Below are 260,148 nucleotides of genomic sequence, written 5' to 3' on the forward strand. Positions count from 1 at the left end.
AAAAGCCCGTCCATTAAGGGTTCAGTTGAAGCTGCAGTTCTCTCCCAGGGCCATACCATGAGGTTTAATAATAAAGTTAGCAGCCATCATAATGTACCCTCTGTGGATCACAGTTCATTAATGCAGTTACAGCCTTACAAGAGTATAAGGGCTGAGAGGTGACACTGTATTGATTACAAAACCGCCACCCCATATAGAAAAATAGACACGCGCAGGCACACACGAACACACCCTACACCTGACCCATGTCAGCCTTGTATATAGTGAGGCCAGCAGTGATGATTCAGCACTTTCACCACAGAACCAGAGTTCAGTTAAATGCAATGCATGAGGAACGGAGGAGGAGGGGGAGGAGGAAGGTGCGTGGTGGAATCCAGCCAAGCCTTTAGAGTGGAGAGTGTGTGGTGGGTGGAAGGGTAAGAGTTGCAGGATGGGGGTCGGTGGTGATGTCATCTGATGCTTGGAGTGATGGATAACATAAACACACAAACGCATATAGGCATTTCTACACAAATATTTACAGTAGAAGCAAACTTGTGCACTCTTACAGAGAGAAAGAGTAAAGTGCGCACGCACATCGCAATATTAAGCTCTCGCTGTAACCGATGTAGGCTCGCACACACACAGACCCACATTTTTAACTGCACACGCAGATGGAGGCATCCGCCCACGTATGGGCACAGAGTTTTCTCTTGGTATTAAAGCACTTCTTTGGCTCTGATGCCTTGTCACTTATCTTAAGCACTGGGAAGACGTGGGGGAAGGGGGAGGAGAGAGAGAAAGATGACACACGAGCCAGCTTCATTCTGCTGACTGCTCAACTTTAGGTGTTGGTGAGTACAGATTAACAATGACGGAAGGTACTAACATCCATCCACCGTAAACTGTGATTCACTTGAACTTTTTTCATCTTCTAGATCCAAAGTCATCTTAAGTTAAGTCTCTTCTGACATAGAGCTGTCAGGTCTTTGATGCTCATGTACTGCGTACTGTATCATTATTAATACATCTTGTGCAGTCTTTGCGTACATACCTTTTCTCTTATATAAAAGGCTTAAATAGCCTTTGCTAGGTAGATGTCAGTGATGATTAGCTGAAATGATTAAACTATTTTATCACAACTTTGACTCAGGACATACTGATGGAGCTACAGTGAATCAATACAGTGAATTAATACATACTGCGCAGATTTTTTTCCAGTTATTACGAAATGCAGAAATCATGCTGGGTTCTCTATGTGTCTTCTAAATGTGTTGCATCTCTGCTGCGCACATCTGTCCCCATTTACATTCTTGGATATCTGGCTCATTCCCTTCACCTGAAATATTCATTTCCTTTTCCATCCATCTCCATTTCAAACTTGCATGTGTTTGTTTCCTCTGACTTCTAGTTTGGTGCAGTGGAAGGATTTTCTTTCTTCCTCCCTGACTTTCCTTCTTTCTCCTCCCTTTGTCTTCCTCTGTCTGTCACACTCTCTCGCTCCCTTATGAGCTTTCATTCCCTCTCACTTCTTTGTCAACCTCCTCTTGTAAAGAGAGCGAATGTCTATTTTAAGCAATGTGTCATGCACCAGCCACCCCCACACAGACACAGCGCAGAGGAGAAGACTGGCACAACTCAAGCATGTTGTGTGTAAGTATCTGGGTGCTCGTGCACCCTGTGCTGGGAAGATCATGCTCCCTTTTTTTCCCATAACTTTAACAAAACACAGCCTACAAAAGGGTCACAAGAAGCATTGGTGATGTCACGGTTTCTGATATGTTTATTATACATGCTTTAAATTAAACATACAACTGAGTACTCACAGGCTGTAAAATATAAGTGCTTTTACATGCTTCTAAGCCCAACTAAGGATCCACTAGGAGCAGTTACTTTGGTTAGAAATGGCAAAAAATGTATGAAATTTGACAACTCAGTAGTCAGGAATCATGGGAAAACACTTGTTATATCAAATATTAGAATCTTATAAAATTCCGCTTGATAGTATTATAAACTCATTCAGTAGCTGGCATTTAATACCATATCTAATAATGTATCACATACATGCATCTCTCATTTGATATTGGATATACATTTATTCATGTTGTACATCAAAAAGTACATTTTTCTTTAAATGAGATCTCTGATTGAGTGTGGCACACCTTCTCCATTAGATGCAAAATGGATCATTTTTTAATTGCTTCAACTGACCTCACTTTTACGATATTAATATCCCCTTTTTTTTACACAATAACCCATCTAAAAAATGTTAATTCCTATTTCTTTTTGTGTTCCAGTGTTCTGACAAAACGTCCTACTTTGTCAAAACATCCTAGCGTAGCGTAAATTTATAGTCATGTCTATCAGTCTGTGCTACCTTATCACAATATACTACCTTACGTGTTTTTTTTTTTGCCTCCATCGTACATATCTATAGGTAGGATGTTCTGATGGCCAAATCACACTTATCAAAACGTGCTTCCTGCATGGATTTATTTAGGCAGGAGGACTAACATTAATTGACAAGGTTTACGTTGTATGCCAGTTTACAGAAGTTAAGATGTACTAAATCAAGACTTGAAATATGACTTCAATTGAGACTCCAAATTGGAGTATTTGCACAAAAAACAAGACGTTAGCTTGAAAAGTTAACAAATTGACAAAAGCTTAAGGAAAACAAGTATCAACTGTAATAAAGCAGTAAAACATATAATACTAACTGTTTTTCGCACGCACGAGATCGGGGTAGAATCAAATAATAGGCGTGTACTATTAACACCAAAAACATGTGCGTTTTGAGTTGTACGCATGCGCAGTAACAACAAGTAGGACAGCTTGATAGGTTGGGTGTTTTAATAACTTAGTAATGTTTCATTTACATGGTTGTTACTTTGAAGAAGTCTTTCACATGTTATCACTAGCCCCTCAAATTTATATACAGTAATAGACCCCATACAAAATATGCACGATCTATAAGCTATTGATTTTAAAACATCATATTGAACATGTAATATGCTGACACAGGTACACGGGCAAAAGGTTTTATTCCTCTTTTGATCTGCAATGAACACAGCAAGTATCACTGTGATTTATTTTAAGTACCTTGTCAGTTCTGTGCTGACGCGCATGTTACGCATGCATACATAATATTCAGGCTTTTGTCTGCAGCAGATTGAAGTGTATATGAGGCCGGCTACAGTATGTAAAATACCCACGAACAGAGTCAGTGTTCCACTGTGATTTAAATGTGTGAACATCCTGCTTCTTATATTTCTAGTATACACAAATGTGTGCTTTCAGCTTTTTTGTCTCTAATCTCGCAAACATCTCACCTCCTTCTGCTCCTTTCCCCCTCCTCTTTCACTCTCTCTCCTTCTCTGATAGCCGGGTGTGAGATGACTCACGGGACGAGGCAAAGCGCCGGGCACACACGGCTCTCAGGTAATGAGAAATGATGTTGGTGTCAATGGTGGAATCGTCCAAATCATCCCTGAGCTGAGTTACATAATTCAAATATCATTCTTATACTCCCCCTCCTCTTTTATCTGTTATCACTGCCTTGTCCTCTGGCACACTCTCCTTCGCTTGCTCTCAGTTCAAACAGATTTGATTTCTATTCCTCTATGTTCCAGTGACATCGCCTCTCCTCCGAGAGGAGTGTGCTCGGATTGGAACAAGGATCAAGTCACCCATCACAGCGAAGCATGCAGGGAAAGGCCAAGAGGTAGAAAATCTGTCTGCCTATACCTGTAAGTTAGAGTATATCTTTTATCTTTTTTTAATATCTTTTTTCTTTGGCATGCTTGATGCTTATGTTTGTTGTGCGCTGTTGTATTTTTGTCTGTTGCAGTTTGTCTGTGTGTGTCTGTTTTAATGTTCCTTTCTTTGTTCCCCCGCCATTTTTTTTTAACTCTGACCTTAAAGGGATTACCCAGTGAAATAAATAATTCAGCATTTGGGGAAATAAGCTTATTAGGTTTCTGCTTCCAACACTTACAAGAGAAAATTTAAACCACCATCAACATTTCTGTAGGCTATGGTGAAATGACTCTGCAGCCAGCTCCTGGTTAGCACGTTTTCAGCTTCTACAAACCTCACTAATAAACATGTAATTTCTCTGTTTGGCTATTTGCTTAAATATTTCACAGAGGAATAACCGTTGGCTAATTTTCTTTTTCTTGTCGTCTAGGCCAATAGCTCAGAAATGAAAGATGTACCAGTGTTGGGGACATAAGTTTGTTGTTGGCTGGATGGGTACATCAACAAATTAGTTTAAAAAAAACATGCGTTTAATAAATTCATTTCAGTAATCTGATGAGTATTTGCCTGTAAGAGAACAGTCTCATTCAATTAACACCAACGTCAGCCTGTTTAGGTTTTTGAACAGGAGGTTAAGTTGCTGTTTTTGCCATGTTTGGAAACCTTAAGCAGTTTAATATGTTGATAGAACCAAGTAAAGTCAAGGACATAAACCTGTGGAAAATCACAATCTGTCATTTTCAAACATTGGTCATCGCTATAACAAGATAAAATGTTTATAGGTGGGACTTAAAGGTGTTTGTAGTTATATGGCAATCATAATAATCAGACAAGCCCTCATCCCTTGGCACTAAAAATAAAAACTGAAGAGAATAAAATAAAAAGAACTCCAATAAATGATCATATTTTCCTAAAAATGGAAAGAGAAGGAAATATGTGACTATAATAATAGTATAATACCTCTGATGATGTAATTTAACAGCTCTGTGTTGTTATCACAATGCTGATATGATATGTAATATACCTACTGCTAATAGATGGGAATAAGGACGAAAAGAAAAGAAAACCTTTCTAAGGATTCTCTATACTGATGCCACACACTGAACACTGGACTGCCCTCGAGGGCTGTTTGTGCTCAGCTTCGGGAAAAGGAAATGAAGTTCACCAGATTGTTTTTTTGGAATCTGAATTGAAAACTTTCCAGGCCAGGGCTGAGTCTGCACCGGCCAGATTGAGGTGAGATAGAGTGGAGAATATGAGCAGAGAGATGAAGTTGACCCCAACCTTTTTTTCACCCTCCTGCCGTTTAGAGCTGAGACTAGCGGGCTGCTTGGCAAGGTGGGAGAAAATATGCTGTTAACTGTGAGCATGTAGTCACTTCAGCCTCTGTCTCTTTATTTTCATCCACTTGTATTTGCTGTGATTCATTGTTCCCCTGCACTACGTGTCTTGAGTACAGTGCTTGCACTTCCATCTTTTTTGCGCGAGCACTTGCATGTGCATGCACACATGAAGTCTCACACCCTTTTCACTTCCATCTACTCTGTCTGCTCTCCTACGTTTCCCTTCTATCCTTCTTCTTTCCAGCAGTGGTTGAAATCTTGGATGTATTGGCATGTCTCCTCTCATCACCCCACCACTTGTGAGCAGGATCGAGGAGAGTTTAGGTGGGAGAGCGTGTGTTGAGGCGTAAAGGACCCTCTCAGCCCTAAGCCAAGTCCTGTCCATCCAACGGAGAGCCCAGACGGTGTGATTCAGCCCTCCTGAAGCCCGGCCAACTCATACTCACACAAACACACGCAGTTACACACACACAAGGCACTCGGTGAGAAAGTCACAGACATCCTTTTTCCTCTCTTAAGTCACCACAGTGAGGCTGCACTGGAGGAGAGGCACAAAGAAGAGGTGTGGAGGGGTAGCTCTGCAGATCTCAATCCTCAAGGCAAGGTCACTTTTGCCTGGCTAAAAGCACGCATAAGTGATAGAAGCACTGAGGAGGATACAGGTAAAAGAAAAGATTCTGGTCTTTTTAAAACTTGGGCCCTGTTTTCCCATCTTTTGGGGTTTAAATTTTTAATAGGGACAAAGATGTTTGGAGTCAGCTCACTACAGAGCAATAACCAGCAGTGTTGAAGCAACTGCAAAATAATCCTACGGGGCTATTGCCCAACATCACAATGTTTATATTTGATACTTTACCGTAAATGTCTGTAATCTTCAAGTTATCCTGCCACGGTTTTGATTGATTGAATGATTTTATTTAGTTCCAATACATATTAAGACAGTGATAGTGTGCAGGTAATAAGTACCTGAATAAGGAGCAGTAAAAAGTAATCATAAAAATCAACCTATTTCCATAACGTACCTTTTTTGGAAGCATTTTGCATTGCAGTGATGCCATGTCAACAAAATAGCTTGAGCAATAACATTAACTCCAGTACATTTGCATTTTTCTTGTAGAAAATGTGCTTTGCTGTTCTCTGTGATTGACCCCAGTAATCTCAGATAAAATGGTCACACAAAACCAGATGGTTTCCAAGGTGCAGTGCCCGAACAGGAGTGTTTTTGTTAATTTGTAGCACAGCTGGTCACATCTTAGGCATGTCCCCATTGCCCAAAGTTACTCTGCAAAAGCTTTGTGAAGGGTAGTGTGTCATTGTGTTGCCACAACTCAGAAATCTGCACCCATAAACCATTTGTTTGCCTTTGTTGTTTTTTTCAATAACAATATCTACATTTTCTGTAACTATGTAACTAGAGACTTTTGCAAGGTACTGGTCTGTCCCTGTTGGGATCTTTTGTTAACGTTTTGCTCAACTGGGAACCTGGGAAAACAAGCACTTTTCTTGAATGACAATTGCCCTGTGGGATTACATTGGAGCCGCTTCACCGTAGCCAGTTGTAGGTATCTTTCTCAGTATTGGACTTCTTCCAAACATTTTTTGTCCTTATTAACAATCTAGACCCCATAAAGTTTGAAAAATACCACCAGGTTTAAAAAATATTGGAATTTTTTTGTTTCAGCATGACTTGTTACAGACAGATTTGACTCCCTCTAGGGCAAACACATATATTGATCTACAAGCATGAGGAACTGTCATCTTTCTAGATTTGAATGCATGGTTTGGGGGAGAAAGACCTAACTGACTGACAGCTGATAAGCACGAATCTGTAAGCCATGGGGACTTTGGCATGGACATTTTTTGCGGTTTGTTAGCAGTGGGTGCCATAGAGCAGTTCTCACTCAGAATTTCTTTGGATGTAAAATGAAGGTTGTTTTGCATCTAATGATTTTCTTATTCCTTTTAAATGAGCTCCTCTGAGTGTTTTCCTTCACTAGAAACTCATTTTTGTTAAGTGAAGGCTGTGTGCAGGCAGAAATGGAATGGTGGACCCAAAGTGCAGACTCTCAGAGACGAAAAAGGTGAACTCGAAAACAGCTTTAATGGTGAACCGGACCAAAAACTAAACTGAAAAAATACAAAAACTAACCAGGCTAGCAAACAGAACACACAGTACAGAACGAGGGTAGATCACAACACAAAGGAAAACACAGAGCTTAAATACACAGAGGAAGCAATCGGGGAATGGGAGACAGGAGGGGCACAGCTTGGGCAAATCAGGGCTGACAAGACAAAGGATGTAAAACCAGACACATTAACATGAGACACAGACTTTCAAAGTAAAACAGGAAACACAGACTGGGCTTACAGTCACAGACTCACAAGCAGACAGTGCAACAAAAGGAACAGAGACGTGGGACCAGGGCAGACACAGACGCCGACTGGACACAGAACAGAGGGAGTATGGAAACCCAAACTTAAGAACTACAAAATCACAAACCAAGAAGAACCGGGGAAAATAGAAATGCAAAACAGAAACCAGAACATTCACAGTAATAAACCAAGATGAGAACACAAATAAAGGTACAAAACTGAAAACACTGGGTCAATGACCCAGGTACCCTAACACTCTTAACCCACCCATGCAGCCAATCCCAAGCTAAATAAAGAATTATTTCCAAATTCCAAATGCTAGATTAATATTATGGACAGATTTCTATTACGCATTATTCTTTTCTCACATAAGGTATCATAACAAGTTGCATTAAGGAGCAAGATTTTTTCCTTTCACAATATTGACTGATTTGCTCATAAAGCAAATAAATACATAAATCTTCAAATATTCGTATGGCCTGGATTCAGCAGTTCTTGCGGTAGCAGTCTGACATGCCACTAGCACTCGACTTGATGACAAGCAGCTTTGTTTACCACGTGCAGGTGCTCCCACTTCACAGGACCTAATAACTCATGTCACATTCTTCAGCTTCAAAGTCTATTCAGTCAGTCTACTGAATGTGTGCTCGTGTTACATTTTACTTCACATTTAGCACCAAAAGGTCATAATCCTGGTGAGTTTATTGTGGTTCATCTTGTCAAGTTTTCATTAAGCATGTCACTGCCAGTGTTGGGGCCCTTATTTAAAAAAAGTAATCAGTTCAAATTATACACTTTTTTTTTATACATTAATAATACATGCATTACATTACTGAACTACTGGTTACTATATATCGGCTTATATTTCTTTCTAAATCCCAGACTAGCTTCTTTTTCTGTCCTAAAGCCAATAGGATGTCTGGTTTAGCATTAGCCTCATTGTGTCCAGGTAGATTAGCATTGAGACAGCACTGTGGCAGGGTGCTCCTTGAATGACCAAGAGACCGTCTCTGCCTCATACTCTGTTCACCCTCCCCCTCCTTCTTCAAAACCCAACCTCCACGAAAGAAACAATGAAAGGCTGACCTGCCACTCAGTTCACTACAGTTCATCCACATCTAGGCCTTGAGGGGCTCGGAGCGCCTGAGTGCACACACAGTGCTAACCTTGACTTATGAGTTATATGGATATATCACAGTAAGATCATATAGGAAGACACAGATATGTACTGGGGTTAGGAAAATGAGTGCAGGGTACACTGAATAATATATCAGCATTACTACCAAGAGTGGACCAAGAATACTGTATTTGAACCCATGAATGGGTCAAGGAACAGCAGGAAAAGTAAGAGTAAAGAAGACGAGGGAAGAAATAGAGAGAAAGAGTGAGAGAGGGTGGATGAGTGTGACAAGCGCCATAACGTCCTCTGAGATGCATTTGGACACAGTGAGCATCTGTCAAAACAAGGCAGCCTCAACGGCCGCCTCACTAATGGCTATGGACGTGAGCGACAGAGGGGTAGGGAGAGGTGGGGAGAGACACACAAGCCTGCTGCTGCACGTGCACACACAAATCACACACGCATACACAGGCATAACAGTGCGGACACTTTTTTTGTTTGCAGCAAATCATTGATACCAGATTTGTACAAAGCTACAGTGTAATAGCTATTGAACTATTTTGACGTTCGCGCATGAGCGCGTGCGTTCGCGTGTGTGTGTGCATTCATGCACCCGATTATGTTGGTTTCTGTGTGCAAGCGCAGTGTGTGCATGTTTACCTTCCAACTGTGGTTTTTGGTTGTCAGATACTTTCCACCATCTCTCATTGTGATGAATTGGGTGCTGTGTCAATCAGTCATCTGAATTGTTTTTTTTCCCCCTTCTTCTTTTTTTCAAGGCACTTTGGGCTGAGTTGTGTTCACTCTCCATTTCTCTCTCTCCCCCTTTCTCTCAGTCTTGCTGTCTCTGTACAAGAAACATCCATAAGAAATCATCATAGGGTTTAAATCAATGTGTTGAAAGAAAATGTGCCTATACGTGGCAGTTACACACACATGTGCGCATTGTTGTCAGCTTACCGTAATTTTAATAGAAACCCTTTTTTACAGGTAACATTGCTCTATCTGTTTGATAAGAAAAACACCAGATTAAATTTATTTCCCCCTCGGGTGTGTAGAGAGAGTGAACAGGAACAAAACAGTACAGTGCTACCCAAATCTTAACCGCCTAAGGCTACTGCTGCTGTGTGTACAACAGCAGCCCATGCACAAAGAGTAGCATTAGACCCCCAAACTAAATTAATGCTTCAGTTCATAAATTTTCTAAACCCCTATGATTTATACTTAATAATGTGCTCCTGTTTTTTGTGGACATTTTTCTTTCAAAGATCCTTTTAACTAAAATGACATAAAAAGGGTAAATAAAACAGTTAAATATGAATATAAAGACTTGGTGAGTCATAACTTGGCAAATGCAAATACACTTGGAATGCTGGCTACCAATTACTGTAATTATTCTTCATTCAATGTTAGCAATTAGGCAGAAATGAGTAGAAATGTTTCTTCAGAATTCAACTAAATGCTGTTATTTAATGATGATAATTTGAATTCATTGTGGGAAAATTAAAAGGAAACTATTTTTTAAAACAATATCCAATATTTTTTCAAGAAAATATTCATTGCTTTTTTAAAAGGTTTGCACAAACCGACTGCCAATTTAAACTTTGACCTGTTTAGCAAAAAATGAGGAATCTTGAATACTAAATGTATTTTTGGTTAAGAGTTCTTTTAGTAGTGCTCAAACAAAACAAAACAACATTTTTAAAATCCAAAAAAGTACCCTGTTATGCACCCATGCCCAGTCAGGAGGATTACATAACTTGAGCTGGATTTACACATGCACTGCACTCCTGAACTTTCCTAGACATTATCTGCCTGATGTGCATGTGAGAACAAAAAAGTCCAACTCCTGAATATGAATTTGATGTGATGAGTTATTGTGCCTTATTTGCATTCTATTTATTATGTGAGAGACAATTAAAATGGGTACCGTAGAGCTTCAGAGTCTTTCACAAGAACATGCAGCTCTAGTTCAAATTGTGCAAGATGCAAATGCTCTAACACTGATCACTACTGATTTCTATTTCCATGATTATAACAGAAAATACAATATAATGTGTAAAAATGTTATTAAATGCTAGTTCAAAAGTCTTTAACAGTGCTCTGCTTATGTTATCCTGTCTGGATACTAGATTGACAGAATTAAGATATTGCTGTACATAATGCATGCCCCCTTAACACACCTAAAAAAAGCAATTAATGCAAAATCTTCTACAAGTGGAACACATCAGGTATGAAGTTAATTATATTACATATAATATTATGTATTACATTAATACTGCTTGTAGATTAAAGCATTACAATATCATAAGCACATGAAAGTTTGAATACACATGAAAATAAAAAGTTAGTGCTACCGAAAAGAATACTATGTTGACTTGTGACTGGTGATTGGTTACTACTGAAATGGCTGAAAACCATTGTTCATTTTAGTCAAATTGTGCATATAGAGGGGAAACTCCTGGAAAAAAAATTTTTTTCGTTGGGATCATTGCCTGTGCCTACAGATGGTCAGGCTGTTAATAGTTATGTCATAACTGATTACGACCGAGCAGCCTTCACATCGCATAACACCGAAATAAAATAGAACATCCACCTACTGTTGCTTGATCCAATCAGCCACCACCCATTGCTGATGTGGACGTTGCCATCTTGTGCTAACAACACAATTTGGTGCCGGACTGTACACAGCAAAAATCAGCCCATGCACTTGCATGAATTAGTCATACCAATCTAAATTTTACCCTGGCTCTAATAATAATGTCAATACCACAACTACCCACATAGGATTATTTAAAAACTCTAATAGACAACAAATTTATATGTGTACCTAACATCATGTTTTTAATAATTAACATTAGATAATAGTCTTCTATCTCTTGTTCATACAGCCCACTCTTTACCTTGGTTTTATCTGTGTAAAGCAATTGTTAGTAATCATTTTTGTCTTCATTAGTATAAAACCTGAAAACCAAATGCATCCTATTTTGATTTTAATTACTTCACGAAATCAACAAATTTATTTTTTTTCATCATCAATGTAAGTCCAGAATCCACAGCTAACACTGTGCTGAAAAATAAAAAATACAAAAAGATATACATTAGTTAAGAAAAGTAATGTGTTACGTTACTTAATTACTCCCTGTTACACTACTCATTACTATACTTTATAATGTGGCATGACACACATTGTCACATAATTACCATTTAACAACATAAACCTGAAGCTACAGTCCCACAACATCACACAAATCCCTACCCTAATAAGGAAATAAACAAACGGTCTTTCTTTTAGAGTTGAGACATGAACACAAAGCTAACAACACAAAGCAAAATTGAAAACCACCTCATAAACTTCAAAGCAACTATTACTGCAGTTTATCTGTAGAAACACTGAGGCTACAGTGCTGCATTTCTGATTGTTCATTACTCCTGTTGTTACCTGTTGAAGATCAGGCTCTGGGTGCTGGCCATGACTTTGCGTTCTTTGCTAGCTTTGTGTTAGCATGTTCCCTATTCAGATGTTTGCAAAGAGCCGATGTTCTGCTAGCATGCAGTTAGTTCAGTCCTGGATGTAGTTTGCACTTTACAATTACAGTGGGGCAAAAAAGTATTTAGTCAGCCACCGATTGTGCAAGTTCCCCCACTTAAAATGATGACAGAGGTCAGTAATTTGCACCAGAGGTACACTTCAACTGTGAGAGACAGAATGTGAAAAAAAAAATCCATGAATTCACATGGTAGGATTTGTAAAGAATTTATTCGTAAATTAGGGTGGAAAATAAGTATTTGGTCACCTCAAAGATGGAAAATCTCTGGCTCTCACAGACCTGTAACGTCTTCTGTAAGGCGCTTTTCTGTCCCCCACTCGTTACCTGTATGAATGGCACCTGTTTGAACTCATCATCTGTATAAAAGACACCTGTCCACAGCCTCAAACAGTCAGACTCCAAACTCCGCCATGGCCAAGACCAAAGAGCTTTTGAAGGACACCAGGAACAGTATTGTAGACCTGCACCAGACTGGGAAGAGTGAATCTACAATAGGCAAGCAGCTTGGTGTGAAAAAATCAACTGTGGGAGCAATCATCAGAAAATGGAAGACATACAAGACCACTGATAATCTCCCACGATCTGGGGCTCCATGCAAGATCTCATCCCGTGGGGTCAAAATGATCATGAGAACGGTGAGCAAAGATCCCAGAACCACACGGGGGGACCTGGTGAATGACTTGCAGAGAGCTGGGACCAAAGTAACAAAGGTCACCATCAGTAACACACTACAACGGCAGGGAATCACATCCCGCAGTGCCAGACGTGTTCCGCTGCTGAAGCCAGTGCATGTCCAGGCCCGTCTGAAGTTTGCCAGAGAGCACATGGATGATACAGCAGAGGATTGGGAGAATGTCATGTGGTCAGATGAAACCAAAGTAGAACCCCACGGGGGTGGGCGTGGAAAGGATTTTGGCCCGATCCGCCATTTTGGGGGTCTAAGTAAGGAGCGAAAGCATAGTCATGGTTCGTACTTGCTGTGTGGTCGGCTGCAATGTTCGATCTTACGACCGGCACGGGAATAAGTTTCGATTGTCTTTTTGTGCTTTCCCAACCTGGAAGCAACATGAAGGAGCTCATGTATCGGATATTACCAAACGAAGGCGTCTAGCCTGGATAGCAGCCGTGAGACGAGCTGATATCAAGTTCTGTTACGTCTCCAGATATCAGTTGGTGTGCTCAAGACATTTTCATTCCGGTAAGTTCTAAATATGTTCACATCACACTTTATAGCTGAATAATATCATCGTTGGTGGTCTCGGAAGTTATAGAAATTGCGATCAAACATAGAATGGAGTGACTTGATTGGTTGATGTAAAGACAATAAATGAAATGAGACAGGAAGGACACAAATTGGCGTTAATAATTTACCCGATTATCAATGTGTTAATTTGCATGTACTTTACAATTATGGGCATATAATATGATAACGATATTTTAGCAGTTCAATGATAAATGTGTAACATTAATTATGGTGCGGGGTGGAAAATGGCTATTTCACTCGATGCACTCCAGCTGACTTCCTTTGACGACGTACTCAGAGTTTGGCGGCTTGAAAATAGCCAAATCTTGCACCCAGCCATTTGTAAATTGGATGTGCGCCTCCAGTGACTTGTAATTACGAAACTGGTTCGCTGTGTGTTCGCTTACTCCACAAACAAGATACGTGAAGATATCGGGGTAGGACAGTGGCGGTAAGTCGTCTGGGTCTTTACTCCACTGCCGTATTTCATATGGGTCCAGATTTGCGATGCACTCTATTTTTTTTTCAAGTACCGCTGCTTCGCCTCTGGACGCAATCGGTCTCTATACCGTCCGTTTTCTTTTGAGCTGCTTTTAAGCATGTTGCTTGTCGTCGTCGTTCCAACACAGTGTGTTTGTTTTGATTCGTAGACCCCGAAAATGGAGCTGCGCTCCCACAATGCATTGCGGCGTGACGTCAACTCCAAAGCCCTATGGGGCTGTTTTTCTGCCAAGGGGACAGGACGACTGATCCGTGGTAAGGACAGAATGAATGGGGCCATGTATCGTGAGATTTTGAGCCAAAACCTCCTTCCATCAGTGAGAACTTTGAAGATGAAACGAGGCTGGGTCTTCCAACATGACAATGATCCAAAACACACCGCCCGGGCAACAAAGGAGTGGCTCCGTAAGAAGCATTTGAAAGTCCTGGAGTGGCCTAGCCAGTCTGCAGACCTCAACCCCATAGAAAATCTGTGGCGGGAGTTGAAAGTCCGTGTTGCTCGGCGACAGCCCCAAAACATCACTACTCTCGAGAAGATCTGCATGGAGGAATGGGCCAAAATACCAGCTACTGTGTGTGCAAAACTGGTAAAGACCTATAGTAAACGTTTGACCTCTGTTATTGCCAACAAAGGTTATGTTACAAAGTATTGAGTTGTATTTTTGTTATTGACCAAATACTTATTTTCCACCCTGATTTACGAATAAATTCTTTACAAATCCTACCATGTGGATTCATGGATTTTTTTTTCACATTCCGTCTCTCACAGTTGAAGTGTACCTCTGGTGCAAATTACTGACCTCTGTCATCATTTTAAGTGGGGGAACTTGCACAATCGGTGGCTGACTAAATACTTTTTTGCCCCACTGTATACTGTGTTGTACATGAAAATAAAAGGAATGTCCATATAGGGCTGGGCCATATTATACCGTTCACGGTAATACCGGTATAATGTTAGGCAACGATAGGAAAATGAAATATCACGATAGAATATGAGTAAAACGCGCATGCGCAGTGCCTTTGTTTTCATACGCACATGGCCGATTGTTGAGTGAAACAGATGAACCAGAATTGGTTTGTAAAAATGGTCCAACTTCAGTGATGTGGAACTGGTTTGGTGTTTGTCCGTCAGATACACGACAAAGCACATTTTTTTGCAGAACATGCAAGCGGCCGTCGTTATTGTCATATTTGTCAGACTAAGATGCTCTTAAATCTGGGAGTAATCTGGGTCCTAATGCTTCAGGTCAAACGAACACTGCAGCATCACTGAGAGTTAAAAACTGTCTAAATTCTTTCATCTTTAATAAAACGATCAGCATTGCTGCTTTACCAGGTGTAACTATGAAGTATAACTTCCAGGCATCCATGAAAAAAAATGTATTACATTTAACAGAGTTAGAAGTTAGCAGGAAGCTAGCGGAAGTTAGCTCGCTAGTTTCGCTAGTGACCTAAGCATGATATAGCATATTCTGACTGAGAGATTTCTGAAAAAATTCAAACGTACAGCTCTGCTATCACTTCCAACATAAATGAAGACAGGAAACTAAACAGCAGTGACGTTTGTGGGGTTACTGAAGTTGGGCTACGCGATCGCTAGCGATACAGCTATGTTAGCATAACATAAACAGTGAAGCTGGAGGACGAACACTAACACTTTTCCACTTATAAAAGGTTTTGTTGTTTTGTTTTGTTTTTGCCTGTCCCGTTTGGCTCTTTTGCCATCAGAATTGTTGTCTAAAGGCAAAGAAAGATGCCCAACGGATTTACTTTACCAAATTGACCATCCCAGCCTTGCCGTAATGGTCCATTTGATTCACCTTTTATTGTTTATTTTATTTTCACTTACTGAATACGGGACAGACTTGACTGGGGGAAAGAAGGGGAGAAAGAAAGAGGGAAAGAGAAACAGCTGAGAAGAGGGACGGGGGAGAAGGGCAAAAACCAAAAACCAACAGAACGGGTAGAAAAAAAGAAAAAGAAAAAAAATGCATATATCGATCACCTGGATCACCTGCTGAGAAAGAAAAAAGAAAACAAGCAGAAGAGAACAAGAGTAATAGAATAAACAACATCACAATGATATATGGGAATATGACAGTAAATACTAAATATTAAACATTATTGCGCAGCACATAAGATCAACAGAACACAGTGTGCTTTGAGGTAGGAGCCAAAAAGGGTGTAGTTTGTGGGTGTGATCACCCGTGTGTACACCTGTGAGCATGGACGCGCTTGTTTTTTTAAAAGGTTCCTTCATGTAATGATCTGCTAGAGGGTGTGGGGGGGCCACAGCCCCGTCCTCCAGGGCATGAAGTAGGTATGGAGGAGATCAAGACTCCAGACATCCAGAGGCCCCCAGAACACAAGAGACCAAGGAAGACCAACAGAGGGGCAGCTGCGCCACTGTCCCAGAAAGAGCTGAGGAGAGTCCCAGATGAGGGCTCACTCAGCAGCCGCGGAGCAGAAGCCAGGGGGAGTTGCAGTGACGCGCTCGTGAGCTCCGCCGGCAGCCAGCTGTGCCTGAGTGACCGAGCCCCAGGCCGAGAGGCCGGGGGCACCCCACCTCCGAAGTGGCCCGAGCGAGCCCCAGGCTCCAGGCCCCACTTATAAAAGTTAAAGTTAAGGTTCCTGATAGTTAGAGACAAATGCAATCGCATGGCAGGATGCTGTAAACGGACCAAACTTCAGTCAGGAGAACAACTGAGATAATCCATCCACAATATGAGGTTAGTCATTAATATACTGCAACAACATGGGAATAGAGCAGCTGCCAGAGAATTCAACATTAATGAATCAATGGTACAGAAGTGGAGGAAGCAAGAAGAATGAGTTTAATAAAGTTTGACTTATCTGACTGCTTTGTTTCGCTTAATGTGCCTTATAATCCCGTGCACCTTATGGTACAAAAAATACGTACTGCACACTGCAGTTTAATGTTGCAAAGCACCTCTTTTTAACTTCAGTGGATATTATACATGGTTATGCTTAGGATATGTCAGCCCATTTCTACTGGAAATACCTTTTGGTTAAACTTTCAGCAAGGAATTTGCATTTGCACTGTTACATTTTTATAAAGCTTTAATGTACATAAAAACCAGCTTCTTGTTTAAGTGAAAATAAATGGAAGGTTGTCTTTTTGCGCTAGTAATGTTGTGGAGTTGTATTTTGTCTCGCATCAATTATATCGTCAGTTATATCGTTATCGCAAATTTTCAAATATATATCGTGATAAATATTTTTGGCCATATTGCCCTGCTCTATGTCCATATCGCCACTCTTAAAAAACACTCCTCTTAGAAACACTCCACCATTTTGGTCCCTGCCACATCAGCTAGTGATAGTGTACATTTCCAGGAGGGAAAATAAATGCTTAATGTTTTTCTTTCTTTCTATCCACTCAGTGTGGATTGGATAGATAAATGCAAGCAATGGCGTGTTTGTAAAGGCAACAAATGTAACATAGTTACTGAATTGAGCACAGTACTGCATTTATTAAAAATATTGTGCTTGTTAATATACCTATAAGGCTATTAGGTAAGATAAGTCTGTTACGTTAGTCCAGTACATTAATGTGTAACACATAAGCTGTGTGATTAAGACTTTTACTTTACTTTTACCAGACAGGACTCAAAACACATTATTCAGGGACAGCTACAGTTGCCGTGGGGTAAGATGAGCAAGGCAGACAATCAGGACCAACCTCGGTCTGGATTCCTCTCCCTTTCTTCCATCCGTGTCTTGGAGGAACAGCATTGGCAGATGTGCTACCGATTCCCTGAGGCTGATTTTGGAAACATCCAAGAATTTGTAGCTGGGCATGCAACATCTCTCAGGCAGTTCCCTCATATGAAAATAATCTTCCTCCCTCCAATAACTGTGATGATGCTGTTGGATTTCAAAGAAAAGTTTTTGGCTCAGTAATTAAAAATAGTTACCTTCCAATGCATAAAATTTAATTACTGATAGCATAAGAAACACCCATTATTTATTATATATAGCTTTTCATTAGCCTCTAAAAAACGCAGTGATCACTGTCGGCTTCTCTCAGTTTTTATCACCACTATTTAGTTTAAAGCTCAGTTTTTAAAACCATATGATGTAACTACAGCCCAGCCCATGCAGTAGTAAATGAATAACCTAACCTCATATTGTGGATGTATTGTCTCAGTTGTTCTCCTGACTGAAGTTTGGTCTGTTTACAGGATACTGCCATGTGACTGCATATGTCTCCAACCATCAGGAACCCTCATGTTAACAATTATTGAATGGAAAAAAGTTAGCGTTCATCCTCTAGCTTCACTGTGCTAATGTGTTTATATTATGCTAACCATAGCTATGTAGCTAGCCACCACGCAGCACATCAGGTAGTCCAACTTCAGTAACGCTAAAAAAGGCACTGCTGTTTGGTTTTCGGTCTTCATTCCTGTCAGTAGTGATAGCAGAGCTATACGTTTATGTTTTTTCAGAAATCCCTCAGTCAGAACATGGTATATTATGTTCTGGTAGAAACTAGCCAGCTAACGCCCTGCTAACTTCTAACTCTGTTAAACTTCCGTTTTCACGGATGCCTGTATGTTAAATTTAATTGTTACACCTGGTAAAGCAGCAACACTGATCATTTTATTAAGATGAAAGAATTTAGACAGTTTGTAACGCTCAGTGATGCTGCAGTGTTCATTTGACTTTGGGACCTGAAGCGGAGTTTGGACTTGGAAACAGCTAATGGCATCAGACTTAAAGACCGGATTAACATGGGAATGAAAAAACAACAAAACAATGCAAAAGAAAATAAACAACACTGATTTTAATACAAGAGGTATTTTTTTTCTTTGAATTTTAATGTCCAAAAAAGTCTGTTATTACCTACTTCACTCAGAGCTGTGGTTCAATAGCTACCTTCCTAATAGAAAACATCCTCTTGACCTCCTTTGCTGTGGCTTCTTCCAGAACATCCTGCACAGTTTAGAGTTTAACATGATCTTCAAGCAGTTCCTACTCAGTTTTTTGTTTTGTTTTGTTTTGTTTTCTTTTTGTTGTTGTTGTTTTTTTGCAGTGCCATTGCCTTGAGCGGTTGTGCTTGGTCTCCAACAATGGTTGGGTGAGTCATGTGTTTCAAAGTTACATCCTCATTAATGCCAGTTGAGCAAATTATTGCACTAGATAGATTTGATTTTTTTCACCAATTAAATCACAGTTGTGGCTGATCTGTATACATTTTAGAATTAAAAAAAAATCTATGGTATTTTTTATTGATTATTACTAGATATTAGTCGATATTAAGAAAAACTGGTAAAATTGTGTTAGAGCTACAGAGTTATTCTTGTAATTCACAAGATATAAGATGATCTTTTTCCCAGATGACATTTCTGTGCTAAATTTGTGCTAGACTGGCACTCCTGGTAGGATTGGGACAGATTTTAAAAAAAAACTGCAACAACAACTGAGACTTAACCAGTGACCAACCAGACAAGGAAGAAATCACACCTACTGCTGGCACACACACACACCGCACCATGGTTAGGTCTGGATAAAATTGATATGATTTGACTGACAGCTCTTGTTTTACAGTCCTTCAGGTTAAACACACAAACTTTCCCTCTTTCTCAATTTATTTGTTTGTCTCATACACACACACGCACACACAAAGAGCATCGCGTGGTGTGTTTTTGTTGGGATTTTGACAAACAACAACAGTGACCTTTAAGGGAGGCGAGGCAGCATGGCTGTGATCACAGGGAATGGAAACGGAGCCAGAGTGAAATGTCAACCGTCCCTGTGGTCTTAGCACTGACGCAAAACTGCCAGAAAAGGGAGAGAAAGAAAGAGTTTGCATGTGTGAGTGAATGTGTGACAGTGTGTGTGTGTTAATCTTGCAGGGGGGGGGGGGGGGGGGTGTTCTTTGTGTCAATGAGAGAAAAATGCATCACTAGCAGGCGTGGCAGGCGAGAGCACAAGAGCATAAGAGAAACGAAGCTTGCACTCTTTGAGATTCCTATCAGTCATTCATCTGGTCAGATTACAAAAAGAAATCATCTCACATAGCTGATGCATCATCACTTCCACTATGTCAGGGAAGTTGCATAGCAGTCAGAGATAGAGTCATTACAGTCATATGACTGATGTGTGAAATGGCGTGCAAGGCATGAGGTATGATGGTGTTGATGCTTTTACATTGTCCTGATAATGATGCTCTTCCACGAGGTTGTGAATGGGAATAATTTTGCATGTGGGGCAGGTGCTGAACTGCAGCTGCCGAACTCACAGCAGCAATAAATGTAGCATGCAACTTCCACCATTCATACAAATCATATATCCAATTAAATCCTGCATAAGAAACACAAGCATATGGGCACTATCTGAATGTCAAAATATTTCCAGGATTTGAAAGTCACACCTTCTACCTTCTTCAGTGACTGCCAGATGATGTGAGTCACACAGAGGTTGATCCTTAAATAGTATTTGAGATGACAAAATTTGATTCCAAATTTCATAGATAATGCTGATGTTTCGCTGATGTTTTAAGTTTATCCAATAAATGAAATAAAGGATTAGCTAATGTGATATCAGCCGTTGGTTTCTGAGCTTTGAAACCTTTAGATGAATGTTCCTGTCATCACCATTTTGGTTGCATGAACCTGATTGTGAGGATAGATAAGGGGCGGGTCTTGGTGTAAACACGCTCACTCGCTAAAGACCTATGAATGACATCTCACTTGTCAGAAAGCGTGTGGTTTTGTGGCAGAGATAATTTTTCATTTTCAAACATGGTAGGAACAAAGTTTACAAAATAGAATTAATTCAGTACGACTTAGATTGCGTTCCTGAACCATTAAACCCAACAGGAAGCTGTTTACAGAGGTGAGGTCAGAAAGCCATTTTCCAATAGACCTCTACAGGATAGAAAGTCTTTTGTGACTTCAGCTTTCGTCATCTGGGGGCTTTCAGTCAGAATGCAGGTTTAAGGCATTTTAACATTGGTTTAGTTTTTCCGACCCGGAGGCTGTGTGCATGTTTTATACTGTCTAGGGTTTATACAAGACATTCCACCAACTTTTTTGAGCGTGTGTATCTTTTCTTTCAATGATTAAATGTTCCATGGTCAATTATTTAGATCGCAGTGTAATTCTTTCCAGTTTAGAATTATTTTTGTGATGTCCAACTATTGAACATGCAATAGTATTGGAATTAAAGAAGTATATCTGATGGTTAAATACAAAATACCATCAAGCAACCCATTTATAAAACAATTTCCCTCGAGATCAATAAAGTATTATCAATCAATCAATCAATCAATCAATCAATCAATCAATCAATTTTTCACTTTCTTGCAGCTGATGCCATGGAGACAGTTAAGTCACCACATGGTCCTGCTTGCACACTCTACTCATCATTTTTCCTTCCCTTCCCTATTTTGTCTCCATGCACACAAATGTCAGTTAAGTTGCACTATTTCAGCATCTTGCTCAGCTGGAGAGAGAAAAGCTTTAAACAAGTAACATTTTTATTAGTTGCAGTTTATAAGCTATTCAACATGTAGCAGTTGATAATCTGGAAATTCGAAGCTTACATGTTATATGCCAATGAAGTTTAATGTATTCCATTTTAAACAGAGGATCTGTTTATGTTGTTTTGTTCTTATTTGGTTATCTATCATATTGTAAAAGATCATTTCATGGTATTCTGTGGTTACACCAGACAGTAAATGCAGACAAAACCTCTTTTTTATATTATTGCACAATGATGAACTATGTTGCAATGGTGCAGGGTAGACTGTGATATCCATGATTGCTGTTAAGTTGGGTCCAGAGTAGCAACAGAGATATTATGGCACTCAAAGACTTCTAAATGAAAATACAATGGAGAACAGCAAAAATGGTGGTAGAAGCTTAACTTCTGGGTGAAGAAACTTTTAAAACTGCTTATTTGTGTACAAAGTCAGCAAACTTAAAAAATTTTTTTAGCAGATTTGATTGGATGTTCAACACAGTAGATGCAATTTTGGTTTGGTCACTGAAAATAAAAGCTAACTTATATAACTTTTCATAATAAGTGCCCAGATGTGTTTCAGTATGCTGCTGACTTTAATAACACTTAGCTATTTTTTGCTGGCTAAGATGTAGAAATCAGCCATAATACTGTAGCTTATATAACATCTGCTTATATTCTGTAGAGTATAGTTGGCTAAATCCACAGTCATTACACTTTAGAACCAACAGCAGCAGGTCATCTAATCACACTTTATCCACACAAATTCTGCAGTCATGGTAAAGTAAACCCTCTCTCTAAAACGTTATGTATCTGGCCCTTATAAGAAAAGAATCATCCAGTTTTTGTTAGGTTCTAAAAATATTTTAATAACTCTCATATGAAGATTAAATGATGACATATTATATGGCATCATTTATTTTGTAAAGACTAAGCCAAAATGCAGAAGTGGTACATTAAAAATAAAGTACACCCCATGATTCAATAGCTTGTAGAGTCACATTTAGATATATGAATTTAGCTGTCTCTTACATCATTGTGTAATTATTTTTGCCCACTGTTCTTTAAAATGCTGCTTGAATTCTTTGAGCTTTATTGGCATTCACTTGTGCACAACTTCTTTTTTAGCTTTAGCTGTCGGACAGCTGGCCTCCCATCTGACTCTAGAATACTTTGTTATGCAACTCCTGTGGCTGAAAAACAAGCCCCAATCATCACCCTTCCACCACCATGCCTGCCAGTTATAATGGGTTGTCTGTGCTGACATGCTGTGCTTGTGGGTCTGTGTACACATTATGGCCAAAGATTTCCTCTGTTGTTTTCCAGATATTTTGTGGTTTGTTCAGACACAACTTCCAAACCTAAGCCATGCTGCCATGTGTCTTTTTTTTTTAGAGAGAGAAGAGGCTGGAAATCCTTCGAATCATGCCATACTTCTAATTGAACTTTAACATTCAGCATGGTAACTACAGAGCTAACTTTTGAACAAGTTTTATTTTCTACTTGTGAATAAGCTTATACACTGTGGAAGGATGAACTTCATATTGTTTGGAAATTACCTTATAACCTTCTGGAGATTAATGGGCACCAACAGTTGCTTCTCTAAGATCTCTGCTGAAGGCTTTCTTCCTTTGCATTAACACACACCTGAATGCTCCAGGCCAGAAATCTGCCAAAATGTCAGCTTTTATAAAGGTGGTCATACTTGCTGATGATCAGTCAGTCAGTCAAGCTCATTTGGCTATCAGCACCTTCCTGCTACGTTCCCTCTTGATTCTTTTGGAAGTAGTAGTAATGATTACTACTGCTTCACATACTGCTTCTGCACTTTGGCTTATTATTTGTTAAATAAATAATGGTACTAGGTGCTGTGTAATGTGTTGTTGCTCATCTGAGGTTGTATTTACCTCATTTTAAGACCCACTAAGGACCAGAAGATCTTTATTATGTCCTGACAAGTAAAGCCTTCAAACTACAAACTACAAAGAGCTTATTGAAGGTATTTTGGTACCTAAAGGCTAAAGTATGACCCACTGAGGAAAATTGAGATGTACATTACCCTTTAAGCACTGTCTGTTACAGGGCAACACAAATACAAGTGCTAAAACTTCAAGACGTCTGTGGAGAAGCGTTGCCTTTGAGACAAACTCAGAGAAGAAATTTTGCCTCCATTGTTGTTCTATAAAGCCTGTTACACACAAACTTTAAATATCACACAAAAACAAAAATAAAATGAACACATCAGCATACTTTTAGACATTGTCAGCAAAAAAGAAAATGTCTGTCAGTGCTTGGACCAGTATTTACTGCATTCTTACCATTCTCAGACCTATACCCATTACAGGTTAAAGCGTACCAACAATAAAACTTCTTTATTTCATTCAGACTGATACACCTTACTCTTTTACTTCTCATCATTACAGTATAGAAAAATGATAGTCAATAATTTTAAAGAATTAGATTCTAAAGGGGCTGTTTGAGCTTTCAATTTAGATTATTGTATTACATGTAATAATTAGCATTGTATGTCCCATATCATGTATAATATTAATTTTAGTTATCAAACCATTGTGCTTACTCTTCTTACTCCTGTGAAGTTAAGTATTTGGAAAAGTACATGTTTTGGGGCTTAAGCTGCTTTCAAACTGTTGTTTCACGCAGTTCTAGATCATAAATGGAAAGGGCCAGAGTTTAGTGTGCTGCAAAATAAACCAGCTGCAAAAGACTTATTCGTTTTGAAATATCAAGGTGAAGTTTTCTCTTCAAGAATAGGTTTTAAAAGTAGAAAGACACATTTTCAAAGCCTTTCATTCAAGCTTCGCTGACTACAAAAAACAGCCTTACAATCAATGTGATGACCTCATGTGCTTTGCAAGAAGGGAGCTCAAGAATAACCTAGTTCTTACTTTCTCTTGTAAAGTCATATAACAGAACAAGAAATGGCAACAAGTAATATTCCTGTAACCATTCACATCTTTAGAAGCATGGGACAGGCTCATTCATTGGGTTTCTTATAATTCATCAGTGTGCTACAATGGTCATGATATTAGATAAGGCTAATGAGCATTTTCTTTCATACTAAGCAGTCTAACGATCCTCAAAGTAGCGCATTTAATAATAGGCAACATAATAATTATAAAATAAAACATAAATGCAAGAGGTTCATCACGACAGGGATTTAGGGGTTCCTTGCTACCTAAAAGATGCTCTTCATTTAAGTTCCACTTGATGCACACCCGCGACACTGGGATACAGTTTGATAGGGCAGGAGAAGACATAGCATGTGGATCCTTCACAGTTTGAAGTCAGGAGCCCGTCTGTTGTAGCAGTATGCATCCTGTAGAAATGTGCCAGCTGATAGAAAGGCGTGTGGGGGGTGTCACCTTGGGGGCTTTATGCTATTTGAGACAATATGAACTGTAACTAACCCCCCCCCCCCCCCCCCCCACACACACACACACACACACACACACTCACACACTGACATACACATATAAATACACATAGATACAAAAGCAGAACAATTGCAAATTCTTTTTTTTCCACTGTGGGAGACTTACATTTAATCAAAAGAAATTAGATTGCTGATTTTGCTTATGGATACTATAGACCAGTAATCAAATTCTATTGTGCTGTGTTCCACAATTAACTGCATCACATTTGTATTTAGATCTATCATATTGTATCACACTGTGTCATATCCTGTTACTATGTTGCATTTCATCGTATATTTGTTTTTGTTTCGTTATTGCATGTAAAGCATACGGGCACATTGTGAGATCATGGCATATAGCACCTGTTAAAAACAAAGGAACAATCAAGACACATTTGAGATACAAAGGTTACACAACATTTCCAGTGAGGCATTCATTGTGTTAATGCAGATGTTGACTGACGTAAGGAAGAAGACGTTCATTGAAAGTGAGGCGCACAAACGTGAGCGTGTGAATGCATGTGTGTGAATGAGTGAATGGGCTTCTGGGCTGTATTGGTATTTTGAAATGTGATTGACAAGGGAGAAGTCTATTAGGTGAGATCATTAACAGAGTTGAGCCTGTTATCTCCCCAAGGCAGCCGTGAAAGGAGACAGCTGATTCACAAGGAAGCTATTGAGAATTTCAAAGGTGTCGTCTGACTGATTTGGGCCCAGGCCCGCATCACACTGAGCCAGCGAGCCAAGTTGTTCCCGAATCTGCACTGATCAATGTGCCTTCACATCCTCCCTCCTTCATTCTGCCTGGCTGTGCTGCATTTTCTGAAAAAAGTTTCTTTTTTCTATGATTTCTTCAAGCATTTTAAGTCTCCTTTTGTTTCTACTTTGCCAACTTTGCATTTTTCTTACTTTGTGGTACAAATTGTCTTCTCTGCCGTGCTGCATTTTTCAACACGCAAAAAAGTTTGCTTATACCGAACACAACTTAATCCACACAATTAAGCATATAGAGACAACTAATCAAACTAAACCTCTGCAGAGGCGAGCCCAAAAGCAAACAAAGTTAGTTGATTTGCTTACACTGTACTTCCCATCCTTGTTTTAGCTGCATGAATATTTTATGTCCTTTTTGTTTATGGTGCATGTGAGCATTACTTGAGCAGCCATCTCCACGCCATGAATTTCTTTGAATACCAAATCCAGTTAACAGAGAGAAAACTATTCTCAGTGGCTGCATAAGATCTAAGAAATTTGACTGCAGGGGCCACATGCTCTTATACCAAAAAGAAATAATAATCAAGAAATGTGTTTGTCAGTGTACATTTGTCTGAATTTGTTGAATTTGTGTGTGTGTGTGTGTGTGTGTGTGTGTGTGTGTGTGTGTGTGTGTGTGTGTGTACAATGAACTCTGTTTGACCTTGGTTTTTCACCAAACATTGCCAAGGGGATGCAATGAATTCATGTGCATGTGTCTGTGTGTGTAAGTGCAAGTGTGAATGCATGTGTGGTTGAGTGCAAGGTTATCCATTGGCTAAGGAAAACCAAATATGACATCTAGAAACACACCCTGTCCAGAGCAACTCAACATATACACACCAGCACCTGCAAACACACTTTGAAGGCCTGTGTGTATTCTCTGAACTGTGTGCAAAACCCCGGAGGCTGTCTGCTGGGCCCATTGGGCCCAGATTTAGGAGATGTGATTAACCAGTTCAGAGGGAGTTGAGAGGGAAGCAGGAGGGGTGCTGCAGGGAACTGGTCCAACAGGAGCATTACCCAAAAGAGATTGTACTTTACAGATCCATAAGGGATTTCATAAACGGTCCTGCTGAAATGCAGACTGCAGTCCATGTACAATTTAAAAGATCGCTATAAACATTTTCAAAAAAACCCCCAAACAAATACAGGAACAGAACTGTAGGCGTTTGATTTCGGCCCATGGAAATATGGTGCAAGCTACTTTGACACGACCGAGTCTAACTGAATCAGCAAGCTGAACACTGACCTATATTCTGCGTGCAGTAATTTATTCAAATATATTTGTCATCTTTCTTATACCCCTCTGAGCTCTTGACCTATTTTATGTGTCCTGCCTTCTGTTTTGATTTGTACAAAAAGAAAATAAGATTAATATCAGTAAATATATACAGTTTGTGTCCATCACTTCTCAACTGTCTCTCTGATTAAAAAAAATATATATATATATCACACAAGGCTAATCAGTTGTATATGACCAAGTGATCAATGATGGTTCCTCATTCTGTGGTCTGTGTTAGAAATAAATAGTTCTGAAGGAACGAGGATTATTTTGCATACATCTGGAAAATGTAAAACAATGTAAGCATTTTAAGTTTCTAACAGCGATTAAATGGTAACATTTTACATAAAACTGCATCTACATCATAAAACTGTTTCAGACCCTTTATTTCCTGTTTTTGTTTTATTACACACTCACCTTGTCTGTTGCTGTGGCTTTGTTTCCTGTGTTCAGATCTTTTCTGCCTTCTGTGACTGTTTATTGTAATAGTCCCTTTATATTTATGGTCTAGTACATCTCCTTGAAGCTTTCAGTATGCCAATGCTCCTTGTTATTTTTTGTTACCTCTGTATTATCTTTCCTTTGTTGCTGTTGCTTCTTGCCTATAGCTTGTGCTTTGGTTTATAATTCTGGTTTTGTGTATTTTGTATCACCCTTGCAAACTGACTGTACCGTCTTTCCTTTGGGTCAAACTCATTCGAACAGTAAGAACTAACAATGGACCCAGTGGGTATCTTTGATAAAGTTTCACTTCAAGGTAATAAAACTATAACTATACTGAAATATCTGCCTACTTTGTTTTACACCAGCAGGAAGCAAACCATTTATAGATACAGTCACTTAAAATGCCTGCGTCATCAGTGAAAGGACCATGATGGATGCCTGGTAGAAGCCTGACCAAATACTGGCCAATTGGTTTACGGTAATGATATCCCCGATCAGTGACATGGGCGAGGCAACCATGAGCAGTAACCCCTCTAAGCAGATCCGTGTATCCACCACAGGGAGCAGTGTGGAGGCTCATTCATTTACAGGCTTGCTACACATTTGCGCTTCAGTTGCACAACAATATGCATGTGTGTGTATTTCTGGTGAGGTAAAGACTCCAGCAACACTTGAAACACTAGGGAACAACTATTAACAGACCAACGCGTTTCAGCTTGTGGCCTTCATCAGGGTCAGGTCACAAGCCAAAACGCGTTGGTCTGTGGCAGACTGCTTACTGAAGTAGTCTGCCACTTATTATTTCACTTTTGCGATTCATTTTAATACCCTGGTTGAAAAATTTTGAGCTGTAAAAGAGACACTCCAAATGCAACAACGGGTCTATGTCCTGCCAACAAGTGTCCAACCCGCAGTATTTATTCATTTAGTTAGTTAGTTAGTTATAGATGCAAAAACTAAATGTGAGATTACAGGTAGGTGAGAATTAACAGTCATTAGCATTCACCTGGTCTTAATGAGCGACTATACGAACACCCTGCACTCACAGAATATGATTTTTTTAAGGGCTAGGGGCAATTCTAGGTTTAAACTTTTAGGGGGGCTCAGCTCCCAATGATAATGTCATGCATGCAGTTCCTTGTAATTAATATTAATGGAGTATGCTGTTTCCAAATGTAATCAACCCTTTTCACATTTGCAAACCTCAATTCAATTGGATAAACATTACAATGAAACCTTCAAAAACAACCTAATTAATTGGATGACCTATTGTAGCGTCTAAGAATAATTCAAAACGAATAATCAGAGATTTTAAAATATTCAGCCTGTTTTAGGGTGGAGCCTTTAATTATCAATCCAGAGGCAAAGACTAAGTCATTAAATAAATTAAAGAACCATTTGTGGCAAAGCAGATAAGATGAGAAGCATGCACAAATTATTTCAGTCTCTTTACTACATAGAGGCAGTTTTGAGTGGCTGTATATAAATTATGTTAATGTTAATACAGGCTAAATGATAGTCTAATGCCAGGGATTATACATTGTCAGTCCACCCTTCAGACGGTAAGGATGAGGGTCCGTGCAGATGTCTGGGTCCTTGCGCAGACTCATCTGAGGAGAATTAGAATTGCATCACATAAACTACGCATGCGTCCATGCAGCGGACTTCAAGTGAGTTTCGAAGAGGTGTAACAGGAATGACTACTTGGCTGGCAGATCTCCAGCCGTTTCTTAATCCAGGCTTTACTCCTTAAACCATAGACTGCAAAACATTTATTGATGAGCAAATATAAAATTCTGTGGCTTCAAAAAAAATTCTAATCATACCCTAAGACATGTAAAGAGAGAAAAAAGCAAAACATTAGTATACTTTATACATCCTGATCATATGGCAGTTCAGTTTAGTTGCTATATACTCATAAAATAATGAAAACAATAACAATATTCTGCTTTAAACGCTATTTTAATCAACAATGGCAATCTTTGGGTAAGTGTTATTGGGAAATCTATCCAATTTAACAAAAAATAATGAAATGAAAATTCATTAATGTACAGTTGCTGTTAACTAAAAATAATCATGCTGTATCATAATGTGTAAAATGCAGGTTTTTCTCATTTAATTTAAAGATTCTTGATATTATACATGCTTTGTTTTCTGTAAAACATGCTTGAACAACATAGCTTACAAGATTAATTCAACCACAGAATGCTAATCACATGTTATGTTAGGCAGGCGGGTCTTCAAAACGAAGGGACAGTTTTGGTTTTATGAGCACATGGAACAAGGTTGGTTATTATTTTGTTTTTCCATAGATTTTCAGTGCTCTAAGTCAGACTGTGTAAGCTGGCAAAACTGCTGCACAGCAGGCCTTTCACAATGTGTTTATGGAGCCACAGCATCTGGTACTTGTTCATCAATAAATCTTTTGTGTACTATGATTTCAAGAGTTAGATCATCATTTTGCCTATATAGCTACATATAAACAATTTACTCCCCACTGGTACAATGTAAAATGGCAAGAAAAGCAATGTTTGATTCATGATTATAACATTTACATTCAGCATATACAGATATGGTTTTCTGGTTTATTGAATTTAGTACAAACGTTTACTTTTGCATTTTGGCAAACTGATACCTGGTTATAACATGGAAAGTACCGCAGGTGTTTCTAGGTAATAAGCCACAGCATTTAGCATTTTGTTCTGTGTTTGACGGTAACACTTTTACCCTCAAACACATATTAATGGACACAAGCTAGGACTAATCCCAGCATTATAACACGGTAGTAGGTTATGAAAACATGAAGCAGTATTACCTTATTGTTATTATGACCTTACTATCATTTTAAAGTCAGTACTTCAAAATCTTAATGCACAGATGTCACTATTTTATTGCTAAGTTATCTTATTATTATCAGGGTCTTACAATAATATTACAAATGGTTTTGCCACATAGAAATATGTTTCTTTTGTCTCAGACTGATCATTATCCAATTAATATGTTCCAGTGTAATATTACTCAGCTTAAATCACTTTTGAAATGTCTTCATTTTTAGAAAATAAAGTAGCACTAACATCTATGTCAGTGTTATAACCTTTTGTTCCTAGTTTAAAACCATACTATAACCACATTTTTACCAAGCTGTAATAAAAAAAAGTGCTACCAACATTTATTTTCATCCATATCTCACTGTCTGTTGCCCTATTTTATTAGTAATAGTGCTGATTAGGGAGGTCGCAGTAGTTAACATAGAATTTAGGGAAATTATGGTTTCAGCAGCTCAACACCTGAAACACAATTAAGAAAAAAAAAAATACCAAGCAGGTACAAATAATTACGAATAGAATATTAAGAACTAAATATCAGCAGCAACAGAATTTAAAAGGTAATAATCAAAGAAAGTCCAGGGATTAAAGTGTAAGTGTAATACAGTGGCAAAGTCTCAGTGTGTTGTTTAGTTAGTTATTTCACTGGGTCGACATTGTCCACCTCTCCTGCTACTCCTCCCCCTCTCCCCGACTGCCCAGTTGTACAGTTAGTTCTGGTAAACCAGTCTATGTACAAATTGATACAATAATCATTACTGCAACGACTGACTTCAAGCTTGTTAAACAACATTTTTTAAAGGGAAGTTTTGTTTAATTTATTAAACAGAAGATACGGGGTAGTTTAATTAGGTATAGTCACCTCCAGCTAGTTTCTTAGCCTGAAATGCATGCAGTCTTGAGCTTCCTTTCTAATTACCATTTTTATTGGTCAATATTTTGTTAATCAGGGACCCAACAGTGTAGCACACAGATTGTTTTGAAAGAAAAAAATTATAGTGTTTGACTCCTCATGAATAGCCAACACAAAAGCATTTTCTGAAAGCAGGATAATTATATAGGAAAAAGAAATATACTTGATTAGACATTGTTTCTCAATATCTTTACATATGCACCTATCAGTTTGGCGTTCCTCATGCATGCTGGCAACTCATACAGCGGTACAACCACACCACAAGAGCAATTTCCTTACTCTATTGAAAATGTAGCCTGAAGAGTTTCAGCATCTGTTCTTTGATTGCTCCCCTACTACTTCTCTCAGCGGCTGGCCATGTGATTTGTTTTTTCTGTGTGATTCACAAACAAGCATAGAGAAATTGTTGGGGGAGGTTCACTTAAGCCACATTCACAAGGACTCTGCAGAAACCTCTATCAGCAACTCGGGCTTGCTTTTGTAGGTTTTCATCCTTCCTATAGTTACGATCCCATTTCAGTCACAAGATGAGTGTTGTACCCACACACACACATATATAAAGCATATATTAATGGATATTTCATATGCTAGTTTTCATAGGGTTTAGACAATATGGCAAAGCAACCTATCAGATTATCTGACTTCTCAATTCCCCGTGGTACTGGGCTCTGTGGTATGGCTGTCTCTAGATTTACCCACATCTCAGTTATACTAATCACTGAGATTTTGATGTGTGATGTATATAATCAGTATTCCATGACGCTGTCAAAAATTTGTTGACGGCTCTAAGGAAAAACACATATAAAGTGTTGTTTCATCCAATGCAACAGCACTAGAGCAGTTCCCATAAATAACGCAAAGTCAAATAGTGGCTGCAGACTCTTGCGGCCTGTTTGTTCCACAGAGTAAAATTTACTATACTTGGTTTTTTTTTTCAAAACTAGTGTTTTATAGTCTTTCCATGCCTCTTTAGGCTAAGTTAAACACAGTTAAATAAACACTCGGTGCAATTAGATTCTCTAACTAGGAGAATAGATAAAAAAACAGACAGTTGCATAGTGGCTTAAAAGCTCTGTGTTGATTCTTGCATTATGAGTGCTGATTTCCTCAGAGGCATAGGCTAGATGAACACATCAAGGTGTGAAATAAATAACACATGATGGGAAGTGTGTAAATACTGCATCCTCTCGACCTCCCCGCACACACACTTTCATGCACACACAACTGCTGCGTGTCCCTGGGATGAAAGCGGTAACTGGCATCTGAGATAAGCAAATGCCTTTGAGCAGCATCCCTCACATCTACGCCGATGCATTATTGATCATGACTTCTCATAGTATGGGGATTTTACCCGAGCTGCTAGATGCCTCTTTGTGCGCACCACCAGATGAGCTACTGTGTCTCATTGAGCAGGTTACCTATACTGAATAAACAATTAATGAGTAGAAGACGGTAATGGTGAAACTATGTAGATTTTGCACATATAGCTATTCTTCAAAATACGTAAACTTGCAAGGCGGTATCTCACAGAAAGTTAATTTTATCAAAGTCACTGAGCTGCTTGGAACACATTCTCATTATACCGAGAGTCCTCTTCTTTTTATAATCTTGGCATTAAATAAAGCAAATATGGATGTTTCCAAAATGTCGTGTTTCATATATTTGCTTGTCTTTCTTTGTTTTTGTTTTTTTGTTTTTTTGCTCTCTCAGTTTTTTTGCAGCTAGGTTGGAGTTTTGGTGAATTATCTTCAGTTTGCTATTACACACACACACACACACACACACACACACACACACACACACACACACACACACACACACACACACACACTCACAGACCACACAAATACACTCTCTTTCTCTCTGTCTTAAATTGCAGGTAGAGCGCACTCCATTGCTATGATCTCCCAGCACTATGAAGGCCGAATTTGCCTGTTCTCGTTAGCTTGGTTAAATAGTCCTGGCTATGCTTTAATTAGTGTGAAAAGATCAATGATGTATAAAGGAGGGAAATGGTGTTAGGTTAACTCTTTACTGTCCATTCAAGCTCAGTATCCCTTAAATTAAGAAAGAATGATTGTCCAGCTTTTCCTCATTAACCTTGTAAATTGTTTTAGTATTTTGAAAAATCTTTTAAGACTACATCAACTGCACAATCTTATTTGATTATCTGAAATACAGTACTGATCCTAGTTTTTGAACATTTATAGTTCAGTGCCTGAAGGTAGCATTAGTGATAACTAGACAGTGACTCATAGCTCTATGAGGAGATTTCAAATGCTGCATATCTAGGACTGGTACAAGAGAATATAAAAAGAAAAGACAAATGTAGCTCTAATAAGGGAGAATCCTGATGCTTTAAACTTGTTAATAATAGCAGGGAAAATGAAAGATGCTAACGAAATTTGCAAGGGAGAGTAAAAAATAAGTGTCACGTTATACATATAATCACTGTCTGTCAACTACATAGGCCACTTAAAGCACACTGTTTGCATCTATAAAACAAAGTGAATCAATGAGTCAATGACTATAGCTAGCCACACAATGGAGATGATCAATAGTTGGATTGCTGTGAATTATATAAAGAATACTGACCAATCTAAGAGCTCAAATAAATTCAGTGTGTCTGAGGTTCCACTGAACTGAGGTCTGCTATGATCTGTCATTACTACCACTGACGTTATTCCTTTTTTTGTCTATCAGAATTACTAATCCCCCCCTTTTTTTTTTATTAGTGGTAGCAAAGTGAAATTACTCCTGAGATAAGGTGCATATAGTGCAATGCATTCTTCTTTTTTTCAATAAGAAAAAAATATCAAGTATCAAAACATTTATTAAAAGTGAAAGTGCAGACACACGGACAGTCTCGCTAAATCCATCCTTCCCCCCTTAGAGTCTTTTCATAAGATCCTCATCTCCCACTTTCTGCTTGCTACTTCAATATTAGTCTCCTCCTCCTCCTCTCCTTTCTTATCCCCTCCTGTAGCCCTGCTCCTTCTCCTGCACTCTTATCTGGGCTGGAGCTCCTACTCCCCACACTCCACCCTTCCAGCTTGTTGCTATCTCTACCAGTCGGGGTAATCCACTTCTCCCTATGTGTCTGATGCCTGCTCCACTCAGCAGTGCCCGGGATTATCTCCCCACAGCCCCCACGGCCCAGTGCCACAGCTAAAGAGAAACCCAGCACACAAACTGCTAAGGCTGGTTAGCTAGGTCCCACCAAGTGAGTCAAAGCTGGCACGGCTGTTTGTGTTTTACTGTCTGTGCAGATGGGATCGTGACGAGGGAGAGAAACAGAGGGCCCACGCTGAAGCACACATGCAGTGATATGCCACAGTATGTTTTCTTTGAGGTTGTGATTGACAAGCGGCTGATGACGTTATTTAGAATAAAGTGTTTGCAGGTGAACAAATCGACTCCAACAAAGTCTTCCACCAAAAATGTTCCAAAGGCATGTTTTGTTTACTGATGCACAATATTTGGTTTACAAATGTGATCTATTTTTCTTTTCATACGGGCAATGTGCAGTTTCATACAATAGATTGTAAGTAATGCAAACAACAATCTTGTTACTTGATAAATAAACGCGTTCAGATTGAAAGTCAAATGTAAGTTTGGGGATTTTGACAGTCGGAAGTCCTGTTTGTGATATACAGAGTATAAAAACCCATAATATAAATATAATAACAGTAATGATGATAATATCATGTTCATCAGTACTGAATGTTTCAATATTTAATGATATCAAAGCCACACAGAAGCATTATGTTTGTCACCGAGGTAATGTGGTTCTCACATTGCAAAATGGCCTCTATACTGCGCAATTGCTTTTTTATACAGCGTCATTTTTGTGTAACCGTAAATGACGGTGCCATAAATTTAGCCTCAATGGTTGAGCTTGTGACTTATAGTAGTAATTATTACGAGAGTGTATAATGTAATGTGCATAACCATAGGTTCTGAAGAAAGAAAAGGGATAGAGGAAATATTCCTATGCTGGAATAGTTGTAGCCTATAGGCTGCAGTAGATTCACAGTCCATACTGGGCTATATCTGATTTGTAATCCATATATTCCTCTTGCTGCCTCCTTATTCAAAGCTCTCTCCCCAAGACACTTTCCCATCCAATTTTCTCCCTTTCTCTCCCATCTGCCCCTCCCCTCCTACCCCTTGCTGTTCAGTTTAGATTCGGGGATGGAAAGCTTCATAAACAATTTTCTCCCTTTGCCGTTGAGCCACTTTTACCCGGGCACTGTGTGAACGCCATGCCAATTTCCTGAATCCATACTTCACATGCACCCCCTTGCTCCCCCTCCCCGCCACCACCTTTCTTCCTTTCTCACTCCTCACTCTGTCCATCGAAACAATGTTCACGTCAAGACAATTATAACCACTCGCTGCCGCACACACTAACTTGCTGTGTTTACCACCAAGGGGCTGGTGGCAGCAAAGCAATTTCCTCCTGATGTGAATGCTGTATGTCTCTCTCTCACCGTCTCCCTTTGTCTCTCTCTCATTCACAGTCTCTCATGGCTTCTCCAGCCCCGCAGACATCTGATCTCATAAGCGATATATCTGCTGTTATAGCCACTGGCACCTCCTTGCATCCGGCCACCAGCTCTGCCAACGCTGGTTATTTCTGCTGGGAGCTTGCAGAAACGTGACAGGCGCAGCATCACCGCAAACCGAAGGCCGCCAGCCCCAAGCTCTGGGCTAGGTGTGCGTCGAGATTATCACCGAACCTGCGGGCTTCACCTGTTCAACCCTGCTGCCGCTCTGTCTCGCTCAACATGTTGCCATCATAGTTTCGCCGGTCACATACATTCTTCTCATCTCCTCTACTCCGGGCTTGGTTACAGAAAAGAACAGCCTCAGTCACACCTGTACGACACCATCCATCACAGCTGTATGTTGTGTATCCTCTCCAGGCAGCTTGTGTCTTGTAGCTGCTATCTGTATTTGGAATAGGTAGATACAGGGCATGATTTAGCCAGGAAGGAGTGGGAGAATATTAAAACCTAAAAGATGAGAAATGATTGCACCTCTGTGATGTTTCAAGAATTGCATTGTAATTGCAGAATCATGCAAACACACGCATAAAAACTGAGTAGAGTAATAAAGCATAACAACAGGAATGGAGACTAACGTACCATTCAGACAATCCAGTCCAATTTCTTTTTTTCATTGTTCAAGTTTTTTTTATTTGCTTGTTTTCAAGGTTGCCCTTGGGTGAAAAACATAGACAAAGTGCTCACTTTGTGTGTTTTTGTTTATGACAATCCACTTGTGCATCTGAAAAATCTCAAATATCAATTTAAAACAAAAAGGTAAACTTTCATATATTCTATACTCGTTAAATGTGACGTGAAATATCTTTTTTATATTTTATTTTTAGCTCTTGAAAAGTGCAAATCCTCGCCCTATAATTGCCGTCTTCTTTGCTTTCACAAGTGCAGATTCTAAATGGAAACTGAGAGAATAAGAGGGGGGAGGAAAACGGGGAACAGCAATCCGACATTTTGTCCACGGTAGCGGGATATTTGCACACTGAAGCCTGTGGTCGGCAAATGAGTTTGATCTCGGCTGACAGCTCCTGAGAATTCCTCATGCTTGGGTCACATGCATTTTCCTCTGGGCTATCCCAGGCGGCAGCAGGAAGTATTTGTGATTCATGCTCTAATCTCCCCCTTCACAGATGTCATATTGAGAACCGAATTGGAGTCAAGCATTTATGGATGTAGCTTTCAACGACGGATCCTTGGCGGTAACTTTACCTCTTTACCTCACAAACCGTGTGTCATCATGGGTGTACAATAAACTCAGAGCTTCAAATTTAAATATCCACTGTGGAGAAAAAATGTGTTGAAATTATTTCATTTTCTAATAATAGAAAACAATAACGACAATGTTAATAATGACAGCAGTTAACAACAGAACAGTCACTATAAACCTGTTTTCTATTGATTCCATTGAGGTTTTGCTTGCAGTGAAATATAGCATCACTTTATGGAGTTCGCAGTAGTTCAATCAGAAAGACTTCCCTCTTAAATCTTTCATGCTCACCGTTTTATTCTCCAATCAGTAAAGCCACACCTCTCGGCTTCTCCCCATAAATTCCTCTGTGTCTCACATTGCCAGTCGTTTTAAAAATCAAGCAGCAACTCGCTTTTGTTTTTGAATCATGCAATCACGTAAGATAAAAAATTTCCACTCCCTGTCGTTTACCCACACAGGTGCTAATAAAGGCACTTTTATTTTATGAAATGAGCATCTTCTGTTCATCTGGGCTTCTGTCACACTTAAGATGTCTCTGTATAGAAAATAATTCTTGCACATTCTGCCTCTGTCGCTAGATAGACTGCACCTTTGCTCTGACATTCACAAAGGAAGAAGTATGGTCCCAATTCACCCAGAACCCAGTTATCCGGCTGTGATTCACAGCTGAGTTAGATCTGTAGCACTCCCTTTTCAAGGGGTGTCACAATATTGGAAAGTCCTTGTCAGCAAGAAACATTGACTTTTCATACTTATGGCTTCATTGCACTATACTATTGTTTTTCTATCAATGAGTTCCATTCTTTTATACCAGAAACTTCTCCCATTCCCATTTGCAAAGTGCTCAGCTACATTTATCATCTTCAGTACTTACACTCATCATACATGTTGGCTGTGGGTGCTCAAATGCTGCTCATCAACCAGTCGGACAATCTTTAGAGTGCACAGCTATCAGCAACACACCAACTATTACTTTAATAGCCAAATCAGGATGAGATTTAATAAACAAAGTAGGAAACCTCCTTAAAAAATTCTTCATTTTTATCAGAATAAAATCTTATAAAGTTTGAAAATTTGTCCACACTCACAAAAATGTAGATTGGAAATGTTGTTGTTCTTCCAGTGACCCTAAAATGATTGCTAAAGTGTGATCCTCCAGTGTCCTCACATCACCTAATAAAATAAACTTACTATAAAATGAATCCATGCAGAAGATACTCAGAACCTCAATCCTCACCAAAAGTCCAGACTGAATCGCAGAAGGTTGATCTCAGCCAGTAAATATGCTTTGAAGGAAATTAAAATGTGACAGAAATGTCTTTTCTATTAATATATAGAGTTAACATTGTGCTGGAAACACAAATATCCTAATTCTGAATGTATAAGAAATAAATTTATTTACTTCTCCAAAGTGTCTGATCTCTCTGTGCACTTTTCACTTCTAGTAACAAAGCATTACTGTATTCATAATTTTTATTACTGTGTTTAGGAAGCAGTGGTTAAAGTTAGGTCTAGTTTGAATACAGAAATAGTCCACCATGCTTATTTACATCAAATCAAAGCCACAACCCTTCGCTAACCTCAAGTGCTTTTGTTGCCTGAACCTTAACAGGACTCCAGAGACACACTCCAGACCCTGGTCACATCCTTTGTATGCACAATGCATTCCTAACCATAAATTAAAAGGATCCACATAAATGTAAAAGGCTCTGTTTTGCTGACTGACTTTGGACTTTCTTCCCCATGATTACATGTTAAGCTTAAAACAGAGTCTACACCAAACTTTGCTTTACAAGTACGTTATAACTATGAAAGTTTCAATTCATAAAAACTCTCTCCTTATAAGACCACTGTAATAGTAGGAGATGGTGTAATGGGGTAATATAATATTAACTACCTGGCTTTTATTGCTGCAAGTGATCTCAAAGCCCAAAGCCCTTGTTCATGTTTTACACTTACAGTAAAGTGACAGGTTTCAAATCTACGGCGTTCTAGGGGACTATTGTGCTCTATGTCCTTAGATAGAGAAGCTAATAGCTATTTATGTTGCTTAAATCAGGAAATAGTCTGCAGTTGGCAGTCTTTTATTACTTAGGGTTTTGTTACAGTTGTTTTTTTTAACAGTCTATTATGTTAAGCATGCTGGAAAATAAACAGGAGAAATATACCGACCTTGTTACAAGCGCACAGATGACTTATTAAAGAATAGAAATACTTTTAGTTAAAACACTACTCAGTTAAAAAAAACAGATTTTTTTTACAGTCACAACTGGCCAATATGATTAATCGTCAGCCTCCTTTTATAGTTGGTCTGTGCTGTAAGCGCTGGGTTGCAGAACGAACTGGTCTTTTCTGTGCTGCACAGTCTGTGGCCTCACTCACTGAATGAAAACTTTCAGAAACTAATTACAGGGAAACCATCTTCATCACATTGCCATTACAAGGGGAGAGGGGACGGGCCTGCTGACTCCCTGGGCTCCTGCAGAGAGCAAGGCTCTGATACACTTAGCCACAGCCCTGCTTTAATTGTGCAGAAAATGTGATTTGTGCCCCAGCCTCACTTTCTAGGGAAAGTGGTGTTCACAGTCAGGGGTGTTCCAGTCGCGTGAATAGCTTTGCTATTCAGCCACCCAGGGACCCTTTCATGCATGTGTGCGTATGTAAGCTTGTATGCCAATTTTTTTGTGTCCGAGTGTGAGTCATTTCATATATTTTGTTTGTCGTTCCTCAGTACACAACATTTCACAATGTGATTACCCTTTACACATCAAAGAAACATTTTTAAAAAGAAATAAAAAAAAAATAGCTATGAATATACATCATAAGCAAAATAATAATTTTTAACAAATACTAATTTTCCTGCAAATAATAAGAGAAGGATAGGATAGCATAACTTTTAAGTGCTTCAAATATGCAGTTTATCGATTTCATTTTTCTTTTCTTTATTTCAAAGAAACTGATCAGATAGCAGGAGATGCTAAAGAGCAAACATGGACATTAAATGTAAAGAAATCTGCTTACACATAAGCACACATGAAGAGATTGAAAGGAGTGATATGAGCTTTGAAACATCTTGAGGGAGACAGAAAGAGAATTGTAAAGTGCAAGAAGGAGAGGGGGAGCACGGGGAAGAGACATATTGGCAGAGGATGAGAGAAACTGAGAGGCGGGGGCGGGTTGAGGAAGAGGACTGTAAGAGTGAAAAAGACTGATAGGGGAAAGGAAGAAATCCTTAACGTACACCCCTCACCTGGATATGGTGCTTGTGAGCTTCGCTAAAAAACTGCTGATGTGACACGAAGAGCGAGAGCTAGCTTTTCAGCGCAGAGAAAAGTGCTTACTGGCTCTTCTTGTAAAGGAGAAAGGCTTGAGGTACACGCCTCACATATCCTCTTTGTTTGGAGACTTTGCAGTGGCCAGCACTTTCTATCTCCCCCCCTATCTGTTCTCCATTTTTTTTTCATTTTCTTATTCATTCTGTTTGTTCTTCTTCTCCTCAACACTTTCCTGGGACACAGTTGCAACGCCTGGCAGGCTACTTTTGGATCGATTTGTTCCAGAATAATCTCTGGCAGTATAGCTTTGGCTAAAGTTTACTGTTGCTCTTTGTATTAGAAGTGTTTCACTGCTGGAATGTGGCCATTGTTTGGAACTGGAAAATCTGTTTTTGTTTTTTCTTTCTTCACGAGGAGAGTGTTTCATCTCACACAAAAGGACCCTACTGCCATGTGTTTGATTTATTAAAGTTCTTTTGCAACAACACTGACATGTGACCTCTCCTAATTAAGGTTCAGAGAAACAGAATGTAACTTTGTAACATTGATTCATTTAGATTTTCAGGATAATTATATCTCTTCCTTTAAGACTAATATTAATTTGTCCAATATGATCTTTATTTAAAGTCATAGTAATTTAGGTACCTTGTAACACATGGGAAATGTACACCTTTGCACTAACATTATGAATGACAACCTTTGCCCTTTCATCTATTTCATTCTGAAATAGATTTAATTTTGTGATCATTTAACTCCTGTGCTTACGGTGGCCCTGAGAGGCCAAATGGACTGCAACTTAAGAAAACATCAGCAATAAGAAAAATGCTGCAACAGCAAACAAAACACAACGGAAATAGGAAAAAACAGATTTCCAAAAGCACAAGGGAAGTGTTTCTGGGGAGACAATAACCCGACGGCCAGTTGCAGGAACCAAAATATGCTAAGAATTGCACTGGGAGACATTTAAAAGAAGTGGAGGATCTATCGGTTTTGTGAGGAAAGAAGAGATGACAGGTAAGTGTGTTAGCCTAACTATTAGCCTAAAAATCAATCATCAGTATGAATCATGATAAAACACACCAACCATTTTTTCGGTTCTGGGAACTGGTCTGTCGGGTTATTGTCTCCCCAGAAAAACATCCCTTGTGTTCTTTCCTGTTTGTTTTCATTTTTCCTATTTGTTTTGAATGTGTTTTGTGTGCTTTTGCAGCATTTTTCTTATTGCTGGCGTTTTCTTAAGTTGCAGTCCATTTGGCCTCTCAGGGCCACCGTATGTGCTGTGCTAAAGCTTGACACAATAAAACACTCACCAGAAAAAGAATTGCTGAGTAGAAGACATCACCAGGGTCATGGAAATTTTGTAAAAAATGACAGCGAGCAAGGTCATGAGGAACCAGTAATATACTTCCAGAACTATAATAGATCCATTTTAGCATAACAGTGTTGATAGAAGAAATCAGTGTAATGTACAGGAGGGATCTCTCCTGCTTTCTGGGTGCTGGGGAATTCCTGGCTCTACTTTGGTTACTATTATTTTGTATGGATGGACTGGATTTAGCAAGTAGTATCTACTGTGTTAGCATGCTAACACTTAATAGCACAAAACACCAGTACAGCTCTACCTGTACTGGTGCAACTTACAACCTTGTGTGCACACATTGCAGCACTAGAAGCTGCTACATGTTGTATGATCCAATAAAGGCTAATAATAATAATAATAATAAGAAAAACAAAACAAAACATAAAATTCTAAAAATATTGAAATCAATTTAAATGAAACATGTAGTGTGTTTTGATTTGTGCCTGTGACAGTACTCCAGTAGTTTACATTTTCATAGATGCTGTGAGTCTTGTTATATCCAGTCATCCAAGAGGTTGGTTGTACTTCATGGAGCACTTGTTAATGGAACCTGGCAATAGTATTCCCTGGAAACAACATGGTAAACATCGTACTTTTATAGTAGCTCGATCCCAAATTCATTAAAATATCTGTTTACACTTATAAATCTCATCTGATGTCTTGGAGTCACTTGAACATCCTCCAGGATATACTTCCTGTGCATCAGCTCTTTTCCAGTACTATGCCAGGAGCCAGGCTGTCACATTCTGCTACATCCCCTATCCAAATCCATGCTCTCCATTAACTAAACAGTCCTGTAAGGCTGATTCAACAAATTCTTGCATTAGCTAACTTAAACAAATATCTGAAAATGATCATTAGACTAATGCACATCAGTATTGATTGTTGATTGATTAGAGAGAATTTCATCCATCGGTGCATAATATTTATGTGGTTTTTATTCGCATAAAAAGTCAGTCGCTTTAAATGTTATAATATATCCATCGTTTAAATCACAATTTCAGTACTGGACCTGGATTTGTTTCAAAGAAGAGAAACAGTTAATTATGAATTATTCTGGTGTGTTTCAACCAATTAGCCTTGTTTTATATTATGAAATCCCCTGTGCCTCTCAAAATAGAGAAGCTGCAACCTATGAACACCCTATAGATATCAGGGCCTCCTCTGATATCCACCAATTTACATCTAAATTACATCTAAAAACTTTTTTACACGTTTAACTGTAAGCCACAAACTGAAAGGCCACCCAGATGATCACCGGAGTTAACCCTTTAAAGTGGGCATGCTCCGTTTTGCGTAACTATTTTTAAATCCCTGTAGAACCGGAAACACGTAAGCTAGCGCAATAATTTTTTTATAGCACTTTTTTGCAATTTATGTAGTTATTATGGACTTAATGCACACATATTATTAAAATTTGGGCTATAACGGTTGTTGTTGTATAACAACTTGAAATGCTCCCAAAAATGGCACTTGCGGACTTGGTTCTATGGTAGGTCTTAAAGGATTAATGGGATTCATTGCGGGCAGCACTGAATTTCATGTCAGTCCGTGCAGTAGTTCCTGAGATACTTCAGTGAGCATTAAAGTGTTTTAGTGACTTTTACACTTATAGTAATATCTGCTCACAAGCTTTACAATTATTGCAGTTACTGCAGATTAAATATGAAATAAAGAGCCAGAAAGTAATTTTAACATACGATGTTCTTGACAATGTGTTTGTAAGAGGTTGCAGTCCTTGTGCATATTTCATTGAGATCAGTCTGTTCAGTCTAGCGACTCGATGAATTCAAAAGGATTTGGTGAAGATCGAGCGCTGGTATTTGCAAAAGAGCAAAATAATAGCCACCACCTACAAGAAAAGTACAAGGGATTTTTCCCATCTCAAGGCTTGTCTTTCCATTTCTAAACCCCTATGGTTTTGTAATCAGTCTTTCTAAACCATTTTAATCTCTTAATTCACTTGTATCACTCAAATGGCTAGCTCATTCTTTCCACCAGCGGCACTTTGTAGCTCTAATCCTCTAAACTGCAGGAGATTTTCTGACCGGCACCAACCCCAGCACACATTAAGAGACATAACCACAATATGTTCACAAGGAGAGGATAACAGCTCTCACTGGAGGGGACATTAAACTGGGCTTCTGGTCAGCAAATCTCCAGCAGGGATTCAGAGAGTATGTATAATCCCATTCTTGTTGAGACAACCAGCGATGTCTCAGTGGAGATAATTGGTGATATTTTGTCATTAGGAGTGATATACTGTGGTAGTGGGTACTAGACAGATATGTTCTTTTAGTTTTTGACCTTGGAAAAGTTTTAGTGCTAGTAAAAGGAGAAAAAAGCATTTTACAACAAGGATGGCTTAAACTTGACAAGCTTTCAGTTGCATTTACCTGTTACATAAAGAGTATGCATGTGCTGTGTTACTATGCTTAAAGTCAGTATATGAAGAGAACATGCAGTACTTAGTGGTTTTATCTATAGAAGCTATAGATAAAACCACATAACGATTTTTGGAAATATACCTACAGCCTTGAAACCAGGTGAAAAGAAAGCACAGCACAGGACATGATACAAAATCGTTTGGTCCTTTGAAAGTCTTAAAATTAGGTAAATTAGGTAAAGAAGTCAAGTTTAACTTTATGTACGTCTTATGTAGAATATGTAGGTAATCTTAATTCCTGCATATTTACCGTAATGATGGAAGTATTGTTGTATTTTGCTTTTGAAATCCGTGTAAAAGGACAGATCTTTTGTAATTGTTCCCAGACAAATATTTCTTATGTTTGTTTGAGCTAGTGAGCCATTGCCTTATCTACTCTTTTCTCACCAATGAGCAAATGACCGCTGATGTCTCACCTCTGTGGGACCTCCTCACTCTCTTCCAAATACCATCCTCCTTTTATCTAATGGAGGAGGAGAAAAAAAGAGAAAATGTTTCAATGCCTCTGTCTGACGGGCAAAATAAATTGCACTTACAAGATCCAAATTACATTGTTTAACCTCAAAATGATTGGCCCAGGCCCCTCTCCCAAGGCCTGATCAGTTGGGTGATGTATGGCTTTAGTTTACTTCAGCACTGCAAATCCAGCACTGCACAGTTTTCTGCAAACCTCCAGGGCAGAGCTGGAAGGGGATGAATGTGAACAGTGCGACGGAGCTAGATGACGTTTAATGTTTAATAAGCCCCTTTCCTTGCACTCCACTTTAATTTGGAAATATGAAGCTGCACGTGTTGAAAGAGAGGATTATTAGCTGGTGCTAATCTCTCTTTCTCTCTCCGCCCTTGTTTACCGCAGCTCTCCTCCCAAACCCTCATCCTCAATCCCAAACAGAATGAAAGAGGAAAGAAAATGACAGTGAGGGGGTTGAAGCGGGAGGGAGAGAGAGAGAAAACTGAAATTGGTCTTCTTGTTTGTTGTGCCTTGTTGTGTTGTGAGCATGTAATAAGGCTCAAAATGTCACTAGTTCAATCAGGCACCCCCAGGCAGCGTGGGATTGTGGGGATTTACGTTTGTGCATTGATGAGATGTACACATAATTTTGGAGGTTTAAAAGAGCTGAATCACTCCGGAGTTTGTTGGAAGGATCTCTTTATTTCTTTGTTGTTGAGATAAGAACAGATGAAAACCACTTATATAATATAACTGTCACATAATGAGCATCTTTTGTCAAAAATAGCAAGGGTGAACAATAAATAAAGTGAAGAGAAAACTGCTTTAATATTATAAGCGTTTGAAACAAGAGGCAGTATTCAACAGCTGTCAACTAACCCTCCAGCTTCAGGATGAAAAAAGATGTTTATTTCACCTCTGTGCTGTTCTTGTCTGTTTGTCCTTCTCCCCCAATAAAAAGGCCCATCCCTGTCTCTGGCCCAGTGGTGGTATCTTTTTGCATTGTAGGAGGTACCATCTGAAAGAGAGAAATATTAATGACAAACCCAGATCCCAGCGTGTCTCGCTGTTCTAATCAGCCAGCTTTTGGTTCCACACCGCTCTGTGTTTCTGGGGAAAAGGGGAGGGGCGTGGTTGGTGTAGTGTGTATTGTGTAGTGTGTGGTGTGCGTGTGTGAGTGTGGAGAGAGAGTCTGGGGGTTGGTGGGCAGCATGTGTGCTAAAGCACGATTGATGCTTTGTGTAGCGACTGAATACAAATGAAGGATTTGTCAAACTGCAATATTTGGGTCCCAATAGATTACCATACGGCACCAGGGTAATTATGCACACAGTTGATTGAATGGAGTCAAAACAGGGGGAATGTGTAAACTTGTGGCTGCTGCCGCATTTGATTTCCATAGAAATGGAGTAGGTGACACAAGCTCAGACACATGCAAATACATAGACAAATGCATACGCGCAAACACAGGCGTGCGTAAATGAACGCTTACACACACAAACAGGTTGATGTGAGCATAACAACACAATGGCATGCAGAGGCACACGATAATTCAAAAGCAGACAACTTTTCAGCGAGAACATGCACACGGCACCCACAAAGAAACACTCAACTTTAAACATGGAGGGGGGACACAAATTAATGTTAGTAATGAAGATTTATAGCAGTCACATTCAGGGGACTACTTACACGTTTTATTGCAAAAACTTTCACCGGTTTAGTTGCACTATATAGATAAAGCTCATTGACTTTTCATCTGAATTTTACATCCTAATGCAGAACAAGGTCTTTTGGTAATAATCCTGGGCATAGAAATATCCAGAACTAGAAGCAGCCCCTCACACATGTAAGGATAGAACCTCAGAGGAGAAACTGGTGGGTGTACTGGAGGTCATAAGCTACTGTAGATAGGAGGGTGATTTATTCCGCCGACCCCCGGTTAGGGCTCAATTATTCCCTGTGGGAGAGCAATAGCCCATTCCGTCACTCTCTTTATTGTGTTCACACACATTTTGATTGTTTCCTTTTATCATTATTCCTGCAGAATTAAACACAGCATGAAATAAATGCTACTGGCAATTCTGTTATGTATTATTGTCACATTGCAGAACTAGTGAGTGTGTGCTGCAATCATCATAAAGACTTGTGTTGTATTTTAATTCTTTCATTATCCTTATCCCTCTACGTGTCTCTTTTGCCAAGATTGAGTTCATCACTATACAGCAATTTATAGTTTCATTTCGAGTGAATGTGTGTTCTGTGGAAATAAGAATGCAGAAGTTATAAAAGAAAATGGCAAAGAAAAAAATTCCTGCGGCTCATTTTAACTTATGTAAATTTCACTGACATTTGTTCCTTTTCAAATGTTTGTTCTTCCAAAAACCCCACCTCTACATCTTGGCCTTTTACAGCATATGCAATAATTTCAGGCTTCAGCGAAGTACAATGTAAGTATTGATCACTTGCAGGTGCGCAATCTGTCGACAGGTTCAGGTCATGTCACTTTTCCTTTATTTAAAGTTTGAGATATTTCAGAAATTGTTTAATGTGTTCCATTCTTATTCAAATGTCACATCATAGGTGATATTTTTCTTCCAGTATGGCATTCTCCTCTGCCCACTCTGATTCCTTCCTAACAGATTTCCAAATTATGTGCTTTGAAAATCTCAGTTATCAGCCTTGGCCATTTAAATGCCGGAAATTTGAAGTCTTCATCTTACACTTTGATTATTACAGTCTCAAGACATTCCAGTTTGACGGGGTGTGGAAGCATATGCAAAGGTGGAGGCCACTGTCATTTTTTTTCTTCCTCATCTTTTCTGAATGTTTTTTCACTAGATTTGTATTTCGCTAGGGTCAGTCGTTGCTGGTAGCATTACATTTGGAGCATAGGTAGTCCAGCTCCTCCAGGATGGCGCATCAATATGTGCCATTGTTAGGAGATTTTCTTCAGCCTTAAGAGCATGAAGATGATTCAAGCAGACAGGTAGTTACTCTAGGAGAGCTGAACAGGGCTGTAGAAGGTCCTTAACCTATCAACAGGACTGGTATCTGTTCATTTGTGCAAGGAGGAACAAGATGAGCACTGCCAGGGCCTTGCAAAATGACCTCGAACAGGCCACTGGTGTGAATGTCTCTGATCAAACAATCAGAATCAGATATCATGAGGGTGGCCTGAGACCTGACGTCCTCTAGTGGGCTGTGTGTTGTTCACTACCCAGTACCATGGAGCCCTATTCTTATTTCCCATAGCATACCAGAGTCAGCAAGTCCACCAGAGTTGCCCTATGCTTTTCACAGATGAGAGTAGGTTTACCCTGACCACATGTGACAGATGTGAAAGGGTCTGAGGAAGCTGTGGAGAATGATGTGTAACATATTTCAGCATGACCAGTCTGATGGTGAGGCAGTGATACTCTGGGGAGGCATATCCATGGAGGAACCCACAGACAGGCTAGGACACAGCACCCTAACTGCCATTAGACATTGGGATAAAATTCTTGGACCCACTATCAGACTTGGTGCAGTGGGTCCTGGATCCCACCTGATGTACATGGAAAGCATTATGTTTTGGTTCGCCCGGTGCCCCCAGGTTGCACCCCAGATTGTCCACGAGTCAGTGATATGCTGGTAAAAATCTGGTAGGAGATCCCCCAGGGAGCCTCATTGGGAGCCTGCCCTGATGTTGTCAGCTGTGCATACAAGTACATGGGGGCCACACAAACTACTGAGCAACATTTTGAGTCGCTGCAATGAAATTTGGGTGAAATAGACTAGCCTGCAGCATCATTTTTTTCCACTTAGATTCCTAGGGTGCCTATGAATTCAGCTCTTTGTAGGTTGATAATTTTTATTTCCATCAGACAGTGTGGCATCCTTTCATTCCTAACACATTACTCAGTCCACACCAGTATAGATATCCAGCATGTTTTCCCCACTGATGTGTATTAAAAGCATTCCTTAATTTTTTTTTTTTCTTTTGGGTGGGGGGGGGGGGGGGGGGGGGGGAGTGTGAAATGATCCAGTAATTACTTTTTTTGTTTCTTACACATGTAACTTCTTACACACAGACTTCCTCATATGATTTCACAGAAAGCACCCCCTTCCACGCCATAAAAAACAAAAAACAGAATGAGATAAAAGATATAAACTAGGGATTAAAAAAAAACAAAGCTAAATGCTCCTTTTAGGAAACAAAACTGAGCCCAGGTGCACTGAAAAACTCCTCTATTCACCTCAGCATCTGAAGAGGTTGATGTTGTCAGACAGTGTCTCTGTCTTCCTGTGTCCTTGCTTTACAAAGGTTATCCTGTAGAATCAGATAGGATGGTAGCAGAAAAGAATCACTTCTGTGGTCGCTGCATCACCCACGCATGGTCTGTGCCACCTGTTCCCAGAGGAGTGTTTGTAACCGCTGTCTGTGTCTATACAACTACAGTGTGTCTGTGTGCATGCCTCTATATTTGTGTGAACTGGTAAATATAGGGTGTGAGAGAATGGAGCAGGTGGAGGCCCTTATTTGGGAAGTGTCTACACCAATCAGCAGACATCCCCTTCAACCTTGGGATTTGGGGTCCTGCCCAGGCCTCAGTCACATCACTAACAAAGTGAAAGAGACACAGGTGCTTTTATCGAGCCTTATTAACCTCCCACTGACCAACACACTTACGCCTACCAATGGTGCTGCAGGCATTGCTTTACATGTAGGTTTTGCTCTGAATTTTGCCTATTGGGCCACTAACAGACTGCCAATGATTGTTGCTGGAGCATCTATTGGCCAAAAGACAAAAAAGACAAAAACAATGCAAATATAAAAATACCTTTGCAATCAAACCTCTACCATGAACCATCTTCAACATACCCTAGGCATCTTTCCGTTCTCTCGATTTACTTACTCTAAAAATGGCAATCAGGATAAGAAGTCCAAAGAAGCTTGTTATTGGCTAAGTTAATTCAGGTTTTGCGCATTCACATAAAAATGGTGGGAGTGACAGTATCTGACCAATCACAAACATGGGTAAGTGTACTTGCAGCAGAGCGGCTGATTTTACAATGGAAGATAAACACATAACACAGTTGCTGAGTGTGACTGGGTGAGAGGAAAAGCACTGTACAGGGTTTAGGATCAGATATGAATCCTTATAGAACAATAAAAGTGTATTTAAATTGTTCGCAGCCAAAATTTAAGCTGCATGTATGTTGTATGTATATATATTAATAATAAATATATTAATAATGCTTATTAGGGAAACACACTTGGCCCTATCACTGTCTGTATTCCTGGATCTTCCAGGGATGGTGACACTTGATGGGTCAGTGGGTGGTGATTTCATGCCTTGTGATCTCTAATCTACAACCTAACTTGCTCTGGAGCTGGTGATGTTAGCAGCATAAGTTACCATGGCAATGTACCCAGAAAGAAGTGATGACTATTATGATGTTGCAACTGTAAAAAACATGTGAGTAGATTTGGTGGTATAAATCAGAATACACAAGATAATCCAGAAACTGTGGTTGATGTTCTGTTTTACTCACTGTTAAGATCTCTCTCTCTCTCTCCCTCTTATTTTTACTTCTTAAGTTTAGGCATCGCATACACCCATATGAGAGTTTTACAAAAATCTGTTTACTTTAAAGTTTGAGTTTCCTTCCAGCTGTATTTTGGTCTCTTTGGTTTTGATCCCATTTGAGATGTTTATCATATGCTTGCAGATGAACATATGTCACCTCCACTGTGTGTCTTGTCAAAATAACTCACTTTGTTTAAAACCACCTAAAGGAAAATGTACCTGTGTAATGTTGAGCTGCGTCTCGGCTCACTGGTGGAGCACGGCATCAAAAAGTTATTGAATAAAGAAGTTCTGTCTTAGAAAGGGTAAAAGAAAGACAAGCCCTCTGTGTGGGATTTCAATTATGATCTTTTTTTCCCTCCACCTTTGTTGCTTTAATAGAGGTCCTCGATTAATTTCAGAAAGGCTTTTTCCAATTTTTTCTCCAAACTTCCTCATTTTCATTAAATGTCCCTGTTGGAGCTCCGCACACCGTGCATTGCATTAGCCGGTTAGCCAAGAGAGAGCAGATACATTTTGCCGGCATTTTATTACATCGTGTCTTTGAGATGCAATGTAAATCAGCAGGTCAGGGGGTCAGCAGAACACATTAATTCAATCCTGTGAATGAAACGATGGGAGAAGCCTTGCCTCCAAGGCTGTGTTACATTGCCCATCCTCATCACATGCAACAATATCTAACACTGAACCAGGACCTTTTCAAAAAAATACATGAAATGAATTTCAAACATTATACCTCTGACATTAAGCAGTAGGACAGAGATACAGAAAGCTAAAACAAAACATTTCTTGGTTAATTAACTTGGATATGTTTCTTTAAGCACACATATATGTATAATCAAAGCATAGGGTTGATAATTTTGGTCATGCTACAGATTTTCAAATGTGAGACCAAAAAAAAAACCCAAAAAAACCCGCCCAAAACTTTAAAAATGTGGTAAAAACTTATCGAGTCAAGTCAGGTCATTTTGATTTATGCTACAGTCACACTCTGGGAAAGATTGATTTGGCAACTGCGGCATGGCCAAATATACCTTTATTATAAAAGTGTGCAATAAACTTGAACCCCTAATAGACCCCTAATAAAAGACAGGGTCAGTCTGCTATCAGCTTACAATTGAATGTGGTCAAGTTGGCAATTACATGCATTACATCTGTATATCCAAACACAGATTGCACTAAAGTGGTGAAAATCTACTGCCATTTACAAACACAGAAATGGTCATAAAACAGACATTCATTCACTGCAGTCAACCTGAGTTGGATCCCAACTGGTTGCCACCATGAGACTCGTGTGATCAAAAGTGGTCATTCAGAGGCCGATGGTGTTGCAAGCTCAACCCCTGCTGGGCAACAAGTTGGCTGCAATTTGTACTTGCAACTGTACTTGCATGCAGCTTAAATGATTCAATTTAATTTAATCACTGCGTAGTCACAGATTTTTCCTAGTGGCAAGGAAGTTCTGGCCAATTTCTACTAGTGTGATGGAGCCGTCAAACAACAGAAGTTGACCCAAAGGCATATACAGACATATTCCCTGTCTCCAAAAAGACCACATACAACATACAAAACCCCACATAAACAAGCAGCATGATTAAGATGAAAATAAATAACTAATATAAAAATCCTGGGTTATACATTTCGAATTTAGTATGACAGTAGCACAGAAAGCCCAGATGCCCATAAGAGAACTTGTTGGAATGCTGATTTCAGTGACCACGAGGCAAAATATAGTTTGAGTTAGAACATCTGCAATATATTTTAGAGCTGATCCACAGAGGGACTTTAAAACGCGCAATAAACGCGCAATAAAACTCCCTCTTTCACAAGTCGCCAGTGGAATTGAGCTAAAATAGGACTGATGTGTCAACGTTTTTTGTATCACTTAAAAAGCAGCTCAATTTTGAACCAGCTACAGTTGAGAAAGAGTAGAAAAACCTAAAATACACAGAGTTACAGTCCTGTCTAGAGTTAGAGGCGTTAAAGGCCCAGATAATATTTTTTTAGTGACAAAACTACAACTACCAATAGCTAGGTTTCATTTGACGTAGACGTGACGTCGACGTAAAGCGCGAAATTTGACTGGCGGTCGGAAGTGAAAAAGATAAGCGCAAAATCACAGACAGACAGTACGCAAAATGCCTATGTCCTGTTGTGTTTACGGATGCTCCAGTAGGTCGACCAGAGAAACTGATAAACGGTATTTTAGGGTACCAAAAATAGCCCAACGAAGAGGAGAAAAATGGAAAATTCTAACCGAAAAACGTAGGAAAAAATGGATTTTAAATTTACGTTTACAGTCGGGAGGAGCAGAGTCTGCAATCACTTCTCCATCCTCCTTTGCAATTACCCAAGTCTTCAGAGGTGTCTCGTTAGACCGCTGAGAATGGTTTACCTTGAAACAAACAACTGTCACTCTAACGAAGTCCTAAGGATGTGGCATGTTTGTTGACGTTAAAGCCGCTACCGCTAACTGTTAGCGTGTTTAAAAAGCAATATAAGAACAAACACTCACCCTTGCAAACACCAAACTGTATCCATCACGGAGACGTTTTGTTCCAAGGTTGTGGACCCACCCGCTGACAAAAAAATTGTACGCCTCCAGACTCTTGAAAGCTTTCATTTGCTGCCTAGTGTAGTAAGAAGTCTGGAGGACCAAGTAGTTGGTGATATCCACAGCCTCGATAGTAGGCAAATCCTTTACTTCTGTGGTGTATTCGGACATTTTCAAAGAATACGGATCACGTCCGATATATTTTTTAACTATCTGTTTATATCTCTCCCAAGAAACGGGGTCTAAAGTTGCACAATAGCTGCTCTCCTGACTCTCCACAGTGTCCTCCATGTTTACTTCCGCCCTCCACTCAAAAATCGCGCTGCCTCCGCACGTCATCAGAACCACGTGACCGCAACCCAACTATTATCATCATGAGGTCGGCTTATGAAGCACTTTACAAAACTTGTCCTACAAAAGTGTTTTGCCAATCACAAAACATAATAAAATAAGAACAATACATCTTACATCTTCACCAATCATGCTTTTAAAAGCATACAGTGGGGCAAAAAAGTATTTAGTCAGCCACCGATTGTGCAAGTTCCCCCACCTAAAATGATGACAGAGGTCAGTAATTTGCACCAGAGGTACACTTCAACTGTGAGAGACAGAATGTGAAAAAAAAATCCATGAATCCACATGGTAGGATTTGTAAAGAATTTATTCGTAAATTAGGGTGGAAAATAAGTATTTGGTCAATAACAAAATGTCAGGGGTTGACATTTGTAAAAGCACAGTAAGAGAGAAATGAGACACTGGCAGACCAACTCAGAGTTTCAAAGACGTGCGCACGGGTGAGAGTCTCTGAGCAGACTAACACACCGAGCACCGTTTACTCGCTTTATTTATAAGGCAAAATGGGTTACATAGTACTTCCTCTTTCAACTGAAGAGGGGAGAGCTCAGGCATTGTCTTAGCTATCTAACTTCTGCACACAAACTGAAAAACAACGACACAGCAGTATTCATGCTTATCTGACATCGCAGACACTGAAGTAAAGAATGCATGTATATCCTGTCTTTGTCAAACATCTCACACACTTAAGCAAGGAATACATTGTGTTCTTTTCAACAGTAAGCTTTACCGTGTGAAAATATATAAACACTTGATTATAAGGCATACTTGTTTCTACTTGATTATACTTTAATGATTTAACTAAAATAAAAATTCTCTTAACATTCCCTCCTGATGTTAATATATTTCACATGTTTTACTCAATGCATAGTCACTTGTTAGTCACATTTTCAACTTGCACGTCATTCAGTGAAATAATTAAACAACAAGCTTGTCAAGATTGTCATAGAGATTTTCTTCTCTCTCTCTCACACTCAGCATATCATACTGACGATAGGGATCCTCCATAACTGACTGAGCCAAGACATGGTTTCCTAACATACGCTTGAACATGTTTGTCATTATGCTTCTCAGACATGGGATAATACAAGCAATGAAAAGGCAAAATAGTAACATCACACTGAAAAGGGCCAACAGGCCTTTAATCAGTAGAGATTTCCAAGAGCCGCTCAGCAGCCAGTCCCACCAACCTTGAGTATCGGTAACGTAGTCCTGCTGCTGAGCGTCTCTCAGTTGTTTCAAAACATTCAAAGCATTTGTCATGTTTAATGAATGGATGTTATCAGGTATGTAGGTACAACATGTAGTGTTAAACAATACGCAGAGACCACCTTTCTCTGCGAGAATGATGTCTAAAGCCACTCGGTGCTGCATGACAGTGATGCGAATTGCATCAATTTCTTCATTCTGTCCTTGATTAATGCGGGTTGAAGCATTTAAAAATAATCCAAAACGATAGTCCAGGGTTTCTATCTGTAGTGCGTGTTTCCCTACTCCTATCCATGGAAACAAAGCGTGTATTACCTTCTGGCTCTTGGTCCAGAGTTTGAAGTCATCTGGTACATCAGAACCAAGATATGGATCATGGGGCTTGAGGCCTGTGTTACGTTTAGCTCTGGTGTTGCTGTTCACTGACATCTTAAAGGTGTGGTCAGATACCAGAACAGGGGCACAGAGTCCGGTGCTGTTTGGTGGCAGCATGAAATAGACTTTCAGGCCACACGCCCAAGCTGCGCCCTGTACCCAGTATGTACCTGTTGATGAGCCGATGCCATCCCAATCTGGTGCCGCCAGGATCATGGAGCAGTTTCGGTTTTGTCCTAATTTCTTCAGACCCTGGGGCGTACCTGTTTGTCCGGTTGCTCCTGTTGAGATTTTATTCAGGCGTCCCTGGTGTTATTATTGGTTCTGCTCTTCGGTGGGATAGGTCAGTCTGATCTTCAGGGCGACCAGGCACACCCGAGCTCCCACGTGAGTAGCACTGCCGAGGAAGCACAGGGCGGGAAACCCGTTCAGCCCTGTCCTCCAGCAGGGGTTCACGTAAGAGTCAGGGGAACCGGCGTCTTATTGTGGTGCAAACACTTTCTTCACGTGGGATTGATGAATCCACGAAACTCGTTCGGCTATCTTACACGCTGTGGGTGTGGTAAGTAGCACCTGGAAGGGACCTTCCCACTTTGGAGCACTCCAGTTTTTCCGCTGGAGGACTTTTAATCAGAATCCAATCACCGGGGTTCAACCTGCAAGAAACTGAAGAAAAGTCACTCGGCAGTTGATTGCTTAATCTCACTTCTTTATTCTCAAATAGTTTTGTCATCCATTCTGCCATTGTTGTTTCTGCAATAGATTTATTAATTGGCTCACTCATTATGGGGAGTGGAAAATGTCTGCCATGTACGATTTCAAATGGCGTTAGACCACCTGTTCCTTGAGTTATTCTCATCCATAATTTAACCAAGCTTAGACATTCAGGCCAAGGTTTTTTAGTCTCTTCCATACATTTCCTCAACCTTTGTTTAATTGTGCCGTTAGTTCTCTCGACTAATCCTGCACTTTGTGGATGATAAGAACAGTGATGTTTTATGCTGAAGCCTAAAGCTTCAGAAACTTTACTTATTACTTCATTTACAAAATGTGTGCCATTGTCTGATCTTATCAGAGATGGAATACCGTACGTTGGAATAAAATGATTACATAGACATTTTGCTACTGATATTGCATCTGCTTTTTTCACTGGGTATATTTCTGGCCACTTGGAAAATACATCAATTATCACAAGTGCATATTTGGAGGATTTTGATTCATTTAATTCTATGAAATCCATGTGGACAGTGTGAAATGGATGCGGTGGTATAGGGAAATGCCCTCGCTTTGGACGTAGATTTCCCTGTGCGTTGTGTCTTTGGCAAATCATACATGTTCTGATAAACTCTTGTGCTGAACTTTCAAAATTTTTGTATAGAATTGTTTATTAAGAATATTAATCATCCCTCCTGATGACACATGAGTTTTCCCATGTGTCACTAAAGCAGCAGTTCTATGCAAAGATTTTGGAAGCACTGGTTTGCCATTACACATCATGAGGTTGTCTTTTAATTCTGCTCCATCTTTCACCCAAGATTTTTGTTCACTCAGCGATGCTGTTTTCTGTGCATCTGCTAGTATTTCTAAAGGTATTAGATCTATGGTTTCTGTTGTTAAAACATCAATTTGTTTTTCTGCAGCTGCTTTTGCTGCTTTGTCAGCAAAGTTATTTCCTCTCGTAATTTCTGTGTCATCCTTTTGATGAGCTGCACATTTGCATAGTGCTAATTCTTTTGGCAACGTTATTACTTCTAATAGCTTTTTTAGAAGGTTTGCATGTTGAACTGTGTTGCCTGAGGAAGTTGTCATTCCTCTGTTATGCCATATTTTAGCGAAATGATGAACTGCTGAATAGACATATTGACTGTCTGTGTAAACATTAACACTTTGACCCTTATACAAAGTACATGCTCTGATGACTGCGGTTAGTTCTGCGCTTTGAGCAGAGTTTGAGGAGCTGAGAGCTTTTGCTTCTATCACTTTATCAACAGTTGTGACCGCATAATCCACACAATTTCTACCGTGAATGTCTTTTGACGCTGAGCCGTCCACAAAAACATTACTGAAACTGCTCTGGGGGGAGCTGTATATATCAGTGCGAGGTTTTGTATCTTCCTCTAATTTTTGAATGCAACAGTGTTGTTCTCCGTCCAGAGAAATCGGCAAAAGTGTACTTGGGTTTAGCTGGCCACACTTCTCTATTTTTATGTGTGATTGTGTAAGTAGAATCCCCACATAAGAAAGTTGTCTTGCATGCGTGAGGAAAGAGAGGTTCGCTTGGAGCAAAATAGAGGTCACTGCATGTGGGACTTTGATGATCAATTTATGTCCTAGAACAATGTCTGCACCTTTTTTAACTGCCTCTGCTGCTGCTGCGCATGCCTGAACACAGGTAGGTAATCCAGCAGCTACAGAGTCAAGTTTGCATGAGTAGAAAGCTAATGGACGTTGTTTTTCTCCAAAAGCTTGAGTTAAGACTGCTTTCATATACCCTCCTGCACCATCAACATGGAGAACGAAAGGTTTTCCATAGTCTGGTAATGCTAAGACGGTACATGTCTGCAGTGCTATTTTCAAATCAACGAAAGCTTTTTCTGCTTCTGGAGTCCATTGTACTTTGTCTTTTTTACTGCTAGTGGTGTATTACACGTGGCTTTATTAGTTTTCACGAGAATACCTGCTTTCTGCATGTCTGCAATTACTGGCCTAATTCTTTCCTTTGCTTCTGCACTCAAAGGATATTGTGGTTTCACAGGCCTTCTGGCCCTTATGCTGACCTAACTATCAGAGTGTCATTAGAGAATTTCATTTTCACTTGAGGCAATTTTAGATACCTTCTAGTTTTTCAAAGAATTCACACATCTTACATATTTCAAACTTTGAAGTTTTTTGTTTTGTATATATATTATTTCCTAAACTTTGCATTGTTCATAGCTCACAGTTCTAAAACTGGGCATTTGTAAATCATATGTCTAATCACTATGTGTCACCATAATCCACAAGTATTGGCACAAATTTGTTTCCAAACTAACAAAATAATCAAACAAAACAAAAACGTACATGAGTCAGGATACAAAGAGACAAAGAAAAATGCTGCCAGAAACAAAGCAGAAGTGTGAGGGGAAACTGAGCTCACAGACAGCTGTATGTGTTCGCTTTTAACAGCATGCAGCCTCTGCTCTAAACCAATAAAAATAAAAGAAAATGTGTAACATGCTTATCAACTTAGCGGTGTCCACACATTTAATTCAGCTTCATAATCCTGTAGGTTTAGTTATTATCTACAGGGTTTGGCTTATTAGTTGTTATTATAGATGTGCTCTGTATCTCAGTAATATTTATCTAGGATAAATGACAGGTTTTCAAGCAGGTTAAGTGCCTCTATGCACCTAATTGGTTTAGATATTGCTTTTATTTTCTTCATCTCATATGTCATTATACTGAGTTTGAGCAAACCTTTAAGCTTGATGCAGACTTCTTCATAACAATTGTCCATCTCACATCATACTGGCTAAGATACTTCTTGTCAATATTAATATTATATTTTTATTAATTATTATCATCTTTTTCTCTCTATATAATAACAATAGTGTATTACAATATTTTATTAGTGTATATCACTATATTATTACTGAGCCAATTTAATAGTTAGGATCATCTTACTCGGCAAACAGATAATTTATAGTTCATCCAATCTGTACAAGATTTGCTTTTTTCTCTTAACAGGTTTGTGCCTACTTTTAGACTGGTCTTCTGTTTGCCTCATCTCAGATCCAACCTTCAGATTATTATATTTTATTTTGTATCCATCAGGGACCGTGAGTGAGCTGCAGTCTCACTCACCCTCCAGGATGGAAACATTATCTTTTCACACACTTTCCTTGGCTGAACAATGACACAGCCTTAATCTACCTTATGCATCTCTCTTTTTTATAGAAAAGGTCTTCATATGAATGATTTCCTTTTATTTATTTCATACAATCTGGGCATGATGGGTCATAAATGCACTGATTTTTGCAGCCACGGCCACTATCTCTATGTGACATAAAAAGGGGATCGGTTAGATGCTGTTTTGTCACATGTCCTGAGGCTGATTTCACAATTATAGTGTTTTTTGAGAATGTTACATTTGGGACTTCTACAGTTAAGACAGTTCTACAAGCTCCTGTGTCTCAAAACATTTTTAACGGCACACCTTTCACATATATTACAACTGCTGGTTTGGCTTTTGACTTTTTTCCACATATAACTCTTTTTGCAAAGCGGTTTTTAAAGCATTTATTGAATCAGGGGTGCATTTGCCTTGCCAAGCTGGACAATATATTTTATGTGGATTTCTCCACCTTTTTGCACTGACTATTCCTGCATTTGAACAGTTTTTTCTAACCACTCTTCGTCTGCTGTTAATTTTACTTTAGTTTTAGAGTTACCCATTTTGAACTAATTACGTCAGAACTGTGACACCTTCTTTGGCATGAAAAAGTGAGAATGGGTTTTCGATAACAGCCTTCTACTCTCCCACTAATTGAGAGAGCGGTTATCAATTTTACGTGATGAAGCACAACCCTTTTTTCCACCTTTACCAATACGTGAGTGTACACAGGAAAACAGTTTGAGAAGTGGTTTGACCGCGTATTGGGTCGTAAAAACAACTCACTCCTCACAAACAAAGCGCGTTTCTATGATTTTTATTGAGATTTTCCGTAGGCCTATTTATTTGTGTAACACCTTCACCTTCAGCCACTCTTCTTGAGTGACCGGAAACCTGTTCCGTTACAGCCACTCCCAGAGCGACCGGAACTTTTAATAGCGATTTTTCTAGAATTTCGCTCTTGCCTGTCGTCTTCCTAGTCCCGCATGGACACTGAGATCTGTCGGCGTACCTAGGTTTACACACTACTTAAAGGAAAATCTCAATATCAACGTATTTTAGCGCTTGGTGGAATGCGTGTCATATTCACCTCTACTGTGGCGCTGCGTTTTAAGATCGGTGCTCATCGGGTCCTGGAGCCGTGAAGGCCGAACGCTGACCGGAGATCGAATTCACGTGTCCGGGTTTTTCGTTTTACTGATCAGATTTCTTCCAGCGCAGGCGTCACGACGTCAGGATCCGATGGAGACCGTCTATGGAAAACTAGACGTTAAAAATAACAGTCAGTTCTCCGGCTACGAAGGACCAATTAAATGTCAGGGGTTGACATTTGTAAAAGCACAGTAAGAGAGAAATGAGACACTGGCAGACCAACTCAGAGTTTCAAAGACGTGCGCACGGGTGAGAGTCTCTGAGCAGACTAACACACCGAGCACCGTTTACTCGCTTTATTTATAAGGCAAAATGGGTTACATAGTACTTCCTCTTTCAACTGAAGAGGGGAGAGCTCAGGCATTGTCTTAGCTATCTAACTTCTGCACACAAACTGAAAAACAACGACACAGCAGTATTCATGCTTATCTGACATCGCAGACACTGAAGTAAAGAATGCATGTATATCCTGTCTTTGTCAAACATCTCACACACTTAAGCAAGGAATACATTGTGTTCTTTTCAACAGTAAGCTTTACCGTGTGAAAATATATAAACACTTGATTATAAGGCATACTTGTTTCTACTTGATTATACTTTAATGATTTAACTAAAATAAAAATTCTCTTAACACAAAAATACAACTCAATACTTTGTAACATAACCTTTGTTGGCAATAACAGAGGTCAAACGTTTACTATAGGTCTTTACCAGGTTTGCACACACAGTAGCTGGTATTTTGGCCCATTCCTCCATGCAGATCTTCTCGAGAGCAGTGATGTTTTGGGGCTGTCGCCGAGCAAAACGGACTTTCAACTCCCGCCACAGATTTTCTATGGGGTTGAGGTCTGGAGACTGGCTAGGCCACTCCAGGACTTTCAAATGCTTCTTACGGAGCCACTCCTTTGTTGCCCGGGCGGTGTGTTTTGGATCATTGTCATGTTGGAAGACCCAGCCTTGTTTCATCTTCAAAAGTTCTCACTGATGGAAGGAGGTTTTGGCTCAAAATCTCACGATACATGGCCCCATTCATTCTGTCCTTAACACGGATCAGTCGTCCTGTCCCCTTGGCAGAAAAACAGCCCCATAGCATGATGTTTCCACCCCCATGCTTCACAGTAGGTATGGTGTTCTTGGGATGCAACTCAGTATTCTTCTTCCTCCAAACACGACGAGTTGAGTTTATACCAAAAAGTTCTACTTTGGTTTCATCTGACCACATGACATTCTCCCAATCCTCTGCTGTATCATCCATGTGCTCTCTGGCAAACTTCAGACGGGCCTGGACATGCACTGGCTTCAGCAGCGGAACACATCTGGCACTGCGGGATTTGATTCCCTGCCGTTGTAGTGTGTTACTGATGGTGACCTTTGTTACTTTGGTCCCAGCTCTCTGCAGGTCATTCACCAGGTCCCCCCGTGTGGTTCTGGGATCTTTGCTCACCGTTCTCATGATCATTTTGACCCCACGGGATGAGATCTTGCGTGGAGCCCCAGAAAGGTTATCTTATCTTATCTTATCGAGGGAGATTATCAGTGGTCTTGTACGTCTTCCATTTTCTGATGATTGCTCCCACAGTTGATTTTTTCACACCAAGCTGCTTGCCTATTGTAGATTCACTCTTTGAGGCTGTGGACAGGTGTCTTTTATACAGATGATGAGTTCAAACAGGTTCCATTCATACAGGTAACGAGTGGGGGACAGAAAAGCTTCTTACAGAAGACGTTACAGGTCTGTGAGAGCCAGAGATTTTCCTTGTTTGAGGTGACCAAATACTTATTTTCCACCCTAATTTACGAATAAATTCTTTACAAATCCTACCATGTGGATTCATGGATTTTTTTTCTTTTCTTTTTTTTTTTTTCCCACATTCTGTCTCTCACAGTTCAAGTGTACCTCTGGTGCAAATTACTGACCTCTGTCATCATTTTAAGTGGGGGAACTTGCACAATCGGTGGCTGACTAAATACTTTTTTGCCCCACTGTAAGCGCTGCACAGCCACAGAGCTGACTGAAGTAGAGCCTTTGTGATTTTCTTCAGCCATCAGTTAAGGGTCATTTACTTCTATCACAAACAAAAGTACATAATAATTGTGTAAATCAAAGTTTCAAAAGCAAGAAAATGCACTCTAGGTGTTGAACAATGCATAACATTCTCCCATAAATACCCACAGTCATGGAGAATGCTGTGGAATTTTCTACCATATCTAAACAAGAAAATGAAAATATATAGGTGATAAACATGCAAATGAGACTATGGACTATGACTATAGATTTAGCCACAAATTTAAGGGAGTCACAGGAACAAAAATAGTGGCTCATACAGTCTTTAGATGAAAAGGCCTAAAAATTGCATGTCTTCTATATATATATCCTGCATAAATGCAATTGTACTACAAATATATGCGGCATATATTATTTATAAGGATTTATATGACAAATAATACATCAAATAACCGTGGAGCCGACCACAGCTCGCTTAGAAAGAATTCGGCAATCAAAAGGTAAGAACAGAAGTAAAAACTAAGGAATTCAGGAAGTAGATGTCTCATGTACATCTCAGGGAAGATTTTGTCCATGCTGATATTCTATTTTAGAAATGCCAGACTGAAGGAACAGGTCAGTGAATCAATGAAATATCTACACAAATCTGTGCTTTGAAGTCATCTCTATCCTCTTAATTCCTGTGCAGTTGGTGGTTTATAGCCAACATTACATGAGGCACAAAGAGAAAAAGATACCACATATACATGTTAAATGGATAGAAATGGCGTGTCTATGTGGATGTACAGGGTCACTGCATAACTATGACAATGAGGAAAGACCATTTGAAGTGTTTCTTTGAGTTGCATGATAAAGAAACAGGATAGAAGAAAAGAAAAAAACACTTTGAATGCAGCTGAGTTGTGTCTGCACTCGTTAGCTGTATCAGTGCATTATGCGCAGGATGCAAGCGACTCTGTCATTGCGTATTGTTCAGAGAGCATAGATAGGTGTGTCGGCCATGCAGCCTAATCACCTTTTGCTACAGTGAGTCCAGGGTCCAGAGCCCACTCAGCAGACACCCCCCTTTGGGCCGCCTCCACCAGTGGCAGCTTTCCTCTGAGTGCACGCTTTAATTAATAATCAAGCTAATTGGATTGAGATCCCCCATTGTGCAGAGGATGTGTGTGGCATGTGTGCACACAGTATGTATAACATGAGCACATTTGGCTGCATTAAACAGCATATTTAATTTTGTTTTGCGACTCTCAGTGTGTGCGCATGTGAGCTCAGAGTTAGCAACCCTTTAGATTCTGCCCTCCTTATGCAAGCTAAAGATGATAGTAAAACTTGATGGTGCTCAAGAGGCAGCTCTGATTTTATAGAAATGTCTTCCTGGTAGGTTATAAAACGTGTACCTCTCGCTACCCTCCACACTCCGAAGGTACAATGAAGTGATAAACTAGCACATTTATAGCATTTACTGTATTTCATAAACACCTTAGGAAAAACAAAACACCTAGAAAGTTGATTTCATATTACGGTTTAGAGGTTACAAAGAAATTAACAAAGTTCATCAGAACCACTTGGTGGAGCTGTGTGTTTCATTGCGTCTGTGCGATTATTTTTGTAACTCCCCCCCCCCCCCCCTCCCCCCACTATGGTACAAAGTCAAAGCTGTGTTAAGCATCCATCTTACTTTTGTTCTATGAGAATATAGTATGTGTATTTAGTTAATTTATTCCTTTATTCTCCGAAAGCACCACTGAGAATTTAAACTCAGTGACTCATCTCTCTGCACTTCCTGTCCTCTAACCTCCTGTCCAGCCCCTCACCCCCACCCACCTACTCGCTCACCACCACCACCACTCCTCGTCTCCACGTTGCACCTCATCTCCCCTTCCTCTCTCATTCTTGGAGTGGACGTTTGGAAGGGAAGGCGGTGGGTGCTGCAGGCCAGTTCTCTATATTAGATGTCAGGCCTCAGATAGAGACTCGGGCCTGTGGGTAAACACTTTGACAGCTTCTACAGAGGATATTTTGTCTGTGAAATAGAGTCTGCATTACTCCAGGTGAAAAGAGACAGGAAAAGAGATAGAGAGGCAGACGAGCAAGGAGTCTCACTCTTTTACAATAGCTCTTTTTCTCCAGCGTGAGGGACTGCGTTTGTTTTAAATTGGAGTATGTAAAATGCAACTGCAAGCTAATCGATGTAGTTGTCAAACATTTTTACCATTAATTGTTTTGACAGCACCGTGTTTTGTTTCACTTATTGTCCAGCTTACTGTTAGATTACCAGGAGTAGAATTGCGTAGTGTTGAAAAAAATCTTCTTTTTAGCAGCTAGAGAATAACAATCTTTGTATGTGTCGGCAAATATAAGTTCAACAACTTTGCATGAGATTTTTATGTTTTATTTTTATTCACACAATAACGTGAATTAATAGTAGCAAATATACCCGGCATCACTTAATAACTGGAAACTAAAATGTAGCGACTTTATGCAAGATCCTGTCTTTACGACCGTATTAAAAATCATGAGCATGTCCATGTGTGCATATGTGTGTGACACAAGTGGGAGGGCATACAGGAACATTTCTTGGATGCACCAGCTTCTGCATGGTAAATTAAATCTGAATGCAAATGAAGCAATATTTCTTGACAGTCGATGATAAAACCCCTATTATATTTAATGGTATGCTTTGTGAATGTACATCCATGGAGAGTGGCCTGCAACTCGGGCAAACCCTGTCTACGGTGGCTTTGATCTCAGCGTAGGTGTGTGCACGTGTGCATATGTGCATGTTATCGTGTTGATGAAATTGGAAGTACTTGCTGCTTTAATAGTTTCCTGCTAAAGAAACATCTTAAATTATTTATTTATTTTGTTTTTATATTTTTTTTCCGGCTTACCAAAAGGTTTCAAGGATTACATGAAAGTCTCACAATACAGTTCTGAATAGCGCCGCTGAACTTGCGGCCTTCACAAACTTTTATTTTTCAGGTTTTTATGATTCTCTGTGAGATCTCCTGGAGCGCAATCGTTCATATATGTCATGCTTCAGCAACAGGGCATTGAAATAGTTCTTTGAATTCGTTTATTGAGCGAGATGTCCTATACTTGGAGGTGTAAGGGAAGACGAACGGTTGGTGTTTCGTTTAAGGCGATTTTTAATTTGCCTTTCCAAAAAGAACGCCGAGCTTTCTAAAATGCCGGCTGGTTTTCCTAATGAGGAAGTGAGTATTCAGTGACCTGTCCATTCACAGCTGATTGATCTAGCACTTTGTGGAGATGCAAAGCTGGCAGTATTGAAAAAAAAAACCCAGATGCATCAGTCATGATACAAATATGCTAATTACAGAGCCACATGGCTGCACACAAGCACCAAGTCCATTTCTTAAAAACTGTTCACTTCGTTGTAAAGTAACACTAGCTGCAGTTTGCAGTGCTTTCCGAAAGATTCATGTTCCACCACTATCAGAAACCATACAGTTGACTTGGCTATTTACTGTTATAAGTAAGCCAACAGGGGGAGTGTATGCGAATATTTATTAATGATTTACCAGTCCAAAAATAATGACATGGAATTAATGAGTATACACCTGGTTTTCAGTTTTACTGCATGCTCATTTCCCGGGATGATTTTCCTCTGTTTCTTTGGATTTGCCTCTCTTCCAGTCACGTTTATTACCTTTTGACCTCTTCAACTAAAATGATAAAAGTATACAAGAAAAAGACTTTTTAAAACACTATTAGACTACTAAGGCTAGTATTTAAAAAGTTGCTGATCTACTGGCATTATCCCAATCATCCCCAGGGTATGGAGAGAATGGTCAGAAACAGAGAAAACATGCAGAGAGCGGCAGATCTCTGGGTGAAAATGTCTTGTAGATGCCAAAGGTCAAAGGAGAATGGCCGAACTGCTTCAAGCTAATAGGAAGGCAACAGTAACATAAATAATCACTCAATGAAACCAAATACGCAGAACAGCAGTCAAACAGTCAAACAGCCAAACCTCGAAGCAAATGGGCTACTTCTTCCAAATATGAATAGGGAACTGAGTCTAAAATCTGCATTGGTTCACGATAGCTTGATAACAGAAGATTGCAAAAATGTTGCTTAGTCTTAGTAATCCCGATTGCTGCTGCAAAATTTGGATATTAGGGTCAAAATGAAAAATGAAAGTATTGTTCCATCATGCCTTGCATCAAAGGTTCAGGCTGTTGGTGGTGCACGGGTGTGGGGGATATTTTCTTAGTACACTTTGAGCCCCTTAGCAGCAGTTGAACATAATTTAAGCACTACAACCTGACCACAGCTGACCAAGCCGATTCCTTTATAAGCACAATGTACCCATCTTCTGATGGCTGCAGGATAATGCATGATGTCATAAAGCTCAAATCATATCAAAGTGGTTTCTTGTAGATGACAATGAGTTCACTCGAATAGCCTCCACAGTCAGTCATGCAATGATATCAGTTGCAGTACTGGTTGGAGTCGTTATTCATTTTAATGCACAAAGAATGATGCATTCAGTGGGAATGGGAATTGATCTCCAGAGACGGAAAAAAAAACCCCTAAAACTATAATGACGAAAATAATTATATAGTCTCATTAAGTAAATTACTAAATTATATAATTTAATTACTGTGGGAAGCTCATAGAGAAGAAAAAGCCTTAAGACTCCTCTGGTTTCTTACACCCCACAGATACAATAATGCAGTTTTATTAACATTAACATGCACAAAAAAACAGTGTGTTAACAGTGGCCAGAGGTGAGTAATCACCACGGTGGCCTCAGTCATGGTGACCTGCTGTTAACTGATCTCAGCAGTGCTCTTAGTCATGAAAAAACTAGAAGTCACATTATAATTTAACAACAATAATGGAGCAACACCACATAACTGCAATAACAACTTGAACTTGAACACGCACAAAGACTTGAACAGGCCCCTCCCCCCAAGTCGCAACATTATTATAAACATTGTTCACAATCTTAGATTACAATGCTAGCATGCTAACAATATTTATACATAGATATGCATAGATGAGGCAGGTTTGCAAGTAAAATAATAAATAATAAATAAACCTGATGATGGTGATAGATAAAGTTATGGGATTTTTCTGCATGATTGAACACGACTGTCTGAAGCACATTTAATATTAATCTATCCAATAGTTGCTGAAACATTTCACTCAAAACCACAAATAATGACCTGCTGTGGTGGCCACTGTTGCCGCACTGATGGATATAGCTGTGCAAATGCAGCTTTTTCTTAATGTCATTTCATGACAACAGATAAAAATGGAAGAAGTGTGATGTTTGCACTGATGCAGACGGTAAAAGGAGTGAGTAATTCAAAAGGCAGATCAAACAGAGAGGTTTAGCAAAAATATTATCAAATATGAAGAACAATACTTAATCAAAATCACTTCAATCACTTCAATGCCCTGCACTGCTAGCTATTATAATTCATAATGAATACATATTGTTATTTTAGTCTCTTGCTTCTTGAAAATATACTGCAAAAATATCTTAGTCATTTACTTAATGAGCTGCAGTGTAAAATCTAAACAGTGTTTGCCAGTCTTTAGACTGGACAGCATGATAAGCTGACTTAGTACCTGAATGGTTTATAAAGCTGTATGTTTTACTGCTTCCATAGAAGTGTCTTTGTCCTGTGGTGATGCTCAGGGGTTGGCTCCAGCCAGGTGGAATAAGAGCAAACAAGCTGTCAGAAGTAATCCCATCTCCCAGACTCTGGACATGCGAATGCACCAACATATCTATCCATCAGCACCCAGAGCCAGTGGTCACTCCCAGACCACATCACAGACAGCTCCAGAGAAAGATAATCAGTCCATTTTCATAATTTGTCTTATTTGAATGTACCCTATATGGACCATCAGAATTGTTGTTATATAAAGCTGAAAAGACTATTGCTTAAGAAAAGTTGAGTCTTTGAATTAAAGTTTTTCTTGTTAGGCGTACACTGCAATGCGAGAAACACTGTCCTTGGCCTTATTTAAGTTACTTATCGTTTCAATGCAATTGTTTTAGGTTCTTTATGCAATTTTGTTTACCTCCAAACAAGTAAAAAGTACGAGAGAAGACTGCAGGGACCCGAAAAATGAGCTCGAGTGGAATAAATATGCTTCCCTGCTAAACCCATGAGGAAATGTCCCTCCTTCAAAACCTGTTTACCAGCAAAAACATGAGCACTCTTTCTAGTTTTAATCCTCTCCTTTTGAATGACAGGATTATTTTTTGTGGCGAGAAAACATTTGAGATAAGTATCACTATCTCTTCTTCCATCACTCCAACTGCAGGTTATTGAATATCCCAGTGGAGGGGAAAAACTAATTACGAAACGTGTCTGGCTAAGAGAGTTATCTGCAAGATAGCCCGCAGTGCAGCCATGTTTTAGCCCTTTTGTTTTTTTGTTGTGCAAACTAATTAGTTTTTTTTCTCCTTTTTTAATGGAGAAATGCTCAGCTGCTCCCCAAACTAGTAATGACCTTCCATCGGAATTATGACACCAGCAGATGTAAAGCTTTTGATTAAGCCCATTTACATGGAGTCTGCACTAGTTGAGAGGTTCAGCTCTGATGCTCAGGATTATAAGTCCCATTCTGTTTTGCCGTAGGTGGACTGCTTTTCCAAATTGCTTTCACTGTGAACACTAAAACTCTCCCTAAACTTTGATGAAGCCTTGAGATGATAGATTTACTTAAGTTTATGTTTCCGACAGAACAATTTTCATACAAAACTCTGAATCTATCACTTGCACATTTAAGTTTCTCAGACAGTTATTAATATGAACTACTTCAAACATAAGCTCTTTATTTAAAAACTGAAATTGACTTGGCAGAAGAAGTGTGGATGTACTTTATTAGCTCCGTATTTTGGTCCTTAAGTTTGGGATAAAACAACACAATTAGCCGCTCTAGTGGATGACTGCACAAATCCATAAATGTTATGAGTAATACACTAAACTCTGTATCAGTGTGAGTCAAAAAGTCCTGTTGACCCTTTTCACAACAAATTTTCCAATGAATGCTCACTGTCCTCATAAACTATGTCCATGTAAAATGTAAATCCGTCACGAGAGAATCAGCGAAAACCATCTGAGGATGATAAATAAAACCTGTCGTCAAATAGCAACAAAATGCAAACGATTGAAACATCTGGCCATTTTCTATGTTGTAATTTAAATTAGATGCGATTTTGTTAAGTCAAACATGAAACAAAGCCTCAATATCTTTTGCAAAGAGTGTTTATTTTGCTTACTTTACAAAGACAAAAGATATCTATATATCTCTAATCAGTGCTAAATAAGAAGCAGCCAATCAAGCCACTAGAGAAAGTCACTTTTGTGTGTTTTCTGGGTACGAACAGTCGTCTCAAGTTGTGAGGTGATATTGCAAGGTAAATGCCCCGCAATAGCAAAATATAAAGTAAATTCAGCAAGCTATCCAAAACAGGTTCACTCTATTGATTCATGTCTAGGTTTAAGAAGTAAAAGGTTTGCAACACAAGGCTGGAGGAAGGTTTGAGTTATTGTGGCACGTATTATGTGGCACAATGTACAATGTATGTAGTTCAAACCACCCATGAAAAAAAATGCTTTTTATCATTTCTTTGAATTAGTTTTACACCCAAAACTGTTGCATTTTCATTTACTTTTTTTTTAATTCTTTCGTTTGGTTTAGGCAGCAAAATTATAGTCTTGGGTTGATGCATCCTATAAAAGAAAACAAAAGTACAGTTTCACTTATCATACATCTTACATTTCATGTCCATGGTATGCACACTTACAAAACATTTTCTTGACTATTCTACACTTTTTTCTACACATTTAAGCGTTCATTATTAATTTTTTTTACAGTTTTTTTTTTGTCATTTTGATCTTGTTCATATTTATGAACAGACATCTATAATCACACATCTGTTCTCATTTTCTCAGCTAGAAAACAAATTATTCCACAGAGTCTGAGAGCAATTAGGTGTCAGTTAGACAAAAAAGGGAAAACCAATTAATCACTCTCCATTGAATTGTAGACTCTTCGGTAATTGTGCCTTCTTGTCAATTTCATCTACTTAGGCTCAAGAGTATGTGGACAATAGAATTTTAATGTAAGGATTGTTTTTTTTAATACTTGGAGTAAAAATGATGGCCTTAAGTCTTTAGTCACAGAAGAATACGATCTGTCGGTTTGAGATCAGGTGACTGATTTGACTATGGAAGAATAACCCATTTCTTTGCCTTGAAGGGTCATTATCCATTGGTTCTGTCTGATCAGTTTTTTCACATCATTTGTGTGAGGAGAGATTATAGCTCTGTAAACGTCTGAGTTCTTCCTACTACTTCCAGTAGCCGTCACATCATGAAAAAACATTACTGGCCCGTTCCTCTGGCAGCCATACATGCCCGTAACATATACTCCATCGTGTTTAATAGATGGCAGGTATGTTTTGCATCATGAGCTGTTCCTTTCCTAGCTGTTCAGTATCTTTCAGATATTTTCTGAGTCTAATCTCGGCTTCTTGTTTTCTAATGTAACCAGTGGTTTCCACCTTGTAAACCTGCTGTCTTGTATTTATGCTAATGAGCAGAATTTCAATACAACGGTTTCCTAACAGAAGCGGTTATTTAGGATTTTTTTCTTAATCATGGAAATAATTTTGTCTTCATCAACTTTAGTTGTCTTCTTAGTGGTGGTTCAGGCCTTTGGTGCTGAGCTGGCCTTTTTTCTAATAATGTAGACTGTAGAATTTGCCAGTCCTTAAGTTTTTGCAATCTCTCTAATAGGTTTATTTTTTTTTAGCTTAATGATGGTCTCTTTGACTTGCATCAATATCTCTTTGACATTTCCAGTAAAAAAATACTAAATACAAGTTAAACACTTGGAATAAACTCGAGATCTTTTATGCGTTTAATTTGTCATTAAATAAGGGAACGGGCTGCATCTGGCCATGAAGCTGCTTGTCAGCCGGTTGTCCAATTACATTGTCTAAATATTAATGAACCTTACTTTAACTGGAGATATGGTTCTAAAAAAATCTTCTGACATAGTAAAATCTAATAATTTCAGTCAGCTACAGCCATTTGTTAAAGCTTAAACTGTTGGCTGCATATTGTGGCACCATTCGTTTCTCCTTCTGTGGGCATGGTTTACAGGGTTTCACATATTTCATTCCAAATTTCTGGAGAAAAGGCAAATAAAGAAAAAAAAACAGACGCAACGGGTAATGTCAATGAAAAAGCAGGAGGTATAAAAAGAGGGTTCCCTTTATGTGTGCCACTGGACCTAACCCTGAGGGCTTATCTCCTGTGCAGTGTTGCCGATCTGTTAATGTCTGGCATCATAACTCTCTCTGCAGAGGCTGTTTGCTTTGGCTTCTGTCACAGGTTCATCATTACGCTGATAGCTAAACACTCTGCAAGGAAACAAAGTAGCCTCCCACTGGTGTAGATCATTCCCCTGACACCAGGAAAAACACCGAATGTACATCCACAGCATAAATACAATCCACTGAGAGAACAGGGGACTGTGGCACTAATAAAGTGCCTTAAACAAATACTGATGTTTTTTCTGGCTGATTTTAAATGAATCCATATCTGGTTTCATTTGACATTATTACATTTTACCTTCTTTTGGCAGATACAGTAATTACAGTTATTGACTGACTGTGCTGTTGGATTTCCTGCTCACTTTCTGCACAGATCAATATTTTATGTATTTACTTGGAATCAACTCCAGATCCTTTATCTGCTTAATTTGTCATGGAATAACAGGAGAACAGGTCTCATCTGGCCTGGAAAACCACTGTTCAGTCAAGTGTCTGATTACTTTAAAAAACAAAACCCTCTGTATAAGAATGCGATTTCAAAACAGTTAATGATATATTTTGTTAAAGCCCCGAATTAAAGCTGAAAGTCAACACTTCAGTTACACCGCGACAGTTTGATTTCAACCCTGCTGTAGAAAAAAATAGAAAAATGTTGTCATTGTCCAAATATCTGTGGACTTAACTATGCTGTATGTCACAACAGAGTATGCTCTTTTCATGACTTGTGGTTTTATCTGTGAATAATAAACTAAGGGAATGCCTTCATATATATTAATGGCTACAGATGAGAGTGGGAATCCAGCTTGTGCACATGTGGACAATTTCACAGTGACTGTGATGTATAGGACCATCAGGACTTTATAAATCTGAAGAAAAGAATTCCTGAATTTGTGTGTGTGTGTGTTTATTCATCTAGTCCACTAGGCATCTTTGTTGTAGAGGTTAAAGCTTGCCAGAATTATACTCCAGCACCTTTGATTAATAAGTGAATAAATCTAATTGTCAGGTTATACATAATATTTCCAGGAAAGTTCTTTTTCTTTTTTTTACATGCTTCAGCCTGCTGTTCTTTCCACCTGATGGTAGGGAGAAACATACTCAATAAATAAGAAAGTAATCACAAAGTGATGTCACCCAACAGTGCACACATCCTTTTTGCATCTTCATCCCTGTTATGCAGATGTCACTAAATTTATGGTTGCTGTATTCATCTCGAGCATCGAACAAGAGAAAGAAGGTGTGATAAAATGCTGTTTTCGTTTTCCCAGGTAGAAGGTAATTTCAAAGTCAACTCAAGAAACAGGAAAGACAAAGGGTGTTTTGTGCAAATTGGCTAGTCCATACAGTTAGCTGGCATGGAAATGTCAGTATAATGTGTATACCAGATTTTAGTGTGCCTCACCTTTCAAATCCCACCTTAACCCCTGGTGTTGTATCAGGTAAGCTCACACCCTATTTTACAGTCATGAGAATCAAATGTTTTGAGATGTCAGTGGTCAGGAAATGAACCTGGGAAATGAAGTAGACATAACCGCCACATCTTTTTTTTTTTTTTTTTTTCTCTTTTGGCCTGTCCCGTTTGGCTCTTTTGCCATCAGAATTGTTGTCTAAAGGCAAAGAAAGATGCCCAACGGATTTACTTTACCAAACTGACCATCCCAGCCTTGCCGTAATGGTCCATTTGATTCACCTTTTATTGTTTATTTTATTTTCACTTAATGAATACGGGACAGACTTGACTGGGGGAAAGAAGGGGAGAAAGAAAGAGGGAAAGAGAAACAGCTGAGAAGAGGGACGGGGGAGAAGGGCAAAAGACAAAAACCAACAGAACGGGCAGAGAAAAAAAATGCATATATCAATCACCTGGATCACCTGCTGAGAAAGAAAAAAGAAAGCAAGCAGAAGAGAACAAGAGTAATAGAATAAACAACATCACAATGATATATGGGAATATGACAGTAAATACTAAATATTAAACATTATTGTGCAGCACATAAGATCAACAGAACACAGTGTGCTTTGAGGTAGGAGCCAAAAAGGGTGTAGTTTGTGGGTGTGATCACCTGTGAGCATGGACGCGCTTGTTTTTTGTTTTTTTAAAAGGTTCCTTCATGTAATAATCTGCTAGAGGGTGTGGGGGGGCCACAGCCCCGTCCTCCAGGGCGTGAAGCAGGTGTGGAGGAGATCAAAACTCCAGACATCCAGAGGCCCCCAGAACACAAGAGACCAAGGAAGACCAACAGAGGGGCAGCTGCGCCACTGTCCCGGAAAGAGCTGAGGAGAGTCCCAGATGAGGGTTCACTCAGCAGCCGCGGAGCAGAAGCCAGGGGGAGTTGCAGTGACGCGCCCGTGAGCTCCGCCGGCAGCCAGCTGTGCCTGAGTGACCGAGCCCCAGGCCGAGAGGCCGGGGGCACCCCACCTCCGAAGTGGCCCGAGCGAGCCCCAGGCTCCAGGCCCCGATAAGCGGCCGCCAAGGAGTGAGCCGGTGTGTACCTGGACGCCCATCCCCGGACACAAAGAACCACCAACGCACCGATGTCTGAGGGGGTCCGCCACTGGCAGGGGAAGTGGTGGTAGGGGGAGATAGGCCTCCAAACCTTGGAGGGCCTGAGATGTCCCCAGAGAGGTGACGCCTGACACCCAACCTGACATATAGACACAGACATACAGGCACACACAGATACAAACATTCATTCCCACCCTCATGCTCTCATATGCACTTACTCCACACTCAACCAACGTGGAGACAGACATAAAGAGACGCTGTACACACGATCACACTCCCCAAGCGTACTCTACAAACCGGGTCTAGGTGCCCCCGCCCCTGGAGGGGGGAACTGCACCCAGACCCAGGTGGTGTTACCCTTTTCCCTGCGGTGGGGGGAGGCAGACCGCCCCGACTCCGCAGCAGCAGGAAGGCTCCACACTCCAGACCGCAGTCGGACGGCCAATTCCTCCTCCTAGTCCTAGCCCCCCTGCTCCAGCAGGTCGCAGAGAACGGGGGTGAGAGAAGACTCCGAACCTCCCTCCACCCGCTCATTGTAATGTTGATGCATGTGTGTTCTAAGGTGCATTTAAAACCCAGGAGGGCTTGGAGCTACATCTTAATGTAAACAGCTTATAGGGGTTAAAATTTTTACAATGTAGGGACTTATCTATAGCTTAGTAGAAGTCATGAGAGAGGTCCTGCCCTTTCCTTGCTATACCACATCAAAAATCAGGGCACATGCATGGCACATTATGTATAGGTTTCCATTCCTTTTCTTGTTCTGGTGTGCGCTGGGGACAAGCTGTACAGGAGTTTGTTCGCTGTGCACTTTCGGATGAGGCTTGTCAGTTGCTATCACATTTGGCTTAAGAGGTACTGCTATTAGTGCCCTGTTCTCAGCAGGGTCAGTGCCTTTACAATGGTTTCCCTCTGCACTTATAAAGATTGCTATGTTTGTCTGGTCTCTTGTGGGAGTATAGAGAGACCTGCACCCTTTCAGAGGAGAAGACCCTGTATGAAATGGATGCAACAAAATGCAATTAAACATGTGTTGTACCATTTGGAGGTCTGAGACAGACTTCAAACCAGGATGATAGTATGGCAGACATGCACTATTATAGCTGTTCTCAGTATCACTATAGGCCTGTACAGTGTTCAGATGTCCACATTTTCAGAAGCTGGAGCACCTCTGTAGAGAGCTGTATTTCAGTTTGGTAGGTAAGTAAAAGGAGACAAGACAAGACACATCTGTACAGATCTGGTCAGTAAATCATTGGTTGGAGATCACAGAGACTATTAATGTGGTCAATGAAGCTTCCTGAAGTGAAAGGCAACAAAGAATTCCTGTCACATTTCTTATCCTGGCACCTGTCATCATTTACTGTTTTTGCAGAAGAAGAGCAGTTTCATTCCACAAACCAATGAAGAAAATTGTATTGAATAACCCCCGTTGGTCAATTTTTTTTTAATTTTTTTTTTTTTTTTTTTGAGGAACTTCAGGCGGTGTGATAAATTAGGTGGCTCTGTAAATCAATAGTGCCTCCTTTCTTCATAGCTTGAGATTGGATTTGTCAAATTTGGGGCTAAAGTCCATTAAGTTCATCACACTGACTGGCTGTATGTTGAAGGTAGCAACATGTGTGCAGGTTTTTGCTGAGGTCGGTATGGTGTTTGCATTTTATCCTTATTCAGATTTAGCTCTTCAAATCAAGTTCTTGCAGAATACTTCTTCTGATTTATTCTTTTTGATGAATATAATTCTAATAAGGCCATACATTATGTCATACACCATTCTTTTGGGTTTTAGTTTTAAATTTTGCTTTTGCCTGAACAATTTCATTGCTGAATATTAGCAGATGTTAATTGGGTTCAGTGACCCAGTAGCCAACAATTATGAAACAGCTAAAGCAAATAAACATAAATGTTCACAAAAGGAAAAATTTTTATATTGTTCTTTCATAATTACAATAATTATAACAATCATAATGCATTCATGATTCTGGGGTACTGCTATGTCTCAGTACTTTAAAATTCTGTCTGCATTTTAGTGTTTGCTAAATTTATTGCCCACACTTACCTGTGGCAACGATTAAAAAAGTTTCATTTAATTTCCTTTAAAAAAAGTGTTTTCCTATTACAACAACTTGTACCATCTGAACAACAGTGTATCGCTCTGCTTCTATCGCTGTATGTTGAAGCTGCAGCATATTTCTGTAATGTTTTAATCTGTGCTCTCATAAAAAATTCATGAACTTAGTTTAATGGTGAAAAATCGAACTGGAAACAGCACAGCAGCGATGCACTATTAAGAATACGATTATTATTGGTGTTAAATCTTAATATAAAGCCATGTCACTTGATGATGCATCTTCACACAAACACTGCACTTAATTGCATAATGTGTACAGTAATGATCTGCGTCAGCGTTTTGGCAAATCAGCCACTGATCACCATCACGGTGTCCTGCTACGCACACAAACGAAAGAAAATGACATGCTGTCATTTGCTTTTACATAGGCTCCATTCTAACAGTCCAACTTCTGGCATGCTAATGGCTGGGAGTCTTAATTAAAATGTCAAGGTGGCGTGATGTCCCATTAAGGCTCCCCTCCCTTCTCTATTCCTTTTCTGCTTCTGATCCTCTCCAGGGACCTATTAAGTCCAGGCCAAAATGATTGAAGTTCAAAGAGGTGAGCCCGAAGGTTGGATGCTCATCGCTTCCCGCTTTGCCGCCGTCCCAGCATCCTCCATCCCTGACCTTTAGCAAGACAGCCGTCCCCACTAATGTGCTCGCATATCTAATGAGAGAGGGCTTTAGACTCAGACCTCCCTGTCAGCCATCTAGACGATAATGCCACCAACCGTTACCGTAACTGGTTTCTCTCTGTGTCCCCAGCTGTCTTTCTCTTTCCTTTACCTGTTTTGTCTCTCCTTGTCTTCTCCCTCCCAAGGAAAGGTTATTGGAAAGGACAGGCCAGTGCCCACTTTTCATAACAGCCTCCTATGGCAGTCCAAGGAGTGGCAAGGCCATTATTATAAGCCTCTCTTATATACAAATATAATCGTTACACAGAGTCAGTCATGGTTATGTTGATAAAATGATCAAACACATGAAAATAGATATAGTCATAACTTACTGGTGAAAATGGACCAGGAGTTCAAAGCTGCTGGTGTATAACTGTGCAACATGAACATGTGCTTCAACTTGATATTTGTTACTGAGTGGCCCCTACCTCATTTAAACCTGTGATCTTTTCCATTAAAAATATAGGTGTAAGAATTTGAAATTGTCGACACAAACATCTTTAAAGTGTGTCTTTTTAAGTGAGTGGTGATTACATCCCGTATGGTCCCCCTGGCACTTTCCCACCACAATGACAGCATACTAAAAGCATGCACATCTTTGGGACCCAGGCCTAACCTTCCCTCTTGACCTCCCCAGAGACAATTATCTCTACCCAGCAGCCCCCCTCTCCACCCACTTGCTAATGGTTGTGGGTAGGATGGGGTCAAGGTAATCACTGGGCCATGCATATTTGTACCCACTCACTTCATCAGTGTGAAATTACCAACAGGGAAATCAATGAGCAGTGCCCTAATGAAGGATCTACACTTGTGCCCAATGGGCCTGTTAGTTTTTATCTTTTCTCCTAATATGGTATCAATGATGTCCCCAGATACTGTGGCTCATGTATCATACAGTATGTGGCACTGGTATGTGATAGCACATAGTCATATAGTGATGGGAGCGGGCGTGCTATTTTCAAACTGTGACAAAAGGTTTAAAAAAAAATACTTTTAACCACACTCAAGGTTTAGTTCACAACACATCAAGCAGCAGGCTCGCTTTCATTAGCAATCAAGCTAAACAGGTTTCTGCAAGCCAAGAGGGCTACATTACAGTCCCGCTTTAAATTAGGATGTGTTGTGTCAACAAAAGCAAGACAACTTTGACAGTGTTGCCAGAGAACACCATTAGTGTTTTATGGTGGCGAGAGTTTCGCTTGTTTAAATGATCTCTGCTGAAGTAACCTAATAAACAATGATACTTTGCCACTGAGCAGAAGCTCTTGTAAATTCAAACGGGTTTTGCGATGTTATGCATGATAAACATCTCACAAACCGCGCAAACAAAGACAGAACCAAAATATAGATGCAAGGATCCCAGGGTTGGCTCTGAGACACAGGCCTGATTTATATTTCTGTTGGTTTTACATTTTGTACGTTTGAACTGATGGTTTTTGGCAGACAGTGCTGCCCGCTGATGACTCACACATGCCGTATAAGACGCATGAATGCAACAAAGTGCACGCTCACAGCACGCAAACATATACACACAGCTGGACGGAGACACACACTCGAGTGAAGTGTCGCTCAGGTGCGCGGTATAGACACATTGTGATACATATGCAAAAAACACACAACCACTCGGTCCCTCGCTCTGCCGCGCTCCAGCAACCCTATCTTATTAAAGCCTGTCAGCATAGCTAGCACTATCATAAGCATTTTATTATTGACTCGGAAAATATGATAATTTGGAAATCACAGGCCGCCTCCTAAAGACTCCACCGTCACTTTCAATTTTAGCTGCTCTCCCTTCTTTTAATGGGAATGATGAGATAGCAGGAACTTCACAAGCTTCATGAGTTACACATTCTCTACTTCCTCCCCTCGTATATTAAATTATTTATTTATCTATTTATGTTTTTTTAATTAGTACATTATAATTGAGGTCTGTCACCTATTGCACCTTCAAAGAAAACTAAAACAAATTTAATTAAAAGTGGTATCTCCTTTCACAAGTGAAATTGAATTATGTTTGAAGTAGAAGAGATTGCAAGTTGACAATATGCTTTCTTTATTAAATCAGGTTCTTTACCTTTTAGTTTACCTTTTACAGCTACCTGAAAATAATCCCAATGTGAATTCATTTTGACTCCAGTGCAGTGCCACTACTTTTTGTCCATTTTCTTTTTTTCGTGATACGATTTTGTATGTTTAATAAGTAAATAGGATATTTGCCGGCAGTTTAAAATGAAATTGAAACTGAATGCACCGTATATTTCATTTTGTAAATTAAAACAGGGCCTCTGAAGGAGATGTTACTTTACAGATAGAAAATAAACCAACCTAGATACCAAACTCCTCCATCCACAATTTCTCCCCCTACTTCTTTTATCAGCTCTTGTCCTCCTACCTCTCACAGGTTCCTCAGCATTCTGGGATTACCTCCCTATCTATTCTTTGCATTCCCAGAGGCTTGCCGTGTGATCCATAATTCAACATGTACCCTATTTCTCACCAAACTTGAATTTGAACTGTCCCATAATCACCATCTGGCACTTGCAGGTTTAATCTGAGTAAACACTGTTGCTTCAATATTTTATTGACCCTCCATCTTGATAAGGCATAACTGGCATTTCTAATCTGACGTAAAAAAAAAAAAAATCTCCAAACAGGTCCACAATTCAGTGCCCCACTACACTGGTGGTCAATCCAAGAACCTAGAGAGGGAACGGGGAAGGAGAAGTGGACCAATACACAGTAGAGTAATCCGTCTTTCTGAAAACATGTTTGTGTTAACACTTCTCCCCACAGAATGTGCAACAGGAAGTTAGCCCTGAGCTGTAGTCTAAGACAGAAGGCTCTCTGTTTGTGTATATACAGTAATTCTTGCTCTTTGAAGATGTTTGGCAGGAGAAGCTCCTCCAACAACAGTGCTGGAGGGGAAGAGCCATTTTAAGTCTGATATAGAATAAATGGCACCCTTTTTTTTTTAATCGTACAAATCTGGTAAAAGCGTACTGCAATGGTTCAATCTCTGATCCTTTATTATGCTGATAATTTCAAGCTTGAACAATGTGCCTTTCGCGGATGCAGCATTTGCATTGTGTTGCCCGTGCTCGCACTGTTTCATCTAGACTGAAAAAGACATCTTAATAGAAAACAGAACCATAAAAATGTATTTCTTAAATAAACGCTTTTGCTGGATTGTAGCCGCCTTTGCTTCTATTTTCCATTATGTGGGCCAGGGGACAAAGATATTACAAATAGCACCTTAAATGCTGCCACGCTCGCTCAGCCAGTGATGCGATTTTGAAGGTGGCTCTCTAGAATTTCACCCCCTTCTCCCCATTTTGCCTTTGATCTCGCCTGTTATTGTCATCTCACAATCCCAGTTTTGAGGGGGTGGCTTCTTGGCCCCTTGCCCATCTCCCAGGCTTTTCTAGGCAGTCTCACTACTGGAGCAATTCCTAAAACTTCTTAAACTGTCATGAAACTTCTAATTCCACTTAAAGAAAGAGCAGACTGATATTCTGTTAACAATTTAGACACCTGCATACAATTTCACACTGACTTAAACAACAGTATGTGTTAGCAGGAAGCGGATGCATCCAACAGATATGTATTCGTGCACATTTTTTGCATTGAAAACAGATTCCATTAAGGCCAAAGGTATTTTTCCCGCAGAGCAGATCTTGTGAAAGTGAGAAAGATGGAAAATTGGCCAAGGCAAGGAGCTTAGAGCTAATGGATCAAAATTACCCCGTCACAAAGTTTGGATGAAAGCTGACAAAATTGCTTTTTTTCGCTAACCCCCTTTCTCTCCCATCGCTCCCTTCTTCTCCTCTCATACACCCGGCATCTCAATATGAAACGCAGACAGAGAAATCCATCTGTAACGCAGGCATTGTCAGCGACTTGCAATTTACACCCATCCTTCTCTGCAGCTGTTCCTGTGCTTGATGGCGTGATAAATTAATCTTTTTCCGTGCCACTGCGTCAATTCTTTTAAAAGAATACATTAAGACACGTTAGAGACATTTTTTTTTTTCCTGAAGTAAACATTTTTTTTTCTATCTCCTCTTTCAGTCACCATGACAAATCATAGTCTCAGATGAGGAGAGAAAAGAGGAGAAAAGGAGAACTGTGAAAAAGGAGGGACAGGAGGGATGAGAGATAGAAAAAAAGAGAGATTTTGGGGCGCAGAGCTGCAGAGTCAGTCAAAGTGTGTGATTCAAGTATTTGTCAACATTTCCTGAGGGCGAATATAGTGGTCATAGCTGATCAAGCATAATGCCTGACATTCATTCTCATTGCCAGAGACGACAGACTGACTGAGCAGTGCTCAGGCTGATTCCCGCAGTCGTCCAGCCCACAGAAATCAACAGGCAACCATCATCTGATGCCCCACAAATTGTCAGCTACAGCACACATCACACCAGATTGTTCATTGCATCTCCAATCCTCATACATTTTCATTGTTATAAGATCATAATCCCCCCAGCTGCTTTGGAAACTTACACCACCAGCCAGCTCAGACTCTTGTTGTAGATTCTAAAATGCATATTAGGTGATGTGTTTCATATAAAGAACAACCATACACATTATTTTTTATGATTAATGCTACTGTCATAGATCTAGCTGCTCAGTTCCTTTGTTGTATTTCTGCTGCAATATGTTAAACATTATGCACACATAAAGATACTAGCATACTCATGTGTGAGATACACACGGCAAGAGCTGTTCCCAACTAGGCTACTAAATTCAGTTAATTTCAAAATAGTGGAAAAGAAAACACGTGGATTTTATATTATTTAGATGTTAGATTATACTGAAATGGGAAAGTGCACAGGAAATAGATATAAAACATGAGCGAATTCAGCAAAGAAGCTAAATCTAAGTATTTTACATCTCATTCTAACCTAATAAATTACTGTATTCACTACTGGTGACTACTGAATAAAGGAATGTAGATGTGAAATAAATGAGAGAATGAAGTTTTAATCCTGAGCTTTTCTCTTACTGTGAAATACTTACACTAGTTCACATGGGTTCAATTATCTAGCTGAACCCAGCTGAAGCTGACACCATATTAAGCCTTAATCCTTACATGGCAAAGGCATGCGTCGAGGTTGGACTACGTGGCTTTGAGCACAGTAAGGAAAGGGGTTTCAATAAGATGGCACACAGGTTCACCTGGAAATAGATGAAAGGGATCAAGGTACTCCAGGGACAGCCAGACCTCCAGCTCCCCACAGAGCAGCAGATCCTGCTGGGCAAATGGATCACTGGTTCTTTCACAACATGTTAGACCTCTTTAAAAGGAAGAAAGGGCAAACGAGAGCACAACAAATCTACTTTACTCAAGATTTATACACAGTGGCAGATTGTGAGGGCATACTTTTCTCTTAAATAAAGAGTTTAAAGAAAATCCTCAGACATACACCCACACATACTTATAAAGTATGTTTAAATTCAAGATTTGTGCATTTAAATAGTCATGTGAAAAGAAAGTTTTCACTGTACTCAGTAAACCCTTACCACTTACATAAAGTAAGGAAATAACAGCTGGATAATGCTAATCAAATGTGCTTAATTATTGATTATCTGATCTTAGCAAGTGTGACCATCCATATAAAAGTAAAGGTTTTGGAAGTTTCATGTTCTTGAGTATTCAGGCGTATGTTAATATAATGCAATAAACCACCCAGTAGTGGACATCCCAGAAAATTCACTCCAAGGTCGGACCATCCACTGCTCAACGAAATAGCAAAAAAAAAAAAAAAAAAAAAAAGAAGAAGAAGAAGAAGCTTCATTTCAGACTGTACTGGTCTCAGCTAGCATGTTAAATGTCAAAGTTCATGGCAGTTCAATTAGTAAAAAGACTGAATTTCTTGTTTGGAAGGATTACCAGGAGAAAGCCTTTTCTCTCTAAGAAGAACGCAGCAGCTTAGGTTTGCGGTATACCATCTGAACAAAAAACAAGACTACTGGAACAGTATTCTCTACCAGAAGAGACCAAAGTGGAAAGTTAGTTTTGCATATTTAGCAAAAACTAAACATAGCATGTCAGTGCAGAAAGCTCCTACCAGTTATCAAGCACAGTGGCAGAAGTGTAGGGTTGCCAACTCCCTGAAAAATAAATAAGGGACACCTCGTGGCCAGGGCTGGGCAACCCAGTTGTCTTCACCCTTCCCAGTGTGGTAGCTCTTTTTTTTGTGTGTGAAATTATTTTTTAACCATTTGACTTGAATTTGATTTAAGCAGATGCATGTTCTTTGTGATATGACCATATGGGAAACAAATAATCATTTAGCCATTTATTTTTAGCTCAAAATGACAACATTAACACAGTAAAACAGGTCTCTTTCTTAAACAGAAGCCTGTCATGCTTAACTTTTGAGAATATAAGTAAATCTTTCTTTAAAAGAACTCTGTCCTGCTTAACTTAAAATTATATAAATTAATAGAAAGCAATAGAACAAAAATATTCTTGTAACTGTGCACATATAGTGCATTTAGTACAATTGGCTTCAGTTGAGGTATTATTCCAGCTTTTCTAAAGCTAATCAGCTGCTCCTGTTTGTAAACCCACTTGTTCCCATGATTACGTATCTTAACTCATCATCATTATTCATCTATGTATTACTTTTATGTATTAGTCATCTATTTGTTGTAATCATCTATCCTTGCAGTTGTTTATTACACAAAATAAATTATATTATCACACTTCTGGCCACATAGCGCTAATATTCACTGCACATGTCCATATTAACCTTAACCAGAGGGTTTAAAAAAACAAACCAGTGTTTACATACCATATCTGCTTCTGCTGTGGCCTGGTGGACAAGAAATTGGTTAAGGGTTCCCCGAGCTTTCACACCCCTCATGTTCTGCATGTGCCCACCATTAGAAGCATGCCTATGGAAAAAGTGCGCCGGCACACAGTGCAGTGCGCTTTAAAGGTGTTATCGTGCATTTTCCCAGCCAGGTGTTTCCCTTTTCCCATTCCTCCCAGTACTTTTGCAGCCTTTTTTTTTCTTTCTCTGAGGGGAACAAACATTGCTGCTCTAATGCTGGGCTTACACTGTGCGATTTTTGGCCCATTTTGAGACGATTTTTGAGTCGTGGGACCGATTTGGTGATCGGCCCGATTTTGGCCTTCATTGTGCATCGTGTAGTATACGTGGGGTAACGAGAAGCGATTAACACCTCACGACCAGCTCCCGATCATCAATCGCTCGTGAGGGTGTCACCACAGCCGCTCACACTGCTCACGCGGCTGTGCAGCCTGTGATCTGGACACAAGCGATGGAGGCACAACTTGTAGAACTTTGGAAAGCTCATCCGAGCCTTTTCGATGTGGCATCACAAAATTATCACGACCACAACAACCGTGAAAATAGTTGGATTTACATTGCTGCTCAATCACAGCTGCCTGATCAATGTTTTTCATTAGCAATTTAGCAAAGTTGATGGTGGTGGTGTGTCTGTGTGAGTGAAAGACAGAGAGGGAGAGCGACAGATTTTCTGTTATAACCTTCATTTTATGGAGGCACAGTGTGCGCACTCAGGTCACATCAGAGCATCGGGAGGTATAGTGTGAGACCCTGCATCGTGACCTACCAACTTCTAACCCCTGCGAGTCAATCGTGCAGTTTGAGCAGGAGCTGAATAACGTGACTGAAAAAAATCGCACAGTGTTTGTCCAGCTTTAGGTGTACTGTCATCCGAGACTTGCACCGCAGTGTCGGCGTTTGTTTCCCTGTTGGCCATGCTTCTTGTTGTGGTCATCCGTTGTCTTCCGGTATTTTCTCCGTAAGCGACCTTTCCTCGACCAATGAGATGAGCGGTAATCTGAATTGTCATACTCGAATTGTCATAAGTGTGCTGTCAGCTCATTGGTCACAAAGCAGGAGAGGGGCTGGGAATTATGTTTTTATTAGCTCAACACGGGACGTGTACTTTTGTTTCTAAATACGGGACGATTCCGTTTTTTAAGGGACGGTTGATGATTTGGACTGGTTTTGTCGCAAGAGAACCTGAGTAGCTAATTTGTTCCTGAATCGACCATGAATGAAAGCAGTCACGAAGAAGGTGCTACATCAAAGATCTCCAAGTGTTTACACTAATTGCTAATTGATTGTTATGGTTGCCTGTATATTTTCGTACATGCTAACTACTAGGAAGCAGTAGGTAGCAAGTCAAAGCAAGCCAGAAATGGAAAAAAGTTCCCCTTCAAAGTAAGTTGCCAGTAGCACTGCCGATAGGATGTGTCAAAAGGTGCAACTTTTATTTTGAAGACAAACCTTCACCCTCTCTGGTTTGTGACAAGTTTCATTAAAGTTCAGAGTAGCTGGAAAGTATTTATAGAGAAGTTTGAACAATTCCATTCAAACTATGACTGTAGCAATATGTTAGAGACCAAAGCAATTTCAAAGAGGTTTTTGACAACCTGTTGGAGAGTACATGTTTTTCCCTAGTGACAGAGTGGTTGCTAGGCCAGTCTGTAGGATGCTGGAGGGGAGCTTTAGCAATAATTTCCCAGCGACACTCAACCACTCACAACCAGTTGGGGAATGCTAATTTTTCCCTCATCACTGGTGGGTACCAGATGACCTCTATAGGTCCGTGTGACTGAGCCTTATTCACTTATTTACTACGTTGTTATCATGATTGTAACATGTCTACAATGATGGAGAAGTTAACTTCCCATTGCTTATGGTCACATGTCTGCAAAACCTCATTACCAAAATACTCTAAAGTGAAATTTGAGGCCATCAAATAGCTGAAACTCACATGTTACAGGACAGTTATCCCCAAGAACACCAACAACTCTACAACAGAATGGCTGAAAAAGAAAGGAATCAAAGTGAAAATTAGATATTTTATATGATTACAAATATGATAATATGTATCATATTTACTCCACACTTCCCAGTTAGACTGAGCTCCCAGAACTGAAGTTAAGTTTGGACACGTGCCCACCACTATCATAAAACATCAAAGAGGAAATATCGTTTGGAAGAATGGTGTCTAACCAAGAGTCTATCCAAAAAAGGAAAGTTTTCAATGACACTGAAACTGTTCTGGTGTTCTGTCCGTGGTGACCCAAGATCTTACTAAAACTGTCTTTAAGTTGTGCTTAAAGGAATCAGCTAAAGGAATATAGATGTGGAATATCCTATTGTATGTAGCATATCTGAAAGTATTTTGTTGTGATATAAAGTGGATGGATCCAGTCAGAAGGGGAATATGAATTAAATACTAAAACAATGCATTTTGTTCAATGCTGTGTATTTCTGTTCACAACAATCTTGTCTCAAGGTCCTCAAACTTACTTTGCTGTGTTATATTGTATATTAAATTACCTGTCACGTTGTTCTCCTTACACTGAAATTTAAACTCAAGCTCTCTCAAATCCAATTTTCCTAAAAGCGTTACAACTCTTTTTCACACTCTGATGATATACTGAAGCTTGAGATGCAGCGGAGCCACATGTGAGGATCATGGATTGATTTACAACTCACCACTTTAGGGGCAAAACACATACACAGCATATGTTTTGTTAGAGCAAGTCACTAGCTCCTGTTTAAACCAGCACTGTTGTCTGCTGTGGGTTTTTTTTCTGAATTCTTAAACCCCTCTCACCTTAGGTGCTTGGTTATGAGAAACAATTTCCCCTGTGCCAGTTCCCATGGAGACTTGCTGAGACCATGGTGCAAGTGCAAATACACAGTGTTAAGAAAAAAAAGTTATACACTGCAATACTCAGATGGTTTGGTAAGCCTGATGAAACACACACCTCATTGTCAATACATTGAAGAAATACATTATATGAACCTTCCTTACATAAGATGCTTAATATATATATATATATAAATAAGTAAGTGATTACAGTGTTGCAAAAAATATATGTTGGTTATAAGACATTTCCAGTCACACACATGTTCATCAACTTTGTGAGGTCGGCCAACTCTCCTGGGACATTTGGGGGGGGCACTGACTTTTCTTGCTCGAATTTGTGCGTGCCGAGTATAGTGGAAAGCTCCTGTTGCGACCAAATTAAAGGATCTTCTTTTGTTTGACAAACTCCACAGGGGAGATCAAGCGTAGGCAGAAATCCTTTTGCCACTATTTCTAAGATTTCGTTCCTTTTTTTTTTTTTTCACAGAAGAAAGGATGTGAGGCACTGTCAAGACGAGCCCCCTGCAAAGAAGCAATTAAAAGCTCGGCCTTGTGAAGGTCTCTCTGCAGTGCAGCCAGAAAAACAGCCTCGTGGTCGAGTGAAATGGAAAATGAAAAGCTTCCAACAGATTGTCACAAGTTTACCCAAACAGCAGGCATGCAATAAAGGAGACTCACACATGCTCGTCAATGATAAAATGCATGCTACAAAGTTGAAATCCAATTCTCACTAATGAAACATGCACTCATCAGACTTCAAAAGGCAGGAAGAACTGTGGCTTTAGCACTCCAAGAAAGTATCAGCCTGCTCTATGTGGATAAGAGAGTGGTGACAAGCGATCAAGTTTTTGAGTAATCTTACACCTTCTTGCAATCACGCGTATCAAGGAGTCCCAAAATGCACATATGCGCTTCTACATCGACTGCTGATTCTGCTTCGCCAGATTTGGTTAAAAAGGTCTGTTGCAGTCGATTCTGTACCACTGATGCAATCCAGGGTAACGTTGGCTCGCATTAAATTTCAGTTTGTCAGCTCCTTTCTTTGAGTAATTGTGTTGCCAATCATGACGGGAACTGTTTGGGAACATGTTAAACATTTATAGTAACGATGCTAAATTGTTGTCGTGGTGAATTAGCATTATCGTGCAGTCTGTGCGTAGGGTGACATAAGAGAAACTTGTCTTCGCTTGCTGCTGCCAGTTGGCGTCAAGAAATGGGGTTTTGAGACACAGAGAAACAGTGTGGGAGGGAAAGAGGATGAGAGAGATTTTCAGAAGAGAGGGGGCACGATTATCGCAGCAGTATGACTTCAGAAGGATGATGATTTATAAAGGCAGACACAGGAGTGAGATGCAGAGGGAAGGGATACAAGGATGCTGTATAAGCAGTATGAATATGATTAAAAAATCATGAGAGAAAATTCCGAACAAGAATTTTACATGAAATTAACAATGCATCACTGATATGGAATAGTGGATGAAGGAATGCCAATACCAAACTGTCTGCATGTATTGTGTGTATCATCTTGTGCATTGGATATTTATGTGCTAACACCGATTTCTAATTTAAAAAATAAATAATTATTATAATATAATTTAAAAGCACATGTCCAGAAGGCACAATTATTACATGTAAGAGTTTAACCTAGCTGTCAATAGAAGCGGAAGATGTGGATGCAGGTTGGAGATACAGTTTATGCCGTGCTGTATCATTTTAAGTATTCATTAAAAAATAGTCACATTTCTTCCATGATCATTTTTGTTTTACTTTGTGTTTTATTCTTATTATTTTGATATTTTTTTCTAAGCCAGAAGGTACATGAAAGTGCTTCATCTTTGCTGTCTTTTTTCCTGAGTCACAAGTGATCTGATTTTATTTGCGTGTTTTGCATTCATGGATTTTTGATATTTTAATAATGCCTTCATGCCTCTGATTCTCCCGCCTCTGTGTAGGTTTGCTTGTGGCAGCTTGTGGTTACAAAAAGAGTGCTTTACTCCTGCTTTTGTTGAGAATTATATCAAATCTCATCACAGGAATGAGATTGGTATCATTGCTTTATTAAACTCTTTGTAGACGGTTTTTTTAGTAGGAACAGCAGGAAAAAGAAAAACATATTTTTTTTATTTAAAAAATATAATCGCTTAAAATGACTTAACTGGTCACTCCAAGTGTTCATTTAAAAGTGAATGCAACAGCCTTTGGGGTTTGTCACGGTTTGCGGGGCAAGCCGTGTGGATTTGTAGAAGGACGGCAGTTCTGGTGCAGGTGGGTGTTTATTTATGATAGTGGGTCAATACAAACAGCAAGGGTGGCAAAACATGAAACTAGAAACCTAAACTGGGTAAACTAATAAGACAAACCAGAAACGAAGATGCAGGGAGGTCCGGGGAAATACATACGGAGAGACCGAGGGGAAACAACACAGACGAACCAGCGATTACTGAGACAGAAAATACAACTTAAATACACTCAGAACACAGGGAGATTACACACAGTTGGGAGACACAGCTGACCAGGGAGGCAAACTGAAAACATTCACATAAGACGCAGACCTTCACAATAAAACAGGAACACACGGGGGGGAACAGGGTAAACACCAATTAGAGAACAGAACCAAAATCGCGAAGAGAAAACACAAAACGCTGGGTCAAAAGGACCCAGGATCATGACAGGGTTTTAAGCAATGACAGTTGAAAGGCTATAGCAAGCTGTTAAGTATTCCTTTTCTGATGTTTCCAAGGCTAAACTGTATATCTCAATTTGTAACTGCCATTTATTGTTATATATTTACACTTGCAGATAATGCCTGTACTCGTATAGGCACGAAAAGCACACAGGCACCTGTTTATTAGTTTTCACGGAGTGCAGTCTATACCTTTCCTCCAGTCTGCTTTTTATCCCATTCTTTTCCGTTCTACATCCCAATTTCCTATCAAATTCTCAGCTCAGTTCAGCACACTGTATCACATGGCTTAAAGCAAATGCTACGAAAAAAGGGACAAAACTCATATTACTTTTTGCGTTCCATGTGTCACGTCGTTAATGGACGGTGAGTGGAAGTGAAAAGCAGGAGCATTTTCGTCTTTCCTTTCTCTGTCTCTATTACACTCAGCAAGGAAGCACATGTAAATTGGCTACGAAAGAAGAGGTGGAAAACAATTATGGGAGCGATGCGCCTGAGAGAAATGAGTCTATTGCTTGACCTGTAATGAAGTGGAAAGTTGACAAGCCGGCTTTGTGCAACTCGCAGATTTGAATGCAAGGAAATGACTCTTCTGTACTGTCAACCAACAGGAAAAGATTGCCAATTATAAGTGTTGGCCTTGTCCTGGCTCCTAGCAGGCATACTGATGGGTGAGAATGGACATGAATATTCAGTGAACATGAATATTAATGCCAACATTTTATAGTAATGTCTCGAACAAGAATTTACCGATTAGTTAATATTAATTAATCATTAACAACCATCATTAATCAAACTGTAAATACAAATGATTGGTGCATCATTTATGTCACAAGAGTTACAGATCCTTTCAGTCAAACGCACAGCATACACAATAAGAGTTAGTGGCAAGACTTCTGCATGCTAATGCATGACTTATTCAGATTCTGACATGTAACAAGTAACCAGATAATTAGATAATAATACCCCTGGAATAAGAATAAGAATATTATATAAGAACAGTTGTGTTATTATCTTGAAAAATTAAACATTAAAAATAAAAGATTAGGACTTTTTGCTACTGTTTTTGCATTGAATTGGGGTCACTAAATAAAATGACAAGCTAAAAAGTATTAACGCAGGGAAAAAAATCTACTCTTGTCTTTATGCTCGAGTTCTGCATTAACTGCATTATTTGAATGCATGACCGGGCATACAGATGATCATTAATTAAGTGGCCACAAATTGAAGATGGTCACATGAACTGATCCCGGCAGCCTAAGAACACTTTGCACCATATTCATCCCTGTTAACGGAACTGTGGAATATCTCTGTGTCATATACAGCTGGTGCTACTGTGGCCCTTGGGATGTAGTGCTTGCCAGATTCAACATGAGGTCCCCTGTATTTGCCAGAAAGTCTCCCCCACGGAGCGCTGATTAAATATCAATTTATAAAACTCAGGTAGGCTCCTAAAGATTGTGCTTAATTGTGTAATGTGCACCAGTTCTAATTTTTAGGATGTGTGAGGCATAAAACTCACCTGGTGTCTACGCGTGTGTGTGTCTGTGTGTGCTTGTGTGTAGCGCTAGAGCATTGTGTGCTGCTGCTGTATCCAATTCCAGTGTATTTAACAAGATATCTCACTTCCTCTTTTTTTTTTTTTTTCTATCTTGATTCCATTTCTTGCCTGCACTCAGGGGAGCAGAATTCATTCACACTCGTTTTTCCTTTTTCTTCTTACTCTGCGGTGCACAAATTGTTACTCAGCCCTTTCTGTGCAGCAGGAACATTCATGAGCAAGTGATTGTCATTCAGTTTCAAATTAGTTTGGGGTGATCTACCGTGCAATAAAATCTCAACATGCTGGACAGAATGACATGGTATTCAGCATGATTGTTAGCCTAAAGTTGAGGGGGATGTGTTGTCATTTATTCACCATTTGTACGGCACAGTGTGTGCCATCAGAAGAGTTACAGCATGCTGCCTGGCATCTTGTTGGTTCTTCAGCACGATACACATGCATTTACAGATACTTAGAGTACTGTACATTTTGGAAGTGCTCTATATGCACTTTCCCCTGTGGACATAAATTGTATAGTGTACACGACTGCCTAGTTAAATCTATATAACTGTGCATGTGCTGCTGTCTGTCTGTGTGAGTGACTGACAAAAGTCTCCCCTTGAGAATGGAGCCATGACAATCACTTACCCTCCCAGTGTCATTCAGTATAGAACAGGAGCCATTAACTTTTTAAGCCAGGCCTCTCTAACTGCAGGCCCCATGCTGTTTGGCCTCCCCTCTGCAAGACTTCAAATGGCCGTGACAGACAGGAGTCAGACCTCTATGTCTCAGCAGGGTTGTGGGGTGGAGCACTATGCCCCTGTCCCGCACTGTGCCACTGTTGGCACTGTTGGCACCTGGCTCTGACTGTGTGCTTACGTGTGTGTGAGTGTAGCGTGTTGGACACTGAGGTCGAGAAAATGCATCTTGATTGACAAGCCTCATCAGGGATAACTTAATGGCACCACCACCTAACAATTAGAAGTCATCAAGGTCCCCAATTGAATGTGGTTAATAAATAATGTATAGCCACAGTAATACCACATAATCTGGATATCAAAAAGTCAAAGGTGGATGCATTATTAATGGGGCCAAATTGGACTTTAATAACTGTTCCACTGAATCCCACACCATAGCAGAATTCACTTATGTTAATATGCCTTTATTATTAATGGGCAGCCATTTTCTAAAATGTTAACTGACTGGGCTGCTACAGAGGCAGTTGCCAAGATTGACGAGCATCGTGGCTGAGCAAAAAGGGGTGGGTGTAGTGGGGGCTTGCTTATTTATTTATTCACCAACCTGTAGCACGTCGGCCCACATCACTGTGTCAATAATTCCCTGGTAAAGCCATTAGGCATGATCACAGAGGCCCAATTAACTCTGCAATATGTGAGATGACAATCGTACATCATTAGGCCTATAATGGCATGCATTGCCATAGCCTCTTTAAAAACAAACATAAAGGCTATTACTGGAAATATATGCCATTGTCAGCGTTGTTGATCCAGCCGTTTTGACTTGTACTCAAATGCTCTGCTGGAGATGTGCATGTCAAGTGTTATGGGACATTACACCAAATGCTTTTCAATAAACCACTGGGGGTTTTTCAGATTGGCTGTATCTTCATTAAGTCATATTTGTGATGATTGGCTATCTGGCATCTGCATGTGATTGCTGCAGGAGACACAAATTAAGACATGCACTGTGTTGGAGAAGGTATAAAACGTGTAGGCGCTATACATTCAGAAATTGGGAAGAGCAATACAAGATGTCAGAAAGGCTACTTTGTCACCCTGATTTAAATTCACCCATTCCTCGGCTCAGTGGGGGCTCACTGCGACTTCTTAGACAATTTGGTGGAGGCATCTCTGAGGGGAACCGATAGACTAGCTAATATGTTCTCTTATGGTATTTGCATAATGTCTATGGTGCATTGCCAGTGAGCTGTTCTGCTCCAGTTCCCCCTTGTAATATATCTGGCAGAGCTTCTAAAATGCAGTTGTCACTGGCACTGGCTTACAAATCAGACGGTGAAGCTCCATCCAGGAAATCAAGGAAAACATAGTTTTAAAATATTTCTTTACCATCTGCTTTTGGATTATTTGCTGCACAGACCAACTTGATGAGGTCGACTCTTGTTTTAATATGGTGCACGACTCCATTTTTAAAAAAGCTTGTCAAAGGTTTTAAATGAAGAAGAAAAAGACTCGTTGACAGCAAATGTACAGCCTTTACTTGCGTTGGCACACCAAATCTGCTTCTTAAACTCTCCTCTGCTCTCACATACTTAGAAAAGTCTAACCAACTTTGTGTCACTTCAGCAGGAATTAGATTGTGAATGTTTATCAGGATGAAGCTTCCTATACTTGGAAATTCACAGGCCTCCTCCATATATGGAATTATTTTTACCGACATAACATCTTTTTAACGCCAGTTTTTACAATATGGTGTCGATTTAGCTTTATCTGATATCCCTGTGTCGGTGTTGTTCCTCCATAACAATCATCATTATAATAATCTTGGCCCAGGACCAACATTGCAACTAACATGTTGTTGTATGTCATAGGTTTCATTTAAAAAGCATCTTTGTTTATACAAAACTCTCTTATTGAACAAATGCTAATCATTTCAAGTGTTTTCTTTATTAATTTATGCAACATAACAAATATTTTATTAAGTCAGGACTCCTGTTAGCCAAATTTAGGTCACTCGTGTTGGTTTGCTTGTTATAGTTTTTGATTGGCTAATTCTGACTTAATGCTCAGACAACATGATTGGCTAGTTGATGCTGGACCGACATTGTTATGATGACGTAGGAACAACAGCAATGCATGGATATCAGATCATGTGTATGTTTGCATCCTGATCTGCAGCAGCGTATACTACACAAAACTATCTGTGAATTTTCCAATCACGGTTCCAAAACCTTGAAAAGCTGGACTCAGAAATAGGGAAAACCGGATTTACTGTGATATTTGAAGGGTGAGCATGAATATTGCAGAGGTGGTGGGATAGGACATAGTGAACACTCGGTAGTAAGCTAAAAGGCAGATCACAGTGAGCTGCAGGTGGAAGAGGTTGGGTTCATTCTGGAAAGTGTGAGGTTTGGCAGACAAGAGGTTGTCAGAGTTAGTTGAGTCGATGGGGAGCGATGCTGGCCAGTGAGATGGACAAGTAATATGGAAGAAAGAGCCGGACAAACAGTCTTGATAGGTGGGGTTTCACTGGCATTAAGATGGACAAAGCTGGCAAGTAGCAGGCAATGCATGTGAGTTTACCAGAGAGTTGCGACAAGGCCAGACCACAAAAAATTAAAATAAACAGAATTTTACTCTTTAAAGCCTGAAACATAAAATTATTGCAAGAAATTACTTTTTTTTAAAAGAGCGTTTAATGAACCTTCTAGCAATTTTAAAAACTTTAATAAATATTAATTTGCACAATACATATATTTGATATCCTTTTTCCCCCAATTTATTGTTTGAAATTGTATTCTGCAATTTATTTAGGGTTTGGAAAAAGCAATCACACTGATAATACAGAAGTCTCAAAATCTCACAAAAACTGTATATATCCAATAGAGTTGGTACCAAATTGGCAAACTGATAGCTCTGTTCCATTAGTGCCTATTCAAGGTGGCTTGGCATGACTCAACTCAATTTTTAAGGTTTTCCATTAGGTGATGTTACCTGGTACCAGGTACTTTTTTAATACCTACTCGGGTGAGGTTCCAAACGATTCGAAAATGTAACTGCATTCCAGTGATTGGCTAGTCAGTAGTGTCCTTTGATGAATCATGACAGCGTCTCTTTCATTCAAATCAAAACCATCATTTTTATAAGCCGGCAACGAGGGAAATGGCTACACGTAAAACAACACTGTGGTCCTTGAATCTGACAGAAAGCTATGCACCGAGCAGCAGGTATACCATCACTTCAACATCCTCCTTTGTTGTGGCATTAATGTCGCATACAAATGACATCACTGGACTTTCAGCCACGTTGCTATAATGACCCCGCACACATTAGGTGGTATTTGATTAGAAAATGTCCAACACGCTAGTGCTGCATTTTTAACGAAATATTTTTAAAAGAAAGCAGCGATTTCATGAGAATCACTATTGTTAGCTGGTTTTGGTCAACCAGTAACCCAAAAAGGGGCTGCATGGATCTCGCCAGCTGAAGTTGTGTGGCATTCTAATGGAAGGAACTGTAGCCTTACTTTGCTGAGAATGAAACATAGGTCGTTGTTCATGTAATAATGACTCTGCAGGTTACAGACAAGTGGAATGATTGTTAGCGATTTATGGGCATACTCAGTACAGTCCACATGGGTACTCCAAGATAGGGGTTGATGGGAGGCAACACAACAAAGCATTGTCTCCAAGCCCTATTTAGTCTTCTCAGTATGACTGTTGATTAGAGGGCAAAATCCAGAAGAGAGACTAACTGATGGGCCTATGAGTGAGACAAAACAAGTGTCAAAGATCAGAAAAAATACCAGGGGGTATGTGGGAATATGGGAAAACTCTAACAGACTACCAGACTCTTCATGCCCTTTGGGTTTGAAGAGTCAGATAGTGGGCATTAAGTTTTCGAAGAAAATGAGGATATCATGAAAGTAAAAAAAAAACCTACAAAACTTTTTAGATCATTTATTGGTTTGTAATTTTTACCAACACCTGGAAGACAACAGAGGCACTGATCAAGCTGAAGAGCATCACTAGATCATACCAATCATAATTTGCTAGTCTTGATCACCATCTCTCATTTTGAACAGGTGATGTCATGCCCAGGGTAAACCTTGGCAAAGGCCGGTCACCACTGAATGGCTTGAGCTGATTATTGTGATGGATATTTGTTTTTTAATGACTTGATGGCTCTAAGCAGGAAGCATAGAGGGTGGGCTGCACAAGTCCAAGTATAAAAGAAAACAAATATATATGTGTGTACCGAGAACACCCTTTATTTTCTAACCCTCAAGTCAGTTTCAATAACCCTAAATATTCACCATGCTTTAAAAGAGGAGAAAACAGAAAAGAGATCAGTCCTCTTTGGGATCTGAGCATTATGTGCTTTCGAGGGAAAACATGGAATGTCATTTTGTATTTTGATTGTGTTCCTTTTTTATTTTTCCCATTCGTGTAGCAGTCGTCAAACTCTAAAATCTTGTTTACCAACAACTAATGTGTGTTCGGGTTGATGAACTGCCAGTATCGATGAAATAATTGACGTAACACTATGTCGTCTCCTCCTCTGTATCTCCCTCCTCATTAGTCATCTTGCCTCAACTCATCGTTGACTTTGCTCTTCCTGTCGTTGGGAGAATCTAATCAACTAAGCGGGCATTTTCTGCCTCGGTTAACAGAAATTTGCATTGGTATGGGGAGACAGGAGGAGGCAGCTGAATTAAATGCACTTGCAGAATTGTTTGTGACAAGACCGGCCTGAGTAAGAAAATCCTGTTTTCGAACTTTTTGACATTCAGCCAATATATTGACAGCATTTGTCACTACAGTACAGCTCTGGCAAGAGCAGCAAGATGCCATCAAATGCAGGCTGACCGGTCCTGCTTCGATTCACTGTCACACTGGGTCTTTGCATGTAAGACATCCTAAAGCACTGAAGACAGGTAACTGAGACACTTGGGAAAGTATTTCCTTTTAACTAGGCGTCAAAAACACGAGTGGAAGAAAGATACTTCCAACACTGGGAGGCTTTCAAATGTAAATGAAAATGCTGTGAATTATACAAATGAGGATAGTAGAGGACATCAATGCCCCAGAACTCCTTCCCAAAAACTGTTGACTCCACATTAAGATTTGCTTTATTGTAAATGGATCAGAGGTAGCAATGTTATAATACATATACATATAATATAATACATACATATACATATACATATAATACTTGTTTTTATATAATAATAAATATAAAAACTGTGACATTACAGCAGCTGGGGCACCAGAAAAATACCTGAAAATAATGGAAATTTACTATTGTATAAATTTTTAAAAAATCCATAATGGTAAGGTGTATGAGCAAGAGAATGTACTTTGAATTCAGTTAAAAGTAAAATTTATTTACACTCAAACAGTTGTCACATTGTAACTGCTGAGTCTTTGCTAGTCATACTTTGTATTGTAATAGGTATAACCTTCTAATATAGTTCAATCCCCTTTATATGTAGTCAGTCAAAACCCTTTGGTCACACTGGTAGTTTCTTCAGTCGCTCACCTCAGAGTTATAGTAGATATGTATATGTGTCTTTTTGGCTGCTGTTACAACCAAATTTCCCCTTGTGGGACAATTAAAGGATTATTCTATTCTATTCTAAGTAGATAACTCTCTCATTTAGCCCGTCTATTTTACAAGTTACAGAAATCCACTCATACTCCATGGCTCTTGTTGCTACATCACTGCTGCGCCTGTCCTATTGAACACCCCAATGAAAACTCTTTTACCATGAAAACTGTAAGAGCAAAATATATGAGACTGGAATTGATATGTGACATCTCCTAGTTCCAGAAAATTTCCTATTTGTCTTCTGGCTAAACCAAAAACTAACCTTAAGTCTCCATGGATCACCTGTGACTTGTTGGAGCTTATGAGGTTGACTCAAACCGACTGAATCTTCTTCTGACAGTTTTCTTTTTAATCAGCAAAACTTAATACCTCTGTTTGAAGTCAAGCACCTAATAATAAACATTTTCCAAGTATCGTGGGTCATAAATCTGCCACCAGATTCATTGTAAACAACATTACTGATGTGGTAGAATAGGAAGCTTTATAATTGTAGCTGCTAACAACAATTACTATGGAAGTTAGTGAATGGCTAATCAACTTTGCCATACACCTAATATGCCATAAACATATAAAGTTATAATTTTCAGAAAGTGTATTTTCTAAGCTTTATCTTCATTACTAACCGCAGCTGCTTAACACTTAAATTCAGAACCTTATCTCCTAATTGCAATGCCACTTAGAATAACACAGATCTCTCACTGAGCAGATGAGGTTCTGGCTTACACTTCAAAGTTAAATAGTTCAGTTTTTAAGATATAATCTTTCTTTATTGGTTATTTTGATTCAGATAAAAATAATTGAACATTCAGGTTTTTATTTCTGTGAGTTGCATATTTTGACAGATATATTATCAAGGAGTAAAACCTGAGTTATTCGCAGGCATTAAAAAGACGTGGAAAAATGCATTTAAAAAAATTCCAGGGCCATATTTGGAAGCAAAGAAAATTGCCTTCTTGATGACTTTCACTTCAGATGTAGTCCCAGGGTGGAAAATTGCTTCTTTTGGTGTGCCTCTGCACTGCACTCTTTCAAATCATAACCAAAGCTCCTAAACATGAACACTACAGGAGGTTCGAAATGTCAGACGTTCCTCTTTTGTTCCCTTCCTTGGTATTCCATCGCTGTCGTACAACGCCATTTTTCCTTGTCTCTTTTGTGCCTGTCTTCTCTCCCTTTCAGCGGAGATGGAGAGAGTAAGGGAGTGGTGCCAGCAATGTCACGGCTGGAGAAAGCTTATCCTGGGTAGAGGGGTCTGTGTATAGAGTCAATCAGAGCTGTACAAACCCTTGATTGCCATTGACATTTACCGGGGGCCCATTTCCAATTAATCTTCAAGGGGCTCCACCTCTTGAAGCCTGATTACGATCCCCCCACCCCCATCCTTCTGACAAACTGGCTAATTTGTAATTGGCCATGTGTCTGGCAGAGGAGGCGCTCCTTTATCACAGCTAGATTGAGACATGGGGAAAAGGAAGATGGATGGGGAAGAGATTCTTACCCTTCCTGTGTGCATCCTCAAATAATTTGTGTTGCAGCGACATTTTAAATTGTTTTGATTCTTTACTTAATATACCGTTTAATATACTTTCTAGTATATTTGCAGAAGTTTGGTGTTGTTTTTCCATCTTAGTGGAATCCTATACTTATCATGATGGTACAAGTTTCCTCGCAGACTGGTGAACTGAAAAAGTTGGTGCAGTGCATTGCACTTTGTTGCTTACATTTCAGTGGCTCCATTACAGACAGAGGACATTGAGATGTAATCAAATGAGCTTGCAAATAAAAGCGTCTGGACTTCTTTAAGTTACTTGAAGACGTTTCACCTCTCATCCAAGAAGCTTCTTCAGTTCTAAGGTCAAATGGTGGAGAGTCCCAGATATAAACCTAGTGGGAGTATCCCCCCACAGAGGGACAAAAGGACCCCTGATGATCCTCTAATCGCCTGAGCCAAGGTGCGAAACTGGGTGTGGGTCCCAATCAGCCAGAGTTTCGGGTGAGTTCATTGTGAAACCTGGCCCCACCTTATCATGCGAATTCCTGAGATCAGATGGCCCAGGATGTGAGTGGGCGTTAAGGCGTCTGGGAAGGGATCTCAAAACTGGATTATAGATGGCAGAGAGTTGGTGTCGTAAACCCCCGCCTCTGTTCAAAGATGGTCGCTCACAGTGGACATAGATGGCTTCTTTCACTCCTCTTTCAAACCATCTGTCCTTTCTGTCCAAAATGTGAACATTGGCATCCTCGAAAGAGTGTCCTTTATCCTTAAGATGCAGATGGACTGCTGAGTCTTGTCCTTGCTTGATGTTCACCAGGGAAGACACAAAGGACAACTGTTTGCCTTTCCTGGACTGCGCTGTGCACATTGAAGAGAACGGCAAACTCAACATCGAAGTTTACCGGAAGCCCACACACACGGACCAGTACCTCCTGTTCGACTCCCATCACCCTCTGGAACACAAACTTGGAGTAATTAGGACCCTACACCACCGGGCAGAACATGTTCCCTCTAAGCCTGAAGGAAAAAAGAAGGAACACACATATGTAAAGGAAGCACTCAAAACATGCGGCTATCCTAAATGGGCGTTCTTAAAGTCAGCAAAGAGGCACAGAAAAGAAGACCAGACACCAGCGAGGGAGGATAAGAAAGACAGATGCAACAACATTGTCATCCCCTATGTAGCCGGTGTATCAGAAAAACTCAGGAGAGTTTTCTCCAAGCACGACATCCCGGTGCATTTCAGACCCAGCAACATGCTCAGACAAAAACTGGTTCACCCAAAAGACAAAACGCCAAAACACAGACTTAACAATGTGGTGTATGCTGTACAGTGCAGCGAGGAATGCCCAGACCTCTACATTGGAGAGACCAAACAGCCACTTCACAAGCGCATGGCACAACACAGAAGAGCCACCTCCACAGGACAAGACTCAGCAGTCCATCTGCATCTTAAGGATGAAGGACACTCTTTCGAGGATGCCAATGTTCACATTTTGGACAGAGACGACAGATGGTTTGAAAGAGGAGTGAAAGAAGCCATCTATGTCCACTGTGAACGACCATCTTTGAACAGAGGCGGTGGTTTACGACACCAACTCTCTGCCATCTATAATCCAGTTTTGAGATCCCTTCCCAGACGCCTTAACGCCCACTCACATCCTGGGCCATCTGACCTCAGGAATTCGCATGATAAGATGGGGCCAGGTTTCACAATGAACTCACCCGAAACTCTGGCTGATTGGGACCCACACCCAGTTTCACACCTTGGCTCAGGCGATTAGAGGATCATCAGGGGGTCCTTTTGTCCCTCTGTGGGGGGATACTCCCACTAGGTTTATACCTGGGACTCTCCACCATTTGACCTTAGAACTGAAGAAGCTTCTCGGATGAGTGGTGAAACGTCTTCAAGTAACTTAAAGAAGTCCAGACGCTTTTCTTTGCAAGCTCCTTTGACTACGATGACCTGGATGACTGAGAACCTTCACAGACATTGAGATGTAATCAATACCATTTTTGAGGGTTGCCGAATTTTTGTATTTTCAGTTTATTACTTTGGAATAAACAGTCAAAAGAGAGGGATTGTGGTAACAATAAGGTAAATTAAATGTAAACAGAAATTGACTATGTACTGACTTTATATAAAGGGATTGTGGATGATACCAGAGAAGAGGGCATATGGGATTATGGTGTTTGCAGATGACACTGTAATCTATAATGAGAACAGGCAGCAGGTGAGTGAAGTTCTGCTCTGGAGAGAAGAAAAATCAGACTCGGGATTAGAAATAATTATATCATCTTAGTTTGGACGGTTAGGGTACAAACTAAAAGAGACGAAAGACTGAGGAGAAATGAGAAATCTAAATTGTTCCCTCTCCTGAAATATGTAAACTTAATAAAGTGACATAATGGGAACTCCAGACAAAAATTATTGCAGCATTGAGCCCCTCTGTGTAACGTTGTATATGTGTATGTGTTCTTTTTGCATGTGCTTTTCCTATTTTTCTATTTAGATGTGTTTTGATGCATAAGTTTAAAAAATGTATGCAATTTTAATGTATTATACCAGTTTTTACACCACTGGCAATATATTAATGGGTTGTGGCATACCTTAAAAAAATAACAACCCACCAGAAAGCTTGTAGGCTTATTCCACCCAAACTACCCTCAAACTTCCTTCAAAGCCTCTCTTGGCCTCTCTTTAAAAAAAAAAAAATGGCAGAATACAACATTAGACTCCACTAATGTCAACCAGTAACATTCAGATGTCCTGATCAATAATCCAGTGCCCAGAATCATGTTCTCTTAAACCTATCCATAGTTTCAGATATGTATTTGGAGCATGCTTTTAGCAATATTTGTGCCGTCATGCTTTATGTATCTATGTATTAAAGGGTTTCTTTAATAAGTAGCCACACAGTGGCAGTATTTGCACCAAAACTTTATAACTGTTCTTTTTTTACATAAAATTTTGATTAAATATTCAGTAAACCCTACGTCAGTATCTTCTTAAAAATGAGACATTTCTACTGCACAAGTTGCTTCTTTAACTTTGCTGTATTGCCTAGCACTGCGGTGCACAATTACAGAAAACGTGAACTGACAGTGTTGCTTAGCTGCTTGTGTGGTCGCTGTTGAAAATGCATCCAGCATATTATTTAAATCCTTAGTCTTACTGGGCAGATCATGCCCTGCTGTGAACATAGGCACATACATACGCATGCACCGCCTGCATGCTGGGAGAGTCTTGTTCCGACTGCAGAGACATATGATACTTGACAGTGGCACACATGAAAGGGAGGAGAAAAGATTGTATGTGCAACATCTATAGTTTCACCTGAGTCTCGTCAGAGTCACATAGCCGTGCATTTAACTTTTTGTGGATATCATTTTGTAAACATTCCTGTATACAGAGAAACATCATTATCAAAGCTGCACTATCCGGTACTTCTTTTTGCATACTCGCTTGCTTTCTCCCTCTGTCTATTTTCCTCTTGCTAAAAAAACCCCAACAGTATAAAGTGATAAAGGAACATTGTGTTCCTCACTCATCTGAAGCCACTATCAGTCTGAGACAACTGTACACCTATGAATTCATGCATACACACCTCGGGAACAAGGTGTGTATGCATGGGTTCGGTTTTTTTTTTTTGTTTTTTTTACTTAGATCCTTTTTCTGGTCTTTCTTCTGTCTTTCCTCTCCCTGTCTCACCACAGCTGCTGGATGGCAGAGAGGGAGAGTAGTAGTAGAGGTGGGATTCCCAGACTGCCCATTTGCCCAACCCAGCCTCTGCACTGGCTTGATAACACTATCCCAACCCCCTCTCGCTGCCTCCCCCTACTCCTCCTTCTGCCCCAAGCTGCTGTGCTCTGCAGACCGGTGCCCATGGCAAAGCCACCCAGGAATCTTATCTTCTGCCCAGGCTCATTTCTGGCCCTGCCTGTCTGCCTGTGTGTGTGTGTGTGTGTGTGTGTGTGTGTGTGTGTGTGTGTGTTCTCTCCACCTGCCCATTTACAACACTGTCTTGCACTCTCACTTTCTCTGTTTGTCTGTTTGTCTGCTAGTCTCTCCGTCAAATAGCCTACACTCCACCCAGAATTTCCAAATGTCTCCCTGATCACATGCTTCTGGGTTGTCGACCTGGTCATGTGCGGCAGTCTCAGCATCTTAATGTGTGCCTTTTGGACAGCCAGTTTTCTTCAGCAAGCCTGCCTATATTTCATAACTCTCTGTCCATCTTTATGCTTGTATACCTGCATGTGTATCTCCTTTTTCCCCCTTCGATCTGCTTCTGTGTCTTCCTCCATGTTTTCCTTCCTGTCAGCTTACTGTACATGCCTGGCTGTCTCTATCTGCCACTCTCTTTCTCCTCTCCACCCCTACTAGCTTGCGTATCACCCATTCTACCAGTCACATCACTGTCTGTCTAATGTCTCTGTTTTCACTATGTTTATCTGCCTGTCAACCTTTGTTCTTGTCTTTTTTTTTAATATACATGTTTATCTTGTGAAATGTTTTTGTCTTTCTGTTTTATTAGGCTTCAGTTTAAATAGCATAATTGTATTCACCCTATGTGGGAAGCTGTTTTCAGTTAAAGTCTGTAAATCCAAGAGCAAGCTGGTAACATAGTGTCTAATTTGTCAACTATAGTGTCATGCGTTTGTGACAAGAGTTGTGCAGCATTTAGAAAATATGACTACATGGCCTTTGTGTGGTTTTCACACTGTACAGCATGTGTACATCACCCTTTATTCAATGACATTAGCCAGCAGAAAAGAAGAACATTCATTACCTTGAAACTCCTGGATATGACAAGAAAAGAAACAACTAGAAACAGAGACAGATGCCCCAGAGCACTCATTGTCTCAACAATTGACATGAGTGATAATCAACATTTCCACCGACACGCCATTCAAATCTCCTCCCATCGATATCTTTGATATTGCTCGAGGCATTGTTCATTTGTTGTTCCACACGTCTGTCATAGTACAAGTAGCCCCCACACACCTCACCAACCCCATAACACAAACACACACACACACGCACACACATACACTCATTCTTCCTTGTCTGTGACTGAAATGACTATTGACGTTTTTGGATTTGAAATGTGTTAGAACGGAGACAGGTGTGTGTGTGTGTGTGTGTGTGTGTGTGTGTGTGTGTGTGTGTGTGTGTGTGTGTGTGTGTGTGTGTGTGTGTGTGTGTGTGTGTGTGTGTGTGTGTGTGGTAGAGGGGGCAGCGAGAGGGGCCACTACACATGGTGCAGTCTCACATGTGCTTTTGATTTCCTTGTAATTTTGTTACTGGTAAGCATTAATCCTCTTTCTGTCCAGGATCAGAGACGGCAGTGGAGCAAGTGCTACTAAGATTGGTTCGATAGCAATATGGGATTACGTTTTATTCTTAATTTTGTCTTTCTTATTTGTTGGCTTTTACACTATTACGCTTGTAAAATGTGAGACTGTGTTTTGAAAGAACAACAAAAAGAAATTAAGAAATTAGAGGGCTGGAGACCCATTAAAGACACCACTGTGTGTGTGTGTGTGTGTGTGTGTGTGTGTGTGTGTGTGTGTGTGTGTGTGTGTGTGTGTGTGTGTGTGTGTGTGTGTGTGTGTGTGTGTGTGTGTGTGTGTTTCCTTGTTCTTTTTTCATCTGTTTACCTGTCTTTGATGGAGGTCATTTATATTATTTCTCAATCAAAAAGGAGATCTGCAATACCCTTGATTTCTTGGTTACAGTTCATTTAACAGTAATAATAGAGATTGATGTAAATATTCCATATGATAGCTCCTCATTCAGCTAATGATCTTGAGTTGATTGTCACTTTAAGGTATTTTCACTCTCCTTTCCTGAAGAATTACAATAAACATGATGTTCATGCTGAAAGTCTAATGAAAATATATAGCTTTTTTGGGTAGGGCATGTTCAGCAGACCATTTGAGTTACATAACAATGACATGAAAATGAGGCATCTCATTCTGAAGTCATCGTAAATGTAACATCAATAAAGCATTCCCATCCTCAATCTGATCACCATAAATTAACATGTCCATTACTGGGAAAATACAGTATGTCTTCAGATTAGTTTAACAATTTGTTCATAACTGGTGTTGAACAGTAAGCTGAAAATCACTAGTACCTCTTGTTGAGTTTTGACTAAGCAGTAGCCTAGAAGGGTTTCCCATTCCCCTTTTCACTCACTGACTGCAAGTCACTCCTTCAGTCCTGGTGAGTCTCACCTCCCATTCCCACTCTTTGTTCAATGGTTATGACTTAGAGGCAGAGAGTCATTTTTGCAAGTCCAAGCCAAGTCTCAGGTCTCTAATGGCTGAAATTGATGTTTTATTGTCAGATAAACACTAAAAAAGTCTCCCTATAACACTTTGTTATATGTCATGAATTATGTTATATAGCTTCTATTGATAAACATTTAAAATGATGCGTGCATACTCACTTAAGAGGACTGCTGCAATAAAGGAAAATGAAAAACTGCTCAATTGAAGTCGATAAATTCATGAACTTCTTTGCTTGTTACAACTGGATGTAGGATGTTAACTGACTTAGTTTGTAGCTCAACCTTCTGATTCATAAATTTTTCCATGTTTAAAGTTTGGAGAAAACATTTGAAAGTGTTCTTACATCAACTATGGTGTTATTCAATAACAGCAAAAAATGGAAATATTAAAAATAAAATAACTTTTTAAAAATTGCAAGCCTGCAACAGGTTGACTACTTGAACATCAGTCCTGGAATATTTTAAACAGAACAGTTAGACTTAAAAAATATCAGTTTTGACAGTGTCTTGGTGTTAAGTCTGGCTATGTGAAGGCACATAATAATGCCTCCATGGCTGTATACCTGCTCCATTGGTGCTCTGGTGACTGCCGGAGCAAGTATTTTCATAGTTACATGATAAAGTCTTGGAAAAACTTTTTTCATTACTTTTCCACACAGTCAACTTCATATTCATCAGATACCACCTGGATGTACCGAATAACTTCAGCCTTTACCAATGAGTCATGGTCCACCCTTTTCTTGCTGGCTTTCTTTTGATAGCCTGAGGCCTGAGGGTACCCCACCCTCCGGAAGGGGCCCAGCCGGGCCACAGGCGCCAGGCCCCGCCAATCGGCCACCAGGAGTGAGTCTGTACATACATGAGCGCCCAGCCCCAGACACCAAGAACCACCAACACACCAATGTCTGAGGGCATCAGCCACCGACAGGGAGTGTGGTGAGGGGAGATAGGCCTCCATACCTCGGAGAGCCTGAGATGTTCCCAGAGAGGTGGAGTCTAAGACCCAAGCTGACATATAGACACAGACGAACAGGCGCACGACACAAACGTGCATTCCCACCCCCATATACACAAACAAATACTTGGCACTCACCCAACGTGGAGACAGACACAAACAGACACTATACACACATTCACACTCCCCAAACATACTCTATATCCCAGGTCAGGGTACCCCTGCCCCCAGAGGGGCAAACCGTACCCAGACCAAGGGGATGTAGCTCTTCTCTCTGGGGTGAAGGAAAGCAGACCGCCTTTTTATCTGCAGTAGCAGGGAGGCCCCGCATCCCAGACCCCAATCTGACGGCCAGCAATTCCTCCGAGCCCCTCAGCCCCGACGGTTAAAGGGGATGAGTGAAGACCCCAAACCTCCCTCCCCCCGCTCATATATAGTGTTGCTGCGTGCTGTTCTAAAGTGCATTTAAAACCCAGGAGGGCATGGTGCTTCCTGCTAGAGAGCAGCACTGCTCCTCCCGACAACCCTCAGTGTCTATATGCATTTAAAATTGAGGGTAGGGCACCAGCGCCAGAGGTGGGTTTGAATACACAGACCATCCACTGGACGCTGTATACGTGCCCACTCCCAAGGCCCTATATGTATGTGTTATGAGAGTATGAGTAATGTGGATGTCTAGGTTGCGGAATAAAATTGAGGCACGGGCGGACAGTAGGGGACAGAGGGGGAGTGCCTCCCCTGCACCCTGGTGACACACCTGCACCCCAAGCCCTGCGTGTGTGTGTGGGTGTGGTGGACCAGGAAGAGGGAGGCAGCTAAGGACGGGGAGGGAAGAAAGGGAGGGTCAAGTGGCCCCTCCCTGGGGCCAGCTCCCCCGCTGACCCCCGTAGGCACCCCAACACTCTGGAACCCACCACAAGGGCAGCAGCAGCACCGTCCCGCCCCACAGAGTCTGGGGTAGCCCACCCGACCCCACCGCAGAGAAAACTGCACCCACCCCATCATCCAATCATCTCCCAGACTACATAAGACAATAGACACCCAGGTTGAGTTCATTCTCCACTTCTCCTATATCTCTCCCCCACCTGCAGAGTGAACTCCTGTAGAGAGGAGACCTCCTGCAAAGATATAACAGCCTCCCCACCAGTTAGAGAGCCCTCCAGTGGGGCCAATGCACCAGAGGTCCCCCGCACGGGCCTGCTGTCAGAGAAGAGCTGATGTTGATGCTTTTAAAGCGTTCATGTCGTTTGATGTTTGAGCTGATAAATGGTAGGTCTGAAATTTCTAGATTATTACATAGTGCCTGTTCTACATCTATCCAGGGTTCATCTAAGAAGGTGTGTTTGAACCATCTAGAGATGAATTGAAACCTGTTGGCTAAAAAGTAGTGATTAAAGTTAGGCAGATCTAGTCCTCCTTTATCCTTGGTCCTTTGTAATGTTATTAAGCTGAGGGGGGTTTATCTTTCCAAAGGAATTTAGAAATATACGAGTCTAGAGATCTGAACCAATCTTGTGATGGCTTACTTGGGATCATTGAAAATAAATAGTTTAGCAAATTAGCAAGACCATCATTTTTATAGCGGCGATCCTTCCCATGAGTGATATGGGTAGAGATTTCCATCTTGCCAGATCGCCTTCTTCTGTCTTTAAAAGTGGGATGTGGTTTAATTTAGTTAATTCTGAAAGCTTAGGTGAGATATTGATACCTAAATATTTAATATTTCCAGATTGCAGTCGGGTAGATGAAGAATTATGGAAGGAGCAATTAATCGGAAGAACTATAGATTTTGACCAGTTAATTGAACAATCTGAGACACTTGAGAAAGAGTTTATCAATGCAATTACATCAGAGAGATTGGTTTGTGAGTTTTGGAGAAAAAGCAACACATCATCCGCATAAAGGCTGATTTTATGTTCTATATTTTTACATTTTATGCCCTTAATTGTTGTAGCCTGTCTAATTACTGCTGCTAGTGGCTCAATAAAAATTGCAAACAGTGAAGGGGAGAGTGGGCATCCCTGCCTGGTGCCCCTCAGGAGACAGAAGCTGGAGGATGTTTGGTCATTTGTTTTGACTGTTGGGGAATTATATAATATTTTTAACCAGCTTACGAAAGAGTTTCCAAAACCAAATTTATGTAAAGTTGCAAATAGAAATTTCCAGTTAACTCTGTCAAACACATTTTCTGCATCAAGAGACAATATTATGGTTTCAATGTTTTTACTGCATGAGTAGTCTATTAAATTAAGTAATCTACGTGTATTTGTTGATGAGTGCCTACCTTTTATGAAACCAGTTTGGTCAGGATGAATCAAAAGGGGGGTCATTTTCTCCAGTCTCTTTGAGAGAGCTTTGCAGATTATTTTAAGGTCTACATTAATAAGGGATATTGGACGATAGCTTGAAGGAAATACAGGGTCTTTGCCTGGGTTTAGTAAGAGACTAATATTTGAAGAGTTCATATTAGGTGGTAGTCATTTTCTTTGATTTCCTTCAACATTCTGTGAAAAACTGGTGCCAGGATCGTCCAGAATTCTTTGTAAAATTCTGCTGGAAAACCATCTGGACCTGGAGCCTTATTATTGGGCATACTTATCAGAGCTTCCTGGAGTTCACCTGGTGTCAGTGACGAATCCAGTGTCATTGCTTGGGTGTCTAATAATTTTGGAAGAGTTACATTGTCGAGAAATTGATCAATTTCGTTTTTAGATGGGTTTATTTGTGGTGTCTATAAAGTTTCATAGAAATCCCTAAAAATTTTGTTTATTTTTTTAAGGTCATATATTGTATTCCCAGATAAATCTTTAACAGCACATATGGTTGTTTTTTCTTTATTGATTTTTAACTGGTTAGCTAGAAATTGTCCGGATTTGCTACCATTTTCAAAATTTTGCAGGCGAAGTCTTTGTACTAAGAATTGAGTCTTTTTATTAATAATTTCATTTAATTCTAGTTTTGTTTTGCGTATTTTGTTCAATATTTCTTGATCTTGGCAGGACACATAGGTTTTTTCTAAGGATTTGATGTTTTTTTCTAATTCCTGAACATTTTTGTTTTCTTCTTTCTTTTTATGTGATGAGAAAGAAATTATTTAACCTCTCATCACAGCTTTCCCTGCTCCCCAGAGGACAGATGCTGATGTTCCAGGAATGTCATTATAGCTTAAATATAGAGTCCATTCTTTTTTAAAGTATTTGATTAACTTTTCATCTTTGAGTAGTGATGTATTTAATCTCCAGTTTTTACTTGGCGTAGTATTATTCTTGTGTATTAGTGTTAAAGATACAGGAGTATAGTCGCTGACAGTTATAGGGTGAATCTCAGTGTCTGAGATGTCACTCAGCAGTGAGCTGCTGACTAGGAGATAATCCAGACGAGAGTAGGAGTGATGGACATGTGAAAAGAAAATATATTCCTTACTGTTGGGGTGAAGGGAGCGGCATGCATCGCAAAGACCAAAGTCGCTGTATTGAGCCTATCCATTTCTTCATTTAGCCCCAGGTTGAGGTCCCACCCAAGAAGAAGTGTGCAAGCTAGGTGTTCAGAGAGTGCACTAAAAAATTCGTGGAAGAATGAGGGGTCATCAACATTTGGACCATATACACTTACAATACATAGCGTTTGATTAAGTATAGATAGTTTAACGATTAGGAATCTGCCCTCTGGATCTATAACTGTGTCGAATATTGTGAAATTAATATTTTTATGTATTAAAATTGCTACTCCTCTTTGTCTAGAATTATAACAGGCTGAAAACACATTAGGAAACTCAGGTGTTTTAAGTTCATTCAGACCTGTGACAGGCCTGTGAGTCTCTTGTAATAAAACAACGTCTGCCTGTAGGTTTTTATGTTGGTTAAATATTTTAACCTTTTTTCTCTGGAGCCAGCTCCATGCACATTCCATGTGACAAACCTTAGTGTGCCCATAGTTGTGTGTTTGTGGCGAATGATGTACGCTGTGTGTCTCACTTAGACGGGTGAGGAAAATGGAAACACATCATTTGTTTGTAAATAAAGAGAAGAAAAATGCACGTCGAGAAGCTCCATAGGTCTGACTATGTGTGTGCCTAATAACTAATATGAGCAAGTGTGAGCACATCTGAGTGTGTGTGTCCTATATCTGTGTGTGCTGTGAGGCTAAATGTGGTCTCCCGCTTCCTGTCTTCAGAGTGCGATGCGATGCACTCTTTCAAACCCTATGTTTTTCACCGTGTCCCCCGGTAGCTTCAGGTGGGTTTTAATGAAGCTTCTCACGGTCGTTTCCAGGTCCTCTCTGGCAGACTCTGGAAAACACAAGATTATCTCTCATGCTACGGGCTTGTAGATCAATAACGGTCTGTTTTATTTTCTTATTTTCTATGTTTAACTGGGTCACCTTTTTGGCTAGAGATTTGACCGAATCCGGCAGCGCGGCGTTTTCCGCAGCAAGTGTTTCCACCTGCTGCTGGCTGAACTCTTCCTATAGAGATTTAAATTCCCGGCGTAAGATCTCCACCAGGGACAGCCTCGCATCAAAACTGGACAATCGCTTATCGATTGACTCCAGGATGTCTACAACGTCTTTGCCGGCAGGCAATGTTGTGCCGGGGGAGTCTGCCGGGCGACATCTTTTAGATGACGGCGTCTCAACTTTGGCTGGGGAAGACGCGTTCTGGGCCATCTTCATTACTAGGTCATGGAAGCACCAGTCGATGAAATCTTGGAGAGCGTCTAAACTCTCCTCGTTATCCTCCAGGGTGTTGGAGATAGTTGGACAGATGTGGTTAGTTAAATTACAGCGAGGCTGCCAGTGTCCGGCAGCCTCGCCTCTGTCAGTGCGCCCCAGGGCAGCTGTGGCTACAATGTAGCTTGCCATCGCCAGTGTGTGAATGTGTGTGTGAATGGGTGAATGACTGAATGTAGTGTGAAGCGCTTTGGGGTCCTTAGGGACTAGAAAAGCGCTATACAAATACAGGCCATTTACCATTTACCATTTATTTGGAATACTTGATGTTTAAAGCGTTTTTAAATTCTATGCTACCATTTGCGTTTTTCCTCCAAATCTCCGGCGTCTGATGTCACCTACAGCATAATTCGCTTACCTCCTCCGACTCCACGTTTCTACAAACAGAAATTCTGAAATATTGCAGTAAAAACACAATTAGTTATAACATAGCTATAATACATTATATTTCATTGTTATTTAATTAAATAAATGACAATGAAATTCACATAGATGATGGTAGAATCATTAAATGTTTGAAAAGGGTGTTCTTACTGGTTATCATCTCCTTCACCTCCCGTTTGACTCGAGCTGGCCCTTGGACATCTTGCACCAGTCAAAAGAGACTTCTGCAGTGCTGTTACAAAACACACCAAGTGAATGGATTGCATTTGGCATCCTAATGAGGTGTCTGGTAAGTGAGTAAGTGACAGATAGAAGCGCTGCACTAAGTTACTAAGTTGAATGAGGTCTCCTTGAATGAATGGAGCCAAAACCTCCACAAGTTCTTTGAGCTGACTCAACTCTCTGGCTGATAACCTGAGCCTTTTATGACCCTGGGCCTCCAAGAATTTGGGGATTCCAGTCAGTGACTGCCTCTACAAAGCGTAAAGTGCTGGTCCATCTTGTTGATACAGCTGTAGGGATGTGCCGGATGGCTCCACAGACACCATCTCAAATGCTTCTTTTAGTCCACAAGTAGAATGTAGTAAACTATAGAACTTAGTCACTCTTGCCATGACAGTGTTCAGAACGTTTGTCTTCTTCGGTATGTGTTGTATAACAAGCTGTAGTGTATGTGCAAAGCACTGCAGACGTTGTTGTTGTTGTCAGCAGCTGCTCTCGATAGATTCCATGTCATCCTAAAACTCCTGACTTGAGTCTTCCCGGAGATCAAAGTTTTCCAAGTCTTCAGCATCTTCACTACTTGGAGCAGATGGAAAAGAACTGTGAAAGTCCAGGCTGGGGAACAGCACTAAAACCCCATCTCATAGAATCTTTATTTAACTAAACTTTTTTGTTTTATTTTGGTTCTTTTTAGACAAAGTAAAGATAGCATTATTTTAGTGTGATATAAATGATTGGAGGTGGAAGCATTAATTCCACAACATGCCTCAGAGACATCTGGTTCCCTCCAGGCTTTATGTCAAAGCTGCACTTCCAGGCAGGTGCATTCCCTTTGTGTTTGAGACAGGGGAGCAGAGTACTGCGGCGTAGAGGAGATCGATCCACCCTGGGAAGTGTTGTCTCTGCCTCTGCATGACATGAGGTTCTAACATAAAGGGAGAGGTCACCCACCTAGAGTCAGGCCGACACACCTGTGCCCATTAGGCATGTGTGTGTAAAAGTTCACTTACACACACACACACACACACAAACTCAAACATATACGTCTAAGCTTACACTTAATAATTTTCATAGAGATTTCAACTTTATTTGGTTGACAAAATCAGTTGAAAATACAGTTTATTTTTATGTTGTCCTAACAATAATGTCAGAACTACATCAGCTCAGATTCTGGATGCGTATTCACATTTACGTAAGATGAAGTTGCCTTGGGAACATCTCCTAGCAGCATCACCCTTGTTAACTTTCCTACTGCCTAATGATTCAACACCTCAGTAATGAGGTCTAGGTGGGTAATTAACAACAACCCCGCATCAGAGGGGTTTTTTTTTCTCTCTTAGTAGTAGGACATATAATTACAAGAAGATAACACTTCTCAGATTTTTTTGACAAATGAAGAACTCTGGTTTATGCAAGGCGTATTCAAAAGATGAATATATAAATATATTAACCATGAGCTATCACCATTTAGGTTACAAAAACATATGCAAAGTGTTACTAAAGGGAAGAACATTTTAAGCATATTGTTTTATTTCCACTCTACAAACAGCTCCCATAAACCTGATCAAATCTTGTTCATGTGCAGCACTATAAAATGTGATTTCACCATGTGGATTGAGTGTAGTCAGTATATAAAAGCTGAAGTTTATAACAGTCCTCTTAATACATTTTTCTGTCAGCTGCATGAGTGAGTTGGAAAGAAAGATAGTGAAGGCAACAGTGAACTTAGCCCTTGTGATGTGTCTTTCCCTGTGGGCTTACTATATCCAGATTAAGGGAGAGTTCACAGATAGGCGACAGGCTCCAGCACCCATATCCAATCAGACGGTTCCCTCAGGGGAACCATGTGGTGCACACATATGTGGCCACAGCCTCACAGCATGACACCACAGTGTCCTCCAGGAGTCCTCCACAAGGATCAAGGGAAGCTGTTCGTGAGAGAGTAGCACTTTGCAAGAAGACTAGGTGGTGTATTTGAAGATCAGGCAATGCATTGCATGAACACTGGCAAAGTATGTCATGGTTTGTGCAAAGTTCTTGAGGCACTATTAGAGCAACGAAGATGAGGAGAGGAGAGAAGGAATGTCCCAATGTGCTCATGTCTGATTTTTTGCAAAGCTCACACCTTTAAAGGACCTCAAAAGCTGATCTGAAAGTCTGTTTGTAACACTATTAACTTCTTTGTAGTGGAGATATCATCTGAATTTCAGGAGCGGGACCACTCCCCCTTCACGCCCCTCCGGCCTCAGACCATAAAAGCCCCCCTTCTCCAATACCTGTTGTTCTCATTTTCATGCCCCCCCCCCCCCCCCCCCCCAATTTTCCCTCTCTTCTCCTCTTCTCCTCTCTTCCTTTCCTTAATTCATTTCCTGTTAGTACATGGGGATCTGCCCGGCCCGGGAGCCGTCACCAGTCCCCTTCGAGGCCTTCCCCAAACCGCAGCACCAGTTCACACTTCCTCATCCCTCATTGCCCATCGTTACCGAGGATGTGGTCCCAGCTATTGAACTCATTTTTATCCTTATTTGAAGATTCCTTACATAGGTCACATGTGAGTAGCACTGTGAGCTAAAGAATAACATTACGTGTACATTATTGGTGTGTCTGCATTCTTAATGTTACGCATACGTTACGTGCATGTTATTGTTTTTAAATACATTTTGCTTAAAAAATGCTTTGTTATTTTGATGTCACTGAATTGTGTTGCCATGCATATCTGCAAATAAGTGTTCATCAACCAGTGACGCTAATGGTGCCTGTGATTGATTACTTTGTCATGTACAATGAATATGGAGCTTGCAAAGAAGAAGAAGAAGAAGAAATGTAAGTATTTACTATTCTTTTTTGTGTTTCAGAATTGCTGTACCTTTGCCGTACCTTTCTTTCTGTTTGACTGTATACAGTGATATAATGAAGAAAGAAAGAATAAGAAGATAAATTAACACACATGTTTGTGCTTTAATACATGAGCAAAGTAAGCAAGCACTGCAGACCAGTAAATAATTAATCATTGTATAGTTATTGGTTTAAAGAGTTCACAGTTTTATAATCGTACATCCTTCCACAGGTTTTTAAGAACACATTACTATGAAAAGCCTTACACAGTGACAAAAAACAGTCCAACACAACTCCCAGAGCCATCACACTTGATCTTTATGAATGAATCACACTATCCTACCATTTTCCTCTCATCTCCCTTCCTGCCCCCTACAGAACCAGAGCAAAGCCATAGCTCATATTTTCACTGACAAAAGAGGTGACAGTGAAAGGAAAGTGAAAAGGCTATAATAAATGCTATGGGAGAGGTACAAGGAAGAGAGTGCAGCGTTTGAAAATGGTAACCTTTTTCACATGCTGATTTAGTATTCATTATTAATGACCTTTCTCTACCTGAGCAAAGCTGTTGCCAGGAAGCCCCTTCGTGTTGGTGTCTGCCAGGAGCTGGGGAAACTGCGGCCTTGTTCAGACTTGTTGGCTGATGGATTTCGATGCTTGGTATGCGTCTTTCGCACAAATACTGTTTAATTTGTTCCGCAGAGTCCACACACTGTGTAAAGAATGGTACGAACATAACGGTCAAGATGTTAAAGTTCAGAGTGGCATGCTGGACACAAATTAGGGGTCAGAAAAGGCAGACTGGTGTTTTGCTATTTGCATTGTCTGTCTCTACCTGAGAGGAAAGAAATAAAAAGAACGGTGTGCAAGAAGACGGGAAGATAGGCAGCACGTGCAATCATCCACTTCTCTCAGTCATCTCGCATTTGCCTCTTTCGATTTTATCAAGATGGCATTTTCATGCTAATTGATCTTAAAAAGCAACTGTGCACACGGTGCATTGTGAGTGTGCTGCTGTGAATGCGTGTGTGCGTCGTTGTGAGCTTGTGTGTTTGAACAATCATCTTAAATGTGCTCATCCAGGCTCGATATTCTATTCACAGAGCCTACACACCGACAATCACTCCTACACTGTGAGAGACATGCTCCTAAGCACATTCAAACTTCACTGGCAGACAGTACTGTAAAACTGATCTATCTATCTATCGCTCCACCTGCCTGTTTATCTAGCAATTCTTTCTATCACTCTACCATTCTTTTCTCCGTCTGCCTCCATTCATCTGTCATTATCAGACCAAAAAAATGTAACACATACTTCCTCTCCTTTGCCGATAAGGCTCTCTACACATCACTCAGGAGCAAGCTGTGGGGACCACCAAAAGACACACACACAAGTAACTCTGCGAGATCTCACCTCAATTACACCATTATTTCTTTTGTTGTCATTTTTCTGTCTAAGTCTTCAGAAATATGTCTTTGCTGCCTCTTTTGTCTAGCCAAACGCCAAATTATTATATTGCAATCACGGGCTCTTCTCTGTGCCAGGGATTTACTGTGCCGTCAATATTCACTATCACTTCCTCTTTGCAGCTATAATTAGACTTCTTGCTGCCATTGTATTGTGGAGAACTTCAGCCAAACCACAGTCTTCTGTGAGACTTTGGTCCCACTCTGATGACATGGATGGGAAATTTGTTGCATGGCCACGAGATGTTATTGACAGTGATATTTCTGTCAACGCTCTCCATAGTAAATTAAATTAAAGAATACTTTGTGATGATGGTGCTGGTTTAATTTTAGTAGTTAATGCCAAAAGGTCAGTTTTTTGATGCATTGTGTCGTTTTTTTGTTTTCCTAGACCCACTGAGCAATACCCTCTTCTGATTGCACTACATCCCCTGATCAAAAATACTATTTTATGTGATAAGGCAAATTGTTATAATTGCCCGACAACAACAGCTGCATAATATCATTATCATCCATCCCTAATTTTAAAAAAAAATGAATTCAATTTAACCGCACGTGATAATGGGCCTGTTGTGCTTAGTACAAATCAGATAGCACATCTTGTGGCCACAAGTAATTCATTATATTCCTAAGTATTATTAATAAAAGAATATTTTTCCCACCTATCACCAATGGGAGCTCTGTGGTAAAGATCGGAATTTGACTAAATCAATTAAAATACCTTACTTTTCCTTCACTACTTCACAATCACAATTTTTATCACAAACTGCATGCTTGTGATCTGAGTTACCTTTATAAATATTTAAGTCTTTTTTCTAATGAAACATACATTAACCAGCCAATCATTAGGTACACCCTTGGAGATGCTTAACACAAATATCTAATCAGGCAACCCAGAAGCACCAGCTCAATGCATATAGAGATGTAGCATGGACAAGATGTCCTGCTGAGGTTCAAACTCAGCATCAGAATAGGAAGGAAAGGTGATTTACTGACGCTGGACCTGATATGTTGTTGATGCCAGATGGGCTAGTTTGATTTTTTTCAGAAACTGCTGGGATTTTCCCACACATCCATCTCTAGGGTTTACAGAGAATGGTCCAAATAAAGAGAAAACATCAAGTGAGCAGCAGTTCTTTGGACAAAAAATGCCTTATTGATGCCAAAAGTCAGAGAATAGCTGAACTCCAAAGAGGTTATATGAAGGCAGTAACTGAAATAACCACTTATTACATCCAAGACCACACTGACTGACATTGGAAAAGCATTGCCTGATCTAATGAGTGTAAATTTCTTCTGCGAAATTTAGACGGTAAGGTTAGAATTTGGCATAAAGATTATAATCTACCTGAGTATCTTAGCTGACCACATCAATTAAACTGGTTTCTTGAACATGACAGTAAGTTCACTGTACTCAAAAGGAGAGCTCAATACAAAAGAGCACCTTTGTGATGTGGTGTAAGGGAAGACTTGCTTCATGCAAGCAAACAAATCTGCAGCAACTGTTTGATGATGTCGTTTCAGTATGGACCCAACTCTCTGAGGAATGTTTTGATCACTTTTTTGAATGTATACCACAAACAATTAAACAACGCTGAAGACAAAAGGGACCCCAACCCAGTGCTAGCAGGAAGTAACTGATATCATGTTTGGTGAGTGTATATATGATTTTAGACATGCTAAATGGGTTCAGTGGGAGATTATCTAATATGAAACACTATATTTTAAAGTTTCAGTCTTATGACTATGGGTGTCTCATGTGACACTGTTTATTGCTGAATGAGGTAACAACAGTGTACAGCTGCCAGCAAATGAAAGTACTGCAATATTGATGCATTTGTAGTATTATGAGCAGCATGTCTGTGGTGTCTTTCCAGGGGGAAATGCTGTATTAAGTTACTGCTAATGTAAACCAAACATTTCCTACTGCTGCAGCTTCACATTAAAAGCATTTCACCGTGGAAACATGAGTTGACCTTTTTTATTAAGTAATCTGCCACTGACTGCAAAACAAGACAACAGTCACTTTCTGCGATTTTTGACAGCAGATCAGTTTGAAATATTGCACGGAGTAATGGAACAAGAGGGAGAAACCGCAGCGAGCTGTTAGATGAAGAGCTGCAGGCGACGTCTCGGTGAGGTAACCAACTTTCACTGTGCTTTGCTGTTCGCAGGCTCATGCCGTGTGCAGCATAAAATCAGATCACAGTTGTTCGCCGAATGATGGAAAAATGGCTATAATTTGTGAACTAGCTTGTTTTGCTGCCCCCAGAATTGTTTGACCTGTTGTTTTAAAGTGCTGCTGCTTTTACCACCAGTAGCTTAACTACAGGTTGTGCCAAATCAACCAAGACTGAAACCTTTGAAGCTGACATTTTAAGTTATAATTCTTAAGATTTCACCCCATGTTGGATTTTTTTAATACCTGAGGTTAGACATGCATTGTAATTATGCAGAATTATTTGACCTGTTGAATCATATATCTGCTGTTTCAGCATATTAATTGCTGGTTTACTGGTGCTAAAAGTGTAAAAAGAAAATGTGTATAACACCATAGAATTCTTTGGTTATAAAATAAGGCGTCATCAATTGCTTGGGAATGAATCATTCTTTTAGAAATTTGTAAAGAAATAGATAAGTGCAGAGTTTATACACCAACCATTCAAACATTAAGAGCTATGACCTCAATACTTTTGATCACATTGTGTACACTTAATGAATTATTTAAAATTCTCTTAAAAACATGGCAAAAATCGAATTCACGAATTCCCTCGATTTGAGGTTAGGGTAAGGTTAGGTTTAATTTAAGGGAGTAGTGCCATAGGCTCATATTTGCTTTGGCATGTTAGGCTTATATTCATATTCTCTGGCAACCAGCGTGATATTTTCAGATATTTAAATGTATGCATGTGTAGAAAATACAATATAAAAATGGACACGTTCAAAAAGTATTCTCACACACAGTGATACATGCACTACACCTCATCTTCTCTCAAGACATTTTTTGCCCATGGGTATACCAAACAGCCAGGTGTTATCGTGCTCCCCTATGAGTCCTGTTTTCCTTCCCAGAGCAATTAATGACAAACTGGAGTTGGAAATTGTGGCCCCAAAATGGCTGCCTATCTAGAACTGAGGTGTCACATCACCCTGACAACCGGGGCAAGCCCTCGGAGTATCATCAGTGTGCACCAACAAAGCCAGGAGTCAGAGTTCATCCCACCTCGTGACCTCTCTGTGGAATTGATCTGTTGTGGTGGAAATGGGATTTTGGTGCTGCATGATTCAGACAGCAGCGAGTAAATGAAGTCATTTTCTGTCTATGATGATTGATTGCATGTATCATGTATGACATCAGATCCAACAAGCCAGTTTTATAGTCAGAAAGAACACAAAATAGAATTAGGTTAATTATATGTCACATTTATGAGCGCGAAATCGTGCGTGTGCGTGGGTGTCAAAGGTAGGAATGTGCACGGTGCAATCGAGTGTATAGGTGATGTTGTCAAGAAGCTGGTGTTTGTAAAGAGACTTGTGTGTTTTCAGGGCAGCCAGTCAGTCAAGGAGAGGAGCTGTCAGCATGGCTGATCTGTGCAGCCGGTGCTCGGCACAAGCAGAGACGCCTACCCATGTCAAATGTCACAGCGCTAATCTCTTTCCAATGCAGGCCAGGTATAACTGCAGGGGCATGAGGTACACACACCTCATTGCTCCACATAGTAAGAGCCCCTTGAGATCCAGCAATTCGCAAATCTACAGGATTTATCTTAATAAAAAAATAGCACCCTGTTGAGATTATGATGGCATATGTGTAATCCACTAATTTTCCAGTTCTTACAGAGCAACGGGGATTACTTTCCTGGTCATATCAAGTATGGTGGCACTGTATAAACTAAGCTGAACTCTTGGTTTTTATCACCCAATGGTGAGTGGAATGTGATTCGCATACTTACATTATTGTGTTTAATTATGCAAAACAAGGTCTAAATGTATGTGGATGTACTTTTATATCAAGCTCATAATTTCATGTTGTGTATTAAACTAAACAAAGGTTTTAAGACATGTTTAGGCCACACATCTGCTGCAAGGCCGCTTTGCAGATAATTCCAAAGGTTTAATGTGTTATTGAATGTGTTTGTGGCCTTGTTTGTTTTTGCCTAAGGGGAGATAAGTCACCGCCTCTTATCCCTGTGTCAACAAACTTCCACTGGAAGACTGTTCACTCCACACATGACCCAATAAAATGCTTTTTCCCCCCCTCTGGAAATTAATGAATTCTCTGTCTCCGGATCAGCAGCTATTTTTGTATATATGCATTTGCATAATAAGTGCTTAACATTTATAGCTCCCCTTATTTATCACATAGTAAACCTATAGTTTTATGTGTAAGTTAGATTGGAATCTTCGCATATAATAAATACATTTTAAACAATCATAATATTATAGATATTCTAGCTATAGGTATCTGTATCTATGTAGATATAGATCCGGCTTATGCCAAGAACACAGTGTCATTTTCAAAAGATGCACATTTGAAACTACTGCAGTAATTTTGTTCCTGGCACATCCCTTCCAATCTCTAGCAAATTGTTGCTAATCAAGTTAAAGAGGACCCCCCCTGCCCTTCTTGTCCCTCTAAACTTTTTGAGCATTCAGTCATGCGCCTGCCATTTCCTCATCCCTTTGTGCTCTTCCTACTAAATTACTGAGAGGTGATATACAGCCCGAGTGTCCCAAGGCTAAAGGAGATTTAGAACTTTGTCCCATATGAAGGAGAGGTGAGAAAAGACATTACTATGCAGAATAGGTAATATTGAAAACGCCAGAGCACTTTACGGTGCCCAATGCAGATTATCAATCTATTTGTGTAACTTGGCTACTTCATTTCCCTTTTCATTTATTTGCCTTGCTGCAACCGTTTACAGTGCTGAAACTGAAAATTGAAGCAATATTCCTAGGCAAAATAGCCATCTTCTGAGGGATAGAGTGACCTCTTTTGTTGAGCTCAGAGGAATCTTTTGAGAGAAATGGCATTTCTACATATGATTATCTACACCTTGTTTATAGATTCTTCTCCAAGGCCTTCAGCTTTGTCACTGAGAATTTATCGGGGCATCTTGTCTTATTAAAGAGCAACACTTGCCACCATTGTGCTGTATTAAATTTAGCACCACGGACAGAGGCACGCTTTGCTTGTCTTCCCACTAGTTTCAGCACCGTGGATAGAGGCTTATCTCAGTCAGCATTCCTGTGTTTAAAAGCCTTTTTGTTGTTGCTGTTAAACAATTGCAATCTGTGAGGCTGTAAATATTAACAGTCCAAGTCTTGATTTATTTTGCTAATGAGCACTGAAAACTTAATTATAATTCCATTGCTTCAAACAAATATGAAGGGGGGTATAAAATAACAGTAAATAAATGTGGAAATTGTCTGACAGACTGGGTGTTTTGAGTATTGCGGAAAGGATTTGCAAGAGCTACACAATCGTATTTGAGTATACCCAAATGGACTGGAATAAGTGCCATTTGGGGAGTGCACAGACACGCTGTAACACGTCTTTCTCGCTAACTGCGTGTCATCAGTCCGATGGGCTCAGCCACCGCAGCCTCTCCACTACCTCTCAGGTAGGTTGTGTGACGAAGCAGACCACGAGGGACCCGTTGTGGCGCCATACCTTGCGTAATCATCGCGACAGTACCCACTGAACATAATTACAATGATTTGTGCCCTCCCATTTCACCCTTGTATTAAAAAATATTGCTGCAGGTAACTCAGGCGTGAGCGCAGACAGGACTGCTGTGGTGAATGGAGTGTGGCCCCGAGGGAAAGCTTGGAGAGCAGAGCACAGTGTCATGCCAAAGAAAGCCAAGTCCCACCCCCCGGCCCCCCTCCTTTCTCCACTACCACCACCATCACCACCACCCCCGCAACTGCTGGGGCTCGGTCATGCCGTGAGAACGGGATGACATTACCGGGCCATTTAGCTGGCGGAAGAGCGGAAAGAGGTGAGAGAGGCGCTGTGTCGCCCTGAGAGTGTGTCTTTTGTTATTTAATGGTTAGCTAATTTCTGGGCGGGGTGTCGGGTGGGGTTTCCACACATCCCCCCACCCTCCCAAAAAAAGAGGAAAACAACATAGCACAGCACGAATTTTAAGAGTCATACCCTGGCCTTACTGTGGCACCTCGGCGTACATATGGCTGCGCGCATGGCAGTCCCCCAAGGGCCCACTGTGAGGTAATGGGTCTGAATCATTCTATTTAAAAGGAGTGTCCAGCAGACACAACTGCCAAGAGCCAACTAGCTTAACTTCACTGTGAGTTATTCATCGTTAACATTCTGCTTTGCTGACCGCTAAAATGGCTTTCATTAGATTGGATTCAAACAGGATTATCAGCATTCTTATCATTTATACACTAACAAGACCCCGGGTGTTGCTGTTCTCCTCTGGGGATACAGATAAACATGTACTTACTCCCAAAGGAAACAACCAGGAATGGCAATTATCCCACTGAGAGGTCGTTGTCCAAGCTAATAGGAAGCTGATGTAACCATCTGATCTTATATTCAGCTGAGGTTTTGGTTACAGTGAATGTTCAAATCCACCGCCGTTGCACCTTCCCCGTGTAACGTCGCAGATTTCCGTTTGCGGTAGTTTGAATCAGATGATACTTGCTGTTATATAACAGAGGTTATTCTGTTTAGTCCGTTTTTATCACAGACATAAGCACGCCTTTAATTGGTGCATGCCTTCAATGGGAAATGTGTAAACACCTAACTCGCTCAAACTGTCAATTTTATAATGAAGGACTGCCAAAATAATCAGAATAAGGCCTCCGGTTTTATTTAAATTCAGATTTGTTGGTGCCTTCAGGCTCGTAAACTAAAACGATTTGATGAAGAAGCTGAGTGAATGTTTAGCTCATCAAATGATCAACAAATGATCAGGAAATATCTTTTTTCTTTCTTTTTTATGATTTTGAGCTCATTTCTGGTGTAAATGGAATCAAAATGTAGTCGCCCCCCCCCCCCCCCCCCATTGTCTTCATTACCTGAAATAACCCGAATGGCTTTTTTTCTTCCTTTTTTTCTTCCTTGTGCCCCCTCTCTACGCCACTCGGCGGTGCTCACAGACTTCCCCTTTCTGAGAATGAAATAATCTATTCGGTGTGACTTTCGAAACGGCAGAAGAAAGTAATAATAATACGTAGTCTAAACCGCTGCAAAAAAAGCTGTGCTTGCTTTTGATAACAGCGAACAGTCGAAGCCGTGCGAGGAATTCTCCATTCGTGTATTTTTGAGCTTCGCCTGTAAGGCTGTGTTTCAGCACCACGGAGCTGTCCACCGTCCTGGAGCGAAGCGAGGATGCAGCGACTCGCTGCTGCTGCCGTCGAGGATGAGGAAGGTGGATGAAGGATATGCAGAGTGACTTAAGCACATAAAACAATAAATAAACCTCCGATTAACCGCAGACACCATCAATTTGTGGTCAATGTTTATTTTCACTTAATAGTAGGTACATTTCTGAAAATAGCTGTACGGCTTATTACTCCTGATAAAAACTGTGTGTGAGAGAGAGTCTTTGTCTGTGTGTATCTGCGTGTGTGAGTGTTTGTCAGTCACCCAAGTATTGCATTCTTAAGTTCTTGAAAGTGTAGTTATTTGCTCTGAGTAGGAGCACAAAGGACCGTATTCTCTATATCTCTCTATTTATAGACCCTCTCCCCTCGGTGGAATGTACCATTGTCTACTTGCCGAAGAAAAGGGGGGGGACAGAAATATGCTGGGTTTATATATGCCGAGTTTAAAGCGCCCCCCCTTTATTCTAACCTCCCCTCTGTTCTGGCAGAGATCGAACCGACCCTGTTCGTTTAAACCGAGAAGACACCCTTACAGACTCCTCAATGCAAAAAAAATAAAAGGGTGCCAAGAAGCTGGGACGAAGGAACGTGGGTGTAAATAGACAGTGAACGCTCTTGGTCTCTCTCCCTCTCTCTCTCTTCTCTCTCTCCCTCCCCCTTCTTCTTCCCTCTCTTTCTCTCTCTCTTTTATGAAATCAATGAACGAGTTATTGGTTAGGACATAAATATAAGGAATCAAAGCCTCCACCGGGACCAACGGCACTGCGCGCTTTTGATATGCGTCTTCGCCAAATGCTTCATGTGTTTTCAAATCATTGTAAATACTGGCTTTGATAGGACGAGAGCGGAACCATCCCTGGTACGGCTTGGTCTCGGAACCAAATTTTGACCAAGACTTCCACCAGCTTTTTTCCAACGTAAAACGAGACTCCACCATTACCATCTGCTGCTGTTGTACCCATCCCAACTCACTGGCCGGTCCGAAGATGGCAACTTTAACCAACGGGCAGGTGGACGGCACGGTGCACGGTGTTGGTGTGGTCTCCGCCAGCACGAACGGGCTCGTGAACGGATTAAACCACAGCCACAGCCCGGCGGGATGCCCGGCCACCATCCCCATGAAGGACCACGATGCCATCAAACTCTTCATCGGTCAGATCCCCCGCAACCTGGATGAGAAGGACCTCCGGCCCCTCTTCGAGGAGTTCGGCAAAATCTACGAGCTCACTGTGCTCAAAGACCGCTTCACGGGCATGCACAAAGGTGGGTTATGCCCATATTCCCCGCGACACCTATGGCTCTATTTGTTTTTGCCAGAGTGAAATCTGTCACACGTTTGGTGAGAGCGGGGCGCCTGAATCATGCGGGATTTAATAGGTAGAGCAGCGCAATTGTTGGCCAATTGTTTCTATAGTGCTGGAGCTTGAATTACTTTTCTGCATGTTTATTCGCATTTTGTTTCATTTGTGGCACGTAGAGGGGGACATTTTTTCCAGCGTCTGACTTGTCACTGGCTCCCAAAATCAGTGCTTCATTTTCTACCCTATTAAACACACATATGCAAGCATAAGAGTGTCACGAATCGGGAGTCACGACGGCATGAATATGTGTGGGGGGTGATTTTTAGGAGGACCAATGTTCCTATAGTGTGCACGGGAGTATTCACACATCTAGTCCAGCGGTTGTAAACGTGCTTTCATTCACTCTGCTGAATCCTGATTATTAACCTGGTGTTTTCACGTTGCAATAGCAGGGAGGCTGTTTGATTGCCTCAAAGCAATACATTCTGTAAGTCGCTCAGTGTGTGTGTGTGTGTGTGTTGGGGGGTAGTTGGGTGGGGGTTGTGATGAGTTGGCGGGGGAGGAAGGGAGTGAGGGAGGGAGGGTGTGCGCGTGCACATGTACACGAACGTGTGCAACAGTGGAAGGACTATGAGCATGTTGTAATTTTGTGCAGCATTTAAGCCTTTGTCAGTGTTTCAGGTTTGGGTGATCGAAGTGATTCCCTCTTAAAAATAAAAATAAAAAGAAGAAATCGCACTAAAGTGGTGATTGCATATAGAGGTATTATTTTAACCAGTTTTGAAATATTCTAATCAAATACTGCCTTAATAGCTTTTTCTGTACCAACAATGACTGACCCTGTCAGGGTTGCCTTTGTTATAGAATTGACGACAGTGAATCATCATAAACTTTTGATGCAACAGTGTTATATGCCCTTCTGGTGTAATATAAAGAATTGAAGTGCTCCAGCATGAATGATGGTGCCTTACCCTTGCATTTTATTTTCTACTCTCACGGGAATAGTCATTCTGTGGAAATCACCATCTAGTGAGAGGTCACAAATTGATCTGCTATACCTGCAGGACACATCGCAGGGTGAAAAGTAAGCTGCCACTTTTCAGGACCCCTCTCCTTTGCCTTTTAAGCCATCACCCCCCACCCTGAACCTTTGCCTCGTGCAAACAATGTGTGACATCCACCATGTGTCAGGAAATGATTATGATATACAAATAAATTCCAGAGGACAGAGAGTGTGTGCAGACATTGAGGGAACCAAAGAGGCAGGAGAAGAGGAGGAGGAGGAGGAGGGGGGTGTATCTTTTATTAATAGCCCAGCTGTAGTAGAGACTCCCTGTTGGACGGTTAATCACTAGTGGCCCCAGAACTATAGGCATGGCTCGCCAGCTGATTCTAAGAACTGTCTCCTAACTGCGATATACGGTCCTGCTTCCCAGGCTGAGCCCCCGCTTTCATTAGCGAGCCCCCGCTGTGCTCATATTTTAACTAGCTCGAGGCACCAGCTACTCCTTGGCTTACCAGCTCACTGGCTCACTGCGAGCTGTTTGAAGGCCGCGTTTCCCCCGCACCCTGAGGTTTCCGTAGAAGATGCCCAAATTAGCAGTAAAAGACAGTACATCCCACGGATAACGGGCAAAGTGACCGACTGTCGTCACACTGGGCTTATTGAACACTGCACAATATCGCATGAACTAGGTACAGTAAGCCATCACAGGAAGATAAATGCAGTTCGCAAATATTAAAATATATATATAAATAAAGAGATCACCATTACTGATCTGCAGAAATGAAAGTGAAATTAATCCATGTGAACGAATTTGATAGCAGTTTTATGTATGAACACATTTGAACTGGCTTTCAAGCTGCTACGCTTCCCTGTCAGCTTTTCCGCATATGTGTGGCTCTCCCCTTTCCTTTCAGTTTCTTCAGACTGTTTGCATTTGTCCTCTTACAGAATAGAGAGCATCAAGCTGAGGGCATGATGACCCTTTAAGGTGTGAAATGCTCCAGTGGAGTGAAGTCTATAGAACTGTCCAGCAGAAAAGTCCTCTTCCATCTTTTCTCCTTTTCATTAACTCTGCTTGATTCCATTCATTCCTTCCCTTCCTTCGCTCTTCTTTTCTCTTCACTTTATGCACTGACACCTTGTGTGTTCAGTGACAGTGCATCTTGTTCTGTAATGGTTGTGGTAGTACAAAGCCCCAGCTTGAACCACAGATTGTAGATGATCGACTGCCATTTACTTTACAATTTTGTTCTACCTCTGCTTTTCCATGTAGCACGTAGCTGGTAACTGTTATTGTTAACATGGTAATGCCTTGTCTGGGGATACTTTTGTGTTCATTTAACGTTACTCACAGAGACATGGCATTTTAACAAAGACCTAAGCATGGTTTTCAGGGAGATAATACACAGCTTTTTCTGCTATGGCAGAAAATAAAAGACCCTCATCCTTTTCTGCTATACATCAACAGGCATAAAGAACAGCCTTTGCTATGGTAATGCTACCGCTGAAGAAAGCTACCCCTCTTATTGCTATTGTCAGCTGTGCCTGTGATACTATTGCCATAACCCTCCCCATAATGACCCCATGTATCATTAGTAATCTAGTCTTTAGGATTGTGTCCCCTTGGAATGGAGGGGAGGAGGGAAGCTTGGGACGGAGGTCGACAGAGCTTGGTAGCGGGTGCAGGGACACCAGTGCAGGCCTACATTCTCCCAATGATTTTATTTCTCTCCCCTCTGCGACTCAGCCATGCTAATAGAGGCCATTTATAATGGTCACCGGCTGCTGCTGCTGCTGCTGCTGTTGCTGCTACCAAGCACAACGGGACGGCGAGCACAAAGAGCCAACCCTTTCTCTTTTCTCTGGCAATGCTGCATGGGAGGTGGAGATCCATTCAAGAAGAGCAGGTGTAGATGTGATTGCTAGCACTATTCATCAACCTGATTTCGTGTAATAATCACTGGGGCAATTGAGCTGTGATGATACGGGGGAGCACATTTAATAACCAAAGGTGTTATCTACTGTTTACTGTTGTCACATCATCACGCAGCATTGTATTTCTTGGCAAACCTTTATTGTCAGCATCTTTCTTTCCTCTTAGCAAACACAACTGTCACCAAGTTTGTTTTAGGGCCATTGTTTCATTTGGTGCTTATTTAATGTGAGTAATATATTTGTCCTTGGTCAAACTAAATACATTAGCAGCGGCTCTCGCCATAGGCTCCGACAGTTAAAGTAGTTACAAAGCTGGAGAGTTGCTCAAAGTCAAGGCAGGTGTTGAAAACTCATTTAGAGTTGGGCCAAATTGTCCGTTTTGACCTGGGAAGTGATGTAAGCGAGGCGCCACAGGTCTTTGGCCGAGACTACACCCTTTCATAAGGCTTTCTCAACTTACACAAGACACTACTAACCCAATGAAAAGAAATGGATTGGCTGTTAAACCATTTTATAAGTCCATCAATACTGCAGAAATTTATTTGAATATTTACGATGGAATATGATTGAAATCAAATAAGCAGAGATGTAGTGTAATGACCGACTGTAATCTTGTTTAAATTTACCCATACTGCAGATGCCTTATGCTGCAGATGGGGACTATAATCTGTGCAGGTCATAAAGGGAGTTATGGTTCTCTCGAATTCCCTCACTTTAGATATTATAGCTCTTTCACCTGAATCTGTCAGGCAAGCAGATTTAGAACAGAACAGCTCATTTGGCTTATCATTCTCAGTGAGGCCAGAAAGTCATGATGCCAGTAACATGAAAGGATCTTTTTTTTTTTTCAGGAAATTGTATGTTACAGGTTGTTGGATGCAAAAAAAAATTATTTATTTATTTTTATTTTTAAAAAATGGGGCAATAAAACCAAATTTAGCTTTGAACAAGAAAAAGAACGAAGTACGGGTGTGTGTTTTCGTCCTGCAGGTCTGCGTTAATGCAGCATGCGTTCCGGCCGAAAAATTTCACTCCGGTTGCATCATCCTCTCTGTGGGATCCTTCCCTCTCCTCCTTTCGCATTCAGTTTTGGATGACTGTGTGAGTGAGTGTGTATGTTTATGTGCTCCTTGTCTCCTTGGCCCGTGTTCCACTCAGCGCCGTTCAGAATGCACGCTCAGGTCTCACATTGTGCTCCAAATTTATGAAGACGCATCGATTTCGAGTGTTTCGTCAGGGAGAAAGGCAGCATGTGTCGTAGAGGAAGGCACTTCATACCAAAGTAAACTCAACAACCGGTGCCATACCGCGCCCACTGCCCTGGCAGAGCCCAGAACTGCCAAGCAACAAGAAGAAATCGAGAGGCGGAGCCAGAATGAGGAGTACAACGAGTCTAATTTGTCACGAGGACCGTTGTCAAACCAGTGCTGCCTCTGTTGTCCATTATTATTGGAGGGGACTGTCAGATGGGGGCTGGCTTATGGCCGAGCGGGGAGCCAGTTAGTCACACTGAGAGATGGTCTGACCAAGCCAAAGGAGGCAGTGCTCATGGAGCTTGTGCAAGGATTAGCATGCTAACAGCAGGTTTGGAGTTATGTGGCCTGTCAGAGAGGTGGAGCCCTCTGGCTCCCCTGACCTCGGCAGTCCTCTCATTAAACCACTGACCTTTACATTCACAGAGAATTATGTAAAGAGAAGGCTGTGCACCTGCCTGTTCACCTCATTTCATGTCCTCAAGATTGATGCAAATCAACTGACACACACTAAGCATTCAACCTGCAGCAAACTTTCTTTTTTTATCTTTTAATAATTTTTGTTAATAACAACAGCATACTTTCTAATAACTGTTTCTTTCCTCCACTAACACAATGCACATCATTTTTGTATAATTAGAATTCAAAAATTAGAAACAACTGCCTTGTGGTTCAAACCTGTTCCACGTGATAAAGTTGTGGCCAACAGCGGTCAGTGGCGGTGACAGATGTTTCCAACACTTTTTAAGGTGACTCTTTGAAAAACTTGTATGTACATTATAAAAGCTTTCTTGTGTTTTGACAGAGTTAACCCAGGGCTGAGTTCAAATAAAGCATGCCTTAAATCTTTCAACAACATTTGGCTTTTTAGTTTTTCATAAAAAGATTGCTGAGATGCTTGCGCCACAATCTGCGTTTTTTTCTGTCTTTGTTTCCTAATCTTGCTTTCTTATTGCTGTGTTCATTGCCCCCGTGTGCTTTTTTTTTTCAGAGGATGAAAAAAAAACAACCTTTTTTTGACAAGTGCTCCTTGGAGAGGTAAATGTTTTCGGTTTTCAAGGCTCTTGCATCAGTTAAATATTATTGTGCTTTGTGGTAAATTTTTTAAAAGTTGATGCTTTGGGCCTCCTCAATCTTTTAGCTACCCTTAATACTACTTCAACGCCCCCTGCTTCAAGCACCGGTGGCCGATTGTGGAGATGGAGAATGCAATAATTTTGAAATGTTGGAAAGTCTTACATGTTTTTTTTGAGTTTCATTTTGTTTTGCTGCTGATTGTGTTCAAGTCTGCAGTGCTAATCATAGAGCTTCCTGTGAGGAAGAGCTTTGTTTTTCCTTTCAGCTTAATAAGGTTTCCTTCAGTTTTTCAAAATTTTAATGTATTTCGAAATGATAGAGATGATATATAAAAGCATTGTCATGGAGCTGCATGTATGCTAATATAAAAAAATATAATGTGTCTTTTTTCTTTGTTTAACTGTCTAGATTTTGCATTTAGTTTCATTTCTAGAATACTTATCTGTGGCATACAACTACACAGGCACTCCACTCTATATGTGGTTGTTGAGTGTAAAAGGTTTAACAATAGTTCCTTTTGTTCAGCAGTCAAAGGATTATGAATCTCTTCTGTTTTTGAAGTTAGAAGCTGGTGTTTTGCCTTTTCGATTAGAACTTCTGGCTCCTTTTATCAAGCTTTGCACAGTCAGGAGGCATTATGGTCGGAAATTTTATAATACACATATCTGTGTCTGTGCACCTGTGTATTTAAAGCGAGGTATATATACATTTTCTATATATATCTGTCATCTGATCATCTTTTTATATGCATACAGTTTAGAATTATGTGATCTGTGCGTATCAGCATACAAGAAAACACAGTGCCACATGTGCTTACAGTGCTGTGAGTTCAATCATAGCCACAGTAGCGCTCAAGAGTGACTTTTTTTAATGCTTACTAATATATCTTGGGTCCAAACCTGATTCAAAATCTCAGTATGCTCATAAAAACGGGCCCAGCTGCAGCTCTCTACTGCAGAGGCTTTCCACAAGGAAATAGCAGCATGACACAGCAGCAATATGAAAAATAGAACCAAAGTTTGTCACAGCCAACTGTGGCAATGGCCCATTAATGCATACCCTGCAAGCATTAATTCTTGTTACATATCCGGCTCCAAAGGACTCTCATTCCTTTCAGTCCCCGTTCAAATAGATTAATATTGTTTCTGTTTTGACCCTTTCTTATATTGTTCTCGAGGCTAAATTTGGTTTTAATATCACAAAAGCAAATCATTGCTACTACCTTGCAAACAGACACAGCTTTTTCAGACTGTAATGCATGTACTTTCAATTACCGTTTTAGCTCCTACAAGACTGTTTCATGTAGACTAAACAAATCATTCGGCTTTGGAGATTTATGCTTTATAGGAAGTTGAATTGATGTTTATTCTCAACCAAATTGCTAAGCATAACTCAAAGTGGCGTATCTAGGTCCATCTGCTAGGATATTCTAAGGCAGGGATTACATGAGCCATGTGCTATCGTTGCACGCAGAAAACACCTCATGGGCTGTCAAGCATGTGTGACTTGTCAGGCCAGATGCATATTTAGCCTTCTCTGTATGCTTGCATACAACCTCATACGCTGCGCCATGACTGCCACATTTTGAGCGTCCCTGATTCCAATTCCGTTTCTTCCCATCTCCCTTCATGCCTATTTCATGCCCCCTCCAATTAAAAATGCACCACGTTGACTTGTAAAAGGAAGGTGGGAATGGAGGTTAGGGCTTTTCAAAGAGCCCCCTCAATTATTCAAAGGCAAGTTTGATTCAGAAAATGGAGGATGATTAATAAGTTATGTGGAAGTTTTCGAGGGTTTGGGTAGCAAATGTAGTGCAAGATGTTCTGACAAAACTAGGAAAAGCATAAACCAAACAGACATGTTTGTTGTAAATTAGGCTTGACAAGTTTTGACTTCCAGAGTTAGCCTCATATCAAAACTACTTGTTCTCTTTGTAATATATAAGTGTGGTTTCATGAGTTAGCTACTTGCTTCAGAAAAGATTTGTAACTGCTCAGTTTTCTGTTCGGGGAAAATGTGTAGTTTGCACAATCCTGAACGACATCAGCTTTGAATTTGTATATCAAATTTGTATTTGTTTCTGAATACCCACTGGGTCCATTTTCATTCCCTCCAAAATGTGCATTTTGCCATCAGATATTACCATTCAAATGATATTGGCATCACATTGAGGGAAAGTACATCAAGGCTTTATTCTGTCCTGCTGGTTGGAGAGCAGATAGACCAAAACATATCGCTGCAGAGGGAGATGGTGCAAGAGTGCGTAAAACGACAAGGAGCTCTAGACAGAGAGAGCGAGAGAGACTGGGAGAGAGAGCAGGAGAGAGGGAAGCAGAATTAGAGACATGTTGAAACAGGGATGATGTAAGAGAATGCGTGAAAAGAGGCAAGGGAGATCCATGGAGGAGAGCGCTTGGGTGGGGGGCTGCACACAAAGACAAAAAGAGAATATCAAGAGCCAGAGCGATATAAAAGAAGGAGAGCGGAGATTGTAAAGGAAGGTGCAGTCTAAAAATGGAGGCATGGAGAGATTGTTCAGTGACAGACACGGAGTGAGAAAAAGGAACGAAAGGGAAGACGGAAGGGGCTGAAAAGAAAAGACCGAAAAGCAGGGATGGGAAACGACAGGCAGAGATAGAAGTAAAAAGAGTGAGGGAGTCCCAGAGACAGATGTCGCCCTCGCTGGCCCCAGCAGATTGATAGCTCCTGGCCCAGTTCCATGCCAGGCTCTGACCCCTCTGTCCTCTGCTGTAATTTATAGGCTGCATTTTACCAGATTTAAGCACTACTCTGTGGCCATCATGGCTTGAGAAGGGAGAATGACCTTCCTGGGATGGGAGCAGAATTAGACCCCTGCAGCGCCCAGGTGCCCCAGGGGTAAATAAGGAAGTGCCCTCCATATTAGCATGATCTCTGACAACATGTTAATTGGACTTGTATACTTGTCAGTGGTGTGTGTGTCTGTTTGTGGATTTTCCTCACATGCTACTTTTTGAAGTTTGATCTTGACTGCTATTTAAAGTTGCTCACGTGAGGGTGCAGCTGCGTAGGTCGCTTGTGGACAGAAACAACTTTTTACTGCATTACAGAGGTTTTCTATTGTCACTGGCATGCTTCAGCTGTGTTGCATCAAAATTGAATGCAATATGCATTTCATCTCATGCAGCAGAAATCCTGGACAACCCAGGATTTTTTTTTTCTTTTTCTGAAAGAAGTTCAAGTGCCAAAAGTAACAAAAGTAAAAATTTACAAACTTCTTCCTTTTTTTTTGTAATGCAGATGTTTCATTTTAGTTTGGAACTGACTAGCTGTTAAAGCTGAAGAACCACCAGATCTTTCTTTATGGAAAAATTAGTTGAAATCTGTATTTGCTGTACTGTGTAAAATTTGTGCAACTTATTGCTTCTGTGCAACTTATTGCTTAAAAGTGTATTGTGCAATTTATTTAAGGTTTTCAGGGGGAAAGAAATCACAGTGGTCTCAAAAACTCACAAAAACTCTGGTATCAAATATGTAACTTGTTGTTATAGGGTTAAATAACAAGTTAACAAGCTGGGACGTGGGATTTGCCTGCAATCTAAAGCCCCCTGTCAAACATAGCTGCCTGGAAAAAATAACCGAGCGTTCGTGTTCATCACATGTAAGCTGATGTAGAAAATATATTTTATGGTCTTTAATAAGAAGGTTCCATTCCACAAATCTGCACCTCAAAAAGGAGGTTTGAACTTGCATGGACTTATGAAGCGTATTAGCTCACGCCTTTATTTAATTTGGCTTTAATTAGAAGCAGACTGTTGGTGCAAATTAAGTGAAAAAGACTCTGTGAAACTTTGTATTGTGGTTCTTGCAAAGCAAATATGGTGCGTGTGTGTGTGTGCGTGCGTGCGTGCGTGCGTGCGTGCGTGCGTGCGTGCGTGCGTGCGTGTGTGCGTGCGTACATGCACATCTGGAGCGTGCCCCCTTGTAGACTAACTTGGCTGGCTAGCTGGTGGGCTCAGCTGGGTTTGTGCTTGGCCATTCAGAACGCTACCTCAATGCACAAATCAGCCCAGGGAATGATCTGGACAGAAAGCCTTCAGCAAATTATTACAGATTTGCAATTTAATGGCTTCGGAGGTCTCTCCCAGCCCCACACAGGTTCCCAATGAGACAGAGCCTATTAGTTTGGTCCTTTAATCACAGAACAGGAGATGGAACCCTGGCCAAACCTATACATAGCCTGCTTCACTTGGTGTGGAATGATTTCATGGGGTTTATAGATAGAGACAGTGAAGTCTGTGTGTGTGTGAGAGTGTGTGAGCACTGGGTAGTTGATAAGCTTTGCTTTCCCCGGAGCAACAGAAGTGTGTGTGTGTGTGTGTGTGTGTGTGTGTGTGTGTGTGTGTGTGTGTGTGTGTGTGTGTGTGTGTGTGTGTGTGTGTGTAGCAGAGAGAGAGAGAGAAAAGTGTTCTTACTTTATAGACTGTTCATCAATACTGTAAGGACGCAGTGGGCAGCAGCAATTAATTTGGCATTGGCTTTACCTAAAGCTAACAAAAACTTTCCCAGTAGTTTAGAAGAAATGTCAAACTAGTGGTAGAAATCCATAATAACCATCAGTAATAAATAGTAAACTGTTAACTGAACTCAAGTGAACAGTTATTTCACAATTACCAAACAGTATATTCACTAGTCATTTGTAGTGTTACAGTTTATGCCTTTTATAAGACAAAGGTTCAGTCATGTGAATTTCCTCAACATCATTTTTATGTCCATTAAAGCAGGTGTTATAAACCTAGGTGTTATTATTCATTATGATTTAATTGTATACAGCAATGAAAAGTAAGTGACATACTCAGTTTACCATTGATTGTTAGTCATTGATTAAAAGTTACCAAATTAGTTTGTCTGTGAAGGTTCTCAGTCATCCAGGTCATCGTAGTCAAAGGAGCTTCAGACGCTTTTCGTTGCAAGCTCCTTTGACCAAATTAGTTTGCATTGGCATTTTCTGAAAACGTTTCCATCCAAACATTTTTTATTCTCATGTGTAAAAGATACTGAATTCTGTCTAATATTTTTTATACAAGGGAAAACATTTTGAAACTTATCTTAAAAAGAAAACAGCAAAATGTAAAATGTTCACTGAGCAGATTTGCTGTTCACAGCATCCATAGAAATGCAGTTATGTTTTGAGGTGATGTTCTCGCTGACACACCTCAGTGTGTGTGTACTGCTTTAGGCTTTCAAATCCATTTCCAAAACCCAGATTTTATTTGCAGTTTATTAGATTTAGGTTGAAGAGGTTTAAGCTCCCATGTTTTGGGAAATTAGAATTTTACTTCGGAAGATATTCATACAGAATGAAACAATGCATTTAGATAAAGGCGTAGCTTTAACGGCGATACTATTTGTTACAGATAAATGGCTTGTGTTTCAGAGGGCGCTTGAGACTTTTCCCATAGCCATAGTTGCCCTGATTAATGTGCCATCGATGCAAAATGTAAAAACTATCACTCCAATCTGCCTTTCAATGTCCCAATTTGTCCAAGAGGAAGCCAAGCTTTCTAAATGAGCTGGATAAAAGTGACTGCCAAAGGGGATGAATATATATAATTATCTGCGGCTGGAGCGCCAACAAAGGGACTTTGAAAATCAACTTTGTGCGCCAAAGGCTTCATTAGTCTGACGACAACAAAATGTCCCCTTAACTTGCAGGCGGAAAGACACAGGTATCTGCAAAGCTATTAAAAGCCAGCAGTCGCACAGCCTTGTGTAGCCCAGCCACTATCTGTTTGGGATTAGAAGCTGTTTAATGCGCTAATGTTAATATGCTAATGTGTTAATGTTATGTTAGTGAATTATTAGGTGATTTAAGAAATGGCTGGCTGCTGTTTTGTTGGTCTTACGCACTGACACGTTAGAAAGGATGGATAACTGTGTTTACTTTGTATATGGAAATCCCTGAGTGTCTTTCATCTGTCCTTCCTATAGCGACTAGTGGTCCATGTTAGCTTTGCAAACATCTTAATTGTGTTAAATGAAGGAAAAAGGGGGGAAGATTAAAAGCCATTAATGTGTGTTGTGTGAGGATATGCTATTCCCGGGACAGTGCTTTTGTTCACTTTGCCAAAGCAGAGCAGAGAGTTTCACCTTGAAACTCAATGCACACCAGAATCATTGTCATTGTGCCTACCTAAACCACTGCTGTCTCTCATTCTCACTGTCAAACTTGCTTTGCTCGTCTTTGCATTTCTTTTTGTGATTGCCTCTCTCCATCCTTCTTACTCTCTTTGTACGTCTCTCCCATTTTCTCTCTGTCTCTCTCGTGCTTTTCCCTTTGTAGCCCGGTTTCTCTTCATTGCTCTCCCTCTCTCTGTCTGTCTGTCTAAGCGTCAGATAATCTCACTGGGGGAGACTTTAGAGGACTCTCCATCTGTGTATAAATAGCTCTGGATGAATTATTGAGGGACCTGGGGTTGCTAATAATCCCGCAGGACCCATCTGACAATGACACAGAAGATGGAGGGAAAACAATTACGCAGGCTTTCTCCTTCAGAAGAGTGGGAATGGGGATGGGGGGAGGGGGGGAACTCCGCGGCCTCTGGGAGCCTCCTCACGGGGCCCAACATCTTGGCTAATAAACCCAATTAAGTCTCCGGAATCAATCGGAGCCCCGGGGGCGTCCTCTCTCTTCCTTCCCCGGACGGTGTGCAACAACAGGAAGTGTAATGATTCATGTTCCCCCTTCTGCATTTGGATCGTCCTCTCATCTCCATCTTGCAGGTTGGCAAGGCGGACGGGACAGGACAGGATGTCCGCTGAGGCAGGATAATAGGACAGGGAGAGGAAAGGAGAAGAGAGAGGCAGGTGGAGTGGCGAGGAGCTCAGAGGAATATTAATGGGAGTCTTTATCCTGTAAGTGTTTTACCAGGGGGATGAGACATGGGACCACTCCCATGACAGAATTCACTTTGTCTTCTTAGTGATACATGATTCATCCGGAGATGGATTCTTGATTAATCAGCTTTGCCTGGTCCTTGTCTGACTGTTGACCCTCTATCTATCTATCTATCTATCTATCTATCTATCTATCTATCTATCTATCTATCTATCTATCTATCTATCTATCTATCTATCTATCTATCTATCTATCTATCTATCTATCTATCTATCTATCTGTCTGTCTGTCTGTCTGTCTGTCTGTCTGTCTGTCTGTCTGTCTGTCTGTCTGTCTGTCTGTCTGTCTGTCTGTCTGTCTGTGAAAAAAGCATAATAAACTTTGCTGAAGTCTGAATGTTGAATTTATGTTCAGTTAATTTCAGTCAGTCAGTATCCCCATTCAAATCCACACAGCAACTTTTGAACATGTTAATTTTAGATCCATTAAGCGAGTGCAGCGTGAGCAGGTGTGACTCATGGTTCGTGTTTCACTGTCAGTTTTTTCCAACTAAGAAAAACCTACAAGTACCATTTCATAACAAAATCTCTTAGTAAAGCAGACTACAGATGATGAAAAAACATTGTGCACACAACTGTCACACACACTGGGCCGGTATAGTCTGTCTCTTAATGGTATTTATACACAAGAAACCAAAAAATCACCATCACCATCTATAAATCCTATACTGCTGTGTAGTGCTGTTTTTGAAGGAGCGTTCTGGTGTCCCACAGTAGTCCAAACACTCCTTAAGAGGTTTTTCCACTGACTAAAGTATAATATTCCCATATAATACATTGAACTATAGTAACATGAGCTCAAAAATGCCCATTTGTTATCTGTCCCACATTGTTTTATTAGTCTCTGCCTCAATAAATTTCCCACAGTGACTGACCTGGTATGTCCGGGTTCAGACTTTAAGTTCGTCATAGGAGTCACTGCAGTTTTAATAATTCATATAATGAAAAGCTAAAATTAGTCCCCCCCCAAAACATTTCCTGACAAAATGGCAGCGGCAGGATGGGAGTGAGGTGATTCGTCTGCCTGGATTTTTGGGACATTTAACGTCTGTGTTTTGCCATCAGGGGAGCTTTTAACAAGCTCATACAAGTGGGTGTTGGAGCATCCATGTTTCATGGGATGCACTCAGAGTGAGTGCTGTTTAAGAAGGTATTTTATTTTGTGCTATGACAGCTGAAGCATCACATGCGTGCCTTTTCTGTGCACGCCTCACGTCATGCGATTGTATGAATATGTGGATGTTTTCAGTGCACTCGGGATAAGGGGGGGGGAGTGGAGGTTGAGTGAGGGTTGTTGCAACTCTGTGTGTGTGTGTGTGTGTGTCTGTGGGGGCAGAGGGAGTTGACACTGTCCTAATGATGCATTTTCTACTCCATTGATTCAATGGCTGTGCTCTCCACTAAATCCTTCACATGCAACACATTAAAGCTGGCCCTTTTTCCTCCTTCACCGATCGATTAGCACAGCTTAGAGACGGCAACTCTGGCAAGCAGGGCGAGAGATGGGACTTGTTGTCTTCAGGGACTTACGCGCACACAAACACAAGCACAAACCATTTAAAAGTTCTCATTGTTTCTCACGCATGTATGTCACAATCAAAACAAAAGAAACAAACGAAAAAGGCTTTTTATTCATCTTTAGTTGTAATGTTAGAAGGCATCAGGTCAGCTCATCGTTACTCCCAGCTCATTACATACTGATGCATCGCTGTTCACTGTTCCTTTACTGTCATTGTTTTTTAATATCCAAAGTAGAAAAGCATTGAAGCATAGAAAGGTTAGATTAGGAGTCGGTGCTATAAATCAGATGGCCTTCAACCCTTAAAAGAACACATGAAAACAACCCTTTAACCACCTTAACCAGATGTTAAAAGGCAGACTCCCATCTGCTGCTTCTCCTGCGTATCCTTGGAGACGCTGACAAGTCCCATGACAGTGACAATCCCAATCATTTTCCTACAGTGTCATACCGCTTAGATGTGTAGGGACTTCTACTGAAGTCTAAAACACTACCCCGCTCATTGAAAACGACGTTGCATCGGGGGAAAAACGTTTTTAGTTTGCATGAATCTGTAATGTCGATTGTTTTTGTCTCCCTTTATTATCCCCCTAAAGGTACCACATTGAAATGTAAAGTTACCTGGTTTTCAAAGCTTCTATTATCTGAAATAAGGTTGTTTTTATTCCCACATCTTTCAGGGCAATCTGGGAGTAATTTATTCTGGGTATTTTTCACTGTGCTGCTTAAAATTCACATTCAAACCATGAGCAAGCTTTGATTTGCCTTGATGATTTAACAGTTTTGCAGAAAATGCCCAGTTATTAAAATTTATTTTACACCCCGAGTCAATCAGAACTTAGTATTCACACAGAATACAGTATAATGACTTTTATTTTACGATCTTCATATCCTCATCTCCAAAAGTAATTTAGTTACAACCGGAGTCCCCTTTATTGTTCAAAATGACTATGTCCTGCACTTTTAAGAATGGAAAAAAATATAACAGACGTACAGAAGTGCCGTCCCTCAGAGATTCATCCATCACCTGGTTATTAACATTTGCTCTATCTATTCCTGCTCTCTGCTTCCCTCAGTGGTACGCTTGTTGTGCGTTTCTATATTATGGATTCTTCCAGTTCCCCCCGAAGAGAGGGCTGAGGGATCTGCATATAGCTGCCTATGGGAGAGCTGAGACTGCTATTACACTCTATTACAAATGAATTCACCTCCTCTTTCATAACACTGCCCCTTAGTTCTGCCTCACTCTGCTGAAATAATATCATAATCAAGACCAACATTCATTCGTCCCCTGAAACAACTCCTGAATTTTTAAGGCCTCTTTCACGCAGTGAAAAAAAAAGATGCTCGATTTGAGCAACTGAGTTATTTTTTTCCACTCGTACACTCAGTTCTGTTCTCTGAGCTCGTACTGTGGGCTTCAAAGTGCTTTTTTTTTTTTCATTTAATCAGCGATTACAGCAGCCAATTAAAGATTTTAAGACGATACAGGAGAAAGTTGGCGTGTTCCCGGAGACCTTGGCTGTGTCCCCTAAAATAGCCTCTGTCCTCTGTCTCTTTCTTCCTTGGTGAGTAATGATCTGAAAGGTCAGCAAAGGTGAAGGGGATATGAGCGGCTGCTGCTCACTCTATTGAATTACTATTCCTCGCAGAACCAAAAGTGAGGGGGCTTGTCTGGGCTTTTACGTTTCGATATCAGATTTACTTGGAGATATGTGACTTTTTTTTCTTTTTTTCTCAAGTCTGCCACTTTAAGTCATCCTAAACATTTCCCTGTATACATATGCATTAGAGAAATGGCGAGAATGATTCTGCAGCGAATAAAGATAAGATGGGAATATAGCTATAGAGACATGGTTTTAATAGCTGTGTTTATTTTTTATTTTTTTAAAGCAGTTTTTTTCCTCTGCATTGCAAGTATTAACTTTACTCTTTTAATTTTATTGCATTTGAAAACCAGATACAGACTGAATAGCAATTGTATGGCTCATACCGAGTGTCCCAGTTAAAGCAGTACAAGGGCAACTGTATCGTTGAGAAACTCTTTTAATATAACACTTATTAGTATTCCACTTTTGCACTCAGTGCTACTCATTTTCACCATACGACTAAAAGACCAAGGCTTTATATGCCATTTCTCTGAACACAATAAGTCAAGAATTTTTGTCTTTACTCTGACCCATTTCAAGAGTGAATTGAAGAGCGTTATCTAAGCCTCAGCACTCACAGAAATCCAGTCAGAACGTTCTTGTCTTAAGGTCAATCTTTTAAAAAGGAGAAAAAAAACATTCCTCTGTTTATTGAGCAAAGTCTGTCCTTGGTCAACCCTTTCAGGTGAAGATAAGTGCTAACAGAAGTGAGGTAGGGGGAGACGTGGAGATTTCTATTGACTGACTGAAATTGGACAGCCTCAAACAAAGTTTCATGCCAAAGTTTTTCAAGGCAGAATTCCAGGGATTTCAGCTGTGCCGTGGATAAAGCTTTTTAATGCTATTGACTCTTTTTAGGCTCTTACCAAGTTGTTCTGAAATATTTAAATGATCACTGGGAGTTTCTCCTCATCTGTAGCTGGGAATAAAAGGAGGGAGAGAGAGGGAGAGCGAGAGGAGGGAACTTTTTATGTCCGCCTTTTACAATCCCTGAATTAATAGGCAGAAGATAATTAGAGAACTCTGTACAATAACATTGTCCCTCAAGTTTTTTAGTCTTGGGTGGCATCAGGCAGTGTATGCTGGTAAAAAGTGATTCATGTGTCCGGTAACAGTGCTGAGCACTAATTCATTAGTCCTTTTAATTTTAGTAGGATTATAATTAGTTTCAAAGGAGAATTTGAAGAATGGTGTGTCCCCAACCTGGGCCATGGATGTCACAGAGATCACGGTCGCTATATTGTTTCTGGGAATCTGAGGGTTTTAATTACCTTTACACCCAGTTTACACGTTAAATATGTCGACAGTCTTTAGTTATTAAAAAATAAATAATGAAGTAGCATATAGATACATTTTTAGTATTTGTTTAACATTTGTTCGAATTGCTATAGCATGGAGGTTAGCTCTGGTGCCTCGTAGCAAGAAGGTCTTGGGTTCAAATCCACCATCTGTCCTGAGCCTTTCTGTGTGGAGTTTGCGTGTTCTTCCAATGTCGCATGAGTTCTCTCCAGTTACTCTGGCATGCTCTCACAGTCCAAAGACACACAGTTGGTGGAGTTAATTGGTGATTCTAAATTGCCCATAGGTGTGGTTGTCTATAGTAGCTGGGACCCTGAATTAGATAAGTGGATCAGAATGGACTGGTGAACTGATAAATCTATGTTGCTACTTACTAACGAGGTAAACTGTTAGATTGGATGAAATGGCAACATATGTACGTCTACATGTAACATACCACATCCTCAAAACCAGGAAAGGTTGTGTGGATTCCTTCTATTTAAAAAAAAGTTAGCAACAGATTACAGCACTTAGCTCCTCATGAGCTAAAATATAACCCAAAAAAATCAAATATCTGATTTGCATAACACAAGTTGGATTGAAGCACTCATTTCAAATCGGGGGTAATGTTAGCCAAAGTCCTGACTTGATACTCGGCATCAGTCATTGAAATGAAGCTTAGCTTAATAAGGAGAATCTGTTTCCATTCAAATGTGCGCATTACATGTTTGAGCAATTCTCCTCTTCACTGCCACTTTCCCACTTCCACTTTACTGTCAAAGTCACTGCAACTTTGCGGTCCAATGATTTTCTTGCCCTCTTATCCAAGACGATCAGTCCACCATCCCTATTCTCTCTGCACATAGCTCTTCTGTCTTCCTGCCTTTCAACTGTCTTTGCATTCCGCTCCATCTCCACCTCATCCTGGATAATCAGAGAGTAACACGAAGTCTCCATCAGCCATCTGCTTACCCTGCTCCATCACCAGCATCTAGACTCTGGGGTCCTGTCCCATTTCCTACTTTTGTTCAGGACACCGCTCTGCTATGTTGCATTATCGGTATCTAATCGCTAAACTCCTCTAGATTCATATATAATGTATATACAGGATAATGTTCTTTGGTATGAATGATCCCTCCTCGTTGAGTTATCTTTTACAACAGAATGTTTAAACAAACAATGAATCAGTCCCATTGGCAACTTGTTGGGCAACCCATTGGCAAAGGCAGCTCATCAAATTTGGGTTTTCCAAATCAACAAGGTCAAAGCTCCATGTGGTCCAACACAGCTGTCGTTTAAATAAGGTCTGGTGATGGCAGATTTCTTTCTTCTTCCTCCACCAGAAAGTATTCAGCCTCCACCATTCCCCTGCTGCTTTCTTTCATCTTCTCTCATTTCCTTCCCCATATTTCTCTCTCTCTCTCTCTTTCCCTCCCTCCCTCTTTCGCTGTCTCTCGCTCGTTTTCTGTTTCTCTCCCTCTCAGTGGGTGTGTGTCCCTTTAGGGTGTCTGCTGCAGTTGAGATAAGAAGCGAGTGTAGGACACAGGGGGATGGTGTTCACAGAAGCTAGGTGATCTTATCTACTCTCTCTCCCTCTCCGTCTCTTACCGAGCATCCCTCGCTGTTCTGTTTTTCCTCTCTGCTGTTCTCCTCCCCCTCTTTCTTTTTGCCCTTCTTTCCATCTTCCATCGTCTCTCTCTCTCCTCTCCTCTCACACACACACGCACACATACATTCTCTCAGATCCCCCTCTGCGCTGCTGTTGATTTGAATTTGAAGTGATGGGAAACCAAATTGGCAGCATTGACAGCAGAAACAAACAGCTTATCTCTCTCTCCTGGGCCAATATGGATCTTAGTCAGATACTAGAGCTGCTGCCAGCATCTGACTTGTGACAATGATGATAAATTGAACATTTGTTGACTGTCACTTTTCATGTGTGTGTTGGCGTGCATGCGTATGTGTTTGTATATTTAGTCATGTTAGAGCATCCATCTCTCATACGTGAGTGGATCTAAATAAATGTACTTAGCACATCTTTCATTTTCTTCTATATTACAGTATGCTCTACTTAATACGAGACAGCTATAATATGTAGCTATTTCCAGGTTAAGTTTTAATGTACAAAATGCACAGTGATCACACGGGTTAATATGTAGTAATCCAGCATGTCTTTGGTTGCTTTTACTCTCAGAGTTACATCTGCTGTTGTGATTGGGTAGATTATAAAATGTGGGGAAGGCAGGTGCATTTGAATAAATGGAAATTATGATTTCATAAATAAAATAGATTTACATTTTGTTTTTGTTTGGGAATAAAATACTAAGTGGTGTATTTTATTGGTGATTAGATCACCTAGTTCCTCCACTCTGCATGCCAAAGTGTCTTTGCAGGCAAACAAATACATAACTAACATTATGCAGCCTGTCTTCTAATGTTGCACATTCTGTTCTATATACAGTAAATGCAATTCATCACTGTGGGTGTGAAACAGTCAAAACTTTCTGGGAACCTCTGGAGCAAACTGTTTAGCTGAAATATGAAATAATCTCCATATCTGCATCGCAATGTTACATATTCACACACTGCTAATAATTAAAAAATGTTAATGTAAAATGTCATCATGAGTATTTTAGCTTTTGCTACTTAGGTGTATTTTGTGAGTAAAAATTCATTTTTAACATTGCATTTCTGTTCTTGCTTAAAGTAAGCCAAAGGAGTACGTCTTCCTATGTTGAATACGCTGATTGCTGTAGGTGACTGTGCTCCAAACATGTGAATGAGCGTCAGACGTGTGAATCAGAGGATTGCGTGTCCTTCCTTTGGGACAGCAACGGCATGTAGTGCTAACACGACAGGCCCGGAGAGGACAAGGAGGTAGCCAAGCTGTCAGCGGCCAGCTCCCACTTCGCCTAATGAGAGAGAGGCACGTTAATTAAAAACACCAACAAGCAGAGCTCCCTGGGGTCCCACCATCAGGGCGACCTGGGGTTAAAGACACAGAGCAGAGAGGATGGAAGCTGCTCTCCTTCCACATACTGTACATGATGTTACCCTCAACAACAAATAGCCCCCAGTATTTAAAAAGGACAAAGAGCTTCGAGAAGGGGGTGCATTATTTAAAATGCACTGTGTTTTGGTCTTTGGTCTGTAAGTAGGGGTCTATGATAATCATCTCAGACTTAGGTGCTGATGTTCTCAAAACAAACTATGTACCTTTGTTCTTACAGATTGGAAACAGCAATAACAATAAATATATTATATGCACTATGAAATATTTTCTTGCTGCTGTGATATAATGATTTTGAATACCTCTATAATCGCTTTTTTGGAAAATTCCCAGATATTGTAATGCAACAAGTCCAAAGGCTAATTGTGCACATTTGGTTCTTTCCCTGATTGTGACTGAAATGAGTGTAAATGAAGAATATTTACATTTTTCCCACAACCTGGATGTGAGCAAACACCCAAAATACCTGTGCGTACAGTATGAGCTCAAATTGCGCATCAACCTATTGTGCAATTGTCTCTGTGAGCGTTTTATTAATCTGTCAAACACATGAATCATTAGGCTTGATCTGTAGATTGACAGTTTGTCAGCTCTCTGACAGTGGTGTGTGCCTCACTGTCAGCGGGGGGTGGCAAGGGAACAGCGCGCACGTTCCCCCACGGCTTCTTCTTCCTTGCCTCCTGCGTCTCCATCTTCTCTCCACCTCCACATGTCAGCCCAGGTGCTAACAAAACCGAGGATTGTGGGTAGTCTTGGAACATATGGAGCAGGGAGATGGAGAAATGAAGAGTGGAGGGAGTAAAGTAGAGGGAGGGTGGGTAAGAGAGAGAGAGAAAGAAGCTGTCAGGCTGTCTATCCCTGTCACAACAGCCAGAAGAGTGCGATGGACGAATGGATAACTGCTATTTCAGGCTGCCAGGGAGAAAGCTCAGTCAGATTTGATGTGTTGATGGGGGCATGGTGGCTCTCGCGCAACAGAATACACAAATCGTCACACGTTGACGCAAATTTTAGTCCCACTTATTTCCCTTCTGCATGCAAGTGGATTGCATTCGCGGTCGCAGAAATATTCAATTTGTTCAGTCACCGAAATGCTGTTTATTGTGGACACACAAGCACGAACAAATTCCCTCTGCGGCCATGTAGACAGAGTTTCAGAGCTATGGCTGCAGGCTTACTCCGTGTGGTTGTGCGTGTGTGTGTGTGTGTGTGTGTGTGTGTGTGTGTGTGTGTGTGTGTGTGTGTGTGTGTGTGTGTGTGTGTGTGTGTGTGTTGTTTTTAGCTATTTGCTGATGATTGGTGCATCCCCCTCCCGTAGCTGTCTCTCCTCTGTCCCCAGTTCACATAACATAATTGTGTCTTTCTCTCTTGCTGTATTTCAGGCTGTGCCTTCCTCACCTACTGTGCCAGAGAGTCAGCCCTGAAAGCCCAGAATGCATTGCACGAGCAGAAGACCCTGCCAGGAGTAAGTCGCACACAAGAAAAGACATGCCAAGCCAGAAGCGAAATCTTACATAAACACGTCTTGGATTCAGTCGCACACAAACACAGATGCTCATTTTAGCATATAATGACTTATATTTATTTCAGATCAAAGAGGAGACTCTGTCTTTGCCATGCCTGCCATGTAGTGCTTATCACTGGCTATACACCACACTTCTTTCTCTTAAAGATCTTTTTTTTCATCTGCCACCCCCCCCCCCCCCCCCTCTCCTTTCACTGCCTCCCTCTCTCTTCACTTTGACAGTCACACATACACAAACCCATAGGGATAAACCACACGGCATCACATCATAGGCATACTATTTATAGTCCTTTCTCCAGTTTGTGTAAATGAGTGTGTGTCTGTGCGTGTGCATGCGCCCATGTGTGTGGGCAAGTGTGTAGAGAGATAGACGGAGAGAAGGAAAGAGGAATGAAAATCTGGTAGATGTAGACTCTTTCTACATTTATGTGCACACTCCGCATTAAGTCCCAGGCTGGCAGCGAAACAGGAGTGCATTGTGAATGCATATCAAGAGAGCACATCTTTTACGACAGATGTCCGTCCACGTGCTGCGGCCGCTGCTGTTCACACGCACATGCAGCTGGAAGCAAAACATGCGCGTCTGAATGCTCGACTTCTATTTTTGCATGACAGGATGAGGAAGTTTTCACTTTGTCACAGAGAAGATGCAGATTTTCAGTTTGTAGTAGTGTGTGCATGCGAGTCTGAGGGTTTTATCAGCAATGTGAGCTCTTCCCTTGGCGCACACATGATTTTATTATTACATACGTGTGTTGTGTGTGTGTGCATGTGTCTGTCTCTGTCACACGCTTTGATTAGTACGTGCATGCTCCCCGATGCCTGAGTGTGAGCGTGAACATGGATGCGTAGCCGGCATTAGCTACGCATATGTGTGCGTGTGTGTGAGTCTTAGGAAGTTTTGATGCGTTTCTGTCAGGCCTGGCTCGGTTTGCTCTGTTCGTTTTTAATGACGCCTCCAGGGAAGCTGACAGTCGCCGTGTTGAGCGCACAGCCTTTGATGTGAGTGATTATGACATCACAGACGTGCAGTCAAGAAGAGCGGAGGAGTGGGGATCCGTGCTCTCAGTCTTTTTTTCTTTTTTTTTACTTCCCAGTGGCATATTATTCAGAAAGAAAGAGGGAGGGAGAGACAGAGACACGAGGAGAGAGAGGAGGAGAGATTAAATATTTGGCCAAAACCAGAATGCGATTTTGTGTTCACACAAAGTGTGCTGCCGATTGATGTTTTTGCCTTTGTTGCTATTGTTTGACACAGACCAGAATATGTGGTTCACAAAAACATTTTTTGAGGATTCTGCCTTTCCATCTTGAAGGGACTATGTTTGGCTTCACATGCTACATAGAAATGCATCACCAGCAAATTACTGTAACCAGTCGCTTGTAATTAATATTGTTTTTAGAAGGAAGATGCCAATTAGAGATGCCTTTGGCAGTTTAGGACAGTCTGTGTTTGACCTATGGCGAGAGCTAGATAAACACAGGCAGGCTATAGGACAGACCTAGATGTTTAACAAACCCTGAAGCAGAGAATTCAGACAGGCAGACCAGGAGACTGTCTTTTGTTGCTGGTGAAGGTAAATCCAGCAAAACAGAATAAATGAGTTCATTAGAAATAGAGCGAGGACTTGGCCCTGGGAAAGGCAGTGGGACGTTTTATGGCGCACGGCTACACCCTCTTACTTCCATTCCTTCATTCAGTGTTGTTTTTCTTCCTACCTACCTTCTTCACTCGCTCTCCTTCTATCCTCTATCAATCCCCCCACTCACAGGCCAACACAACCAAAACCCGGCAAATGAAATCTCCTTTCTACCCTGTTAAAGCCTCTTTCCCCTTCACTTTGTGTCCTGATGCGCTTTTTTCCGTCAAAGTTGCTCCCCAGCTCTTACATTTAAAAAGTTTTCTGCCGTCCTTTTTTTTTTTCTTTCCGTGCTGCCAGGTGAGCTGAGAGAAGAGGGGATTTGACTTCCTAGTGGAAATGCCCTGTAAGCATGGCTGTAGGCTGTTGGTGTAGCTCAGACAAAGTACTAAGGGATGCCTGATGTGAATGTGCACGCACACATGAGCGTAAGCATGTGCGTGTGCGCGCGACCGAGCGGGTGCAGTGTCAGGAGAGACTTTGGGTAAACAAGTGACAAGCAGAAATACTGATGTTAAAGTGACGCTGACATTGTACTACTGGTGATAGATGACAAATTGTTTTCACATTGCTCATTCCATTATAGCACTACAAACTACAGGTACACAGGATTATGCTGATGGAGAATATGTGTCTGCTAGCGTAATTAAATCAGCTCTACTGACAAGTGACACAGAAGCCAGCGCTGCTGAACATTCAAAATATTCAAGACATGGATCCAGTATTGGAATGATAAACCAACGCAGTGCAAAGGGAGCAAAGTCAGCAAGTAAAGAGTGAAAGACTCTCTTGAAGCGTGGATGGATCACTGAACAGTCAATAGGTCATGGAGCAAGAAATGACTGCTATTGATTATTGTGTTGTATATAATAGTCTTATTTTTGGTTCAAAAAGCAAACGCTTTGGTAAAAAGTGTATCAGTTTGCTTTTGATGTTCAAACTTGATTGAGCAATCAGTTAAATTTAATATTTTTTTGTTGACATTCAACTACAAAGCGTGTATTTTGCAGGCACTTTAGGCACTGTTTTAGGCATGAGTACCACAGTGTGTGGGTCTGCTGTGTCAGAATTTTATTAATCAACACCATGAGAAAAATACTGATCTACACGTGAAACAGCAGGCCATCTGCAGCAGTTTAGCGTTACGGTAAGCTTTCACAGTTACCATAAATGCAAACGTACCATGTAGTTATGACTGTTCCAGATTTTGACAATTCTTGTTCAATATGGCTACATTTTCAACATAATGGGAAATATGCCTGTGAAAAAGATTTTCCCTTTTTTGAGTTAAACAGACAACAAGCACATAAATGGACAGAACAAAAAAAAAAGGGGGGGGGGGGGGCGCGTCCCAAACGCCAGGCCCTGACTGCCACAGTTATGATCCTGCGCTCCAGTTTCAGACTCGTACTATGGCAAGAAACATTAAAAAGCTCCTGTATTGATTCTGGCAAAAGAAGAGCCCTCACGAGTGGGAAGATGTATTCTTGTGTGTGCACGTGCATGCGGGTGTGCATTTACGTGTGGGTCACGGGGTGGAGTTGCAGCGCTAGCACTAGCACATGTGCTCATGAAACACTGCACAAAGACTCGCCAGCAGATTCTGGCAAACATAAAAACACTAACACCCTCAACACACGCAGAAAAGACATATATATATATATATGTGTGTGTGTATATATATATATATATATATATATATATATATATATATATATATATATATATATATATATATATATATATATATATATATATATATATATATAAATATATATATGGGCCAGTGCACTACCAAGTGCCCCCCACACAGGGCACAGAGGGAGCTCGCACTCTCGCATACATAGCGCTGAGCTCAAAGTTAGAAAATAATGCATACAAATACACACAAACAGGTACAAAACACCCCACACACATGCACTCACACTCCAAACACTTCTCTTGTAACTGCAATACAACACCCCTCGTAAGCACTTCCATTCAAAAACATGATACTCCGATACACACAGAAAGACAGAGAGAGCGAAAGAAATAGGGAGAAAGTAAAAGAGAGAGAGAGAGCAAGAGAGTGAGAGAAATACGGCGTCGATTGACTCTCACTGTAATAGTGAGCCAGATGAGAAAATATAGAACACTGTGAATCAATGCGTCATTTCAGAGCGCTTTCACACACACACACACACACACACACACACACACACAAACACACACATAAACACACAGAGTTTTCAGCCCAGGGGCAAACAAACAACAGAAATCACAGGAAAGCAAATGAATAGCAGGATGGAGGAAAGAGGAAGGGGTGGATGATGGCAGATTGGAAAGAGTGGGTGGATGGAGGGAGTGAAAGGAGAGGTATAGTCGGGGTGCCTCCATACCGAATGATTTGTGTCTGTTTCTTTTTCAACCCACCCACCACCACCCCCGCTTTCAGTCCTTGCTCTCAGTCGAGATAATGCCAAGGCAAAAAAAAAAAAAAAATCCATGCCATTGATTGGCTCCTGCGACCCAGTTTCATGGCAGCTTTTTCTCAATAAGTTGCCCTCATTGGTCAATAACTGCCAAGCTCCCCAGGTGACATGGGTGAAGAGGTGTTTGGATGGCGGGGTTTTTGGTGGTGCTCAGTTATGATTTGTGTACAAGTACTGTAGTTCAGTCCTTCTTGTAGATTTAGATTTATGGCTCAGCGTGCGGGAGGCATAGCTACACGTCCACATGAATAATGCCACAGACCCTGGAGCTAAAATATCCCCGCTCTCTCCCCAAGCTATCACCTCATCAACTATCCTAATCACCCCTATCCAAAAGAAAACCATTTGCCCCATAAGGTGCTCCATTTAATGAATGCACAGTCATTGAAAGAATGCCGGGGTGATGCACAAGCAAGTTTTAGCTTGAAACGACTTCTCCTCACACACACACACACACACCCACATACAGATTTTAGTCAACTCATAGACATAATGAGCAACTTATTTCAGTCTCACATTGCCTAAGATGAAAAAGAAAATAGCAGCATGCATTGGCAGTAGTCTGGATGAAGAAACAGTAGACTGTACCCAGCGTCCACACCAGAGCAAAGCTTTTAAGTGAGGCGGTAGGCAGCCGGAATCTGGCAGGTCATAAGCCTGCAATAAAAATTTAAATGAGTCTCCCCAAACAGACAGTAGAAAAGCAGAAAGACTTTCTGTAAATAGTGTTTGTAATAAATTCAGAGGTAAACAGAGATTTCAGTTTGTTGAAAAACTTAATTTTGTAAGTTCTTATTTCTAACAATTTACGTTTTAGAGGTGCTATAGTCTGTTTTTTATGCTCTGTGGCTTTTTGTTCTTTGGATTACACTCTCAGTTTCAGTCTTGATGCTTCAGCATACAATAATATTTAGGACAATAGCGTGGGTCAAACTTTTTGGCAGTAGCTTGGGATCGTCGCCTTCTGTCATTCAATGGAGCAATGTCCCAAAGCCAGGGCCAAAAAGACATTGTTCATGGTTTGTTGTGGAAAAACATAACTGCTAAACTCCATAAATGTCTTTGGGATGAACTGAAAAAGTCTCTGTCCGCCAGGCCTTATCACCCAAACACCAGTAACGATAATGTTCCTGTGCCGAAACAGGCCCATATTCCTGCAGCCGGGTTCCCAGCTCAACCTCCACTGAAGAATGGCGGCTAACAGAGCAGCAGAATAATGCCATTGGTTTTGGTTTTGATTGATTAACTGATTGATTTGTGCCCTGAACTACATGGCGCTATGTCCATACGGGCTTAAGCTGCCACTACTGTATAAGCCAATCCAACCAAAGTGATTGACTGACAGTTGAGCAGCATCTAAAAACCCTTCACCCCAGATCTTCCAAACAACTTTGCAAAGCCGACAGTCTCACATTCACATCCATGTCATTGCTGTGGGTGAGAAAGACAAGGCTGCACCTCTCTCCTGCCTCCTAGTTTCAATTTTTAATCTTCCTCACCTTTAAAGTGTCCGCTATTCTTCTGGCAGTTAGGTTGTTACGAACAGGGTGGGACGTCATTTCAGCTTTTTTTTTTTAGCCCTACACCTGCCGCAAGCAAAATCTAGCATATAACCATAAATTGAAGTGAACATTTTTTTTTAATATGGTTGTGGTGTTTGGTTGTCCGCATACTTTTGGCTTATATAGGATGGCTTTGGCTGAACCCCTTTAAGGAGTAAAGCATGAATGGTGCCATAATTGCAACAAAGATCATTACATGCCTACACACCATCTTTTGTCATATAAAGTCTGAATGGTCCCATTATCATTGGGCTCCAGGCCTGATGTTACAACCTCCCATTGCCAAGTGGAGTTTGAGCAGATTGTACAAATGAGAAAAATTTATCTGTCTCGAGGCAGTAGTTCACTGTAGTCCAATAAGCCAACTAATTTCAGAGGTGGTGCATGCTACCTGCTGGGTCAATAGACTGATGATCCATATGTGAAATTATGCACTTTTTCTTTCCGTTTTAAGGGTTTTTTTTACTACTGAGCCATACTGCAGCACATGTAGCATTATATTGCTAATCCAGTTTGGGTTTTCGCCAGTGTAACTGTTCCAGTCAGCCCCATTGCCAATCATCATCGTGACATGTGTTGACTCAAGTTTGTTGCCGTATGAATCATTATTCTAATTACAGATTACTCTCATAAGAAAGATTACTACGGTGCTGCTCGCAGGAAATGATGAGGAAGACAAAGAAAGACCTCAGCCAAGAGCAGCTTTAAAACCCGTGATATGCTCTCCAACGAAATGGCTTGAACTGTCTGAGAGATTCTAAACACCTTTAAGAGGTACCATTATTTAGACTAAAAACATGTCCCCCACTTCAGAAATTTTAGAAGTGGGATGCTCTTTTTTTCCAGCACCTCAGTCTATAGCTGGCTCAAGCTCCTGTCACAGTCTGAAATCATCTTGTCTTTTCCTCGAGTTTGTATTGATCCGCGAAAGCACGGTCTTAAAGCGCACCAATGAGTCTTCGTCCTCAACAGCCTGCTCCACTGAGCATTTACAAGTGCTAATGTCACAACTGGCATTTTCAGGCTGTTCCTTGCACTCACCAAAGTGAAAAGAGGTTTTTTAAAAATATATATATATATCCAGCCGCAGTTTATTCACTTTTAAAATCTTGAGAGAGAAAAAAAAACGCTCTGTGATGCCCAAGTTACTGTTCAGAGAAATCACACATCCAGTTCTTGCTTGATTGGAATTGTTTTGTAAACCCTCAAAGCCATGAACTTGCTTACAGATACAAAGCTGGCAGTGACTGTGACTGTCGCTGGGGAGAGGACAGAAGTGGAGGCTGCTGCAGCTGGAGCTATTCAAAAAAGAAAAAAAAAAACCCCACTGTAATAGCATCCTAACCAGTGTGCGCCTTGGCTTCAGCGCTGGGTGTGCATATAGTTCACAGATTTAAGTGTCTCCATAAGCTGGTTGTGATAGTCATTCTGCCATTGTCATAGTTTTACCTCCTGCTGCTGCTGCTGTATTGAGTTCGCCTGACTCCAGCTGCTTTGAAATTTCCTGCCAGGACAGGGACTTCTTTTTTTCCCCGAATAGCTGTATGTCACACTGCTATATCTATTTGTCTTTTTCATGCTCTCAAGCCTCCTCACGCATACAGTACAATGTGTCTTTCCACACCAGCGAGTGCTGTGTTGTCTGATTTCTTTTATTGTGGCTTGTTCAGGTAATTTACCATGCACATTAAATGTTGAAGAACAGTGGAAAGATAACTGGAAACAATAAAATGCAATAAATCAGTCACGCCTACAATATAATTTATCTATTAAAGTGGTGTTTTATTGATCATTGGAGGATATTACAGTTCGCATTGCACACCTATCCTTTCTGTCAAGCACCAGCGACTAGTCTGTCCTACCTCAGTTGTTAATGTGGGGCAGAGCAGATGCTTTTAAACAGCAGCAAACATTTTCATTCAGTGTTCTCTTTTTTTCCTGAGATTTTACAGCGCTCTTGGAGCTTTTACTGTGAAGCCCAGTGTGCTCTGCATCTTTTTATCAGCCCTTTCTGTTAATCAGCGCTTTCCCTTTTTTTTTTTTTCCTCAAGCAGACCAACTGCTGTTATAAAATGAAAGCTTACTGAGCTTAATTGTCTTTAAGTCTTTCTATTTTATTTGAAGTCTCGAAATGAACATTAGTCTTGACTCGTTCTCCAAAATGGCTTTATAGAATTTTTGGAATAAAGTTGTTCGAGTGTTTAAAAATTGATGCTAAGTTGCATTCTAGATTCGATTTCTTCGGTAACAGTATTTTACAGTGAACGAGATAGCCAATAAATAATTTCACTGTGATTGCAGTGAAAAAAAAGCCCAGTTTGAACAAGGCCTTTTATAATGAAAACATCTAGAAAAAATTGCTGCCAGTTCAAGGCCAAGTGCAATCATCATGCACTCCTTCTATCATTGATGTAATCTCTCATAATAACTTCCGAAAAGCTACCAAAGTGAAGCGGAAATATGTGGAAAATAATTATAAAAGTGTTGGATTGTGGATGGAAACATTGCCCATTGGTTTGTTACTCGCACTGACTACAGTACTAAAAGTTTTTAATACTAGGAGCCAGTGGTACCACGCTGCAATATTAATGTTGTTTTCTACTTAGAAAAGTTTTTATGAAGCATAAAGTAACCACACAGATTTCACAAAGAGGGCTTTACCCTTCTGTAAATACCATTCTCATGCTCAGTGGAAATGTGCAAAGGAAAAAACAAAACCCATTTTATTCCGTGACCTTCACCACCTCACCTCCGCTGTAGCCGTTGGAATATATAATGTGGCAATTTCACTTTCTTCGTTTGGCCCATATCCTCTGATACGTTCCGCAGAGTGCGAAGTGGCACTCGGAAATCTTATTCCCAACTCCGCTGAAGCAGCTGGTGAGCTGGTGGCCGGCAGATGTGATAATGACACAACGCACCAGCTGAGACGGCATAGCGGGCCACGACTCAGGCAGCTTTTAATAATTGATGGCAGCCAAGGCCCCGGATTGGCCAGTAATTGCATTACAGGTCACTTCTCAATAGCAATTTGTGAAAGTTGTGGTGATGTGTGCCGGGTGGCGATCAATAGGCACTGTCCAGAGAGGCAGACCCCCTCCTTCTCTCGCTCGCTCTCTCTCTTATGCTTTCTATCTTTCTGTGTCTATGAAGGTTGGATGTCTAGTGAAAATATTTTCTTCCAGTGCTCAGTGCAGCAACACGGTGAGGATTCATTCACTTAGCATCAAAACACTGACAATAATTTAAGACCCGCGAGCACCTGTTAAGCACATTAACCCCTTCCAACACTTTTTAAATAAAACATGTGCAGTACAAGCTTCCTGCCATTTCCAGGTAGCCTAATGTTGTTTCGCAATGCTGGAGCCCAGCCCGTTAAAACAGTTGCATGCCTTCAATTCAATCAGACAGAACTGCTATTTTATTTGAGCTTCATGTTTCAGTCTGATTGTGTTCACATGAGCCGTTTTCTGTTTGGTAGGGGCAGATTATTGTTATGTCTTTTGTAACTCTATATGAACGGCAGCAGCAGCTGGCGTGAAGAGCGACAGCAACTTTTTTGTGAGCAGCATGGCAGCATGGCATCTGATATGTGTTTACGTGAGCATGAGTGCACAGAGATTATTTCTGGAAATGTGTGACAATGAGATCTGTTTGTATTTTAAGATACTTGTTCTTAAATGAAAATTTATGTGTTATTTTAGCCTAATAGCTTAATTAATAATATCAAGTTGGCTGCCAAAGTAGCTTTGAGTTTATTTTTAGTATTTTGGAGTTTTAAACATATAGCCAACATTTCTGCCCCACTGCTTTTCGCAAGTGCCATACCTCATCACTGGAGGTCCCTATACGTTAGCAATATATGGCACACTTGACTGAAACACAACCGAGTAAATTGAAGCCTCAGGTTCCCAACGTCGAAACAGAACAAGAGCTCAGATTTACCCACTGCACGGTGTTTTACTATCCAGCCTGCAGTGCAGGCTGTGAGCCTTGTGGCCCCCTCTGGCTCTCTGGCTGCACTCATTCTCATGGAAGTTATTTACTGTTCTAGCCGTTATTTTTCTCTTTTTTTCCTTCTCCCATTGTTGATGTCTCACCCGCTTTGACATGTAAACTATCAGTGTGTCATTTCGCTGCATCTGGTGTTCATTCTTTTCTCTCTCTGTATCTGCCTCGCTCTCTCCCTCTTCTCCTCCTCCTGCTCCCCTCTGCTGTGGGATGGAGAGGAGGAGGAGGAGAAGAGAGAAGAGTGGAGGAGACAGTAGATTTTGCATGCTCTAAATACAGCCTCTACGTGTGTGGGGTGCTGTCATCAAAGGAGAGAAGGGACAGGGGATGGTTCACTTCTTTTGTGGTGGTGTGTGCTTGCGTGTCTGTGTGTGCGACTGTTTGCTTATGCAACTAAGTGTGCATTAATTCAAGCAAACATCAAAAATGCTCCCTCATCCATCTCTCTGTTTAACTCTTCTCCCCCTTCTCACTCCCCGCCTGCCTGCATCGCTCTCTGTAATGCTCATTTTAGCATCATTTTGTCTGCATTGCCTTTTTTTGTTTGTTTGTTTTTGTCGTTAGGCTCTGCCTTTTGCTTGCCTGTCTGCTTTGGTGTGTCTCACCTCTCTTGCATGTGCTTGGTGGGGTGTGACAGCATTGAGAAGTCACCAAAGAGGTAAATGATGATAGGCCATCCATCATGCTTTATGGACTCTGTATGGTGCTGCCGTGGAGAGTGGCTGCACTGTGCAGTAACTCAGAACACTCTGTCCCTCCATATAACCTGGCAGGGGCTCTGCTGTTTGCCTCGTCTCTCCTGGGTGAGTGTTCATGTGTGTGAGACACAGGAAGAGCGCGGGTCTGACTCACCCACTTAAGCGTTTCTCACTGTGTGTTTGTGATTCAGGATGTGTGTGGACGAGTGAAGGAGGGAATGGAAAGAGTGTTTGTCCACACTGCCAAACCATGGGCAATGAGCTTTCATTATGGTCTGATATGCCACTGCTGGGAGCATCACCTCCAACCAGCAGACACAACAAGGTCTGCATATGTGTGTATGTGTTAGCGAGTGATAGAGAAACAGGCAGAACGACAGTGAGAAAGATACACAGAAAGACTTACCTGAGTACAGTTAGATCCAAAAAATTTTAGACAATCACACATATTTTCTTGGTAAATGTAGCGTGCTTATGTCTACCAACACACTGGATTTTATGTAAAGTAATCAAGATGTAATTAAAGTGCAAATTTTAGGGGTTAGATAAAAGCATTGCACTAACTGGTTATCCATGTTTAAATGTAGAGGCCCCAATTTCAGAGCCTAAAAAGTAATCGGACGGTAGGCAGACAAACATTTCCATGGCCAGGTTAGGGCTGGCCCCTTGTCACTCCATGACAAATTAACCAAATAAAGTATTTTGAGTTGGTTCCAAGTGTTGAACTTGCATTTGGTAGCTGTTTACTGGAACTCTTAGTATAGGTCCAAAGAGATGTCAACACGAGTGAAGAAGACCATCATTAGGCTGGAAATTGATGATAACCCTATCAGAAAGAGAGAAAAAAGTTTAGGAGTGGGGCCAAATCAACAGTCTGGTCCATACTGAAAAAGAATGAATGCACTGGGCAGCTCAAAAACACAGGGGAGCACAGATGACAGCTAAAAGTGAAAGATTAGAGTTTACTTTTCTAACCAGATTTTGCCGAAAGAGTCTGCACAGTTCTGGAAAAGAAAGAAATCTTTGGACGGATGAACTCAAGGGTAACGTGAGAGGATGAGATGATATGATAGGAAGATAACAGTATAGTGAAGCAGAGAAAAAACTCATGATCTGAAGCAAGTCACATCATCTGTCAAACGTGATGGAGGCAATGTCATGACATGGACATGTATGGCTTCAAGTGAAACCGAGCCACTACTTTTTATTAAGGATGTGATAGAAGTGGCCGGAGAAATCCTTGACTTTCTCCTCAGCTTCAGACAAACGCTGCAAAATAGACTGAACAGTGATTCACTGTGGAAATGGATGATGACCCAAAGCAGAGTGCAAAAACAACCCCTCAGAGTTGGCCACTGAAGGGTTGTTTGATTGCTGATCTCAGTCCAGCGGAGCATGCTTTTCAGTTACTAAAGACTAAAGATAGCTACAAAAAACACCTGGCAAATTATCTCAAGAGAGGAAACAAGCCTTATATCTGAAAGGTATGTTAGTTTGTCCAATTACTTTTTAGCCTCTGAAAATTTAACAGTTACAAAAATGTTTGTAAAACTCTTTTCAGTTATCACATTTTGATTATTTAATTTAAAAGCTATTATTAGAGTAGATATAGCTTGCTGTGGCTTACTGTTAGATTATCTAAACTGATATTTGCAAGTAATAATAGAACATAGAATAATAGTCATAGGACATAGTGCGGCTAACAAATTAAATTATACACAGTTTTGTGTTTTTACTTTACTTCTGTATTGCATCTGACCCCCTTTTAACAAATCCCACCCCTTTTTTCTGTAACCATGATTACGGCTCTGAAGGCATGCCCAGGCGGTCCATTTGTCAGGCAACATATCACCAATACGAGAGTGGCCACTGGGAACTTCTGGAGATTTCCAGAGGGGGCCATTTAATTTGTCCCAGTCGCAAAGCAAATGTGCTAATTAAATTTGACAGTCTGCACATTAGTTTATCTGTTCTAAAAGTAGGTTACATGTTCAGCTTTCTACAACACAATAGTCTCTGTACAGTGGATCAGGTGGATTCTACCACCAAAAGAAATACCTCTAAAATACTGAAAGAAATACAACTGTTGCAAGAATTCCGTAATGAGTTGAAGTTATGTTGTTAATCTGTTTATGTGATTATTTATTTTTCTTTGTTTTATATATGGCCTGTGAAAAACTTGGAACAAATAGGAAAAATAACCAATGCTGCAGTTTTCGAATGTCCACTTGCGTCTATGTGATGTCATCAGAAGGTGAATGTGAGGCTCCATTCAGATGTCTGCATGAAATCTTTGAAACTGTGCACAGTCATAATACCTATGCTTCCTCTGTGAGTAATCAAAGTAGAAAAGCAACAACTGTTGGTGTGAGTGGTGCCTCTAGTATGCTGGCATTAGTGCGAACAACGCCTGTGTTTTTCTTCATACTAGAAATGTACATAAAAAATCACAGTGTAGCTTGCACCTTGGTTTTGGGACACCTTAATATATCTGATACTAACTGGTTCAGAAAGGGAACAGAACATCTGACATTACATTGTACCAAAGAAGAACACTACGTATCGATCCTTACATCATCATTTTTTACCTGCAACTTAAGAAGATTTTACATTAGAAAAATCACACAATGTTTTTAATTCTGTGCAAAGACATTGAAGAGTGTCAAATTTTTGCAAGGCTCAGCATCTTAAACATACAGAAACAAGAGATTTGTGCTTCACACTCTCCCATGTAGTTTTACTACAGGAATACAACACTGGCAACAAATACCAAAACAACAGCTCATGTTAGCTTTAGGGAATTTTGGATTTTTTGTTAGGGAGCTACACAAAACACTTCTCCCAACAGACATGAAATATCTAAATGTTATTTTTAAAGAAGCGATTGTACCAAACAGTGCAACATCTTTACAACCTTCTAATCGTATTACAGCCTCACCTTCATCCTTTTCCTTTCTGTTCATCCCTCCTCTTTTTCTCCATCCTTTCTGTTCAATACCTCCTGTATCTGGTGAGCCCTTTCACACTTTTCTTTTGTCACCTTTCCACATGGAAGAACAATTGCTCAGAGTTCACTCTGTCTCTCTGCCTTCCTCTCCCACACCTCCTCTCCTCGCTACCACTCTTAGATCCAGAGGGAATCACACTGTCTGAACCAAATGTGCCACAAACTTGTCAGATGATGTTTGTTTTCCACCCCCTTTCCCATGCCTGTTTTTTTTTCTTTTTTTTTTGCCTGTGTGTTTTAATGCTGTCTACATATTTGACAAAGTGCTGTGAGATGCACTGCCCTCACATGTCAACAGACTAAAATTTTGCAGCATCATTAATGAAACAAAAATCTACAGGGTGGTTGTATGTGTGTGTATGTGTGGTGGGGAATGGGGACTGGGGGGGTGGGGGTTAGTCCCAAGCCTTGTGTGATAATACGGTTTGTATGTTCAGACAGCTTGTTAGTATGCTTGTGAAGACTGTGAGTAAACAGCCTTTCCTCTGAGGTTCCCTAGAAAGTTTGAATAAAGGATCTTCTACTGAAAACTAAAGGTGGTTAAGGGACTGAACAGCTGCGTTCCTTTGGATCTGTATACCCAAGAAAATGTAGCACAAGCTCTAGCTCCATTTCCCTGTAGACATTATTTGCCTGCTGAATAACTAAAACTTATTAGAGAGTAGCTTAAAGACAGATTGGTGATGTTCCTTAGCTTAGTAAGTGTCACGAAGACCCACTTTCAAAGCCCTAAACTGAATTGGATTGAAGTCAGAAGGGTTAGATTATTAATAATTAAACTTAAACTGACCAGAAGATCAGGAATTAATATTCTGGACAACAGGTTAGGCAATTTTACAATTTTAATTCATTCAAATTACTACTTTTGACTATATTCCTAGCTGCTTTATAAATTTCTGTATAGCTCTCTGGAAATACGGAAAACTTGGCCTCCTAAAGTCACTCAACTCTTAAATGCCTGATCAATGATGGGCAGGACAAAAGGGTAAAAAGAGAGAGAAAGCAAAGCGAGGAAAAAGAAATAGGCAGGAAGGACAGTTAAAGTCTGCCAAGAAGCAAGGTAACTTACCTCTGGCAACCCCACATTGTAGACACACCTCTAAAACTCATCCCAAACTTTGGCAAGATGCGGTCCAGCACTAGCCTCCTTTATGAATGTCACACACCGTGAGAGGAAAATGATTACGTTGCAAAGAAGACAGGGGGGCAGAACAGGAGGGGACAGGAGAAAGCGAGAGAAGAAAAATCACTTTGATGGATTATGCTTCTCGTGGGACAACCTTGTATCGTTTTTGGACAGGAGTCTAACTCGGCCAGATTCTCTGTTACAGCGGCGATTCTCCTCTATTCCTTCCGTCTCCTTTTGTCATCCAAGATGTGCGCTAGCTGTGACAACAGTGCCAGCGGTGATACCTAATGATACCGCTTGCAGAAACTAATTACTACCAGTGATTAAGAGAGGAGACGTGGCTTCTACCGCACATGCTGTCTTTGGGTGGGGGGAGCTTTTTAATTGCCTTTGCCAAATAAATGATGGCCAAAGATGCATGGACCCAGACTTCTTAATGGAGTCTTAGTGCTCGGTGGCAAAGAGCGAATACTTCAGGGCCCTTGGCACTCCCTGCACACAGATGGTGCCGCCTGTTCACAACCAGCGCTTGTTGTTGATCAGTGCGTTAAGGGCACCTGTGAAATTAAACAGACAAATGAATTCCCCACTGGCTGCAAAACAGAATATTAGCATTGCATGAAAGATGGCTAAACTGATTCATGCATTAACCACTTTTAATGCCAAAGGGCAGAGCATTTTAATTTAGTTAGTCACAGGTTCGGCTCTGTGAAGTTACTAAAGGAAGCAAAGATAAGGCTGTAGTAACAGTTTAATCTCAGCTGGATGTTGGAGGTGTGGTGCTTGTGCACATTTGTTAGCCCTTAAGCACATCTAGACCTAATTAACAATCATGTTCCACAGCAAGGTTGTCTTTGGCAAGGATCCAGCCAACCAATAATTCATTTACTGAACAGTAACACGTCTGCCTGAGTAGTAAAGGACTTAAAAGTTTGACATGGCTCTTGCAGAAGCACTTAGTTCTAAGCTGCCTAGTGTATATTTCCCTCTTTAATGGCTTCTGTGAATAGCTTTCTCTGCACACTAATAATTAAAAAACTCCACTGCTTCACATCATTACGTTTTAAATGATCATCTCTTAAATTCCTGTTTATCTGTTTTCTGTAGTGAGAAGACAGTGGTTTTGTGTTCTTGAACTGCATTTCCCAGTGTCGTCTTTGACTCTGTGTTACCAGTACTCCAACTCTGACAGCAGCTCCCTTAATCCCAAAACAAGCTAGCATGAAATGAACTACTGACACTAGTGAGGCAAATACAAAGGCAGATTTTAGGATGGTGTCTAAGAGTGACCTTGTCTAGAGGGGCACAATCATATCCACACTGTATGAACACATCAGACACAAAGACATTTTAACTATGTCACTGCTTCAGACATGCTGCTGTTTGCTTAAAAGCTTAACTAATAATACCGCATTAACTAAAGGCATTTGCTGCTTAGTAAAAGTTGCCAGTGGACCTACAGTACATTAGCGCTTAACAATACATCTAAAAAACTGCATCTCCATCTAGGCACTCACCCAAAATAACAATATAATCAAAGTGAGATTGCTTCTAATAACTGACAGTCTGGTCTGAGCACGAGACCTGCATCACTCACTCACCATCGCTGTGCTTTTGTTTTTCCGTCTTGGAACGGTAATTTTCGTGTTAACTCAGAATTAAGCATTTCGGGACAGCCGGTTATCCTTTTAAGCCCCTCTGAGCAAATGTTTCTCTATACTTTGAGTGTGGGCTTCTGCAGATGGCGTTCTGTTCTTATTCCACTCAGCCTTGGTGACTGCCTCTACTCATACCAACTACGCACTTCTACTTGTATTTGTGCCATTACTTAAAGCACACCAGAGAATTTTTAGAACAGCTACCCACTCAGGACCGGCTATTATTATGTGTAGTTTAAAACCTCAAGGCTGCTGAGCATTTCAGCAGCCTTCTACAATGCCAATTTGTAAAGCCTCTATTTGAGCTATAGTGAAGAGGAACATACATGCATCCTTCACAGATGTCTCTCCTTAAAAGACTTTTTAAGCAAATAAGAAAACAACCAAATGCTTTCCTGATTGAATATTCACTATAATCGTTCACATCTGGTGGGTGACCCTCTGAGCGTTTAAGTGCCTGGTGGTTTTCACATGTTATTCTCATATCCAAAATTGCCTTTTGGAGTTTCTAGCTGAACTTTGATATTCAATTCCTTTTGTTGCAAGCTCTATGCAGGCAGTGGCACTGGTGAATCAATAGCAATTTAACAGTGAGTTATAGCTGGGTATGTGCATATACTGGACAGCGTGAGCACGTTATGATTCGGGTGTGTTTACTCAATGAGTGCTGAGTCAGCAATAATGACACAGCATTTCTTTCTTGTCCTCCCTCTCACTGTATCTCTTCCTCCCTCTTTGGGATTTCTGTGTTATTTTTCTTCTCTTGATCTCATTACATCATGACTCAAGGGCTGTATTCATTAAAGTTTAAAAGTACAATGCAATCCAAAGTCACTCGCAGCGACTAACGCAGAACCCGTTTGGCTCTTTCTCCGCATCTCCACTTTCTTCCCTCCTTCACGTCTTTTATTTATTTATTTATTTTTGTCTGCGCAATGCTATGGAAGAGCAATTTTTTTTTTCATTTGCTCCGCTACTCTTTCACCAATGAGGCAGACTGCTGAGAAAGTCTGCCGACAATAGCTGGAGCCCAGATGTTGAGACTGGCAGTTGACTCTTGACGACAATGCTTCTGTTCTTTAATTAAACTTTTGTAAAGTTGTTTTCATTTCCTCCTGCGCAAGCTGTACTGACAATTTCTTTTTACATGTGGATGTAAATGTGTCGGCTCTTTGTTGTTTTGCATCTTTCCTTCCCCGAGTCTTATCAAAACCAAAAAATCATTCCAAACCCTCCAAAGACATAGCTTGTCTCATCAACAGTGGTGTGTTTTTAAGAGACAAAGTTACATAACGTAGCCCTGGCAGCAAAAGATGGTAAATAAATCTCTTTAAATGGAGGCTGAAAGATATCCAGCTTCATGCAGTCATTAGCAGCGATGTAGAAAAGGTTGATAATTTCACAGTTATCCTCCCATGTTTGCCAGCACTGCACAAACGTAGCCGATTTTGCCTACTTATAAATTCTTTGAAAACTGTACAAGCATGCCTGTTTTCTTGTCATAATGAGAAACAAATTATTCTCGTATGACCACGAGGTCACCGTGCCTTATTTTTCTGAAATCCTTTTCTAAAAGCACACGTGTATCCATGTCCTTATTTTGCCTCCCTTAGCAGCTCATAACCGACACAGGGACAGATATTTCTTAGTAACTGCTACAAAATGTCTGATAACCTTATTAAATACAGAGACTGTTTGACCTGTATGGGGGGGTTGTCTTCCAGCACTTTCAGTCCTTCTCAAAAATGGGAAAACAGTTCTGTCCAATTATGTGGCATCAACTGTCAGCATTTGCAGAACAGATAGACATCCATGTATCCGTTATTAATCATTAGATGTCATCTTTGTGCAACACAAAAATGCGTGTGGTGATGAATTATTGATGTGATCCTGGAGATAACAGTTGCACTCTAATTACATGTCATCATTACCAGGTTGAAACCAGTCTCCATGTCCCTTTAATGTGATTACGCATTCATAATTGTGCTGTTATTAGCCTAGTTTATTATTCACAACAGTAAAGCCCACTAATTAGCATGGGTCCGCAGCGTGTTGTCGCTCATTTTCTGTGTGAAATGTATGTTTAAAGCTTCATGTTTTGTTTTTAACTTGAAATGTTGCTGTGATGTTGATTTTTTTCTGTGGGGGCAGAATACTAAAGAAGTAGAAATGGAGTTTGAACAAAAAAGTCTAGTTTTTTGGGTTGTGTGGGTGATGTTCAGTCGGATAGGTGGCCCATCACTGGAATCAGTGGTGATTCCAGAGTCTGTTAGGTCAAAATTCACAGGGGCCCCTCCAACCAGCGCTCATCACCATTATGTTATAAACAATCTGAAAACAACAAAAAAATGGACTCCTTAGCTAGGCGTTAATTAATATTACATGTCAACATGAACAAAAACAATAATATAATAACAACTTTATTTAAAAAGCGCTTTTAAACAAAGTGCTGAACAGTTATTTGAAGATAAAAAGATAAATAAATAAAAGCAATACAGAAAAAAGCTATACAATTTACAAACTGATAACAATTTAAAAACTAATAGGCATAAAATTAAGACACATAGGATAGGGTGAACAAGTGTGTCTTTAACTTAGCTTTAAAAACCTCCACAGAGCATGCCTGCCTAATATCTTCAGGGTTGTTCCACAAAAATGGGGCACGAAAAGTACGCTCCTCAATAGTCTTTTTTCTAGCTTTAGGAACTTTTAGAAGGCCAGTGTCCTGAGATCAGAGGGCACAAGATAGAACATAGAGATGCAAAAGGTCAGAGATATATGAAGGTGCCGAACCATTTAAAGCCTTGTAGGTGAGCAACAGGACCTTAAAATCTGCTCGAACCTGACCAGGCAACCAGTGAAGAGATGGGGTAATTTCCCAGTTTTGGTTCAAATGCAAGCAGTTGCATTTTGTACCATCTGTAAGCCTCTAAGACTTTTCTTCGGTAACACAGAAAGAAGAGTGTTACAATAATCAATGCGTGAAGTCACAAATGCATGGACAAGAACCTCTGCAGTGTCCGGTGATTCCACCAGCATTGCAATGCAGGTGGAAGTTATGTTATTCAAGTGTTGCTCTCCCAAAGTCAGTGTTAAACTGGCAGCATTTAGTTACTGACCCTTATATTTAATCATTATCATCTGCTCCAATCACATCTGTCTTACTTTTTCTCCTCTTCCTCTTTATTTTGTCTCTCCAGAAAGCACAAATCCTCTTCGTCTTGCTTTCATTGTTCTCCTTGGGTTCATTTAAACAGAATCAGGTATGAGTACAGGTTGGCAGATCGATCCATGTATTGATAACATCGATACCAGCGCTGGTATTGGTATCGGAGGGATACTAGCTCGATATGATATCAATGTAAGATGTCTCAACCTTTTTGTGCTGACTATCACATCTATTTTAAGCTGATCCAAAGTGCATACAGCCACATTTACATGCCACGTCTCCAAAAGAGCAGTTTCAAAATACATAATGACTTTCATAGGTTAAAAGTATCCATTTTTGTATTGGCAATACTGGCCTAGTATTTACTTGGTATCATATCTGTATCAAAATTTGCAGTATGAATTATATATAATATATATATATATTTGAAGTATGGTGGGGCCCCATTCAGGGCCCAATTAGCAAGGTTGTGTTTCCTACTTTCCCTGCAAACTTTGCCACCGAACTTTAAAGTTAGTCTTTGTTATAGTAAAGATAATTAGACATTTTGATCTAATTATCAATACAAGACAAACATCTGATGTAATGTTACAGCTTGTGGTTTCAATTCATCAGCAGCTCTGCGCTTAGCATTAGCCTAGCCAAAACCTAGCCTCATACTGGGCTCCGTTCACGCCTCTTCTTCCATGAAGTGACGTGTAAAAACAAACACTTTTGGCTTTGGTTTCAAAAGATACTTTTTTCTTATGCCTCTCCTTTAGAAAAGCCACTCAGATGTAACTTTCCTTCAAAACCTAAAGTACATTTTTTTTTAAAGAAAGTAAATCAATGGAAAAAGTCTGTGAGTCAGACCGAGCAGGCTGTTGGGGGTGCTTTACTCAGAGCAGCTTTTTCCGTGTGTGGCTCTATATGTAAAATTCCCACTTGTTGACCTCAACTGGGACCAAGAGTAGAAAAAAAACTATTAGAAACCAAGCATTTAGAGTAGCCTAAAGCCTGACCTATTGACTAAAGTGGACACTTACATAGGTTGACCTCATAATCTAAACTTCTGCCTACACTTAATTTGCACATCCATCATTGTAACATTATAGTGTAGCACAATAACATGATAAATGCATACATACATATAGATGGATAGACAGGGAGACAGGCAAGCAGCCAGGCAATTATGGGAAATGATGGTTTTCGGGAATTTTGACTTTTAAGGGGCGCCTTGTCAAACACACGGTCACAAGAACTTGCGTTTGCGTTCCCACTACATTTGCCCAGACTGACAGAGACAGGTACCTGCTAGCCTTGAGCTTGAAGGATCATGGAGTTTGAACAAAACATGCTAAGCCTAACAGCATAAAGGGCCCTGCACATACACCACGGCAGTGCAAGTGTGCTGTCCAGTACTCACGCACTGTGGTTAACTAATGGTTATAATTAGCTATATATATTAAATCCTAACAGTTTAAGGCTGCTATTGCCATTTTCATTTTGAATAACATCTTACTATAATTATTTTAGCACATGTATGTATATATATATTCATTTTCCTTAGGTTAATTTTGTTGCCCCCCCCCCCAAATGTAACGTTATGTTTTGCGTTTGCTTCGTGTGTCTTCATTCAACGTACGTCACCTATCAGTAATCAAAATTTTGTATCCAGACAGAATTATGTTCAAGTCACGTCTAAATACAGAATCGAGACTTTCAAAAGTCACTGCAGGGTTTTGCTGATATACTTAAATCATTATGGCTGTTATGTTTTCATGACTTGGGTAAAACATTACATGATTCTGTGCAATAAGCAAATGCTTTTGTAAAATATAAAAAATGCACTCTCCATGCTCTCTGAAACATTAATTAAAGATTAACCATCCAATTGTTTGTGCCACATAGGCTATTTATACATTCTAAACAAATCTGCAGTTCCAAACTTGGAGCAGACTCTTATTTTGAAGGAATTGTTGGCCCGGGTCAAAACTGACTCAGACCAAGACATGAAATATGAAGAGTAGGTAAAAGTTAAATGACACAGTGCTTCGTAATGCAGCTATGACACACTTTAGAATAGTAAACTCATCAGCTTCTGCGATGCTTGCAAGGCTTTAGATTATGCTCATATTTCCTTGTGACCAGAAAATGCAGGTTTCTAGCCACCATTTTCACTACTTTGGTTTCTGTGGAGCTGGCACTCCACAGTCTCATGGGAGCCAATTTGCTATTATTTTCATATATTATAGTAATCCTATTCCCCGCGCTCTTCACCACTCTTTAATTCCTTTTTGTCTCCATCAGACCTCACTTGTTTCTTTTTTTCTACCGAAGATGTCCTCATCTTCTCCTCGGCTCTTACCTCGCTGGAACCCCCTCCAGCGTCTTTCTCTCTTTCTCTCTCTCTCGGCCTCACTCACCCTTCAAGCCTCCTTTCGATATCTCCCCACCTTTCGTCTCACCCTCTCCGCCTCCCCTTCTCTCACACTCCATCACCAGTTTCTTATCTGCCTCTCTCTCTGCATTTGCATCACCCTCACTTTTCCCTCTCCCTTCTCTAACTCTTTGCCAACACGAACTCACTTTCTCCCCTCTCTCTCTCCACTCTGTGTGGGTCTCGCTCTCTCTCTCACTCTCTCTGCGTCCCTCTGAGGCATGTTTAATTAAGCGTAGGGCTATGTGTCAGAAAGAGAGGGAGAGAACTAATGCTATCTGGAGCACCAGGCTAGACTAGGCAGGGTCTCCTCCTCTTCTCCTCCTGTTTTGTCTTTTCCTCCTCCCCCTCTCCCTTTGGCCTGGGCCAACAGTAATTACCCTGCTCATTAGCAGAGGGAAGAGGTAGGGGGGAGAGGGGGAGCCAACAGGGGAGTGAAGGAGGACAAGAGGAGAGGAACAAAGGAGCAGGGGTGGACAGGTGAGAAGATAGGTGCAAAACCTAAATGTTCCTTAGGGTATTGTGTAAGATCGCCGGTGAAGTCGAGGGACGTTTGGGGGATTTTTTTTTTAAGTATTTAGTGGCCTAATTATATCACCCTTAAAAAAAGCGTCCAAACTGGAAGTAGTAGAGTACATTTATACTTGTTCTTATATACATATATTTTTCTACGTGTTTACACGAGAGGGTTGTGTTCAACTGCTAGAAGTCAATATAAATGTCTGCACGGAACAATTAATCACATGGGTTTGGTGTAAATTAATACAGTGTGCAAAAACCCACATATAAGAAATCCCACACGTCACACCTTTGCTAGCTTCTGTTGTGCTAGCATAAATCAGAGGAGTCTCTCATTCAGCATTTCTTTCATCAGTGTTTCACACATCAAACATTTAAAGAGTTGTGGTTTTAATAAACACTTAAACAACAGTTAATATGATAGCGCATGAAATTTTATAGCATCTGTGAAAATTTGCCAGCATAGCAGTCAGGACAAGTCCTCGGTGCAACTTGCTTGTTTCCATTTCTGTGAAGCTATCATAGGCGGAAATATCTACACACGTCAATTCTAGGCAATCATGTCAGTTTATGTTGTTAAAAACCAGGTGTGCTATTTTATTAAAAAGACGTTCAGAAAACTGAAAAACTTCCATATCACATTATGCTAAATTTCCCAATGCTGTGCCAAACCTACATGTGTAACAGAGCAGTGCTGGCTTATGTCAGGTGTGTTGATGCACAGACCTTACAAGCGTACTCTCCTATTTGTCCAGGCAAGGTTCCAAGAGAGCAGGTTCATCTGGCTCACATGTAGGGAGCTCTTTGGCTGCTTGGCCCTCCTGTGTGAGCATTGGCTAGGATTACTTCTATCCTGCACTTTTAGTTAAATTAGTCAGGGTTGGAGAATTTCATTGTTCAAGTTTTGCTGTTTAAGCACTCCTTAAAAATTCCAGCTTTAGACTGCTTTTTGCGATTACATGCCGATTTAAGGAAAACTGATGGAACAAAACATCCAAAATTTAAGATATATATCGAAATGCGTTCAAAGTCAACTAAGCATAACTCTGCTGAGTCTTATAATGCTCCTGTCTTGTGTCTGGTAGAAAGAACTGTTCCTTCTTTCTTCTCTGCTTCACTGTATCTCTCATTTATTTCCGTGCATGTGTCATCTTATGTCAGCCGCAGCTCCATGTGCACCCTCCTCTGTGCTTTTTGTTCTTTCCCCTGAGTGCTTTCCTCCTGTTTGTCTTTGTCTATATTCACTCTACCTGATGCAGTGTTTAATAAAATCCCATGGTTCAAATGAGTCTCATAATAATGGGAAGTAAAATAATATTTAATCACAGTTTTCTACAGAGGCAAGACAGTTTATTTTTATTCCTGTAGTTGTGAGCGATAAAGATACACTTTAGTTGACCTCTTTGAACAGGGAACAGGGATTTGCTTGAAATGTAATTGTATCTATATGTTAGGAAAAGTAACCTCTCTCTCGGTTTCTGTGTGATTCACTCTTTAATTTAGTCTTCATTGTCTGGTCTTTGCAACTGCCAACAAAATAGGAGGTGCTAATGTCAACACTCTGACTTTAATTTTGCAGAAATAACAAATAAATTATTAATGTAATTCTTTAAATACATAAACCTACAAATCTTCTCAGACATGACAGAAAACTGCACAGTTGTGATACTGGTTCATTCCATGTGTTACTTGTTCAGAGACTTTATACTTTTACAATATACAAATGCATTGACTGTCTTGGTTTGAAAGTCAAAGGAAAATCTACATACAGACATAAAAGGACAGCCAGGTAAAAGCAAAAAATACTGATCCTGTAGGCCTAAGAAGCAAATAAATAAAGGGGGGGGGGGGGGGGGGGAGAGAGAAAACTCTTAAGGCAAGGTAGCTACAACAAAGTGCGTAGTAAAACATTAAAAAAAAGAAACTAAAGATACTAGAAACACAAAGACAAATGCTGGGAAGGGACCAGGGAAGGTCAACAAGCAGGGATAACAAAGAAGAGGAAGAAACAGGACTTTCAATGCACAGACAAGTAATTTGGAAACAGCCCTGGAGTAAGCAAAGACACTGGAAACACAAGGTGAGCAACTTCAAAATAAAGCAGGAAGCAACAACAATGAGAGCAAAGCAGAGATGAGGGAGACATAAAAGGAGGCACAGGAGCTACATGAAAAAGGTAAAAAAAAAAATACATAAATACATTTTTTTAAACATAGAACTCGTTTTTACAAACATGTGCAGTACTGAGCTTATCAGACATGACAGGGAAATGTCTGATTTAGTTGCATCAGACACAAATGCTGTGTGACGTCTGATTGTGGCAACATGGCAATAATGTAAGTAACTGAATTTACTAAATTTATTCATCAAGATTAAAATTAATTTACCCAGTCGCACAATTTACCCAGGCGACTGGGTAAATTGTGCGACTGGGTAAATTGTTAATCAAAACGACATACGTCCAGTAGCGAGAACATGTCTGAAGCAGCAGACTATCTCCTGCTGTTACATGTTGTGAAAAATAAAATATGACAAAAATGTCATTGCTTTATTCTCCCCGATACTTGGAAGATGATATTACAAGCTTAAAATTGAGCATAGCACTACTGGATGGCCATGAGGTCAACTTTAGCCAGCAATCCTGGCACATCAGTGGCTGCTCACATCGAACCAACTGATACCCTTCTGCACATCCCATTAGCAGATCCAGATAGATACTTCACATACTGCAGCCAGTGTACAAATGCTGCTGTTTCTGCAAGCTGCTTTGCAACCCACAATCTCCTCCATTTCCTGCTATTGATGCTATATCTCTCATAAACAGTGTTACGTCCATTGTCACTCTGCGATCAAGTCTTTCTGCTGCTCTCCCTGCCTTTTGGCTTTCCATGTCTGTGCATGAAAGGGCCAAGAAGCCCTATAACAAAGTCACACCACTAAATAATATACCACAGCTCAAATAGCAACCCTATTTTGACTAAAGTGGTCCTGATAGAACCAGAGAAGCCAAAAACTCCAGGTGTAAACACTTCTCTATACCTACGGGATGCATTCTGGGATGTCAGGGCTGCATAGCTTTGAGTGGTCAATAAGACTTGAAAAGTGTTATATAAATACAATCCATTTAGTAGCCATTTCTAAGCAGGCAAAGTGGGCCTACTTCCAGAGGAATAACCCCAAAGGGCTGCCACTTAGTTCCACAGTATTTGATAAACTTAAAATCTCTATAGGGACTTAAATTGACTAAATTGGGTCTGACAGCTTTATTTATTTTTTATTTTTACCTACAAACTTATAAATAGGGCTGTTTTAGGGGTTTTTTTTAATAATTGTTTTGAGTTTAATCATAATAGGCTCACACTTTGTACATTTCTAAATAATGTTTACTGCACAATAACCTATACCTAAACTTGGTGTCAGTTTGCATTATTTCCAAACATGAGCACTAGCTCAACCATCAACTGATGGCTGAGCTAGCACTCATGTTTGCTGCGTGCATTGTGGTTACCACTGGGAGCTTTCTAACTAATAACCGTGTGCATATGTGTACAATTCACAGAGGACTGAAGAACATGTTTCCGGGATCATTCCCGTTCTCTGTAGTTTGAATATGCACTTGTTTACTGGGAATGTGCTGGACAAGTAACAGTGCCCAAACTGTGCTTCCCATAACTGTTGAACCATAGAGAAGTTTACATCAGGCTAACCAAATGTAACAGCACATTTAACTTTTAGCTTTTGCAGTAATAGACACAGAATATACAAAAACTTACCGCGGTTCACAAATCGCAACACTAGCAAATCAAGTGGAATAAATAATAAGCCACACCTATCATATCTTTTTTTTAATTAGTTCTGTAATCCTGCCCTGAATACATATGCATAAAGGAAAAAGGAGCAATTCACTGATTACATGCAAGGTGGGCTGCAGGTGACAAGCAAACTGCTCTTCCAGGCCAGTGAGCTTGTTTGATAAATAACATGGATTTCTCCAGGGACAGCATACATTTGAAAAGAGGTATAAAAAAAACTGAGTAAGTCTGTCCCTGTGTACATCTGTTTATCAGTCAGACCTGAATGGTGATTTCTGAGTGATATTTACCTTTTTGATGCAAGCTTGCTGAGTTAACCTTCAGCTGCCTATACCATGCAAGAAATAATTGATTCCCATCAGTGCAGAGATCCTTTGTGGTCCAACTAGATAACTCGAAGAGCTACACTAAGAGAGAAAGAAGGAAATTAGTTCCCTTTGGAAACATCAATATATAATTTCCTGTTTTACATTGCATTTAGAATGCTGACTCAGATTACTTAGTCCAAACTATTTAATAGTGGCTAACAACTAGTTATATTTGCCTGGACTGACTATTATGGAGTCATTCAGTCAGTATATTTAAAAACAGAAGAGCAGGGAAAAACTATAACGTTGTAGCCTTTTTGAAGGCATAGATCACACCAAATATGGCTTTTAGTCTTTCCTTTTTTTTAAACAGGATTAAATAAAACTCTTGAATCATTCTTTCCTTATTTCATCTTTAATGCCTTAAACATTTAAGCTCTAGCTGTGCATGTAAAAAGAGTTCTCCCACAACTGCCTCACACACTGTAGTTAATAGAATTACACTAGTGCTTGTATCATTGAGCTCTGTGCTATTAACCTTTCCTCTCCAGGTATCCTTTATTAAGGGCAAAATGGGCATCCCTCAGCAAAGACATGCCAGTGTTACCACGTTTTCAGCCATTGTGATTTTAATTAGAGGAATTTGGCCGCAGTCGACACCATTAGATCCTTTCATTTGTAATCTGAGTGAGTTGGCTGTGGCTGACAAGCTGACGTCCAAGACTCAAACGGACTCTTTAACCCCTCTGAGTAGATGGATTTTGTCTGACTCATCATCTTGGGCAAACACAGTGCTGCAGGAAACATTGTTGCAGAAGTGCAGAAAGCAGGGAAATCTGAGAATAAACTGTTATAAATAATGGACATACGTAGTTTTTTTTAAGCTGGCTGCACATTAAATGTTAAAAAGATAGATTTTTACGTCTTAAATATATAGATGAATGAGGAATTTTTATTTACTCCTTGACTGAGTAGATCTGGTGACATTTTACTGGCATGGTTTGGATCCATTTTTACCCGTAGAGGGAAGGGCCACTGCAAATCAATACGCAGTTGCTCTGTGCGATCGCTGAGTGGCCCAGCATTTTCACTGAGATGCTTTATGTTGGGTTTTCCTTTAATTAGCCACTGGCCTGTACAATAACCTCAAATTTGGAAGGCATGAAAAAGTCCAAAAAGTGTTTCCCTTACACAACAAAAGTGCCAGAATTTACCAACACTGTGTTTAATCACAGCTAATCAACAGCTCACAGATGAACTGTTGAGTCAGTGGGTTTGAGTTGAAGATAAAATTATCGTTCTTGTAGTGTGTTCTGTAACAGTCGTACAAATAGTCTCTCCCAGCACTCCACATAGCAGGATGTCTGCCAGTGCCACGGCCCCCTATGGCACACTGTGCCTGGGTTTGCCATCTCGCGCAAAGTGAGAGGCTTTCACCACATGCACCATGCAGCATCTATTAGATTATACTCTGGCCCTTCTTGGGTTTGTAATTGTATTTGCCTGATGCTGTTTTTTAAGAATAGAATGGCCCTGGTCCCTGTGGCCCTCCTCTACCTGGTTTTTCAAGCTTTCTCCATGGGGAGCAGACCAGCACCAACCCCAGGATGAAATGTCGTCATGACAACCAGGAGGGAAATGGTAAATAGAGAAAGAAAAAAAGAAAGGCTTAATGTAGCCCTCCTGCCTCTGTGACTTTGCACTTCCTTTCTTCTGTTACATAATGTGCAAGGGGCTGTTCAGTTTGTTTAACTTCTTTGCGTCTCTTTCTGTTCCTCTCCTCCTTTTTCTGTTGCGTGAGGAACAAAAAATAGCAACAAATTTTGCTTTGTGCTGGGTCTCCCTGGGAGGGGGAAACAAAGGGCTGCATGACTCGTATTTCATCCCGTCCATAATTTATGGAGAGGCTAGGTTTAGGAAGGGACATTGAACTAACATGGGGGGATACTTGTCATAAGCATCCCCCAGAGTCATAAGCAACTGGAGGGGGCACAGTGCAAATCGATGATGACATGTGTTTTCTGTAAGCTACTCACTGTGCTTGCTGCCATTTTGCCATTGTAATCATTGCAGATATGCCCCCATTAAGTGTTATGTTACGTGTCAGTGACACTTTGTGGCAATGTTTAGTTGGTTAAAGAGTGTTTAAGGCCACTCATCTAAAAGTATCAGTTAATGGGAACTTGCAGATCTTGACAGAGACAGCCATAGCATGGATGGTTACAACATGACTTGCTCCACCATGCTCTGCTTATAGAGAGACAGCACATATTACTGTATATGGTATTTGACAGTGACTTAAAAAAAAATACAATGAGTTGCATCAGCTGTGACTAGTATATGATAAAGCACAACCTGTCTGCTAATCACAAATTACAGCCAGCCTCTCCTCTAGCCCTGATCCAGCTCTCTCCATAGGAAAGCAGGGCCAAGTCCTCCTGCCAAGTCCCCACCACTCCCCACTACAAGGTGCTTATAAATCGACATCCTCACAGATAGGTCAAGGTTTTGATTTGGCCATGACCTTAGTTCATAAATCTGAATGATGTAGGGGCCTTGGTTAAAAGGCCGCTGGATCAACCCTCAAATGGGATACTCCTCCCTGGCTTTCAGTGTCTTTCTCTCCTTCCCTGACTCTCTCTCCTCTTCCATCTCTCCTAAACTCACGTCCCTTTTTCAGTTCCCACTGCGGTCTCAAGTCCCCGGAGCCTCTATAACAGGCAGCGAGAGAGGGCGAGAGAGAGAAAGACAGAGAGGGGGAGAGAGAGAGATGGCGAGGGGGTGAAACAGGCAATCAATAAATCAATATGTTTTGTGCCACTAAGCTAGGGTAAGCTCACTCTCTCAAAGCTGCTGGTGCATGTACACACACACATATACTCACTTACCATCCCAGCAAATTTCTTTCAACACAAACAAACAAATGAAGGCCCAGGACAGAATGTCCCTTGCCAAAAGACATTTTGTTGTTTAAGGGACTTTCTTTTTTCCTATTCTGTTTCCTGTTTTGGATCATTAAGCCATTGATTTTTATTTCAACGGGTAAGTGGTGGAGGGGACCCCCTGGGAACTGGCTGAAAACCTCAACAGAGTGGCCCCAGCAGGAGTTTCTCTAGTTGTGACAGGCTGCTCCCAAGGGCCAGTGGGCCCTCTTAACTCTGCAGGGGAGAAACTATCGCCTGAAATCAGTCATTCTGCCTCAGCATTCCCAGGCACCACTCCATAAGGGTGTTCACTCGAATATCTATAGATTTCTTCTTGCAAAACGCCTTTGCAGCTACTGGAAGTACAAACTCGTGCATTTAGTTATAGATTTGGATTCGCGTCCTCACAGAAATTCTTGGAAGTGTACAAATGGTCAGTTCTCTTCATAGATTTTAAGTGTGTAAAAAGTTGGCTGGAGCATATGCCTTCCTATCACTAAGTCCAATATTTTTAGGTCCATGGGGGTGGTGAGGAGAGAGCAGGAGAGGCGCTGCGAGATACAGTAGCAACTCTGGCAGACCAAGATTCAGCTGGCCAACAGCCAGGAAGATATTACAGTCAGATATATAGTAACACAGATGGATGCACTCAGCCTAAAGAGGCTGACATATTGGCCAGCGCTGTCATAAGAATGACATAATACCCACCCTGACAGGTAATGAAAATAAAGGCCACTCCACTGCAGAGTTGCATAAGAGCTTTAACTTTAGCTCATACAACGTAAAACATTACTCCTGACATATGGGATATCCCAAGGGAAGTTGGATGTGGAAGGTGGAGGGCTTACAATTGGAAGGGGTCCCATAACATGCTGGAGATGTAACTCTTGATCTTAGCACTCACAGCCACAGCATGCAAAGAGCTCTCCTGCTTGTCTCTTTTATATAGAGATGTTATTTTGCATTTCATTAAAATGCACCTCAGTGATTCACACTGAATCGATCTTCTCTCTCTTTCACAAAATGCATTCATACTGCACATATCCAATCTGACAACTTGCTTTCTCAGAGACTGTAAAGCTATACTTTTATTTATTTTTTTATTTAGCTGAATTTACATGATGCAATAGAGGCAAAAGCACCCTAGAAGTGGATAGATCACCTACTTAAGTATATCTGTTGTACACATGTTTGCATGTTAAGTTCAGTGTGTACTAAATAAAGTTCATTTGGTCATTTGGTTGAGGGTGTGTGTCAATGTGTATGCATATGTGTGTGTGTTGGGGGTAAGGGCGTCTTTTTCAAATGATGAGATAAATATGAAAAACTGCTGTGTTTTGGCACCATTCCTACAAAGTACATCAAAGCATAGGGCTGAAATTAACACCAAGGGAGCTCGGCATGTGAACAGGAGCTCCTCTGCTAAAAGAGCACATAAGTGATGATGTGCATGAGGGGAATGGTTACATTAATTCTCTTTAACTGTGGAGGAAAACTGACATAATCTTCCTTAGCAAATAAAATCCATAAACAAAAATAAACATCCATCACACCGTGTCCCACCACGTCAATCATTTTGCTACACTCAGCTGGTTTTGTTATGAGAGTAGTTTATAGTGGCAGACAGCAGCTGTATCGTTTGCTGACTAACATTACAAATTCAGTTTGCTTACCTTGTAGTCTTTCTTTACTTGTGCTTCAGCCACGCCATTCTAGCATGTCACAAATTACAATTTCAGTAGTTTTCTTAGGAAAGTAAAGCGGTAAGAAACAATTGGTTGAACAACCTACACAAAGCACAATAATGAATTAATATCTGTATAAAATTATCTACCGGAGAAACACGCAGTAGCAGAAAACTCCTTAATGTATTCCACTAAGCAATGCTGCATTTTGTATTTTGTAATTCAGCTAGGTTTGTGTTATTGCACTTCATATCACACATTAAAGGCCTTACGTGTCACTGGCGCTACTCGCAATGCCTTTAATGACTACTTTGTCCTTCGGTTTGGATGGGTAAAAATTAAAACTAAGACAATAAATATTCATAAATTAAATTAACCAAACTCCAACAAAAATGGAGGAAACAATTTTTTTCATTTTGCTCACTAACGTTTTCCACTTCCTTATTCAGGTCTTCCACCACCTCCTCTCCCTGCCTCCCTATGTTTGAAAAGAAAAGCAGCTGGAGATACTTTACAGGTTCAATTTGAACAAACTTTTCCTTCATTAATAATGAAATGTATTCCCCTCTTTTCCTCTCTCTCACTTCCCTCTGGAACGAACTTGGTGTTGGTCTGTTGCTGCTACTTAAAACTTCCCCTCTCTCACTTAGTTGCTTAAGACTTCCTCTTATCCTCAGTATAAACCTTCACTTTTAAATGAGGAAAGCAAGTGGGGTGGCATAGCCACCGTTCCATCTTTCCTTCGTTTCATCTTTGTCTCTTTGCATGTTTTCAGGATTACACAGAGTGAGCCTTTGATAATTTTACAGGCCACTGAAAAGTGAAAACTATCAATGTGAATGTGGGAATAAATGCGTGTGTGAAAAACAAAGACAGACTGACACATTGGCTGTTGCATCCTTGAAGATGTTTTTCTGTGTGTGCTTGTGTTTGTGAGTGTGTGGTCTCAGGTATTTCTCAAACTTAGTCACATAGTCGGGAGACATGTTAGAGATGGAGGTGTGTTTTAAAGTAAGGGTGAAGTTATGTTGGTTATTAGTTACGTTAAGTCAGTGTAATGCCCTCTAAAGTCATGGACGTTTGACTCTGTTAGCAAGTGTGTATGAATGTAGGCAGACCGGTGAGTTGCATGAAACATACAGGCCTGCATCATTGTTTGTGAGCACTTGTGTGTACTTTATACTGCATTCAGTCATGTGCATGTGCATATTTTTGACTAGTAAGTGAGTGGGAGTGAGAGAACATTCACATCGCCCACCTGGGCTTAGCTTGGAGCCAACAGAGCTGTCTTACTGAAAAACTCCCTGTTGTTTCTTTGGCGGAGCCTAAGAGGCAGATTTGACTGTATCACTCCCTTCTTTCTCATCCTCCTCCTCCTCCACTCTTAACTCCTCTCTTCTCCCTCACACTGCTCTGTTCCCAACACTCTTTCTCTTTCGCTCATCTTCCTCTCTTCCTGGCTTTTCTATATTTATTAATCAGGCGGGGAGCACGGAATTAGTGATTATGTGATGGAAATATGCAGCTAAGAGAAGGAGTGTGTGTGTGTGTGCGTGCATGCACATGAGAGACAAGCTGCCGTTTATTTCTCTGAATCCTTTGAAACCCTCCCGGCATTTAAGGGCAGTCCAGCGTTTGGAGAGTATGAAGGAGTACAGAGGTTACACATTACATAATAGGCTTTACAGGGTTTTAGATGGACAATGCACCCGTGAATGATACCTCCATGCAATTTCCCTCTGCCTTTTTTATTTATACTAGCATCCCTCACATTCCCTACTAGCCCCTGTTTCTCTCCATTCAGGGGAGCGTTGAGGCCATGTTAACATAGACACAGGATAGTCATGAATTTAAGAATCAAGGTGCTTTCAGTCATGTCAAAGGGAGAAAAAAGAAAAGATGTATTTAATTTAAAATGCCCTAGAATTGTTTTTTTTTTAAAATTGGCTTATAAAATACAGAATATTTATATATAGCCATTACACTTAAATGTACTTTTTCTGTTGCTAATAATCTAGTGTTAACATTAGGACAGGGGAGAAGAGAGTCATCCCTGTGGTCAAAGTTGTCTCCAGACTTGGATGTTATTATGTCCATGTTAGGGCAGTGTTGGTTTTGATCTGGTAGAAACAGTTACAGCTGACAGAAGCAACAGTGGAAAGTTGTGAGATGCTTTTTCTGTCTGTCTTAGAAGAGTAAGACAGAAGCATTTCTCCACTAACCGCAGGCCGTCGCTGATGAAATCCATCCAACAAATGCTTCCAATCAACATGTTATGTTTTGTATGTTTTTGGGCAGCTTCTTTAAAGCGTCTTCGGTTTGTTGGCAAATCCTTCAGTAATGACTTCATAACTTCAAAATGCCAGTGTCTATTCCTTTAAATCTTCCCAAGGTCTCTAGTTTTATATTTTTCTGTCTGCAGTCAGAGCACTCAGTGATAGATGGAAGCCATATTCCTTAAGCTGTTACAGTGTCATGGCATTAAGCTCATCAAACTCATTAGATTAAGACAGGAGGGGGGGAAATCAGTATCAACAACTCATTTTTCCTTACATCATCCCCCCCCCACCCCCCCACCCCCCCACCCCTCTACCACCACCACCCTTCTGGGGGTTTTCCAGGACAAAAAAAGCTGGCTATTTTGAGTGACAGCTCATTACAACACCGTCTTCTAACCCCTCTAACCTTATGAGACAGAAGCTGTGTGTGTTTCCATGTCTGTGTGAGTGTGCGTGTGCAGGCTTTTCAGTCTACTTGAACACGAGAGAGGTTGCATTTCCTTCCCGAGCCGCAACGATGGCGCGTTTGCCCATGCTGCTATTTGTGTCTATATTTACATTTGCATATGCTGTAAGGTGTCTTTCATATGCATGGGGCATGCACGCACGCGTGCGCACACACACACACAGTCCAGCGATAGTCAGCTCATGAATACAGTGCTCCCGCAGCAATTATGGGAAACCCACTCATCGTCTCTGTACCTCGGTGATGGCTGGAGAGGAGGACAAAAAAAACTGTGGAGGGATGCAAGTGAAGGCAGTCTGCTCGGCTCAGACAATGACAGCCCGCACACTTATTTTTATTTTATTTTATTTATTAGATAAGTGAAAAGCAAAAACCCAGTTATGGCATGCCAGTACCAGCCATGATTTATGTTCACCTCTGGAAAGAGAAAAGTAGAATTTATGGCTTTCTCATCTGGCCTAATCTTCACTATATGCTGCAAAGCCTTAGCAATGCAGCAAGCTTAGAGGGGGAGAGAGAGGCTGAAAATTGTCCTCTACAATTTCTGTAGTTAGCTCTTTTCTTTTCTTTCTCTCACTTACTTACCAACTCTATCACATTTTGTCCTTGTTGTTTTTTTTCTTCTCCCTTCCTGCACACTTTCATACACAAGAACAGCAGCACATACACACAGGTGCGCGTGCACACACACACACACACACACCCACGAGCTTTGAACGCTCCTAATCACACGCGTGCAGGTGCACCATGCACACAAACTCACACATGCACCGAGAGCTGCTCCGCACCTCGGCAACACCTTCGCTTCTCTTGCACCAATTTTCTCACACTTTTTTCTTTCTTCATTCTCCGCGTCTTCTCCTTTCTTTCTCTTGCTGCCTCACTCTGCACCTCCGCCCTCAACCACCTCCACATATAGATCCATTCTTTTTATAGTCAAAGCTATTGTCCCTATGGCAACATCAGAGTTGTTGATTGCCAAGGTGCTGTACATCTAATTATATAACTCACAAAAGGTGTGTGCGTGCTCTGCAGGCTTTTTGTTTCCCACCCTGGCACTGTTCTATTAGTGATGCCTCTTTCTATGATGAATCAAGCTGTAGTGTGATAATCAACCTGTGTTCAGGGCTCTTAAAAAAAGATCTTCCGAGTCAGCTGTGATGCTTTGTGCCTTAAAGAAACAAATGAAACATTTATGTAAACTTAAAATAGAACATTTTGACATATGATATATCATTTGGGAGCGCATCTCATTCGCGTGAGTCTTTAGTGAGTCGGGGCGTAGCTCGTGTACAAGTGCATGTCACAGGAGAGTGTGGAGCCATAACAGGTTCTGACAGGGCAAAATCATTTGGGGGTGCAGATGATGTGCTTTTTCTATCCTGTTACGCTGTGACAACAGAATTCTCAACTGTCGATTCCTATTAAAGTGTTCGCGGGAAGCATAAACCCTGTCTCCTCTCATTCCACATAGATTCTTATCCAGGTTGGAGCACTGAAAAAACGTGGAGGAAATGAGGGGAAAACACTGTTTTCATGCATGAACTTGCTGCGGGGGAAAAATAGGTCTTAACACTCATTTACTCTATTCGAGAAACAACTTCATACAAGAGAATAGGAGGGAGAAGAATAAGGGGGGAATAATAGGAACAAGAATAGAAAGAAAAACAGAGAGAGAACTACATTTTCATTTTAACCTCTCATTCAAAATTGCTCCAGAGTCTTCCCACTACTGCCAGCATTCAGGCTGCTTGCCAGTGAAAGAAAGAGAAAACAGGAGGAGATAAAAAGAAGAGGTGGGCTGGTGTGAAATGGATCAAACAATGGATGTGAGAAAAAGCATCGCTGCTCTCAACCAACTGCGGGCAAAACAGAAAAAGGAGTGGAGGAGGAGTGGGGGTGTGCGATAACTTGCAGCTTTTAAAAATGTCTGTATTTTGTAACTAGTTTTTTTTTTTTAAAACAGGTCGTCAGAAAGTTGGGGAAAGAATTTTCAAAGAAATTGTCGTTAACCGGGAAAGGATGGATCTGCATGGAAGTTGAGCATAAATACACCGAGTGGACCTTTTGAGTTGTCATTATTCTGACACACACATTATTCCCAAGGTCGAGAATGATGCTCCGTGCTCGAGGGTGTGATTTGATTTGGATGCTTGTGTACGACTTGCGTGTGTGTGCCTGTCTATCATCCTCTGTCTTCATGTTCCGTGCATGCTTGAGCGGTGTTCAAAAGCCGTGTTGATGAAGGAATCACCGGGTGATTAGAGGGTCGGACAGGGAGGCTTGCCTTCTTTTGTGATCTCTGTGTGTTTCCCTTTCATCTGCCTTTGTGGAGACGTAGTGATCTCTGTAGACACTACTGGGACAGCAGCACCACAGAGGAAGCAGCAGCATATAGAAACAGGCAGGGGGAAGAAGGTGGCGGTATTTTTCATTTATGTAGTGGCTTTAGAGGGATTTCTCAGTTCAGATAGAGAGGCAGCTTTATATTAAATTTGAATTTGTTTAGGATGATTTTGCAAGGGACGTTTGGGAATTTAACTTCCGCCATTCAAATACATCTTTCACCACCAAACATTAAACCTATTTCAGCTGCAGCTCAAAACCTAGCCCTAAAAACACTGTGCATGTATATTATTCTTCAGAGAAAGCGAGCTGCTTCGTGATCTTATAGAATTTTGAACATTAAGAAATACTGATCAGTCTTTTTGGGGGGGCCATAGTGCATACTGCAGCCAAGTTGTCATTCTACTAGCCACATTAGTGCTGCGGTTCAACAGCCACATAAAGTACAGTCTGTGCCAGTAATTCATAATTCATCTGGATGCCTTTTTTTCGCCCCTTTCTTTCTCTCTCTAATATTTATTTTGTTCCTGTCCACTCCGGCTGACTGCAGCATGCTACTCAATCCCACCCCAAAAAACTGGGCCAGGCTGTGCTGTTGTCAGGAAATTCTCTTCTCGTTCTTGATCTGACGCGAAACAGATTGCCCATCTCCGTTTGTCTGTAAAGATGAAAGGGGTTAAAGAAGAAGACAATGCAACAAAAGGGAAGCGATTGTGATGTTTTGCTTTATAGCCCTCTTTACCCTCACACGCAGACCCTGATCTCGCTGCAATATGTTTCACTTCAAAAGAGAGGTTTAATGTTTGGCCGTATGTCAGAATGAAGAACTACAGCGGTGGTTGGGGGGGGGGAAATACTCAGTGAGATGTGTAGACATTAGTGGAGATTAAACCTGAGAGGAAGCCAAGTGAGATTTAAACATTCATCAATTTATAAGCTGTTATCAACACTACTATAGAATAGACCTAAAGGTTCTTGTCAAACCAAGGCAGGCCTGGTTCCAGTACAAAATGACTTAGGATCCATCTGAAATGAGTTTGGGTGTGGACACCCAAAAAGGTACCTGCCAAAAACAGATTACAACCATTTATATATGTCTGCAGCTGCTTTTAATGAATTAAAGAGCAATAACAAAAACTATACATTACTGTAATACCCCCGCCTGTCTGTGATACGCCTTTGTTATTATTCAGTTCCAACTGAGGGTGCAAGGCATGCTTTTGTGCCCCGGTAGAACTGGAGCCTGGGGCAACATCAAGTCACACTGCATTTCTGGCATTTCAGGAACTAGTAGAACATCATGGTGGCTGTTGTTTGTTGGTAACAGAATTGTGTCTGACAAATGCCTAGTATGATCTTGTAAAGATCAACATGCAGCCTCCTGAGATACGACACATCTTTACTACAACTATCTCCACTCAAATCCCAGCTTGGATTATTACATTTAAATATTAGGAGCACTTTTTTTTAAAAGTGGACTTTGTTAACATCTTGATACATAAATGCCACCCTGAGATTTTTGCCTGATTCATAGCTCGGCTAGATAACAGAGTCTCAGATACCAATACCTATAAGAGCATTACACGATCTTTTGTAGTGACAAGAAATCTAAAAGAGGTGGAGCAGTGGTTAATGTCAAAGACTCCTTGCAGGGTGGTCCTGTTCTGCTGTTTCGCTGCCTCAGACTTTTGAATATATTGCTGTTGACATCTGCTCTGGAGGTAGTGACCATTTTGCTGTTAGAATTTATGCCCCCTTTCTGTATGCTGTGAAGCCCTGAGAGAAATTGCCAAACTAATATCATTGTATATTACTTCTGAGGTAGTTATTCTGGATGAGTTGAGTTTAGATTGGCTCTCATATAGAAAGTAGCTTATTTTACTCAAGAAATCAGTGACCATGTTTTAAAAAAAAACTCCTGCCAAATTTACGTCTAGAAGAACAATTCTTCTTTAGTTCACACAGATTTTTCTTTTACATAGAGGTGATGGTTCAAGTGAGCTTAATAATGTCCCATATGTAACTTTGTGATCCACAAATAAGTATTTGTAACAGAATTTAGTTTGACACGACTAAATACTGACTGAAGAATTTGAAAAAGTGCGACACTCCTGATAAGAAGACAAGAATGATTTTAAAAATTACAGTGAATTACAGCGTATATTTGTTTTCCTTTAGTAGGGTAAAGGAGGTATGAAAAGGGAACTTGTCTGCTGAGATGACAAAATAGGCACTGCACACCAACGCTAAAATGCCATCCCATCTGTGAAGCATGGTGGAGGGATCGTCATTGTTTCAGCTGCTTTCCTTCTTCAGAGTCTTGAATTCAAAACAATAAAAAAGAAACAAAGAAAGAAAGAAACTTGAAAAAGGTGAGGTTACACAGGAAAATGTCAGGGCAGCAGTCAGTGACCTAAAGCTTAGGAGAGGCTGACTGATAAAAAGCTACACCGATCTAGAGCTCACAAGACAATTCAACAACAGAACGGCTGAAGAGACAGGAAAATCTGGTTTTGGGGTGAAAAAGTCAGAGTCCTGACCCTAACCAAACTAAGGTGCTGTGGCACGACCCGAAGAAGAATGTGCACTCAAACCACACCTGAAATATTAATGTACTCAAACAACTTTAAGGGAGGCATGCCCTAAAATCCCTCTAACAGCAGCTGTAGTAAAATTCTGATAGTGGTTCTTCCTGTTACCTCCAGGAGTTATTCAATTCAAGCATTTGTTAACATTTACTTTACACATTGTCCAGCTCATCCTGCTACATGACACTGGTAAAACATTTGTTGCACAGATTAGTTCAGGCACTTGCAAATATAGCTGTTCAGTTTGTGACTGAATGGCTTGTAACGAACACATCTGATGCTGTGGCAAGCAAAGGCCAGTTTCAGTCGTCACCTGAAGCAGTTGTAACGGTGATGCGTGAGATTTTGTTTCGGCTTTATAAAACATTCTTGTAACTTAGGGGGGGAAATCATATACTGTAGAAGCTTAATTTGTGTCAAATCTTAATTGTTGCTTTTAAAATAGGTTGTGATCATGTGTAAAATCTAATATACACCTGCTTAATGTTTCTAGTCAAGCTAATCTTGCCATTGAGAGTGGATTTTTCTCGCCATCAACAGCCCAGTTTCCCAAAAGCATCTCAGGGTTATAACCATATTTGTTCAGCTAATGTTTCCATTGGCGCGTTTCCATCCCAAGATGAGTGTTATGCATGCTGAGATACTTTGGAAAGCAGGTCCAGGTCGAGTGCCAGTGGTTCATTTGACATGAATACCAGCATTTGGTTACAGTTGCACTCAGTGACATTGCTCCTGCAGATAATTTTAACATTTGGAGCAGTTCTCTCTTTTTTTGTAGATGCTTTTATGTGTACCACATTTAAGAACCAGTAATTATATGTATGAGCAGAGAGCAAAAGAACCCCAAACATCTCAGCATTCAAATGGGATAAAGACAAAACGAAAGCAATTGGAATGTAATAAGAAAAAGACCTTCGACTGTAAAATGTAAAATAGAGCAAGTTTTGACAATAGTAAGGGAGGAATATTACGAGCAGCCTTCCTTGCTTCCCTGGGAGAGTTTCATGGAGTGCTTTCTCACTGTGATAATGAAATGACCTGGCCTGCACTGCTCTACTCTCTCTCAAAAACACATCTGCTAGACGAGGGTGAAAATGAGAAAATCCTACCTCCTCTCCCGAGTTTCGTAAAGCATACTTTCAATATTCTTTTTCACAGAGTGATGGGAGTGTGAGTGACTGTGGACTTTCGTGTCCTTGCGAGTGTTGTGTATTAATGTAGCTCTGTGTGCATGCATTATTGTGTGTGTGTGTGTGTGTGTGTGTGTGTGTGTGTGTGTGTGTGTGTGTGTGTGTGTGTGTGTGTGTGTGTGTGTGTGTGTGTGTGGCTTGTGATGCTGGCATTGCCTTGAGCAACTTGTAATAAACTGTATTTGAAGTGCATCTGACATAACAAGGTACTATAAAGAAATTCAGCGAAAAGAAATCCCGTAGAGTTGTCATCAAAATATTGTTCCTATAACTTCATTTTTGTGCTTTGCACACAGTGAAATCAATACTGTAAGCAGCAAAACTCAGATCAAGGACTTCAGTTTTGTCCCATTTCAAAGGAGAATCCAATGAGGCAAAGCTTGAGTCCCACACTGCTTGGAGCTAATCTTGTGGGCCTTGCTAGACATTCAAGCCACACTGATTCAGAAGAATGACTCACCAGTTTGGTAGAGCACAGACTGCATGCAGACCATGTATTCCCTCAGCTTCTAGTTAACAGGGAATCTATGGCAGCACTGAGGCAGAGCACTGTCATTGAGTTACATAATCAACAGAGGAGTGTAGCAAGAATGTGTGTGAGTGTGCGTGCCCCCATGCATTTGTGTAGCTGCAGTTCCTCTTGAGCTGTCAATCATGTGGTACACACCAAGGCCATTCTCAACACAAGTCTGCTGAAGTGGACTTTCAGCAAGAATGGAGCTTAGCATGTGTGTGTGTGATTCTTTTTTCGTTTTTTTTTTTAGGCATATGAAATGAAAAACAGGCGACCGCACTTACAAGGATGAGGAGAGAAAGTGATCTACAAACAGGGTATTAGGTGTGCGTGCTGTGAGATGAGCCAATTTAGGCACTGCACATGTTGACTCACAAAGCTACATTTACATATCTTTTGTGCATACCTACACTTATTTATTTCCCGACCCGCGCACGCTTGGATGCATAGGCCTATTTTGTGCTGTTGCATGTTCTGTGTACGCGCCAGACTTGTGTGGATAAGCATCCATGTCTAGTCATGTGAGCTTAGCCACTTACTCTTATTTCATGTCTGCGTGTATATATATGTATGCATGTATGGATTTTAGCCTCTTTTGTGTAAATGAGATTTTTCACTGGTATTAGGCTAAAGAGAGCTTCTCCTGCTCAATGCTGCCATCTGGCTTTAGCTAGCACTACCACAGACATCCGAGGGGAGCTATCTGTGCGAGTCAGCGTGTGGGTTTAACAACTGTTTTGGGATCAGTTGTCCAGTGGGCTGGTGCTAACTCACCCTATTATGAGCAGGATGATAAAGCTGACCTTGAAGCAGTTTATGGGCCTGGAGTAATGGAAACCACTGATAGAGAGCCCATGAAACAGCACTCAGCCCTCAGTGACAAAAAGAAAATAATGGTTTAACCACTTAACATTATTTTGAACGGTATCTAAAAATTTATGAGCAGACATTTCGCATGCTGGTGCTCAAGTGGCAATGATGATTTAAGGGATTCACCAATTCATCCGGGTTCACGGGATTTTGCACGTTAAGAGTGAGGAATTATTATTTTAATAAAATCTAGCTTTTTATATGTTATTACATATAAGAGATCAAGTATATATCACATACTGTATATTGTTGCCATCGCCATCCCCAAATAGTTTTTTGTAGCTTCTCTAAACTCCAAGTGAAGACTTAAATAAAGACCTGCGTAATTAAATAAAATCTCAGTGGGTCAGTGTTATCATATAACATGCAGGTTAATGCTGACACTTGCATAAAGAACTAGTTGAGGTAGAACACAATTAGATAAGATTGAGGTCAAACTATTTGTATGAATCATAGTAAAAGTGCTCATATGTATGCAGGCTTTTACCCCCGACCCCCTCGGGAGCATTGAGCTGACGTTGCCCATACTCTGATCCATATCTTCTTCTTCCCCTATGTCCTGTTTTCCTAATTCCCTCTCCCCTTACTCTTCTTCCTTATCCCACTTCCCTTTTTTATCACTACATTTATTCCTTCCATCGCCACCCTTTTTTCACTTTTTTCATTTAGTTTTTTTTACTTTTCTCACCCAGTGTGATCTCACCTTTCCTGCGATCAGTTGTTTACCTAACACTTTTTTGATTCACATACGGTCATGTGAAAATAAAGTTTTCACAGCGATCCATCCAATCGTGTAAAAAAAAAAGTACACCCTGATGAGTAACTGGCAGAGCCACATTTAGCAGCAATACTTTTGAGTAATTGTTTTCTCCATGAATTTATCAACGTCTCACATCATTGTGGAGACATTGGCCCTCTCTTAATGTCCCGCCAGAGCATTTCAATCAGACCATTGCAACACCTTTCTTTTCTTTTTCAGCCATTATGTTGGAGACTATTGCTGTGTTTGAAATTATTGTTCTGTTGCATGCCCCATTTTTGGCCAATCTTTAGCTGTTGGATAGATGGCCTCACATTTGACTCTTAAATATTCTGGTATGCAGAGGCATTCGTGGTCGACTCAGTGACTGCAAAGTATCCAAGTCCTGTGTTTTTGGAACAAGGCCACATCATGACCTCTCCACCGACGTGCTTGACAGTTGGTGTGAGGTGTTTGCGCTGACATGCTGTGGTTGGTTTTTGCAAAGCGTTGCACTGTGCATTACCAAACATCTCAACTTCAGTCTTGTCTGTCCAAAGGACATTATTCCACAAGTCTTGTGGTTTGTTCGGTTGCAGCTTTGCAAACCTTAGCAGTACTGGGCATGTCCTTTATAGAAAGGTAGCCCTTCCAACAGGCCATACTTGTTCATTTTAGCATCATGTTTATGAGGTCTGTAGAGCCTGAAATGTAGCTCTTGGTGCATAATCTGACCCTGGTTTGAATTTGCTGAGCCAGCAACTCCAGGGAAGATTGTGGCATTTTAGAGGTGCTTATACTTTGTTGGTCAATTGATTAGCAGTTTGTGACTGGGTGTACTTAGTTTTGCACAGGATTGCACAGAGTCCTGTGAAGTCTTGTGAAAACTTTTTTTCACAAGACTGTACTCTCGCTTTTTACTCATTTTTAACTCCCTTTTTTTCCATTCCCCATTTTCTTTATCCCCTCTCGTCCTTTTTCCATATCAACAGCCAGTCTGATAAATAATGCATCACAGCACATTAAAAACATTAGCAGGGTTCTTGGCTGTCAAAGAGAGGGAGGAGACGAGGGAGATGAGGGAATGGGTAACTCAAGTGTTGTGGGGAATGATGTGATTTAATATTAGCAGCTGAAAAGCGCCAGAAAAGGGTGAAGGTCCGAGCATTAATTGTGTTTGCGCCGCGTCCTCGTGTCCTCGTGCTCAAAGTTTTTTGCCTTTTGGGGAATCATCTGAAAGCTTGCAGATTCATAAGGGTGATGACTATATCAGCAAATTCAAAAGAAAAGATTTTAATGACATTTTGCAAAACACTGATTCTGCATCACACAGAACCTTGACCTTTCCCTTCTCCCTTTCATCCTTCACATTCCCCATCTTCTCCTCTCCTCTCCTTTTTTTCTCCTCTCTTCTGATCTCTTCTCCTTTCCTCTCTCCCTTCCCTTCTATTCCTCCTGGCAGCATGGCGATTGGCATTATTAAAAATTGATTGGTGGTGAGCGTTTAGCAGGGTGGCGAGGCGGAGAGGAAAATTTTGACAGGCAGGAGTGAAATGAAAGGAGGGCCTCGGCGGACACAGTGTGGAAAGGTCTCAGTGGGGGACAGCGTGTGTGTGTGTGTGTGTGTGTGTGTGTGTGTGTGTGTGTGTGTGTGTGTGTGCGCGCGCGCGCGCGCATGCACGCACGCACACACGCACGCGTGTGTACTGGTGTGTGAGGCTAAAAGAAGACTGTGCAAGAACAATTTGCAATGAGGCTTAGGAGTCTGAAAACCCATGTAAGATAGAGTCTCACTGTACAGTATGTACTGTATGTGTTGGCTGCGCTGTACGTGCATATGTATCACATAAAAACACAAAGCCCACACTGATAATATTGTGGTGCCACATCAAACCTCTAGAGACAGACACATTCGCAGTAGCTCTGCTGACCCGGTGTTACCTTTCCTCTATCATCCCCTCTTTCTATCTTTCCCTTCATCCCTCTGCTTATCCCCCTTTCCAACCCTTCTCTCTCCTTTCATCTCAGATCAAATAATATTTCCAACCCATATTCCCAACCAGCTATTCCCCCAATGGCTGTAAGTGCTGCAGCTTTGGAGATTTTCAATATATTTTACCCTCAATTGCGGCTGAGTGATTCTAAAAAAGTTTTTTTTAGGAGGGGGGGGGGGAGGTTGGGGGCGGGGGGTAAAAGCATGTGCCATTACATGATGCTAACTGGGTTCTTTGTCTCTTGCTTTCTTCTTTCTATGTCACAGATGAACAGACCGATCCAGGTGAAGCCAGCAGACAGTGAGAGTCGAGGAGGTACTGTACGCCCCTCTTTGTTGCCTTTTTTCCCTCCACTTCCATTCTTTGTTCTAGCCCTTCAAGCATGTTGCCTGCGCGTATCAGCCTCACCATTATCTGTCCTATTAAACGATGCCCCGTACCTCGACGCGGGCTGACAGCGCGGCCCAGCCAGACCCTCCAGTTTTCAGAACACATTATGTAAACGGCGCTCTTCCTGGCCAGTGTAGCCTCTAGCTCCTTTCCTTGAGTCTCATCATATGCGCTGATGCATGTACAAACGCGTATGCATACACGGAGATACGCATGACCTGTCATTTTCGAGGGGGAAACAGGTCACTTTGTTTGTCAAACACCAAGACAAACAAAGCAAACCCAATTTGACTAATGTCACAAGCTTGTGTCAGCCAAATGAACTGAAAATGTAAATGACAGGTCTGTGTCAATGAAAGTGAATTCCGGTCTGGTATTTTGTGTGCAGCGCGCCATATTGACAGCTAAGGCCGCTTAAAGCGAATTTTCTATGTCTAGACAAGTAGTGACCTGCTCCTGACATCAATCAATGGACTGTACAAGACAAGATTGATGCAGTCTGACCAATTTTGGCTGAAGTCTTTCAAAGTTTTCAGTTTTTAATATAACAGGCACCAGAGTGATTCTCCAGGCACAAGAAAGATGGAAAGGGTGAGGGGAGGGGAGGGGGGGAGAAGAAATGGAGCATGCAAGGAGTTCGTTGATAAGGTTGATAAGCAGTGGATGTCTACAGACTGAGAGAGGTGTTAGTTTGTACAAAAAAATAAATAAATAAAACTGCAAGGAATCTGCAACTTCCTCTTCTGTTTAGTTTGTTGGTTCTCTGAGAATGATTGATGGAAAGAGGGAGAAAAGAGGCAACACTGAGAATGAGGAAAGTGAAGGCAAGGCAAGACATCCATACTTCTCTGCCTCTTATCTAGTTCCCTACACTGCTGGTTTTCCAGGAAATTTCTTTACTTCTTGATCCCATATTTTCACACAGGAAAGCAAAGCAATATAATATAGTGCCAGAGTGTTAAATTGTACTGGTGGAGGAATAATTCATCTTTCAGTTGCACTTTCTGTTACAGCTCAGCAACGATGTGGTAATAATGGGGTAAAAGGGAAGGAATAAGAAGGTAATAATATGGAGATAGCAAGTTATTACCACTTAAATACCAAATCTATATCCAGTATGGCAGTATCCAGTAGGTATCATCTTTTATCAACAGCGGTTTTAGCTGAGTATGTTTGTGTAATGGGGTAATAAGGGGTCAGAAACTGGTGATGATAATAAAAAAACAAATGTATGCCAAAAAACAAGGCAAAAACAATTATATTGATAACATAATCGTAACCTGTTATCAATAAAATCTTAACATTTGTGCATTTGAATTTTTATATACTGGTTTTAAAGTGTACTGGTGGTACCTTCTAGCCCCTTGTAACCCAGTTACATACATTTCAGTGTGATATTACTCAGCTAAAACCAGTGTTGATACAAGATGTTACAGCACTTGGTGGTGCCGCAGGATGAGAGGCAGGGTATAACCTGGACGGATTGCTGTCACAGGGCTAACACAGTGAGACACCTACAGGCAATTTAGGAATCACCAATTCACTTAAGTACTAGCCAGTGCACCCAGAAAGAACCCACACGGAGAGTACATGCAAGCTTCACACAAAAATCTCGGTCAGATTTCTACCTTCTTGGTGTGAGGCAGCAGTGCACCACTGCACCACCGTACTTACTATTATTTTACCTTTTCAGGGTAAAATAGTAGCAAATACTTCACATCTAAAAAACTGGCATGGATCACCAACTAGGCGCTTCTTATTGTAACAGTGCCAGAAGCCAACAGGTTTCGACCCACTGATTTAATGCTCTGGATTTTAAATGCTTGTCATAAGTTTAAATGCAAGATTGAAACTTGAAGACTATGGCTTTCTAATAAAATAAAACTAGATGCACTGGAGTAAGTAATACAATATTTCATCTTTAAATTACTTTAACAATAAGATAGCAAAAACTGAAAAATATTAAAGTAAATGAGATTCAAGTACAGCACTTGATTCAATAAGCACATTGCTTTCCACCACTGTTAACAAATAAGGAGAAGCTACTTTCAGTCATAACTTCTCTGATCGAGCTTCGTGAGAATGAAAACGTGCCACACAGTCAGTTCTGACATTAAGAGACCTTTAACTTGCCAGCTTCCAAGTACAAAGACCGCCTGATGACCAGGTGCACTAATGTGCCTTGATCTTGAAAAAAAACAGCTTTGTCCAACAAATTCACAGCTAGCAAGTGAGTGTCCTATATCCTGCTCTGTGCTTGCTCTAGTCAGACATCTCCCTCACCTAAACCAAACAGTATTTCCAGTATTGAGTCTGCAGATAACGCTGGCCATCTGCTACAGTGCGCTACGTGTGTGAGAAAGGATAACTGGGGACACCTGATTACCCTGACCCTGAGTTCATGTGTGAAAACTGATTTAGTGAAGATGGGTCTGCGCAAGTGATAAAAAAAAAGGAGTACTGTTAAGTGTGGCAAAAATCAATAATGAAATTGGAAACTAATACTTTTTATGTATCCTGGTACAACTCGAGCCAACTAAATATTACTGTAGTGGGAGATCGGGGAGAGCCACTGTCATGTACTGTCTGTGTGCGTGAGAGAGAGGGGGGGCTTTACATCGTTATTGAGACTCTGGTGTATATTGATTTGCTCTCTTGCTGAATATGAGTGTGTGTGCGTGTGTGTGTAAGTCCTTTCACAAAGAAAGATGTAATGTTTATTGGTGGCTTCCCTGGAGAATTGTTGGGCACCATTGAGGTGTGTACTATGAATGTGTATGTGTCTGAGAAGATGTGAGGAGGAGGAGGGTGTGGGGGTGCAAACATTTCAAGATTTGCGAGTGCGTGCCTGTGCATATGTGTGTCCACCTCTGATATGCGCTACACTCTTGTAAACACTCACCATCCCACCCTGCCCCCTCCCCCGGTGCAAGGCCAGAGCGCAGATTAGTCTTGTTGACTTGGCAAGGACACCCTGTCAGGCACAAGCAGCGGGGAACGGACCCTCAACACGCATGCACGCACACACGGGCGCCCGCGGATACCCACACCTAGACACACATTAATTTGCAGAGCACATTCAGAGCCTCAATTGCACTGAGGCTCATTAGTTTCCGAACGTATACACCCCCTTTTTTCCACAAAGCTCAGATTCTTTGCGACGCGGGAACTGATGACAGCCATGCACATCGACACATCTGCTGCTTTCGCTTCCAGCACACTTTCGCTCTCAGCTTCACAATTCTCCTCGACCACTCATTGAGTGACTCGACTAACGCCGTCATGTGCTGACACTAATGAACTGATGCCGAACCTTGGTCTGTCCATATTTTATTAGAGACCCTGAATGACCGATTTGTATCCGATTATAACGTTCTACAATGTATTTGACAGCCTGTAAGTTTATATGTGAAAAAATTGGCAGTGAAAAAGAAAGAAATTAGGTTTTAATTATGAGTTACTTCACTAAAAAAAACAAAAGAGTGCTGGCCCTCATTAACATGACACAATAATTTTGAGTAAAATGCAACTGAAATATATAAAATCAAATGTTTTTTAACTCAAATTCAATCAAACTAATCATTGAAAAACATAGTTTAGTATAAACTCAGTGTATACCAATCAAATACATTTAATTTCACCAGTTGCATTAAATTTAATGTTTTGTACCAAAATTACGTGTAAGTTTTACATGTAATCAAGTTACTTCACGTCAGCATTTTGGGCATAAATATGGTGGAGGCTTTTTGCCAAAGAAGAGGCCAGCAGTTAATATATGCAAATGGATTATTGCTACGTGCTCATAAATGAGAATTAGACCCATAAATGCATTAGGTGTTGGCCGTGAGAAATGATAAAGTATTTTTCCTGACGCTTTACCTGCTGTAACCTTATACAGAAAGTAGGTATGCTGCTTCGAAGGTCTTAGCAAAGCTTTTCTTTAGCCATGGGAAAAATATGCGCATAGCCTCCCACATTCATACAGCTGTCTCCTGGATTCAGCATAATCTTTGACTTATGCATATTACTTCCTACTTCTGTATAATAATAATGACAATACATATGTTGTTCTTTGGGGGGGAAGGGGGGGGGGAAGGAAAAGTTCACTGGCAAGACTAGGGAACTGACCTTAGTTAAATTTTAATCATGTTCTGACCTGAGGAAAGGCACACCCACACAGCTGCCTTCTCTCATATCTGACACCTGTGACAGGCGCACTTCCTTGCCTATAGGTTGTAATTTTAAATGACTGATTCAATGGGGGAAAAAAATGTCAGACTGATGTGACAAGCAAGACCCATGCATTGTCACACTGTCATTGTGAGTTTCTATCTTGTCGTGCCATTTCATATCTGACAAAAACATCTGATGAAACAGCTACTAGGATGCTGCTTACAGGATGTTGTCTCACCACACATTATGCATTCACATTTATTTACACATAACATTTAATACAAGATGATTATCACTTGGTGGCTTATTTTCTGTAGAATCTGCACAAATAACATTCAACATGGTAGATTTTTCAGATCATTCATATTCTGGTTTGAAAATTACGACATGTTGTGGAATCCTCGGGAGGACCGAGGGACTTGGTGAAATTTCCTTCCACAAAGGAACTGAAGAGTATGACTCCTGGTGGATGGGGTGCAGGAGGCAGTCATAAATAAATAAACAAAACCATTTAATTTGCCACAAATACCTCGCTCTAGAAGAGACCACTGTTGCTTCACAGTAGAAAGCAGTGACTGCTCAGAATCCTGAGTGGTGCTTCGTATTGCTTTCTTTTATTTCCATGTCATATGGATGTCTCAGCAGTGCTGGTTTGCCTTTGTGAGACATTGCTACAGCATAGAAATCATTCAAAAACTAACCAAAAACCAACAAAAATAAAACAAGACTAGCTGAAATGATTTTCTGAACTTGCGTCGGACCCTCTTTACTAAGCATTTATGCATGAAAACATCTTTGCTTTTATTTTCCAATTCTTCCCCCTGACAAATACCGTCTGTATGAAAATAATTAACAAAGACTACAACTAATGAACACTAAACTAAAGCAAAGCCATTCTGGAAACCAAGTGAAACTAAACCGAATTGAAAACAAAAACAAGTAATGAGAAAACACAAAACCATAAAAGCTCTGCAACCAGCCTCCGTGATGATCTGCTGTACGCCCGTTGCTCGTTACAAGTCCCCATCATCTCTTAATACTGGTGGCCTGGGCAGTGTGAGAGGAAGCATAAGCTGGACTAGCTGGCCAGCTCGCTTGGTAACTCCTGTTAATCTTCTCTCAACTGTCACTCTGCCAGAGTTATGTTTACAGTTTCATTCCCTGACTGTTTTTCCTGCTGAATGAAATTTTAAAAAAAACCCACCAAATCTCTGGGCAGCACTATTTCTTCTCACGCTTGAGTGAGGGAATTGCTGCTACACTGACTCACTATCCCTTCTTGAGGTACAAAGTGGTATTATATGAAAGTAACTTTAGTCAAATATCTCATCATCGCAACATAAGGGATGTTAAAGATGAAGCTGCCAGGCAGGAGGAAAAGAGGAAGCCCTCAGATGAGGTTCATAGATATGGTGAAGGAGGACGTGAAGTGGGTTGGTGTGGCACAGGAGGATGCTAGGGATAGGATGAGACGGAGGTAGGAAGGAAGGAACAGCCAAAAGAAGAAGAAGATAATCTCTCTACAAAGACATCTTCTACATAACATCATAGCTATTAATACTCCATATTCTGTTTAGTGTTATTTGCACTACCTGTTTTTGTCAAGGAAGTGCAAAGCAAGATGAAACAGATGAAGTCCAGAAATATAAAAAAAGATACAGAGCAGAAAATAGCTTATTTTCTCAGTATAAATGTAGGGAAAATATTACCTAGCAACAGCGTTCATAAAACTTGGAGAACATCTTTCCTTGGCATCTTTTATGACCTGGCTCATAAGCTCCAACATAAATCGGAGATTGACTCCACACTGCTTTTTTTTTCTTTTTTAGAAACATGGGCTTTATTTTAATTTACTAAATATTTTTAGCTAAAAACGACACCAACACCCAAGAGAGAGCATGACAGTGTCTGGTCTCCCTGCCACACCTTGTCAGGTATTAGCAATTAAATCCAGGGCAACAGAAACTTTCGCGCTACCGCTGCATAAGGAGTTGAGGTTGCAGAGGGGGCGTGACACGTGAAACCAGCAGCATAGCCAACTTATACAGTGGCAAACATTTACCACAGACACTGCATGTGTCACGCAAGCTGCACTGAATGTGATGAGAGAGAACATTGTTGTTAGCATCAGACATACTGTGCCATGGGGTAGTCATATTCCCAAAGGACAGAGACTCCACAGAAAAGGGCTTCCTCGCCTTGATTATGGTGCCCTGCAAATATGCAATGGGCAGCTGGTTAAACAGTAAACAGTATTAATACATTTTAAAGTGAATATGCAGAAACAGCTGTGCACCTCAAATAGACTGCATACTAAATAATAACATAATACACCAACCAGCTAGTCCATTTAAAATGCACATTACAGACTTTCAGCTCAGGAACAGCATTGAATTAGAAATACACTAGGACTGCAGCATTAGATTACATTACATAATTATTTTTTCTAGCATTATGAACTTTTTGTGAACTGTTATTCTACTATAACTTTCTCTTTTTGGCGTGTAGCTTCAACTCAGTTGTTTTTAACACAAATAAAGTTGAATTTCTAATGAAACTTAATCAAGCAGATTTTCAAGTTTGAAAATTGTTGCAATTGACTATATCACAAAACAAAACTGCATCTGATATTTGACCTGGTGCTTGTGTATCTAAGGCTTAGCAAAAATGCCTCCGTCTAAGCGACACAGCACGTCTCTTTGTAGAATACCAAAAAGCATCTCCTGATCTCCTGATCTCCTGATCGTGACCTATTCCTTTTTCCTTTTAGAAGACAGAAAGCTTTTTGTGGGCATGCTCAACAAGCAACAGTCAGAAGATGATGTGCGGCGCCTTTTCGAGTCCTTCGGCAGCATCGAGGAATGCACCATCCTCAGAGGTCCCGACGGAAACAGCAAAGGTGAGTTTATAGCTGTTTATGACTTTGAGCCGGCAGACTTTTTTCACAGGCTACTGCACAGAAATGATTTGGCCTTTCAAAGTTGGTGACTTTGCAAAGTTCTTCTTAAAACACTCCGCGCTGAGTGATGTCAAAGCGGGCTATTTCACAATCATCAGAGGAGTCGTTACATAAGAATACCGGAGATTCAGTAAATTTCAACAGTAAATGCCATTTGAAAGCTTTCGCCCAAAGGGACGAGAGATACAAACCAGCAGCTCTTTACAGATGAACCCCATTAACCTCGTGAGTCAACCTACAAGGCTCTGATAAAGAAAAAAAAAATAAGTCACCCTCCTTATTAACCATCGGGCTTCATGTCATGCCAGAAAAATGCCCCTTTTTAAATGTTGTCAGAGTGCTACACAAGTTCACCGCATGAAGTTCATCAGTGGGCTTAGCAGCTAATCAATGAAACTCGATGATAACTAAGCCTGATGATTACAGTGGGCTTGATCATTCTGATTCCTCCGTGAAGCTCCATTAACAAGGCTTCATCAGCCAGCTTACTCAGCTAAGTGGGCTTTAGCTCAATAATTACTGAGAACTTGATCACTCAAATTTATCAACGGCGCTTGTCAATAGTAAGCGACACCAAAACGCTGTAGCATTTTGAGCGCTATCTGAGGATCCTCGAAGTCGTTAATGACGCCAGATTGGCACATTTAGTCTGCTGAGCTTCGATCAACATTGATGTAGCAATCCGCAGCAAAGGAGGCTTTCTTCACTAAATATTTGTTACTGTAGAAAATTTATCCCAGGTGGGAAAAAAAGGAGGGGGGGGGGGACTGTCTGCTTGTTGTATTGTTACTATAAATGCTTTGTTGTGATACTGTATGATATACTTCTCAGGAAACTTTTTTTTCCCTTTGTTCTCACGATCTCATTATCCCCTTACTCAGGTTCTCCTCTCTCTCGTTCTCTTTAAGGCTGTGCGTTTGTAAAATACTCCTCTCATGCTGAAGCTCAGGCAGCCATCGGTGCACTACACGGGAGCCAGACAATGCCTGTGAGTAACTGCGTGCGTGCATGTAGGTGTGTGAGAGAGGTGAGTCACACAGGGAGATGACTCAAATACTGCTTATATTCCTTATAAATTTAACTCGGGCTGGAGTTTATCAGTCCCAGTGAGGAAATTTGTCCTTAGGGCTATTCGATCTTTCCATCTCAGTTGAGCCATTTTTTACACTTTTTTTTTCCTGGGTTGAAAGATGAATCTATGAATCTATGTCATGAGATTTCTCAAATATTAGACCCATAGAGGAAATATTTTTCAAGTTACAGCGTCCTCTAAAGAAGAGGTGATCATATGCACAATATTTGCTTAAATTATAGTCAGTGGATTAGGACTACTGGGAAATGTTGTATACCTATAATTTTGGTAGGCACAGTTGTTATTTTTGTTTTTTGCAGCAGTTTTTATCTGTCATCCTGTTCTGCTGTTTAAAAAGAAATAGCTGCTAAAAACTGCTAAACATTCACATATTTAAAAAAAAGTTCAGCCTGGGACAGATGTAGTTACATTTTTCACTAAATTTACAAAGGCAGCACATTTAAATAATTATCAATTGCTTTGAACTTTGAAGAAACTGCTGATCTGCTGGGATTTTCCAGCACAATCATCTCTAGAGTTTAAAGAGAATGGTCTGGAAAAAGGGAAAATATCCAGTACTGATGTCAGAGGTCAAGGGAAAATGGCCAGAGTGCTACGAGCTGAAAAGGCAACAGTAACTCAGAGAGCATCTCTGAATGCAGAACATGTTGAACCACAAAGCAGGTGGGTCTACAGCAGCAGCAGAAGAAGACCACACCAGGTGCCACCCCTGTCAGCTAAGAATAGAAAACTGAGGCTATAAATCACACAGGCTCAATTTCTCGGGACGCTTTGGGTCCCTTAGTACAAACTGTGCATTGTTTAAATGCCAGAGCCCTCTTGAGTATTGTTACTGAGCGTATCCATCCCCTGATGTCGACAGTGTACACATCCTCTGGTCAGTTCGCTACCTTGAACCTCCAGTGCAAGCAAAATAAACAAACTAAGGCATGTAGCCCTCGAATAAACCATTTGGATCTTATTAGCATCTGAAATCTTAAACATTCTTCATGGATACGGTGCATTTATATGGGTAATTTGCATATGTGGTGTTTCGTACACTAGGAAGATATTTTACATTGCAGCTTACTGTGCTGCATTACATCAGCTACAATAGTACCTACAACCTGCAATGGGCTGGCAGTAAAAGTTTGAAGAGTGGCTCATTAAAGGAGTCCAACAGGCATTTCTGAATTTATCTGAAGCACCAATTACATTTTCACATTGTTCATATTTTATTCATTGTACCTGTTATATCTCTATAGCTTACAGTGCAATGAGAGTGAGCTCACATTGCCTACCACTGATGAAAACGTTTGTTTGATTGGACAGTCAAAACTAAGAGCTATGAAAAAGAATTTGTTTACATGAGCCAAATTCAGAGTGCATAGCGATGTGTTCACCTGCACATGTACATGTATGTATTTAGTACTGGTAATATTTTTTTACAGGTTTCAGGGGAAAATAGTCAAGATCTGTCTTGATGTTTTGCTTTTTTGTTGTTTTGTGTTTGTTGCTGTATCTGACAAAAATCCCATAGAATACTCCCAAATCTGGCAGATTCCACACAAATTATCCAGCTGTTCCCACAAGCACAATGGTGGAGATAAAGTATTGCTGAGCAGCTTTGTGAAACCACTCAACTTGTGAGTTATGATTTAGGCAAAAAAGTACGATTTTGCCCTTCTGTAAAAGTGGCACTTTTTTCATAAATATTTAAATTGCTCTAATAATTGGAATATATTCATAACGGAAGCCTTGCAACAGGAAATTATGAAAATGTAAAAAAATTACATGAGAATGTAAGGTTGACTTAACATGGAATGTCCCTTTTAGTTATAACCCATCAGGACTTTTTGGGGAAAATGGGCACCAGTTAAAGCTCTGGGGGCCATTGCCTTGGCCAGAGATTTAAAACAGTATGTGTGTATGTGTGCTAATGCAAGCTTATGTCAGACGTCTATCGAACCACATTAACATGTACTTCCTGGCGTGTGTGTGTGTGTGTATGTGTGTGGGTGGATGGGTGGGTGCACAGGGGGCCTCATCCAGTCTGGTGGTAAAGTTCGCCGACACGGATAAGGAGCGCACCATACGCCGCATGCAGCAGATGGCTGGTCAGATGGGCATCTTCAACCCTATGGCCCTGCAGTTTGGAGCCTATGGAGCCTACGCTCAGGCAAGATGCCCCACAGAACTCCTTTTTTTATCCACAGTTATTTATTCAGTGAGCCACAGAGATTAAACAGAGCGCTCGAGCTTAGCTCAAATTTAAATTTGAAAAGGCAAAAGAAGAAGCAAAAGTCATCAAGTCAAATGTTAATTTAAAAAAAAAAAATTAAAGGATAGATGTTCTATAAAGTTTAATACATGGTTTTCACCTCCTAATATGCTGTTTCCCATCTCTGTAGCAGCATTTCTGCTATAGCTCTACTTCTTATGCTTTTTTTGTCTTGCTTTGCTTAGCTCAGACTCACAGGTCTTTACTTTTATTACTTTCTGCTTTCCCTTCTTCTTCACCACCTGAAGGTGCAGCAGCAAGCAGCACTGATGGCATCTGTAGGCCAAGGAGGCTACCTCAGTCCAATGGCAGCCTTTGCTGCTGCCCAGATGCAGCACATGGCCACCATCAATGGCCTCCCCGGAGCACCGCTGACTCCCACGTCAGGTAACTGGTTTAAGGTCAATTGTTAAAGTACCTATCAGAGTTTTTTCAGAAAGTGCATCTACCACAGTGCATGCATTGTGGATTATACTTCTATACATAAATATACATGAGCACAAGCTAGCATTAATGTTCCAGAGGGGGGCTGACAGCAGACAATCTGGTGTCACTGGAAGCCAAGAACCCAAATCTGAAACCCTAAACCTTCCATCTGTGCACATGAGACTTTTGACTTTTATGAGCACTCAGTGCTACTGAGTGCTCATAAAAGTCTTTACAGGTCATAAAGGGGGTTGGGAAGCGCATCTGCAACCGGAAGGTCGCTGGTTCGATCCCTGGGTTCTCTGTCCTGGTCGTTGTGTCCTTGGGCAAGACACTTTACCCTACCGCCTACTGGTGTTGGCCAGAGGGGCCGATGGCACGATATGGCTTTCCTTGAAAAGCGCTATATAAATGCAATCCATAAATTGGCTGACTGAAGTGTTAACATGGCCCTACAACATAATATATCTGCACTGCATGACACAACAGTCTGGATAAAAGGATTTTTTTTTGTTTATTCACTTCCATCATGCCGTCTAAAGCGAAGACATTAAAATAAGATGTGGAAAATCGAATATAAGTATGAGATCCTTTTGAAAACAGCAGCACCAGCTGTTTAATAAAGTGTAATATTAATGACTAAAAATAGTTTATTCTTTTAAGACCCGACTCTAAGACTGCAGTGGAAATAAGATACAGCCGAAAGGAAGAAAATGCATGTTTCTGGATACACCCAAGGAATGTAAAAGAAGATCATTCTGGGAACACATAATTAGCAATCATTTGATATCAACACAGTATTCACTAGCAGAGGTGGGACCAAGTCATTGTTTTGCAAGTCTCAAGTAAGTCTCAAGTCTTTATCCTCAAGTCTCAAGTCAAGTCTCAAGTAATGTCAGGCAAGTCAGAGTCGAGTCTCAAGTCACTGGTGTAAAAGTCCGAGTCAAGTCACAAGTCTGAAACTTTGAATTTCAAGTCCTTTCGAGTCTTTAAAAAAAAAGAAAAAAAAGAAAAAAGAATGTTGCAGTTATGCTAAATGTAAATATTAGACCATGTAATTTTAAAATCTGTGTTTTTCTCAACACATGACAAAATAGTGAACTTAGAAAATATACACAAATTGTGAAATTGCACCTCTTTAAAATGCAGCTCAATTAAACCTAGCTCCAAGAATAATTTTCACCGACAGTTCTGAGATAAGCTGCATGTTATTCTTGGATGCGGTTGTAGGACCAGCTTTAAAATCGCATGACAAAAATATCATACACATTAAAAAAAACTGTATCACCAACGTAGCCTGGACAACATTTGCTAGTTAGATGAAGTCAGCTATCTCATCTTAGCATATTTATATGCATATTTATAATCATACGGTTCTTAGAGTGAGTGCATACACTCATGAAGTTTAGTAACTTCAGGTCACTGCAACAAGCCCAGGTACAGTTTACCGACGGATGGGTACAGGACCTTGAAATGCACCGTGTAGAACGAAAGACCATCGTACATATCATAAGTTTACCAGTCTCACAAATTGTCGTCATAAATACACATTCCTTAACCGTTTATTAATAGGACCTTTGAGCTCAACGGTAATTAATTAGTAGTGGAAATAATTTCTGGTACCCATCACAGAAATGTAGCAGTGACAACAATATTGTATGCTGTAATCGTACTGGGCAATTAGTGATACAAAACAACTGTTTTATCCTGTGAATAAAAGTATATGTTTTTGTCAATGTACCATAATAACAGAAGCGAAACGCAATATTGTGTCAGGACAATTCACTATTTATGCACAATAAATAAAGGAGCATAGCGCGACAATTTCTGTTCAGCGCCAGACTTGCTTGTAATCTATATCACCAATTATGTTAAGAAAAATGACGCATTAACTACAACAGCAGACTAAATGCTTGGAGCAGACTAACCTGTGAGCTGGAGTGTTCTGGGACGTTATATTTGATCTTTGAATGGCTGCAATCCAGACCATCCGTCGCGTCTTTGTTACTTCGGAAACATGGCTCGAACAATTTCTCTTCAACGACGTAATCCGATAACAACCGATCTCTTTACCCGTCGGCTTCCCGTGGCTGTCATGCGACCGGCTATTGCAGTTAATAATACAACAGCTTCTTGACATTTTTGTGTTTCTTTTTATCGCTGTATAACTGATTTTAATTGAAAGCCTGCGTGCGCTAGTACCACTTGCCACGAGTTCCCAGAATCCTTTGCGATTCTACCCGTGAATGACGTCACATTTTCAATCTCTATATAATATGCATGTTAAATTTTATATTTGGGGTAAAATATCAAGTCTTTTCAAGTAAACCGGTTCAAGTCCAATTCAAGTCCCAAGTCATTGGTGTAAAAGTCCAAGTCAAGTCACAAGTCTTAGAACATTTTTTCAAGTCAAGTCTAAAGTCATAAAATTAATGACTCGAGTCTGACTCGAGTCCAAGTCATGTGACTCGAGTCCACACCTCTGTTCACTAGTCTCAGAAAATACGTCTGAGGGTCACATCTAATGGCTGTTGTTTCACTGTAAGGGCCATACTTGGACAAGAAATCAGCCCTGACATTTAGTGTCTTCACCGGCCCACTGGACCGGCCCTCCTGACATTTGCAAGAGTTACTAGGTGGCCAGTCAAAGTAAAACTTTTCCATAATGTCCTCGGGGTGGAAAAATTGCATTGTTTCTCTCTGTCTCTGTCTGTCTGCCCCATGGCTGCAGGTGGCAGTACTCCACCAGGCATCAGCGCCCCCACAGTGACCAGCATCCCATCTCCAATTAGTGTAAATGGTTTTACTGGCATGCCGCCCCCGCAGGCAAATGGACAGCCCCCCGCAGAAGCAGTTTTTACCAATGGGATACACCATTATCCTGGTAAATATGATCATCTCAGAGACAAACGCACACACACACACACACACACACACAAAAATTCAAATGTTAAAGTATGATTTTTTTCAATGTAGACACACGTCCACTGTAAAGCAGCCATCAACAGGAAAAGCGTGCATGATGTTGGCTTACACACTAGGATAGCCTTTAAGCATGTTCATGGGGGGTGAGGCCAGACGAATGTAGTCCACAGAAAGCAAGCAAGTTGAGGCGATTATCGTTTGGCAAAGGCGTTCGGGCTGCCGGAGTCTAACTATGCGCTTGTGTCATGAGCCGTGGTTAGTACCTTATTGGATGTGTTTGGTTGTCTTGTCTCCCCAGTGTTGCAGGAGGTGGTTTTTAGAGAGGACTCAGAGAAAAACGGCTTGGGCGTGGCTCCGCGGAGTTGTTTTGGGGTTCAGGGTGGCTGCTTCCTCTCATCTCTCTCCGAAGGTAGCGCTCTTTCCCTCCCACCCTCATCCCTCATCCCTTTTCTTTCTGAGCTCAGGGACAGGAAGATATCATTTCAAAGCCATTGGGACCAAACATTCTTTCTTTTTACATTTAAAACATTTTAAAAAGAAGGAAAGAAAGAGGGAAAATTCAAGTTTGTGAGTGAACAGTAAAGATTTATATTGCTTCAAATATCTGAAATATTTTCTGCTCTGTAATATGCTCTGAAAAAGACTCTGACTTCGTGTTTCCAGACACTGTCATAAAGAAAAGTTCTTTGCAGTGTATACAAATACAAATCATCTTGTTAGAATAAACCTATCCCTGTGGCTGCTACATTCACAAACTTGCAATTCCCCTGGCAAAATGTATCACAGTGTTACAAAGGATGATAATAACACAGACAGCTGAATTATTTTTGAACAGGATTTCACCTGGTTTTTTGTTTTTTTTTAAAGGTTCTTTGAGCCCATAACTCTTCTTCTTTTCTTCTGGCTATCTGTTGCTGTTTTTCCAGTGTTACTGCGTGCTCGGTGTTACTTTGGTTTTAAAGGATACTGGCGTTATCAGTGTGTACATGTTTATCAGTGTGTGTGTGTGTGTATATGTGTGTGTGTGTGTTCTCAGTGGTGTATTTATTGTGCATGCGTTGTACGCACGGGTGTGTAGCATTAAGGTGCGGCACAGTGCCGGCGGTAGTTCAGATGCAGGGAGAGTTTGCTGTAGATCTGTGAACATGTGAAGTGAAAGCAGCAGGCGTATCCACTGTTACGTGCGTTGTGCTCGTCCTGTTGTTGTACATGTGAAAAATAAATGTGTTTCTTGTTTTTTTTTTTAGGTTTTCTGTGATAGGCACAAGTTTAGGTACATTTTTTTCTTTGTTGTGGTGACAGTGGAGCCATGTGTTGTTGGTTGTTTTCTTTTTTGTTTTGTGTGTGTGTGTTTTGGTCTTAACTGTGGTTTATCAAAGTTTTGCTTTCCTGCTTTTCTTAAAAAAAGAAGAAGAAGAAAACTTTTGAAATGCTTTGGGGGAAACTTTTAAGTATAAGGGTCTGGAAAAAGAGAAGGGAGAGGTTCAGAATTCAGTTCCTCACACACCGAAGTGAAGTGAGTTGACTCCACGCTGTTCGGCTCGCTAACCTTTCTGCTTTTTCTTCTCTCCATCGCTCTCCTCCTTCTCATCCCTGCTATATATTACTCTCTCCTTCCTCCGTGCCCTCTCCTCCATCTACATTCTCCCTCTGTCTCGCTCCCCCTACACACACACCTCCATCCATCTGTGCTCCCCCACCACCACCACCTCCTCCTCTTTTTTCTTCTCTTCTCTGTGTCTCTGTTGAAGCAGCTCAAAGTCCCACTGCAGCTGATCCTCTCCAGCAGGCTTACACAGGAGTCCAGCAGTATGCAGGTCTGTCTGTCACTCTCACTGCACCAATGATATGTGTGTCTGCATATGTATGCGTGTGTGTGTGTGTGTGTGTGTGTGTGTGTGTGTGTGTGTGTGTGTGTGTGTGTGTGTGTGTGTGTGTGTACAGTAGGAAGGGAGGCCAGACTACGGAAAACAGGACAAGGATAAGCATACCTTTGTTCGAAATTAAAATTTTGATATTGTAACATTAAGTGCTTCAGTCTCACTCCATCAGTTTGTTCTCTGCACCGCGTCGGGTGTGCAACACGTTAGACTCTATTGTGCGCTATCTGATCGATTGCCTGCTGTGCCCCTGCATATATCACATTGTTTATATGTATACAAGTGTGCGCTCTAGTCATGACTGTTATCTGATCCGCGGTGTGTGTTTGTGTGTGTCAGCAGCCTACCCCGCTGCATACGGCCAGATCAGCCAAGCCTTCCCCCACCCTCCACCTATCATCCCACAGCAGCAGCGAGAAGGTAACGCTCACGCACGGCATGCTCCTGAAATACTCATACACGCTGGCGGGGTGATTTGAAATGTTGCCAGTCAGTTTTTACGAAAAGTACAAATATTCAGCAGTGTTTTGGGGTGTTTTTGTTTACCTGATACAAAACAGCTTTTTTATTATTGGTGCTTTTTGGTTCGGTAATATAAAAAAAACAGAGGACAGAGTTGAGAATGAGTCAAAGAAAAAGAAAAAGAAGAATATTACTGAGCATCTCAAACTCAGCTGTAAGCCTTCTCATGAACCGAATGACCGCCAAGCTCAACACCCATGCCTGGGACCTTACTGCCCTCTTGTGGAAGTTAAGATAAAAATTGCAGATGATTTCACAGCTGTGGCAACCCAGAGGCCATATTTTAAGCATTTGGGAGTCATATAGTAAGGGGTGCCATAAAATTATCAGTATGAAGGTTGTTAGTTTTCATGATACTTAACATTCAGCAATCACCTGACAACTTAAGGTTACCATTCAACTGTGACTGAAGCCTTGGAGAAAACTGCTCTACACTTTTTATGGGTTTTATTCGTGTTTCATTTTTGCAACTCTGGAACCTTAAAACTAGGCAAATATTAAGAAACACATTTAAGGAAAAAAAAATTTAATGTGAAACTGGGCATAAAGATGGTCTGATGCAGAAAACTGGAACATTTATTTTGTGTTTTTCACTCTGATGCATTTTAAATTCTAGTTTAGTCAAAACAACAATCCAAACATGCGAGATTAACTACCACATAGGACCGACACAGCTAGAAAACAAAGAAAACTGATGAAATTACGCAATCAAATGTTGAAATGTTCATCTTGATTGGTTTCTGTGAGAGCTTATGTTAAAAAAAAATGTAGGTCTTTTCTAAAATAACCAACATTATTCTATTTTTGGCAGAAAATTGAGTTTATACATCATTTATAAGAAGCTGTCAGAGGCAACTGACTTTCACTGCCTTTTAGCCTACTTTGACTAACAATGTGCTCTTCTACCCTCTTTATCTTTTACTTTACACTTTAAATAATTTCTTACTGTCATCACAGAGTTTTCTCCTCTCGTGGTCTGCCTTTCCCATTCTTACTCCCCGTCTCTTTCCTTGACCCTTTTCTCTGACCTTTGCCTTTTTATCTCTCTCTCTCTCCCTCCCCCTCTCTTCTCTCGCCTTTCTCCGTTTCTTTCCATGCAGGACCGGAAGGCTGCAACCTGTTCATCTACCACCTCCCTCAGGAGTTTGGAGATGGAGAGCTGATGCAGATGTTCCTGCCATTCGGTAATGTCATCTCCTCCAAAGTGTTTGTGGATCGGGCGACAAACCAAAGTAAATGCTTTGGTGGGTAAAAATGAACAAAACCAAACGATTATTGGTTATTTATTCCTGATTATTATTATTCTTTTTTTTTCCTAATCACCCTTTTTTTGCACTGCAGTCAATACTCCCTTCCCACCCCCACGCCTTCCCTACCCCCAAACCTCTTGACACCTCTCCCTTTAAAAAGATGAACAAAAGAGCAGATCGTTTCTCTGCAGGTGTGCTGTTACTAATAAGAAAGAGTGGATACTTTGGATATTTTGTTTTCCTTTTCCAAGCGTTACAGACAGCTGAGATCTGAGAACTCAGCGGCCCGTTTTATCTTTCGATTACGACTGTGCTCTTCGTGACATTTTGTATAATACAAATGTGGGTTTTTCAGTCGCATGCCCCTGACTATAGCTTCCTTTCAGCTAAAAACAAAAAAAAGGGATGCATGCCAAGAACGTAACTTCAGAATCCCACAGTTAGTCTGCCGTGCAAAGACAGAAAACTGCCATCTCACGTCATGCTGCTGACAGTGCAGCGTAGTCGAACGCATAATTATGTGGCAAATTATAAATGGATTGTGGAGAATGTTTTATGGAGAGTCCATCAGGTGCAACCCATTTGCAAATTAGCTTTCGCTCACTAATACGCTGCATTAATGTATTTCCTCAATTCATGTTGGCGTTTTTGTGATGCGGGTTTTAATTTGTTATTTGACGCTTTTTTTCCCCCCACATCACAGTGGAAGTTAAAAAGCAAAACTGAAATGTTGCACTACCATATTGATGTTTTAGTTATAAAACCCCATTATCCTGTAATCCTGTTGTTGTTGTCATACTATTACACATCTGTGTGATGTTAGTTTAATGTGCTTTTTTTTTAATAATCACACTATATTAGATTTACGCTTACAACTAGTTGTTTCATGAATGGTAACTGTTTTTTAGTTTTATGTGCTGATTAAAGGTTTTCATTATCGTTCCAGTTTTCATATCATACACACCTGTAAATGACTATTGGATCTTAATGAACTCATCTTCACATTCCATGTTTTTAGTGTCCCAAACTGCTCTTGCTTCTTCATATAACAATATCTCCTCCTTTCTCTTTCTCTCTCTTTTGGCCTTTCCCCCAGGGTTTGTAAGTTTCGACAACCCAGGTAGTGCCCAAGCTGCCATCCAGTCAATGAATGGCTTCCAGATCGGCATGAAAAGACTCAAGGTGCAACTGAAGAGGCCAAAGGATGCCAACCGTCCCTACTAGCCCGCGCCCCAGCCAGCCACCGCCACCCTGGCGGCCGGGGCAGCTGTCGAACACAGGGAAAGACAGGTTAGGCATCAGTGTTGACTCCTTGAGGAACACCTGTTGTCAGTTTAGTTTCACAGGTGGTTTCTTGAGTGCATGCACAGCTATTGCAAATTATACTGGCAAACACTCACCAAACAAAACCAGGTGTTGACATTCCCACAATCCTCCCAGGACCATGACTACAAACCTAAATAAATAAATAAAAATAATGTAACCAATACATTGAATTGTATAAAATATAAAAATTGTATAAAGAGAGCCTATGAGATATTAAAGTTGAAACATTTTGTTTAAAAAAAATGTGCTCGTGTTGAATTTGATGCCAGCAACACACAAAAAACAGTTAGAAGCATGGTATGTTTACCACTGCATTGCATCACCTCTTCTCTTAACAGCACTCTGTAAGGGTTTGGGAACCAATGAGACCAAATGTTCACCTATAGAGAGCAAAATCTTCCCCAGTCTTCCTTGTTAAAGGATTTTCTGCCCAAGAATCCGCTGTCTTTTGTTTCATAAATTTTTGAAAAAAGAACTGACAGGCCTAGACTGTATACAGGTAGTTATAGCTGCTCCTAATATGAAGCAACGCTGTTGTAATACCCGCAGAATGGGGTTTAGTGAGGATGTAAACAAGGCCTTATCTCAAAAAGACAATTGAATGGCAGCATGTGTTGCTTCAAAACCTCTTTGTAACATTCACTACCACCAAGTCTCAGATGTTCAAGTTATCCATGTGATGTACAAAAGCATTTACAAACCTATACCATCTGAGATGCTTTTACACTTCTACTATTTACCTCAGAGAATGCAGCATCCATGCAGGACAATTAGAGATTTTGATTCAAGGACTATTCCTCTTCATGTTAAAAATGTTTTGTTTGTTTTTTATCTTTACATGATAGTCAAAACGTTTTTGGATGATGCACTGGTATACTTGTACAGTAGTAATGATTTCCACTACACAAAATGCTTTTAATGCAGAAGCATCAACATCAGTTTTCAGCTTTTTCAGTATCTTGTGATCCTCTGATTCAGCCTCGTTGAGAAACTCTTCATTTTAATCCCCAATTGTGTTCACTGTTGTGCATGAAAGCACTCACTGAGCATGCTCATGTTTTCATTGAACAGTGAAATGATTAAATCGTTTTTCCTGCTAAAGAACAAGAGGAAATTTTGCAGCTGTTGTCTTACCCTTTATTGAAGATGACAATAATGATTTTTTTTTTTTGTTATCATTAGTCACATGCAGATATTTCCCAAGACAAGCTGAGAGTGAAACGTGACATTTCAGGGAATTTCAGCAGCGACTGCATTGTCTAAAACTCCGGCAGCTTTAACCTGCTGACAGCTGTGTTACAGTGCCTCACGTGCAGCACACACACCTAACAACACTCTCGCCAGAGCGCCGTGTGTTCTTGGGCAAACAAGTGTCACTCACATCGCCTTCTTCGGCGGAAAACACTCTTAGCTCCGTGCATCATTCGCTGAAAACAAGAGTGCTGTGATGCACAGCGCTAACGGAAATGTCCCACACACACAGGGGGCAAAGCAGACTAGTTAAAACATATTGAGAATATAAGATGTTAAATGTAATTGTGAACCATAAGACGCGTCTATCTATACTGAAAGTGAAACCTTGTTTTGATGTCAGCTTCCAGGCTGGCCGAAAAAAGTAGCCTCCTCTATTTGCAGAACGACTTTACAGTAAATGACCCTGTATGTTACCTCGTAGGTAAAAGATAATTGGTAAATGGTTCAGCATGTTGCACAGGGAAGAAAGTGCTTCCAAGGGAGAGGCATTTATTACCCCTCAGGCAGGTAATTGTGCTGTTCCTCTTTGTCTCCTCCCTTCATCTGTGTGATGGAGAGTTTAGGCTGTGTCGTTCATTCACTACTGATGACTTCATTCAAGGGCAACTTATCACCCACTCACAAACTAACTGAACCATACCAGACAGTGTCCTGAGGCAAATCACTGCAGGTGGAAGAGCAATCTCATATGAATTTGTCATCAAATGTGTGCCGCCACTCCTTTTGATATGTAAAATGATTTTTTTAAACTGAATGTTGGAGAAAACATCTTCTGATTTCCTTTTTTTTTTTTCCCAGAGCATCATTACGCTCTCAACTGATTAGCGAGCTGCTTTTCGACTTGCATCACCAGCTTTACTATTGGTATTATCATCTAAAAAAATAAAAATAGAATAAAATAGAATAATAACACACTGTTGGCACAACAGCAAGCTAGAGTACTCTTATTTAACATCCTATGACACGGTAAGGTGTGTCTCGATTAGAATCCCTTCACCATTTCAAAAACAGGATTGAAGAGTTTGTTTTTTAATAGAAACGAAAAATTTGTTTCATCGCGTAGAAGATAACAACGGAGCTGCAGCCAGGAAGCCAGATTAATTCACTGCAGGATGAGCACTGATTTGTTTTGAAAATTGTCTCAGCAAAATGATCTTTGTTTATCCACACCAGGACTTAGAGTCTTAGTGCTGGCTAAGACGCTTTAGAGAGGCAGGTGTCCTGTTAAGTATTCTGCACCGCTCCATCTGCATGTAAATACAGCAAAAATCAACAGAGAAGGAACACACAACACTGGTGACGTCATTGCTTCCAAAGAAAAATTAATTTAAAAATCAAAGCAAATATCTCTCCGTCATTTTTCTTGTTTTCCGGTATAATGTAGAAATGTGTAATGAAAGTTCAACGGCAAGCGACCTAGCTGTCTCATTCAATTATCTAAATCAGATCCAAGCAAGTGCACAAATGAACCGCAAAGCTAGACACACCTTCAAACCCCACAGCTGCTGGTATCAAAGTGCAGTTTTCGTGGGATACTTCTAGGAACCTAAGCAATCTGCAGAAAAGCTCGAGCCAGTGGCTATCCTGTGGAAAAGTGCAAGCATCAATGCATCGAGGTGCAAAACGTGAAACCTTGTGTTGTTTCTCCACACATTCCTTTACTCAAACAGTCCCTTTTTCTTCTGTGCTTTTCAGGTTTTGTTGAGCTGTTGATTATTTGCTACCCACCACTGAGTGCAAACTCAACATCTGGACCACTGAGGCTGCTTCAGAAAACAGAGGAGAGAGAGAGAGAGCGATGACCGAGTCAAGGACACCTCCTTTTTGGATGTACTAAAACTTTGGAACTCAGAGTGAATTTGTACCAGCCTGGTTAGCCCCAGGACTTTTTTTCCCCTCTTCTGCACACATATACACACTTCTTTCCCCACAAAACCCTGCTTGAATGACAGCTACCTTTTCTGGACCACAAAAACTTTTACTTGAACAAAGAAAGGAGGAGAAAAAAGTAAAAGAAACTACATCAAACCTCCTTACAATGACCAACCCCGCTGAACTCTTGAAAGGAATACGGATGTCAAAAGTCCAACAAGAACAAAACTTTGAAAAAAAAAATATAAAAATAACAAAAAAAAAAAAAAAAACAACCACAAAAAAAACCACAAACAAAAAACATAATAGCGGATTGCCGTAGGAGATCTTTCATTAAGATAGTGTGGAGCAATTGAGTTTTGAAGACCAATTTTTAAGATTTGAAACAAGAAGGGACAAATTCTCTGAGAGAGAACTTAAGTAGGAATGTGACATTTTCACGACACAGATTGGCTTCGATTTGGGATGGCCATCTTTAGCTCGGAGTGCCTGTCCGTTTCCAGGGGATACCGTTGCCGAGGAGCGCCATAGCAACAGTCTCCAGGGAGTCTTATCCATCATTCCTTAGTTGTTTTAGGGACCAAAAGACCAAACATTTTTATTGCTGAGGACTTGTAGCTCTAATATACTCGGACCACTGCATCTCTGTCAGCCAGCGTGGCTGGGGAGTTGCACTTAAAAGAAGTGTACATTACGAATATATACAACACATGTATATATACATATATATTGCTGATATGCTTTTTGAATACAGGCAAAACTATTTCAGATGACCAAATGGGGTCTCTCACTTCGCTAGTTTACAATTACTCAAAATGTTTATTTTTTTCTCTTCTCATTTTGTCTCGGGAGGGATGGCGAGTGCATGGGAGGGGCTGCTCTGTATCACAGCCTTATCTTTTTTAACTTGACATCCTAACCTCATAGATAGAATAACATCAGAAATGTTTGAAATATATGAACTTGTTTATATTTGCAGTACATATATATGTATAACAGGCATTCAAGCAAATGTATTCATATATACAGTATATATGGATAAATAGATATTAATCACAAATATATGTATTTATATGCACATATTTTATATATGTGTGTCTGTATATAGAACGGCTACTGACTATGTTGAGCTGTAATTTTTTTGTAGATTTTAGCTGGAGTTTGAAGCATTGCTCTGCTTGGGAAGAATCGCAAATCTGGCAGCTCCCAAAACTGCAGGCATTCCTTTCTCTGATTACCTATATGCTGACACACAATATATTGCTAAAAAGATTCATGTGTGATGAAACACATATGGTGTACATATTATCTGAAAATGCAAAAAGCCAATCTCAGTAGCAGGCTTTAAGAGAATCAGGCTAGATGATTTTAGAGGAAAAGGACAATTATCTTCGACTCTATTCCAAACATATCTTTTGAGCTTACACACACACACGCACACATGCATACACACACAAACTTCTCTTTGAAACTTGAACCAAAATGAAAATGTCTCACAACCCTTGCTCTCTTTTGCATTCAGTAAAGTGCATGTAGCGTATGGGCTGTCACCATGTCAAGGTGTGCCTTGTCACCTGCAGAATCTGCCATCAAGCACTGTGCTCTCAGAAAACAAAGAAAAAAAAACTGAACACACACACACTACTGCAAGTAGCCAGCGCGCTATTATGATGTCAAAACTACAGCCTGATCCATATCATTTTTTCAGCTGCGTAGAGAGCTTCAGTGCATGTCAAATATAACAAAAATTGTCCAAGCACTGTTGGTCCATCATTGTCTTTGGGGGGGGGGGGGGGGGGGAAGCATTTAGGTCTAATGTAGATTCATGCGATACCACTTCAAACTTCAAACAAAAGCGGGCATTAGGTAACCTTCTAGCACAGGCACTAACTTTTCAAGTTGTGTGCAAGGCACCTGAGACTAAGTTCCACTAGTTGGAAGGTAATAAAGGGTAAAAATCAGGGCTGAAATGGGCACAATGTGGCTTGATAAGGGATGCGACTGAGCTTACTGGACCGAGGAGGATTTTAACCCTCTCAAAGCAGGCGTTGCAGATTTGTAACACTTAAAAGCTAACAACCTGATTACCCCACATACATATTTTATGAGGTATTTTTACTCAGAAGTACCACTGCAGGTATTCTTTTGTGCATTAGCAACAAAAACTTAGTTTGAGCCTGAGAGGGTTAATGGCTGTGAAGGAGATGTGATATTGATGAATATGTCATAGAGCTGGCTTCCCTTTGAACAGAAAAAAAAAGGATTTATACTTGACATGAAGCATATCTTTTAGAAATTGTTATATTGCCTTACGTTAAGTCTTCATGCAATTATATATATATATATATATATATATATATATATATATATATATATATATATATATATATATATATATAAAGATAAAAGCTCTAATGAAACTGTAAAATGAAGCAATAAGTGTGAAAAACCATTTACCCATTACGCCTGCTGTATCACCGAGGCTGGTTTCATATTGCTTTAGCGTAGTTTCTCATAATAGTCTACAAAAATGGTATAAACACCTACTATAAACCTGAAAAAGGTCAACAGACTTGGATTTATTAGACCCTGCATTCAACACTTATTGAGCTGGTGGAGATTACTCAATGAATATTTATATATATGAATATTTATAAGGCTATATGACACTTTGGAAGACTATGCTTCCTGTTGGGTGCTGTTACTAGTTTTCCTATAAACTTCTCATTATGCCATTTCCCCAGTGTCTCTGTTTAACCTTTTTAGCAGTTTGAATAATTTAACATTTACCTTCCAAATCCAGTGAGTCTAAAAGACACCAGTGCACATCCCAGAATGCCTCTGTTTGTGTGTGTGCCACTTAACAATCTCCTGAGCGTGGCATACAGTTAAACCAGATGACCATCGAGATCTCTTTTTTTGTTCTTTTCTTCCACTAACTTTGGTGGATTAGTACGAAACCTCTAGCTCATCAACCTGACCTGTCTCTGTCTAACAATAACATCCGAGGCAAAATATCATATGTCTGGTGTCCCTGATCGCAGCACTGTGTGCCCTTTTTTGACTGCCCCGCTGCTCTGAGAAAATTAGAAAGAAAAAAAACTGCCATCACAGTCTGTGCTTCTCGTATGATTTGTTTGAGCAATCAGTCATTTTTTTCCCACGGCGAACGAAGTAAGCAGACGCAGAAAGATGTGCGAGAACTCAAATGCCAACCAGCTCATCTTCATTTGCTCCAACTTTAAGCTGCAAGTTTACATGAGAAAAGTGAAAAACAAAGTTTAGTGGTTCAAAAACAAGAAACAGAGGAAGTTTGAATATAAATATATATATATAAATATATACATAAACTGATGAATATACTGTAAATTGTTTCTTTTTTTGCTCTGTTTTCCTCTGTACATAGGTTTGCATATTTTATAGGACTTTTACTTCTATCTACAAGGACTGGATAAAGTAATTTAAATACTTAAAAAAAATATATGAATGAAAACATGATAATGCTCATTAAAACCAGGTACAAAAAAAAATATTCGCTAGGATACGGTACAAACTGTAGGACCTGACCAAGGCATTTATCCAGAATACAGTCAGGGAGAGCATTGACCTCAGTTAGAGCTTAGACACACATTGACCTATTTTATAAAAAACAAAACAAAAAAGAAATACTTTAATGGGTTCTATTCATTTATCTGTTTGTTTAGATATTTATTTATAAGTCATGTCTGAAATGATAAGCATGCTTTCATGGCATTATTTTTTTATGAGTTGGTACGTGACCAAATAGTTTTTATATGACATGCATGGGCCACTGTTGTGGTCCACAGATGATCATTGTTCCTGTCTGCAGGACCATGCCTTCAGAACTTCTTTGATGACGGAGAAAAACGCTCCTTTTGACCAAGTGATGTCAAAGACAGATTTGAATTATTTATTTCATTGTCTGTTTATTTATTTGTTTATTTATTTGTGCTGTTTGAGCCAAGATCTGAGCTCTCATTACTGACACTGATCTGTTTTCTTGCAAGCGTTAACCTTGAATCGCGACACATCTTACCGCTCAAGTATTGGAAGTTTAACCACTACTAAGACTGCTTCTACATTTTTCCTGTGGCTTGCAAACTACTCACAACAATGCAGTACAACACTAAAGCCTTATGTATATTTGTAATTATAAATGCATACTGTTCTGTTCATTTAAAAAAAAAAAAAAAGGAAAAGCTTTGTTAAAAGATCGTTTCAAAATAAAATGCCACCGTTAAGCAAAGTGGGGGAAATAGTAATCCCTAGTTAAACACATCTTAAATCAACTGTTCAATCAGAAGAGACGCCTTGAGGTCAGTATAAGTTGCTGCTAATATTTAATGAACTAATGTCTGGTTTATTGTAAACAACTTTTGAAAACTGTATTCCCTTCCCTTCCTATTCTCCCCATTGTGCTTCATTTTGTTCAACAGAGCTCTGATCTTGTTCAACTCACGTGTTCTACCGAGAACTAAATTCAATGAAAACTGCACTATTTCATCCAAAAGAAATTTGAGTTCCTATCATTTTTTTTTCGGTGCTGTTATCAGTGATTTTTATTTCTAAAGCTCAGTAGTGTTGCTAGAATCACATTTTACTTCATGTGGTTTTCAAAGTGTTCTGGAAATCTATTTCCCAATTTCAGCACATATGGAGGGGGGTGATGAATGTTGCATATTAAGCTTTGCCAGGTTCCTGATGAGCCAAGCTTCTGATGGGCAGCACGCTTTAGGCTCCCGCCCCCGTCTCTCCAGACTGCACCATTCTCTGGTCCCCTGGACTCTTCTTTTGTAATTCTAAATGAATGATGCGTCTCAGCTTAGCCCAATAATAAAGCACAGTCTAGAATAAAATACTCTGTGTTGTGTCATAATTACTGCTGATTGGTAACTTCTTGATATAAGATTCCCCTGGTTACTTTGGGGTTTACACAATGGCAACAGCTGTCTGCTACAGGATAGTTGTCACATGTGTATGGAACCGACTATGTATAATATTTCCAGTAAATCAGAGATTTATAAAATTTGCATCCTTTAGCCAGATGCACAGTGGAAAATTATGTCATATTGGCAATTTTTTACAAACGAGGCTTGAAAAATAAACATTTATTAGTATTTAAAAAAAATTCTACCAATATCACAATCTATGCAAACCGTGTGACATTGATTCTGATTTTAGAAAACCAATAAAAAGTTAAATGAAAAACATTTAAAAAAAAAAAAAAATGGACACAGCTGACTGAATCTTTTTCATGCTCCTCATTTTTTTCGTCAGCAAATGAAGAAAATATCTTCTAGTATTTTGCTTTCTTCCAGGTCTTGCTGAGTGCTCTGAGGACGAGGTCCACCAGGGGTAAGCATGGTTTGGCTCACTGATTTGGGGGCAGTATGAGCCGGTCTGTGTTGCAATGCTCTGGCTCTTTGAGTGGTTGTCTTGCATTGCTCAGGTGCAGAAACAGGACTAAAGATATCCAATAACTCAACCAGAGAAAAGTCCAACCTGAAAAAAAAGAAAAACTTTAGGTTAGGTTTCTAGCCCCCGCCCCCCCCCCCCCCCATTTTGCTTTTTTAGCCTCCACAGCTTGTTTCAAAGGTTGAATTGACACAGGCTACATTTATGAGCCCTGTACAGAGGAAACACTTTAAATGAGCTTTCTCACTGTGGTTTCATTGTAGCAGAGGAATGCACACAGAAAGCCTGCCAGTTACATTCTGCTTAACTATGAGGGCACATAAACAGAGCAAGCTGAGAGACTGACATCACAAATGTACAAAGCAACATCCAGTTAGAGCTAAAAACAAAGCAAAAAAAACCAAAACACTTGGGTGAGAGTTTTGCTTTCTTGTGGTCTGTGTTAACAACTGAAAGGTGAACAAAAAATATTTTCATACAAGTGTTAACAAATCTTTCTTGGTGAAGTGCCTACTGAACCCTAACAAGCAGCGTTAACAAGTCCAAACCACTGGGGCGTCCCAGCAGAAAAACACAGTTTCTTGCAGGTGTGAGAGAACAAGGGGGAGAGAACCCAGTGCCTTCTCCCCTGGAATAGAAATGAGGGGAATGTGCGGTGAAATAAATAAACCAAAACAGGGGAGATTAAGCTAATAGAGATTCAATCCCTCAGTCTGGCTGGTTTGATAAATTATTCAGTGTATACACAGTCGAACGACGGCCATTCCAGATACAAAACATGAATTCTTTAAAGCACGCTCGACTGATGTTGCTAACATAATTCTCTGCTCGTTTAAAGCCGCATCGATTTGCATTGCGCGGCTCTGCACACAGCTCTCCCAGGTAAGGCCGATCCTTGGGATGTACTTGTTGATATGCATGCGGGTGGTCAGCACACAGACGCAGTGGTGAAACTTCCAATCAGGGTGCATTTATGTTCCTCAACACGTAACTATGGACCTTGATATGTCATGTTTTCAAACTAACTTCAGGCTTCACATATCAATAGCCGAAAAGGCTTTTAAAGGGCTATATTTTGCTTTAGCAACATGAATTCATGTATGTACATGTTTGAGCAAAGGGATTTGATTGGGGGAAGAAAGAAAAAAAAACAAGAAAAGAAGCTCAACTAAGTAAATCTGTCTTCCTCATTTGGTCTCCTGCCTGTCAACAGCAAAGGAGAAAAGAGGAGAAAGTCTGAGAGCATGAGTGAGAAGGAGTGTGTATGTGCCCGCTTGTAAGAGAGAGTCTGGAAATGACTGCTGCTTTGTGGATAGAGATGGAGGCAGAGAGGGAATGTGGGGGAGGGACTTTGGCTGGGTTGCTTCGCTCGAAATGTGAGAATTTGCATTTTTATTTGTTGATTTATTTAACGGACAGGGCTCTCAAACAGCCATCCATCAACAAACGACATGTTGGTAATGAATAATGCATCACTTACCGGCGGTCACAATCTATAACAAGGGTAGTGCGGGGGGTAGGGGGTATAGTTTGGGCAGCAGTATTGGGGGGTGGCAATGGGTAGGGCGAGGGAGGGCTGCTGGCACAGAGATTGCATGAAGGCCAAAGAGAAGAATGCCAATAGATTTTCAGAGGGGGTATACGGTGCGACAAAGAACTTCATTTCTTGGCTCCAGTTTGCATGAAGTAAAGTTGTGAATTGATGATGGATATTTATATCTCCCAAGGGAGTCCTGGCAGAATCATTTTTACTGTGTGCTTACAGATAAAATACATGGACAGCAGTAGCAGCAACACACGTTTCTGTCACTGTTTTTTTTTTTAAAAAGAGAAAAATAAGGTCTTGGACCTGGAATGTCGGGTCATTTTGAGAGCATCTGAAGACATCACGTTGTCAACATAAAGCATTTAGTACTTTTATCCTTAGGACAGGAAATGTAACAGAAAGGAGACTCGGACAAAGTTTAATCTTGATTTTGAAATTTAAAAACGTGTTATAATGACTACTGTGAAACAGTAGATGTGCGCTGCTCTGCTTTCAAATACTTTTTAAATGCTTCAAACTCGTACACCAAGAAGTCTTCAGAGTACAATAAAAAAATAAAAATAAAAAATAAAAAACACAACTACTGGACTTTATTTTCCCCAATTTATCAGTTACAGAGCTTCTGTTTCTCTTTTCTAGCTCCATGAGGCCAGATAAAAATTTTCAGAAAACTTCTTCAGCATATGCTACTCACCACCTCCTTCCCACTCATAACTTTCACTGCTTGTTTGGCTTTTCTCTTTCATTAAAGATAGCCGTCTCGCCCCGGCGCCTCTTTTCATTTGCAGTCCAAACAGTAAGATAAAAAACCTATAATGGCCACTGTGTATATCCCGCATGTCAATTTCCCAGCCAATCAATAGCAGGCGGGCAATGGCAGGAAGGATCAAGATGAGATGGGCGGCGTGCGCTGGAACTGTCTCATTACTAACTAGCACAGGATTCATGAAAGGATTAAAAAGGTCACTTAATGTTAACCTCAGTTTGGTTGTGCGATTTGCACATCAACATCGAATTGGTTAAGATTAGATGGTTACAAGAGCTATTTTGTTGCCAAGTGAAGGAGAACGCTTCAGGTAACATGGGGAATTTTTCAGTAAGATTTTTTTGTTTGGTTTTGTTTTGTTTGTTTGTTTTATCTTTAAAGATATTTAAATAAAACAAGTTTAATAGTGATAATAAAGCCATTCTTTCTTTAAACAACCTCAAATATCAAAACTTGATGTGGTTGTTCCCATGATTCACTAACCAAAGCTATAAAAGATTTCCCCCCCCCCACACACACACACACACACACACACACACACACAGATGAAAATAAGTATTTTTGAAAACTAGCACCAAACCACACATTACTGATCTGCTAAAGTCAGGCCGCTCTGACAGGTTTCTGATGAGCTCAGAGCAACAACATATTGCCTTCACTTCATTCACTGAATTCTTTTACAACTATTTTTATTCTCGGTATTTTGAACACCAGCTAAGGGAAAGACATATGTCTAATACGATTCAGTGGATTACCAAAGGATTATAAATATCTGAAAAGATGCACATGAAAAAAACATGTTGCAAGAAAACCACAAAAGGCATCTGAGACACAGACTTCCTCATTACTGGCACAAAAAAAAAGAAGAAAGAAGACATTGTGTATCTAAGAGTAGAACAATTTTAATAGGCTTTGGAGGTGAAAATGAATGGTAATAAGATCTGATACTCCAGATCCCCTGCTGGAATTAATGGGCATCTGCTAGAGCTCACAGTTCAACTTGGACCAGGCGCTGCTTTATTTAAGAGTTAATCGTCAGAAGTTGGAAACTTCAAGGTGTTTTGAAGAACTATCCTTCAAAACAAGGAGGGGGAGGCTGTCTCACAGCTAGTGTATCTGCTATCTACCACTGCATTTACAACAAGGTAGAGGAAATCTGACATTACAGAAAAGAATTGCTCCAGTGTGGAAATAATAATGGCTTTAAAGGAAAGCTGTGCAGAATCACAAATTATTTTTTAGCATCTGATATTTTTTTTGCATTTAATTCCACTGCGGCCTTGGAGTCCAACTGAACATGCACATTGCACACGCATTAAGACAACACACAGTCAGGTTAATTACTATTCCATGTACAGAGTCCTTTGCATTTTTAGGAAATGCTTGCACTCAGTGATTCATCCCTATCTTCAAATCCCCTCACCCCCCTTCTTACATCTTTCTCACCGTTTCCACTACTATCCATCTGAACCTGCTCTACCTTTCCTCGCTTCCCATTTTTTCACTTTATCCAATGCTCTCACCCTCAAACACACTTTTAACATCTCTCCCTCACTTCTGCTTTCTTCGTCTCATTTCTGTGGCTGAGCGGACGGGGGGGGGGGGGTGTATCCAGAAGTCTGTTCAATTACACCTGCTGCAGGATCCCTGCTAGGACGACTAATGGAACGCAGCATGTCTCCTGACAGGCTGGCCGCAGCACTAGCTAGCCCAGTAAAAAGCTTCAATTAGCTTCTCGCAGCTCGAAAAGTTAGCTAGACTAAGAAAAGTCATCATTTAACCACAAACACTGCAGCAACAGCAAGCCCAGGAAAAAAACATTAAATACTTATATTCTAAATCTGCTGTAATCTTTTTGTTGGAAACAGGAGGAAAAGACACTCGCTGCCACAGACCACTAATAAAACACTCCAATTTATCACCTAGTTTCTAAGCTGCTACCTTTATTTCACCCATAAATCCTTGTGGAAAACATTCCTTAACCCGAGGACCCTCAGTTCAGAATTTTAGATAAACACAGATTCATGACTTCTTACATCCTTCAGATGTTTGAACTGTGTTGATTTTTCATATATGTTTTTAAATCACAAATCTGCTGGCACAAGATTCACCATAACTGGTGGCCTGATGGCGACGGGTCAGTTAATAAATAAATACATAATAATAATAATAATAATAATAATAATAATAATAATAATAATAATAATAATAAAGTATGTTGGGGACCCTGACTGGCTAACTGCTGGCCTGTTGGGGTCAGTGAAGGCTTTTTCAGTGATCATGTACTCTCACATATGAGAAGTGTTTTTTCTTACAGTTAGTATACCAATAAGTCCTACAACACACCAAATGTTCAGTTAGATTAAATGTGAAGAAAAGCTACTTTTCAGCTGCTCCAACCCACCACTGGTGCATTTTACACAACAGCAGCACAAACAAACTAAGAAATTGTTCAAATGAAAGCTGTCAAGATATGCAAATGAACTGCTTGTTTAGTTTGCCACAATCTTTAAATTTGGCTGACTTTTTGTAATGATTGCTGGAGCAGACAGCAGCTACCCCAGCCCAGCGATACACAAATCATGGGCGAGTCTAAAAAGGGATATAGCATTTACTCCACTACATTTACTTTAAACCTTTAGTTACTTAATATTTGATCGATTTACCTTTATGACATAAAATTTTGTATTTCTTGTGTAGTATAGGGGAAAAATATTATGCTGGACACTGTAACACTTTAACACATTAACATAAATATTTCAACCACACAGACTGTTCTTCTGAGAACTACATTATCCAATATAATTGCTAAAAATGGACCACCCTTATAAACATTGTACAGCACTTTAATGAACTTACAAACTATTACAATAAATGTTTATTAAATTGTTTATTGATGTTTGTTACCTGGTGTCTGGAGTCTTTTGGATTGCAGATACTGATGTGTGCTTCCTCAGGCTTGCAGGTGATTCAGCAGGAGATGTGGCCATGTCCTTTGTGGGCTGTTTTAAATATTCTGAGGTCAAGAAAAGGATATATTTGCTTTTTTTATTAAAAATTTAACAAGGTATTTTAGTGATACATGAGAGTGCTAAAATATGTATTTCAAGCTAAACTGTTCCCCTGTCTCAAGCTAAACTGTGCAAACACTTTATTGATTAATTGATAATACAAGCTTACCACTGCCATTGTTCAGAGGATTAGGTACAGTTTCTGGATGCTTTTCATGCAAGCTCTGTCCTCCAGGATGTACTCCTGCATCATCACACACACTGTAGACAACATACAAAATGCATTAATGTTCCTTTCACATGTGTCTGGTTGGTGTGCAATATCTGTATATGCCAAAATTTGCTTTACCTGAAGGGTATATCTTGGTGCGAAGGATTCTGCACTTCTGTAACATCACTCCTAGTATTAGAGGAGCTGACCTCAGCTTGAGTAGCTGGTTGAAATCTAACACAGATATAGCAAGTTAAAATAGTCTGCAATGGTATAAACTGAAGTACAGAGGATGACACAAAATATGAAAAGACCAAGGATTGCAGACACGTAATGGATGTACCAAAGTAACTACCGTCAACAGCAAATACCGTTCTACCTTTTGTAATCAAGATGTGACTGCTGTAGTTGCTGATTCTGTCTCTGGAGCCTTTCCTCCTGCTCTGCCAGGCGTGTATGCAGCCTCTCTCTCTCCATCTCTAACTGCATCTTCTGCAGCAGCAGCTGGTGCCTCTTCTCCTCCCAGTCCTCCTGACCCAGCAGAGGCCTGGTCAGAGCTTCCTTGGCCCCAGAGTCCATGATATTCCCACTATGGAGCCTATGTGCAAATGCATGTTACATGCCATCTCCTTTGTGCCTTGCTAAAATTTTCAACATGAAAAAAGGAAAGTAATGCTGGTATGGCTGAATACTGTACCTTTTACACTCATCTTGGTTAAAGGTATCATGGTGGCTCAGACGAGAGGAACTGTGAATTCTTTGCTGCTGTGTTCCACAGACAGTGCCTTGATCCCTGCATTCACAACACTCACATCTGTGGGATGAGTGTGGGCCCCTGCACTCTATTTTTTGACAATTATGCTGTATTACTGGCCCATGAGTTGGACTTAACGGTCCATCACAAGAAAGACAAGCAGTGCTCCTAAATGTCCGTACTGCTCCTCTTCTTCCATAACCATTCCTGTATGCTCGAGCTTGTGGTCCTCCAGTAGCAGCGTGACTGAGGTATGAGCCATCAAAGAGTGAGCTATTAGCTCTGCTTGTAGATGTCCTATTGGGGAGTTCCTCACTACTGTGCACCTGGACAGAGAACAAAGAGGACAATTAATGTATTTTGGCCCATTAAGGAAGCCTCTGAAAAACTGATGGGAGTTTTTCAGCCAAAACATTCGACTGCTCCATAAAACTTTAATTTAGAGCTGGCTGCAAAGCTGAAATTTACCAATACGGAATTAGGCCTCGCTTAGCAACCTAATTTGCTCGCGTTACTATGTGCCGTAAAAGCTCCCCATTTGCTTGCAAGAGCAATTTCACAAGAACTCACATTTCACTTGCACTCTATGTGAGCTGCTGCGACCCAAGGCATCTTTTTTGGTCTACTTCCTTCCATTTGTGCACATAATTACTGTGGCTGTGTACTGAGTTAAGAGATACCAAAGAACAGTTCATATAAAAGGTAGTAGGTGAGCACATGCTCTGTAGACACTGGTAATGAAAATGATATGATGATGACACTGATGATCCTCTTGTGCTAAAGTGGTGATTTCACCATGGACCTTGTATAGCTATAATATAAAAGGGATAAACCTGTGTTTTTCAACTAAACACAAGTGACAGGTGAGCAAAGATCATGAACATTATGAGATAAACATAAGGAGAAAAGCCCATTTTATAGTAGACTGAGAAAGAGACTGACTAATTTGCTGAGGGTCAGAGAGCAGGCAAACACACATTATTCAGAGCCACTGCGGACAATGAGGTTGGCCAAGTCATCCATTCATACAGAGGCTGCAGCCAGAGAGGCATCTTCGCCTTTAAAGTGTCACCTTGAGAGAGTTTTTACTAGGTTGTAGTCATATTGAGGTAGTGACTGTGGACTGTAGTGATTTGTTATAAATTATTATGGCACTTGGCCATGGAACAATGCCTCTTGCATGTGTTTCCACTGGATTTTTTTGTATGTGACTGATGGCAAACAGGGCTATTGCCTGAATGTGGCTCCCATAGGAGAATGGCTGTCATTTTATTGTGCATTTTCCATTGCAATAGAAACATAAAAGGAAATGTGTGTACATATAACCTATAACACACACACAACCATTTTATCCCATATCTTACCTTACTGTGACTTGATGGCTGGCTAAGCTGGGCAATGGACTGATTGAGCTTTGCCTGTTGCTGAGAAATGTATTGTTGGTAGAGCCCAAGCAGCTCCTGGCACTCTTTGTACTGCTGCTGCAGACCTGGAGGACCAAGGGTTAAGTAACTAACAAAGTAGAACAACAGCTAAACTGAAACAAAAGAAACCCTTAGAGTAAAACATAACCACCACCCCAGATTTGGCTGAGAAATCATGCAGTGAGTTCCATCAAATTGTGTGACTGAAAGAAATTCTGGCTTCACTATTTGATTCAAATAGGAAGGAGTTTTCATTTTCATTCAAAATAAATAAATAAATCTTACAAATCCCTAACGTGTAGCTCTTTGATGAGTTCAATTTTTGCTGAGAAGTAGTTTTAGTAAAAGAAAAGTTTCTCCTGTGCTACTTTGAAGATGCTGGATTTAGATCGACAATCTGAATTAAAACCTTGTTTCCGTAATCAATTACACATTGGACCAGAAAAGTAGAGAAAAGGCAAAGCTGAAAACAGAGACAGGGAAGAGTCCAGCAAAATCAAAGTTGTTGTTGTGGCACAGAGCTTTCACCATCTGGGCAGGGCCAAGCTGTTTTGAGCTGAGCTGGGCAATGCCACGCCAGGCTATCTGCCAGACAGAGAGCTGGCAGACACAAGAAAACTAATCTGGAGCGGGACTACTGCTGCGCCTCAGGAGCCCCACTAATGACAGTGGCAGCACCACACCACACCCGCACATACAAAGATAATGAGCATGAGAATGGAGAGACTGCACACAGACATACTCGCACACATTCAATAATCATTGTCAATCTGACTCTCTAGTACAAACATAAAAACAGCAAGACACGAGAGCACAAATTCCCCACCTGCACTGTAAACAGCCCGCACACAAACACTACAATAAAGCAAGTAGTACACACACTCCCACCCAAGCTGACCATAAAGTGTGTTCCTCTAGGCCATATCTTTTTATGATGGTGCCCCTGCTCCCCCAGCTGATGAGTTTCTCAGCATCCATTTGGAAAAGAAACCCTCATTTTAAAGAGAAAATCAAAGTTCAAAGAAGAGTCTTATTGAAGGAATAGTTGGCAGAACACTCCATAAGAAAACACTTTGGTTGTTAGAAGACTTCAATCAGGCTGTGGAAATGAGACACAGGGAAAGAGAAGAGAGCGGTGACGACTTTGAATTGAGGACCAGACACCAGACAAAAGCAATGCAACAGCTTCCATAAACACTAGAAAAATGCGAGGAAATGTTTTGATTGAACCCTCCGTCTAACTAGGGCTCCTCTACCGCCTCACTGATCTCCATGGAAGCAGTTCCATACACAGAACTTAAGGACATCACAAGGACATCACATCATGTAAACCTGTGTTGGGAGGTCTATTTATGCAGCATGAATAAAAGTCCTAAAGGGGAGATAGTGAACATGCTTATACAACTAAACCTCACTGAAATCCAAGGTAATGTGTGGTGTGTTCAGGGTTTGTTTTTCTTTTAAATGCATATTTTACCACAATATAAGGCAATTCCCACTTTATGTCGGCATACAAAGCAGAGACCACACGCAATCTAAAACACACAAGCAAAGTCCATCTGTGCTGAACACCCAAGCAGGCTGCAGCATCATATCATCCCAGTGCATAGATGAACATAACATGTGTTAATGTGTTGACAGGGTAATGCAGTCCCTGGATAGCAAGTGCTAGGTAATCTGAACCGAGTGGCGCAACACTGATAAGATTCCACTTCTCAGCCAGTCGCTACACTAAACATGCTTCCTCTACAGCCTTGGACATCAGCCAATGGGGGCCAAGCTCTCAGCAAGCCCCTAGTTTACATCAGAGCTGCAACGTGCCAACAATGACTTACTCCTCCCCCCTGCTCCAAAAATACTCCGAATCAAGGGCTTGGGTTGAAGAGGCTTCAGACGGGGTCTGTCAAAATGATTCACTTCCCTGTCAGGCCGAGGCTCAAATGAAATAATGAAATCCACTTCAAGGTGGAACAAATTTGCACAGGAGGGGGGAATATTTTAAAACCTGCTTTAGCACAGTGTGCCAAACAGATTGAGCCTGAGCTGGAATGTGAGAGGTATGGGGGCGGAGACGGATGTGTGAATATGTGTGAGAGTATGAATGTGTGTAAGGAAGAAATGGCGGGGAATTAATAGAAGGAGACGGTTTACATTACTGCTTCAATCCTGCTGAATCTGAAAAAGAGACATGAATGCCAAATCTCACAATAAACCAATACACAACTCCACACATCATCTTACAGTTATTTTAGAAAATGTCTGGAAATTTCCAAGAGTGAAGATGAAGAAAACCATTCTCAGGCATCTTCGAGACTCATTGATCAGAACTCTAAAGCAATAGCAGTTCTGAGGCACAGATGCACGACCTGGCATCAGTACAAACTGGCTGGTGGCTATGGAATATGTCAAATGGCACACCTACCAAAGCTTAAAACACAAGGTCCATAAAAAAAATATTACATTTATTAAGCATTATTTATTTTACATTAGGCTCACAACTGGTTCCATTCACTTTTATTATACTCCTGCAGAAAGAATGGCTATATATTCAAATATAAAGCTGTCGTATTTACCCACTGGTAGGTAGTAATTTATTGTAAAGGACTACTGCACTACTTCCAAGAATAAAAGGTGAGTTACACAACAACAAGACCAAAAATCATCATAACCCCTAAAACATAACAAATTTGAATTTATCCAAAAGCAAGCATTTGATGTATGCTTATCACAAAAAGCACACTTGATAAAATTAGATTTCCGCATTGTAAATGTCACACATCAAAACCTTTAAGGCCAGAAATGGATTTAGCACTCCTGTGATAGAGGAATGCCAATGCCAATGCATTCCTCTATCAAATGCCATTTTAGTAACACGCAGCAGAACTGTTGTGTCCCTCTCTCCATGGCCTCAGGATTCCCTCCAATTGTTTCAGCTCAATAAGTGGCATTACATGTAGCACCTGCTGTGCCTTGTTCTGGATACAGAAAGTAAAACAGTATACCATGTTACTAACGCCACCTTGACTTGTGCTCGTGCCAACATGCCCTGAAGTAAAAAAGCATCCTTTCTATCTGAAACACAAATTCAGCCCTGTGTGCCAGTCAGCTCCAAATGTCAGCTGAACATCCCAAATATCAAGGGTACTTTTCCTTCTCATCCTAGTTGGCTTGGGGCTAAGGTATAGTCCTACATTCTTTATACCCCTGACATCCCTGAATCTTGGTGAGATAAGATAAGCTAAGGCGTAATGGAATTAGACTTGACAAGACTCTCATTCAGTGTGTTTGCCTTTGGTGTCTCCTTAACCTTTCGGAGAAGTGCCGAAACCTTCTGCCTGAGAAGAGCCTTCGTGACTCTTGCACACACTTTAAAAGACTACGTTCTCCCCCCCGGAGGTGCTTGGATCCGAACACTTTTTCCTCTCAAATACCTTTTTAATGGAGTTTAGAAGTTTGGTGTAAATGCCAAGTCTCCAAGCCAAAGTGCCTTTAATTGAGTTGTGCTTTCCTAATTTTCCCTGCCGCCGTTGCCAATTGTGCAATTTACCAGCCGGGTCAATTACTCTTCATATTTCGCAGTGTTTTTAACCTAAATTGACTGCTGGCCATACTCTAGTTTGACCTGAGCAGAATTGTTATGAAGACAGCAGATTGGGGTGTAGCATTACAACTCTAGCACCGTTAGACATGTTAGACCAACAAGAATCAGCTGTTGACCTGTCTGATCTCATTTTCTACAGGAGAAACTGAGAGATATTCTCTAACACTGAATAGTATGGGAGGGTGACAAAAAAACACGGTAAAAAGCAAATACTGTGGTCTTCTCTGTGAATATGAAAATTCATCTTTGGATGATAAGATGATTTAGATGGTTTAGGGCACGGCTCCAACCATGAAATTGATTCTGTACACAACAGCGGATAAGCTACAAGCACTCGCAAAAGACAACTGCAGCAGACATCAAGTAATATAAATTCATCTGCTCTACTTCTCTGCCTTTTGTATCAGATTGAAGGTTCTTGCCCAAAGACTGTAAATAGCCTTGCCTGAGACAACACTGCCCCCTGCAGACTTTCTTTTTGAACAGCACACACAATACAATCATATACAGTAAATACCATAATGAGAAACAAGGTGTTGGCTTTATGAAATGTCTTTTCTTAAATACATTTTACTTTTAGGGTTTTTTAAACATCAGCTTTAGCACAATAACTCCTTTTTGGTGTCTTTGCAGCAGCCTTATCACGTGAAGATGCATGTTCCAAAATAGTTTAAACAAACATCATTAAAGAAGGTCAAGTTGTCTGACAAACATTCAAACAGAACAAGATGAGCAGATCTGCTTTCACTGATTATAAACATAACCCAATGCAGCTCTCAAAAGAGCATCCACAGCCTTATCATTTCACTTAAAAAAAAAAAAATTCACTTCATATGGCCCATTAGGAAAAGCAGGGCATTATACATTGCAGCTGTCTGCTTGCTTTGAAAGGATACTTTCCCTTTCCTGTGCTATGATTTGGTTCTGTTGCTCTAGCTGCTGAATCTTGCATTCAAAATTTCCCTGTTCATCTTTCAGACGCTGCACCGACTCTTCTTTCTCCTCGCTCACTCTAGAGAACAGGGAAACAAAAGACAATTTAAAAATAAAATAAAAAAAGAAGGAAAACATATGAGGAGTTAATAAAATACATTTTAATTTCCATCACTATAAATTGTTAAATTCATAAAAGATAATAACGTTGGATACCTAGCCAGTTCTTCAATGAGATTTGCAATTCGTCGCTTATCTTCAGGACAAAGGTCTTTCAGACAGACCTCACTCTTTGCTTTGCTGACTTCAGAAATTACCTTTAAGAATATGAGAGTAAGAGTTAAACATACAGATTTAATAATAAAGAGTAGCAGTACTGTTTCTATATACACTCACTGGCCACTATATTTAACAAATTCATCTGTTTGTTAGGTTCAGCCAATCATATGACAGCAATTCATGTAGTCTAGTTCAGCGGTCCCCAATCCCCGGGCCTCGGACCGGTACCGGTCCGTGTGTCGTTTGGTACCGGGCCACGAGAGTTGAGGCTCAGGTGTGAAATGTATGGTTTTCAGGGTTTTTATCAGTTTTCAGCGTTATTTTGTTATCGTTTTTATCGTTAACTTGGTTTTTCTGGGTCTTTTCACGTGTGTTATGAATAAATCTTCTTTTTTCGGTACCAGTACTAGTTATATTTTGTTGTATTTATCCGCGACACCTTAAAGGCCAGTCCGTGAAAATATTGTTGGGCATAAACCGGTCCGTGGCACAAAAAAGGTTGGGGACCGCTGGTCTAGTTGACCTGCTTCATTTCAAACCATCAGATTGGACAATAGAAGATTTAAAAACATTGCTTGGTCTAATGAGTATTGATTTTTTCTGTGGTATCCAGATGGTAGTCTGAGAATTTGGAGTAAATAACATTAAAGAATGAATCCATCCTGCATTGTATTAGCATGATGGCTTTGGTGTAACACTAAAGTCTACCTGAGTATTAACCATGTCCATCTTTTTATGACCAGTGTACTATCTTCTGTCACATGACATGTCACAAAGCTCAAATAATCTCAAACTGATTTCATGAACATGATGAGGAGTTCACTACTCAAATAGCCCCAAAAGTCACCAGCTCACAATGCAAAAGAGCACCTTTGGGTTTTGGCGAACCTGGAGATTGACAATATTGATGTGCAAGTGGCAAATTTGAAGCAACTGTGTGATGCTAATACATCAATATGGACAAAAATCTTTAAGGAATCTTTCTAGCCCCTTGTTGAATTTATGCCACAAAGAATTAAGGCAGTTCAGAAGTCAAAAGGGTGTTCAACCTGATACTAGCAAAGCGTCACTAATGAAGTGGACAGTGGGTTTATTTGAGACCAAAAAAAGCACTATACGAATTTAAATTCAGTGCATTACATATTGCCATTTAATCAAAAAAGTTCAGCCGAAAAAAATCCTATGATACCTGTGAAACCGGAAGAAAAGTCTGAGGTGTCATCACAGCAGCATTGTGGTGAACAGACACGTCCTCCTTAGTATAAACCCCTGAGTGATCACTTTGGTTTTTGACTTCTCTCCTTTGCTTGGCCTGTTTTTTGCAGTCAGAAGTGCTCTTCACTCCCATCTTGTGGCCTCTTTTCTTGGATGTACTGGTACTGAGTGGTTTCAGGTTAAAAGGGGCCTGAGACGTCACTTCTCCGTCCACCCCTGAGGATGTTAAGAAGACAACAATAAGAGCCACTCTATATAAAGTTTTACTGTTTATCACTGGACTCACCAGGAATAAACACCAAAGGCCGTTCATCATCTGACACTGTGTGGGCATAACAAAAAGAGGATGGAGACACTCAAATTAAACAGCTGCAGATGGCTTTTACAGTGTTATTTTTGCTCTGTTCTGTATTGGGAGACCTAGCAGGACTAACTCAGTGTAAGAGGTAGCATGAATACCGTTATCATCAATAACAAACTATCCAAAATCAACTTGAAATAAGTGGTTAGGTGAGCAGTCTTTATCTTAACTATAATTAGCTACAAGCTCTCTCACTTCCTCAGAGAAAACAACTTTCTAGTACGGACGTAAAAGTAACACTATAACTCTACTTCGAAAAGCTTTATGTCTTCCTGTAAGATATATACAACTGTGAAGTGTTGGATAAGGCTAATGTAGCTCGATAAAAGTCAGCGTACCGCCATTCATCCAAAATATCCCCGAATTTTCACTTCTTTTCGCTGTTGCCGCCATGTTGAATCAACCGCCACCACTCCCAGGGAGCCAAGCGTTGCTAAGGAATAGATGTCCCGCCTTTCTCTTACAAGCAAAAATCTCATTGGTTGCGTTGTAGAAGGGTGGCTTTCTATTGGTGCAAATTCATGTCCGTTTTGCGTCCCTTCTCCCTCCGCTTGCGTCCGCAGATGAGCTATTTGGAGCAAGGGGAAGAATGCGCTACAGACATCTGCAAAGGATGCATTCTGGGTTTTGTACAAATTTGTGATCGCAATCACCCAAATGGAAGAAACAAAGGAGAGCTTCAAGATTGCCGATAGGCTGATGCTCGGTATCACTCGGATACTTGGTGTGTATGATTGTGATATGCATTGAGAGCGTTAGCTAGCAAAGCATTGAATTCTGTGAAAAAATAGATTGTAATAAATGTCATGAACTTGTCCTTGCTGGGACAGAGAACATGCCTGGGGTGGTCGACGTGCGTTTCGCAGAAAGAGAGCCTGCAGAGAAGAGGAGTTTGCTGTCATGGGAGCAGGTGGGAAGGAAGATGCATGGTAGATGTCAGATATTGATATGGCAGTACTGTATACTTTTGTCATGTGTTATTCATCTTTTGTGTTTATTTGCCAGAAAAACACATGTATATTACCAGAGGACCTGAGAGACTTCTATCTGACAACTGATAGCTTTACACTAACATGGAGCGTTAAACTAGACAGTAGGTGTCCTGATGTGTTCTGTCTGCATTCACAGTTTTCAAAAGAGAAAAAAAAAGTCTGTTTTTATTTAAACTATTTTAAAGTAATGTTGTAAATGAAAATAGCAGCTTTTCTTATGTTCTTGGCACACAGCCCTCACTGTGTGGATGTGCTGTCTTTCAGGTGAGTGTGTTCCCTTAGGATGCATGATGATTAATAGTGTGGCCAGACTGTGCCCGCTGCTCCAGCCCGTGTCACTCTTCTCTCTGCCCAATGCGCCATCACTCGCTGACCTAGACTGGGAGGAGAGCGGAACAGAAAGTGGTAAATATTCACCTGCCGGATCCTCATGTGGGATCCTCAATTACAACACGTCACTTTCAATTACGTTTGTTTACAGTACGTGTGCTCAGTTGTGCAGAAAGCAGGCTAATGAATGAGCTCTTGATTGGACCGTAAATATTTATTCAAGATTCATTAATGCTATCTGTCAGGGTCGGCGCGTGTGCCCGTCTCACCTCATTTCGACTCCCGGAGCCGCATCTTCGAGCTGGATTCCTGTGGTGGGAATGGCAAAGTGTGCCTAGTCTACAAAAATTGCACTCCAGGTGCTCTGCTTGTGTATTGTATCTTATAGGTTATTATATATATATATATATATATATATATATATATATATATTTAAAAAAATATTTTTTTTAAATCTGAGTTCCTTAAGTTAACATCCTTGCTTTTTTTTTTCAGGTGTGGTTGCTCAGAGGAGTGAAATATGGTTTCTAGACCGCTCTCTGTGCTGGCATTTTCTGACCACAACCTTTACCTCTTACTACCGACTGATGATAACCCATCTGGGTCTGCCTGAGTGGCAGTATCACTTCACCCCATATGGCCCCAGCCCTCAGGCTAAGGTAGTCAAAGTGTCTAATCCTTTTTTTTTTCAGAATATGTGCTGTGACATAAATTGTATTTTTAATATTTATTCATATTATTAACAACATGTGAGACCATTGCAGTTGTATGAATACATTTTATTCAGGATGATTCTTTCACAGTCTACTACAATACTGGCAAATGTAACATTTTAGTAAGTTAGCACAGCACTGAGTTTTAAGTTGCTTCCAGAGAGCATAATTATGTGCATAAGGTGCCATACATTCCACAGAATCAGATATAGCATTGCTGGCTCGGTTAGTAAATTAAGTAGTATTTTCAAAACACATTTGGTGTGGGTTTGTTTTTTTGTTTTTTTCCCCATGTGTTACATGGATTATGTTAAATTATGTATATCTTGGTTGCTGCTGCAGCAGTGGGCATCCCTCTACCAGCCTTTGACTTTCAACTGTGAGCTCAGTTTGGCGGATCCTGCTGGGGATTTATATCTGAACAAGCTGGATCCTTCCAAGGCTTTCAAAGGCAAAGCCAAGGTCCCAGCCACCAAGAAGAAGCAGTCGACACAGTGCAACTCAGGGGGCGCAGCCAAGGGCCAAAGCAATGCAGGAAGACAAAGTGGAGCAAAGCGGTGAGAAGGTACCCGTACGATGAAGACATTTCCAAATGTCTCCAGTTCCCTCAGGAGCTGGACTCAGTTTGTTGGACTTGGTGCTGTTTGACATGTTTGCCAAGGCTGAGTTGATATGTAGCCAGGGTTGTTGCTGGCTAGACACATTGGAAAGGTGATACAGTTATAGTACTAAAAGTGTTGAAGGCAAAAAATGTTTCTAAATTTTATATGTTTGAGGAGACGATGGCAATTTCCATCACACCTGGCTTAGATGGTTAAAAATGAATCCCCCTCACATGTAGAAAGACACAATCCTGAATTTTATCCACCTTTGGATGCCAAGTGTTGCCAGAGTAATTAGTCTTTGAATTAACAGAGAGTTGTATCAGTGTATATTCAGTACTTATAAACTCATTTAAGGTAATGTTCACTACTGACAGCTTATGGTTAAAAAAAATCATATAAAATCAAAGCAGACAGATGTACAATATAACTGTACCACTGCTGTAACCAGAACCAGAGTTTATTAGTGCTGCTGTTTTCAGTGGGCTTGATTTCTGAATGCATTATGTAAATTCTACATGCAGCATGTAATACTGTAAAGTGCGGAAATGGCTAGATAACACATCTCTTTATATTAATAACTTTAAACTTAAGGAAACAAGAAGACTTAATGTAATGCTGTGTAGCTCACACCCTATATGTATTGATAATTGACAGGTTGAAAACTAACGTATAGGACTCAACAGATGCTTTTAGAGCTTCATTATCAAACATTAAGCCACATAAGTGTGAAGACAAACGTGACCTGTTACATTATAAAAGGACTACTAACTGGCCATTGTACTACTGCAGTGCCTCATGAATGCTGCTCTGTAATGTAAACTTCAGAAATGAACACTGTTTCTAACACAGATTATTCATCATGAGTGAATGAATATCAAAGGTATATTTTAACAGTTCAGGGCCACAGTTGTACAGCGGTTAGCACTGTCACCTCACAGCGTGGAAGGTCTCTGCGTTCAAATCCACAGAGTTTGCATGTTCTCCTGTGCCTGTGCGAGTTCTCACCAGATATTCTGGCTTCTTCCACAGACATTCACATCAGATTATCTGGTGACTCTAAACTGGCTGTAGGTTGTGAATGGTTATCTTGTGTTTGTTTCACATGATTTCTACTTTAAGTCTTCGCCACAGGTATGTCAAAACAACAAACCTCTATGAAAGCCAACAACGTAGTGCTTGCCCTAACCTGACGTGCGCCTCCCTTCATAAGCAACTATACATCGCACCAGATGGTACGTTTAGTACCACTGATTCCTCTTATGCATGTCTGGCTACGTTTTTGTGGCTGGCACTGCATCTAATAGATCAGGACATGATCACACGCACAAGCCTGAATACCCGCAACAACATCAGCCGCATACGTAGGTAGCCCCTGTCGACCCTACAAAGAATCACCAGAGAAGTTTAATTCAGCTAATACCCCTGCCACAGACCCCACCTACCGATTCTAAATTGGGTAAGATAATGGCTCTTGTAACACAAATATAAAGCTCAGTAGACCCAATCTCACATCTACAGTTTTGGTTCAAGTACTTTTTAGTATGTACTTTTTGTCTGTAGGCTGCTGTGCACAAGAATGCTAGAAAGAAAAATGTCTGTATTTGGTTTTGTCGCTGTCCTTTCAAGCGGTGAGGAGTCATCTCCTACTGTGTGTTTGGTTTTCAAAAAAATATATGATCCCAGTGTATGGGGGCTGTTTGCTTCTCTTTGCACACCCTTAAGTTTTTCCACAGTTGTGGAAGTAGTCCCCTGTTGAGTGTTAAAGTGAATGATATTTATGTCTTCTAAGGTTACATAAGCTGCTATTGCAGTAATAAAAACAACATGAGTGAGCGAGTGTGGTTTTGTCAAATTTTCATCTCTAAAGTGACCGTATGTTTGTCTCAAACCTTTTTATTGTAGCGTATAGTAACGAGTACAGTGAGTCAAAATGTCTAATAGTGTATATTTTATATGTATTGTAGTCTATCATTTACACTAACTCTAGAAGAATAATTCAGGGATGGGCAATTAATTTTCCCAAGAGACCACAATTAGGGCCTAATTGTAACATCTACTCTTACCAGTAGCAGCTTATAAAGGAATAATTAATATTGAGCAGAACTGAGTTCATCTTATTGGTCCAGCCCTCCACAACAGTCTCAGTTTCCCATGTTGCCACTTGGGAAAATTAACTCACCACACCCAATTTAAGTTGATGTTGAAATTGTGTAAAACACGGTGAGCATTTTTGATTTGAACAAATCTTTATTTCACTCCCTGTTTGCTAATCATCCTCTGTCTCCCATCTAACAAGTTAGTTTTGGGCTTTTTAACCCTTTACCTTCATTGAATGTTGCATCTTCATAGAGCTATTCACTTAGCTGTCAACTTAGCTAGGGTGTCACACACACATATTTTCAATGGTATTTATCTCTTTATCCAGAGGGACAGCTTCTTCAACCATCTCTCCACCCGCTTTAGAGAGGTGTGGGTGATGCAGTTCCACAACAGCCTTGTATAGCCCTGCTCCAAGGACTCCTCCAATAGGGGGGGCAACTAGAGGCACCCACCACCATCCGTTTCCAGCCCTACACAGATAAAGGCAGCAAACCACAAAAAAGTAAATAGTTAATTAATAATGAAAAGTAGTTGGGGGGGTTTATTCTTGACTAATCCTTGATTAAGGTGGAAAAAGCAAAAGAAAATGATATGGCCTTTTTGTGTACCTGAACACATCAGATCCCCAGCCTGCCATGGCAGTGAAAACCCTGGGTGCGATGTCTCTGGTGGGGTTGATGGCATAGCCACTATTGCTACCCAAAGAAATGCCAATGAGAAGCACCAGGAAACCCGCAAATGCAGGCTCACTTCCTGCTGGCGCTGGTTTGTTCTTCTGGTCGGATAGAGCCATAAGGCACAGTAGTAGCATCGCTGTGCCAAATACCTTCCCCAAACACACACATAGAACAAAAACATCAGTCTGGAAAGATAACCGTGTAGAAAGCCATCTAGTAAAGGAAATCATTCATGCTGATTATGTCTGATGATGGAGAGTTGTAACTATGAAGCTTTAGTTGACTTTCAGTGCTACCTGGTCAAAAAATCCAGCTATCAGAGAGAGGTATGGAGCAGGATAGGTGGCAAAGATACCAGCAGTGGCCTTCTCACCAGTCACAGTCAGGTTTCCTCTACAGTAGTCATGAATGGCTTCTGCAAACGTATCAAACAGATAAATCGTGATAGTTGTGTGACTCCAAGAAATCGCAGCAATACTTCAGTAACAGTGCCTCCAGATCTGTATGAGTTGTTTTCCATGTGGTTTTTATAATACTTTTTCTAGGACGTTTGCCGCTTAGGACACATGATGGTGCAGTACAGCATGGTTGGCCTCTTCATAATGTGTTCCACATGTGTAGATGCAGAAAAACATCAGATAAGCTTTAAATTTAAATCATGCATGGGCCGATTTCCTGAGACTTTGCTTCTTTGTTTTTGAACCTTCAAGTGACCTAGATACCTATTTTTTCTTTTTTAACACATACTGTTGCGTTTCCTCACCATAGTAGACAGCATAAATTGTCCCTGCTGCAAGAAATGACCCCAATAGCTGTGCCGAAATATAAAGAGGTAGCATCTTCCACGGGAGGCGGCGAAACACACACATTGTGAATGATACAGCGCCATTCATATGAGCCCCTGAAACAGATCAAAAGAGCAAAATATGACTGCTGAACAACAATTGGAAAGCATTTCATAGGTTTTGATGTCATCATCTTTCATACCCGAGATCTTCCCTCCAACATGAGACCCCATGGCAACAGCCAGTCCAAAACCCAGGTTGATGCTGAGGTACTGTCCAAAAGCTCCCTGACCAGTCACTACCTGGGCCACAGACCCCAAGCCCAATGACTGGAGACAAAGAGAACCCATATATCATTTATGCAGTCAAACATAGAAACAGATTACAAGAAATACTTTCCAGGAAGCTTATTTCACAATATAAGAAATGTTTGAGGCAAACTGTGATTAAGTGCTGGCAGCCAGATTCTTTTGTAATCGACAATAGCAGTTTCTCACTGTAAAAAATCTTATAGTGTAACACTGTCAGCTGTTTGGTTGCTATTATTCTGCCACTTTAAATCTAATAGTAATGATTGTAAAACACCTGTAAAATATCTCAATTTACTGTAAATATTTGGCTGTAAAAACAAACTCATCCTGAGCTCCTTGTCTTTTTGACATATGACAAGATATCAGCTCATCACATGATTCTCCTACTCCTTGCACTGCAGATTTATATGAATGTCAGTTTATCAGCCACCACTACACTGAATGCTGCCAGGATGCAAGGAGTTGGACCACAGTTACAGTCTTGAAGCAACATAAACATAATTTCCTGTACAACTTTTCCCTCTCCAGCAATGGAATTGTCTAACAAAACATTTTAAAAAATCCTGTGCACCAGCTTGATATGATGTAGGGAAAGCCACTCAACAAATATATAGTGTGCATCCAGAAAGTATTCACAGCCTTTGCAAAATATTTTGTTGAAGCACCTTTGGCTGCAATTACAGCCTCAAGCCTTTTGTTTTTGGTGAACCAGCACTCCTTATTCAACTTGGTGGAGCTTGAGATACTCTACAGTCATTTTCAGACAGGTTCCTTCCCTCTGGCTGGGCTGCTTAAGGACATTTGCAAAGCTGTGCCAAAGCCGCTCCTTTGTCATCTTGGCTTTGTGCTTAGGGTCGTTGTCCTGCTGGAAGAGAGCTGCTTCGCCCAATCCAGTCCAGAGCTCTTGGGAGCACATTATCATCCAGGATGTCTCTGTATATTGCACATTCATTCATTCAAGTTCCTGCTGCTGAAAAACATCCCACAGCATGATGCTGCCACCATTTTACTACTGAGTTCAAATTTTATTTCATCAGACCAGAGGATTTGGTTTCTCATGGTATGAGAGTCCTTCAGGTGCTTTTTGGTATATCCCAGGTGGGCTGTCATTTGACTTTTACTGAGAAGTAGCTTCTGTCTGGTTACTACCACACTGGCCTGATTGGTGAAGTGCTACAGAAATGGTTGTACTTCTGGAAGGTTTTCCTCTCTCTACAGAGCAACACTGGAGCTCTGTCAGAGTGACCATTGGGTTCTTCATTAGCTTCCTAACTATGGCTATTCCAAAATGGAATAACCTGGAGCCAGATAATTGAGGCTCTGTGCCTTGAAACTGTCCTGTCTCAGAGGTCTCCAGACAATTTCTTGGACATCATGGCTTGGTTTTTGCTCTGACATGCACTGTCAGCTGTGGGACATCATACAAACAGGTGTGTGCCTCTCCAAATCACATCCAGTTGGCTGACTTTACCACAGGTGGAAGTTGTCGAAACACCAGTGGAACATCAGAGGCTCAGTGGACACTCAATTTTGAGTGTCACAACAAAATGTGGTGAATACTTATGTACATGTTATAGTTTTGCTTTTTTATTTTTATATCTATTTATAAACATTTCAATATTTTTTTACCTTTGTCATTATGAAGTATTGTGTTTAGAATTTTTTAGGTGAAAAATGAATTGAATCCATTTTGAAATATCACTGTAACATGACAAAAATGTGGAAGTGTTGTGAATACTTTCTGGATGTAAACAAGAAGCACTCTGAGAGTTTAAACCTCCACAACGCAGCTCACTCTCTGGGCAGAATTTACTTTTAAGAGAATGGTATAATTCAGTTTATTTTCTTTGTTCGCACACATTTTTGTTCTCACATGTTTTAAATCTGTATACGGTACTACGGTACTATATGTTCACAATACACATCACACTTGTAAGCGTCATAGTTTCTAAGTTATAAGGTTTTTTTGTAACTTTTCAACCGATGAATAATTTAAGTCTCCTAGAAGGCTTTAGTGAATGTAAGCCAAATTTTAATGGCATGTTAACATGACCTTATCTACACGCCTAGAAAGTGTTATCAGAATTGAGCTGTCTTGCTTATAGACAGATTGACACGCACCCAAATGCTACCAAAAGAATAACCTCTCTGACGGAGGTAAGTAGCAAAAAGTTACGTTTTTTGGGAGGTTTTTTTTGTTTGTTTGTTTTAATTATTTCTAGAAGTACCTTCGTTTCTAAACATACTGTATAAGTAACATTTTCTTTCTTACTTAAAAGTTAAAAGGCTGAGTTGCACAATTAATTTTCATTTTAATTATGGTACTGCACAAATGTAAAAGACACCACACTACTGAATTATCTTGCTTTTAACTCAAGCGGCTATGTTATCAGGGTAAAAAAAAAATGCTGACACTGAAAAACTGTAGCCATTCTATCAGGAAACAGGAAAAGTCTGGTTCCCCCAACAAAGTCACGAGTATTTTGTTTCTGTCAGGATTCCGAATCACAAACACAGTAAGTGCAATTCTTTTGTGCTCACATTCAGGCATTTACGCTTCCCATGTTCATCATGTTATAAATGCATGTGTTTTTCTTCCAGGCTTCTAAGTAAAAGGTTTATTGTAACAGCTGACAGCTGACGTGTGACTTCTGGAAACCTCTTCAGCTGGCTTGCTGCCTGACTATTACTCTATAATAATACTAGACTCTCAGGTTCATTCACTGAACCTGACAATGTGACTGTTAATAGTGCTTATGTGTGTGTGTGTATTTGGGAGAATGTTGCAACTTATCAGGATAAAGAGCACGACATTAATGATTAATAGCATATGGGTGCTACAGATAAGCAATTAGATTCTAAACAGAAAGAAGACCCGATAAATGAAAAGTCAAAATGTCAGCGGAATCATGGATTTGAGAGGTGCTTTTACAGTTTTTAATGAGATATTACATATTATTATTTGAAAGCATATGACACTTCAGAAATCTTGTGATAATACTGTATTCTTACCATCATGACATATGTGCTAAGTGATTCAGCAAGTCCCACACGAATGAGTTCATTCTTTAGCCAAACTTTGGATCGAGTTACTTTACCTCCCCTCTGCTGAAACACCCTGGGTTTTACTGACTGCACCAAGTCCTTCATTTCTTCTTCTTCTACTTTTTCTTCCTCTTCTTCTTTCCTTCCAACCTCAGGACTTTTTTTTACCCTTTTTGAATGAGAAAAAAAAAACTACACATTCAGCCTTGGTTGAAAAATTTATGAAGTGACTGGCACACAGTACTTTGCAAACAAGACCAACTTTTTGTCTCCTGACCTCAAAAGTTCCCCTTTTTCCACTCACTTACCTAATTGTGTTTCTCAGTCTCTCTTTGTCACTCACATCCAATGGAAGTTGTCCACAATTTAAAGGCTTCAACACACTCTCACCCACCTCCACCCCCTTCTTCTCTCCCCTCCTCCTGGAAATGGCCAAAGATACAGTGACACACACCCCGCTGTGCTTGATTATCTGTCAAATTTGTCATAATAAAAACACTTTAAATACATCTGTGGAGTACTTTATTCAGAACTGAAACTCATTACAAGTTAACTTACTAAAAGGCTGAATAAGATGTTTTTATTTTTTTTTATATTATTATTTATGGCTTTTACAGCAACAAAAAGTTACCTTGAAATTATTATGTAGACTTTTTTTAATTGTTCCATGTTGTTTTGTGCACATGTTCTGTATACTTCTGATTATATGAAATGCACTTTACATCTACACTTACACTTCGCACCTTACATTACTGAAGTGGGGTCAAAACAGCATAAACTATTGGTTGAAGCAAGGCTGCTACAGTAACACACTATCTGGACTTCATAGCATTACAAAGTCCATACATGCTTTTTCTCTCCTAAATAAGCAAAAGAAACACAACAACAAAAACTGAAAAGTAGATTACGATGGCTACAACTTTGGAAGTTTGTAGGTGATAAAAGTTGATCAATACACACAAACAATTTCCAGCTGCAAAATCTGATTTTCACCAATACTGGTTACTTCAGTATAAATGTCGTATTTATTGATTTCAGCTGTTTCAGATTTGTTTATTTTATTGATCGCACAAAAAAGGGTAATTCAGCGCCCAGCTTGCTCACACAGTCATAAACAACCTAACCAAACCTGAGTCTGTAGTAAAGGACGTGACAGTGTGGACTGCCATGAAATTTTATGTTCATGTTCCCTGAAAAGTTAATTGTAATGTCTTTGATCTTTGAAAATAATGCTACGTTTGTTCAATCTTAGTATGCTTAAATGTGCACTCAGCCTGACTAATGATGTTTATAGTTTAGGGCTGCAATGATTCATTGCATAATTCAAATAACTCAATGATAAAAAATGTAAAAAAAAAAAAAAGTCCTCGAGGCAAATTTTTCGACGCTTCGTTTAAATTCTATATAAACGTTTCACCCACATTTGGGAATAAAATAGACCTGCGATAAACACGTATTTAGGAGCATGTATGTGAATACAAATACAAATTTTGACAACAATAAGCCCAGGCAGGCCCTGGTTTTTAAAAAGAAATACTGATAATATCCAGATGAACTGTTAATTTAGTCTGATACCATGATTAAATTAGCCCACTTTCTATCACTGTGGCCCGTGACACCAGCAACAAACAGCGGTGAGTCTAAAGGGGGGCATGGGTTGTCTGCAGATTGTGTCAGAGCTCTGTGTGCGGGCAGGCGGAAACCATAGCTTTATTGCTGGCGATAAACAAAACATGAACTGAAAAACAGACCGCTGAAAACAGAAACACACAGGCACAATTTGAGGGTATGACGCGGCAGAGAGCAAAGGTAAACACAGGGGAGTAATCAGGGAGTGGAAAACAGGAGGGAGACACAGCTGGGAGGGATTAGGGCTAACGAGACGGGGAGCGAAGCTAGACACACTGACATCAGCCACAACCCTTCAAAATAAAACAGGAAACAATTCACAAAGACACAGACTAAGAAATGCAGACTTACACAGAGGGAACACACGGGCAGAAAAAACTAAGCACAGAACTAAACCTAAACTAAACATGAGGGCATAAGAACTAAACCCTAAACTGGAATAAGCTGGAACATAGAATAATAATAATAATCAACACAGGATAGCTAAAGAATCAGAACATAAATTATAATACAGAAGAATACCAAAAACATAAGAAACAGAAAATGCTGGATCAGAATGACCCAGAACCGGGACAGATTGTTCAAAATGCTGCTGCTAGGCTTCTGACCAAAACATCTAAGTACTCACATGTGACCCACTTATTATTTAGCATACAAGGCTGAGACCTAAGGGAGACAGAGCTGTTGCCACTGTGTCTCCTTGACTGTGCAACTCTCTCCCACTGAGCATAAGATCTGTGGACTCAGTAGTCTCTTTTAAACAACAACTAAAAACACATCTTTTTAGAATTGCATTGCATTAACTTTTGTCTGTTTTTGTTTTATAATTCGTTATCTCTGTGTGAAGCACTTTGTGATCTTTTATCCATATTTCACGGTCTGGCTGGCAGACCGTGGGGATATGGGGGAATGAGGACCCAGAACGCATGGTTCTGCGATTCAAACAGTGCACTTTATTTACAGTGAAGGCTGTAAACACAATAACTCCCCGTTGCTCCCTTGAATCCCGTGTGTGTGCTCCCCACTGTTGTGTTCTCGCACACCCTGTGCGTGCTGCCGTTCTGGTCCACTCTTCCACCTGGGGGGAAAACCACAAAAACAGCCATCAACACCAACCCCAGCGGGCATACACGAACTGCACCGTCGTACGCTGACACACACTAACTTGGGTAGACAACTCAATGATCCCACACCGGTGGGAGCTCCAACACTCTCCTAAGTAGCTCCCCCGACGAGCCCTGACCACCAACAGATGTGTGGCAGGAACTTCAGGTGTGGCCAGTCCTCTTGCAGGGCCACACCCATCAGGCCTGCATGGGCTGTTCTCCATCCTCCAGCCACACATGTACACACCCACACCCTGCCTCTACATATAATGAGTGGAACACCGAACAACACAGAATAGTACAGAAAAACACACATCCCCAAATAACAACACTACTACTACTACTAATAATAATAATAATAATAACGATAATAACAGTCCATCCTGCTTAAGGACCCCCCGAGTCCTCCAGAGCCGGGTCCATGACACATAAAGGTGCTATATAAATAAAACTTTACTTACTTACTTAGTAGACCCTGTACTTGACTGTACTTGAGATTATTTATTTCATTTGGAATTTAAGAACATTTTTTCTTTAAAAAAATTAATTTGACAGATGTTGTTTAAGCAGTTAAACTTAAAAAAAATGCAATTCCTAAAATAGAAACCAATGAGTAGTTCATTCTGAAAGACCTATTTTTCTCTTTTGAATATTTATTATTGCACATTAATAAAACAAAAGCATTTTCTTATCAGATTCCTCGATTAATCAATGGAATAATTGCTAGAATACTCGATTACTAAAATAATTAATGGCTACAGCCTTCAAAATAAGACAAAGTTCATCCTTATAATGGCTCTGGATTGGTACACTTTATTGTAGAATATCTTAGTTAGCTAATGTTTAAATATTTAATAGCTCTTGGGGTTTTTTCACAGTGGCACTGAGAGGCCAAACAGACTGCAACTTAAGAAAACATCAGCATATATTTTGAGGTAAGTTGATTTATAGTGTTATATCATATTTTATAAGGATTTTATGTGTTTGTATCATCTCTGTTCACTCCTGTCAGACTCATTTAGCAAAAATCATCCTGTTTAAAGTTCAGTTTTCCTCTGTTCTATATGAATTAAGACAGTTATGATATGGCATGATTATACTCACAAATTAAAGGAATATTTAATATACCAGTCTACTTATTTTATCAGAAACATGCAATTTACAGCTTTGTTAATCGGATGGTTGCCGGTTCGAGCCCCGGCTCCGACAGTCTCGGTCGGTGTGCTCTTGGACAAAACACTTCACCCATTGCCAAACTGGTGGTGGTCAGAGGGCCCGGTGGCGCCAGTGTCCGGCAGCCTCGCCTCTGTCAGTGCACCTCAGGGCTGTGGCTACAATGTAGCTTGCCATCACCAGTGTGTGAATGTGTGTGTGAATGGGTGGATGACTGAATGTAGTATAAAGTGCTTTGGGGTCCTTAGGGACTAAGTAAAGCGCTATACAAATACAGGCAATTTACCATTTACTTGGCATGTGTGTTAAACTAAAGCATCACACAGTATCAAGGGAAGTAGGGAGTAAATTTAAAAGAAAAGGCTGTTTTTGCTATTATCTATTGTTTGCTGTTGTTCCTAGGGTAATTTACTCTTGGCATCCTGAGGGAGTTTATGCAGTTGGTAGTCTATGGCTGTTAAATATTTCAGTAGGATGAGGGTTAAATTGTAACTTTAGTTACTTTGTGTTCTGTTGTATTGTGTGTGCTTTTGCGCTGTTTTTCTATTTGCTTATGTTTTCTTAGGTTGCAGTCTGTTTGGCCTCTCAGGGCCACAGTATTTTTCCTCCAAGCTTGACTCTCGACTCATGCCTGGGAAGTTTGGGAGAGATTGGACATTGTGTTTTCGAGTGACAGCAGATTACTGCTTTTTGGCGAGTGATTGAAACTCCACATGCTAACTCCCTAAACGTAAAATGCTTCACAATTTAACATCACAAAGGTGTTTAGATTCCATGCTTCCACTGGAGATCGTGTCGCTCTGATGAAATCCCTTGGAGGAGTTCGTCAAAGTATGAGGCCTGAAAAGAGGGGAAAATGTCGCCAAAATTACACATTAATTTTAAAATGCCTGACTTCCTGTTGGATTTGGGATATTGCTCCAAGAGACTTTTTTGTACATCTTGGTACCCTACATAAGCTTACCAGGTTTCAGACTCATAGATGAAACACGGAGCAGGGGCTGATGTTTTTAAATTTTGCAGGGGGCGCTGTGGAGCCATTTTGCAATATTCCATGAAAATGACTAGAAAACCCTCATCACATTGGAGGTGTGGGCCAAATGTCAAGAGTTTTTAAACTTTCCAAGCCCCTCAACAGCCACTTCATCTTTCATGGTGAACCACCTTGCCACCAGGGTGTGCTGTTCAGTTTAAACTCACAATTTTTGTCACTGAAGCATCATGAGGGACTGTTAATATTCCCCGCTTTTGAGGTGGACCTGATGAACCTGTGAAAATCAGTATATCAAAGTGAAAGACATGACATCTCCTGTTCCCACTAGGTGGTGCTCTGCGTATTCCTGACAATGGGCATATCAATCTGTTCAGGATGGCTACGTAATCATGTCTGTAAAATTTGGTAATGATCAGACTGGATTTCTTTAAGTTATGGCGTTTTCGTTCTTCACGGCGAGACATCAATGTTCGCCATCCTGCTGGGGTCATGCCAGTTCGCAAAAACTCACAGTTTTCCATGTATTGCCAAGACCAACTCCTTAATGCTTTCCTGGACAAATTTGAGGCTACATGGTTCACCGACATCTATACTGTACCTCAAAGTGTAAAACATGACATTTCCTGTTCCCACTAGGTGGCGCTATTGCCGTTGTCAAATATGGCAAGTGAAATATGTTCAGGGGCAGAGTCTTATCATATGTCGGAAGTTTGGTCCAGATGGGACACTTTATATGGAAATGAGAGCAAATAAGATTTTCATGGCAAATTATCAAAATTTACCGTGGCGCCACGACCACACCCTTGTCCGAAAACTCAAAAGCTCTACAATTTAATATGGCCCAGGTGTGTAGTTGACACTGACCAACTATGAAGCGTATACGATCAAATCCCAAGGAGGAGTTCGCAAAAGTACAAGGCCTGGAAATGGCAAAATCAGATACAAAATGTCACCTTCAATCCAAAATGGCGGACTTCCTGTTGGGTGTGCATCAATGGTCCCAATGACTTTTTTGTCCATCTCAGCATGATACACGTGTGGGCCCAATTTCATTCATGTAGCTCAAACTATGTGTTCCTAGGGTTGCATTTAACAACACATAGGTGGCGCTCCAGAGCCATTTTCCAATGCTCATATATAAAACCTTTAAAATACGAAATTTTTCACCAGACCTGACATGTGTGCAAAATTTCATGAGTTTTTGAGCATGTTAAAGCCCTCAAAAAGGCACTTGTTTTACCTGAATAATAATAAGAAGAAACGGAGCAGATACAATAGGGCCTTCGCACTCTCGGTGCTCAGGCCCTAATAAAACCCATAGGTTAGACAAAAAGAGGCAAAAAAGCACCCCTGGACAAACCCCACCAGACATACTGGACTGCCAGAGGATTCTTTATTCCTCCCACTGTCCAAAGACATGCAGCTTGTGGGGATAGGTTAATTGATTAATCCAAATTGCCCATAGGTGTGAATACGCGAGTGAATGTGAGCACGAATGGTTGTCTGTCTCTGTGTGTTAGCCCTGCGACAGACTGGCGACCTGTTAACGGTGTACCCTGCCTCTCGCCCTATGACAGCTGGGATAGGATCCAGCATCCACCGCGACCCTGAAAAGGATAAGCGGAAGCGAATGGATGGATGGATGGATGGATGGATGGATGTTTGGATAGTTTCATCAGTTATCCAGCACTAAACTAAGAATTTTTACAAATGTTCATCCTATGAAAATAGTGTTTACCTCTGAAGCTCCCTCACGCTAAAAATAAAAATAAAATATTATTCACTTCTTAACATGAACTACTAATTTTGATTCAAATGAAACTGAAACATATCTAATCAAAGGTTTATTTATTCAAATCATTAATTGTTAGGGAAAATGTACTTGCTATTAACAATCAAGTAACCTTCATTACACCAGATTCCATTAAATGTTGCACTTTTGTAACAAAATTACATAACATTGAATTAGCTAAAATCAGCAGTTTGGGCAGTGAAACATTTGATCTGCCATGGTAATCAAACTGCATATCCCACTTCCTCCAAACCAGGAATGTCAAACACAAGGCCTTGGGGCCAGGATCAGCTGGGAAAAGACCCCAGTGTAAAGGAATGCACTGATTTTGGAGTTTTAACTGTATTTTCATAGGCTTTTGAGTGTTTGCTACTAATAAAGAGAAAATAGTTTTTGCACTATCTTCTACATACTGAGTCATTCTGCTCATGGTAGTCTAAGGAGCTTGGTTTCACAAAACGTAAAGAAGTCCAGTCACTTTCCTTCCAAGCTCCTTAGAGTAAATGTGTATTTGCACTGACAGAAATTGGCTGCTGATTGGGAAAACTGTGTTTGTTACTCTTAGCAATCCAACAAACATCACAAAAAGAACTTAACATCCAAAAGATTGGTTAAGACTTGTATCTTCACAAAGAAGTTCTGCTTCATTTTGTGTGAGTATTTCCACAAACTTTGAAGTTTAGGGTCCCTTTTTTCATCACGTGCTCTACAAGTAACACCTGGCTTATTGGATTACCTGGAGCCTGGAATTCATTTTGTCTTCTAAGAATTTAAATTGGTGATCAAGAAACATGACAACTAAGAGGCTAACAGAAGATATTGAAGAAGTTAAGAAGTCTCTTAACTTCATGTCAGAGGAATTGAGTAAGGTGGTGAAACAGCAAGCAGGACTGCTGGACTTAATTGAAGAAGTAAGACAACTGAAGATTGTGATTAAGGAAAAAGACAAGAAGATTGAAGAGCTGGAAAAAAAGAGTTGAAGATTTGGAGCAGTATACAAGAATGGAAGATGTGATTATTTCTGGACTGAAGACAAATCACTACACCTATGCACGGAGTACAGCAGGTGACAAGGAGGGGGAAGATGCACCAAGAGCTGAAAAGGATTTGCTTGAGCAGCAAGTTATTCAGTTTTTCAAAGACAAAGACATTCTTTTGGATAGCAAAAACATAGCTGCATGTCATACTATTCCACAAAAACATACCAAGATGCCAACTATCATACTACGATTTGTGAACAGGAAATATAAAGTTGAACTGTTAAAGATGGGAAAGAAGTTAAAGGGAACCGGCGTATATGTGAATGAGCATCTCACCAAGAGAAATGCTGAAATTGCATGACAGGCAAGACTATTGAAGAAGTAAAGGCACATCCAAGATACCTGGACTAGGAACTGTAAGGTATTCATAAGACTTAATGGGACACCAGAACAAGCTAAAGTAATTGTTGTCAGAGACATTGCAGATCTTGAGAGATTTAAACAAAAGAAATAGAGTTCAGTGTAGAAAAGAATTGTGTTGCTGACTGTGATATGAACAATATCTGATAAGTGTGAGAAAAATAACTATGCATGTGAATGTGAACAAAATAAAAGGCAAAAAAATGGAATATTTTGGATCTCATGATTATAAATTTTATGAGTTGGACAATAGTATTGATCCAGATATCCACCTCTATCAGAATGTTGATATGACATGTGAATATTATAATGGGGAAGAGTTGGATCCCAAGATAAAAGGTTTTTCATTAATCCACTTTAACAGTCAGAGTCTTTACAGTAATTTTTCTAAAATCAAAGCGTTTCTTGATCAATTCCAAAATAAGTTTGCAGTGGTAGCAATTTCAGAAACATGGTTGAATGATGACAAAGAATTGCAAGATGGACTAGAGGGATATGAAATGTTTTGGCAAAATAGGAAGAATAGAAGAGGAGGGGGTGTTGCTATGTTTGTTTTTTCATATCTTAGATGTAAAGTTGTTAACAATATGACTGCTGTGATTGATAGATAACTTGATGGAATGTTTAACCATTGAAATTCAGGTTGAAAGATCGAAAAACATATTAGTTAGCTGCATTTATCGTACATCTGCATCCTGTATAGATCAGTTTACTAAAGAAATTTCTGTAATATTAAAAAAACACAAGGAGAAGGTGACTTTTTTTTGTGGTGATTTTAACATTGATCTATTGAAGGCAAACGACCATAATAAGACGTTTAGTTTTGGATTCCATCCGTTGATTCTAAAGCCGAGCAGATTAATGATGGATAGCGCCACTTTGATCGACAATATTTTTGTCAATAAGATAGACGGCAAGCTACATAGTGGACTGTTAGTCACAGATGTAAGTGATCACTTGCCTGTCTTTTCAGTGTTTGAAATGAACAATCAACTTCATTTTCAAGAGGAAAAGCAAATTTATTTCAGTGGTAGAATAAAAACACCAGAACAAATTGCGGCTTTTAAAACAGACTTAGAAAATTATGACTGGCAAAAAGTTTATATCGAAGACACTAATGATGCATACAATGCGTTTTTGGATATATTTTTGTCAATCTATGACAGCCATTGTCCAATTAAAAAGTTTTCTGAAAATTATAAAAAGAAAAAAACCATGGTTTACACAAGGTCTGGAAAGAGCCTGTAAAAAGAAAAATAGGATATACAAGATTTTTGTGACACATAGAACAAAGGAAAATGAAGACAAATATAAGAAATATCGAAGTAAATTAACATCTATTATACGATATGAAAAGAAAAGATATTATGAACAGCTGCTTCAAAAACATAAAAGTAATATTAAGGCTACCTGGAGTGTATTAAATAGGATAATAAAAAATCTACATAATATATGTTCTCCAACACGTATTGTAAAAAGAGGTAATGTAGTGATTGATAATACTGAGAGCATAGTTAATGAATTTAATGATTACTTTGTTAATGTAGGTCCCAACTTGGCAAAAGAGATTTCTGTACCAGGAGGAAATGATGAAGTAGATTCTACTTCTTGTAAATGTAGCTGAATGTTTCTTGGTGGAGTCTGTGAGAGTGACATTGTAGAAGTGGTGAGTAAATTCAAGAGTAAAAAATCCATGGATTGTGACGACCTTGACATGTCGTTCTTCATAGTGTCCTTCAACCGTTAACATATATTTGTAACAAATCATTTCAAACTGGAATTTTTCCAGATAAAATGAAAATTGCCAAAGTGATCCCACTATATAAAACTGGTGATAAACAGATTGTGTCAAACTATAGACCGGTATCTTTACTGCCTCAGTTTTCAAAGATTCTTGAAAAACTATTTGCAAACAAACTAGATTCCTTTATTGATAAATATGATTTATTGAATGATCATCAGTATGGGTTCAGAAGAAATCGCTCAACATCTCTAGCTGTGATGGAATTTATTGAAAATATTGCAATGGCTGTGGATGAAAAATAGTTTGGAATAGGTGTGTTTATTGATTTACGTAAAGCCTTTGATACGATAGATAATTCTTTACTTTTACAGAAGTTTGAAAGGTATGGTTTAAGAGGTGTTGTAGAATTTTGGTTAAATAGTTACTTGAATAATAGGTTCCAATATGTGAGTATTAATAACATGAAATCTAAACTTAGAAAAGTAACTTGTGGCGTTCCGCAAGGATCTGTTTTGGGACCTAAGTTATTTTTACTTTGTATAAATGATATTTGTACAGCCAGTGATACTTTAAAATATGTGATGTTTGCTGATGATACAAACTTATTTTGCTCTGGAAAAGACATAAAGAAATTACTGAAAACAGTGGAAACAGAACTCATGAAGTTTTCAATGATAGTTTATTAAATACAAACCAGATGGTTTGTATTTAATAAACTATCATTGAATGAAAGTAAAACAAAATTTATGTTATTTGGAGGTAATAAAAGTAATATTAAAGTAAAATTGAATTTAAATAAGGTTGAAATTGAAAGGGTATATGAGACAAAATTTTTAGGAGTAATTATTGATGATAAACTTTGTTTGAAGCCCCACATAGAACATGTGAAAAGGAAATTATCCAAGTCTATTTCTATTCTTTATAAAACAAGAGATTTTTTTGAATGAGATATAGGATAGGATTGGATATAGGGAGTCCACCAACCAGTTTTTTGTAGGATCATCTATGTTAAAATTCATGGACATATTCTAAAACTTTAGAAATGATATAGCGTGTGATGAAAAAGAATGTTCCAATTTGTATTTTAAGTATGTTTCAACTAAGAGATGGAAAATATGATTTGAGGGGGTCTTATAAGTTTGAAATGTCACGGGCTGCGATGGCAGACCGTGGAGTGGCAATGAAAGTAGGGCCCAAAACGCGAGACTCTTAGCGAAGGACAGTGGATTTATTTACAGGAGGTGAAAAACACACAACTATATACAAAATCCCAGCACTGTGGTCCCGTGGTGATTCTCCCTGAATCCCACACAGTGCAGATGTCCGTAAAAGAGAAAGGTGGCGACTCCAAAAAAACTCCAATTCCCACACCGTGACTTAGAAACACACTCCGCTCCAGATTCGAGTTCTGACTCAAGGATCCAACGTCGGCCTCAGCTCAGCTGCAGTCTTAAATGCCGTTCCCTTGACGAGCGTAATCTGCTGCAGCTGGCAGAGGACGACGAGCGGCAGGTGTGGCTGTCTCTGGAGCAGAAACACTTCCAGGTTCGCAGTCTCCTCAGCGAACCCACACCTCCGGAAGCTCACACGGAGACACATGGAGAAACGGAGAGCAAACCAAAACAACACACGGAAAACATCAACATAAACATATACTGAAAATACATGAGCCCTGGGTCCCTAGACCCAGGCCATGACAGTACCCCCCCTCTAAGGGTCGGCTCCCGACGACCCAAAACAAAACAAAAACCACAACCCAACCACCCCAGGGCAGGCGGCGGGGGGGATAACAGGACGGAGGGCCGGAACCAACCCCCAAATGACCAAATAGTTCATCTCAAAAGTCCCAGAGGCTCAACCGCGACTCCAGCGGAGGCACAAAACAGTTCAATAACCCCCCAAAACCGTGGCGTGAGAAAACCAGTTCAGGCGGCCAGTAACTATAACACAAGAGTTCAGGTGGCCTACCTCGGGTCCCGTGATAGCAACGGAATACTTCAGGCGCCCTGCAGTGTCGCAACAGCTCCGGCGGGCGGCCACGGGTCCGGTGGCAGCAATGTGACAGCTCCGGCGGCCGACCGCGGGTCCGGTGGCGGCGGCGTTGCAACAGCTCCGGCGGACGGCCACAGGTCCGGTGGCGGCGGCGTTGCAACAGCTCCGGCGGGTGGTGGAGTAGAACGGCCCATAATCCCCGACGTGCTGGACGTGGACGGCATGGAGGGCGTGGATGTGGATCCTGCACACTGACCCCCTGCTCAGGCTGAGCGGGTCCCTCCGGCACGCCGATCTCCGGCTGTGGCTGAGCGGGTCCCTCCGGCACGCCGACCTCCGGCTGTGGCTGAGCGGGTCCCTCCGGCACGCCGAGCCGCTCTCTTGATGGTGGGCGCTCCTCCTGCACGCCGGGCTCCCGCTCGCTGAGCTCCTGCTCGGGCCGCGCGAGCTCCTCCTGCGGCTCCCGCTCGCTGAGCTCCTGCTCGGGCAGCGCGAGCTCCTCCTGCGGCTCCCGCTCGCTGAGCTCCTGCTCGGGCAGCGCGAGCTCCTCCTGCGGCTCCCGCTTGCTGAGCTCCTGCTCCGGCAACGCGAGCTCCTCCTGCGGCTCCCGCTCGCTGAGCACCCGCTCCGGCAGCGCGAGCTCCTCCCGCTCGCCGTGCTCCTCTGCAGGCTCCTCTGCAGGCTCCTCTGCAGGCTCCTCTGCAGGCGGCGCGGGCTCCTCCCGCTCGCCGAGCTCCTCTGCAGGCTCCTCTGCAGGCGGCGCGGGCTCCTCCCGCTCGCCGAGCTCCTCTGCAGGCAACGCCGGTCCCTCCGGCTCGTTGAGGTTCTCCAGCAGCGGTGCGGGCTCCTCAGTGGGTGGCTCGCTGAGCTGCTCCGGCTCACAGAGCTCCACAGCTGGCGACGCGGGCTCTCCCCGCTCGCTGAGCCCCTGCTCGGGCTTGCTGAGCTCCTCCGGGTCGCTGAGCCGCTCCTCCGGCTGCGACGCGGGTATAGATGGTTGTTGATCCGGAGGTGAAAATGGCGATGCGGAAGCTGCAGGTGGTGAAGATGACGGTCGAGCGGGTGATGTGGATGGTGAAGCCGAGAGTTCTGCGGTCGCTGCAGTCTGATGGGACGCTGGTGGAGAAGTAGCTGCAAAGGGCGGAGGTGATAATGGTGTGGCAGCTACTCGTGGTAGACTGGACAGCAATGTAGAAACAACAGGCGGGTGACATAATGGCAGGGTAGTTCCAGCAGGCATATCAGCCTCCAACTGAGGATGAAGACGAGAGGCTGACTGGACTGAAGACTGAATTACTAGCTGGGTGACTGGCTGTGTTACAGCTACAAGCTGGGCAGCTGGCTGTGCTACGGCTACAGGCTGGGCAGCTGGCTGTGCTACGGCTACAGGCTGGGCAGCTGGCTGTGCTACGGCTACAGGCTGGGCAGCTGGCTGTGCTACGAGGTTAGCTTTCACACAGTCCAGTGAATAAACAGATGAGGTGAGTGAAGATGAATTGTCCATATGACTCACCACAGCCGGCTGTTGGAAAGTTTTAGAGTCTGGCTGCGGTGAGGCACGCCGGCGGCGCAAGCGTCGCTTCTTTAACGATGCCGGGGCCAGCGTATCAGGCTGAGGTTCCACCAGCCGGCCGGACAGGAGAGCAGCTGTGTGATTTTGAGCTGCCGGTCCTTGGTCCGCTGACTCAGCAGGTGCCGCAGAGGCGAGTGGAGATGTGGTGAGGTGCAGAGGGTGTGTGAAACGTTTCCCCCGCAATGGAGGGTCCAACGAGAGAGCTGCAAGCGACGGCGGGGAGGCTATCTGCCTATGAAAAAAGAAATAGGCAGCAAGGGCTCCCAGGGAGGTTGCCACATCCTCCTCGCCCGGACAGCCCACACCAAACAGCTCAAAACAGGAACTTTCCCTCAGCGTGGTTATAATCGAAATTAGTCTCTTAATGTCCAAAAAGCTCACAGATAAGGTGATTGATGATAGGAAGTAATCAAAAAATACGACCTGTAAGTGTCTCTGATGAGGATCTGCCCTCTGGAGCATGCTCCGACAGTAACTCCAGAGCTGGGCAAGCAACTCCTCCTGTGAGACGGTCCCTGTGTCCGCTGGGCCCATGATGGCTGGATCCTTCTGTCACGGGCTGCGATGGCAGACCGTGGAGTGGCAATGAAAGTAGGGCCCAAAACGCGAGACTCTTAGCGAAGGACAGTGGATTTATTTACAGGAGGTGAAAAACACACAACTATATACAAAATTCCAGCACTGTGGTCCCGTGGTGATTCTCCCTGAATCCCACACAGTGCAGATGTCCGTAAAAGAGAAAGGTGGCGACTCCAAAAAAACTCCAATTCCCACACCGTGACTTAGAAACACACTCCGCTCCAGATTCGAGTTCTAACTCAAGGATCCAGCGTCGGCCTCAGCTCAGCTGCAGTCTTAAATGCCGTTCCCTTGACGAGCGTAATCTGCTGCAGCTGGCAGAGGACGACGAGCGGCAGGTGTGGCTGTCTCTGGAGCAGAAACACTTCCAGGTTCGCAGTCTCCTCAGCGAACCCACACCTCCGGAAGCTCACACGGAGACACATGGAGAAACGGAGAGCAAACCAAAACAATACACGGAAAACATAAACATATACTGAAAATACATGAGCCCTGGGTCCCTAGACCCAGGCCATGACATGAAATGCCTAAAGTGAGAACCAATGTTAAGTATAGATGTGTGTCAGTTTTGGGAGTGAAATTATGGAATGGACTTAATGATGAACTGAAGATGTGTTTTTCTTTGTCATTCTTCAGGAAGATTTTAAAAATTTGTATTATAATTTTTATGGTGTCAGACTGAGCGGAGGTCTTTCCTGAGCTCCCGCCGCCACTGAGCATATCCTGCTTTATTATCGATACGTTCTGTACAACCTTGAGGGATAAAAACTTTAAACAAGAGTCTGTTAAAATGCCTCCTACAAGAGCTGCAAAATCTGCATCCAACAAATCCCCTGAAGAATCAGAAGCGAAAGAGGGTATGTCGACGAGCACAGCTACCACTCCAAGTACACCGGACACCGACGCGCTCGCTGCGGAAATATCAAAGACAGTCGTGGACAAAATATCTACTATGATGGAGAATAAATTCGACGAGCTCTCATTATCACTAAAAAGTATATCGGCACAACTGGAATTAAATTCTCAACGGATCTCTGACACGGAGAATCGCATTTCGACTGCAGAAGACTCGCTGTCAGGTATGGAAACTAGACTGGCTGATATGGAGACTAAAGTGAATACTCTTATGGAAAAATGTCTAGACTTGGAGGGCCGGAGCCGAAGAGACAACATTGTAATTCTGAATTTAAAGGAAGGCACTGAAGGTCGTGAACCGGTGAAATTCCTCGAAGGCTGGCTACCGACTTTGTTGAGTATTCAAACTAAACAGGGGAAAATCAAAATCGACAGAGCCCATCGGTCCATTGGATTATCAAGACCTAATCACCCTCGTGCAATGATTATTAAGGTGCATAATCCGGTAGACAAGATTAGGATCCTCACTGCAGCTAAAGATAATGGCCCCCTGACTTATGATGGACAGATCATTCATATTCGACAAGATTTGGCAACCGGAGTAAAAGAGATGCGACGTGCGTTTAACGGAGTGTGCCAAAAACGTATCCAGAAAAATATGCGCTTTTATATGCGTTATCCTGCTACACTTAACTTTTCTCACGGAGGAAACAATTACTTCTTCCGTAAATCTGAAGATGCTCTTGCTTTTTTGAACAATTTGAGTTAAATTGAACACCGACAGCAATTGATTGAATATGATTAGCTCTATTACTGCACTTAAATATTATACATACTCTTAATTTAAGGATACCCAGTCCATGTTAAGGTATATTGGAACTGGAAGTTGTACACTTATTAAGGAATGATTTAACTGTCCCGTCCCTTCTTATTTGTTTTTTCTTACAAACTTTATAAAGTAAAACATGTTTAACTCAGAAATATAAATGAGGTTCTCTCGGTGGCATGCGGGAGTTTGGACAGGAAGTTTTGTTTCTTTTCTTTTTTTTCCCTTTTTGCCTCTCTGTCAGTGACTTTTGCTCGGTTTCACGAGACCAAGTTTTCTTTTTTGATGGATCGTAGGATCGTTTTTTGGGGGGGAGGGAAGGGGGATTTTAGGGGTTGTTTTTTTTCCCTTTTTTTATCATTAATATGCGTGGTTATTGTTTCTGTTGTTTGTTTATTTATTTTTTCATGTTTGTGTCTATATAATGTATCTAAAATTACTCGCATTCCCTTCTATGGAAACATCTGTTTGCTTAATTGCAGTAGCGCACTCCGAGAAATGGTTTCCCACACATCATGTTATAATAGAGGGGGGAAAGAAACTATAACAAAAGAGATTGAGCTGATATGACTGACCTTAAAATAATTTCTTTAAATGTTAAAGGGCTGAATAATGTTGTTAAAAGACAAAAACTTCTTTCATTCTTGAAAAAGGAAAAAACACAAATTGCCTTACTTTCAGAAACTCATTTAAATGATTTGGAACACTCAAAACTAAAATGAAATTGGGTTGGCCAAGTTTTTTACTCATCATATAACACAAAAGGCAGAGGAGTAGTCATCCTTATCCATAGCAAGTTGCCTCTAACCATAGAAAAAGTCATAAAAGATAAGGAAGGATGCTACATTCTTATATCTGGTTTCCTATTTAGAGAATCTGTTTCTATAGGATGTGTTTATGGTCCAAATTCAGAAGATGTCTCTTTTTTTCCCCCCCAATCTCTTAACCCATGTTTCAGCCATAGCTTCCCCATATTTGGTGTTGGGAGGTGATTTTAATTGTGTTCCTGATCTTAGGGTTGATAAATCTCCACCAGGGAGTGAATTGTCACCAAGAAGCATTAGACTGAAAGAGTTCTGTTCTGATCTAGAAATTTTTGATTCCTGGCGAGTAGCTCACCCCACAGATAGGGACTTCACCTTTTTTTCTTGCCCCCACCAGAGTTTCTCAAGAATAGATTTGTTCCCGTCATCCAGGACGGTATTGGATAGGATGGAAGAGTGCTCAATAAGGTCTTGTCCATTATCTGATCATTCAGTAGTAAGTATAAATGTTCACCCACCTTATTTTGAGCCAAATTCCCGCCGATGGAGGATGAATCCTCATTTATTGAGTAACCCCTTATTTATTGAGTATATCACTAAAGAGTTGAATGTTTTTATGACCACTAATAAAACGGAAGATGTAAGCCCATCTTTATTGTGGGAAACTGCTAAAGCCTATCTTAGGGGTAGTATTATCTCATACACTATAGCGCAGAAAAAGGCGTCAATGAAAGAACAACTCGATTTAGAGCACATAATACAAAAACTAGAAGTGCAGTTTAAAATCTCCAGGTCCAAAACTATACTTAAGAAGTTAGAAGCAGCCCGCTCAGCTTTAAATCAATTACTGACTAAAAGAGCAAAGGCAGCAATTTTCTTTGCTAAGCATAAATTATATGAATCTGGGAATAAACCTGGCTGTCTCTTAGCAAAAATAGCCAAAGGCAGGACAGATACAAACGTTATACAATCACTGTTTGATAATAAACATGTTAAGCATTATAAAACAACGGATATTAATCAAATTATGAAGCAGTTTTATATACATTTATACTCATCAGAGTGTAGTAATACAGATGGGAAGATGCGGGAATTTCTAGAGAAGGTGCCTGTTGTATCGTTATCAGAAAGTCACAGGAAAGAGTTAAATAACCCTGTGACACAGGAGGAAGTGCGACTTGCTATTAACTCCCTTAAAGGAGGAAAAGTACCAGGGCCTGATGGTTTCTGCCCAGAGTTTTATAAAAAACTAAGTCACCTTCTTGCAGGACCATTGACTGATATGTTTTAAGACTCTTTTAAGAATGAACAGTTGCCCCCAACACTCAGACAGGCTAATATTTTGTTAATTCTAAAGAAAAATAAATGTCCAGATAGGTGTGAATCATACAGACCGATCAGTCTCATTAATGTCGATGCTAAATTACTCTCCAAGCTATTAGTAAGGAGGCTTGAGGGCATTCTCCCACTGCTCATAAACCTTGATCAAACAGGCTTTATCCAAAATCGTTTCTCATCTACAAATATTAGACGACTATTAAATACTAGAAAAATTTGCATTTCCTGCGAAAATGCTGTGTGGATGCCTTAACGCTGAAGATGTCGGCTGAAAAAAGCTGAAAAAGTTGAAAAAACAAAAAACATTGCCCTGAGCAGGATTTGAACCTGGCCCTTCTGGTCTAACGGCAGCGACTCACCTCACTGCACCAAACTCATTCTCACAAAGACGAGGTGGAGAGACTGACAATTCTGGTGAAATTAGCAGAAGCTGCTTAGAATTGTGCTGATAAGAGGTGAAAAGGCTAAAAATTTTGCAGAAAAGAGGTTAATCAGAAGAATTTCTGCTGAAAAGAGTTTTTTCTGAAAACAGCAGAAAAAACTGAAAATTTTGCTGAAAAGAGTTCAATCAGCAGAATTTCTGCTCAAAAGAGTTTTTTCTGAAAACAGCTGAGATTTGTGCTGATAAGAGGTGAAAAGGCTGAAAACTTTGCAGAAAAGAGATGAATCAGCAGAATTTCTGCTGAAAAGAGTTGCTGATTAGAGTTCAATCAGCAGAATTTCTGCTGAAAAGAGTTCAATTAGCAGAATTTCTGCTCAAAAGAGTTCAATCAGCAGAATTTCTGCTGAAAAGCTTAAAATTCTAAGGAAAACAGCAGAAGAGGCTCAGATTTGTGGTGATAAGAGGTGAAAATGCTGAACCAATCAGAGGTACTGCTTCTGTCTGCTTCATCAGGCTGTGTACTTGTATGTATTTCTGCCATGGACTGTTAACAAGAATCTGAGGTCCATATTAGAAAAGCTTGTAAAATCATAAAACTTTGCAGAATTGAAATAAATTATCAATATGAATTACAGGTCTGTCAGGGTGTATCAATTTGTAGTGAAAAAAACATGTGGGAACACGAGAAGCTGGAGAAATACCAAGGGCTCAGAGAAGAGCTCGAGAGGATGTGGAGGGTGAAGGTAACGGTGGTCCCCATGGTAATCGGAGCACTAGGTGCGGTGACTCCCAAGCTAGGCGAGTGGCTCCAGCAGATCCCGGGAACAACATCGGAGATCTCTGTCCAGAAGAGCGCAGTCCTGGGAACAGCTAAGATACTACGCAGGACCCTCAAGCTCCCAGGCCTCTGGTAGAGGACCCGAGCTTGAAGGATAAACCGCCCACAGGGGCGTGGTGGGTGGTTTTTTTTTTATATCTCATAGTAATCTGACAATACTATAATATTGGCCATATTATATTTACATTGCCACAGTGAGTTGACTTTAGTCTCATAAACAACATTAACTAATTGTTATTTACTAACTAATCTTAAATGACTGTTCAGCACAGAAATGAAGCCCAACAATCATGTTTTACAGTCCCGTGGTCTCAGCCTCAGATACTCAACTAATCAAAGTGATGTCATGACAAAAATGAATGACCAACAGAACATTTTTCTCCTTCATTTCTGTCAAACAAAGCTGTGTGTAACGTGTCTCGCGGTTAGTATCATGGTTGCTAGGCAACCTGAACAGCGCGACTATGCGTATACCGTCCCATTTCACAAGCCTCTCACTTCCGCACTTACTACCCTCAAAAGAAGTAACATTGAATCACTTGCAGCGCAAATTATGTGACAAACTATTGCTGGTAGCTAGGAAATGTATTCTCATTAATTGGGTTAAAGATAAACCTCCCTCTGTGACGTTGTGGTACAGAGAATTATTTAAAGTTATTCCTCATGAAAGAACTGCTGCTAATTTAGGAGGAAATGAGGGTCTCTTTCTCAATGTTTGGTCCCCTTTGCTTTCTTATTTGCCAAATGATTTGTCCCAACTGTTGAGGGGGGGTGGTTGCGATTAAGATGCTCTCAGTTAAATAAGAAGTAAGTGTAAAGGACAATCCATTCTTGGAGTTTATCTTTTTCTCTTTCTATATCTGTGGGTACTTGAGTGAAAATATGTTTTGTGTGTGTGTGTGTGTGTGTGTGTGTGTGTGTGTGTGTGTGTGTGTGTGTGTGTGTGTGTGTGTGTGTGTGTGTGTGTGGATGTGGGTTTTTTGGGGTTTTTTTCTTTTCTGTTTGGTTGTTATGTTTTATGCTATTCTTGATAATGAATAAAAATTGTATATCTAAAAAAAAATTAGTATTATACAAGGTTATAGAAATTTGGTTTGTTAAAAAAAATTTGTGTTGCTTTAATTTCTTGATTTATCATTGATTTCTTTTCAAACTGTTATACAACTTATTTATCAATGCTATTTATTTTCTTGGTTAAAGATTTGATTATTTCTATGGGGGTAAGGGATAGGAGAAGTATAAGCCACTGTGTGTTATACTTGTATAACACACA

At 40.6% G+C, this 260,148-nt stretch overlaps 5 protein-coding genes and 1 long non-coding RNA gene across 18 annotated transcripts; 3 read left to right on the forward strand and 3 right to left on the reverse strand.

The window, feature by feature from the left end:
- Positions 1 to 122,526: 122,526 nt before the first annotated feature.
- Positions 122,527 to 210,957, forward strand: celf4 (CUGBP, Elav-like family member 4). 12 transcript variants are annotated; one of them, XM_026168528.2, is made up of 14 exons: positions 122,527 to 123,241; positions 144,325 to 144,407; positions 188,732 to 188,780; positions 195,799 to 195,927; positions 196,896 to 196,975; positions 199,098 to 199,238; positions 199,589 to 199,727; positions 202,498 to 202,650; positions 202,990 to 203,100; positions 204,443 to 204,508; positions 204,911 to 204,991; positions 206,194 to 206,337; positions 207,440 to 207,633; positions 210,619 to 210,957. In XM_026168528.2, exons 1-13 carry the CDS (start codon positions 122,965 to 122,967, stop codon positions 207,565 to 207,567), a joined length of 1,581 nt encoding a protein of 526 aa, XP_026024313.1. In that variant the 5' UTR covers positions 122,527 to 122,964; the 3' UTR covers positions 207,568 to 207,633; positions 210,619 to 210,957. The 12 variants fall into 12 exon arrangements, with proteins under 12 accessions (XP_026024313.1, XP_026024316.1, XP_026024315.1 ...); XM_026168531.2 differs by having other exon boundaries at positions 204,914 to 204,991; XM_026168530.2 differs by having other exon boundaries at positions 204,446 to 204,508.
- Positions 210,958 to 215,909: 4,952 nt separating this feature from the next.
- kiaa1328 (KIAA1328 ortholog) lies at positions 215,910 to 230,802 on the reverse strand. 2 transcript variants are annotated; one of them, XM_026168538.2, is made up of 12 exons: positions 230,671 to 230,780; positions 230,258 to 230,293; positions 229,946 to 230,187; positions 228,694 to 228,794; positions 228,441 to 228,556; positions 223,884 to 224,008; positions 222,463 to 222,845; positions 222,145 to 222,363; positions 221,904 to 221,999; positions 221,724 to 221,815; positions 221,451 to 221,559; positions 215,910 to 216,318 (listed from the first exon to the last, which is right to left on the reverse strand). In XM_026168538.2, exons 1-12 carry the CDS (start codon positions 230,723 to 230,725, stop codon positions 216,090 to 216,092), a joined length of 1,803 nt encoding a protein of 600 aa, XP_026024323.2. In that variant the 5' UTR covers positions 230,726 to 230,780; the 3' UTR covers positions 215,910 to 216,089. The 2 variants fall into 2 exon arrangements, with proteins under 2 accessions (XP_026024323.2, XP_026024324.2); XM_026168539.2 differs by lacking the exon at positions 230,258 to 230,293 and having other exon boundaries at positions 230,671 to 230,802.
- A 71-nt stretch (positions 230,803 to 230,873) lies between these two features.
- On the forward strand, positions 230,874 to 234,805 carry tpgs2 (tubulin polyglutamylase complex subunit 2). Its single transcript, XM_026168540.2, has 7 exons — positions 230,874 to 231,056; positions 231,163 to 231,242; positions 231,338 to 231,425; positions 231,589 to 231,729; positions 231,900 to 232,013; positions 232,150 to 232,313; positions 232,710 to 234,805. Exons 1-7 carry the CDS (start codon positions 230,990 to 230,992, stop codon positions 232,926 to 232,928), a joined length of 873 nt encoding a protein of 290 aa, XP_026024325.1. The 5' UTR covers positions 230,874 to 230,989; the 3' UTR covers positions 232,929 to 234,805.
- Positions 234,806 to 235,199: 394 nt separating this feature from the next.
- On the reverse strand, positions 235,200 to 240,321 carry aqp7 (aquaporin 7). The gene is made up of 7 exons (XM_026168542.2): positions 240,199 to 240,321; positions 239,858 to 240,059; positions 236,737 to 236,863; positions 236,513 to 236,650; positions 236,046 to 236,164; positions 235,681 to 235,898; positions 235,200 to 235,542 (listed from the first exon to the last, which is right to left on the reverse strand). Exons 2-7 carry the CDS (start codon positions 239,993 to 239,995, stop codon positions 235,356 to 235,358), a joined length of 927 nt encoding a protein of 308 aa, XP_026024327.1. The 5' UTR covers positions 239,996 to 240,059; positions 240,199 to 240,321; the 3' UTR covers positions 235,200 to 235,355.
- LOC145428940 (uncharacterized) lies at positions 239,275 to 240,399 on the forward strand. The gene is made up of 2 exons (XR_013909294.1): positions 239,275 to 239,361; positions 239,447 to 240,399. It is a non-coding gene; the product is annotated as an uncharacterized LOC145428940 (long non-coding RNA).
- An 8,583-nt stretch (positions 240,400 to 248,982) lies between these two features.
- LOC113021727 (uncharacterized) lies at positions 248,983 to 255,122 on the reverse strand. The gene has a single exon (XM_026166442.2). It carries the CDS (start codon positions 253,825 to 253,827, stop codon positions 251,566 to 251,568), a length of 2,262 nt encoding a protein of 753 aa, XP_026022227.2. The 5' UTR covers positions 253,828 to 255,122; the 3' UTR covers positions 248,983 to 251,565.
- Positions 255,123 to 260,148: the final 5,026 nt, after the last annotated feature.

Source organism: Astatotilapia calliptera, chromosome 5 (assembly GCF_964374335.1).
Source record: "Astatotilapia calliptera chromosome 5, fAstCal68.1, whole genome shotgun sequence".
Classification (NCBI taxonomy): Eukaryota; Metazoa; Chordata; class Actinopteri; order Cichliformes; family Cichlidae; genus Astatotilapia; species Astatotilapia calliptera.

Bases quoted from the DNA above. Each gene is read 5' to 3' on its own strand.
- celf4 (XM_026168528.2), top strand. From the start codon at position 122,965: ATGGCAACTTTAACCAACGGGCAGGTGGACGGCACGGTGCACGGTGTT. The intron at 195,928-196,895 runs GTGAGTTTATAG...GTTCTCTTTAAG, and splicing joins TCCCGACGGAAACAGCAAAG to GCTGTGCGTTTGTAAAATAC. The intron at 196,976-199,097 runs GTGAGTAACTGC...GTGGGTGCACAG, and splicing joins ACGGGAGCCAGACAATGCCT to GGGGCCTCATCCAGTCTGGT.
- kiaa1328 (XM_026168538.2), bottom strand. From the start codon at position 230,725: ATGGCGGCAACAGCGAAAAGAAGTGAAAATTCGGGGATATTTTGGATG. The intron at 230,188-230,257 runs GTGAGTCCAGTG...TAACATCCTCAG, and splicing joins GCCTTTGGTGTTTATTCCTG to GGGTGGACGGAGAAGTGACG. The intron at 228,557-228,693 runs GTATCCAACGTT...CCTGTTCTCTAG, and splicing joins CTCATTGAAGAACTGGCTAG to AGTGAGCGAGGAGAAAGAAG.
- tpgs2 (XM_026168540.2), top strand. From the start codon at position 230,990: ATGGAAGAAACAAAGGAGAGCTTCAAGATTGCCGATAGGCTGATGCTC. The intron at 231,243-231,337 runs GTGGGAAGGAAG...TTTATTTGCCAG, and splicing joins GTTTGCTGTCATGGGAGCAG to AAAAACACATGTATATTACC. The intron at 231,426-231,588 runs GTAGGTGTCCTG...GCTGTCTTTCAG, and splicing joins ATGGAGCGTTAAACTAGACA to GTGAGTGTGTTCCCTTAGGA.
- aqp7 (XM_026168542.2), bottom strand. From the start codon at position 239,995: ATGAAGGACTTGGTGCAGTCAGTAAAACCCAGGGTGTTTCAGCAGAGG. The intron at 236,651-236,736 runs GTATGAAAGATG...GATCTGTTTCAG, and splicing joins TGTTGGAGGGAAGATCTCGG to GGGCTCATATGAATGGCGCT. The intron at 235,899-236,045 runs GTAGCACTGAAA...TGTTTGGGGAAG, and splicing joins TAGCTGGATTTTTTGACCAG to GTATTTGGCACAGCGATGCT.
- LOC113021727 (XM_026166442.2), bottom strand. From the start codon at position 253,827: ATGGGCCCAGCGGACACAGGGACCGTCTCACAGGAGGAGTTGCTTGCC.